The sequence below is a fragment of the Phlebotomus argentipes genome, unplaced genomic scaffold (genome assembly GCF_947086385.1).
Source record: "Phlebotomus argentipes unplaced genomic scaffold, Phlebotomus argentipes genome assembly scaffold_4, whole genome shotgun sequence".
NCBI lineage: Eukaryota > Metazoa > Arthropoda > Insecta > Diptera > Psychodidae > Phlebotomus > Phlebotomus argentipes.
The window spans coordinates 5,039,501-5,276,513 of NW_026776174.1; the positions used below are offsets into that span (position 1 = coordinate 5,039,501).

At 42.5% G+C, this 237,013-nt stretch overlaps 52 protein-coding genes across 78 annotated transcripts; 27 read left to right on the forward strand and 25 right to left on the reverse strand.

Annotated features, from left to right (window-relative positions):
• Positions 1-815: 815 nt before the first annotated feature.
• LOC132257756 (leucine-rich melanocyte differentiation-associated protein-like) lies at positions 816-2,708 on the forward strand. The gene is made up of 3 exons (XM_059754785.1): positions 816-896; positions 1,927-2,151; positions 2,229-2,708. Exons 1-3 carry the CDS (start codon positions 849-851, stop codon positions 2,703-2,705), a joined length of 750 nt encoding a protein of 249 aa, XP_059610768.1. The 5' UTR covers positions 816-848; the 3' UTR covers positions 2,706-2,708.
• A 1,058-nt stretch (positions 2,709-3,766) lies between these two features.
• LOC132258969 (aldehyde dehydrogenase 1A1) lies at positions 3,767-6,105 on the forward strand. The gene is made up of 6 exons (XM_059756541.1): positions 3,767-4,087; positions 4,280-4,384; positions 4,449-5,124; positions 5,290-5,797; positions 5,855-5,929; positions 5,990-6,105. Exons 1-6 carry the CDS (start codon positions 4,052-4,054, stop codon positions 6,057-6,059), a joined length of 1,470 nt encoding a protein of 489 aa, XP_059612524.1. The 5' UTR covers positions 3,767-4,051; the 3' UTR covers positions 6,060-6,105.
• A 24-nt stretch (positions 6,106-6,129) lies between these two features.
• Positions 6,130-6,741, reverse strand: LOC132258970 (NADH dehydrogenase [ubiquinone] 1 beta subcomplex subunit 2, mitochondrial-like). The gene is made up of 3 exons (XM_059756542.1): positions 6,572-6,741; positions 6,376-6,502; positions 6,130-6,313 (listed from the first exon to the last, which is right to left on the reverse strand). Exons 1-3 carry the CDS (start codon positions 6,673-6,675, stop codon positions 6,239-6,241), a joined length of 306 nt encoding a protein of 101 aa, XP_059612525.1. The 5' UTR covers positions 6,676-6,741; the 3' UTR covers positions 6,130-6,238.
• Positions 6,742-7,009: 268 nt separating this feature from the next.
• Positions 7,010-11,446, forward strand: LOC132258272 (protein real-time). Of its 2 annotated transcripts, XM_059755494.1 has the most exons (7): positions 7,010-7,228; positions 7,604-7,878; positions 8,245-9,188; positions 9,277-9,398; positions 9,559-9,636; positions 10,237-10,495; positions 10,561-11,446. In XM_059755494.1, exons 1-7 carry the CDS (start codon positions 7,166-7,168, stop codon positions 10,848-10,850), a joined length of 2,031 nt encoding a protein of 676 aa, XP_059611477.1. In that variant the 5' UTR covers positions 7,010-7,165; the 3' UTR covers positions 10,851-11,446. The 2 variants fall into 2 exon arrangements, with proteins under 2 accessions (XP_059611477.1, XP_059611478.1); XM_059755495.1 differs by lacking the exon at positions 9,559-9,636 and having other exon boundaries at positions 7,013-7,228.
• A 152-nt stretch (positions 11,447-11,598) lies between these two features.
• LOC132257989 (CCR4-NOT transcription complex subunit 3) lies at positions 11,599-18,059 on the forward strand. Its single transcript, XM_059755077.1, has 10 exons — positions 11,599-11,765; positions 12,182-12,279; positions 12,350-12,502; positions 13,027-13,996; positions 14,058-14,183; positions 14,248-14,425; positions 14,955-15,435; positions 15,877-15,987; positions 16,056-16,265; positions 16,331-18,059. The coding sequence occupies exons 1-10, from the start codon at positions 11,741-11,743 to the stop codon at positions 16,427-16,429; spliced, it is 2,451 nt and encodes an 816-aa protein (XP_059611060.1). The 5' UTR covers positions 11,599-11,740; the 3' UTR covers positions 16,430-18,059.
• Positions 18,060-18,249: 190 nt separating this feature from the next.
• On the forward strand, positions 18,250-19,878 carry LOC132258785 (large ribosomal subunit protein uL18). The gene is made up of 4 exons (XM_059756260.1): positions 18,250-18,372; positions 18,586-18,849; positions 18,927-19,364; positions 19,595-19,878. The coding sequence occupies exons 1-4, from the start codon at positions 18,370-18,372 to the stop codon at positions 19,781-19,783; spliced, it is 894 nt and encodes a 297-aa protein (XP_059612243.1). The 5' UTR covers positions 18,250-18,369; the 3' UTR covers positions 19,784-19,878.
• Positions 19,879-20,204: 326 nt separating this feature from the next.
• On the reverse strand, positions 20,205-23,746 carry LOC132258704 (E3 ubiquitin-protein ligase Godzilla-like). 5 transcript variants are annotated; one of them, XM_059756132.1, is made up of 3 exons: positions 23,631-23,746; positions 21,930-23,151; positions 20,205-21,119 (listed from the first exon to the last, which is right to left on the reverse strand). In XM_059756132.1, exons 2-3 carry the CDS (start codon positions 22,994-22,996, stop codon positions 20,759-20,761), a joined length of 1,428 nt encoding a protein of 475 aa, XP_059612115.1. In that variant the 5' UTR covers positions 22,997-23,151; positions 23,631-23,746; the 3' UTR covers positions 20,205-20,758. The 5 variants fall into 5 exon arrangements, with proteins under 5 accessions (XP_059612115.1, XP_059612118.1, XP_059612116.1 ...); XM_059756135.1 differs by lacking the exon at positions 23,631-23,746 and adding an exon at positions 23,489-23,624; XM_059756133.1 differs by lacking the exon at positions 23,631-23,746 and adding an exon at positions 23,463-23,624.
• Positions 23,747-23,856: 110 nt separating this feature from the next.
• Positions 23,857-26,543, forward strand: LOC132258702 (zinc finger protein with KRAB and SCAN domains 7-like). Of its 2 annotated transcripts, XM_059756131.1 has the most exons (7): positions 23,857-23,933; positions 24,310-24,360; positions 24,418-24,501; positions 24,561-25,273; positions 25,329-25,688; positions 25,752-26,273; positions 26,342-26,543. In XM_059756131.1, the coding sequence occupies exons 1-7, from the start codon at positions 23,904-23,906 to the stop codon at positions 26,382-26,384; spliced, it is 1,803 nt and encodes a 600-aa protein (XP_059612114.1). In that variant the 5' UTR covers positions 23,857-23,903; the 3' UTR covers positions 26,385-26,543. The 2 variants fall into 2 exon arrangements, with proteins under 2 accessions (XP_059612114.1, XP_059612113.1); XM_059756130.1 differs by lacking the exon at positions 23,857-23,933 and having other exon boundaries at positions 24,124-24,360.
• Positions 26,544-27,033: 490 nt separating this feature from the next.
• LOC132258707 (outer dynein arm-docking complex subunit 4) lies at positions 27,034-28,865 on the reverse strand. Its single transcript, XM_059756141.1, has 4 exons — positions 28,836-28,865; positions 28,284-28,742; positions 27,934-28,201; positions 27,034-27,877 (listed from the first exon to the last, which is right to left on the reverse strand). The coding sequence occupies exons 2-4, from the start codon at positions 28,454-28,456 to the stop codon at positions 27,227-27,229; spliced, it is 1,092 nt and encodes a 363-aa protein (XP_059612124.1). The 5' UTR covers positions 28,457-28,742; positions 28,836-28,865; the 3' UTR covers positions 27,034-27,226.
• A 5,243-nt stretch (positions 28,866-34,108) lies between these two features.
• On the reverse strand, positions 34,109-38,281 carry LOC132258705 (uncharacterized). The gene is made up of 3 exons (XM_059756138.1): positions 37,369-38,281; positions 34,467-34,825; positions 34,109-34,381 (listed from the first exon to the last, which is right to left on the reverse strand). The coding sequence occupies exons 1-3, from the start codon at positions 37,459-37,461 to the stop codon at positions 34,237-34,239; spliced, it is 597 nt and encodes a 198-aa protein (XP_059612121.1). The 5' UTR covers positions 37,462-38,281; the 3' UTR covers positions 34,109-34,236.
• LOC132258706 (waprin-like protein) lies at positions 35,752-37,423 on the forward strand. Of its 2 annotated transcripts, none has more exons than XM_059756139.1 (3): positions 35,752-35,954; positions 36,034-36,171; positions 36,287-37,423. In XM_059756139.1, exons 2-3 carry the CDS (start codon positions 36,105-36,107, stop codon positions 36,565-36,567), a joined length of 348 nt encoding a protein of 115 aa, XP_059612122.1. In that variant the 5' UTR covers positions 35,752-35,954; positions 36,034-36,104; the 3' UTR covers positions 36,568-37,423. The 2 variants fall into 2 exon arrangements, with proteins under 2 accessions (XP_059612122.1, XP_059612123.1); XM_059756140.1 differs by having other exon boundaries at positions 36,100-36,171.
• A 122-nt stretch (positions 38,282-38,403) lies between the features above and the next one.
• On the reverse strand, positions 38,404-57,274 carry LOC132258701 (exostosin-1). The gene is made up of 8 exons (XM_059756129.1): positions 56,081-57,274; positions 48,860-49,012; positions 43,637-43,958; positions 42,524-42,778; positions 42,142-42,429; positions 41,823-42,067; positions 40,870-40,941; positions 38,404-40,812 (listed from the first exon to the last, which is right to left on the reverse strand). Exons 1-8 carry the CDS (start codon positions 56,800-56,802, stop codon positions 40,704-40,706), a joined length of 2,166 nt encoding a protein of 721 aa, XP_059612112.1. The 5' UTR covers positions 56,803-57,274; the 3' UTR covers positions 38,404-40,703.
• On the reverse strand, positions 49,656-51,625 carry LOC132257374 (cuticle protein 7-like). Its single transcript, XM_059754240.1, has 2 exons — positions 50,416-51,625; positions 49,656-50,348 (listed from the first exon to the last, which is right to left on the reverse strand). Exons 1-2 carry the CDS (start codon positions 50,425-50,427, stop codon positions 49,722-49,724), a joined length of 639 nt encoding a protein of 212 aa, XP_059610223.1. The 5' UTR covers positions 50,428-51,625; the 3' UTR covers positions 49,656-49,721.
• A 1,177-nt stretch (positions 57,275-58,451) lies between the features above and the next one.
• LOC132257990 (carboxylesterase 1F) lies at positions 58,452-61,571 on the forward strand. Its single transcript, XM_059755078.1, has 5 exons — positions 58,452-58,490; positions 58,892-59,349; positions 59,615-60,740; positions 60,800-61,338; positions 61,396-61,571. Exons 2-5 carry the CDS (start codon positions 58,908-58,910, stop codon positions 61,569-61,571), a joined length of 2,283 nt encoding a protein of 760 aa, XP_059611061.1. The 5' UTR covers positions 58,452-58,490; positions 58,892-58,907.
• A 248-nt stretch (positions 61,572-61,819) lies between these two features.
• LOC132258169 (uncharacterized) lies at positions 61,820-68,524 on the reverse strand. Its single transcript, XM_059755312.1, has 6 exons — positions 68,410-68,524; positions 66,056-66,330; positions 63,574-65,843; positions 62,916-63,299; positions 62,701-62,852; positions 61,820-62,639 (listed from the first exon to the last, which is right to left on the reverse strand). The coding sequence occupies exons 2-6, from the start codon at positions 66,272-66,274 to the stop codon at positions 62,416-62,418; spliced, it is 3,249 nt and encodes a 1,082-aa protein (XP_059611295.1). The 5' UTR covers positions 66,275-66,330; positions 68,410-68,524; the 3' UTR covers positions 61,820-62,415.
• Positions 68,525-69,488: 964 nt separating this feature from the next.
• Positions 69,489-82,571, forward strand: LOC132257706 (transcription-associated protein 1). The gene is made up of 12 exons (XM_059754721.1): positions 69,489-69,626; positions 69,816-70,508; positions 70,576-70,742; positions 70,802-70,898; positions 70,957-71,095; positions 71,154-71,659; positions 71,736-74,750; positions 74,824-75,246; positions 75,314-75,715; positions 75,786-80,643; positions 80,713-81,409; positions 81,712-82,571. Exons 2-12 carry the CDS (start codon positions 69,849-69,851, stop codon positions 82,469-82,471), a joined length of 11,724 nt encoding a protein of 3,907 aa, XP_059610704.1. The 5' UTR covers positions 69,489-69,626; positions 69,816-69,848; the 3' UTR covers positions 82,472-82,571.
• Positions 82,572-82,975: 404 nt separating this feature from the next.
• LOC132258879 (putative fatty acyl-CoA reductase CG5065) lies at positions 82,976-87,471 on the forward strand. Its single transcript, XM_059756408.1, has 11 exons — positions 82,976-83,097; positions 83,155-83,271; positions 83,328-83,432; positions 83,485-83,884; positions 83,939-84,238; positions 84,300-84,750; positions 84,813-85,455; positions 85,515-85,643; positions 85,701-86,944; positions 86,998-87,126; positions 87,197-87,471. The coding sequence occupies exons 1-7, from the start codon at positions 83,005-83,007 to the stop codon at positions 84,892-84,894; spliced, it is 1,548 nt and encodes a 515-aa protein (XP_059612391.1). The 5' UTR covers positions 82,976-83,004; the 3' UTR covers positions 84,895-85,455; positions 85,515-85,643; positions 85,701-86,944; positions 86,998-87,126; positions 87,197-87,471.
• On the forward strand, positions 86,896-87,402 carry LOC132257991 (uncharacterized). The gene is made up of 3 exons (XM_059755079.1): positions 86,896-86,944; positions 86,998-87,126; positions 87,197-87,402. Exons 1-3 carry the CDS (start codon positions 86,896-86,898, stop codon positions 87,400-87,402), a joined length of 384 nt encoding a protein of 127 aa, XP_059611062.1.
• A 1,955-nt stretch (positions 87,472-89,426) lies between the features above and the next one.
• LOC132258878 (putative fatty acyl-CoA reductase CG5065) lies at positions 89,427-96,916 on the reverse strand. 5 transcript variants are annotated; one of them, XM_059756407.1, is made up of 9 exons: positions 96,825-96,916; positions 93,780-94,276; positions 93,482-93,598; positions 93,321-93,425; positions 92,869-93,268; positions 92,515-92,814; positions 92,328-92,460; positions 91,627-91,884; positions 89,427-91,564 (listed from the first exon to the last, which is right to left on the reverse strand). In XM_059756407.1, the coding sequence occupies exons 2-9, from the start codon at positions 93,927-93,929 to the stop codon at positions 91,417-91,419; spliced, it is 1,611 nt and encodes a 536-aa protein (XP_059612390.1). In that variant the 5' UTR covers positions 93,930-94,276; positions 96,825-96,916; the 3' UTR covers positions 89,427-91,416. The 5 variants fall into 5 exon arrangements, with proteins under 5 accessions (XP_059612390.1, XP_059612386.1, XP_059612388.1 ...); XM_059756403.1 differs by lacking the exon at positions 96,825-96,916 and adding an exon at positions 96,616-96,795; XM_059756405.1 differs by lacking the exon at positions 96,825-96,916 and adding an exon at positions 96,580-96,795.
• A 4,176-nt stretch (positions 96,917-101,092) lies between these two features.
• LOC132257992 (putative fatty acyl-CoA reductase CG8303) lies at positions 101,093-103,221 on the forward strand. Its single transcript, XM_059755080.1, has 4 exons — positions 101,093-101,293; positions 101,575-102,082; positions 102,455-102,899; positions 102,960-103,221. The coding sequence occupies exons 1-4, from the start codon at positions 101,093-101,095 to the stop codon at positions 103,219-103,221; spliced, it is 1,416 nt and encodes a 471-aa protein (XP_059611063.1).
• Positions 103,222-103,261: 40 nt separating this feature from the next.
• Positions 103,262-107,331, reverse strand: LOC132258880 (transmembrane protein 65). 2 transcript variants are annotated; one of them, XM_059756409.1, is made up of 6 exons: positions 106,970-107,331; positions 106,476-106,607; positions 106,171-106,212; positions 105,398-105,465; positions 105,124-105,327; positions 103,262-105,063 (listed from the first exon to the last, which is right to left on the reverse strand). In XM_059756409.1, exons 1-6 carry the CDS (start codon positions 107,253-107,255, stop codon positions 104,953-104,955), a joined length of 843 nt encoding a protein of 280 aa, XP_059612392.1. In that variant the 5' UTR covers positions 107,256-107,331; the 3' UTR covers positions 103,262-104,952. The 2 variants fall into 2 exon arrangements, with proteins under 2 accessions (XP_059612392.1, XP_059612394.1); XM_059756411.1 differs by lacking the exon at positions 106,476-106,607.
• Positions 107,332-108,829: 1,498 nt separating this feature from the next.
• Positions 108,830-111,271, reverse strand: LOC132257426 (U3 small nucleolar RNA-associated protein 25 homolog). Its single transcript, XM_059754313.1, has 2 exons — positions 109,741-111,271; positions 108,830-109,682 (listed from the first exon to the last, which is right to left on the reverse strand). Exons 1-2 carry the CDS (start codon positions 111,236-111,238, stop codon positions 108,931-108,933), a joined length of 2,250 nt encoding a protein of 749 aa, XP_059610296.1. The 5' UTR covers positions 111,239-111,271; the 3' UTR covers positions 108,830-108,930.
• Positions 111,272-111,435: 164 nt separating this feature from the next.
• Positions 111,436-112,180, reverse strand: LOC132257429 (signal recognition particle 14 kDa protein). The gene is made up of 4 exons (XM_059754318.1): positions 112,071-112,180; positions 111,931-112,003; positions 111,747-111,847; positions 111,436-111,681 (listed from the first exon to the last, which is right to left on the reverse strand). Exons 1-4 carry the CDS (start codon positions 112,092-112,094, stop codon positions 111,550-111,552), a joined length of 330 nt encoding a protein of 109 aa, XP_059610301.1. The 5' UTR covers positions 112,095-112,180; the 3' UTR covers positions 111,436-111,549.
• A 119-nt stretch (positions 112,181-112,299) lies between these two features.
• Positions 112,300-114,412, forward strand: LOC132257428 (uncharacterized). Of its 2 annotated transcripts, none has more exons than XM_059754317.1 (3): positions 112,300-112,551; positions 112,714-112,967; positions 113,053-114,412. In XM_059754317.1, exons 2-3 carry the CDS (start codon positions 112,903-112,905, stop codon positions 114,335-114,337), a joined length of 1,350 nt encoding a protein of 449 aa, XP_059610300.1. In that variant the 5' UTR covers positions 112,300-112,551; positions 112,714-112,902; the 3' UTR covers positions 114,338-114,412. The 2 variants fall into 2 exon arrangements, with proteins under 2 accessions (XP_059610300.1, XP_059610298.1); XM_059754315.1 differs by having other exon boundaries at positions 112,726-112,967.
• LOC132257427 (integrator complex subunit 11) lies at positions 114,409-116,523 on the reverse strand. Its single transcript, XM_059754314.1, has 2 exons — positions 116,226-116,523; positions 114,409-116,160 (listed from the first exon to the last, which is right to left on the reverse strand). The coding sequence occupies exons 1-2, from the start codon at positions 116,334-116,336 to the stop codon at positions 114,484-114,486; spliced, it is 1,788 nt and encodes a 595-aa protein (XP_059610297.1). The 5' UTR covers positions 116,337-116,523; the 3' UTR covers positions 114,409-114,483.
• A 205-nt stretch (positions 116,524-116,728) lies between these two features.
• On the forward strand, positions 116,729-124,933 carry LOC132257712 (protein phosphatase 1B). 2 transcript variants are annotated; one of them, XM_059754731.1, is made up of 5 exons: positions 116,729-116,949; positions 119,121-120,141; positions 120,493-120,610; positions 122,777-122,879; positions 123,367-124,933. In XM_059754731.1, the coding sequence occupies exons 2-5, from the start codon at positions 119,332-119,334 to the stop codon at positions 123,443-123,445; spliced, it is 1,110 nt and encodes a 369-aa protein (XP_059610714.1). In that variant the 5' UTR covers positions 116,729-116,949; positions 119,121-119,331; the 3' UTR covers positions 123,446-124,933. The 2 variants fall into 2 exon arrangements, with proteins under 2 accessions (XP_059610714.1, XP_059610715.1); XM_059754732.1 differs by lacking the exon at positions 116,729-116,949 and adding an exon at positions 116,995-117,212.
• A 122-nt stretch (positions 124,934-125,055) lies between these two features.
• Positions 125,056-127,848, reverse strand: LOC132257709 (beclin 1-associated autophagy-related key regulator). The gene is made up of 3 exons (XM_059754724.1): positions 127,346-127,848; positions 126,265-127,283; positions 125,056-125,741 (listed from the first exon to the last, which is right to left on the reverse strand). The coding sequence occupies exons 1-3, from the start codon at positions 127,543-127,545 to the stop codon at positions 125,566-125,568; spliced, it is 1,395 nt and encodes a 464-aa protein (XP_059610707.1). The 5' UTR covers positions 127,546-127,848; the 3' UTR covers positions 125,056-125,565.
• Positions 127,849-128,007: 159 nt separating this feature from the next.
• Positions 128,008-130,775, forward strand: LOC132257713 (uncharacterized). Its single transcript, XM_059754733.1, has 6 exons — positions 128,008-128,412; positions 128,981-129,096; positions 129,160-129,456; positions 129,512-129,649; positions 130,100-130,250; positions 130,331-130,775. Exons 1-6 carry the CDS (start codon positions 128,287-128,289, stop codon positions 130,496-130,498), a joined length of 996 nt encoding a protein of 331 aa, XP_059610716.1. The 5' UTR covers positions 128,008-128,286; the 3' UTR covers positions 130,499-130,775.
• A 102-nt stretch (positions 130,776-130,877) lies between these two features.
• LOC132257711 (SHC-transforming protein 1) lies at positions 130,878-133,370 on the reverse strand. 2 transcript variants are annotated; one of them, XM_059754730.1, is made up of 8 exons: positions 133,232-133,370; positions 132,899-133,049; positions 132,763-132,833; positions 132,312-132,698; positions 132,109-132,247; positions 131,609-131,753; positions 131,328-131,542; positions 130,878-131,249 (listed from the first exon to the last, which is right to left on the reverse strand). In XM_059754730.1, the coding sequence occupies exons 2-8, from the start codon at positions 133,004-133,006 to the stop codon at positions 131,103-131,105; spliced, it is 1,212 nt and encodes a 403-aa protein (XP_059610713.1). In that variant the 5' UTR covers positions 133,007-133,049; positions 133,232-133,370; the 3' UTR covers positions 130,878-131,102. The 2 variants fall into 2 exon arrangements, with proteins under 2 accessions (XP_059610713.1, XP_059610712.1); XM_059754729.1 differs by having other exon boundaries at positions 131,609-131,756.
• A 276-nt stretch (positions 133,371-133,646) lies between these two features.
• On the forward strand, positions 133,647-140,963 carry LOC132258540 (HEAT repeat-containing protein 5B). 2 transcript variants are annotated; one of them, XM_059755874.1, is made up of 10 exons: positions 133,647-133,786; positions 134,075-134,250; positions 134,316-134,527; positions 134,588-134,988; positions 135,050-136,259; positions 136,321-138,325; positions 138,396-140,277; positions 140,349-140,363; positions 140,521-140,666; positions 140,732-140,963. In XM_059755874.1, the coding sequence occupies exons 2-10, from the start codon at positions 134,125-134,127 to the stop codon at positions 140,921-140,923; spliced, it is 6,189 nt and encodes a 2,062-aa protein (XP_059611857.1). In that variant the 5' UTR covers positions 133,647-133,786; positions 134,075-134,124; the 3' UTR covers positions 140,924-140,963. The 2 variants fall into 2 exon arrangements, with proteins under 2 accessions (XP_059611857.1, XP_059611858.1); XM_059755875.1 differs by lacking the exon at positions 140,349-140,363.
• A 175-nt stretch (positions 140,964-141,138) lies between these two features.
• Positions 141,139-141,957, reverse strand: LOC132257993 (uncharacterized). The gene is made up of 2 exons (XM_059755081.1): positions 141,681-141,957; positions 141,139-141,614 (listed from the first exon to the last, which is right to left on the reverse strand). Exons 1-2 carry the CDS (start codon positions 141,886-141,888, stop codon positions 141,139-141,141), a joined length of 684 nt encoding a protein of 227 aa, XP_059611064.1. The 5' UTR covers positions 141,889-141,957.
• Positions 141,958-142,105: 148 nt separating this feature from the next.
• On the reverse strand, positions 142,106-143,692 carry LOC132258544 (glucoside xylosyltransferase 1-like). The gene is made up of 2 exons (XM_059755880.1): positions 142,973-143,692; positions 142,106-142,911 (listed from the first exon to the last, which is right to left on the reverse strand). The coding sequence occupies exons 1-2, from the start codon at positions 143,657-143,659 to the stop codon at positions 142,243-142,245; spliced, it is 1,356 nt and encodes a 451-aa protein (XP_059611863.1). The 5' UTR covers positions 143,660-143,692; the 3' UTR covers positions 142,106-142,242.
• On the forward strand, positions 143,621-145,738 carry LOC132258542 (nitric oxide-associated protein 1). The gene is made up of 2 exons (XM_059755878.1): positions 143,621-145,269; positions 145,333-145,738. The coding sequence occupies exons 1-2, from the start codon at positions 143,621-143,623 to the stop codon at positions 145,727-145,729; spliced, it is 2,046 nt and encodes a 681-aa protein (XP_059611861.1). The 3' UTR covers positions 145,730-145,738.
• Positions 145,739-145,744: 6 nt separating this feature from the next.
• LOC132258543 (COP9 signalosome complex subunit 5) lies at positions 145,745-147,020 on the reverse strand. The gene is made up of 4 exons (XM_059755879.1): positions 146,809-147,020; positions 146,603-146,752; positions 146,292-146,547; positions 145,745-146,232 (listed from the first exon to the last, which is right to left on the reverse strand). The coding sequence occupies exons 1-4, from the start codon at positions 146,932-146,934 to the stop codon at positions 145,745-145,747; spliced, it is 1,020 nt and encodes a 339-aa protein (XP_059611862.1). The 5' UTR covers positions 146,935-147,020.
• A 6-nt stretch (positions 147,021-147,026) lies between these two features.
• On the forward strand, positions 147,027-148,390 carry LOC132258545 (large ribosomal subunit protein uL16). Its single transcript, XM_059755881.1, has 4 exons — positions 147,027-147,104; positions 147,264-147,294; positions 147,523-147,828; positions 148,017-148,390. The coding sequence occupies exons 2-4, from the start codon at positions 147,272-147,274 to the stop codon at positions 148,345-148,347; spliced, it is 660 nt and encodes a 219-aa protein (XP_059611864.1). The 5' UTR covers positions 147,027-147,104; positions 147,264-147,271; the 3' UTR covers positions 148,348-148,390.
• A 59-nt stretch (positions 148,391-148,449) lies between these two features.
• Positions 148,450-152,058, forward strand: LOC132258541 (dnaJ homolog subfamily C member 16). The gene is made up of 3 exons (XM_059755877.1): positions 148,450-148,799; positions 148,853-150,830; positions 151,023-152,058. Exons 1-3 carry the CDS (start codon positions 148,642-148,644, stop codon positions 151,251-151,253), a joined length of 2,367 nt encoding a protein of 788 aa, XP_059611860.1. The 5' UTR covers positions 148,450-148,641; the 3' UTR covers positions 151,254-152,058.
• LOC132258546 (MICOS complex subunit Mic10-like) lies at positions 152,050-152,802 on the reverse strand. The gene is made up of 3 exons (XM_059755882.1): positions 152,693-152,802; positions 152,390-152,573; positions 152,050-152,322 (listed from the first exon to the last, which is right to left on the reverse strand). Exons 2-3 carry the CDS (start codon positions 152,481-152,483, stop codon positions 152,183-152,185), a joined length of 234 nt encoding a protein of 77 aa, XP_059611865.1. The 5' UTR covers positions 152,484-152,573; positions 152,693-152,802; the 3' UTR covers positions 152,050-152,182.
• A 176-nt stretch (positions 152,803-152,978) lies between these two features.
• On the forward strand, positions 152,979-160,048 carry LOC132257710 (leucine-rich repeat flightless-interacting protein 2). Of its 3 annotated transcripts, none has more exons than XM_059754728.1 (7): positions 152,979-153,349; positions 154,339-154,515; positions 157,053-157,337; positions 157,406-157,769; positions 157,828-157,977; positions 158,220-158,404; positions 159,210-160,043. In XM_059754728.1, exons 2-7 carry the CDS (start codon positions 154,396-154,398, stop codon positions 159,318-159,320), a joined length of 1,215 nt encoding a protein of 404 aa, XP_059610711.1. In that variant the 5' UTR covers positions 152,979-153,349; positions 154,339-154,395; the 3' UTR covers positions 159,321-160,043. The 3 variants fall into 3 exon arrangements, with proteins under 3 accessions (XP_059610711.1, XP_059610709.1, XP_059610708.1); XM_059754726.1 differs by lacking the exons at positions 152,979-153,349; positions 154,339-154,515 and adding exons at positions 154,949-155,153; positions 156,686-156,989 and having other exon boundaries at positions 159,210-160,048; XM_059754725.1 differs by lacking the exons at positions 152,979-153,349; positions 154,339-154,515 and adding an exon at positions 156,584-156,989 and having other exon boundaries at positions 159,210-160,048.
• Positions 160,049-160,246: 198 nt separating this feature from the next.
• Positions 160,247-164,324, reverse strand: LOC132257707 (amidophosphoribosyltransferase-like). 2 transcript variants are annotated; one of them, XM_059754723.1, is made up of 5 exons: positions 164,095-164,324; positions 163,936-164,018; positions 161,798-162,454; positions 161,061-161,416; positions 160,247-161,005 (listed from the first exon to the last, which is right to left on the reverse strand). In XM_059754723.1, exons 2-5 carry the CDS (start codon positions 163,970-163,972, stop codon positions 160,508-160,510), a joined length of 1,548 nt encoding a protein of 515 aa, XP_059610706.1. In that variant the 5' UTR covers positions 163,973-164,018; positions 164,095-164,324; the 3' UTR covers positions 160,247-160,507. The 2 variants fall into 2 exon arrangements, with proteins under 2 accessions (XP_059610706.1, XP_059610705.1); XM_059754722.1 differs by having other exon boundaries at positions 164,101-164,323.
• A 704-nt stretch (positions 164,325-165,028) lies between these two features.
• Positions 165,029-166,829, forward strand: LOC132258751 (bifunctional phosphoribosylaminoimidazole carboxylase/phosphoribosylaminoimidazole succinocarboxamide synthetase). Its single transcript, XM_059756209.1, has 3 exons — positions 165,029-165,286; positions 165,362-165,823; positions 165,988-166,829. Exons 1-3 carry the CDS (start codon positions 165,271-165,273, stop codon positions 166,788-166,790), a joined length of 1,281 nt encoding a protein of 426 aa, XP_059612192.1. The 5' UTR covers positions 165,029-165,270; the 3' UTR covers positions 166,791-166,829.
• LOC132258750 (splicing factor 3B subunit 1) lies at positions 166,819-172,774 on the reverse strand. 2 transcript variants are annotated; one of them, XM_059756207.1, is made up of 7 exons: positions 172,667-172,774; positions 172,145-172,419; positions 171,958-172,084; positions 170,948-171,027; positions 170,711-170,881; positions 167,522-170,647; positions 166,819-167,101 (listed from the first exon to the last, which is right to left on the reverse strand). In XM_059756207.1, exons 1-7 carry the CDS (start codon positions 172,692-172,694, stop codon positions 166,943-166,945), a joined length of 3,966 nt encoding a protein of 1,321 aa, XP_059612190.1. In that variant the 5' UTR covers positions 172,695-172,774; the 3' UTR covers positions 166,819-166,942. The 2 variants fall into 2 exon arrangements, with proteins under 2 accessions (XP_059612190.1, XP_059612191.1); XM_059756208.1 differs by lacking the exons at positions 171,958-172,084; positions 172,145-172,419; positions 172,667-172,774 and adding an exon at positions 171,250-171,506.
• A 63-nt stretch (positions 172,775-172,837) lies between these two features.
• On the forward strand, positions 172,838-173,865 carry LOC132258753 (probable nuclear transport factor 2). Its single transcript, XM_059756210.1, has 3 exons — positions 172,838-172,965; positions 173,152-173,322; positions 173,390-173,865. The coding sequence occupies exons 1-3, from the start codon at positions 172,858-172,860 to the stop codon at positions 173,501-173,503; spliced, it is 393 nt and encodes a 130-aa protein (XP_059612193.1). The 5' UTR covers positions 172,838-172,857; the 3' UTR covers positions 173,504-173,865.
• Positions 173,866-174,397: 532 nt separating this feature from the next.
• Positions 174,398-183,074, forward strand: LOC132258745 (NADPH--cytochrome P450 reductase-like). 2 transcript variants are annotated; one of them, XM_059756200.1, is made up of 8 exons: positions 174,398-174,576; positions 178,939-179,109; positions 179,168-179,510; positions 180,553-180,677; positions 180,738-181,494; positions 181,690-182,025; positions 182,092-182,249; positions 182,334-183,074. In XM_059756200.1, the coding sequence occupies exons 2-8, from the start codon at positions 178,943-178,945 to the stop codon at positions 182,476-182,478; spliced, it is 2,031 nt and encodes a 676-aa protein (XP_059612183.1). In that variant the 5' UTR covers positions 174,398-174,576; positions 178,939-178,942; the 3' UTR covers positions 182,479-183,074. The 2 variants fall into 2 exon arrangements, with proteins under 2 accessions (XP_059612183.1, XP_059612184.1); XM_059756201.1 differs by lacking the exons at positions 174,398-174,576; positions 178,939-179,109; positions 179,168-179,510 and adding an exon at positions 180,214-180,486.
• A 9-nt stretch (positions 183,075-183,083) lies between these two features.
• Positions 183,084-186,539, reverse strand: LOC132258744 (glycine dehydrogenase (decarboxylating), mitochondrial). The gene is made up of 6 exons (XM_059756199.1): positions 186,266-186,539; positions 186,127-186,205; positions 185,442-185,968; positions 184,065-185,379; positions 183,256-184,004; positions 183,084-183,197 (listed from the first exon to the last, which is right to left on the reverse strand). Exons 1-6 carry the CDS (start codon positions 186,461-186,463, stop codon positions 183,087-183,089), a joined length of 2,979 nt encoding a protein of 992 aa, XP_059612182.1. The 5' UTR covers positions 186,464-186,539; the 3' UTR covers positions 183,084-183,086.
• A 126-nt stretch (positions 186,540-186,665) lies between these two features.
• LOC132257382 (mucin-2) lies at positions 186,666-192,600 on the reverse strand. Its single transcript, XM_059754249.1, has 6 exons — positions 192,093-192,600; positions 191,305-191,438; positions 190,994-191,239; positions 190,533-190,927; positions 190,047-190,474; positions 186,666-189,972 (listed from the first exon to the last, which is right to left on the reverse strand). The coding sequence occupies exons 2-6, from the start codon at positions 191,404-191,406 to the stop codon at positions 187,571-187,573; spliced, it is 3,573 nt and encodes a 1,190-aa protein (XP_059610232.1). The 5' UTR covers positions 191,407-191,438; positions 192,093-192,600; the 3' UTR covers positions 186,666-187,570.
• Positions 192,601-197,661: 5,061 nt separating this feature from the next.
• On the forward strand, positions 197,662-203,588 carry LOC132258623 (putative fatty acyl-CoA reductase CG5065). The gene is made up of 8 exons (XM_059756008.1): positions 197,662-197,759; positions 199,285-199,636; positions 200,237-200,485; positions 201,344-201,599; positions 201,654-201,846; positions 202,582-202,821; positions 203,109-203,366; positions 203,428-203,588. The coding sequence occupies exons 2-8, from the start codon at positions 199,439-199,441 to the stop codon at positions 203,576-203,578; spliced, it is 1,545 nt and encodes a 514-aa protein (XP_059611991.1). The 5' UTR covers positions 197,662-197,759; positions 199,285-199,438; the 3' UTR covers positions 203,579-203,588.
• A 448-nt stretch (positions 203,589-204,036) lies between these two features.
• On the reverse strand, positions 204,037-205,087 carry LOC132258625 (mitochondrial nicotinamide adenine dinucleotide transporter SLC25A51). Its single transcript, XM_059756010.1, has 3 exons — positions 204,609-205,087; positions 204,393-204,522; positions 204,037-204,328 (listed from the first exon to the last, which is right to left on the reverse strand). The coding sequence occupies exons 1-3, from the start codon at positions 205,085-205,087 to the stop codon at positions 204,044-204,046; spliced, it is 894 nt and encodes a 297-aa protein (XP_059611993.1). The 3' UTR covers positions 204,037-204,043.
• Positions 205,088-205,672: 585 nt separating this feature from the next.
• On the reverse strand, positions 205,673-209,444 carry LOC132258620 (trafficking protein particle complex subunit 10). Its single transcript, XM_059755999.1, has 4 exons — positions 209,243-209,444; positions 206,390-209,187; positions 206,123-206,320; positions 205,673-206,061 (listed from the first exon to the last, which is right to left on the reverse strand). The coding sequence occupies exons 1-4, from the start codon at positions 209,346-209,348 to the stop codon at positions 205,690-205,692; spliced, it is 3,474 nt and encodes a 1,157-aa protein (XP_059611982.1). The 5' UTR covers positions 209,349-209,444; the 3' UTR covers positions 205,673-205,689.
• A 41-nt stretch (positions 209,445-209,485) lies between these two features.
• Positions 209,486-210,816, forward strand: LOC132258624 (zinc finger protein OZF). Its single transcript, XM_059756009.1, has 2 exons — positions 209,486-210,353; positions 210,412-210,816. Exons 1-2 carry the CDS (start codon positions 209,565-209,567, stop codon positions 210,802-210,804), a joined length of 1,182 nt encoding a protein of 393 aa, XP_059611992.1. The 5' UTR covers positions 209,486-209,564; the 3' UTR covers positions 210,805-210,816.
• Positions 210,817-211,102: 286 nt separating this feature from the next.
• LOC132258626 (thialysine N-epsilon-acetyltransferase) lies at positions 211,103-213,204 on the reverse strand. The gene is made up of 3 exons (XM_059756011.1): positions 211,715-213,204; positions 211,505-211,659; positions 211,103-211,409 (listed from the first exon to the last, which is right to left on the reverse strand). The coding sequence occupies exons 1-3, from the start codon at positions 211,781-211,783 to the stop codon at positions 211,103-211,105; spliced, it is 531 nt and encodes a 176-aa protein (XP_059611994.1). The 5' UTR covers positions 211,784-213,204.
• On the forward strand, positions 212,570-225,373 carry LOC132258621 (box A-binding factor-like). Of its 3 annotated transcripts, none has more exons than XM_059756001.1 (9): positions 212,570-212,672; positions 213,348-214,171; positions 217,631-218,987; positions 221,423-221,687; positions 221,745-221,865; positions 222,907-223,079; positions 223,729-223,893; positions 223,960-224,053; positions 224,195-225,373. In XM_059756001.1, exons 2-9 carry the CDS (start codon positions 214,150-214,152, stop codon positions 224,656-224,658), a joined length of 2,661 nt encoding a protein of 886 aa, XP_059611984.1. In that variant the 5' UTR covers positions 212,570-212,672; positions 213,348-214,149; the 3' UTR covers positions 224,659-225,373. The 3 variants fall into 3 exon arrangements, with proteins under 3 accessions (XP_059611984.1, XP_059611983.1, XP_059611985.1); XM_059756000.1 differs by lacking the exon at positions 212,570-212,672 and having other exon boundaries at positions 213,865-213,888; positions 213,979-214,171; XM_059756002.1 differs by lacking the exons at positions 212,570-212,672; positions 222,907-223,079 and adding an exon at positions 223,511-223,611 and having other exon boundaries at positions 213,993-214,171.
• A 102-nt stretch (positions 225,374-225,475) lies between these two features.
• On the forward strand, positions 225,476-236,763 carry LOC132258622 (uncharacterized). 4 transcript variants are annotated; one of them, XM_059756004.1, is made up of 9 exons: positions 225,476-225,925; positions 232,545-232,720; positions 233,074-233,373; positions 233,433-233,803; positions 233,863-234,050; positions 234,116-234,532; positions 234,598-234,694; positions 234,749-234,956; positions 235,031-236,763. In XM_059756004.1, the coding sequence occupies exons 2-9, from the start codon at positions 232,545-232,547 to the stop codon at positions 235,119-235,121; spliced, it is 1,848 nt and encodes a 615-aa protein (XP_059611987.1). In that variant the 5' UTR covers positions 225,476-225,925; the 3' UTR covers positions 235,122-236,763. The 4 variants fall into 4 exon arrangements, with proteins under 4 accessions (XP_059611987.1, XP_059611988.1, XP_059611990.1 ...); XM_059756005.1 differs by having other exon boundaries at positions 225,476-225,685; XM_059756007.1 differs by lacking the exon at positions 225,476-225,925 and adding an exon at positions 227,563-228,011.
• The last annotated feature ends 250 nt before the right edge of the window (positions 236,764-237,013 follow it).

Genomic DNA, 237,013 nt, shown 5'->3' on the forward strand with positions numbered 1-237,013 from the left:
ACTTGATGTCAAGCCAACTTGAAATGTGGCAAAGAGATTTTCATGCTGGGAATCAAGTAACGAGCAATCAGCTTGCATAGAAATTAGTTTATTAAAAACAATGAATTGCCGTAACATCTATTCCATTGCATCAATCCTAAAGGTTGACATTTAAAGAGAGCCATCTTAATCTAAAGTATACTATAAATATACTATTTTGGACATAGAAAAGAGCTTTTCCAGCGTCTTTTCAGCAATTCCTGTAATCAAAGATTCAATCAGTGACCAAAATTGCCCCACTGTCCCTTATCTTCACTTTAATATCAACCTCTTTGGGTCAATGTCTTAACTACCTGGCGCGTGACCAATTTCACAGTAACATCATCAAAGATTGTCGATACATATAATTTATTGTTTGGCTAGACCAATAAAAGATTATACTTTCTCTCGCCATTGGCATTTTGGACATCTAAAATTTGAATTTACGCAGTCGGAAAATACATCTTGGAAGCGTCAAAAATTGCAAAAATACAAGATATATTCGGTGGAGCATTTTTTGGAGATTTCATTACCAAATCCCTCTGTTCGCTTGCACGGTGTAGGAAGATTTGTGTGAGCCGCGTTTACCAAATCCTCACTGTGCATCTTATACGAGAACAGTGGTGAGATTTTAGTCGAGTAAATGTTATTACACATATTATCTCTTAGAAATGGGATTCGCGCAATGTTTACATACAAATACGTACATGTATCTCAGCTTACCCAGCCGTATGTATTAAACATTGCCAGGCTTATTTGTATACAGACAACACTCAGCGCGACTCAGTTCAAGTGCCTGCCAGTTGTGTTGTGGTGCTTCTGGAGAAAATATGGAAATAAATTGGAGCAACGTCGTCTTCATAGAATCTGAGAGACGTGTAAGTTTGCAAAAATCCCTTGCATCCAATCCTCTGCAAATAAATTGAGACCTTCACCTGCATAAAAAGAGCTCATCCTCAGGAATCTAAAACTATTCTTGCGCGGAAAATATTTTAAACTCCGCGGTTGGTGTTCTCTTTGCTGTGTATACAGAAAATACTGGCATTGAGATGTTTAACAATTTACATCGCTGAAATGTTTCTCACCTTTCTTCACCGTTTTCCATGAAAATAATATTGATTAATGGACTTTAAAATTGAATGGCTTCCTTGGCGAAACTCCAACTCTTTTTTCCACCGCTCTTCTGGTATTTCCCAAATAGACAAAAAATATATCACTGTGTGTCGAGACTCATCTCGCATGCCTTCAGCATCGCACATTATCAAATAAAGTCAACTTCTTATCAAGCAAACACCACAGTTTAATGAGAATGGCTGGCAAAACACTCTCAAGACGGGGGAAAGAGTGACTTATCTTCTGTATTTTTCACAATTACTCAAAATATACCTCGAAATAGACGCATTTATTCTATTTTCTCAATGTATAGGAAGAATTTCAAGTACATTTCCTATTTATCACTGTCATGCGGAATGCTTCAGATAAAATTATCAAAGTTAAAGTTCACATAACAGGGCGCCGAAGATTGATTTTCATGTGAAATGTCTCACTGATTGGAGCTGAACCACAGCTGACGCTCTCTTTTGTGGGAGTGCGAAAAAATCGGTGTGGGAAAATCAAGCATTAAGTATAGGGAGAGCTAAATCATGACCTTTTGAAATTTTTCACATAATTTAAAAATTGAAAATAGCTTGGGAAATTGCCTGAACTTGAAAATTTTCATACCACTTTTTACGGTATTTAGACAGTTGCTATTCTAGTGCACAGATAAGTGAAAAAAGATCAGTATAAAGTTATAAAAACCTTTACTTTCCTTGAGATCAGCATCAAATTGAGTCTTTCCCATTGCAAATTGACCGCAAGAACCCAATTGCTAATAAGTGAACGCGTACTTATCGATGTCTTTTGCAGCTGATTCTCTCTGAACTGGAACTCTACGAGATACCGGATCCCATTATAAATCTATACCACAATCGCGTCTGCCAATTGGATATGAGTTTCAACAAGTTAACATCCATCGCTGGTCTATCGTTGTTCGCATCAATGGAGGAACTGATCTTGGACAACAATCAACTCGGCGATATTACCTTCCCGGCAATCTCCAATCTCAAGCTTTTATCACTTAACAATAATATGGTGAGACAATGAAAGTGAGCACTGTTGCAGGCAAGCAGAGAGATTTATCGCATGTACTTTGTGACACACATTCACAGATTAGGAATCTGGATAACCTGCTAGACAACATTAAGGAGAGCTTTCCGCAATTGGATTACTTAAGTCTCCTCGGCAATCCGTGCTGCCCCTTCCCAATCTACAGCGGCTCAATTGACGAGAAGAAGTATCACAAGTACAGAGAAAAGGTCCTCAATCATTTGCCTACGCTCCAATTTCTCGACTCAACGCCAGTGAGCATCGCTGAGCGGATGAGGCTCTTGGAGAAATTGCCGCCAATCTATCCAGCTGAGTCTGACAGGAGTGTTGAGAAGTTCACCCAAATATCTGGGATGGTGAGGAAGACTTTTTCTAGTATTCATCAAGGTCGCTTCGGCAAAAATAGGCCAACAACTTACAATCCCTTGCCGCCGACTGTTCGCATTGGCCAGCATCGAGGGGCTTATGTCAAGTGTAAATTCAAATATGTGGGCGCCCATTCTGAGGGCAACCGATTTATTTTGAATAAAGACCTCTGAACACTGACACTTTTATTGTTTGTGCGCCCCCACATTCAACTTTTGCGCCGCGACGGCAAATTCTGCGTGCGAAGATTTTCCGCCACAACAAATCTATATATTCAACGTACACACATATTGAATTTTTACAAACCCAGCAGAGCTGAGCATATAAGGAATGATGGATGGCGCGAATAAGATAAACACAAGATTATTTGGGAGCATTTGCAGAACGAGAAAGAAATTTCAAAGACCATCAATTTGGATTATCAATGAAGACCGAAGATGAGTTCTTGGGATACTTTGAAAAACGATTTTAGAAATATGTGAATTTATGATTTTTTCCTCCTTGTTTCACACATGAATTTTTTCACTGAAAAATGGACTTTAGCTGAAGGGTGAAGATAATGAAATGAGGCATTTTTTGGAACCTTTTTTTATATAAAGAAAAATATTGCTTTAAAACTAATACTGAGAGTATAGAATATTTTCCTGGCAGCATTTCATAAATCAAATTTGCTTGTTTAACGGAGTGACTAAAAATGGAAATTTTCATGTGATATTAAACATTAATTCAAGATTTAGATATTCAGAAAACCTCCTTGACGACAATTATACACTCTGAGTTCAATGTATTTAATGTAACTTGTCCAAATGTAGTATTTAAGTAAAAGCTATTGAAATAAATTTCTCGTTGAGCGCTTTACACATTAGTGAATACAAACAAAAACCATTTTAGAATATCCTGGACAACCATAAAACTGCAAACAAGCTAACAGTGTTACGAGTCATTTCATTGTTTTGTCCCGAATTGAAATTGATACAAAGACGATAATAACCATTCTGAATAATCATTTAAATAACTATGTTAAATTTTCTTAATTAAGAACAATTTTCCACACTTGGTAGTTTAAAATGCCAAGAAGTAAAGTTTAAATCAGCGAATTTGCGATTCAGCTAACTTTTTGGGAAACTTTTCCAAAGCTCAAATATGTGACTAAAACTTCTCCGTTCCCCCCCCCCCCCCCTATTTTCATGATTACTTGTTCAATTTATATTATGCGAATGTTTTCCTCCCAAATAAGATATTATTTCAAATCATAACACTTTCAAGGCATTTAAAACCGGTGTGATTATCATTCTATTTCTGTGGTGAATAAACATTTAAGATTACATTGTAACTGATTAAATTGCTTCAACCAGTGCGACCCTGATATAACAGCGCCTGCGCTCTGGTTCTGTATTCGCTTCAATCACTTTCAATTTTAGTCTTTGCCGGCGTCTTGCTTGCGATAGCTGCACATTTTTCCCGAAGTTTACGGAGCATTTTCCCCGTCGATTTTTCAGCCCCGACGAACGTGAAAAGCATGGCAAATCCAAATCAATCTGTCGTTTACACCAAGGTAATGACTTCATTCTGGGCTCGCGCTTATAAAGTGCTTTCCAAAATGTAGATTCTCCTTTCCAAACGCCGCACACACAAAATTTCCCATATTTTTGACGTAATCCAAATATAATACATCAATTCCAAAAGCGTGCCTCTCATCTTCATTAATATGTTTTAAGAGGCTGTTATGCAATCCCACAATTTACAGCTCTTCATCAACAATGAGTTTGTGAATGCCAAAAGTGGCAAGACTTTTGCCACAGTAAATCCGGCCAATTGCAAGAAGATAGCAGACATCGCTGAGGCTGATAAGGTGAGGAATATGATTGCCAGACTTTGTGATTAGACGCTAGATTAAGTGTTTATAAATAAACCAGGCGGACGTGGATCTCGCCGTCGACGCTGCAAAGAGAGCTTTCGCCAGGGGCTCCGAATGGCGCAATCTGGATGCTTCTGCCCGCGGTCGTCTGCTGTACAAGTTCGCCGATCTCGTGGAGAGAGACATCAACGTGTTGGCCAATCTCGAGTCTCTCGACAATGGAAAGCCGTTCGGCGATTCCGTGTTTGACATCAACTGCGCCATCGACACTTTCCGCTATTACGCCGGCTGGGCAGACAAAGTCCATGGGAACACCATTCCGGCCGATGGCACGTCGCTCACGCTCACGCGCAAGGAGCCCGTGGGCGTCGTGGGGCAGATCATCCCGTGGAACTACCCCATCCTGATGCTGGCGTGGAAGTGGGGCCCAGCAATCGCCGCCGGCTGCACAATTGTGCTGAAACCGGCTGAACAGACGCCGCTTACGGCTCTTCATTGTGCCGCTCTGGCCAAGGAGGCCGGTTTCCCAGCCGGTGTTGTCAACGTTGTGCCCGGATTCGGGCCCACCGCAGGCCAAGCCATAGCGTCACACCCGGAAATCAGCAAGGTGGCTTTCACTGGATCCGTGGACATCGGAAAGTTGGTCATGGAAGCTGCGGCCAAATCCAATCTGAAGAAAGTCTCTTTGGAACTAGGCGGCAAGAGTCCTCTCGTTATATTCGACGACTGCAACTGTGAGTACATTTTTTGTCCTATGCTGATGAAGCCGAACTCTTTTTTTTATGTTTCTAGATAGACTTACAAAGCTTACAAATAATAGTAACCCTGAGATGTGATTTTACTGATCTTAAATCCGATTTATCTAGTGAGTAAATAGATATTCACTCATTTCTTTGCAGTGGACGAAGCTGTCGAAATTGCTCACAATGCTATTTTCGCGAATCACGGGCAGAATTGTTGCGCCGGAAGCCGAACCTTTGTCCAGGAAGGCATTTACGACGAATTCATCAAGAGATCCGTCGAATTGGCGAAGCAGCGCAAGTTGGGCGACGCTTTTGCCGAGGGCGTTATGCAAGGTCCACAAGTTGACGACAGAATTTTCAGCAGAATCATGAACTACATTGAGGCTGGAAAGAGCGAGGGCGCCAAGGTGGAGTTTGGCGGAAAGCGTTGGGGCACTGAAGGGTACTTCATTGAGCCGACAATCTTTTCCGGCGTCACGGATGCCATGAAGATAGCACGAGAGGAGATATTCGGCCCTGTCCAGAGTGTTTTCAAATTCAAGACTCTCGACGAAGTGATTGAGCGGTCCAACGCCACTAATTATGGTCTGGCCTCTGGGGTTATCACCAGCAATCTCAACAATGCACTCGTCTTCGCTCAAGCCGTTCAGGCTGGATCTGTTTGGTGGGTTAATTAGGTTACTAAATCAACTGATTATATTGCTAATTATGCTCTTCTTAGGGTGAATTGCTACGATGCCGTTGTGCCTCAAGCTCCGTTCGGTGGATACAAGCAATCGGGCTCGGGAAGAGAGCTGTAAGGTCATCTTTCTCCCTTCTTTTGTACAATTTCTCTAACTCACACTTCTTTTCACAGCGGCGAAGACGGATTGGAGCCTTACTTGGAGACCAAAACCATCAGCATCAAACTACCGACAGGACACTAAATCAGGGATACATTTTCTACCTCTACACTTCACTAACCTTTGCATTTCAGCGTGAGTTAAATAATAAAGAATATAATTTGGTCAGCCTATCGTTTTTTTCCGCCCAAAGTGTCTTGGTCTAATCGACAATCCTAACATTAATCAAATTCACTAAACTTGATTAGCCAAATCTCGAGATGTTACTCATCATCATCCGGAGGGATTCCCAGTTCTGCGTTTGTCCACGTACTCGGCTCAATGTAAGGAAATTCTCCCTGTGCACAAAACAATAACAAATCAAGTCTCCGGAAGCAAGATAAGTACTTGTAAAACTCACTGTTATGTGCTCAGGTTCGTGCCACAGATGCCACAGAATCCACCACCACGCAATTCCGCCTCCAACATTAGCGGCTAACACCACGTACTTCGAGTTCGGCGTGGGTGCAGAGCGGTAGGAAAAGGCGCTTCAAAGGAGATTTGGGTCTTACATAACATAACCTCACAGACATTCGATGCAAAATCTTTCATCTTACCCATGTCCGTGTCGCACTATTTGCTTCTGTGCGGCATTCTTCGAACTCCTGAGCAGAACATTAGCAACTACTCTCCCTACCAGAGCACTGCGTGAGGAAATCATCACAATTTCCCTATAATTTTCACACAATCGATGTTTTTCTGGATAGAAAAATACGGGATAACATTTCCGAATGACAGCTGATCGACGCCGACAGCGCTCTCTTGAGTTCCGGACAGGAGGTGCAAGCGCGGCAGCGCCACCCGGCATTGGAATTGCTATTCATCACGCGAATGCAAAATAGAGAATAATTAATCTACAGACGGCATCTGTAATGACGTCCAGGCAATGTACAATAAATTTCCTCTTCGATAATTCTCACATTGACATCGCAATGTTACAAGAGCATTGACTTGTGCGCAAAAAGAGGCTGCAAAGCAAGTGCTTACGCGTCACGAGAGACGTTGCCAGCTGGGACGAAGAGTTTTTCTCAGTAGTTTGTGTGTGGCTGTCATCCAGGAAGGAGAGCCAGTTTAGTTTAATTGCTTTTAGTGTAAAAATCAATTGTACAAATAGGTGGAAAGTGGTGTGAAAAGTGCACAGTTCACGGAAGATGGTGCAAAAATATCAATCGCCCGTGAGGGTGTACAAATATCCCTTCGAACTGGTGATGGCTGTAAGTGGGTGTATAATTAGACATTTTCCCCGTGAAATTGGCGTCTTTTCCACAGCACTTTCCCAATCCGTTATCATAATCTCTCGCTGCCTGGCCTTCTGACCTTTTCGCGGATTTGGGCGATTGGCGAGAGCATGAAAATAGCACATGCCAAAGGGTCAAATTCCACCATCTGCACACAAGTGGCAAAAATCACTGTGGAAATGGGAGGAAAAACGCGGAAATGTCATCAAGGCCAGCAGCCTAACCGCGCTCAGAGCAATGATTAATTGAGTGGAATCTGGTCACTTTCCCGGGAAAATCAATCCACACTTGAGATCATGAATAATGAATTCTCAGCCACGCATTCCACCTGTTTTTTTCTACTCTTCACAGGCGTACGAGCGACGGTTTCCAAAATGTCCCCAAATGCCGATTGTGCTGGACTGCGAAGTGGTTGAGGACGAAGAGTTGGACGGCGGCGCTCGCAGGGAGACGAAGAGGCGCTGCAAACTGGCCGTCGATGCGCCTTACTTATTCAAGAAACTCATTGGCCTGGACTTTGTCTTCTTCCTCCAGCACAACTCGCTGGACATGCGAGCCCGGACGCTAAACATCGAGGCCACAAATGAGACTTTCGCCTCTAGAATTGAGATCTTTGAACGATGCAGGTAAATTGACAGAGATTTAGTAAAATAACGTGCCCCTTTTCATGCTCCTCCCATTCATTCTGAGCTCACTTCGCATGCACGGACTTCTTGACTAGAAGGAATCACGGGATTTGATAAGAAATCTGATTCTTCTCCACAAAATAGTAATAATTTTGTAGAAATAATACAGCTTTGTTTAAGCTCCAGCTACAATCGAATGTTGCAATTGAGCTGTGATTGTCACGTGATCAAACATTGCATCCATTGCATGCATGTGAATGTATCTTAAGAAGGTGCTGAGCAGCTGTAAAGAGTCAAGCTATTATTATCTGAAGACGCACCTGTGATTGCCAATTTACATCTCTAATGCACATTCTTGCCTCGCAGGTATTACGCCCATCCGGACAACCCGTCCTGGACGTGCTTCGACCAGTCGGCGACGCTGGACATCAAGAACTTCTTCGGCTTTGAACATTCCATGGAGAAGATGGGCATGAAGCAGTACACACAAACCACGCTGAAGGGCAAGGAGATTATTGAATATTTCATCGGCCAATTGAAGCAGGAAGGCATCACTCACGTGCCGCGATGGGCGAGTGTAGATGCAAACGACGATGAAGGCGTTGACGCGGAGTCCGTTAAGCTGCAAACGAGCGGATCGGTGCTGAAGAAGGAAGATTCGGCAAGCCTGGACGATGAGTACATCTCGAAAAACCTCGGTGAGATGACACCACTGCAGGAGTCGAAGCTGGTGGAACTGGAGGCGCTGCTGAAGGAGAAGAATGAATACCAGACGCCAGATCATCAGATGATTTGTCGTTTCCTGCGTGCGAGGGACTTCAATGTGGAAAAATCATATCAGATGCTGCAGGATTCGCTGAAGTGGCGCCAGGAGAATGACATTGACCACATTTTGCAGCTGTACAAGGCGCCGCCGGTGGTGACGAAGCACTTCCCCGGTGGCTGGCATCATCGCGACAAGGACGGCCGACCGCTGTACGTGCTGCGGTTGGGGCACATGGATGTGAAGGGACTGCTGAAGTCCATCGGCGAGGAGGGCCTGCTGAGACTCACGCTGCACATTTGCGAGGAGGGATTGCAGCTAATGCGCGACAGCACGAAGGAGCTGGAGAAGCCTGTGAGCACGTGGTGTTTGCTGGTGGATCTCGAGGGTCTGTCGATGAGGCACTTGTGGCGGCCCGGAGTGAAAGCGCTGTTGAATATCATTGAGACCGTGGAGAAGAACTACCCGGAAACGATGGGCAGAGTGCTGATCGTTCGAGCGCCGAGGGTTTTCCCCATTCTTTGGACTCTCATATCCACATTTATCGGTGAGTTTGTCGCTTTTCGAATTTGACCATAGAAATCTCCGCATAAACTATGCAGACGCTTAACGCGCATTTTTTCATGTTGTTGCAGATGAAAATACGCGGTCGAAATTCCTCTTCTACGGCGGGCAGAACTGCCTACATCCGGATGACGGCCTGGAGCGCTACTTACCATCTGAAATCATTCCGGACTTCCTGGGCGGCTGCAGTACGGTAAGACACGCCGTCCGAACACTTTGCATAGCGTTAATGAATATGATTTCGTTACTAACTGAGCTTCTAGATGTTTTCTTAATGATTCTAGAGAGTTGAACACACAAATAATATGGAGTAATGATTGGGGGTTTAATTTGTTTATTATACTTTCTATTAGACTGGATTTCCAACTAATGGTTTCGGGATGATTTCATCGAATTTCTACACGCGTTGTTACACTCTATCTTGTAACTGTGTAAGAGTGAGGCTATAGTAATTTGCAATTTTTCTTTTCATTACTATAATTCAATGAAAAAAAACCCAATATAAATACACAAAATATTTGGAGAAGTCACTTAAGTGGAGAAAAAATGTGTAAATTGTTTCAGTCGTCAGACAATGTTCAATTGCGCAAATGTGTGCTGAAATTTATTTCACTGTGACAAATTAACATTCTACCGCAGTTTTATACAATTTATGTAGCTTTTCAACCTCCTTTTTATCAAATTTTCTTGTAATGGCATTTTGTTTACAACTCGCCAGCGCGCAAAGTGCAAAATGATAAGCCGATCTTGTGAGTTTTCACAGCAAATAGACGAAATTGGCGAGTTGTGAATGGAAAAACCATCAGAGCATTTTTCTGTATTTGTAATTCGAATCTGTGGTCACACATTCATCCCATCACCACAAATTGGAGAGTCTCCGCATTTTCACACACTTGCCAGTAGCATTTAGAGAATCGATAGTTGTTTCTTTGCTGCTCCTTCTTTTGGTGCATTTCACAATACAGAGTAGAGTTCATTGCCTTCGCTTGGCGGCTGTGCGGCGCGAATTCTAATGGCTGTGACTCTTGCAGACACTCATCCACGAGGGCGGACTGGTGCCGAAGAGCCTGTACAGGACGGCGGCGGAGAGCGGCGCGAGCGGAGAGGAAGTGACTCCGCATCCGCATCAGGACATGTATAAATCAGTGGACTTGAGAGCCAATCAATTCTTTGAGCTTGTGATAAGGAACGATGATCCCAAAAGTGTTTTGACATGGGACTTTGATGTCCTCAATGTGGACGTTTATTTCACAGTATTTCGGACGATGGAGACAATTTGCCAAACTGGAGGTGAGTTGAATGGGCGGCATTAGCGAAAAATGAAGGCACACAATTAAAGCTGTCTTCTCTTGCAGATCTTTACACTTCTGTTTTCGATGGGGCAAATCTGGAGGAAGGCAAGACATATTTCAAGGAGGAGCCCACACTGCTCTGCCGCCACAGGGAGAGCGTTCAGGGCTCGCACGTGATGACGACCGTCGGCACGTACATTCTGCAGTGGACCTGCTCGCCGTCCACGGACAAAGTGGCCACGCTGATGTTCCACTACGAGATCCTGAGCTCGGCCAACTACAAGGGATCCATGACGAGCCTGCAATCGGGATTCTCGGCGCTCAGCGTCGCGAGCTCGTGCCAATCGCGATGAGCGCGGAAAATGTGATGAAGAGAGGAGAATAACTTGAAAGTATTACAGAAGAGAAAATGGTACCTATCTCTGCAAAGGAATATCAATTGTAGATCAATTTTAGTTATTTAAATTCCAATGTAGATAAAATATTTGGAGGATAATCTCTCTAGTAGTTGAATAGGTGGAGATTTGATACGCGGGCGAATGTGAACCGTCTGAAGACTTGAAATGTCTCTAACTTGTAACGTCTGTTGTGCAAGAATTTGGCAATTTTTTCTATTAGTTTAAAACTTATACATATATACTTAAAACTAAAAATCTCCTCAACTTTGTAACGAATCTTGTGGCGAGAAATTCAGTCAATTCAACCGCCTAGCAATTGAAGAAAAATGCGTATACAATGAATCTCTTAAGCAAATTTGCAGTGATGCAAAGTGAGGGAATAATTTATTGTGAGGTATTCAAGTGATTTGTTCTTAGGCTGATTAAATAGGGTCATTCATTAGACAGAGAGTGTGATTCCTATCAATTCCAATTTAGTGGTCCTATATGTTGATCAAGAAAAATGACATTATCAGTTTCTCAATAAAGGCTAAACTTCTCTGCAGCTCAAATTTCTCTTTGATTTCTCTCTGATGGTTTCATGCGATCGAAATCGAAGTGAGTTTCCCGAGCGGCATTCATAGATGGCTCTGGGCTTCTCCGATGTTTTTCCGGAACGTCACGCTGCCAACACTGCCACGCGCTCTCGCGACCAACTTCACATAGCGGCCATCTTACACCCAGGACAAAAGCAGAAAGCAGAAAAGTTGAAGAATTCGTCAAAAATAGTGTGTTAAATTGAATTTTCCACCAGACTTGTATGAGTAGAATATGTCTAAACACCTGGTCTTCATGTGTACATAGCTATGGCTGCGACGCGAAAGTTGCAAGGTGAGCAAAACGGCCGTCAATGTTGAGACGACATCGCCAAAAGTGGGGTTGCAAAATTCTCTCTTTTCGGCCTCTCTTTTGTCATGTCAGGAATTGTGATTGTGCAGCAAAATTTCCGCGCCCGTGTTTACAGTTGCAAAATGCGAAAGCGTGCACCCGCGGCGTCACACGGGGGCGCCCAGGAGCGTGTGTATTTGTGAGTGATTGTCGCGCTTTCGGGAGTGCATTTTTCAGAGTGGCGAAAAGGTGTTCCGGGGACGTTTTTTTCTCCTTCGCGTTTCTCCTTCATCTCCTCGCTGGCGGACGGTCTTTTTTTTCGCACTCTCAGGCGGCAAACCAGAACCAAGCGAAGCGTTTCTTATCTGCATAATAACTCAATTAGGTTGCTAATTGGCTGTGTTGTCTCTCGATTGCAGGCGAAATAGACAGATGCTTGAAAAAAGTCACCGAAGGGGTGGAAACGTTCGAGGATATCTGGCAGAAGGTTCACAATGCCACAAATAGTAATCAAAAGGTGAGTAGCGCACGCTGCAAGACGCTCCGGAGGTGGCTTATCTAATCTCTCTCGCTCGTGAATTGCGCAGGAAAAGTATGAAGCTGATCTCAAGAAGGAAATCAAGAAGCTGCAGCGACTGCGTGACCAGATCAAATCGTGGATCGCGTCGGCTGAGATCAAGGATAAAAATGCGCTGCTGGACAACCGGCGCCTCATAGAGACCCAAATGGAGCGTTTCAAGGTGACGAATTTCAGCATTTTCCTGCTAATTTCCCCCAAATTTGAGATCCAAGCCGATGCAGACTTAAAAGTGATTTCTTCAATGTGTTCTGTGTAATTGCTGAATTTTCCCGTTCAATGGTTTATCTCTAGTCTTGTTTTTTAGCTTGATGGCAAAAGCACGATTTTCTTTGTTAATACTGAGTTTTGGCCATTATTTTCCAATGTCTTTTGACTCTAGTTTTTTTTAACGCAACCCGTAAAGTTTCGAGACATTTAAGGTGTTTTGTAATTGTTATTTGTGTCTTAATCACCTTTGTCTAAAAAAAATAAGTATTTGACGAAAGAATACGGCAGCAATTTGAGATGCTTTAGGCATATAATTGAAGTATAGAATCAAATCTTTAAATTTAAATCTTCAATGGTTTAAATTACAAGACGAACAGTTGATTAAAAAGTTTGGACGAAATTCAGTCGCATCTTCGGCATAAAACCGCCTTTTTCTCTCTGCAAGCGTTCAATTTTGACTGTGTCTTGCTTTCGCAGGTGGTGGAGCGCGAGACGAAGACGAAGGCGTACTCAAAGGAGGGCCTGGGCGCCGCCCAGAAGCTGGATCCCATCCAGCGAGTGAAGGAGGAGACGAGCACGTGGCTCACGGCGTCGATATCCAACCTGCAGATCCAGATCGATCAATACGAGAGCGAGATCGAGTCGCTGCTGGCGGGAAAGAAGAAGCGCCTGGACAAGGACAAGCAGGATCGCATGGATGAGTTGCGCGCCAAGTTGGATCGCCATAAGTTCCACATAACAAAGCTGGAGACGATTCTGCGACTACTGGACAATGACGGCGTGGAAGTGGAGCAGATCAGGAAGATCAAGGACGACGTGGAGTACTACATCGAGTCATCGCAGGATCCGGACTTCGAGGAGAACGAGTATATCTATGACGATATCACGGGGCTGGACGAAGTGGAGTTGTCCGGCACGGGAATAGCGTCTTCCGCCACGACGGACAGCAACAACAGCAATGACACCGGCGGCTCGCCGAGCAGCATGACGTCCGGCACGAGTCCGACGCAATCGCCGGCGCTGAACTGCAGCACGGCCACGACACACAATCATAGCACGGACTCGGCGGCGGCGGAATTTGCGGCGGTTGGCGAGAAGAGGCCCAAAGAGGTGACGAAGGTGACACCGGTGAAGCCCACGGCTGTGCGGATGGGCAAGATTGACCTGAACTCGTCGGCGGCGCCCGCGGGTGTTGTCACGACGCTGTCTGCGGTTGCCAGTTCGGTGGCGAATAGCAGTGCTGTGCTGAATAGCAGCACGACGGTGGCGGCGCAGCTGAAGGACGGCGCGCAGCCACAGAGCAAAATAGTGTGTTCAACGCCGAGCAAGAATCATCAATTGCCACAATCATCCCTGGTCTCGTCGGTCTCGCTGTCATCCTCTCTGCCAGCAACTGTTCCATCCACACCCTCAATGGCGTTCGCTGTCGTTGCCAAACACAATACATGTGAGTGTTGAAGCTCAAACTTGTTAGTTTGATCGCTAAATCTCCCTTCTTTCCTGTGCAGCACTCGTTGAGAATGGTCCTGTCCACCAGATGCCATCATATTCCACGGCAACGTCGTCAACGAGTCTGCTTTCGGGACTGAACAGCCAACAGCAGTCGCAAGTGACTAATATTCCACAGAATCAAAGTAAAAATGCACATCCAACTAAAATTCCAGCAACATTTACTCATATCTTCTTGTCCTTTCACAGGCATCTCATCGACAGGTAGTGTCGCACCTCCACAGATCCCGAATAGTAATCTGATACACGCCAATGCGACGGTAGCGTCGGCTTCAGAAGGCGTCTTCACGAGCAGTACTGTGAGCAGCAACAGTAACAGTACGCTCACAAATTGCGTCTCGCCCAGCCATTCTGTCGTCAGCAGCAGGTGAGTTATCCAGTTCAATAGGAAATGATTTTGGCTATAAATAAATCTTTCATGGCCCCAAAAGAGGAAAATGAGGGGAGATGTGTGGATAGGGAAATACGGAATTTTCTGGCTGGTAATTTGACAAATTTGTTGATATTCTTTCGCTGTGTCTGACAATTTGACAATTTTGAAATATTTTGTAGGATTTTCATTTACTTATTAATTTGACTAGAATGCCTTATAAAAATAGTTGAAACCTTTTTCTACTGTGTGTGAATCATAATGCCCCCACTTTTCCCTAAGATCTTACATCTATTATCATTATTCCTTTGATACAGTGATTAACATGAAAGGCAAATATGTGTGCAATTGATATAGTACAAGTTGTATAAATGAAAATGCTACTTTGTTCAGAAATACTCTCGAGATAATCAACAAAATTGTCATGTTATCACAATACAAATTGATTGCATCGTGCGCGAAAAGAGTCGCGCTGATAAGAGAGCAATTACACTAGATCACTGAGACTTTCTCTATTTGTTCGCAGAGCGTCGCCTGGCTTGCTCTCGCCGCAGCAGCAGATGGTCAATGGGCCCAGCATGAATCTGAAAAATGCGCCGGTGTCGGCCAACTCCCTGGCGGCGTCAGTGGCGGCCGTCGCCGATTCAATGTCGACGCTGAAAACAATGGCACAGGAGGCCATCTCGCGCGCCGGCCTGTCCACCGTGTCGCAGTCGGCGGTCTCCGTGACGGGCAACATGTCGTCGGGTGGCGGCGCCATCGCGCCCACCGTGACCACGTCTGCCGTGGGTCAGTCGGCCGTGACGCCGGTGATTCTGCCACAGCAACAGCAGCAGCTGTACGTGGACTCGATGAGTGCCGTGGCCACGAACGGACCCAACACGAATGCCACCAGCATCGTGGCAAGTAGTATTAAAAATTCGGGGACTAACGAGGCGCACATACCGCCGCTGCTCGGCGTGGCACCGCTCGGGCCTTCGCCGCTGCAGAAAGAGCATCAATTGCAGGTGAGTTTGGCAGAAAAAGAGTTGCGGCGTTGCATGTGTGCATTGTTGAATAATTTTGCATGAAAAGAAGAGCGAGAGAGTGAGAGAAAAAAGGCGTGAAATTCAATTACTATCGTGTTTACAAGTATGCACTTTTCATGTACGATTATTATGTTACGCACTGTGCTGTAAAATTACAATGCATCAGATTCTAAAAAATTTTCACAAACTGAAGGATTTTGTGTTGCTTTGACCAACTTTCGAAGAAATTAAAAATTATGTCTCTTCAATGTCAATAATCATAAATGTCCATTTCTTTGTTCAGGGCTTAGAGCTCAATTTGTCCGAACAATTCATGAGAAACGTGCAAAATACATGAATAATCTAAACTTTCGTTTAATATTATTAACATATTATAAGACAAAGTTTTCAAATATTTATTGTTTCAATTTCTCTCTACAGTTCCAAATGATGGAGGCCGCCTTCTATCATTTGCCAACCCCGAGTGATTCTGAAAGATTGAGAACATACCAACAGAGGCAACCTGTTCCGACACCTCTTCATTATCCACAGGTAAGTTTCCTCTTCTGCCTTCTGATTTTCTCTGCGAGATGACTTAATGTTTGAATTGTTTGTTACAGAATCAACTTCCTCACTCAGACACAGTTGAATTTTTCCAACGACTTTCGCCGGAGACGCTGTTCTTCGTCTTCTACTACATGGAAGGAACAAAAGCTCAATATTTGGCTGCCAAGGCTCTTAAGAAGCAGAGCTGGCGTTTCCACACGAAGTACATGATGTGGTTTCAGCGCCACGAGGAGCCCAAGATTATTAATGAAGAGTATGAGCAGGTGAGCCAATTGAAGAGGTGGCAAATGAATGGCAGATTTTTGACAAATGCCTTTGTACTTTGCAGGGCACGTACATCTATTTCGACTATGAGAAATGGGGGCAACGAAAGAAGGAAGGATTCACGTTTGAATACAAGTACTTAGAAGACAGGGACCTGAATTGATCTATAGTAAACATTTATGATTTCACCGTAACGGCTCATTTAATTGGAGAAATCTCTGAGTGAACATCTGCCACACGAAATGCAAAGGAGAAAATGACTACAGATTGATGGAAAATTCAGGATACCGCGAGTTGAGGAGTGAAAAGTACGAGAGATGAGATGATGAAGTAGAGTGAAATTCCGACATGAGATAGAAACACACGCGAGAAAGAGAGCAGAAAAGGGACATAAATTACGGAAAATCTTGTTGAATCAATGTAATAATTGTTTGGTGTACAAGCAATCTGAAGTGGGAAGCGACAATTCAACTCTTGATCAGTGATAGTAACAGAAAAAAAAAACATTTTTATACCGATATAATATAAAAATATAACAGAAAAATTAAAAAAAAAAAGTACTGAGAATGGTAATAACTGTAAAACGACAAGATTTGCATCCCAATTATTATGGCCAATCGGACGAATAAAAGGCATTCATGGCAAAATGCTGTGAAAAGTGAAGAAGTGGCGGTGAAGGCGTAAGAATTGTGCATAGAATTTTCACATGAGAACAGTAAAACACAGAGAAATATGAATTAACATAAACTGGACACTGTCAAAAAGATGCGTTTAAGAATTTTTCACACGAACACTCAAAAGCCACACAATCGCAGCGATTGTGCAAGTTGTAAAGGAAGTTGGGGAAAAAATTTTAAGGATTTATCTAAGAACTATGATATTCAATTTTGAACGTACATAATTTAAAAAAGAGCAGAAGTAATAGATTGAATAAAAAACAGTGCTATTATTGAATGATGAAGAGAAATGTATTTATTAAAGATTTAAAGAAGACATGAAGTATAAAGTAGTAAACGGAAAGAAATGGGAGAAAAGTGTTCTGTGAACGAGATGAAAGCACACACACAAAACATAAAAAAAGAGAAATAATATTGTAATAAAAGTGCATTTAAATGAAACCAGTTGAATGAAGAGGAGTTAATTTGTAAAATGATAAAATGAAGAATCTGAAATTTTAGAATTTGATTCCGTCTCTTGTTAAAATTCATTTTATTGCATGCAAAGATGTAGAAATATGACACAAAATCGCGCTTTTTCCATTCAGAGAAGAAGAAGAAAAGTTCCCTATTCTAAGCCTCCGCCTTTACCCAAAAGCAAATACAATTCGTCAGAGCGTGAATTAAGCAAGATTTAAGCAGGATTTAAGCCCAAAAGTAGTTGAGAAAGAGAGACAATTTAGAGAGAGAGAGATGAAGAAAAACGGCAAGAATGGCGCTGAAAAAGACGCCATTCTTGAGTCCTTTCCCACTTTTATTCCCCCTATTTGTCATCGAAGTAGTGTAAAGGATTTTCAAGAATTTTAAACATTTTGCATTAAAGATGATAAGGAAGGAAGCCCAAAATGAGAAAGAGCATGGAAAATACAATTCGATGATTTACACACACTTTTCCAAGCATGAATTTGACACACACAACACACAAGATGAGAAGAAGATGGGAAAATATGTAATTTGATGAAATTACCTAATGTTAAACTGATCTAATTGATAAGATGATAGCGAACAGCAAAACGAGCGCATTTTTATAATGCAAGGAAAACAAAATAAAATACAACACTAATGTAAAGAGAAAAATCCACAAGTCTTGATTACTGTTCTGGTGTAATTTGGGCTGAATTTTACAGAGGAAAATAATATTTTTGCTGAGAATTATGCTAAAAAAATATTTGAGCTTCATTCTCATAATTTGACAACACTTCTCGTAAGAGATCTCTTAAGAGAAAACGACGGTTGTATGATGATTTGGTTTGAATGTCCATCAAGGCTGCCAACACAAACTTCCGCTCATGTTTCCAATGCGGCAACCCTGAGACTTTCTTTTTCTGTGCTCCGTCGAAAAGAGTGCTGTTGCGGAGGAGTTGCAGCATCGATTTGAGAGTGAAAAATGGTGATTACGTCCATTCTTTTTGCTTGGTGATGTGCCCAAAGTGGGACAGAACCCCGTGCAATTGCAGGACAATTAATTTCTCCGGTGGCATCAGTGGAAATTGAGCGATGATTTCTGGCGGTGTTGCACGTGGATTCGCCATTTTGAGAGCCCCTTTTCGGTGGAGGTTATGGAGTGGATTTTCTTGCATTTCACGGGTGCTTCTCGTTGCAGGGGTTCGTGAAAGTGGTGAAGAACAAGCAGTACTTCAAGCGTTATCAGGTGAAATTCAAGAGGCGCCGCGAGGGACGCACGGATTACTATGCCCGGAAGCGTCTGACGTTCCAGACCAAGAATAAGTACAATACGCCCAAGTATCGTCTTATTGTGCGTCTGAGCAACAAGGATATTACATGCCAGGTCGCCTACTCTCGCATTGAGGGTGACAAGATTGTCTGCGCCGCTTACTCGCATGAGTTGCCCAAGTACGGAGTGAAGGTGAGAGAGTGAGGTTATGTCGCCCACGTCACCGTTCGGAAACTCATGCTTTGGGGGCGCTTTGATTGTCCTTTTAGGTGGGTCTGACCAACTACGCAGCCGCCTACTGCACGGGACTGCTGGTGGCTAGGCGAATCCTGCAGAAGCTCGGCCTGGACAGCCTGTACAGTGGCTGCACAGAGGTGACCGGAGATGCGTACTACGTGGAGTCCCTGGAGGACGGCCCAGGCGCCTTCCGGTGCTTCCTGGACGTGGGTCTCAGCCGCACCACCACCGGCGCCCGCGTTTTCGGCGCCATGAAGGGCGCTGTGGATGGCGGACTCAACATTCCGCACAGCGTGAAGCGATTCCCCGGTTACAGTGCCGAGAGCAAGACCCTGAATGCGGACGTCCATCGCGCCCACATCTTCGGCCAGCACGTGGCCAACTACATGAAGATGCTCGAGGAGGAGGACAACGAGGCGTTCAAGCGCCAGTTCAGCAAGTACATCAGTCTCGGAATCCGTGCTGACGATGTGAGTAAATCCTTCCCAACTTGCCTGCTTTCCTCCAAGTCCTTGAAATTACAGCGCGATTGATAACTAACGAAGCTCTCGCTGTGCCGAAAAGGGACGAAATAATCCTCAATTGGCCCTTGTTCGGAGTTAATGTGTCTCAGCATGACTTTAACTTCCTGTTCTGGGTCCACACATTCCCTCTCTCCTCTCCTAAACTGTCTAAACGATGTTCCCTGCCATCGTTCCAGCTCGAGGAGACGTACAAGAAGGCCCACGCCTCGATCCGGTCTGATCCCACCCACAAGAAGGTGGACAAGAAGCCGGTGACGAAGAAACGATGGAACAAGGCCAAGTTGACTCTGGAGCAGCGCAAGCAGAATGTTGCCGACAAGAAGGCTGCATACTTGGCCAAGCTCCAAGCCGAAACCGAAGCATAATTGGGATGATCTTCGGGATCTCTGGGCACTTCGCGTGTCCGGAGAACCAGTCCGAATTGTATGCTATCGAGTGAAAAATAAAAGATGAAAAAATACACATGGTTTTTTTTGAAATATAAGAGTGCATTGGCTAATGGGATGTGTCTCGGATAACACGAAGGAATTTCCTTGATTTTTTTATGGAAAAAACTTGGGTATTGAACAGAAATTCAATTATAAGCACGTGTTGCTGAGATATTTGTTGATAAAATTGAGTAGAAGTAAAAAGCGAGGTCGAACGAACATTTGAAGCAAATTTTTCCTTTGTGGAACTGCACTGCTGCTATTTTGAATAGAAGCGATATGCAACTCAATACCGAACCTGCTATCCAAAAATTGAACATTTAATTAAATATGATAGAAACAGTTAATTGAGCCCAGGTGAAAATGAATGATAAAGAATTCTTATGTTTGCATCTTTATATTAAATTTCGACTTCTAAAGATAACATTACACATGAATCATTACACTATATATTAGTAACAACGGAAAATTTCATAATTTCATAAAAATAATCCTATCATCAAGATCTTCAACTCTAGCTGACATTTTCTCATTCAATAATTGGTTATTCATCAAAAGAAAAAAATAAGGAAAGTTTTATTTCACTTTAATGTAGAGTTTTATGCATATTATGTTCAAATATACGTGAGAGGAGCGTGTTTTCTATCTGCCCATTTTTTCTCTTTTTTTTCATCTTTCAATCGCCTTTCGTGGACAACTAGTAAAAATCGCAATTTAAAATCACAATTATCATAAAATATTCTCCAACTTCTCCACTATCAGGAGCTCCCCCTTCGTGGCCATGCACACACACTTTCTGCGCGCCCGGACGATCTCCACGACCTCGGACACCACCTCGTAGCGCACCGTCACGCCGCCGGGCGACACTTGTTGTATGTGCACGGCCACGGAACGAGGGCGGCTCTCGCGCGATCACACGATGAAGTCGTCGCTGCGATTGGGCCGCGGCGGGACTTGCCTGCTGCGCTGGCGCCGCGTGCGCTGCTGCTGAGCCGGGAAATTGGTATTGGGCAGCGCCGCGACCCCAATCCTCTCCACCGGCGCCGCGCCGGCCAGCTGCGCCATCCGCGCGGCTCTCACCAATGAAAAGTCATCGCTGTCGTCATCTTCACTCCTCAACGAGCCGCTCAAGTTGGCATTCATGATATTGTTGCTGGACGCCGAGCGTGTGGGAATCGCCATCCGCCGCTCGCCTCTCTCCATCTGGTTCTCACCCGGCGCCGCAGGATTGTGGCTCACGTTGTCAGGCAGTGACTGGCGCCTCCGGAAGAGTCTGCAAAGCACGAGCAACATATATTTCAATTACTGCGGATCATCCAAAGGTCAATGCGAGGAAAAATGGATCGTTTTCTATTCAATAAATGTGTCATGCTCGCATAGATAAAACACCAGCAATGCCAGTATACAAAGAAGATGAGCGCAATCTCATTGATCTCATTCAGCTGAATTATCTTCACCACACAAAAATACTGAAATAGAGACGGATGAATGAACCAATTTAAATTCGGTATTCTAATTTCTCTCATTTGCATTTTTGATAGCCAATTTGGCAATTAAGAAGAGTAATTTGTAAGCATTAGCTTCTTATTAACTGTGGGATAAAGTTGAAAATGCATTCAGCTCTCAGAGCAACAAATAAAAGATGATCGATTTTCATGGGCTGAATTTAAAGAAGTCAATTAAATCACGACAAATTGAATATGAGTTGCAACCATTGCAGATTCAGTCCTCTTTTGGTCTCTAATCTAATTCTAATTCTCACACAGAGACGAAATAAAATTGAAGCTTTAGCGGAGTACAAGTGATTTTCACACTTTTTCGATTAGATAGAGCGTGCAAGGACAGCGAAAAGACACTGTGAATCAACAATTCCGCACAGTTGAGTGTGGGTCAATTTCTAAAATCTTGCCCCATTCTCCCCTTTGTTCGTGTGCGCGATAGCACAGTGCTGATAGAGTATCACCCTGTGGTGCCGCAGAAGAAAGACTTATCAATGTTTAGAGCAAATACTCGGTGGCCGTGAGCTCTGCGTGCAAAAATGTTAACCCCAGCGCGCGCGAAGCGCGGCGGGAGAGCGGCTTACCTGAGCAGGAAGCCCCACGGCGGCCCCGCGGCCTCGTTGAAGACGACTTGCGGCGGCGGCACGCGGTCGAAGGGATTCACCCTGGGCGGCGGGCCCTCACTCCGCGTGCGCGCGAACGTGCCGTGCGTGGCATTGCCCACGGGATTGAGCAGCGGCGTGGTGTCATCTACATCCGACGAGGACATGCTGTCCGACGACGATCGTTGTCTACGCGGGCGTCTTCGCTCACCCCTCCCGAAAACCTTCCGCTTGCAAATGGGACACACGCGGCGGTTCTTCGTGAGCCACGGGTCGATACACTTGGTGTGGTAGGCGTGATTGCACGGCAGCACGCGGAGGCGCTCGCCCTCGATGTAGTCATCGAGGCAGATGGCGCACGTCTCGTAGTTGTCGTGCTTCGTGAACTTAATCGTGGGTATCTTCCGGAGAACACTGCTGGGCAAGCGACGGCGTCGCAGACGGCGCTGCTCGCGGATGCACTTGACCACCATGAAGCCAATCATGATCACAAAGCACAGGCCCACGACGATGGCGAAGGGCAGGATGAGGTGAGTGTTTATGTTGAACGGCAGATCATCGTTCAGCACCAGCACGAAACCGTCTTGATTGAGGTAATTGTACAGGATGATCTTGCCTGTGTTCTCGCCCACGAACATCGCCGGAATGAAGATTTCATCCGGATCTTTCACGGACATCTGCTCTAGCTCGTCGCTGCCGAGATTGTACACAATCACAGCGTCAAAGTTCGCCTTCTGGGCGTTCTTGATCTTGTCCTCGAAGCTGCAGTTGTACCTCGCCACGAGGACAACGTACTTTGTGGGGTGTGAGTCGTTCAGCACGGCCGGCGGTGGCGTGAGGTCGGTGCACGCGTTCGCGGGCGTCGCGTTCACGGCCACCGCCCGGAGCCCGGGCGAAGAGAAGGACGGCCCGAAGTGCGCTGGCATGTCGTGAAACTGCGCCACAATTTGATTCGCAAACTGCGGATACACGAGAATGTCCCCAGAGATCTCCTGCACGAGCACCGCCACGGTCAGAGCGATAAGCTGAGCAATCTCCATCATGAGCATCGTCCGGAAGCCTGGTGTGAATCTCTTGTCGTCTGTTCGAGAATGGATGGAAGCGTAGCTGATCTCAGACGGTGTTTCACAGCTCCAGATGCGCCGATTCAGTCATAGCAGCCTCAACTGGTGTGAAGAGACACAGAAGGGGAGTTCTTCGGCTCCTGCAAGTACGAGATGTCGTGTAAACAAAAGATAAGAGTGGTGGGAACCCTTATCACACTCCCGAGACCCACAGCATATCTCCCTTCTCTCAAGTCAGCACCAATTGCCGCACTTATCTCACCCCCGGAATGCCCGGAATCACAGTAAATATCACAGTGAGATGCGTCTTGACCCAATCTTGTCTCCCTCTGCCCTCAACATTCGACGCAGAAAAGCCCACTCAGAACAACTTCCTGGTATTTTTTGCACACACTCACACACATCACACTTCTCCCTCAGTGACTCACAATTGCACAGTCAATCTCTCTACCTGCACTGCACTCGACAGAGACTGACCAGTGTATTTCCCCACTGCGTTCAGCTGCAAATTCGCAAAGAGCCCATTTTCAAGGCAAAATGGCAAAAGTGCGTGTTTTGACAGCACCCAGCACCCCTTTTTCACACACTGCGCTTTTTCAGCACCAAATGCACAACTTACTCCGCTTAGCAGTTCATGGTGTGTTTACTACGATAAGCCTTGATCCTTCTACACTAGATTAAGATAGCAAATGTAATTATTTGTGTTACTTTTCGCACAGATTTTCCTCCACCAGTGTATTTATTTTCATGAAAAAATACTACACAAAGCCAATAGCCCTTCGCTCACGTCTGGCAACACCACGAGAATCCCCATCAACAGCTGTTCGCGTGACGGCCATCGCCGTCGGAATTGTTCCGTGAACTTTCCAGTGGAATTGTCGAATATCTTTCCATGCAACCTGACCAGGACAGTGTGGGCTCGGTGCGTGAAATTTTTAACATGCATCACTGGAAAACACTTTAAAGACTTAACTAGAAAGGTCAATGAGAAGAAAAAATACGAAATTTGTCAAAATTAATCGTGTGTTGATTCAAAATCAAGCATGGATTTCTCCAACGAGATTCCAACAGACACAGGAATTCACTTTACTGGGTTTTCTAGCAAAATGACAGCCGCCATATTGGATTTTCGATAATAGCGTGTATATGTAAATATTATTGGCTTTTGTTGTTCGTCTCGCAATTTTCACAAATTACCTCCTTTTCCAATAGTTTTCCGCATTCTTACCACAATGAACGACTCCAACGTGTGTCGATTGTGCTTATTCAATAACAATACTGTGCTAAATTTGTTCCAGGCAAAAGAAAATCAAGTTATTCAGAAGATTCTTAAATATCTCTGTTTTGAGGTAAATTTTCCGATGAAATCCCGTGAAAGTGTAATTTGAAATCGTTGTACTTTGCAGATAAAGGAGGATGACAATCTGCCGAAAGATATCTGTTTGTCGTGCTATGAGAAAATCGAGGCTTTTCACAAGTTTTTTGAGGAGGTAAAAGTTGTGATTTTCGTTGTCAATGTTTTGGTTGCTGGAGAAAGTATCTTTTGCAGGTGTCACAAAACCAAACAATGCTCGCTTATGCTCAAACCCAGAACAGTCCAGTGATTATAACATCTGCCGCGCCGCCGATTCTAGATCCAAATCAGAAATCCATCACGATGGCGCATCATCAGTTGCAGGAGTTCATCAAGATCGAGGACATCAGCGGTAGTCACATAGATTTGCAGAGTTTGTCCGCCGGCGGACCGGTTCCCACCACGATAGCCGTCATCAGTTCGGTGACATTCAACAATGGCACGGCGACGACTAACTACACGCTTCAGCCGGTGACGCAGGCGTTGCAGGGCGCTTTTCCGATTGTAGCCAACGCTGAGCCTTTGCCTGAGCCCACACCGATGGCCAAGGAGGACTTGGCAGACGATATGAAGAAGGGGGCTAACAAAGTGGAAGATTCACCGACTCAGGCGCGCGTGCGGCGGAAGAGAGTAAAGGAAAAGCCGGGGAACACCACACAGATCAGCGAGAATCTTGCCAAGGATGATGAAATGGAGAGCGAAGCGTGGCTGAAGATGGACGATCTCACTGAGGATACGAAGGAAGATGAGGAGCCTCGAAATGATCACTTTGAGAACATTGAATTTCCCAATTTCCCCAAGAAGATCATCCAGGACACGAAGCTCCTCATCAGAGGCAAAGCCTTAATATCACTCATGTCCAAGTTCTATCGATTAGACTGCGATTTGTGTGCTGAAGGATCAAAAGGGTGAGTCAATCTCCCCTTTTAATTGAGAAAGTTGTCATTCGCAGTGCCTTTTCAGGGGGAAGAAAGTATTCAAGAAGCTGTCCGTGCTCTGCAATCACTACACGGAAGTGCACAACATCAAGGGATATGTGATTTGCTGTGGAGTGAAGCTGATAAAGCCTAGAGCGATGGCCATGCACATGGCGAGGCATCTTCAACCGGAAGCTTTCAGGTGTCCTGAGTGCAGCAAAATGATGACATGCCCGAAGATCCTACAGTATCATGTGCAGAATCATCTGCCGGAGGAGAAAAGGCCACTGGCCTGTCCTGACTGTCCTCGCAGATTCAGCTACAGCAGCGCTCTTGTGGCGCACTCGATATCCCACCAGCCGGAAAGCCAGAGAGCCGCTCATGTTTGCGATGAGTGTGGAAAAACGTAAGACAATCTCTTTCTCCTTCTAGACAGTTTCAGGACTCATTGTAAGTCCTTGTCTTGCAGGTTTTCCTCTCCCGGACGCTTGTCCACACACATCAATGTGGCGCACACGAAGCAGGGAATCAGTTTCGTCTGTCACGTGTGCGCGAAGCAGTTCGCCTGCAAAGGGAATCTCACATATCACCTGACTACGCACCAGCCGCGTGTGCACCAGGTGCAGTGCCAGCAGTGCGGCAAGTGGCTGAAGAATAAGCTCTGCCTGCGGAAGCATATGGTGCAGCACTCAATGGTGCGCTTCAATTGCGACCTGTGCGAGTACTCCGCCCTCAATCGCCAGTGCCTGAGGAACCACGTGCGTGTGCAACACACAGACTTGAAGCCCTTCTGCTGTTCGCAGTGCGGCAGGACGTTCAAGCTGAAGAACACCCTCCTGAATCATATGGTGCAGCACACAGGACTGAAGAAATTCTCCTGCCAATTTTGCAGCCGCACCTTCGCCTCGTCAGGCAACTACTACAGCCACCGAAAGCGAATGCACCCCACGGAACTCGCGGACTTCAACAGGAAGCGAGAAGAGGAGGAAAAGTGAGTTGATTTCACACATATATGCCAGAGAACAATTAACCAATTCAATGACTCCTCTTCCGTTGCAGCATTCTGAGAGCAAAAGCGCTGGCCGGGAAGCTCTCTTCCTAAGCTGTATCTCATAGTGGCAACTCATTCCGTCTTCTTTTTGTTTTGATATCAACACAAATCGTAAAAGATGCACTTTTGTATCCTATTTTCTATTTTCAACCAGTGAACATAATGCTATTCATCCGTGAATATAGTTATATTGAAGCATCAAAATTTATCTACTTCTCCTCCTCATCCTTGAATTTGGTGTTGTAGAACGGGATGTAGCGGCACACCACCTTCCAGTCCGTGAAGTAGAAGAGCGCCAAACTTCCAGCCGTACCGAAAGCAGCCAGCGAAGGAACCCTGAAAGCAATGTTTGGTTCTCAGTTCCCAGCGCGTTATGTAATCACAGGCATCACGAATATTCCTTTCAATTCCTCTTCACTCACCATCGCTGAGCTTGTTCAAACTGCTTCCTGCCGACAACCAAGCCTACGCCTCGCATTTTTGCAGAATTTCCTAATTCCTTGCACGCTTTGCACAAAAATCTCTGGCCAAATCTGCTAGAATTAGCTCTTGTCAAAGTCGCACAGGGTGACAACTGCTCGAATTGCTGGATTGCCCGATGAGAAGTGTGAATCGAGCGTAACACAAAAATTTCTGTTAATGTTAAGTGTTAGCGCGCCTTTCACTCAATTCTGTTTAAGGGATTTAAAGGGCATTAAAACACCGCGTTTCTTATGTTTCATTGAATTCATTCCAATTTTCAACAGCTCTAGAAGGTGAAAATCATAATACTTTAGGCTTTGAACTAATTGATTGTGGCCAGTAAATCGCAAATCGTGATTAGATCGGTGCGTTTTTTTCCAAACTTAATTCTTTATACTCTCTTCACTGACCAAATAATGATCATAAGGAATCTAAAACCACTTGGGCATTGTTGAGGTGGCTTCCATGATCTTCTTGTTAGACAGAGCTGTGCATGGTCTTTGTTGGCGCCAGAACTCCTGGCGCGTGTTGAGGAAAGTAACAGCATCCTTGGCCAATCCTGAAATTGGTTCGGTGTCCGATTCCGCGCTGAGGAGCTTCAAGTTGGGATGTTTCAGCAGATTCTCCAAATATTCTTTATCGACGCACAGCTCACCCAAGAGACGTCGTGAAGCCCTTCGTTCTAGGTCAGCTTTAGTGGCCTTAGAAGCACGAGTTTTCTTAGACGTGGTGCTTCTGTTGGTTGACGATGCTGTGTCCTTTCCTTTGGCCTTCTCTACGTCGATCTTCTGAGCCGCTCCGATTGTGTTCTCAATCGCTTCCTGCGTCTTCTGCACACCCAGGCGAAAGGTGTTGAGCTCTGGCCGAAGCCGAAGTCCTCGGTGGAAGAACATGAGGCTGTGCTCAAATTGGCCCAAGTAATATAAAGACTCGGCTTTCTGGTAAATCGCGCGGATATTGTTCTTGTCTGCTATGAGAGCCGTCTCGGCGTCTTGTAGAGCCTTGTCCGGTTCCCCCAGGAGCAAGTAACACTTGCTTCTCGCCACCAAAGCGTTCTGATCTTGTGGATTGAGCTCGAGTGCCTGAAAGGAGGAGAAGCAGAAATTAAAAAGCAGCCAACACAAGATTCTCTTAGTGCCTTTGATATGAATTGAACAGCATTATCCGTATTTCCGTTCTTCGCCTCTCGCATGCCCAATGCCAACAAAGCTCCAGGTTCAGCTTCCTCGGGCAGCGAGAGATTTTGACTCCTCTCCTGGCGAGCTTTTTGATTGAGGCTCTGCTTGATATCGAAGCTCCCAATGCTGACGGCCGCCGCCCTGTCTTTGTCACAATACACCTCCTCATAGTACTCTCGCTGTTTGTTGCGCTTCTTCGACTTTGGCGGCTCCTTTGTCGCTCCGCCTCTGCTTTGGACATGATTTCAATTCAATTTAACTGATTTACATCCACAATGTGTTTACGGAGAAAGTTTCTATTCAATTTTACTTAGACTTCCTCGGGGACTTATCGCTGGAATCTGAGAGTTGCTTCGACAGCTCGACCTTATGATGCGAAATGGGCTCCCTTTCGTCGTCCGAACCGCCGCCACGGACAAAGCTTTGCATGTACTCCGCCTCCTTGTCCGTCTCCAGAATGTCCTTTGCCGCTTTGTTAGGCATTTTTGCGAATGATTTCAATCACAAGTGGTGGCAAATCAAATTTTTCGAATCCACTCAAAATCTATTGAGAGCTTCTCAATACCCAATTAAACACTCTGAGTGCGAAGAATTCCATGACGACGTCACTTTTTGAGAATCAATAAAAATGTGGCTCCTCGCATATGGCCAAATAATTCTTAACTAAACTACGAACTATGAGTATTGCTAATCAATCTGTAAAATTAATTTATGTATCAAAAATGCATACCTGCGTATATGAATTCAGTGCTTTGCTGAAGTTGTTCGACTGCAATTTGAGAGAAAGAGCATAAATTTATTTTTACAATAATGTTGTTTTTCTACGCGAATGTTTACACGATGTGTTTAGAGAGACTCATACCTTCAAATGATTGCAAGCTTCCGCCTTCAACAGCTTGCCAGTGTTGTCAGTCTCATCACGAGGAGGCTTTTTGGACTTTTTCCGCGACATTTTTGTATCTACAATGAAAGTAGAAAAAATTAGAGGATATTTTCTCGAAATTCATTTAATCGAGTTGTTGAATGTATATGGAGAATATTTTTATTACGCGTTATAGATTAATTTCTAACTTTACAGCATGAAAAAATTAAACGTTAAACAATATGTACTTCTGACTAATTTTGGCTTCTTCTCCCCTATCTTAATTACATTGTACCAACTTTACCATTTCCTCTCGCTATAAAATGTACTTTTGAAATTATACAAAAACTCTTGAGTACTAAATTTTTATACAAGCGTTATCGCAACAATAGCGAATCTGATAGCATATCAACAGCGTGACGGAATTGAATTTATTCTTTTTGGATTAGCCATTCAAACCAACAACACACATTGTGCTCGCAGTTCTATAAGTTTTGTAAAATACTTTTATTAAGTTTTCTAAATCATCGCAATGCTAAGTGGTTTAAAAAAGAAACAACAATGGAAAAATACATTATCAAATTTGCGTATCACTGATACTCATCATGTGAATTTGGGTGTTCCACAATATGTTCTTTCACTTGAAACTGGACAAAGATGTACGGCTTAATGATTAATATATGAAGAAAAAATCTTTAAAGTGTTTTACATATATTGTGCCAACATTGCAAAATTCTCTAACCTTTTGGATTAAAAAAAAACTTCATGATAGAAAAGTGATATGATTTTCTATCAGACAAAGTTTTAATATTGACTTCTGAAATAAAAACAACACATTCTGACAATCTCTACATTATGCTGAACAATGTCTAATCTGATGTGAGTTTTTAACATAAATTCTAAAAATATGACTAATGGAAATCAATTTATGCGACTGAAACATGCAATTTGCAGAAGAAACATTGTTGAAGAATGCAAACCTTGTCCTGTTATTTATTACAATGTACGTAAAGCATTGAAATTATGCTCTCTCCTCAGGATAAGAGTCACATTATCACATTTTTTCCTTGATAATTACACATTTGACACAATTTAATAATACAGTTCACTCTCTGTTCATTCATTATAAGCGACAATGTCTTTGGAGAGATTTTATTTTCAAATAAATTCAATTATCTCGTAAATTTTCCACACTACCCCGTGTTTAGTGTCGGAAATGGGGGAGAAAAGCGAGAAAGGGAGCTAATTTCCGCTCTCTTATTCCCTTTCTCATCGCGCACGGTACTGAGAATATCTGTTGAATTTTCTCGCTGCAAGAGTTGAAATTACACTGACGAAAAGAAATGCCGCGAAGGCGAAAGAAGCCGCCTTTGCGCTTGGCTCGTCGGGGCTTTGGGTGGTTTTGTGGGTGGTATTTCTTGTCCTCAACCCCCAGGCATTTGCTCATCGCAAAACTTCATGAAGTCGTGCAGCGCAACTAATTAATTTAAGTCAAATAAAGATGTTTTTGGACAGTGGAAGAATAATTAAAAGCGTGTACCTTATTAGAGGGCGCAATTCTGAAATACTTTGGCATCTGCTGTAACATTTCCCCAGCGCAGCCGAGGAGAAACAAAGGAAGTTTTGGCATTGTATTGAAATAATCTGTGGGGAGGAGCATGACATTTTCCACATTAATTCACCCCCACACACAGATTATACAAGTTAACAATGTTACATGACTGTGTGGCTCTTTGTTCCGAAAGAATACAACACCATCAAACTTATTATAATAATAACTCATGCCTCAACTATGATGCATTGTACGGCTTTATGGCAAACACGAATACCCATATCCTCAACAGGAAATAACAGAGGAATGTTCGTTGCGGATGAGAGAGCCAAGACAGAGGACTAAAAGGCGCATGTAAACGAGTTTCCGTTAATTTTCCTGCTTCGCTCTTGCATTTAAATGCACGAGGCTTGAATCCTTGCAATCTCAGGGATTTTCTGAAGCATTGCAAAAATGTCTGTTTTAAAAATACTTTTGAAATTTTTATGTTCCTTCAATCTTAACACCGTTTTATTATGATATTGTCTGAAATCTTATTCAAAATTAGAGATATAAGCCTCCAACCCCTCCTCCCTTTGAAGAGTTTCATTACATTTCCGAGTAAATTCCTTGTTTGATGTTTCTGAACAATTGATATCAGTTTATTGATAACCATTTTAACTAACGTTCTTTGATAATTCACTCAATAAATTTCAAAACATCTAATGCGCTGTCCAATAAACAAGTGGCTCATTTAGAAGGTGGCTTACTACTTATATAGTACCACTGATATCTCGGAATTCAATAAAAAACATTTTATGATTGCACTCAACGCGTTGATTTAGATTAAAATTAATTAGTCTAAGCGAAATGCTTTGTACAGATTATGACCTTATTATCAGGACTATCATAAGATACGTTGTTATCATGTAAACTTTTTATTATCAACATTATCTTTATCATAAATTTTTTGAAGGGAGAAATGGCCAAATTAGAGTAATTTCACTGTATCAGGAGCTGGGATTTCCATCATAATTGAGTCATTTATTATTCTCCGAATGTCCAAATTTTTTTAAAGCACTCTTGTTAAAGACTCGAACAAAAAATCCATTATTGTTGATATTCATAAGTTTATGCCCAATTACTTCATCATAATAAGTCTTTTTATACCAAGTACAAAATTATAAGAATTTCAATACTAAACAGAATCCAACACATATGGAAGAACTTTGATCACTCATTGCGCACTTTGAGTATGAAATTTAATTGGATACGAAAATTTAGAATAAGTCTTCGAGTCCTGTCAAGACGTTGAAATCGTTAAAATACACAATTCTACTCATACAAATTTTCGTTTGGGATAAGAGGCATAAAATCAGCACTTTACCTGAACTTTTCCAGCGATAGGCAGCAGAAATATTCTCAATTCCTTGGCTTTTACAAATATTTCGCACAAGAGAGTTTAAGTTCAGCTGTGATTACATAGTTAAGGCATGCAGCAAAGTTTTCCGTGCTCTCTCGAGAACAGTGTGCACAAAAAGGCATGGAGGGCGTGAGGCAGCGGAGCATATTGATGTGGAAACGAGGGTGTGGGTTGCGTACGGGTGTATCTTTGAATGCTCTGAATGTGAAAATGGGTGACCCACTTTACACCGCACACACACCGAGTTTTATTGAGTGCCCAGGGAAGAAAGGAGAGGAAACAACCCCGAGCGGCCTTTAATTCGATTTTATAGGTTTTCTTTATCGGCTACCCGCCACATTAACCACCTCAATTTCAGCAATTGGCGCCAACTTCGAGACCAATGCTCATGAGATTATAATTGTGGCGGATTATGTGTAACCGCCAGCGTGTTTCATCAATTGAGTCGTTCTGCGTGGTGTTGATTCAGCACATCGATAGATTGTCTGTGATATGCGAGTTTGCATGTGAGGTTTGTGTAATAAGTGGAAGAAAGTGGGAGAAAATTGCGCAGAATGTTGGGAATTTATGGTATTCCCAATTAAAGTTTCTGGCGAAGCCTTTAATTCTCCGCAAATAAGCATTCCATCGTGGTTTGATTAATTCCCCATCGCCTCGACTTTGGCTCCAGGCATTAAATTCAAACAATGCTTAATCCTATTTTTAACACAAAATTACACAAGTTCGAGGGGTGGCGACTGAATCTCTGCTGCTGGATGGAGATTCAAAAGCTATTCAGCGAGTGGAAAATTGAATACAACCCCTTTCTGGTGTTTCCCCCTTTTCGGGAAAACTTTTGCGTCCGCACGAGAATTTCCAGTGATTAATAAAAACCCATAATACATTTCGTGTTCATGAGACACTCTAATTCGCTTATTGATTTAATTTTCTCCTCATGTTGGGAAATAAAATGACAACACGACAAAAGCAGTTCTCTAATCAACATTCAAATGAGCAATTTATTTAATTCTTATGATGAAGTTGATGTGGCGAATGCTATGTTGCGGTTCCTTTTTATGCTTTCGTGCACGCTATGCTGACAACTTTCTCTGTCTGGGGAAAATGAAAGAATAATCTGAACCCCTTTCCACACAACTCACCACGCGGCTTATTTAACAAACTCCCACAGATTGTTATATGACATTAGAGAACATTTATCAAAGCAGCAAAAAGGGTATGTCTTGTACACTGTGGCAACATAGAAGAGACATCAAGATTGACAGATAATATATTTTAAAATATTAGTATACATGCATAGACACAGTATTCAGGGTACGTTTCGAGACACTGCATTGGCAGAGGAAATGTTATTACGGAGAAGATGGATTCTTGAAAGTTCAGGCGACAGGAAACGTGCCCACGAGTGGGGTTTTTCTCAGAAGGAGCTCACAAGGACGGAGAAACTATGTTAACATATTGTAGGGAGTTTTATTAAATTACATTCTTAATTGACTTTGTGTCTCATAGTGTGCCAATATGTACCATAGAATTCTTGTGCCCTTTTGCAAAGGTCATCTTTATGTCCTAAAGATACATTTGATCGATCAATTCAAATTTCGAAGACCTCTCATTATTATATATTAGAAAACTCTGGTTTAATATTCAAATTTCATTACTTACCTTATGAAATATTCATCATAACAAGAAGATGACCCATGAAAGAATATAAGCAAAGAATAAAATTTAAATAAGAATAGGTAATTAATTTACGTTGGTGGAGCTTACGAGCGCGCACCCGAATTTCGCAGTTTTTTATAAACAAATCTCGCCACTTACAAATCTCTTTCTTATTTTATACTGCAACTTGTAAATTGGGCAAATTTCTGCAATGTCACTACTTATTTAAATGTCTCGCCAAGATCGTCTTGTTTTGGGAAATTGAATAAGTTTATGCAAATAAAGTAGAGTGGAGAAGAAACAGAGCGGTAAACTCGCTAATGTCTTCTGTATTTGACGGTGGCAATGTGAAAAAAAGGCGGATGACTAAGAAAGTTAAGCGCCAATATTGGCAAATTCATTAGCGAACGTTTCAACATGGATCTCCAATAAGCTGGAAAGCATGCAATAAAATATTTGCCATTCAGATGAGGAGGTCACATGTGATGGATCATTTGAGACATTATTGGCAATGTGACTAAAAAATGCGGCACACATTCGTCTAAAGAGACTGTCAATTGACATGGAAGGAAATGCCCTGCGGCGTCAGTGCAGTAATTGCACAGTTCACCCACTCATTCACCCTCGCAACAGTCGAAGTTTCGAGCACGATTTTAATAACTTACTTCAAGTACAATTAATATCAAGATCAATGATATGCATTCATTAGCCCATGTCACTGCAATGTCGCATTAAATGCCAATACCGCCTGAATAACAAATAGTCGGAGTGCATTATTGATGGGGTTGACATCACAGTTGGTCGCCTGATGAATGCCTGCGTTTTCCTGGGTTGTCCTCCGCCGTGATGGAGTAGCGTCCGGTCAAGGAGGTCTCCACAGTGGCCTTTCCCTTCGGATTGTACTGTGGTCCGTCGCCGATTGGCTCGATTTCCTCCCTTTTGAGGACACAGGCATGGAACAGAAGAGCGGACGTGATTGCTGGATGTTGTTAACACATGAATGGGAAGAGGGAAATCTTACTTAATAACTCGATATCCATTCTCATCCGCCTCGTAGTGAACTGTCCTCTTGAAGAAGCCGTCACTGTAGGAATAAAGGCCCTTGAGCTTCAGTCCATCTCTCTCCTCCACCCGTTCAATTGCATGGTCATTTATGGTGTCTTGGACAGATTCACTGAAGGAATAGTGAGCACTTTTCGCCTCCTTCAGCCTCTCCACCTCGTCCAGCTCAGCATAAATGGGTTCGTCACCCCCGGCATCGATTACGGGTATGGGAATAAATCCTGATTGTTGCCGAGAAGATAGAAACTCTTGGTACTTCTCCTCTTCATCCAGGCGAACACTTTCCTGTAAATCACTCAATGCCTCATCTAAAAGTCCCTGTGAAGGAGTGCAGATAGAAATTGAGTATGAAAATCATTTGCCATTGAAAATTAGTTCTAATCACAGTTAAATTTAGTTAAAAAGCGGATGTGACAATCGCGTAGGTGGAACTCATCGATATTTTCATGAATTGCCTACATTAAAAACAATGCTGCATTTTCCCATATTACTCCAAAATGCACTGAATATCATAATTTCTGCATTATTTTGAGGATTTCAACCCATACAATCGGAATAACATCGCCACAGAGATTGGGAAATGAGGAATTATGGTATTATCTCCATTCGATCGGGCTCACATAATCGGAATGACCCAGAAACATGCTCAAGTCGAGCTCAATTGAGACTCCTTACATATTGGTCGGCTATTATCGATGAGGTGTGTGAAAGGAAATCATGAAATAAATTGCCAAACTTCAATCAATCACCTGATGGTATTTCGGGATATAATTTACGTACAATGGTGTCATAATTTTCCCTAATATATCCCATTGTTGAATTGGTCTGTATATCCTGAATCATGCACGATGATCGATGCATTGGTAATGCTTTTATGCTAGATTAAATCTAATTTATGCCATTCTGTGGTCGATGAAGTGCTCGCATTTCTCTACACTCTCTTTTTCTCCTTTCCGCACTGCCTTCGGCATCTGTTGGAACTTGAAAAGGTGTGAAATTATTCATGAAATGCTGTCTCGCCAGGAGACAAATACAAAATTGGAAAATTGGAGTGTCGAGAGATATTGAGTCATCATGCAAAACACTCCAGAGTATTCGACAACAATTAATGGTGAAAAACTCGTTTCACTATTTCACAAGTGCTCGATTTCACATGTTGACCATCACGAGCGACACAATACATTCACAAAAACTCTGTTGAGCAAAGTTGTGATATTCAAAAGACGCGCACTTCCAGAGCTCGCCAGTTCAGGTGGAGATCTCAGTACATGAGGAAGATAATTCTGCTGAGAACCGAGCATTGCCTGGCACAATAATTGCCGCATAGAGGAAGCATTTCGGGAAAGTTAACTCGTGTGCCATTTCCCGCCCCAGAGGCGCAGCCAAACCACCCACAAGCCAGTCGACAAGGAGGAGTTGATTACAGCAGTAAGAGTTGAAATTTCGGGTAAGTTAATCGGCTGGCAGCTCCCTAACACGCTGTAATGGGGACAGGAGTGATTCCCACAAATGTAATCTGCCCACAGCTCCGGGAGATTCCAGCCCAGTGCAGCGTGGAGTCCAAGTTTATTTATGAAGATTATTTATCGCAGCATAAATGGAAATTAAAATAATTTGCCTGTGTCTGGTGCTCGTGATGCTGGCGACCGGCTGCTCTGCAGGCGGTAAGAGTGATAAATTTCATTGTTAACCAGAGGAGTTTCTGTATACTAAACACTAGTGTGGAATTTAATTAAGTTCCCCTCGTTAATTGACTTCTCAACTTTCATCCCCGCGCAGTGAGCGGCGACTGCCCACTCTCGTCGCAAATGTCCGCGTGCAGCCCCAAGTGCAAGGACGACACCGAGTGCTCCACGCTCGGCGGCAAGTGTTGCCCCAACCTCTGCAACACAAAGTCTTGCGTCCTGCCCGGAGCGGCGCACCGCGGCTCCTCGGCCGGCGGCTACAAGGGTTCGAGCAGCGGCGGCACCGGAACCTACTGTGGCAATGTCAAGTGCAATTCTGGCGAAAAGTGTGACTTCGACAAGTCCAGCAAGCGCATGAAATGCGTTCGCGGTTAGAAACGCAAGAGCTGAATAATTCTCAAATGATAGCGTGACTAGCGGATTTTTTTATACGTACACCTCATGAGATGTTAACAATAAAATGCACTTTTAAATTAGTCCTCGATGGTCTATAATTCAAGACCTTGTTCAAGACCAAACACCACATTGAAGAGAAGGACAAGGACTTGTGGTTGTTGATCAAAAGCGATAGTCAAAGGCACTAATTTACTTCTTTTGCACCTTTCACAAGTGTATCAAGATTGCGTCAATAAAACTCGATGCTGAGCTCATGACAGCTCTGCTGCAGAGAGTTTAACTGCTACGGAACAATGCCGTCTTTAACGAACCTAATAAAATAACCAATACCAGCCAAAAGGCGTCGTTTTGAATATGTTTTCGCACCAGCAATCACCCACTTTATCTGTGAAGTTAAACTTCTGCAAAATTCATATTTTAAAAACTTCCTCATTCAATAAATTCTTATCAAGATTCTTAAAATGTAATACAGAAATTCTTTTGCAAAAAATGCAAATTAGAACGAATTGTTCTGAGAACCTGTTTAAAAGATTAAGTGATTTTTAAGATCGCAGGAGGGTTAACGAACAATTTAAATGCGCTCGACGTAAACAACTCTAGAAATCCATAAAGAAATTGCTTTTTGAAGGTGATTTTCTACGGTCACTTGTTCACTCTTTTGCCTTGTTCTTGCGAAAAATCCCCCAACATGACTAATCAATCTCACATACGATGACACTTTTTGTTCAAATATGATTCACACAATAAAGGTGAAAAAATGCAAATGCTGCTATCACTCACCGGATAATTCTCTTGGATTGTTTGCGCTTCGAGTGGGCTGAGAAGATGGATCGTGAGCACAAAGAAACAGGAAATCCGTATCTTTTTCCACATTTTGTGTCCTCTTCAACTGAAATATTCGAAATAGAAGAATTCACGCCCGAGCCCTTATATATTCGCCATGGCGTTGATTTTGTGGTGTGGGGAGATAAGAGAAAATTGAACTTGAAGGGGGTTCAGAGATATGAAAGCTTGTGAAATGTGAACTGCAAAATCATCACTTTCCCATGGCGGATATTCAAATTGCCAAACATTTACTCAATTTTCCATGTGATTTACCAACTCTCTCGCCTCTCTTTGCACACTGCAAGACACTCTTTCATTTTAACAATTTTATATTGTAAAAAAATATGATACATTGTGTTAATTAAAAAATAATTTTTGGCCGAATTGTCGTTGCAACAAAGAAAGAGGTTAATTAATATTATTTTAAAATTATAAATGAGTAATTTTTCGACTATTTTATTCTCCAAAAAATCTACCAATGAACGCATGTCATATTTACGTAGAAAAACTCATGAAAATTATTTACACGTTCACGCGACAAAACTATCATATCGTTTTTGTTTAAATATACATAATATTGTATTTAGTTTTTAGTCTTCCGCCATTCTCTCTTCTCATTGATCATGATTCGAAAGATTCTCGCTATTAAATGCCTTTTTTCTTGCAAATTTCATTCTCTTATATGCAGCATTGCATTCTTTGGGCATCTGGAAATGTTACATTTATACTTTTATTACTGGGTTTCTCCATATTTACTGATAAAAGATTCAATTATTCGACACATTTTCTTCACCATTCAAATTCAAATAACTAATAAATCAACTTACTGGAAAATTACAAGCCTTACGAAGAAATCACATTTAATGTTTTTTATGTCTTATAATTCTTATCTGATGAAACGGCCTCTTTTTCTTCCTTCAGCATTCTATTAGTTATATATTTTTATATGTATATAATATATATTGTTACTCCATCTTCTCGACTTTCTCACGCTAAATCTCCTCAGTTATTAATCTCTTAATTGAAGTTCTAATGTTTGCGCTTATGTTCGGTAGTGATACAACTGCTTTTTCACCGTCTGTAGACTTTTTTTTTAGTTTAGTGATATGTTGATCATTTTTTTTCTCTTAATTTGCTTTCATGTTTCAATTGTGATAAATTCTTCTTTATTTTTATAGGATTACTTTCCTCTAATCATTGCATCTCCATTCTCACTTTTTTTTTAGCAATATTATATAGGGTAAATTTTATCCGATATTGAGTTTAGAATTACAATAAAATCGCTCAAAATGTGCCAGAGAATTGTTTTGCAAATTCTACAATTCTCACATGAAATCCACAAAATATTTTTCAATTGTGTTGCAATGCATATTAACGCGTTTTTTCTATTTTTTATTCAGCGAATAGCATGCGTTGTGTTGGAATTTTAGTAAATTCTCATCGGTTCTTTATTGCTCATTTTTGTGTTGATAAAATTGCTCATTCCATTAACAAACATTACATTGATTTTATGACTATGTAGTATTCAAATTTCTCAAATTGGCTCTATTTTATTGCCATTTTAATGGTGCTTGTTAATGGGCAAAAATTAAATAATTCAAACTTTGATTCATCTTTCAGGTTATAAATTGCTCAAAAATAAATAAACATTCTCATGCTAGAAAGAGAGTACAAGTCAGTTTAAAACATCTCTATCATTAAAACTCTCTGGAAATTGAGTTTAAGAAGACAAAAAATATCATAAAAAGTTCAGAACTCTTATGAAAAACATGGGAAAATTCACCATGCAATTTTTGTTTATGGAACAGACAAATTCTCACTTTTTAACATGCGGTGTCAGCATTACTTCATTAAAGTAAAACCCAAAATCATTTTAATATTATTTACACACAGTTAGATTATTATTAGAAGAGTAATTCTTTATGTTATTTCTTTAATGTCACATTCAGATTAAATGTTTGGAAATTTAGTCTTCGCTTCTTTTTCTTCCACAACAAAAAGTCATTTACATATATTAGAGTCTACAAAAAAATTAAACTACTTAGCGTAGATTTTTTTCATCTATTTTTTTTATCTAGATTTGATTCTCCCTTTTTGCCTTGTCCTCTACACCTCAATAAAAATTCTCCACGCATGTTTATTCACTTTTTAAAAAAAGACTTCCCACAATTTCTTCTTTTGCATGAAAAATACATGAATACAAAATTGGTTGCATTTCATTAATTATTACGAAATATCAAGAATTTCTTTTTATACAATATTATAAAAAATGTCACACTAATTGATAAATTTATAGTTTGTCACTAATTGTATCAATTTACAGTGATATTTTTCCTCCGTCTCAAAAAAATTGACTGGTTTATTATTGTATTGTTGGTTACAGATTATCTTTCATCCCCCAAAAATTGTGTACAATTCATACGTATTGTCTAAAAAAAGAGGTTCCAAAAGCAAAATGCTGATAAATTATTCTCTTTGGATCAACTTTGACTACGATTTTTCTCCATTTTGCCAGCATCCGTTAAAATTATTTTTCGTATGATTCAGTTTTTATGTTTGTGTGTTAGATTATCAGTGTAAATTTGTTTAAAATCCACCACGATGTTTTATTTCCTTTTCACGTCGACTCTCACAATGAGAATGCTTTGAATGGTTTCATATTAATTTTTCCTGTAAATATTTGTTTCAGTCCCCGTCTATCTATATACTTAACCCTTTTTTTTTTAGCAATGTACAGTTTTTCTTCAACGTCACTTCTCTCCATGCAAGAAATGGAGTACAATCCTGCCCATATAAAATATGTGTCATAAGTTTCCATATAGATTTTTGGTAGACATTTTTTTTTCTTCTCGTGTGCAAAAGTGAAAATAGAAGTTATATCATTATAAAAATAGGAAAATATGGAGAAATCAAAATTCTTGTTGATAAAAGCTCATCAAAATGTTTCTTTTTCAACTTTTAGTGAAGAACAATTTGTCCTATAGAAATTCTCAATTATTCCCCATTTAATCTGGCTTTGTCTCTTTACACATCATCAACTACATTATTTACAACTATATAAGACGTATAAAATACATATTACCCTTTAGACACAATAAACAAAATCAAAAAAATCGAAACATTTCCACTAATCTTCAAACTACTTGCGCATTTTTCACATTGGAATTTCGGTAGTTAACAAGTCGGAATATGCATAATTTTGCTCAATTGTATTTCTCAAGCGCGTCACAAATAAACTCTATCTTCATACTTTTCTCCTATTTTCACTTTTTGAAATTGTAAATGAATCGCTAGCTACCAACTAGTTCTATTTGATGATACTTCTTCCTCAAATTCGACACAGGATCGCGATATAACACGGGATCGAGACGCAAATTGGATCGCAAAAGTGGCATATATCTGCAATAAACTCATTGTACACTCAGAAACATCAAACTATCCAAACAATTCACTCACCCAAAAACCGCAGCAAAGGTGTTTAAACAACTCTGTCGCTGGATGAAATGATCAGGATCATTCCAAGGAGACCTGAAATATAACAGCAGCAAATAAGTATTTCATTACAGCAATTATTCAACTGTTACACATGTAAACATTATCACTGCGGATAAATTAAATGTCAAGATTTTGTATAAAAAATACATTTTCAATTGAAACTCCGCACTTATGAATCATTTTGAGGTGGCAATTAAAATCTGATTATCTGGGAAATCGCTCGAAAACATAGATAAATTTAATTAAAGCCAAAATACCGCAGAACTATTATCATTTAAATCGATTTCATTAAATCACTAATGAATACATTTTGTGCCCCTGCCCAGAAAATACAACTGAACCTCGTGTAGCGCACTTGTTTATGAATGATGAAAGAGAAATTGAAATACACAGTCGCTGATAGCATGCCCAGGAGTCATGGGAATACATCTGGACAGCAGAAAATTCGGGAAATTCTATTTACATGGCAAATTAAGGGTGCGACAGAAGCCATTAAGTAGCCAAAACCGGGTTAAACCAGAGATTTTTGATGGCACAAGGTCTCGAGCCACAGGATTAATTAATTAAGTTATAGTGAATAAATTTGAATTTGTTTATTGCATAAATGGAACCTAAACTTGTGAGAAAAGCAGGGAATTTGATGGGAAAAGTTGAAAGAAAAAAAATAACAGCAGGGATTTAAAGAGTAAATTTTCTGCTGTACAAATATTTTCGTGCAACACATTTTATAGTGCATTTAATGAACATATACAATCGCAGAGTGATTTTCACCCCTTAAATTGCAAAACAAGGATAATCTGGAAATACATCCAAATAAGACTTGAATCACAGATTACAAACAATCAAAATGTCTGACATTCCCAGTTTATGCAACTTACAGAGCTGGAAATGTGTCAACAATCGCTTTCACTCACCTGCCACTTTCCCTATCTTTGTAGCCTTTCCTCTGTGTCACTTTAATTGGGGGCTTTCTTGTCACATGCGAAATGAGGAAATTCATCAAGATGTCCTCACAGTTTGACGATTGCTGCACAGTTTTCAGCAGCAGCAGCGACAGCCAATTCGTGTACAGATAATTGTAGTATCGATGATAGAATGCAGCTCCGGTGAGGACAATGGAATAGTAATTGGTCCATTTGGATGTGTAGCCCCACGCATTCTGTTTGTTGCATGCAAAATAATGGTGTGTAAGGACAAAATGTGTCGCTTCAAATTGCTTCATGCATCTCTCACCTTTCCGTCATCCCAATAGTGCGCCCGAGCCGGATAGCCAACTATGCGATCGGGGAAATCCCGCCAAACGCGATATGCAAAATCTAATTCCTCAGTATTGAGTATGGCATCTTCATCGAGAGACAGAATGGCGTCGGTTTTAATTAAGTGGTGCGGATAAAATCTTTGGGAGATGCTCGTGCGATCCTCATTTGTGTTGCTCTGTATGACATTGAGGGGAATGTGGCCGGTGGAGGGCCACCTCTTGCGCGACGGAATGGGTCGATCTGATGCCCACAGTATTATTATCTGAAATATATTGACAGGCAGGCAGAGGGGTGTGAGTGTCACAACATGAAGTGGGTAAACTGAATGGTTAATTGAGTCTCTCTCTCTCTCTCACCCTGTCCACAAATTGACTCCGTGTCGTGCTTTTGACTAGTCGATAGAGTGCAGTATTTGGTGTCAAAGAAGTTCCAATTTGTACAAATATAATAGCAGTGTAGTTATGACCAGGTTGATAATCCTGTATGTCCATGTGAAATGGCATGTGCCTCAAGCTGTCCGAGTATGTCGGTAACGTGAGCAGCGCTCCCGGTGCTGAATTCCACGCCAGCCCATTGCGCTGAGGATAGTCGGGAATGCGCTCACGGATAATCTGCAAAATGAACAACATTATATTTCAAGTTACAGCAAAATATCATTATCAGCAACTCTCATTTGTTCCCCAATCAATATCACAGCATTGAGAGCCACCAATTCCTTTCACACACATACACACACACACGCGCACATAATTCCACGTGATTTAGAGCGCGAGAGATACAATTCTCTAACAACTATCCCACTCTCAAGAGACCAAATAGATGTGGTCAGATAAAATGCAAACCATTCATTTAATTTTCCATCTCGCATGGTATTGCTTAGTGAGTAGAGAAATAAGGTCACCCATTTAAACCACGATCCTTGAAAATTGCACTTCACAGAAAGCCAAAAGCATGGAGATTTCATTTCATATGAAGCAGCATTTGTTGCACTGCACTTCGATGTGGCAAAGTGAGGGAAACTTCTATCATTCAGGCTATTTTTCCTTCAGCCAAATCACATAATGTTCGACCCCTGAGGAGTCATTGTTTGTCGATTTATTGTGAAAACTGCCAGACCGCATGGCGTGCACATAAGCAGGTGTATTCAAATACAAATATTTTCTGTATACGAGAAAAACAATATTTACCAAATATGTGATTAATTAACTTACACCACAACCCTAATTTGAACAGTATTTGTCATTATTTCTCTAAAGAATTCAATTAGAGCTATTAGAATGACAGAATAATATTAAAGTCGAATAAAATAATGAACATTTATCTGATGAAATATATGAACGTGAATAACAGGAAAGACTCACAGAATGTACGTCATACTACATACTGTGGCTGAAGCTTCACTGTTTAGTATTTATTCAATAAATCCCTTAAATGCAGTGCCAAGATTGTGAAAATTCCTAGCAAATTACCTCAAATGTTGTGAAGACGATTTTCTCAATGGAACTGAAGTATCTGTCCCAGAGCATTTGCGTTTGTTGGCGAAGCACCAAGATGCGACTGGCCGAAATGGATCGAATCACGTCTGGCACTTGCAGAAGAAGGCGCTCATCCGCCCAAATGGCCGCCTGATTCCAGTCAATTTTCGATTGGAATGGTAATACCCAGGAATTCGAGAGCAGCACTGGAATGCAGCCAGCCTGAAGTGCCTCAAGGAAGCGAAATGATCCTAAGCGACGTCCTCGCGGCACCAAGCAAAACGTCGAGTTTTGCAGCAGCATCTCATAGTCATATCTGAAATTACAGCAGCAAAAACACAGCAGAGAAATTAATACGAGCTATTGTGAGTGTTGCACGAAAGGAGCATCAAAACATATACACATAGTGAAGGAGTAATAATTAATGTCGAAAGTTTTTCTTTACGCGATTCCAGACTTGCGACCATTGAGGTATGATAGAGAATTCTGGGAGAACAATGATAGACGCATTTATGAGGCATTTGAAAGTTTTGCGGAAATGGCGTAATCAAATATACAAGAACTTTCCATCATATTTCATTCTCCACCCTCGCGCGCGCATAAGATGCTGCGATACAGTTTCATCTCCGCTCTGGCATCCTCGAAACATCAGCGTTTTTCCTTTTGAGTGGAGCGAACATATGCACCTGAATTGTTGCATATCACACGGCAACACGTCTTCTGATGTCTGGGCGAGAAAAATGGTTGAAGATACTTTGCGCGCAGAGATTTAGCCATAAAAGATACTCCCTTGCTTTCCTCACATCGTACAAGAACACCTTTATGTACATTCGTATGTAACGTATTTAGATGTATTCCGGAATATCAATAATTCACTTGTATGATTACATCAGAGCTCAGGCAGGAAAATGCTCTCACTATCAACTAAATACACCCAGAGCTTCCTTCAGCGCAGGCAATTTCTTTATTCACGAAACACAAGCGAGCGCATAAAACCCAGGAATTTGTTTTCAGTTAAACCAACCGACATGTCCTTGTGGAATATTAATTACAATAGAAACGAGACCGCGCTCCAAAAAGGCTCCAATCTAAGTTGTACAGCGCGCGTATGCAAAATAACGCCAAGTCAGAGCTCATGTAAAGTGACGCGTGGAATCGAACTACGAAGCTGCCAAAATCCACCAACATCATTGCCATGACTGAATCAGTCGTGGAATGTCACATCCCTAATTCTATCTTTCACTCTGCTGTATGCGTGAATGTCATGAAAAAAGGTCGCTACATCATTCATGTGGCGCCCATTTATTGTACTTCACGGCAAATCCTTCCGATGTGAAAACTCCATACAACAATTCCTAACCACAGGTGGCAAATGGAATATTCCACGCACACTTCCGCCTTCTTTTCCCGCTTAGGCGATGTGGAATAGTTGAAATTTCCAATTTCATTCTCACCCTGACGAGTGTCTGGAGTGTTTTAGTATTCCGGACTTGAAAATCAAAATTTTCTTGCACATCTTCTAATACCCACTCTTTTGGCCATGACCAAATAAATTCACCCATAGAAATTCAAGCGTATTTGTGGCAAAAAAGGACATGGAAAAGCTTTCGCTCTGCTTAGCTTACATGTAGTTGAGATTTTGCAGTTAATACATAAAATTATCAACTTGAAACTTCGTCTAACTGTCATGGAACTAATTTCTGTTGTTGAAAACAGTTTCCAAAAATCTTTTAAATAATTTTCTATTATAAATTTAAATTTTAACATCTTAATACCACGAGAAATTGAGTAAAAAAGTATTTTCAAGTTTTTTACGATCTGAGCTTCCCTCTTCTTAATTTTTCGATTTCGCCACACTGATTTTCCCGCACAACCACAGATGTGAGTTACGCTTTGGTCCAGCTCTAACTCTATGCCCTCGAGGCAATACCGTAATTTCCGGTAATACACGATAGCCTATAGACTCAATCGCACAAAACATAGAGAAAAATAAAACCAGAAGAATATGTTGACAGTTTCCCACATATCTTTTCTCCAACCACTCACTTTAATATCCGCCATAGTAAATATTTGCTCCAAAAGGAAGTGACCTAAAGTCCCTAAAGTAAACTTTAATTTCGTGATTAAATAGCACACTTTTGTTGCTCGCGCTTTATCAAATATGACTCAGTCCAGCAATCAAATATGCAAGTATTTAGTACAGATCAACATTTGCATGACTTTCCCAAGGATTAAATAGCATGATACCCATTTAATGCCATTGACAACAAATACAATCCAAGCAATCAATTTCAAGTTGGTTTAAGAGCTTTACCACATGAGCGAAGGGACGCGCTATAAGATGTACAATAAAAAGGGCGGCATAGAAAAACAGCGAGCCATTGAACATATAAAGAGCGCGTTCATTTTGCAAGGATATGAAGAACACTGGGTCTGTATGTGAGATGAAGCTGCTCTTTTCCTTTAGGAAAAATGAGAAAGGCGTGGCACTTCAAGACATCAACCTAAATGTCGTTTCTTCCTCTTAAATCTGATTATGTAAATTACTTTCATTTTGTATTAAAGCTAAATGCGCCAATTTGCCCTATTTCTTTGGGCTCAAAAGAATACAAAATATGCAATTGTCTAACATTCTAACATTAGTGAATGAGACATTTTCTAAACACATACCCACTCCGAAATGGATGGAATCATCTTGAATATCAGTGGGTAATTGAATCAATCTTATCTTTGAATGTTATGCTCAACTTTTGACTTATTAGCATTTCATATAACACGACAGGCGTACAATTTTCGCCAAGTAGAAAATGTACTCTGAATAAGATTAATATTTCCTGCTTGAGGTGATGTGAAAAGAGCACCACAAACAGTCATGAAAATCACTCTGAAGGAAACCGTAATCAGAACTGGAAATGAATAAAAACAGACATGTCTATATTTCAGAGCAAAATGAGCATTCCTTTTTGATGCGAAAAGAGAATTTCTAGATATACAAAATATTTTAAATTCGTCACATCACATATGAGATACAAAGACACATTTCAATCGTCGGATATAATTTGAACAGTCAAACATTTTTAGTGGGCGGAGCTTTACAATAGGCGGAGCTTGTCAGTAAACTTAAGAGTAGAACGAAACACAAGTTTTCTTGAGTGCATTAATAATAAATTCACTTCAGAAAACTTAAAAAATAAATAGCTTTAGACACACATTTTCTGCATCTTGATTATTTCCAGTAAAGCCTATTAAACGCCTAACAAAGTTTAAAGCTTCGCTTCACCTAAGGCTATGCTATACTTAGCGCGAATACACAAGTATGTATAAAACTTATTATTCCTCAAGTGTACTGTTTACAAACACATTGTCTTCGGTACATAAGAACCAGATGCATTCAATGTTAGAAAATATACACGTGAAATGTGGAAAACTTTCGCGAAGCTCTTCGGCAAACTTTTCAAATTGGGCTAATATGGACGCCCACTTTGTCACGCCTCTAAACTCTCGAGGTGAATCCAATATATTTTTTGTGTCATCTCCATTCAAGAGGGATTTTCTGCATTCACTGCATCGCATCGTTCTTCACGAGCATTAGTGTGCAATAATTAAAATTTTTATAAAACATAGTGTTTCAAGAATAAATCTAAATTGCCATAATAACTCACGTCTATTTATCCGTCTTCATTTCGCCCTGACACTTTATATGTGTGTCTCCATTGTACATGGCCTTAAATGAATAAGTGAGGAAAGGCAGTTTCACATCGTCAGCATAATTTTCCGAGAATGTGAAGCGAAATACTTCCTAGCTCTGAAGTCCCCACGCCGATTTTCATGTCTTATCCTACATTATATACACAAACTGCCACATAAGAGCTTCTGCTCCTTTAATCCTCTTCACCCTCTCGAAATTTTTCTCCACTCTCACATCCCCGAATTCGCTGCGTTGGCTGGCCATAGGCTTTGCCGGCGTCCAAAAATGTTTCTGTTTTATTTGCCCTCTTTGTTTGTCTATATATGAATCTGTCAGAAGCAACGGTCAAACGAGAAAGAATTGCAACTTGAGATTAAGTGATACCTTCTATACAATCTGCCCTTATATTGTCTGCTCTGGTCTGCCCAGATTTTAATATGTCACTTTCAGACTACATCAGTGACTGAGATAGGCAAAAGGGACTGCAAGGAAAATTTGAATATTTCCTGAACCTATATTCAAAGACACCATTTTACCGTCTACAGTAAATTGTAATGACTTCTTTCGCAAGTGATAAATTATGCCAGATTTGCGCATCTGCATTTGCAAATGAAACTTCTCGGAGAAAATATACCTTACAGGAAATGCGAGAATGATAAAAAGTTTTCCACTTCTTCAGCATTACATTAAAACTTGTTGCACTGATAATAAAAAGAGGGCTGGAAAAGCATATGTATTTGTCATAATTTAACTTTTATACCTCATCTCAAGGAAAGTACTTTTGTGATTTACTCATAAACATAAAATCCGATCTTAATATCAAGTGAGCAGATTATTAACTATTTTTTCTTCCATCTCACGAAGACAACTAACTTCAGATTATGAATATTTTTACAGTGAACGTGTTATTATTTTTTAAATTCCATATGCTACAATTCTACACTAAATCCTGATCACGTTCTGTTACTGTGACTCATCCTCAAATATCTTGATAATAATATTATTATGCATAGACATGGTCGATAAAATTTCCAAAAGTGCGGTTTCACATATTCCTTCTTGTGTGAATTTCCCAGTGAGATTTCAGGACATGAAAATTGCTGCAATGGTCAGTATTGAACAATTTGCTGAAATTGAGGTTTTTTTCTGGCCAACACTATAAAACGATATGACATGGAAACATCTTTAGCATATGTCACACATTATGTTTAAAGTGCATTTTCCGAAAGTGTCGCCATTTCCACATTTGCACAAAGTGTAAAGAAAAACACGTTTCACATGAGTGTCATTACAACTTTTCAAGTTACTTCTTATGCTGTTGCACGTTATTTTGCATTTCTAATACTCTCCGCCTCAATTTCTTCTACGTGCACACTTCCTTATCCAAAGGATACAGCACACAGCTATCTTAAACACATGTAAAATTAGTCCTTGGTGGTTTCTTTGTGGTTTCATCCACTCAAGAACAGCCATCAGCAAAAATTATGACTCTCCCGAGTGAAATTATTGGAATTGCAACTAAAACTCACCTGTCGTACTCTCGATTATCCTCATCACAGCGAGCATCTTGCAATTCCCGCCAGCTTTTGCCATGGCGACATGTCGTGACTAACACCAAATCCCTGGCATTATGCAAGTGAAATAGTGAGTTTCTCGTTTCGGAACCAATTCCATGGACGTATCTGCAAAAAACGAGAGCAGATTACCATCAGTAGCTTAAATCCCTGCATGGAAATAAATTTATTTAGTCCAAAATATCCCATTTCAGTAAATAATGCTATCAATTTCATAATCATATCCACTGATGTACAACTCATCCATACATTAATACGAAAACCAATTAAAATCCAAATACAATATTAATATGGAAAATTCTCACACATATCTAAATTGAGTTGTTTCCTATTTTAGGCAAATAATTATAATTCAAAACAATTTAGGAATTGTTTGCGATTTAAATAAAATTGTTATGCATTCAATGAGTTCAATGGTTCAGAAAAACAATCATATGAATATTATACACATTAATTTATTGTAGAAATGATAGTCTATTGTTGATTGATATTGATAGTCTATAGTTATTGCACAGGAAAATTGTAAAACTAAACATAGAACATGGGAAACGAAAGGGTATTTTGTTGGTCCAAGTAGAAATACTTCTCTGAAATGAAGTTTATGCCTCTCAATTTATGATTTACAATCGCTCTTTCAAATCAAGTTCATCATGCTCGAAGCAGAGCGTGTGCAGGTTGCTGTTCTTAGCCACTTGACTGATTGAATGATTGCACAGACGAGTAAATTCTTAATTTTTTATTGGTTGACAGTGAATAAATGAACTATTTACACGAGCGCGTTTTCCCTATATGTACAACATGGCAGTTCGGTGATGGCTTAGTGATGGTAGTGGACTCCAGCGGCGTGCACGCTCACGTGGCTGTCGTAGTGATGGGGCTGGTGGTGGTAGGCGGGGGCGTGGTGGTGGACGGGGGCGAGCAGCTTGGCCACGGGCACGGCAGCGTAGTGCTGCTGGTGGTGGACGGGAGCGGCGTAGTGCTGCTGGTGGTGGTGCACCACGGGGGCGGCGTGCTGGTAGTGATGGTGCACGGGCGCAGCAACCACCTTGTGGACTGGGGCAGCCAGGACCTTGTGCACAGGGGCGACGACCTTGTGGCCAGTGGGCTCACGGTGCACGACGGCGTTGAAGCCGTTGTGGTGGTCAGCGGTGTACTCGACGACACGGTGGTGGCCATCGGCATCCAGGAGGCTGTAGGAACCGTGCACAACATCGCCGTCGCGGGTCTCGTGCTGCTGCTTCACGTCACCGGTGTGCTCATCATGCACAGAGTAGGAGAACTCATACTTGGCAGGAGCTTCGTATTCCACGTGCTTGAGGACAGCGGGCTGCAGGTGCTTCACCACAGCGGGCTGGTGATGGTACACGGGCTGATGATGATGGTAGTCACCATGGTGGTACTCCACAGCACTCACGACGGCCACAAAGGCGAGAGCCACGATGAACTGCAGAGAGACAGAGAGTGTTAGAGATGTTTTCCTGAAAATCTGCAAATGCTTGACGTTCTCTTACTTTGAATGCCATTGTTGTGTGTTTTCAAGTTTCGGGAGAACTTGGTAAGCTCGAAGATTTGCTTGCTTGGAAGGCTGTTGCTTGACTATGCTCTCTGCTTGATCCATCTGGCTCTTTTATACCATGCGAAATTGGATCTCTCCATTTAGCTTCACCACTATTTTCGGCAACTACTTCAGACAACTCACACTCCCTTCTCTTTTGCGCACATTGATACACCTCATACGGGGGATTTTCCCTCCCCGTCCCACACAAATATCATATACACATTTTCACCTGTCACATATCAACATATTAATACATGCAATTTCATACTGCTCTCTTTGCACAACGCCTTTTTATACAATTTTATAAATAAAGAATATGTATCATTTTCTTCAAGCCGAATTCCAGTTTTGCATCGGCTCTTTTTCTCATTCAACCCAAGGAATCACACCGCCCAGGAAAGCGGCTGTGCGATGTGGGAAAAAATCACCCCTAGGCCTCGAGGGGACATAAATATATTTTCCACATCTCTCTCACATCGCACAAATTCCTATGCAAATTGCCCACAGTGCACAAATAAAAAGGCATATTTTGAGACACATGTTTTGACACTTTAAACAATATGACATCATAATGGAGTGGAGCAGCCACTCATGATTTTCCTTTGAATATCTCTAACAGTTGGCAAAATGCATAAAATTGTGTCTCTCATATCTCTTCACAAAATGAATGCTAATGTGCCAAAAGCATAGCTGCAGAAACTCATAACAAGGTCATTTGGAGCAATAATCTCATAGAGAGACCAGCAGCTCAGTCACGTAATACATAATCATGATTATCGTATACAAATTTTACATGGAAGGAAAGTCTTACCGAAGGCGAGAAATGCGCCAGAAGGTGCGACAAGGAGTGAAAGAGTGAGTGAAATAATAACTGGATCGCGTTTTCTTCACTCCTCTTTTTTCACATCGCGTCTCAAGAAAAACCAGAATCACACCCGCGGCCACTGGGCAAAGTGATAGTGAAATTCTTTTACATCTCTCGAATTGTGTGTATATTTTAGGAGGAGGGCGGCGGCATGTTGGATAATCGAATTGAATGTGGATCATGAATATTATTAATTTCAGCGCCGGCCATTCAATGTCTGCAATCCTCGCTCAAAGATTTTTGCACGCATTTATCGGCACTCGCGGCAGTCAAATTGCTCGTAATGGACACACTCGAAGCATAGGGAAAGCCATAGACTTATTCAAAATTTTAATTATCCCACAATAATGAGGTCTCAATTGAAGTGCGCGCGCCCCTTGAAAAACACACGCCCAACCTTGGATGCTCTCTATTGTGGCCGCAAGATTTTTCTACTCCCATTAGCTTTATATGCTCAATCACAACAAAAAGTCAATTATGCATGAAAAATATGATTGATAAACAATCAAAAATTTTTAACACAAAATCCAGGTCATTGCTGGGCAGTCACTAAAAGTATATTGAGACTTTTTTTATCTCTTTCCCTCGTCTACATTCCATTGCAATATTTGTTACAAATATACATAACTCATTCATGTCACTCCGTCAACAGCATAATGTGAATTATTTATTTTCCCTTGAATCGAAGAAATATCTCTCGAAAAGATTGTATATATGTGCAAAAAATATCACAAACAAACTCCAATCAATTTACCTCCCAAAACCGAAAGAAAAAAAGAAGAATGATAGATATTCAATTTGACATGATCTGTCTCAATCTGTACGCCAATCGGATCGAATTGCGATGCGAATACCACAGAGTGCATCTACTATTTCATCCATAAAACCTATTGCAACATTAACAATCTGTTATTAATCGCCTATTTATTTGCTGTATTAAATTCAACGTGAAATACTGTGATAATAGTATTATAATTCACTTACGAATTAATTGAGTGTGAAAGTGTACAAAGTTTTTAATTACTCTCAGCAAAAACAACACAAGTGTTAATTTTTCCGTCCGTGCGAAAGAATCAACAAATATGTTAGAGTTAGATAATGTATTAATTGCTACACTAGTAAATTTAACTACCACTTAATAAGTCAAGACAGAAAAATCTCCCTCAGACGAATTGTATTCCAGCGATCTTTAATTACAACTGTATCAATTGATTACAAAATAGTGAAATTGTGTAAGACAAGCTTAGGGAAAGGCAGGGATTCTTTAGCGATATTCTAGCATCGCATAATTTCAAGTTCATTTGATTGAATAAAATTATTTATGAATTTTAAAAAGAGAATTTTAGCAGAGGAACATTGCATGAGGCCAAATACTAAAACTGTCACTTGTCTGCACAAAATAGCCTTGCTTTCCCCTACTCAAACACGAAATTAATTCTTTGTTGATAAAGAAATAAAACACTTTTCGATAAGGAAAAAAATCTACTTACGACTCACAAATGAGGGATTTTATACAATTTTAATAGCATTTTAATGGTCACGCTGAAGAAAGCAAAGTGAGTGTTATTAGAACATTATACTTTAGTGGCAATAAATGACACCAACTGCGAGTAACTTCTGCAGTTTCTTTTTCACCCAATATTATACAGAATTTATTGTGTGCAGTGACACCATCGAAATGCAACAATAAACCCGCCAAACCCACCAGACTTTCACACGCGCCGAACCGAAGAAAAGGCACAAATTAGGACAAGACCACTCTTTTGGGTATATTTTGAATGTTGTACTCGAAAATGCAAACAAAATAAAATTATCATGACTCCACCGAGAAAATATGTAGGTCGATTATTGATATTATAATTACATAATTTGATCGTAAGCACACTTTTTGTTTATTTTCGTTAAGCACTCGTGCTGAGACTCCAAACCGCGCACTCTAAGCGCAGAAATATGAGAAGAGAGATTCATGAGGGGGAAAATATGCACATCTCGTGATTTTATATAACACAACACAGAGCAATGCGATGTTCATTCACGAAATATATTGAAAGAAGATCTCCACTTGTTTATAAATGATGGTCAATGTCATCGTGCATATCAATGAACCATGCGGCAATCCACTTTCCTCTCTTCCTGAACTGACTACATTTTTTCCACGTCAAATGCCACAAGGTCTCTTCACTTCATCTCTCGCGAGGCGAAATGAAATGCAAAATAAGAACAGGTGCGCGCAAAGTCATCACAGGAGGGAATATTTTACTCTGCAAAAATCAATAGTGTGTGTCCATTCTTCTCTTCTTTTTGTATCTATTGCCGCACGACCGGTGAAAAGTGTGAAGCATAGAGTGAAAAACACAATTTGTTCATGAATTCCCCATTCGCGCTCATATCAAGTGTCTGATTAAGAACACCACACCACAGTTCATTTGGCACGTGCAAACTTACTCTTCCTATTTTTGCATATGTAACAATCGCCCTGTGTTGGATTTGCCCTTTTTCCTCGCCACATTCACCGCCTACGCACACACTATCGGAATTTTCTTCGATCTCCATCGCTTTTTCACCTTGTGCCCATTCAAATTCCCATAGAGGACACGAGACTATTTTGTACCATCACTTCGCTGGGGGAGAAAACAGGGAAAGCTGGTGATTTATAGTGTTCACAGTCGAAAATAACAAATGGTCCTTTCATCCTCATTGACTGTCGTGAATTCTTTTTATGCTCCTCCATCCATATGGGAATCCTAGACCACGATGTCGTCCCTTGACCCACTCAGCAAATGCGCTCATAAGCTCACGAGCGAGGGTGAGAAAAATTGAGGAAAAGCAGAGAAGGAATATAGACAGAGCAGAATTATGCAATTTCAACTTTCTGCGCATAAAGTGGAAACCTTTCTATAGACTTAACTCTCTTTCCCAACTCTGACACCTTATTATCTTAGCCCTGAATATTTTCATAACAATCCATTGCTCTTATGTGCACTCATGTGCATTACATAATGTGCACGAGACTTCCGCTCGTTTCCACACTTTCCTTGCGTCTTGTTTTCACTCCTCTTCATCCCGTATTATTTTTCCAAATACCTCGCAGAATGGTTTTTCCACATTTTCACTTTCTGCTTTAATTCTAACAACTTGGTGGACTTTACTTTCTTTGCAAATTCAATAGTACACCACACGAAAAAAAATCCCCTGAAATTTCATTTAGTTTCCACGCTGATTTCATTTTATGAAAATAAAATTCATGAAAAAACTTTTAGTTTGCAAAGTAAAGAGAAGGAAAAAAAACAGAAATATGTATAAACAATACATTTTGTATAAAACATTGAGGCTACATGAAGGGTAAACAATTACTATCAATCGATTTTCTCCTCAACCAGAATATTTTCGATTTCACTGAGATTCTTAGAAAGCAAGTTCATGCTCTTAAGTTACAATGATTTCAGTAGAAATATTTCCTTTAGAACAAATTTCAATCTCGTTTCACACAGCGAATCCCCCTTTTGTGTCCCTTCGAGAGAGAAAATAAATTACATTTCAGCTATTAAGAGACGAAATAACTACACAGGACGAAAGTACAGAAGCATTGGCATGAGAGGGTGTAATTTTTTAATTGAATTTCTATATATCCCACCTCACTTTCCCCATTTCGCACACACACACAGGCGAATGTAAATAAATATCAATATAGGAAATTACGTTGAAGGACGCAAAAGATTCATTTGAGTAGATGGTGAGTTGTGAGCCAGGAAAAAAGCGGGCGAGTGTGCCATCTTTCGGGCCCCCAACCTCTCCATCCGGAAGGCGAACGCCCGCGTTTTTGCCCTCGCATCGCCACCATCTTTTCTCGGCGAGTCTATTATGCTGCACAACGCGGCCCATTTAATATTTATATTAGGAAAAAGTCCATAAACTCCGTAAATTCCCTTCACGAATATATCTTTAGGAAATATATTGAAGATGTCTCGAATTTGTGAACTTTTTCACAAAACTGTCTGAAGGGTGGATAAATTATTTCATTCATCATCATTTTAATTGGTTGAATATACAATTACTTCTGAGATTATGTATTTCATACCAATTAGATTACCGCAACAGAAGATTGATAACTCAACACGCAGTGGCGTAGTCAGTATTCTACCTGGAAAAACTGTCTAGAATTAAGTAATAATTCCTTTTCCATGTTTAATATTACACTTTAACTTGAAGTTTAGCAGAAAGTCTTCTAGTACTTCTTCATTTTGATGCAATTCTTCGTTCGGTCCAAGTGAAACTTAACACTTCTTTCTTGAGTCGAACTCAACGTGTGAGAAGAATACATGCGTCAAAAGTGCTGTCCAAATAAATGCTAAACATCATCCTTTTGAACGTTATCAAAATTCTGAACGTAAAAATCACACAATTCTCGAAGATCAAATTAAAGTTTAGTCGTAAATCAGTCTAGGAACTACACCACTGTCCTGACAAGCTGATTTATTCCTCTTCCCATCGCTCTGAAATAAAATATGGCATCTTTGCCATTTCATGCGCATTATCAGGCACCTAATTATCACAATTCAGCAGACGTGAGTAGTGAAAGACTAGAATAATAAGCATGTAAAGCGAAACAGAGGCGCTTCGTAGACATCACGAGTGGCCCAGTGTGTTCTGCGGAGACCCATTTACTACGAGACATTTATAATCAATTGAGGACTTCTTTCTCTCCCACGCTTTAAACAGAGGGTGGATATTTATCACTGGAAGTTGAACGTACCTTTTTCCCTTGAAGGCAAGCAAGTACTTTTTGTTGGCCGGAAAGTTGTTGCTGACCACAAATCCGGAGTTGCCAGCGCGGAGGGGGAATTGCTTGTGGAACAGCGGGATGCTGATGTCGAAGCCAGGCCGCATCTGCTGGATGCTCATGCTGGCCTTGGCCAGGATCGCCTCGCCCGGATCGAAGCCCAGGCTGTACTCGGCGTAGTCTGGCCAGGTGCCCGAGTAGAGGTTGAAGATGATGTGATTGCGTCCGTTGTTCCAGTGCGGCAGCCGTTGGAGGCGCGACGGCACGTTGCGGACGTAGTCCTCACTCAGGCTGTCGCGATCGAGGGTATCGATGCCCAGGACGAAGAGGCACGCCTTGTCCGGCTCGGTGGTGTAATAGCGGCTCTCTGTGATAGCCGAGATGATCTTCTGGTAGTTGGGGCTGATGGGTGGCGCGGCGCCCAGCGAGTTGAGCGGCTCTGGCGGATAGACGTAGACCAGGAAGTCGCTGTAGCAGCGCGAGAAGTCGAAGCACGTTTCCATCCTGCAGGGCTTCCGCTGCTCCGCCATGGTGCTCGCCGCGTCGCCCGCCAGGTCATGCTGGGCGGCGAAGGAGGGCAAGCTGCTGGGCTCCGTGGCGCCGCGGGGCGCTTTGAGGCGGTAGCCGCCAAAGTAGCAATAGGCCAGGAAAGCACATGACACGAACACGAGGATATACCGTTTCTTCGCCTGCATCTCACTCTGTCACTCTCACACGGAGCACCCCCACTTAATCCGCGGGCAGTTCGCACTACAATCCGCACGGCCGCTCGCCCAAGTCCACACCATTCAGTCGGACAGTGTGGCGCTCCCAAGGCGCAGCAACGCGGCCCTCAGGCATTTCCGGGTGGATCTCGGGCGGTGCACATGTCAGCAAGGCGCATCACACTCTGCCTCTTTGCAGGCCACTGGATGCACACGCCCGCGGGCGCACGAGAGGCTTGAAGAGAGGCGGCGAGGGGGCGAAAAAGGAGGAAAATGTTCACGGAAGTGTCAGAAGCGAGACCCAATTCATCTCAATTCCCATTACACGCACGCCAATTGCACTACACACAGCATCACATGGCACAGTGACGCCTAATCAGCAAAACACTATCACTTCACTACTTATCCAATTGCTATTTACTGCTGGAAAAACGCATCTCCCACAACTTTTCTTTCACAGACATTTTCTCACTGCCCCATAAGCGCACGTCTTCAGTGGCGCCCGTTTGTTTGCCACGCATGTCCGAGGACGCTTCAGTGGGTGGTCCGCAGGAAGTGTGGAATGTTCACTTTGCAGAAATTTCGATGAAAAAATTACCTTAGCATTAGCGAAGATTCCAAACTGACATAAAAATATTACGCTGACATTTCACGTAAGATCGTCATTCCAATGTGGTCGCTTTTTATTGAACCATGATTTATTCTGTGTGCTTTGAAGGTTGTTGTACATATTTTCTGAACTGAATCAGTTGGACAAAAACTACGCCAATCGTCAAGTAAAAACTGATGAAATCAATTTTTTTTTAATTTTTGAATTCCTACTTTCACACAATCAGGTATAGATCTGAAAAGTATGAACAAAAAAAAGCATTATTTTCTACAACTGAACAAACTTTCATTCTTCTTTTGTGGATCTGTCCAATGACTTCTTACACTAGTCCTCGCGCACTTTCTGTTGGGATTTCTCACTGTCACAAGAAGGAAACCTGTGAAATGTTCACCTTCTCTTGCTTGTGCTTTCGTTCAGATGGCGGTGTTGCACGTCTTTTGAAGTCCCCGCCTAAAATCAACCAACCGTCAAATGTTGATTGCCCACCAATTATTCAAAACAATAACTTATTATTTCATATGTTATGCATAAATGATATTGCAAATGATATTTCAAATCACAGCAACATACATCATGGACTATGTGGTCGATGCGGTCCAGTGCGCACTGAATTTGGGAGTGACCACAATCCTGAAGCATTATTGTTGATCCTGGCTTCAATTGTCAGACTACTGAGCATAATTAAACAGACCCCGGTGCTCTATTTGCAAATGAGACAGCTTGTGACACTGAAATCATGATATAGTGTCTTCTCGCGCTCTTCCACATAAAGCCGTGAACCATGAAGCAGCTCTGCCACAGTGAAAATAGGTATACTTCCGTTTCGGCTCACCACACGACGATTCTCCAAAACTCAATTACACAGGAAGTGCGCGGCAACGGTGACGTCACGAAAGCGACCACCAAGCGCCAGAAGCTTTTCCATAAGGTTCAGTAATTGAGTCGCGCTGATGCTGTGCAGATCGAATCGTCCGTCGATCCTCGAATCTTCATTGTCTGGATTGTAGTACGTCTGTTCTAATGAGTAATTCCCTCGAGGACACAAAGAATCCTGACATCACTGAATTGGGTGAGTTTCAAATTTTCCCAAATTCTGATCAATTTGTGCAATAGAACGACAAATCGTGAGAAAAGAACACCAAAAAAGTGGGTCAATGTCGGACAGACAAAAAGGCATAAAATAGCAATCAATTCACGGAAATGTGCGCGATCCAAGCCCATCGATTTTTCCCAGCAATTTTGCCAAAAGTGGAGAGATTTTGAAAACCATGATGGATTCGAGAACGGAAAATTATTAAATATTATCACAGATCGTTGCTCTTCAATTGCAAAATAATGTTGACAATAATTTAGTGCTTTTTACACTCACAGTGACAATTTTTCATGCTCCACGAACTCCCAATGGAGCAATATTTTCCCTATTCAAATTCATGGATCTTTTTTCCTCCACGCGCGCGCGCGCATTTTCAGCACACTTCTCTCGAGGATGATCGAGATTTCAGGCATATTCGCATTGCTGCTGATTCCCTGGGCAGCCGCCCAGTACACAACAGTCGTCCTGAGCCAGGGAACACTCGTGGGCATCAAGGTGTTTCCGGAGTCCTCGAGAGTGCCCGTGTACGCCTTCCTGGGCATTCCATACGCCAAACCGCCAGCCGATGAGCTACGATTTGCGCCGCCGGCGCCGCATCCGGGCTGGAATGGCACGCTCCTAGCGCGTGACTTCCAGCCCATTTGTCCGCAGCTGGAGCGTAGTCCTCTCGAGGAGGTCAGCGACTACAACCCTCTGGCGTCCGCCACCAGCGAAGATTGTCTCTTCCTCAACGTCTGGACACCAGAAACGGGCTTCCGCTATGGAAACATACCCGTGGTAGTCATCATAACAGGAGAAGATCACGCCTTTGACTACCTCAGGCATCGTCCAACAGGTGAGAATTCATGCAGGGTCGTTTAAATTGCACAGAATTTATGAAAAAAATAGTTGCAGAGGAATTGTATGCAATCAAGATAGAAAAATTCCCCATATTTATGGTTTGTTTTGAGGATTTTGAGAGTTGATTGTACCCAATTTGTGCAAAAACACTTTGCATTTCCAGTTATTTTTCTTCATAATTAAATGGGTTTTGTAAGAACGTGAAATGAACTTTATCAAACTGCCTTAAATTGCAGCTAGAGTTACTTTTCACTCCATAGGACTCGATTTGGCTTCGGAAGGAATTGTTGTGGTGTCAGTCCAGTATCGCACGAATATCTTCGGCTGGCTCAGTCTTCAGCACGAATTGGCGCCTGGAAACTTGGGACTTCTCGATCAGAATTTGGCGCTGCTTTGGGTACAGCGCAACATCCATCAATTTGGCGGCGATCCTAAGAGAATCACTCTTCTGGGCCACGGAAACACAGGCGCTGCAAATGCTATGATTCACCTCACAAGCTCTAAATCGCGAGATCTCTTCTCCAGGCTTATCGTCATGTCGGGCACAATTTTCTCCTCCTACTCGTATCAACTGCAGGATCCTGAGCGACTAGACTTGACGCCCTCCGAACAGATCGTTCAAATTCTGGCGTGCGACTCTACGGAGATTCGCTATATCCTCACGTGCCTGCGCAGGAAGAGCGTTGGAGATCTTCTGAGGGCGTTCGAAATGATTTACCAAATGGGAAACTACACGAAACTCCTTGGGCCCGTGCTGGACAGGCGATTCCACATGGATGACTCGCGGAAGTTGATCGCATCGGGGACTTATCTTATGGACATTCCCATCCTCACGGGCATTTGCAACAACGAAGGCGCATTTCTCAGGGATTCGTGGATTGAGTTCGGCAAACAAGGCTCGCGCCAATTGAAGAAGTTCATTGACGACACAATCATCCCCAATATTCTTGAGCATTATGCCTTCGACAGTTCAGGTCAGGGCCAAATCCGAGAGACGATTGACTGGAGATTCTTCGATCAGACGCCAAAGACGAACAGTGTTCCGTACTTGATTGATGCCTTGCAGAAATTGGTGTCGGAGACGAAATACGAAACGCCCTTCTTCGAGACAATCGAGCTGATATCTGGCGGAATCGTGGCCAAGAATTACAGTGGTAAGTCCGTGCGGAAAAAGAGCAATCTCTTCGTGTATTCCTTCCAGCAGCCTTATTCAATTGACATGAGAGGACGAGTAAATTACTTCGGCGGCGCCTCTCACACGTCGGATTTGCCATTCCTCCTGGGGCCAAGCTTGTTGCAACAAATCGGCCGTCGTCGCTTGTCGCAGTCCGAAGATAAGCTCTGCAAGAAGCTGAGACAGTTCTTCGGAGACTTCATCAAATCCGGGTGGGAGAATCTCAACTTATCACGCCTCAATTCAATGGTAATTGAGTTGTTTCTTGCAGGAATCCTACCCCGGGAAGACTTTTCGATGCTTGGAAGCCTTACACGAGGGACGCGAAGTACATCAAAGTGCTCTCATCCAAGGCAGATACGCTCGCACTCCAGGATGACCTCTCGCAGTCCGGCGTGGAGAAGAACATTGTCATGATTGAGCACATCTTCTCCAATAGTAGACCTGATGTGAGCAGCGTTCCGCAGAATCCCTACCAACTGAGCACAAATCTGCCCAGCGGTAGGGCTGTGACCACGCGCGGTCAGAGCGATGAGTATATCAACGACATCGTTAACTTGCAGTACTTTAGCGAGCTGAGTAAAGTGCACTCCTTCTGGAGCAAACTGCTGCCGCGCATCCACCAGAACGCCCATCTCAGCGATCAGCTGCTGAACGGACGCCAGGACATGTCCGGCATCCAGTTTTTTGAGAGCGCCAGCAGCAGCAAGTACAAGCACGCCTTTTTCTCCATGCTCACGCTCGTGTGCCTCCTACTAACCGTTCTGTGCGTGTGCGTGTACATTCTGAAGCGCAACACAAGGAACTTCGGTAGCGTCTTATGACAAAAGCTCCTCGCCTTGTGGAATTGGATGATCCGCTGCTCAGGACGTCGCTTCAAGAGATCCACCCAGGCCACGAAGACTGAAGATGCCGCTCAATCACCCGCCGCCGAAGCTCCAGCGCCCAGCCAGCCCACAAATCTCGATGCCGAGTCATACGCACTCGACGAGAGCATTGAAGTGCGCAACTGGAGATATCATCTCACCAACAATCGCTTCTAAACATTGGCAGAGAGTGTCAAGTCAGTTTGAGGAACGTGAAATAACACCATCAGAACTCTTCAACTCATCAAAGGAGCAAAAATGGTCAAACTGTCCTCCAGTCAGTTTGACGAAACAACATTCATAAAGCTCTGTCCAATAAATCCTTGAATTCACTCCAAAAGACATCAAAGGCCCCTGATTGACTTGATACCTTCTGAATCTTCTGTGCCTGCTTTTTCGGGGATTTTATACTTGTCACATTAAAAAAGCTTAAAATTTTTCGTTTTGTATATAAAGTTAAATATATATTTCACTCTCTGTGTATTTTATTAACGTGAAAATAAATTTTCTATGTTTATTATTTCGTATAAAATATGAAAATATTCTATAACAAGTTTATTATGCTAAATGTTCATTAAATTCATTTTTTTTTCCTTCAGAAAGAATATCGTAAACATGAGTTTTTTTCGTTAAACAACAATGAATATTAAATATTTGAATGAATGACAAAACAAAGATAATATAGATAGTTCGAAATTTCAATAGGTTCTCCTCTTGTACCTCGTTTCTTTTTGGTCAGAATATAGAGAACATCTCCAAAATGGAAGTTTATTGCTAATAATACTTATTAAATTTTTCCTACATTTTCCAAAATCTTTTTATATCTCTCTCTCGTTTTTTTATAGCTTGAAAACTTGATGAAAGCAATTCGAATAACTTCTTTCTCTGGAATGGATTCTTGAATCCTTTTCAAATCATTTCTATCTTTTTGAAACACATAGATAACGATAAATATATGGTAACATAGTAAATAAAGAACTTGATTCGGGATCAACTTAATCTGATTGAGCGAAACTAAAATTTAAATTTGCAGAGCTCGCTGCTCCTTTACGAACAGATTATTGAAAATCGAGTCCTTCTCAATGGAAGTGTCGAGAAGGGTGATTCCCACAATCTTACCTCCATCCTCCTGACTCTTGGACACCTTCTTGATGATGCTGAAGAATTTCTTCTTGGGACTCGACACAAGTCCGCGGAAACGCAGAATATCATCAGTCGTCCAATCGCCGTGCGTTGGCTTAATTCCTGGTGAGAAAATCATACGGAAAATTGGTCGAAAATCAATGGAAATGTCACGTAAACTCACCATGAAGGCAACATCTAATGCCCAGCTTCGGAAGCTGACGGAAATCATTTGGCAGCGACTTGATGTTATTGCAGCTGACCAGCAACTTTTCCCCATAATCACACAGCGTAACCTGGACTTGCTGGCTGTTGATCACCAAATCAACAATGCCTCTGCAGAAATAAACAACTTAAGTGAGTTTATTGAATCAGGTGCAATACAGCAACGATATTTACCTGTACCATCGTGAATCTTTCTCTGCAAACACAGCGTATGCTTGTCCGATCTCAAAACTGCCCGCAGGAATTGGCTGTTCGTTGTTTCCTGAACAGTAATGCTGCAGCTTGCTCGTGAGATCCGCAAAGCTCTCGTTAATCTTATCGTCGTGTGGCTGAATTATGAAATTGGATGGACTTGATATCATCACGATGCTCAGCGTAAACGTTGTCTCAATTGCCGGCAATTCAAAGTCCTCGATCGGCTTGAGACCACTCAGCGTTCGTGAGAGTTTAGGCTGAGCTTTCTGAGTAATCTTCAGTCTTGAAAAGCGGTCGTTCTCCGGAGAATTCGACAGACTGTTTGGCGAGTTGCGCGACGACGAGACTTTGCTGTCGTTTTGTCTGCAATTAAGTGAATACCGCATCAATAACTTATCTTTTTATGAACTATAGGTCAACATAGTCAGAATGAAGAGATCAATGAAATGATCGGAATGAGAATCATGTGCAGTCACGCGCCCTGTGTACAACTTAAAGCAGAATTTAGTACTTTTCTCGGCTCATTCAAATTCAGCATATACATGACGGTCTAGAAGACCTAATGACCCCGAATTGAAGAACAATCTCTAATTTTCGAAAGAAGTTTTTCGATTAAAAGAAAATTTGTCTTACTCACCTTCCGAACTCCTCTTCGATCTTGATAGACTCGTTGATGCAGAAGAAAGATTGGTCCTGATAGCGCATGTAGCAATTCACCTGAGGAATCGAAGTTGTGGACACCATCACCTTCAGAATGCATTCGGAACCTTCGCTGAGAAGTCCCTTGATGCGAGCCACAATCGATTCCGTCATGTTCTGCAGCTGATAGAGGCGACACTTAATCGCCAGGGCCGGAAACTTGGACAGCGCTTGACTTAGTGGCTCCAATTGATAGATATCCTCATCGGGAATCTCCAGGATGAACCCATAGTCGATGCAGTACATCTTGTGGGACGTCTCCATCAGACTCACTTGCATGTCTGGCACGGCGCGATACCATTTGTCGCTGTCTCTGTCGTGGATCAAATAGCGAATGTCAGAAGACTCACTCTCCATGGGACGACGCAGATCCATCTTCGACTCGTCCATCACCAGAGCGTCCGTCTGTCGCTGGATGTAGTTCATTCCAATTTGCTTCAGCTGACAATAGATATCACCAGTGTCCGACACATGAGTAATCTTCACTAGATTCAGTGCCGATCTCTCAAGTTCCTGAGCCGGTGTCTCATTGCAGATCTTCTGCAGAATCTGCTGATTGACGTTGTTCTCCAGACTCGGATTCACTGGATCCATCAGCACAACTTTAATCGGCACATCCTCACCCGGAACACTGTTCATCTCGAACTCCTCATTCTTCGTCATGATGCGCGCATAGAACTGCTTGTGAGCGAGGATTGTATTGAGATGCTGTGTCACATAAGGATTTCCTTCGAAGCTCTCCAAGAACGCCAGACTGAAGCAAATCGCCTGATGCGGCACCTTCAAGTAATCCGCACTGCACTCGTACAGCTCAGTATACATCTCCTGCTCACCCGTGTCTATGCAGAAGCACTGAAATCGTGCATTGTTGCGATCAATTGATTCAACACGCACGCGGCTCCAGTTTGTGTTGTTGATCACCAGATAAATGCGTCCCACTTGGATGTCGTCAATGTGTAAAACCGGTGGCATCTTGTTCATCATGGTCATCTCAATGTCCACCATCAGTGTATTCAGTCTCTTGTTGTACTGCTCACCCACAATTTGGCCATATATCTCATTTGTGGACACAGGATTTGTGATCTGAATCTTCCACATGTCCTGTGACCACGGCAGCTGCAACGTCTCGAACACAGTTACGTCCAGTTCATTCATCAAGTCCGAAGATGGCCTCTCACTCACACTCATCGAATATACAATGTTGCGTCCGCCAATCTCCTCCACCGAGAAGAACTCATCGAAATTGTAGAGAATGTTTGGCCAATTTCCAGACAATGTCATCCCATACTTCTTGCGGAAGTAGTCAGGAAGGGCAGTCATAAGTAGCCCTCGAGGATGCTCATTGAGGATGTCAATGAATCTCTCCGCGATAGATACGTCATCCTCCTGACATATGGGAAATTTTCTGATCTCATCCTGCAGAATGAGCCGATGGATGGCCGCTGCAGCTGCCACATTCTGAGCATTAGCCGTCGATTCGCAATGCTCTGGATATGAGCAGTAAGTCTTATTGCAGATGGTCACGCGACACTGGAACAGCTTGTCGCCCGCCTTGAATTTGATGCAAGAGTAGGAATAGTGAGGCTCCGCGTAACCCATGAACTTGCAATAAGCAGCAAGATTCTTAACGGGCACCGTTGTGTTCCTGTCCAGCTCCACCTTCTCAGGCTCTGGCGTCACAGGCATCGGAAAGTCGGACTCCATCTTCATCGGCGACATAATCTTTGGCTTTGGCGACGTGACGCCATTCGATATGGTCACCAGAATCGGTGGACTAGGACTCGGCGACAACGGAGGCGTTGTGATCGAAGACTGTCGCACGAGTCTGTCATTCAGAGATTGCTCCTGAGCAGTCGGTCTCGTGTTATTTCGCACAATGCGACTGTTCACCGATGACTTCGGAATAGCGCCCGCGAGATTAGAATAGATCGTTGGATCGATCTTGAGCAATTTTGGTCGTTGCTGAGGCGCCTCCCGCTTGTTCTCCGAACTCAACTTCTCCAGTTTGATGTTCGGCATGCGATATTGCGTGTGGTTCGCAGGTCGCTGGACGGCTGCGGATGACGTCGAAGCGCGCTGATAAATCGCAGGTCGCGACGCCAATGTGGGTCGGTTGGAAGTAGCATGGCTCTTCTTCGGCTTCTTCTGAGCAGCAACCATCTGGACAATATGTCTTGTTTCCTTTTTCAACGCAGCACGAACAGTCGTCTACAAATCATAAAAATCAATGTTTATTAAAGTTGACTCTTTTTGATCAGATTTTGATATAATTTTAAAATCATGACTGTGTGAAATTTAAGTTTTTTTTTTACCATTTCTTCCATAACTATAAATCTTTCTTTTTTTTGGCAAAAACTTCGTTCTTCTCGTTCATATTACAATTGCGGTTTCGTTTAATAAATATCAACACAGAAACTCACCTGTCCATTGACTTTTTCAAATACCAAACTCGGAAACGACCTGAGAAATTCCTCCAGCGACTTGTAACCATACTTCGAGAAGGGAATACCTTCGTACATGAGGGATTTATAGTCTTTGCTGATATCCGGAATTGTCATTCTGTGCTGACTCGTGTTGAGTACCGCTCGGATCGCTTTCTCCACATTCTCCAAGGCATCCTTTTCGGCAGTGTCAGCCATCCTTGCACAAGACACGCAGTCTCACCTCGTCAGCTGAAGATATGTATCTTTAGACACTGCAATAAGAAATTATATCAAATGAGCCACATTCTTTCCACACATCGATTGTGTATTGAGCAGCACAACAAAAGCTGTTATAACTGTTTCTCGCGATCTCTGCCTGATATTCGCGCACAGTCAAGTTGACACAAATTCACCATCATACGTATAGTGAAGTCCAAATAGACACGGAAGAGTTGATAGTAAAGAAAACATTGCTTCATGGAAGATAAAATTGTAACATTGAACGGCAGAAAATTAGAATTTCATTACTTTCATTCGTTGAAGTGAGGATTCTGAACCAGCCGAAGAAATACCAGTTATATAAAAATAAAACAATAATGAGATCAAAAAGATTCAAATTTATAGTAACGCAAAGATGAAAATAAAATTTTCAAAGCTTTAATTGAGAGAATTGTGACAATTCGCAAAAGAAAAATTGCGATCAATGATCTTGCTTCATTCATCTGAGTTTAGTGCCAAATCCTTTTGCACAGGGCCATTATAGATGAAGGGAAAAGATGATGTAGCTGAGTTTGAAGAATTTGCCCCCCCTGAGTGAAATAATCACAGCAATATTTCATATTTTCGAGCCTCTATCTTGCTTCAACACTTGCACTTTTACCTGAACTTTTTGCTAATTGCCGTGGGGAAAGGATCAGCAAATTATGTAAGTGAGACAAATCTCAAATTGGCACCCTTCTTGCGTCTGAGGTAAAATATTTGCTAGCACTTGGATGAATTTCCACAGAAATGAACTTAGGGACATATCTGGTAAACCAATGTGAGAAATTGGGTTTTTCCCTCATAATTTCTCTGAAAAAATATCCTCATTTCAATACAAAGACCAGTGAAATCAGAATTACCCTTCAAAAATCTTCATATGTGAGACAAATATCAAATATGAAGAGTTCAAGACTAATATATTATTTGTTTTCTTGAGAAAAAAGACGAAAAAATAGAGCAATCACCTCGAAAAGGTCGAGTAGAAAGTGAAAAGCAGTAAAATATGCCGTGAATTCATTGAAGAATTAATTAAGGAAAAACATCGTATTATTTTAATTCCTTTCAAAGCCAAAATTAATTAATTTAAAGTTGAATCCTAGACAGGAGTTAAAGATTTCAGCTGCAAAGAATGATTATGCTCCTTTATCTAACGTGCGACGAACATAACATCTCTAGCTCTAGTTTAGAGTCGCTAGAGTTGGACTGGAAACACAATTTTGGCGGGAATCATTCATGAAGGGCTTCAAGGGAACTCCGAGCCCATCAAAACCATATTTTTTGCGTAATTATTACAGAAAACAACCGACGATTTGGAGAGATTTGCTTGCAATGATATCATTAATTGCCCGACATTTCACGACATTCTCCTGAATTGTATTGAACTTGATGCGTCGAGTGTCTCAAGTGATAAAAAAAAACGATGTGCGGGAATCTCAGCATTCATAAGCTGGTCATGGCTTATCGCAGATTACTCTGCAGCGCGTGTAATTTGATCAATTGAACATATACTCTATTTTTCTCTTCATCGCTGTGCTTCTCGAGCCGAAATTCCGATGCCCACTTTGTTCACAACGGCATTCTTTTTTACAAGCGCCGCCGAGCAAAAAAAGTAATAAAAATGCCCCCGAATTTTCTTTCTGCTGGCCCTACAATTAGTGCACCTCTTAAAACTCTTCCAATGTTATCCTTGCGACCCTCATTATGCACTCTAAAACCTTGGGTGAGATGCTGAACATGCAAATCCCATTGCAACAATATTTCCAAAATTTATGACGTGTCGAGGAACATTTTCAGGCGCCATAAAATGGTCTAAATCCAAAGGATTTTTGCCCATGGAAATTCCAAACCAAATGAGCAAATCACTTTGAATGGAACCGCGCGTGTCATGTTAAACACGTGAAATGCAGTTCAGTGCACTGTAGGACGATGAATTATCACACAAAAATGTCGCACAATTGCTGAATATTCAATTTTCATTTTCATTTGTCGACTCTCGAATCTGTGCCACTCGGAATTTTTGTGCCATGGAAAAAATGCCAAGCTTTCGCGATGAATTGCGGCGGAAAACGATCTAGAAGTGCTTTTCTTACCTTTCTGTGATCTGAAGAATCGCCTGATACTCTTTTTATGACTATTCACAGCCAAAATCACAAATTAAAATCTCTTTTTACGGACGCTAAAAAATTGCAGCCACTTTCTTCTCGCGTGTGTAGAAAATGAAGTAAAACAAATTCACACTGTCATGACTGGAAGTCATGAGACCCCGGCGGTCAATCTCTTCGCGAATAGATCGCCGTATCGTGCGAGGTAGAGTGCGGGCAAAATTATTATCAGCGCAACAATCTTTAGGCAAGATCAAAAGGGAAACAAGTGTAATAAATTTTATAAGTTATTCTATGATATCGGAATGTGATTAGTTAGTTTATCTTGAAGTCTTTCAAGGAATATTTTGAATACACACATATATTAAAAAAAAATAAAAATCTGTACAGAAAATTAGCTTACATGCAATCTATAATAATCTGGAGATTCTTATCGTATGTTGACTTTCTTGCTCCTGGCGATCTTCCTTCCTTGATCTTGAGATAAGATTTTTAGTTGCAAAGGTTGTAAAGTCTTCAGGATTTGCACTGAATCACTAAGATGTACACTCGATGATAGTCCGTGAACGACTGTTCAAGATTGAACAAAAATTGGACACGAAGGGCAGATCTCCTGGATGAAAGGATATATAGGAGTGAAATTTGTGAAGGCAAGAGATGAGAGTTTCAGAGGCGACAAAGTTGTATATGAGAAATTCAATGAAAACTTCTCTCCCTACATTTAATATTATTATACAATCATGTTAATTACATTTGAAATTTTACAATTACTTTTACCCTTACCTTTTTTATCCATCCTTTTATCTCTAAAATCAATTTTTTAGAGAAATAATGATTTTCATTTTGTTTTTCGTCATTTCTTAAAGTAATTGTTAAGACAGCTATAATAAATTCACAATAGAATAATGATAAATAATTGCCTTTTTGGTTTTCTCTTTGGTTTTTTAGGCTTTTTAAAGCATAATACCGAATCATCCAATTCTTCCACGGAACTTATCAGCCGGGTGACTGGAAAGCTGGAACTCATTGGAAGCTCTTTCGTACCTGGCAACACCACAATTTCGCGCAACCCTTTGGCTTTATTGTTTGTTCCGAGGAGTGCTCTCGACTTTTATGCTATTTTCTGTGTGAAATACGTGATTTTGTGTTCCTATCGATACATCATTGTGCAGAGAAAGAGTCAAGTCATGCACTTTAAGTAAAAGGTGAGCAGAAAAGTAAGTTTTTCTTTCGTTTTTGAGACGGAATCTTGATCAGCACGCATAACCCAACTTTTGCTTGTCAGAGAAAAAGTGCATTTTCGTGAGTTCAAGATAAAAGAACGGGACTTGGATAGAATTCAGTTACTCTCCTTTGTGGTGACTTGGACCAGTAGACTGAGATGTGTTTTATAGTGGGAAATAGGGGGATTATCTGGTGAGAGAACAATGCCGCCGGCGTACGGAATGATTGGGGGCGCGGCGACTTCGTCAACTGTGGTCGATTCGACGCAGATGAACGTGTTCCGGAGCTATGTGTCGATGCTGGCCGATCCGATGGCCAAGGAGGAGGTTAAGCTGAAGGCGGCACAGGAGCTGAGCGAGAACTTTGAGATAATAACGCAATGTTCGGGCTATCAGTCCTTCTTGGAACACGCCATGAAGATATTCATCAAAGTCCTCCAAGATGGCGAACCGCAGTTCATCTCGGAGAACAACATTCAGCAGGTGCGGAAGCTCATTCTCGAGATGATCCATCGCTTGCCCACTTCTGAGGTCTTGCGACCGTACGTGAAGGTCATCCTCACACTGATGCTGAAGTTGTTGCGCGAGGACAATGAAGAAAATGTTCTGGTGTGCCTGAGAATCATCATTGAGCTGCACAAGCAATATCGGCCGGCCTTCAATCCAGAGATTGGACACTTCTTGGCCTTCGTGAAGACCATCTACTCTGAGCTGCCGAAGCACATGCCGAAGATATTCGAGCCGCGTGCTCCGATTCGCGTAAAAGATCTGAAGGAGTTGAATTTGGAGCAGCTCCTAGCCGAGACTTACACGATCACACCCATTCAAGTGGAGAAGAAGACTACGGACGGCACAACGGTGACTGTAAGTCGTCATATTGCATTCTTATGTGTCTCTATTCAATGTTCATATTTCTTTTCTGTCAACACAGCAAAATTTGATCCCCAAAGGAGTTCTGTCTCTGAAAGTGCTGCAGGAGCTGCCGATAATTGTCGTGCTTATGTACCAGATCTACAAACCTTTTGTCCATCAGGAAGTGGCTGAATTTGTGCCCTTGATCATGACTACAATCACACTTCAACCATCTCCTATTCATCGGTAAAATTCTTCAGAAAATTCAAGACGAAATACAGTGTCTAATTCGATGTTCTTTACAGGCAATCACCGGCCTTCAACAAGGAGGTTTTTGTCGATTTCATGGGAGCACAAATCAAGACTCTCTCATTTCTGGCATACATCATTCGTTTGTTTACTGTAAGTAGATTTGTTCAGCGCGGATTTGGTGGGCACTTGATAATGTCTGTCTTCGCAGGAGGTGATTGTAACACACTCCGCATCAATGGTGAAGGGAATGCTGAGCCTCCTGCAACTCTGTCCGAAGGAAGTTGCTCATCTGCGCAAGGAACTCTTGATTGCTGCCCGGCACATCTTGGCAACAGAATTGAGAAATAGTGAGAAAGATCAATTGATAATAAGCCGATATTTCTTTAATGTGTTTGTCTGTTGCAGAGTTTGTGGGACTGATGGACAAGCTGTTCAATGAGGACTTGCTTCTCGGTCGCGGCTACACAACACACGAATCCCTCCGGCCTCTGGCTTACTCGACATTGGCTGACTTGACACATCATGTGCGACAGAATCTGAGTCTTCCCGTCCTGGCGAAGGCGGTGCACTTGTTCTCGAAGAATGTCCATGATGAATCTCTCCCGACAAGCATTCAGACGATGTCGTGCAAGTTACTGCTGAATCTTGTGGACTGTATTCGCCAGAGGAGTGACACTGAGAGCTCAACGGCACGTGATCTGCTCATCACGATGCTGAAAGTGTTCACACTCAAGTTTCAGACTATTGCCAAGATTCAATTGCCGCAAATCATGAAGAAATGCGCGCCCAATTCAAGGAGAACTCAGAAGCCCGATGAATCCTCAACGCCCACCAACAGTGGCACTCCAACCCAGGCCAATCCGCCGGCGCTCACAGCCACAGACTCGCTACGGTCGGATTCAGTGAGCTTTGTGAGTACAATTCTAATTTTCTTCACTTGCTACTCCATGTCTTGTTCTATTAATTTGGGAAATGTTGCTTTTTCAGGACGTTCCTTCTTCTGATCAGCCCACAAAGTTGGGCAGCATTGGCTTTCCGCCGCCGCCGAATCTGAATGTGGCGGAGTACCGAAGTCTGGTGAAGACGCTTGTGTGCGGAGTGAAGACTATTACGTGGGGATGTGCAGGATGCAAATCACCACTGAGCGATTGTACCAATCCGAGCCAGCAATCGAAGGTGTTCCAGCCGAGCGAGATACTGATATTCATCGATCTCGTGCAGTGGGCATTGGAGGCGCTCGACATCTATATGATAAACGTGCCGACGGTCGGGCCGAGCGCTGGGCAGATGGTGAAGACGGTGAGTCAGGTGCCACGCAGCAAGGAGGAAAAGGAGGTGCTGGAGCACTTTAGCGGTGTGTTTCTGATGAACAATCAGAACTTCCAGGAGATTTTCGCGTCGACAATCGACTTCATGGTGGAGCGTCTGCATGAGAATCCGGCGCTTCAGGTGATAGCCAACTCCTTCTTGGCCAACTCGGTGACATCACCGCTGTTTGCCACGGTGCTGGTGGAGTATCTCCTGGAGCGCATGGAGGGCATGGGATCGAACGTGGAGAGATCAAATCTGTACTTGCGACTCTTTAAGCTCGTCTTCGGCAGCGTGAGTCTGTTTCCGGCTGAGAATGAGCACATGTTGCGTCCGCATCTCCACAACATCGTCAATAGATCCATGGAATTGGCGATGACGGCCAAGGAGCCATACAATTACTTCCTCCTGCTGCGCGCCCTCTTCCGATCTATAGGTGGTGGCAATCACGATTTGTTGTATCAAGAATTTCTTCCGCTGCTGCCGAATCTGCTGGAGGGACTCAATAGACTCCAGAGTGGATTCCACAAGCAACACATGAAGGACTTGTTTGTGGAGCTGTGTTTGACTGTGCCAGTGCGACTGTCATCTCTCCTGCCATATTTGCCGATGCTGATGGATCCCCTCGTGTCGGCGCTCAACGGATCGCACACGTTGATCAGTCAGGGTCTGCGAACACTAGAATTGTGCGTTGACAATCTACAGCCGGACTTTCTGTACGATCACATTCAGCCTGTGCGTGCGGAATTAATGCAGGCTTTGTGGCGCACGCTGAGGAATCAAGACAGTGCGGCACTTGTGGCATTCCGTGTGCTTGGTAAATTTGGCGGTGGGAACAGGAAAATGATGATAGAACCTCAGCGACTGGAGTACAATGACAGAGACACACCAGCGCCGGCTATCATGGCGTGCTTCCAGGACAGTCTGCAACCTGTTGACTTCCCTATGGACAAAGTAATCGAGACGGCGTTTTCTGCACTGAAATCCAGCGCGACGGATCCATTCTACTGGCGTCAGAGCTGGGAAGCTATTCGCTGCTACCTGGCGGCTTCCCTATCGCTGGATGATGACAAACACACCCTGCAGAAGCTCTTCATGCATCCCAGCTTTGTGGAGGGTAACATTGGCACGATGCTGCCACAACAGTATCGCGCTCCGGACTCTCAGGCCAGGCAGACACACCAGACAGCCCTGACGGGGATGTTTGTGGCTGCAGCCACGAAAGACTTGCGAGAGTCTGTTCTGCCCACGATGGTAGCTGTGGTAAGACACTACACAATGGTGGCGATCGCCCAGCAAGCTGGACCGTTTCCCCACAAGTACTATCAGATGAACAACGGACTCGATCCTCTGGTGCTCATTGATGCTCTTGCGGCGATTATGGGACACGAGGAGAAAGAGTTGTGCAAACCAGGACGCTTCGCGATGGTGCTCATCCTGCAAACAGCCACCAGCATTATGGGGACGAAAGAGAGAGCGTGTCGCCTGCCAATGATGCAGTACTTGGCTGAGCAAATGTGCAATCTCTGCTACGAGCGTCCGTGGTATGCGAAGATGGGCGGCTGTGATGCTCTGAAGTTTCTCTATCAACACATGGCCATGCGATGGCTGTACCAACACCTCTTCGTCTTCCTCAAAGCCTTCATGTTTGTCATCATGGATTTGGCGGGTGAAGTGTCGAGTGGAGCTATTGACACGGCCAAGACGAATCTGGAAGAGATGCTGCGCATTTGCATGGTGCCGCTGGATAAGGAGTGCAGGAATGAGGAGTTGATTGCCACGCAGAATAAGGCAATGTATGAAGTGATTCACGAGTTGGTGCGCCAAGTCACCAGTCCGCATACACTCGTTCGTGAGCAGGCAATGTCATCCCTGAAATTGATCGCTGAGCTACAGGGGAAGACGGTGACGGACATTATGGAGCCTCATCGCGAAGTGCTTGTCGATATGATTCCGCCGAAGAAACATTTGTTGCGCCATCAGCCAACAAGTGCCCAAATTGGCCTGATGGATGGAAACACCTTCTGCACGACTCTCGAGCCGCGACTCTTCACCATTGATTTTGCCCACATCACGCACAAAGTCTTCTTCCACGAGTTGCTGACACTGTGCAAAGCTGAAGACAACATTCTGAATAAACTGGATTGTTACAAGAACGTAACAAATCTCGTGCCGCTACGAAAGAGCGCCTTGAGAGCTCTTGCGGCATTTCACTACATCACGGCGGCAGGATATCGGGAGGAAATATTCAAGATTCTCTTCAACACACTGGAGAAGAACAATCCTGAACTGCAGGAAGCGGCGTTTGAGTGTATGCAGAAGTTCATAGCTGGCTTCCCAATTGAGAAGGAGATTGTCTATGCGGGAATGAAGTCATTGCTAACGACACTTGGTGACTACAGGAATCTCACGTTGAGTGGTGTGAAGAGTCTGTCGTATTTGACACAACTCTTTCCGTCGATGTTCAATGAGAAGCTGTGTGAGCAACTGTTGCAGCACATTAAGAAGCTCCTTGAGCACTCGATTGCTGCAAATAAGAGTACGGATCAAAACTTCCTGGCAGTGGCAAAGACTGGAGAGACTGAACAGAAGATCACAACTATTATCGGCATTTTTCATCAGATTCCGGCAGCTTCGTCGAAATTTGTGGACTGCTTGTGCCGCTTAGTGCTTCAAACGGAGAAAACTATCATTGTAAGTTGATATTTCAGGCCTACTTATCGGCATTCTTCTCATCAACTAATTTTTCTTTATCTCTTCTCGTTAGATCGAGTCTTCGAGTCCATATCGCGAGCCTCTGATCAAATTCTTGCTGCGCTACCCGAAAGAGACATTAGATTTACTGCTGAATGATGCGAATGTGAAAGATCCGCAGTGGAATCGCTTCTTGATCTATCTGCTGAAGCATAAAGATGGAGCAACATTCAGGCTGGCCATGGAGAGTCAGTCACCACAACTCGTGGCGCTGATTATGACGAGTCCTTTTGACCAGGGAAGCAGCCAGATGCAGGCGGGACAATTGCCGCAGCAGCAAATGCCACAGCCGCAATTCTATATGGATCGCTACGAAGCTCTACATCAAGCCATCTTGATTGTCCACACGCTAACACAGTATGACGATCAGTGGTTGGCAACACAGACCGATATTGTGCACGCGCTGAAGACTCTCTGGACAAATGAGCTGTACAAAGTGAGTTGCAGAGAAGACTTTAGATATCTGTTACACAATTATTAACTCCTTTTTCTTTTCCTTTCAGACCTGCGAAGCGTCGATTGTGTGCGATATGTGGCATTTGGTGGCAAAAATCCTGCTTCACTACTTTTCTCATCACACGCACGATATTGACTTATTGTTTCAACTGCTTCGAGCGCTGTGCCTGCGATTTATTCCCGACTTTCAGTTTCTACGCGACTTCCTGCAGAATGTCGTGGCTCAGAGTTACACAGTGGATTGGAAGAGGAAGGCTTTCTTCTACTTCGTTGACAATTTCAACAATCCCAACATTTCGCTCGAGTTGAAGGCCAAGATATTGACATGCATCCTCATTCCGAGCTTCGCTGTGAGCTTTGAGAAAGGCGAGGGGAACAAATTGGTTGGCGCACCGCCGACGCCGTATCAAGAGGATGATAACAATGTGGTGTCTGTGTTTATAATGAAGGTATGATTGAGAGTTTTTACTGGAAATTGTGAGAGAATAATTCGTTTCTTTTGTTCTCTGTAATTTTCAGGTGATCGATCATGACAACCCGTACGCAAATGATGATGCCGTTCGCATTGCTCTGCTGCAATTTGCGTGTCTGCTCGTTGAGCGTGCGTCATCACACATTCACGATGGTGATGCAAATAACAAGAAGCAGAGCAACAAATTGCGGCGACTGATGACTTTTGCGTGGCCATGCTTGCTGGGGAAGAACTGCGTTGATCCTGCTGCGCGGTATCATGGTCATCTGCTTCTCAGTCACATCATTGCCCGTCTGGCTATTCACAAGAGAATCGTCCTGCAGGTGTTCCATTCACTGCTGAAGGGACATGCTATAGAGGCGAGATCTGTTGTGCGTCAGGCACTGGAAGTGCTCACACCGGCGATGCCACTGCGAATGGAGGATGGCAACACGATGTTGAATCACTGGACGAGGAAGATCATTGTTGAGGAGGGACACTCGATGCAGCAATTGTTTCACATTCTGCAATTGGTTGTGAGACATTACAAAGTATACTATCCGGTTAGGCATCATCTCGTGCAGCACATGATCAACTCGATTCAGAGACTCGGCTTCTCAGCAACGGCCACGGTGGAGTATCGCAAGTTATCGGTGGAGTTGGCGGAGGTGATCATCAAGTGGGAGCTGCAGAGGATTAAGGAGGAGAATGATGAGACAGCGCCAGCTGAGGAGGAGGAAGGAAGTGACACGAAAACGAGCCAATCGGGTGCTGTGAAGAGGTCCATGCAGGAGGAGCATGGAGAGATGGCGAGGAAGAAGCAGCAGAGTTCAGAGGCTGGACCATCGAGTGGACAGCCAGTCGTGCCGAAAGTGGAGGGCGCAAATCGGCCCATTGATCGTGTTCACTGTGACACGGTGCTGAACTTCTTGATGCGATTGGCGTGTCAGGTGCACGAATTGAATACTCAGCCGGGACAGGTGTCGGCTGGCGAGAGTCTCTCGCGACGCTGTGTGACACTCCTGAAGATGGCTATGAAGCCCGAAGTGTGGCCACAGCCGTGTGACTTGAAATTGGGATGGTTGGACAAAGTGTTCGCCAGTGTTGAGACTCAACAGCCGAACTTTGGTAACATTTGCACGGCACTGGAGTTGTTGACATTCTTGTTGACGGTGATGAAGAAGGATCAGATTTTGACAACATTTCGACCACTTCAGCGAGGTCTTTCTGTGTGTGTCAACTGCACAAATACGAAAGTGATTCGTCTGATGCACAGTCTTCTGGCCAAATTGATGTCACTCTTTCCCACGGATTCACATCATAAGTACGAAGAGTTGGAGACACTTTATGCAACAGTGAACAAGATGATTTGCGATGGACTGAGTCAGTATGAGAAGAGTCAGCAGGCGAATCCGTCGACACTGTTTGGGACACTGATGATCCTAAAGGCGGCGTGCATGAACAATCAGAGCTACATTGATCGCTTGATGGTGCCGTTTATGAGACTGTTGAATCGTCTGACAAAGGACCATTTGGCGGGTTGTATGGCACCACCGAATAGTGGGCAACCGGACGTTGGTCTTTCGCCTGTGGCTCTGGAATTGCTCATACTGTCGCTGGATCTGGTGAAGAATCGCGTGGTTGTGATGGGCGTGGAGATGCGTAAGGTGTTCATTGGCAATATCCTCGTGGGATTGATTGAGAAGAGCACAGATGTGAAGGTGATGAAGGCAATTGTGAAGATGATTGAAGAGTGGATGAGGCACAAGAACACGCCAATCACTGTGACTCAGGCACCGACATTACGTGAAAAGTCAATTCTATTGGTGAAGTTGATGCATTTTGTAGAGAAGCGCTTTGCTGAGGATCAAGAGTTGAATGCGCAGTTTCTGGAATTAATCAACTACATTTATCGCGATGATCAGCTGAAGCAGACGGAGCTGACGTCGAAACTGGAGGCGGCATTTGTGGCGGGACTGAGATGCAATCAGCCGAGCATCAGGGCGAAGTTTGTGGAGGTGTTCGATGGGTCAATGAGGAGACGGATGCATGATAGATTGTTGTACATTGTGTGCTCACAAGCGTGGGACTCAATTGGACAGCACTATTGGGTGAAGCAGTGCATTGAGTTGGTGATTCTTACTGCAAACTCTTCGACGCAAATTCAGAATGCCAATGAGAGTCACTTGCTGCCGAGTGTGTCGTCAGTGATAAATCTGGCGGATTCTGATGAGAAGAAGAACTTTGTCATCTTCACCTCCTTTCAAAATGATCCGCAGGAGCAATTTGATGCCATTGAGGACAAAGAGGATGCATTTGATATGGACATGAGTGTGGAATCGACGGTGTCGAGACGGGAGGAGAGTGAAAGGCCAGTGGCTAATCGCCAGACGCAATTGGTCAAGTTGATAAATCGTCAGTCCAAGTTTCTGGAGGCGAGTCGGAAGATTCGCACTGAACAACTTCTTGTGGCGACATCACAACTGTGCCACATGGACACACAATTGGCGGAGAGAGTGTGGCTGGACATGTTCCCGCGCATTTGGACGGTGCTCGAGGAGGAGCATCAGAATGCACTGGCGCAGGAGTTCCTGGCATTCTTGTCATCCGGAACGCACAACAATCAGAAGGATTGCCACCCGAGTGCAATGAACACCTTCGTAGAGGCTCTGACGCGGTGTCAGCCACCAATTGTGATTCCGCCACATTTGATGTCATATCTGGGCAAGGCGCACAATCTGTGGCATCGCATGACGCTGATGTTGGAGAACATGGCGCAATATTGGCCACAAAAGAAGGAGTCGAGTCAGCAGGATATCTCGGAGGCGAACTTGAACAATTTCTACGGCGGAGAGTTTACGCAACAAGACGTTTATGATCCACTTTCGCAGATGTATTCTGTGCTGCAGGAGGAGGATTTGTGGGCTGGATTGTGGCTGAAGTATGCAAAATATCCGGAGACAAACAATGCCATAGCGTATGAACAGATGGGATTCTTCGAGGAGGCGCAGAATGCTTACGATATCGCCATGTCGAAGTTGAAGCACGACATGGCAAATGGTCCAGTGCCATTTGACATCAATAACGAACTTCTGCTGTGGGAGAATCACTGGATTCGATGTGCCAAGGAATTGAATCAGTGGGATTTGTTGTTGGACTATGCGCAAGCGAACAAAGACAAGAACTTTATGTTGATCATGGAGAGTGCGTGGCGTGTTCCGGATTGGAATCTAATGGAGCAAGCATTGCTGAAGGTGGAGCAGAGTTGTCCGAAACAGGCGACGTACAAAGTGAATCTCTATCGTGGCTTTTTGACCATACTGAACCTGGAGAAGCAAAGACTCAATTCTGTGGAGACTTACGTAGAGATGGCATCGAAGTTGTGCATGAGAGAGTGGCGTCGATTGCCACATATTGTTTCCCACATTCATTTGCCGATTTTGCAAGTGGCGCAGCAGATAATGGAGCTGCAGGAGGCGAACCAGATTCATCAGGGATTGCAACAGGTTAAAATGACATCCTCTCTTCACGATATGAAGGCTATCGTAAAGACGTGGAGGAATCGTTTGCCTGTGATCGCTGATGATCTATCTCATTGGAGTGACATTTTCACGTGGCGCCAGCATCACTATCAAATCATCACGGATCACTTGAAGCAACAAACGGAGTCTGGGAACAATATGTTGGGTGTTCACGCGTCGGCGCAGGCGATAATACACTTTGGCAAGATTGCTAGGAAGCACAACTTGCGCAGTGTCTGCCAAGATTCCCTGTCGCGAATCTACACGATACCGCAGGTGCCAATTGTTGACTGCTTCCAAAAGATCAAGCAGCAGGTGAAGTGCTATCTTCAAATGGCTGCCGTATCGGGAAGGAATGAGCTGAATGAGGCTGTGGAGGTGATTGAGTCGACCAACTTCAAGTATTTCAACCATGAGATGTCTGCGGAGTTCTATGCCTTCAAAGGACTACTCTTGGCGCAGATTGGACGCTCTGAGGATGCCAATAAGGAGTTCAGTGCGGCCGTTCAAATGCATGATACACAGATCAAGGCGTGGGCTCTTTGGGGTGATTACTTGGAGCATGTCTTCACAACAGACACAGCACAGCCGAGGAATATACAGAATGGCTTGGGCGCGATGACGTGCTTCTTGCACGCGTGCCGCCATCAGAATGAGTTCAAGTCGCGCAAGTATCTGGCCAAAGTGCTGTGGTTGCTTTCCTATGACGACAAATCATCGGCTTTGATGGAGATGTTGGAGAAGTACTCGGTTGGCGTTCCGCCACTTCACTGGATCCCCTGGATTCCGCAGCTGCTGTGCGCACTGGTGCAGTACGAGGGGAATGTGATACTGAATCTCTTGAGCCAAGTGGGCAGAATGTTCCCACAGGCTGTCTACTTCCCCATTCGCACGCTGTATCTGACGCTGAAGATTGAACAACGCGAGCGCTACAAGAATGCCGAGCAGGCGACTTTGGCGGCAGCTAGCAAGGGTCAGGCGTCGACCAGTGGAGTGTCTTCGGCCACGCCGAGTGGTGCGGAAGCCTCCCCAGTGCCTACTCCATCCCCCATCACGGTGACGACGCAGCCGGGAAGCAGCGGCAGCACGGCGGCCGGAGAACAGCCGGCTGGAGCATCCGCGGGCCCGATCAAGGCCACACCGCCGATGTGGCGGTGCTCGAAGATCATGCACCACCAGAGGGACATTCATCCCACGACACTTAGCTCACTGGAGGGCATCGTGGACCAAATGGTGTGGTTCAGGGAGAACTGGTACGAGGAGGTTCTACGTCAGCTGCGGCAGGGATTGACAAAATGCTACGTGATTGCCTTCGAAAATCGGGGATCGGTGAATGAGGCCACAATCACGCCGCATACGCTGAATTTCGTGAAGAAATTGGTATCAACATTTGGCATTGGTATAGGTGAGTCCCTCTTGTTGTTTGATGTAACAGCATTTTTATCCTTTATTTTCTCTTGTGCGTGCTTTCTAGAGAACATCAGCAGTTCTGTGGCTTCGACGTTTGCGTCTGCGGCATCAGAATCACTGGCGAAGCGCGCTCAGGCTACAGTTCAGGATCCAGTCTTTCAGAAGATGAAGGGTCAATTTTCAAGTGACTTTGACTTCTCTCAGCCTGGCGCCATGAAATTGCACAACCTGATCAGCAAGCTGAAGAAGTGGATAAAGATTCTCGAGGCGAAGACGAAGCAATTGCCAAAGGTGTTCCTGATTGAGGAAAAGTGTCGCTTTTTGTCAAATTTCAGCCAAAAGACAGCCGAAGTGGAGCTACCTGGAGAAGTGCTGGGCTCTCGACCGTCTCACTATCACATTCGCATTGCGCGCTTCATGCCGCGCGTTGAGGTGGTGCAAAAACACAACACAGCAGCTAGGAGATTGTCCATTCGAGGAACGAATGGGAAGATCTACAAGTACTTGGTGGTGAATGACTCAGGATTGGGCGATGCGCGACGCGAGGAGAGAGTGCTGCAGCTCTTGCGAATGCTAAATCACTACTTGGCGAAGCAAAAGGAGACTTCGAGACGATTCCTCAACATCACAGTTCACCGTGTTGTTGCTGTGTCGCCACAAATGCGTCTGGTTGAGGACAATCCGACGAGTATTTCACTACTCGACATCTACAAGAGTGGCTGTGCGAAGATGAAGATTGAACATGACACACCGATTGCGAGGTAAGACAGCAAATAATGTTTAGAACAAGAGTTGTTTATCCTCTAACAGAATTCCTTGAAATTTCCTCAATTTGTTTAAATGTATATTTTTGTGCGGACTGAAGAGTTCTTTGTCAACATTTGTTTTGACTCAATTTTATTTTACTTTTTTCCTTGAATTCAATTAATGCTGTAGTTAACAATAAAATGATATTTTTGTCGTAGGAATAAAATTTGGAGACAAAACATTATATTAGATGTCAGAAAACACGTACAGATGTACTTTTTCTTATTTATAAACTTATGTCAATTTGATTTTGCAGATATTACGAGAGATTGGCTGAAGTTCAGTGTCGCGGTTCGCAGACGACGCATCCGATATTGCGTGATATTTTGCGTGAGATTCAGCAGTCGATGGTGCCGAAGACGATCCTCAAGGATTGGGCTGTGCAGTGCTTCCGCTCGGCCACGGATTACTGGCAATTCCGGAAGATGTTCACGCTGCAATTGTCGCTGGCGTGTCTGTGCGAGCACGCGTTGCATCTTACGCGCATCAATCCGGACATGATGTATTTGCACCAGGATTCGGGGCTCATCAACATTTCCTACTTCAAGTTTGACGTGGACGACACGACGGGCGAACTGGACGCCAGTCGGCCAGTGCCGTTCAGGCTAACGCCCAATATCGTGGAATTCCTGTCCAGCATTGGCATTACAGGGCCGCTGACGGCGTCCGCCATGGTCACGGCGCGGTGCTTTGTGCAACCGAACTTTAAACTTCCCACGATCCTTCGCACGATTCTGAAGGATGAAATTATGGCGGTGCACAAGAAAAGGCCAGTCGACGAGAATCCCAGCATTGATCCCAATGGGGATTTGTCGTCTGACAAGGGCGCGAACGAGGTGGACATGGAGAAGATCATCACAATTGTGAACAAGGGCGTGAACAGTATCATGAACAGACTCAACAATCTGTCCTACTTCGAGAGCGTGGAGACCAACAAGATGGGAACTCTTGTGCAAGCAGCTCTGAATCCTGACAATCTCTGTCGCATGGATCCTGCCTGGCACCCGTGGATGTAAAGCAGATGACAAACATTGATGTAAGAGACTTGGGAAACAGTCTGAAATGATTATAATTCTAATAAAATTTTATCCTTCATGCAATTTCTACTGTTCTTATTGGCAATTATACTTCAAAGCTACCATTAGAGCGCAGCTGATACTGAGACGTTTGCGATAGAACTCAGTTTTAAAGGAAAGATGAAAGCGCAAGATTTTTAATCCTTTAAAGAGCGTAGATTTTTTTTTTAGCTATAGATCTTATGTCGCTTATGTATAATGTAAGCTTGTGCAAATAGTAAACTACAGGTAATGTTGATATAAAGGCTTTACGATGCCATCGTATCAGTATATAACCTAGCTAATAGGGTCATAATCAACGCTGATGCTATCGCTTCTATCGCCATGTCTATTGAGAATATAATTAAGCCGAGAATTAACAACACATTCATTCGTATTCTACCTGCTATTCTATAAAAGCAGACAAAGTTTGCTCTTTCCACTCAATTTCCCGATCAAATCAGAGCGTGCGTGTGAAAAGTGCAAAATTCACAATGATTTCCACTTCCAAAGAATATAAATCAATTTCGCAATTCTACACAAATCGCAGTGTTCTCGTCACAGGAGCAAGTGGTTTTGTAGGAAAGGTGAGATCTTGAAGAATTGTTAAATATTCAGATCTACAAGTAGTTCAAAAACTCAAGGTTCTCGTGGAGAAACTGCTGCGATCGTGTCCGGGAATCAAGAACATTTACCTGCTGATCCGGCCAAAGCGCGGACAGGAAGTGAAGGCGCGTCTCAATGATTTGCTAGGCGCCCCCGTAAGAATTCCGTGCAATTGTGGTGATTTCATGTGTTAACGATGCGTCTCTTGTAGCTGTTCGACACTCTGCGCAGAGAGCGTCCGAGTGACCTCAACAAGGTGATCCCCATCCTCGGCGACATCACGTCCGAGCAGCTGGGCATCTCGGAGAATGATCAGGTGAGTCGTGCGCTCTTCCGCTGACCGGCGGCTAACCGATTCTGCTTTACAGGCGCTGCTCTGCCGCACTGTGTCGGTGGTGTTCCACTCCGCCGCGACGGTGAAGTTCACCGAGAAGCTAAAGCTGTCCGTGGCCATCAATATGCTGGGCACGAAGCGGCTCGTGGAGCTGTGCCACCGGATGATGTCGCTGGACGCGCTGGTGCACGTCTCGACGGCGTACTGCAACTGTGACCGCGCCGAGGTGTCGGAAGTCATCTACGCGCCGCCGTACAATCCCAACGACATCATCTCGCTGGTCGATTGGCTGCCCGAGGAGATGCTGGACGCGCTCACGCCGTCGCTGATCGGCCGGCGGCCCAACACGTACACCTTCACCAAAGCCCTGGCCGAGCACATGCTGCTCAACGAGGCCGGCAACCTGCCCGTGGCCATTGTCCGACCCTCCATTGGTGAGTTCGCGCCTCTTTCGCTCCTTCGCACCTCATGAATCTCTCTTCCCGCAGTTCTGGCCAGCTTCGATGAGCCCCTGCCCGGATGGCTGGAAAGCTTCAACGGTCCTACTGGTGCAATAATTACTGAAGGAATTGGCTTGGCGAAAGTGCTACTAGTTGATGGATCTAAGATTGCCGATATCGTGCCAGTGGATAAAGTCGTCAACCTGATGATTGTGAGTGCCTGGAAATTGGCAGAATGTCAGAACAGAAGTCCTGCTATCTACAATTGCACGAGTGGCAGGCAAAACCCACTTACTTGGAGTCTTTTTACAGAGTATTGTACAAATTACCTGCGAAAATATCCTTTGGGTAAGTTTTTGAGTTCAGTGTATCCTTGTTTCTATTGTCTTTTCAATCTTTGCATCGGCAGAAAACGTCTTTTGGTATCCTTTCACCATACTTGTTCACACGGAACCGCTCTTCACTATTCTCTCGTTCCTGCTCCAGACTTTGCCCATTTACTTCATGGATATACTCTTCAGGATATTCACAGCAAGGAGATTTAAGTTTGTATATACATATTTGATCAAGGTTTGTCTTTGCTTTAATGCCTCTTCTTTCAGAATTTTCACAATACTAAAGAAATACAACAAATTGCTTCGAAGTACATCGTTTTTCGCCACTCGCCAGTGGACTTTTGCCGATGACAATGTGAGAAGTCTCTTGAAAAACTTGAGTCCTGAAGATGAAAAGATTTTCAATTTTGATATGGCAAATATTTCCTGGGAAAAATATTTGGAAAGATACGTTTTTGGCGTCAGAAAGTACTTGATGAAGCAAGATCCGCAGACTATTGTCAAAACTAAAAAGAAACTTCAAAAGTGAGATTTTTCATTTGACTTTGACTTTATAATCTTATTAATTGATTTCTCTTCTTTTGTAGATTATATTTTATCAATTTCGCTACAGCTGTTTTGATCATCGTGGGATTTTTCTACATTTTAATAACTTTATCTATAAATTGATGTTATAGAATGAATTCAGTTGTAAATGAAGCCAATATGAATCCTCCCTTTGGATTGAAAATTCTCTTCTCATGCGCTGATTGATTCGTAAAAGGATCATTTAAATTCATAGAAAAAAATTGTAATTGTAATTGGTGTAATATAGAATAAACTCATATCAATAAAGATTATTTTGTAAATCCGGAAACTGTTTCCAAGTCAATAAAGAGATATTTTTTATATGGCTTTTCACATTTTACCGCCCGCAATTCTTCTAAATATAAAAGCATTTGAAGGGAAATCAGGATAGACACTCTACGACACAGTGATAAGACTCTCAAGGCTAAGTGTCTCAGCGAAAGTTGTGGGCGCGTGTATCATGTCTTTTTTCCCATTTACCTCTTTATGAAAAACTATAAATACACGGCTTGGGCCGTTTTGCAAAATGTATAATATGTTGAGGCTTCTCCTGATCTTCCTCAGTCTCTAATTGGCTTTCATTCTCAAAATAACGCTTTGCTCTGCAGATCAAAATGAAGCTTTTCTCTTGCCTGTTGATTTTCACTGTGATCATCTCGAGTGGTAAAAAGTTGTGATAAATCATGTGCACGACGACTGTGAAATTTTCTTGACTTTTCCAGCATTTTCTCTCGAGTGTTACCTTTGTGGCGATACAAATGGCACAGTTTGCGGTGATGGTTCGGACCTCAGGACCATGAAGTGCCCGACAGAACAGGATGTTGAATGTGTAGAATTCTCCTATAAATCACGTGAGATAGCGGCTACAAATCCATGTATTTGAGATTATAAAAGGCATTTTCCTACAGCTTTTTCAGATAAAGACACCGCAATCACCGTCAGAGGCTGCAGTCCAATTGGTTTCTGCGCAGAGAAGGCTAAAATCCCATTCTTAGATGTCCTGGATTGTGACACTTGCGATGATGATCTTTGCAATAGTTCCTTCCAAATCAATGCCAATGCAACGATCGTCTCGTTGCTGCTCTTATTCACCACTCTCTTCTTTTCAAAGTTCTTTAAATAGGTGATTTTGTACGATCAGTCTAGAAATTGCCCATTAAATTTCTCTTAAAACACACAAGTAATTTGATTCACAACTCGCGATGTTAGATTCCTCAGCACTATGTTGTGTGTATGACAAAATGCTGTATATAAAGAGGCATTTATGTCTGTGTGATGAGCTAAAATTAAAAGATTCACTGTTAAATATGTGATTGAAGAATTTTATGGAATAGCCCAGAGTCTTCAGCCAAGTGACATAGTTCTCAGAGAATTGGCACACATGTTGCCAACTTGTGGGGCGCGAGAGATCAATTTTTCAAGAGTTCTGATCAGACTTTTCATTGTAGATCATCAATTTATTGCCCGCATAAATCACTGATATTTACGCTTAGGAGAAAGAATAGTTCCTGCTCTCTTCAACCTCTTGAAATCAACATTTATAAATCTAATTATAGAACTTCTAATAAAAACTCAGCAGATGAAGCTTAGCCGCTTGCAAAGTAATCGCTGGAGAATATTGTCTGTAGCTCCGCCCTCGTAAATGTCACGCCTATTCAAAGGTCCTGCAACGGCATTTCTCTATATATGTATGTAAATGATTCAAAGCTAGAAAATTCAATGCCAATCGAAGCCTAAGAACTGTCCTTTATTCCAACAAATAGCTGATGAATGTCCTATTTTCCCCCTGTTTTATGTGACTTCCCCCAAAGTTTTAGGGCGTATAAAGTTAATTAGACAATGGATTTTTCATACTACACACGAATGTTCACGCACACATCTCAAAAGCCACACCAAAAATGGTTTTACTACACTGTGGGTGTGAGTATATACCATATATTTTTTCCCCATTTCCATTATATGAAAAACTATTTACTAGTCACGAATTTACGCGTTCTGCGAAGTGAATAATATGCTTGGGCTTCACTTGTTCTTCTTCAGTCTCTCATCAGCATTCAGATTGTTCCAATCGTTCAATTTGCGCAGTGTTCTGATATTGGCAAAATGAAGCTTCTCTGTGGCCTCTTAATCTGCACGGTTATCGTCTCAAGTGGTAAGTTCTTCGGGTGGATGCAGAGTGATTATTATTGTTTCTTGATTTTGCAGCATTCGCCCTCGAGTGTTACTTTTGTGACCCAACAAATGGCTTATCGTGCAACGATGCTGCGAATTTCAAGACCCTGAAATGTCCAACAAATCAAGCCGTTGAATGTGTATCAGTTCATCACAAATCTGGTAAATTATATTCAGTGTTAACTATACTAAAGAAGTAAGATTAACACTAATTTCCCCTTTGATTCCCCAGCGAGTGGAACTAATGTTACTCTCAGAGGCTGCAATCCAAAGGGATTCTGCGAACACAAGGATAAAATTCCGCTCTTGAATGTGCTCGAATGTCACAGTTGCACCAAAGATTTGTGTAACAACTCCTTCCAACTGAATGCTAACACAACAATCATCTCACTGCTAATCATTTCTGTCGCATTGTTTTACTCAAAGTTGTTTCGTTAGACAAATCCAAGGATTTGTGTGATCATTTCACATGTAAATTTGTCCAATAAATGTCTTTAAATGATGTAATACATTGTGAATGTTTTATATTCGACATTGGTGTGTTAAAGAAGATCATCAGAGTGTGCTCTGACCACTTCCTGCCTGACGATTTCCACCCCACTTCCCGAGCTCTGCAGGGAGAGTGGAAGTGCAGAAGGAGATTGAAGAAGGGAGGTAATGATTTATATACAATGCAGGTTGTTCTTTTTTATTATTTCATCTATAATAATTTTCAGTTTTCCCGACGAAAGTTGGGACATCTCCAGAGCTGAGCCGGGCTCATCCAGAGGCGAGTCTGGACCTCATCCAATCTCTCAACCCAGAGATTGCAATTCTATGTAAGTTTCAGAATAGAAATATGTGTAAATTGATTGACTTAAATGTGCTCTCGTATTTCACAGGGATCATTCCTACGCAAAGATCATGCCCTGCGGTAATGGAGATGAGTTTGAGGAGAGAACTGCAGTCTTGAGAGACGAGGATGAAGAGCTGAATGATGTGATCCGCGATGAAGCCGGAAGTGACAAAGAATCGGAAGTAGATATGCTCTTCGACAACACAATCGAAATTATTTCGGATTATGAGGAGACAGTGGAAGATCAATCGATTGATAAGTTATTTTTTTTATAATATTCAATAACTCTATATGGATTTCATTAATTTTTGCGAGAAAGTTGAATTTTACTTCCAAGATTCCACGATTTTCATCTCACTTTTAAAGTGAAAAAAAAATGTTCTAAAAGACACGTGTGAATTTATTAATGAAAATGTGGACTGCAGCAGATATTCAAAAGATGTTTAATACTTATGTGAGCAGGTTAAACAAATAATTTACAAATAATCCTTAATGAGAAGGAGAGAAGGGCGAATATGTATAGGAAAAAAGGGTGGGCGGCTTCACAGGAGCAAAAGAAAATACAAACATTCACAACTTGAATAAAATAATGAAAATCCGTGAAAAAAGAATTGTTTAAATTTAAATTCCCGCGAATTCACTTCACCACGAAACACAAATTTAACTATACATCTTCTTCTTCTTAAAATGGTCGCTTGTCGCCTCCTGTACGAGAACCCCAACAAACAACAAAAATACATACTCCTTGTATTCGACAGGCATGTGTGAAGAATGTGTTCTTTGTGGAGTAAGATGAAATCATATATTATTACACAATTCCTCGGTAATTAAATGCGTCTAATTTCTAAAGAATGCCGAAGAAGATCATCAATTTATTGCTCCCTCGTACATCAATTGACATTTACAGAACTACTGCACGCACGAAGAATAGTTTTTCGCTCTCCGCGCTTCGTTGAGTGCCCTTGACGCCAAAATTTTGCGTATTTTCTGCGCAATAAATATTCCATAGAATTCCCAATTTGAGCACAAGTGCGGGAAAGCCAAGAATCTTGCCGGAAAATGCAAGTGAATGAATAAATATTATCTGCATATCTCAACTATTTGTCTAAAATACATAAATAGGAAACTCCCAAAACACCCACACACACACACTTCTCATGTTACATAATGTATACAACACTAATATGTGTATTTTTTTTTAGTTTCTTCGCACATGCTTATGTTGGAGAAAAAATCGCGTCTTGTCACACAGTCTGTTCCATTCTGAACGCACTTTGAGAAATATTAAGTGGTAACAATATTTTCATTAGAATTTTCAAAACATTTCACAGAATGAATGCAATTGTCTTACCTTACAAGATATTAAAAAGAGAAATTTCGTGAAACGAAAAATCCTTTATGCAGTTTTTCAGTTCGTCAACTTGCTGATCTCGCTGTTCTTGAATGGGGCTAAATAAAACACGGAATATCTTTTCTTTAATAGCTTTCTTTATCAATAGTATAACTTGATAAACAATTGTGTTACACGATATTATTATTGTTTTCTCTTAATGAACAATTTTTTTTTTGAAAATTGCGCGAAACACATTTTCTAAGTCAATGCTCTTATATAGTTTCTTCTTCTTCCCTTATGTCGCTCTCAATTACAAGTTTACGCTTCACTTAAAATGATTACAAGGATAAAAATTATTCATTTTTTATTTAATATTCGGCCAAATTCAATAACCAAATATTTTGGGATGTTTTCTTGTCTTACATAAATTGGTTTATTTTCTTTTCACCACTCAAGCAAGGCAAAAAAAGAGTTTATAACGAAAGAAAAGTTCCTTGGCAAGATGAGTCTACTTTTTGGCAATTTTTCAAGCTACGCACTTTTTTTTGGAACATGCACGAACCAAATGAACATTCATCTTAGAACAATCCCATATGAGCATTTAAAATTTTATACTTCCCATCATAAAGGTTCTTAACTAGTGTTAGTTTTTCATACAATGTTTTCCTTTCTCACCTCTTAATGAAATTAAAATAGAAATCAAAGAACGACTTTTCGTGTTCATGACTTTTCTTTCCTATCAAATGTTCGTTTTTCTTTGTAATGTAATTTGTAGTTGGGATCATTAAATTGCATTGTCAATATTAATTTGAAGGGTTCCCTAGAAGAATTATACAGTGTCATGTGTTAATATTTACATTTTTTACATGTATAATTCTATCTCATTGTTAAGCATCAATTACATAAATCATCTGCTGAAATTTTTATAAATTTATAGAGGTAATAATCTATGTCTAAATTTCATATGAGCCTATAATGCCAGGATCGACCTTTATAAATGCGCGGCCTTCTGCAATTCTCACCAATTTCAAAATTTCAAATAGCAGCGCTCTCTCACGCTTTTTCTCGAATTCCCAAAATTTCATTAATCATATTTTGGCAAATTGCCTTACTAACATGGTGCTTCACTCACCATCATTTTATTAAGTTGTCAACTTGTCGTTAGTTCTAAAAATCAGCTTGCAAGAACTATTCCGCTTCCTTAATTCACCACCTAAATCTTGTTATTCCCAGACTTTGCAAGCTCTAGTCGATGTTTGTGTTTGCCTTAATGTTATAACCAATAAATAATTTTTATATGAGTTCTCAGTTGAATTTCACTTTATTACAAATAACGCATTGACTGTCATTTCGTGAAATTCAGCATATATTTTTAATTTTTTATATATTCTTTATCTAGAAATATGAAAAACTGCATCATATGCGCCTCTTTGTACACTTAACTCTCCAATACTAGTTTTCTTTTACTCTTCTTGTTCTAGATCTAGCCATTATGTGGACGCAAATTTGAATTACTACTTCTGCTTTCAAGATTTCATATCTTTCCTTTTGTTATTCATTCCTAATTCCATCATCTTCGATTGAGCATTAAAAATCTCTTTTCCGCCACATGGAAAATTCTAGACAATCTATTAAATTATCAAAAGCACTAGTTTGTCAATTAAATAAATTGGTTAGTTTTCTATGCACTTGAAATTAAGTACGCACTTTTCTTTTTAATAAAATAAAGATATATCACAGAAAAAAACGAAAACGCTATGTTTATTGGAATAATTCGTGACATGGGGAATAATTCTGATGATCTGTCGCTTTTTTCTGAATCCTGATTCTCCTATTTTGATCTTACCCTTTGCGTCAGAAATACATCCGTCAGCCACATTTCACCACTTAACGAATAATACGGAAGCGAAATTATGTTTTCTCACTAATATTTCTCATAATTGTGATCATTATTTTGTCGGCTATCTATAAATTGAATATTTTGTTTCCTAATTCTTTATATATTCCTAGTGCATTTCATCCAGTAAATTAGTTAAATTTCGATATTGCTCTAAAATATATAAATAATTGTTCACGACATCCAACAAGGAATGAACTTTCTCTTGATTTTGCTAGAGTACTTCCCTTGCTTTTTGGTCCAGTTCCTTCCAGAAGCATTCCCATTTAATCTTGTCCTCTAAATAATACAATAGCATTCCTATCAACTACACATAATACCTCACTTCAAACCGATAAGTAAATGGAAAGGGAAATACTATATTACGCGCAGAGCCGCTTCTTCTCTTTACAAAAATGGAATAAGACGTGCCATTTGAACCAGCAAATGAAGGAATTTTGTCCATACGTCGCGCAGCTTTTTGGATCTCTTCATGAGGAAGCGCCAGAAAAAAATTATTGCTAGTACTTTTGTTATTTGATGAATCCAATATAATCTGCAAGGGAAGATAAGGCACACATTAATTTCGCATCGCAATGTGGGAACTGCTGTGTTTACCTCCATATGTGTCTTCGGCAACTCGGCAGCGTGTCCGCGCTCTGTTTGAACAGATACTCCCGGAAGCCCAGAACGTATCCTTCCAAGTAGCGCTCCCAGGAAATGTGACTCACGTCGAAGTCGAACAGTAGCCTGTCCTTTGCACTCAAATTGCTCAAAAGTTCCCTCACGTTGTCATCCTTAAATCGCCACTGGTTTGTCGTGAAATATGTTAAGCATTCGGTAGCCTTAATGAGTTTTCCCTGAATTTTCACCATTCTGAAAACAGAACAAAATTAGAATGACGATAAACATGGAATATTATTAAGATATGTATAACTAAAAGTCAAAAAATTTAATGAAAATATTTTAAAGATATACTGAAGTGTTTGAAATTTGAAAAAAAAAAATTTGATTTTACACAATATTGTTACTATTTTGCAGATTCACCTTTCAGTTTACTCAATATATTAGTTAGATCACATGATTGGATATTCAATCAATTATTACGAATTTATCACATTCCAAAAAAGGTGCAGTAAAGTTAAGTAACTTTACAAACCATCAGATGGAATATCAAATTTATTATAATTCATCAAGACAAGAATAATTTATTAAAACTCTTATGAGGCTGGTTGTTATGCTTTCTGTCGAAATTGACAACTTTTACTTTTTTCGGACACTATTTTGAAAAGATATGATCTAACATTTTGTATACTCACATGGGCCTCTTTCCCATCACCCGCGAAAACAAGTCTAAGAAGTGTGCTGGAATAATGTGAATCAGGAAGGCCAGGGCAGTATTGAGAGGTCTATTCAAGCGCAAAGTTCCCGTCGGATACCAGAAAACGCCCTCTGAAAGACAATGTTATGATAGAAAAAGCTCACTATTAGTTGCACGAAATTTACCCATCGGATGCTTCCTCATGAAGTCAATGCTCATGGACACAAATTGGCCCCACGTGATGGGCTTCTGCAGTCCAGTGCAGCAATTGTAGATGGTCGGACTGCTCGGCTTCACCGTGGCCGTTCTCCAGGCGGTGACGATCATAAGATTAATGACAATGTCCACAGGAATGAGATCGGCTACGTTGTTGTCGTTGCCCATCATTGTCTTGAAAACACCCTTTCCCACTGCCGACACTAAACCAGTAGGTCCGTTCAGGTTGTCCAGCCATCCTGGCAGCGGCTCATTGAGGCTGGACAGAACTGCGGGAAGAGAGATTCATGAGCTGCGAAGGAGCGAAAGAGGCGCGAACTCACCAATGGAGGGTCGGACAATGGCCACGGGCAGGTTGCCGGCCTCGTTGAGCAGCATGTGCTCGGCCAGGGCTTTGGTGAAGGTGTACGTGTTGGGCCGCCGGCCGATCAGCGACGGCGTGAGCGCGTCCAGCATCTCCTCGGGCAGCCAATCGACCAGCGAGATGATGTCGTTGGGATTGTACGGCGGCGCGTAGATGACTTCCGACACCTCGGCGCGGTCACAGTTGCAGTACGCCGTCGAGACGTGCACCAGCGCGTCCAGCGACATCATCCGGTGGCACAGCTCCACGAGTCGCTTCGTGCCCAGCATATTGATGGCCACGGACAGCTTCAGCTTCTCGTCGAACTTCACCGTCGCGGCGGAGTGGAACACCACCGACACAGTGCGGCAGAGCAGCGCCTGTAAAGCAGAATCAGTTAGCCGCCGGTCAGCGGAAGGGCGCGCGACTCACCTGATCATTCTCCGAGATGCCTAACTGTTCGGACGTGATGTCGCCGAAAATGGGAATTACCTTGTTGAGGTCATTCGGACGCTCTCTGCGCAGAGTGTCGAACAGCTGCAAGAGACGCATTGTTAGCACATGAAATCGCCACAATTGCACGGAATTCTTACGGGGGCGCCTAGCAAATCATTGAGACGCGCCTTTACTTCCTGTCCGCGCTTTGGCCGGATCAGCAGGTAAATGTTCTTGATTCCCGGACACGATCGCAGCAGTTTCTCCACGAGGACCTGGAATTTCAGACAATCGTTCATGCTGTCGTATAATTGAGTATTGCTTATGAAAGATTTTAAACATTTGCGGTGATCTTGAAATTTCTGCGTATTTGAAATACTTGTAGAGAGTGAAAAGACCTTTCTAATATGATTAAGAACATCAAAATCGGTCAAAGATTGCGGCTGATTCGCTCACCTTTCCCATAAAGCCGGTTCCGCCCGTGATGAAGACACTTCGGTCAGTGTAGAATTGCGGAACCGAGACGTATTCACTGAGATTGGCTCCAGATGCCATGAATTGCTTAATTTCGTGCTGGTCAACTTCAATTCTAGCCGGCTCCATCATGTCTGATTTGGATGATGCCCTCTAGGTCCGGAAGCTTCTGTTCAATTCTCACTTGTTTTCTTTGCGTCTGAGGATAATATAAATTCTAGCACGCGGAAGATGTTGGAAGAAGAATTTCCTACTCTAGCATGATTCCTTGCAACTCAAATCAGAATTATAGTTTTCTCTCTTCGCTGAATAAATCGGAATTATGTCACTGTGAAATAATTTTTTTGCCACCGTAACTATTCAGTCAATTCCACTATTTTATTGACGGGGAAAAAACTCTCAATCGTTTTGTTGCTATGAATACTTTATCTGTCTCGTGAATTTTTTAGGCAACATTTCCAAATCATACTCGCAGCCATCTGAAAATAGAGTGTTTTAAATAATTTAATTGTTTGAGAGTAAAAGTTGAGACGTTAAAGAGTGGCAATTTTATGAAACCCGAAAGAATATTTTTCACATGAATAACAAAAGTGACCCACTTGGGAAATGCACGAAAAAAGGTGCTAATTTGCACATTTTTGGTAATTAAACAAAATTATACGACTTTCTTATGCGCAACACAACATATTCATCTCTCTTCAACTGAAAGCCAATCGTCTTCGGTGTGGAAAGAAGAGAAACTTAACTGAGAAAAGTGAAAATCTGTTCAATTCAATTATACTATTTGATATACCACAGCATTTATGAATTCACTCCGCGAGCTGATTGTACACAATGTGCCCCGAAGTGGCCAAGCAAGAGAGCCGCAGCGATTGCGGCGTGTGACACCGCGCGAGATAAGCAAGAGAGTTCACATTCCCCAATTTGTATTCATCTGCCGGCGAAGAATTCACTTGGCTCTCTTCCGCCAGCGGAGTCTGTAAAATTTAGGTCAGTGGATCAATGTGCTTGTCTCGCGTTAATATGTTCACTTCTTCTGTACATAAGCAACACCCAGCGCTAATATGCAACAGCGGCAGAACGCCACAGCAAAGCAAAGGCCTGCAGATGAATTTCAGGCCGATCGGGAGCATAAATAAGTCGATCATTTGCACGATCAATTGCTGAACTTTGCCATTACTCACGAATGATATAACGATGAGCAATTCCTTCAGTACTTCACAAATTGATAAATTCTCAAAGATTAAATTGTATGCCTCAGCGATAAGATAAGTGGAAACCTTAACAGTCGCGACAACGAATGTTACCTAATTTTCCCCCAATGTGACAAGTATATTCACGAAAATCCCACCAAAGAAAAGGTGTATATCTATAAATAATATTTTATGCTACTGAAAGATTGAGCTTCTTTCAAGAGGATAAAGATAAGCGTTCATTTTGCTGAGATACATACTCCGAATTAAAGCATTTTAGACACTATTGCCACATTTCACCTGCCTTCGCATGGAAAACCCTTACAAGATAAAAAAAAAATTGTTTGGTTTAATTGCATGAAGCATCAACATAAAATTCGTGTCTTTAAAGCGATCATTAAAGGAACAATGATTTGAAAGAATCACTGTGATCATCATCTTGACCTTTATATCACCTCAACATCTGCCTCTTGTTTGAATTGTAACTACGCTCATGATTGAGGATTTTTGATGATGTGTTGTTCTATGAACTCAATATTTGTCCTTTCAATAATCACTTAGTAATTATGCGAAAAGTCCGTGTTTACATGGATCATAATGGATCCGCAATTTTTTTTTTTTAGCAAATATGGGTTTACTGCAGAAGTGCTGTGCATAGAACGATTGTTATTGACTCCAGTGTTGGTAAAGAATGGCACGAAAAGTGGAGAAATGCGATAAAATGTCACGCAAAAAGGCTTCAAGATCATAAAATTGCGAATATGTCTTATGTACAAATTTTCCTGTGCAGTTAAATTCAGCTGTAATGACGTCAGATCAGTTAAGAATGGTAGAAATCGAAGCTGCTTAAGTCGAGCCTATAAAAAACCTAATCTCGCGGTGTTACGAAATTTTGCATTGTATATAGATTTCGAAAATTGGGAATACCTTGCCTAGTCTCGTTTGGTTTTCATGATTAAGTCATTTTGGGATGGGCTCACGAGTGATTTGCCACTTATCAGGTGCGATAAACGAAGGTGATAAATGAAAAAATAGATAAATTCTCCGCGATGCATAGAAGCACAGCCACTTTTGGGGGAATCAAAGTTCAAGCACTCTAACGAGGAAGTTTAATTAAAGATCTCGCTCGGACAATTGTTGTGTTTGGCAATGATCTTAACTTTCGTGTCTTAGAATATAACACAACGCTGCACCTGGGAAATGATTCTCACTGGCTGTGATGTTGAAGAAAACGTTACGCTTACGGTACACATACAGTAATTTGCAATGCCAGTCCATTGATCTGATGGAATCTTTTATAACCCAAATATTTTTGGAGTGCGCTTTTTTATCTTTTAATCGCCTATTAAAAGTTTCGGGGCTTTCCTAATGATTTGACACGGAAATTAAAAAGAAATTGCTACACAATTTCTTCACCACAATGTCACTAAAACTCAAATCTTCCTCAATTTTGATGCAATGAAAAAGAAATTTGTGCTCAAATTTCTTGTTTGGCACTCAAGCTTGTGTGTAAAATCCATTGAAGAAAATCTCCATTGAAGATTTACAGTGCACAACACATCAATTACTTCCAGCTATCAAGCGTATACTTTTATTATGACCACATGAGATGTCATTCCACTCACACAATGCATTAATGTTATAATTCAGTCACAATGAGAGCAGCGAGATCTCTTCTGTGCCACTTTTGTCGTCAGCACACACAACAGAAACCTCATCCGGGTCCAACCACTCCACTTTGCTGCCGGCTCTTCACTGAGCAACACTGAGCAGCCCGAGAGAAGAAGCGGCACGTCGTGATGGCACGGCTTTCCCCACTCTTCTCCACACTCACCTTATCAATCGAGATAGTGTCAGTGACGTCAGCGCGTAAGGAAGTTTTACGAGCAGCAGAAAGTTACTCTATGTGCTCGGATTTGTGTGTACAGGTGGATTGAAAGTAAATTAAGCTCGCAATGACAAATGCAAGACTCTACAGCTCTGTGCATTAAATGCCATCGCAGTGCATTCTATTTGTGATTCACTGCCACTGCTCACATCAATCTTACATGCCATTCCCTCACCCGCAACGCGACATCACACTCAAACCCATGCAAAGTTGTGGCGAGAGTGTTACCCTTTTCTTTGCATGATAGGCATTCATTTTGAACAAGCACAAAGCATGAAGGACTCGCCAGAGCCTAACAGGAGGATCGATTTTCGTCATACACTTCGACAGTGGAAATATATGGAGGCTTTACAGGGTGGTTACGCTTTCAGGGCGGTTTGTGGCTGTGAATTAATTAACTTCAGCCAGTACAATGAACTTCAAAAGAGAGTCTAATCAGAAAGTAACAGAAATGGCACCAAATTTTCCCTTATAATTGATTTTCAATTAATAACTTGATATTCAAAGGCTTGATCTAAACGCGATCCTGCATGCTTAACCTTTTGAGAGTTTTAACACGTGCGCACTTAACTCAATCACTTTTCTAACTGAGAATGTCTCAAAGACCTAATCAATTTATGTCCAAAAATTGCTTCAGTTATTCAAAATTCACATTAAAACAGAAGGTTTACTAGAAATTCTTTTATATCTTTGTCTTGCAGAATTTGTCTATCAATTTTACGATAACTGAATTCCTCGGAAGCACTAACAAGGCCTTTTCAAGGCTTATCAAAATTTATAACAATTTTTCGTGCATTTTGGGACAGTTTGATATTGTGCTCAAATTTATGTTTTTCTGAGCAAATTTCAAATTCTTATGGTATTAAACTTCCTGACGAATATTTCATAGACAACACTGTAATTCATGTATTTTTAAGAGGGACAATTTGTGTGTACATTAAACACTAGTTAAACTGAAAAGTTGAGGAAAAAGGAGTGTGAGTATCGAGACTCACACTCCAATTTTGTCATGTCAGGACACATGAAATGCGTGAGCGAGGCGTGCCTCATTAATAAATACTTCAATTAGGTATTTTGAAGTGAAAACCATCGAGACTAAACACCATTCATATTTCATTCATAAATTGAGACTTTAGTTAGTGAGGTCATTAAGCAGAACATCAATACGAGAACCATTAAGTACACTATCTAAATACTATATCTAATAAGTGGAATTCTATTAATGAGCTCTGAGATTCATTTGTGTATACACATTTTAATATCAACACGTGAGACTTTCCTCGGAAAAATTTTCTCCTAAATGCAAACTACAAAAGTTCAATGTTCGTAATCGTTCGCACCACGCCTATTTATCGGCGTCTCTCATTCATACTTCCTCATTGGCATCATTGGGCCAATTTTTGTCCGAAATCTCAAAGTCAAGATTCATCTTCTTTCCACCTCAGAAGAAGAAAAAATCAATTTCAGAGTGCGTAAAGGTGTGTACAGAACATAAATAGTCTACTGGCTATCGTCTTGCCTTAGAATAGAATGTACTTCCACACCCATATTCTGGGCACAGCTCACGAAGCTCCGCAGGAATTTGCCATAATGCTTGCGAGATGTGTGACACACAGGATGTTATTACGAAACGCAAAGCCTTTTGCTCACAAAGTCTGTCCTATTCAATTCCACGCGTTTTGCAAGACACTTCAAAAAAGCGGAAGGTGTTCATAAAGCTCTCGATTTCAACACTTTGTTGTAAATCTCGTGATGGCACTTTCATTTAGTTCTTCACACCCACACTCACGCACTCATTGAAGAGTCACTTTTATCCCGGCGGCATTCCATATTCCGTCATCGCACATTATGTCACTGGGGAGTGGAAATTTATTCGGATATTCCTCGCTAAATGCAGCTATATGTATATAATCACTTTTCTTCGCTTTTCCACACACGCACGCCGTGGCACATTTTTCCGAAGCACTCTTTTCTTTCTATTTTTACGTCTCGACTGCAGTTAATATCTCGACTGTTTGCCTCTGCAGAGCCACGCTATTACATCATAAATGCTGTGAGGGAGGCATGGAAATCTGCACCCTTGTTCGGCATCCCACCCAATCACACACAATCCAATATCGCGCCCCTTTCGCGGACTCTTCCTCTGTCCGTTGCAGTGAATTTCCTCCTCAGCGCGAAACGACGGGTCTCTTTGCATGAAAATCACCACTAAACAGCTCGCAAAGTACACTACAATCACCAAAGCTGGGAGAACCCTTAGAAACTCTCGTAATTACAGACTATGCAGACTTTCTAGCATTCCTTCCACCGACTTTTGCATTGATAAAACACCATCACAGAGTCCAACACCCGGAAGATTTTCACTTTTGCACGAAAATCCACTTTCTTCCTGTCCAACAAATCGATCCACAATTCACGCTGCGGCCGTGCTGCGGTGAACAGGAGCTTTTCACACGACAGGGTGGAAATCCAACGTGAAAATCAATGCAAACCCGAACGCCATGTTTTATACACACAGAGCGCAGTAGAATGAAATAAGGTGAACTCGTGAACGTAATATGGGAAAGTCGCAATCTCTTTCTCGCAGAATTTTCTCTCCGTTCCGGTATAGTAGGATAAACGCATGCGTCCTGAGCACTGACGAGGGGAGAACAACACACACTTTCCACAGCGTTAATGCAAAAGTACGCCCGGTCATTTAACGCTACTGGATTCGGTACATTCGGTAGCATTCAAATAGGGGAAAACGGAGCTAGAAAAATAGTATAAATCGAGAGTGGATTCGACTTTCGTACGGTGCAAATCATTTATTTCATAATTTGCAGTGTGATAATTGTGCTAAACGGTTGATCGAGAGTGTTTAGGCACACAATAGAAATTTTGCATATTTGAAAATAAAATAAACATTTTTCATTTCAGAATTACAAATTGCCCTACACAAATGCAATATTCAATCCTATTCTGTTCTCTAATTTTTTATTCTATATTTTTCAATTGTATTCTTTAATAACGTAAAATAATGTAGTACAATCTTCAATCAACGATTTCCCACCTGGCGCGAAAGAAAGTGATATGGCGAGTGACGTGCACATTATGCAAATGTCGTGTATGAATTTGAGAAACATTAAAACAATTCAGTGACCGTGACAATTGTAAAATGGAACTGATTTTATGCTGTAAATACAAATCAGTGAAAATTTAGTGAAATTTCCACTGACCTTCCGGCTGGAAAAAATGTTATCAAATTGAAATTCACCACGCACGTCACAAATTCCATCTACTTTCATTGCTTTTGCCATTGCACAAAAACGAAAGTACAGATAATGATTTGGCTAAATGGGCTAAATGTGAACAATATTTGCAAGATGTATAAAATGTTTGGCATTAAGCACTTCATCTTTTGATGAATGCAATAAATGTTGCTATGGGAAATTAATATTAATACCTTTTTTCTGGGTTTTGTATCTTTGAGTTTCAATGCGCCTCATAAATTTACACACTTTTTCAACAAATGGAGGAGACTTTTTTGCCGAATGCACGATGAATGGTCAAAAGTTAGGGAAAAAACCATATGTTTAATCAGTCTTGGGTGCTACGTACAAAAGTAAATAGTGATTCAAAGACAAACAACTCTGTCGATTTATGCGGAGATTCAGGACCAAACTTTCGGCAAATATTTTCTGCATATTGACGGATTTTTTCGCCTTTGCTGTTGTCATACTTCCTGGAAGGTCGTCACATGTCTTTATTTGGTTTGTATTGTGAATTCATTTGACTTACATTTGAGTATGATTTCCCAATTTCGTGTCTGGTGTCTTCTTGTGCTTTGGTTTTACACATTTTTGTGTGAGAGTTTTCGTCTCGTCTTGGATACAACAAATATGTCTCTATGACCATATTTACCCACTCCACAACTCACCAACTCAGTCGCATTGTTAGCGAGCTCGAGATACCTCGACTCTTGAATTACGCTTCTTTACAATTTGACCACTGGCCGAGGAAGTTGGGGATTTACTGTGGGAATTGCCTGTGCATAAGAAAAATTCAGCTGAACAGACAATAAAGTGTCCTGGAAAATCAAGTTTTGTGATAAGATCAGTTGCTTAAGAGCTTTTATTATAGGTTTGTTTCTCATTTGTTTAACGCTTTAGAATACATTTTTTCCTAATTTTTGTATTTTCTTAGTAGTTTTGAGTACCAAAAAGTGAGTGAAAATGGTGGAAAACACTGTGACTTTTGCGCAATTCTTCGCTGGAAAGAACATATTTGTGACTGGAGGAACAGGATTTCTGGGATCAGTTCTGATTGAGTCCTTGCTCAGAGTGTCACCCGACATTGGACAAATTTACGTGCTGGTGCGCGACAAGAACGGCAGTTTGGCGGATAAACGCATTCAGCGGATGCTTTCGAAGCCCGTGAGTTTATCTCTTAACCCTGAGTCTCTAACCCAAATGCATGTCTCGTCCGCAAGAATATCCGAAACATGCGTGATTAATATGTGCATATTGAACTTATAAAATCCCCCATCAAATATGGTGACAGCCAAATCGACGGTTGCCACAAGATTTACACATTTTCATGGTCAATGTGAAAGTGTAAATGAAAAATGATGGAGCGGCCAGTGCGTAATGCCACCCAAAGCATTGTTTTGTAAAGAAAAACCTTGTTACGCAATGTCTTTCCTCGCCCATTGCAGCTCTTCAAAAACCACTCCTCGGCAGCGTTTAAGAAAATTGTGCCCGTCGTCGGGGAATTGACTGCTGAAAATTTGGATTTCTCCTCTTCCGTCCTTCATGACATCACGAAGAATGTCAATATCATTTTTCACAGTGCCGCAACGATCAAATTCAATTCGCAACTCAAGACGGCAATCGATATCAATGTCCTGGGCACGCTCAGAACCATCGAATTGGCTAAGCGGCTGGACAATCTTGCGGCCTACGTGTACTTCTCCACGGCCTTCTGCAACAGCAACAATCGCGGCCTGATCCTGGAGAAAGTCTACCCGTCGCACAAAGATCCGTATGAGATGATGCGGTTGGCCACAGAGCCACACCTTCTGCCTGACATCTCAGATTGCGAGGGTGTGAAGGAGATCATCGGGCAGCATCCCAACACTTACACCTTCACCAAGCAAATGGCAGAGAATTTGATAGTGAGGGAAATGGCAGGATTGCCCGTGGCGCTAATCCGACCCTCTGTCGGTAAGTCACTTAAGGCATTTAATCATTCATAACAACCACAGCAAATCCGCCCATCAAAATATGTGATTTTCAGTTCATGACGCTTGTCTTGGGCCAAGCAAATTCAGGTACAGTTAAAGTATTCTTTGCTCTGATGAGCGGCAATTCTATCACCAAGGGGCAAGTCATAAGGCAATTTATGAGGAAAGTTAATGCTCTCAATCAAATATTTAATTATTGATTATTATTTGTATGGGAAAAATCAAAGAATTGAATATTCATGAATAATTTATTAAATTTTCTCTCAAAATTGCACATTTAAACAAGCTTAAGCAACTGTTTGTCATATGAATGTTTATCGTGTTTGGTCTCAATCTTTTCCTACCTTTCTAGTGTATGGAACATACGAGCATCCCGTGCAAGGATGGGTTGGCAATGCAAACAGCGGACATCTGGGCTTCCTGGCCGGCTATGTGAAAGGCGTCTTTCGCACCATGACTGGAAATCCCTCTTCCGTCATCGCGATCATTCCGTGTGACTACGTCATCAACTCCACGCTGGCCATGGCGTGGTACGTAGGCACGCGCAAGATCGCGCAACCCGAAGTAATACACTGCACGTCGACACACGAGGAGAATCCCATAACGCTGAAGGAATTATGCGACATCTTTAACCGCAGCGCGGCTCTACATCCTTGCGACAAGTTCCTCTGGAAGCCACATTGTCAGCTGAGGAACTCTTTCCGTTACACAATCTTCTTCTACCTCTTTCACATTCTGCCCGCCATGGTTGTGTGGATTCCCGAGAAGATAACAGGTCTCGGAATCAGGCGAATGAGGTGAGCTTCAATGCGATTCTGTTGTCGGTAATCCGTTGAGTGATTTATCTTGTTTTGCAGTGTCTTGGATGCCATGCGAGTGTTCGACAGAGGCACGAAAGCCTTCGATTACTTCATGAATCAGGACTTTAGATACTCCGTCCAGAATTCTCTGCGCATCATGCGGACGATGAGCGACGAAGACGCGCAGAGATACTGCTTTGATGCCGCGCGCTGCGACTGGAGTGAATTGATAGCGAGATGCTTCAAGGGCTTGCGGCTCTACTACTTCAAGGAGTCCGCCAACACGACCCTCAAGCACAGAGTCATCCGAAAAGTGTGAGTTTGAGTGCAACGCATGCTAATAAGCGATTTGGCAGTGTTTGTGCGGCAAAATTAAACCAAGATCTGCTGTGAACTAATTAAAATCGTATTTATTGTTTGTCTTTCAGATTCGAAATTGGGTATTACTTTGGATTTGGTGTAATCTATGCATTTGCTTACATATTCTTCTACGTTCTGTCTAAGGATCCTGTCATTTCCTTTGCAATCTCTAGCGTTATTCTACTATTTTTAATTTGGTTGTAAGTTTATAATTGTTATCTTTTGATTTTTAAAGAAAAATAAATGCAAAAATTCAGAAGCAGCCCTGTGAAAAAGTATTTTTTTTAGAGTAATTGAAAGCATGTTTTGAAAGTGCGCATAAAATATGTTCATCACAGTTTTAATAATAATAATAATATAAAGATTTAAACTGTATCTGAGCAAAATCTCAGTTTTATTCATTCTAAGGACTCTAAGATAAAAAACAACCTGAGTTAGAATTTTAGAGGAAAAAATTAAGCCAATAGTAAATGTTCAAAAACATAGAAGACTTTATTTTTGGATGATTCGGGACAGATTACATCATAAGATGAGTTCTTAGTTGGTAAATTTCTTTCATTTTGTAAGTACTTTCTTTTAAAATACGAAATAAATATTGGTCAAAATCCCAAGTGTTTCTTTCACTGACAATATCATCATCATCACCTTTCAATGTGTATATTTTTCAATACATGTCCTAAACTTTTTTCTTCGAAAATTCACACAGATATGAAGAGTTTTATAGGTCAATATATAGCATTTAATAATACAATTCCTTGGCAAGACCTTCAATCCTGTTTTCATTTATAAGGGTGCCTCCAATGGAAAAGTGTGTATATGAAGATTCTACATCTCTTTGTCTTTTATACTTTCAAAATACTGGCGATTTAAATGGCATTTTCTTAGCAACCATCCTACAAATTTGCCGTGTAAGCTCTAAAATGGCCCAATTTGAATTTCATCTCCTTAGTGAGTTAATAAATTATTTCTACACTTAGCAAAGCAGCTGATAAGTAACTAAAAGCAATGAAAATGATCATTCGAGTTAAAATTAGTGTCTTTTAGTGAAAAAGAATCGACTAGATATCATATTAAGTGAACAGAACGTTAAGTTTATTGACTGAATCTAATACCCTAAAATCATTTTCTTCCTCAATTTTATCACATAGAAGTAGTTAATGTAGTAATTTCCCTAAATATACATAAATATGCATCTTTATACCTAAAATGAGTCAACTACATTCCTTTTTGCTCTACCGCCTAAATATCTTAGAACACTATTTGATTATCGTCCTGCATAGTTTTCAATAGAATGCAATTCCAGCATAAGATATGAGTTTAGGCAAGAAAGGAAACCAACTTATTTACAGTGAAGAGTGTAGAGACCATTCAAGAATAGCACCGTATGAAATACAAACGTCGAACATAAACAAATTCGTTTAGAGATTACGCAAGTCGCTTGGAAGAATTATCTCGTCACTGGTTGTGAGTTTTTGAGTGTACATTTTCGTTAAAGCTTTGTATCCTACTAAAATCTCTCTAGGTAGAATTTGTCACAACATTTATAATGATTTTTGCTTTTTGATCTCTCTTTTCTAATCTTGGCCATTTTTTTTACCTGTGCTCTAGCACAACCAAATTATTTGATTTCTCTTCTAATTGATATATGCTTTGCTACAAGATTTACTTGCTTCATTTCCATGGCAGTTTTTCAATGATCCTTTCCATCTGTTTTCACCTCGTCGTGTTTCTTCTCTGTGTCGATAAAGAGCAGCGGAACCATTCCAATGAGACAACCAATTGTTATTCCCAATATTCGTCCCTGAAATTCACACTCTTCTCAGCAAAAGAAATCATTCTAGACAAAATTAGAGAAACTCACCAGACTCGCGCTGCGGCGACTCTCCTTCATCTCCATCTGGAATTTCGACAGCGGCGGAACTTTGAACCCAAGACTCTCGCACAGTCGCTCCACGTAGACGGCAGAACCCAAGCCCGCAACATCGCTGATCGTGTTCCCCAATCCAGCTGCCGCCATGGTCGAGAGACACATGTAACCACCCAGTGTTTGTTCAATGTAGTCCCCCTAATTATGCGAAAAAGATCACAGGTTACGCAAATGTTTACAGAGTAAGCAAAGTGGCGATTTTTCTTACGCAAACGATCATCATGAAATTGTCAAGAAAACCAAATCCAATAAACGGCAATCCATTCACTAAGACCACTAAAACGGATCAAAGGAAAACGAAATGATAGTTTATCGACTGATTATGTTAGTCAGTGGCACAATAAGACGAGACTTTTACTGAATTCTCAGAATTTGCTTTCGAAACTCCGTCCATTTAAATTTTCCACCAATAAATAAGTTGTTTTTGCATATTATAGCAGATCCTTTGTGTTCCTAAGACTGCAATGAAATGCTAAAATTAGATTTGCTCATTGAAATGCACTGAAATCGTTTCCATCGACAAGATAATGCAAAGTTTTAACTTTGACCACTTCACAAAGAAACTCATCATACAAAATATGCTTCAAGTTTTCTTCTCTTCACTGCCAAAAGCCTTTTGGCAGTGAAAAAAAAAGTTTTCTTCTATTCGAACTTTTGTATTAAAGTGGAGTCAAATTAAAAAATGTTTCTAATTTTCAACTTAGAAGACTTAGAGTTATAAGTTAGGTAGAATTAAAATTAAACTGACGTTTTTTTATAAATACTACAATCTCAATCTTATTACGCCACTTGTGATGAAAGATGCATAATTGGCTTAACATTGGACTGAATTTCACTACATTTTTAGAATTTCTCATTATATTTCTTTACAGTGTCGTTAAATGTTTTCGCCAAATGATGTCATTAAATGTCGCTTAATTTCTTTTCGTGAATTTGTCCAACATTTCAAGCCACAGATTTATAGGATTCAAGTACACTTACACTGCATTTTCTGACTACTGGTTGGAGGTGACTTTACTTCCTCTGCAAGTACACATTGATGGGAAGAGGGTTAACGAGATAGAGCACGGAGTCGTAAACGTCCAACAACTCTCTCCGGGTTGTTGTGACAACATAATTAAGAGCGCGATTAGCTGAGAAAATGTTACAAAGCTCTAGTGAAGAGGGATTATTCATGCATGAGATGCTATTTGTCAGGATCATGCAATCTAAGGCCCATCCCAAGTGCAGAAAGGAAGTCTTGCGTGCGGGAAAGCCAAAAAGACAGGAGAGATTCTTGCTCGTACCCAATTTCTTCTGCAGATAGTCTTCGGGCAATTTACAGTGCGACCCGATTTCGTCTCCAGTCCGGCCTGTTGCATCCGGCGATATCCTCCGCATTCTGCCACTTCGCCAGCGAGCAGTGCCCAGTTGAGGTCCTTCAGCGCGTGCGAGCATTTGCAACAATTTACAATATTATCGCCTTATCAACAGAGACGTTTTTTTTCGGGGCAAGAGAACTTGAGTGCCTCTATGATCAGATAGAGAGAGAGATAAGGACACTGAGATTGTCGAAGGCATCAACGTGAAATCAGTGTGAAGTGTCGAGCAACGTCTCAATCACACACATACAACATAAGATAAGAGATTGTACACCAACTTCACACACTTTTTGGGGTGCAGGGAAGGGGGCGAAATTCACGCAAGGCAGATTAAGTCGTGTAAATCCTCGCGGATTGTTATCGTAAATGTTGAAGTGAATGGCATAATCAATGCGGCAAGAGCTGAATGTCTTCCTCACCTTCAAACTTGCGCCTGGACGATGACTCATACTGGGCGAGAGCATTCTTGAGATTCTCCCTCTCGTCCGCGGACAAGTTGTCCACAAACTCACTCGCCTCCTCGGCACTGAGATTCCTCGCAGCGTCACTTCCTATCCATCGATGTGTGACGGAATTGCCAGGCATTTGCCAGCCACTTCCAGCCATCCTTCCGAGCGCCCCAAGAGTCTTGCTGGCACTCCTGGTCAGCAATCGCGACGTCTGACCGCAACGCAGGAGGAAGCAGAAGGACTTGTTGCAACTCATGATAATCACAAACACTTTTCGATGCACTTGAACCAAAATATATCACGAAAATCACACCAAAAATAGAATTATTTGGGAGAGAAGAAGAGTTTTGCAAACTCTCGACGACAGAAAATAAATGATTCGTGCCTTTCCGACGATTCTCGCTCACAATCGTACCTCACATTCCACGTGAGAGTGCAAAATTTCGTGAAAACAACAAGACAGCGAAAGATTGCCTGAAATTTTCAAATAGAAGCGATAAACGTATCGAATTAACCCATAAAGAGGAAAATAGCATTTTAGCAACTTCTGCAGAATAACTATGAAAAAGAAGAAGAAAAATTAAAAGATTGGGTTTAAGATAAGATGACATTCGGCATAAGAATGGATATAGAAACACAATAGCAATTACATGAAAATGTTTCACATTTCCAACAAAGTGTTCGCCAGTCATTGAATAAAACAATAAGAAGTAGAGAAGTCGGTAGAAAGCGATTAAAACAGAATTCGCATGAGAATTCAACTCACAAGATAACAGTATCATTTTCCACAAATGGCTAATCATTTACTTTGTTTAAATACTTTCGCTTGCGTTGAGTCTCTCAACAGATTCCCTTTCATTCGGGTGTAGCAGAGTTAAAAAAAAAGATATTAACTAACAAGCAATGAACACAAACATAGTGACGTTAAGTTTGTTTCTTACTTTAGTATTAAATGGTGAGCCTCTGTGTTGTGTAAGTTTTGTTTGCATTTCCACTAATCTATTGATTGCGTTGTGTCTCACAGCAATTTCTGTATCAAGTGCTCAAGGCAAAGTTATCGAGAAGCCAGACTCGCATCCTATTCACAGACTTAACAGAGGCAAAAGGGAAATTCGTATAAATGCAGATTTCAATGATTTTTCCAAACTCGGTAAATTCTACAATAAATACGCTTGTGTCATATTCAAAATTGGGTCTTGGACATTCGGTGGCGCTGGAGCTTCGATTTCAATTAGAATCAAAGAAATACACTCGATTTCACAAATAGACCAAAGAACTAAAGACAAAATACTGCTCAGAACTGGAATCTTCATTGTCAAAAACCATTCAAATTCTACTGCAGAAGCACAAAGTCACTCATTTTCCTATAAAAAAATCTACACTGAATCTCTGAGTATTGCAAATACCAAAGGATTCATTGGAACCATTAAAATACCAATTGCAGGTGTGGAATTAAATCCAACTGTGATATTTTCCAACACTGAAACCACCACTAAAACAGAATCTATCGAGGAATTGGTCACAATTCCTCCACAAAAAGTGATTTTGAGTCCGAGAAGTATGAAAAATGTGAAATATAAACTTTACAGACAGGAAATTGAGCAGAAATACGATGTAACTTTCACAGTTGATCCAAGTTCTGAACTCTCCGTGACGTGCTTTTCAGGCATTTTCTCCGGCCACATAAGGACAAAGTATCTTTACTTGTTGGATTATATTAAGTTTATGTACGAAAAGAATAAATTATCCGTTGATACGGAATTCATAGAATACAATTATGCCAAGAATGAATTGCTGATCAAGAACTATTGTATTACACGAACTCTTGTTACTGATATAGTTGAAGTTACTCTTGGCGATGAAGAATCATTAGAATAATACTCACTATGTATCCTTTTGCCTAATAAACTCTGTATTTTTCTTTTTCTATTTCAATTGCGACTCTCCTTCATAACAGTGTGCGTCAATTTGCTCGACTTCAACATCTCAGACGTTCGATCAGTGCCCATGATCGCTGCCATCTGCAGCGCGTCGTACTTTGTGTAGAGAACAGTCACAGAAGTGTGCGCATCCAGACCGTCTCGTGGATTCTGGTACGCTTCCTGCATGAGATTGATGAGTTCCGCATAGAAGTGCGGCCACGCCGGCGGCTGATACATGACAATGTGTCGAATGCCTTTGATTCTCGTGCGCCGATAGAAGTGCGCCCTCTCCGTGTACAACATAAAGTGCGCTCCGCTGTGGAAGAACATGTCTCTGGCTCTGGCGATCTTGCCCTCTTCCGTGTATTCGCACACTTGCACGAAGTTGATGGACTCCTTCTTGAAGTGATTGCGAATGCGCACAAAGTCAAAGTAATTCGGAACGAAGATCAGACAATGTGCCATGAAAGAGGCTTTGATGCGCGGCAGAATTGTTCTGATGAAGTACTCGAAGCGTGTGTCGTGCGCTGTTTCCAGTGATTTCACGTCAATGCGGTGGAAGACTTGGTTGATCTGAATCGCCACTTGCTGCACAGATCCCGAAGCGATGGAATTCGCCATGCGAACGCTGCCGCGGTAATTTCTGCATTGTCTGCTCAGAAGAGACACGAATTCCGGCAGGTCGTGATTGGCGAAGAGCAGAGTTTGCCTGTAGAAGCGCGACCAACCGTTGAGACACCACGACCGAACTCTGGAGAAGTCTGCAAGGAATCAAGCATGAAATATGGACAATTTGTCTAAATTCACCCTCGACTTTACCTGTGTTCTTCCTTGTTTGCAAAGTCAAGTGCAAGTGGTCGAAAATGTGAAGCAAATGAAGCCAATTCTGCGTCATAATCACATCCATCTGGTCAATGATGAGCATCTCAATGGAGGACAGAAAGTCGTAATCTCGCTCCTCATCTCCAGACGCTCCAATGATCATCCGAAGACCCAGCGGAGAGGCGATGATCAAGTCTGAGGAGTAAAACTCAGAGTAGAGCTTCACACTCCTCTTCGTCACAGAGATTCCAACGCGGAAATTGTCATCTGTATTTCCACAGAATATCTTCTCGTAGTCCTCTGGTTTGGGATTGTTCTTGGGGAAGTCCAGCTCCTCTCCTGTGAACTCTTCCTGAAATCTCTTATAGTTTGTCACCCTTCCAGATCGATTTGCCTCAGGCAACAGAAGTCCAATCAGTGCGTTGATGACGAGATAAGCAGAATTCTTGAATGGCAGGATTATCAGCACTTTAGGTCTGGTCAGACCTTGATCTCTGCACTTGTCCGGATCTTTTGCCGTCTTTCCGTTGTGCTGAGTGACTTTCGTGTAGCTTTTGAGAACGTGATTCATTGCGTGAAGACAGTAAATGGTGCGAATCTCTTCGGCATTCTCAAAAGTCCTCCGTGGCATATAAAAATCCTGATAATTGTTGACGATAGAGAAAATTTCCGCCTGCAGATCAGTAAAATTACCAATATTCTTCTGAATCTGCGACTTTATATGCAGATCATCTTTAGAAGACGATCGTTCAGGAATTGTGCCTTCCTCAGCGAACTTCTCCGCGTCCTCGAGAAGGAGAAGCTTCTTCTTGGAACAATGTGACTTGGTAGTTTTAGGGATATTGATCACAAGGCGCCCTAGATTTGGCCAAGAAGATATTTTCTGCTCAGAAACCTCAATTTCGCCATCTTTTGCGACAATTTCATACAATTCCTGACTGATATTGTAATCTAAGTGACTCAAATATGGATCCGTGATGCCTGTATTATCTTCCTCTGGATCTTCTGCCTCAGATTCAACGTCTTCAGGCTCTAAAATCTGTTCTAGACGGGGTTTCTTTGGAGAATCGTGAATATTTTCTTCCTCCTCGTCCGCCTCCTCCTCCTCCTCGTCTTCAGACTCTGAGGAAGTCTCTATCGCCTTAGACGTCTTGCTAGATACATTTAGCATGGATAGAACTTTACCATAGTAGTCACTCTCCTCCTCAGCTTCATCTGCGCTCTCATCATCATCCTCCGGATCACAATTGACAAACTGATCATGCCTCTTTTGACTTCTCTCGTCAATCTGCTGTCGCTTCCTCAGGATCTCCTCATTCTCCGTGTTCCGCTGAATATTCTTCATTTTCTTCACAAATCTGTACTTTTCCCCCAGCTTCTGCTTCTCCTTCGCCTTTGAGCGCTCCCGGAATCGCAAATTCTTCCGGGAGTGTTTGTAATTCTTCCTGTGTGTATTTCCTCCATTTTTATTCTTAGAATTCTTGTTTTTCACCATATTCACACTCTCTTACACACTATTTTCTGCGGTAAAACTGCGTAAAAGCAGGAAAATCCCGTGAAATCTTGCCCCAAAAACGTAAACAAATCCACGTTGTTTTCACTTTTGGATGACGTTTGCAAGTGCCACATAACCTCAATTACCACCATCTGTTTTCATTTTACTTCTGGTTTTGCGGAAATCTCGAAAATTGCGCCTGGCAACCACTTTATTCCATTATTCTATACTTGCTTAAATAATCCTCATCATTTGCAGTTTTCCGGCAGATATAAAAGTTATGAAATAATGCCAAAATACAGGAAAATTAGCTATCCCTGTGCTGCCTTCGCTTTTGTTTTCACCTTTTTCACTCTCTTCAATCCATCCATGCAGATTTTCATTATCCTGGCATAATTCTCCATTACTCTGGGGACATCGCTGCGCTTCACGACAGTGGAAAGCTGAAAAATACACGAAAAATCAGCAATTTACTACAAACTTCTTTTGCATCCGGGAAGTAAATTACCTTCTTGCTCTTCGATTTCGCCCGTATTAGGCACATGTACTCCTCGGGCTCTGGAAGTTTTGGACGTCCTTCTCGTGGCTGTGGCTTGTCATTTCCATCATCTGCAAGAGAAGGAGTGATAAAAAGCAAATTCCAAGGCAAATTCACATGTTTGGAGCAAAATCGCCACGACGACGTAACTCACATCGCTTGAAAGTCACAGTAAATGATGATCTTTCCTTTGATTTCTGCGCCAGGAGCATCAACTGTGACATGAACTATGGGATGAAAGATGAGAATAAAGTCAGAGAAGTCTAATTTGTAGAGTATTTTGAGAAATTTTACCTCTTCATTGCTGAGCAAGACCATTTTGACATTCGCACTGAACCCGGTGCGCGTTTCTTCACTTTATTATCATTATTTCTAATGCGTACACAGCACATAATTACATTTCAGATGATATACATTTTGCATACATTGCATCTTGACTTTTCCCGCCAATCTGCTTCTTAGAAGATTTTACTGTGATAAAAAATTATAATACAAAAAGGCAATAAACATTCAATCAATATCATTCGGCTATACAATCACATTAATACACAGTTATTAAAGAATATTTCGGGCTTTGACGACAAATGATGAGATTTCTACATTGAAACGTGAAGAGTTGTGCTGTGCTGTAGTGTGCAAGTTTGACTCCGTGTACCTAAAATAGGTTTTCCAAGTTTTCTAACTATTATTAAGAGTTGTAGATAACATAATTGACTGAAAGAGATCTGCACTAGTTAAGGAAAAGGTATCAAGTCAGTTGCGGATGCCAAGAAAGGTAGTATTTCTGCTTAATTTAATCTATCAGAAAAGTATGGTTGCTCGATGAAATCACATTAGATTGAGATTTTTACCAGATAAAAGTCTTACGGACGAACCGAATACTCTCTAAGTCCAAAATACCCATATTTTACTACCTTCTGTATCATCCTAAAATCAGATGCATTTTCAGGATAGACTTCGTTGAATGTTCCTTTCGCATCCAGCGGTTCGAGCGGTTCAGCGCGCCAAATTTCATTTCTTCATCAAAGACGCTCAACGCGACAGTCCTCAAGTGTAAATACTTTGTGCAAGAAGACAATTTAAAGATCATTGAGAATCCGTCGAAACCGTACAGTTCACCCTGAAAATGAACGCTCCAGAAGAAATTGCAGAGTTCTGTCTTATAAAATCTACTTTGGCGATTCCAGAACGGTAAGTAGATTTTTTTAAAACCAGTTTACTTTGTGTACCTCCCGAAGAGTACCTAAATTATATTTTTTCTTCTTCATCTTTGCAGAAATTTTTTTGGGAAACCGCTTCTTCATCTACAATTGCCCAAAATTACGTTACACAATGTTTTGCCGGAAAATGCGGGCAAATTTTTGATGCACAACTTAAAGAATAGGTTCATGCCGACGAAGAGTTTTGATGAAATGCGCACAGAGATGATAGATCTGGGAAACGGCACTTTTAAGAAGATTCTGACTGAAGGATTTGGAGAAGTTTTGGAGGATAAAAAGAGTGTCACAGTGCATTATTCTATATTCAGAGAAGGTGACGAAATGTTGTGCGATTCAACGTACTTCACCGAAGATCCTTATAAATTTTCCCTGGGAGATGAATATGGAATTTTGCCGGAATTCGAACGCGTTGTACGCACGATGCGCGACCAGGAAAAGGCACAATTCATCATTCCAAATTTCTATAGTATCGGAAATGCAGAAAACACCATTGAGGAGGATTCCAAATCAGTTTTTCTTGAGATTGAAGTGCTCAGCATAACAAAGAGTCTAACATGGGAGGAAAATATTCGCCTATTAAGTAATTATAGTGAAACTCTTAAGCTCGTTCACAATCATTACAAGAGAGGACATGCTGCTTTTTCTTCTGGTTTCTTCCGCGTGGCTGCTTCTGAGTACACACAATCAGTGTCCCTGCTGAACAACGTCTTGATTGTGAATGGAACGGACAATGATAAGAGAATGCAATTGCTTATGAAGATGTGTGTGAACGCCGGCATGTCATTAGCAAAACTTGATGAGCATGAAAATACCCTCATGATGCTGAATCGCGCCAGAAAACTCGTGGAAACAGGAGTAAGTGCGCAAAATCAGTTGAAAGGAAAGATCTATCTCAATATTTCTCGATCTTGTCGCGCCTTGAACAGAATCACAGAAGCTTTAGAAAATCTGGGAGAAGCATTCAAGTATCTGGGCGACATTCAGGAGACAGATGATGAATTTCAACTCTTGAGCAAGGTGTATGATAAGCACATGAAGGAGCGCCCCTTCCAGAAATTGATAAACTACGCACTTGATTCGCAAAATGTTCAAATGGAGAAGTCCGGGGTTTGCAAGAACCAAAATATCTTCGAAGAAGTCTTTTTAATGATGATGAAGACCTTTATGTCTGAGTCCTCGAGGACAATAGAATTTTTCGGGGTGGAAAGTAAATATTGCACTGAATGGGCAAATAAGGTCATATCACACCACAAGAGTTACAAAGTTCGCCAAGGACATGTTGAAGTGCACAAATACAACCAGGGTTATGTTCGCTACATTATTATCCTTCCAGATAAATAAAACTTAACTCTGAGCTGAATGAAATACAAAAAAATTAATTGTGTAAAATTCAATACAGTGTCTCAGACAGATTAACATTTTCACTCTTTATTTTGGATCAAAACTCGCCCATTCGCGCTGTAAAATATCCCTGTAAAATCTCAAGATTACCCCATGTTTTGCAGCAATCCCAGAACGTAGCTTCCCAAGTCCTCATCTTGGTTGGTCCAAGAGACGAAGACCTTCTTGTGCTGCTCGTTGAGGTCCTCAATGGACACATCGACGCTCTCAACCGAAATCGTGCCACTCTCGTGCAGAATCACATTCCAATCCGTCAGTTTCTCCTGCAGCAGATTGAAGAGCTTCTCAGTGGTTCGCATGGCAGGATCCGAATCCTCCAGCTTCACAGTCGACGTGAACTTCATCACGTGCCTGTTGATGCCGGCCTCCTTGCACACCTCCTCCACGTTCATGAGGGAGATCTTGTTGTCCTTCATCACGAGCACGCCGTGAATGATGCGTCTCCGCTTGGGATCCGGCGGCTGGGCGTTGTATTTGCGCGCCTCGGCCTTCAGCAGGCTAAGCGAGGCGTCGACGGGAATTTTCACAGGCGTGTTGATGACGCAGGTCTCGCCATTGGCGGGCGTGTAGCACTCAATGGCAAATTCCTCCTTGATCTTCTCCTTCAGGAACTCCATCTTGAGTGCCTCCCCGTGCACCAGCATCACATTCTTCGGCTCACAGTACTGGATAAGCTGCATAATGCCCTTGGCGTCGGCGTGCGCTGAAAAGCTCATATACTCCACGGACATCTTCACCTCCACGACTTGGCGATTCTCAAACTCCACCTTCTTGGCGCCACCGAGGATCTTGTGGCCGACAGTGCCCTGCACGCAGTAACCTGGCATGATGACCATGTTGTTCTCGTGTGGCGCCCACTTCTTGAAGATCTGCAGCGACAGACCGGCGTGCAGCATACCGGGCGTCGCGAACACCACCATCGCACCGGGATTGTCAATGTAGCCTTTGTCGAAGGGCTTAATGTGCTTGAAGTCGAACATATTGCGGTGCACAAAGGTCTTGCGGATCTTCTGATTCGTCCACGTGATGAACATCTTGTAGTAGTTGTTGGCCTTCTCCGTGAGTCCCACGGCAAAGTAGATCGGGTACTTGAGGTTCATCCGCTCCCAGTACGTTTCCAGCAAGATGCACAGCTCCTGAGCTCTACCCAGCGCGAACACAGGGATCAGAACCTTCCCGCCTCTGGCCACGCACTCGTGCACCTTCTTGAGGAAGTCGCGCTCGCGGCAACGTTTCGAGTCGCGAATAGTGGTGGCGTACGTGCTCTCCGAGATGAGCAAGTCCGGCCGACACTTATCGATCCACGCCGCGCCCAAGTGCCTGTCCGGCGTCATATTGTAGTCGCCCGTGTACACGACGCTCTGGCTGCCCACGCGGATCCAGAACATCGCAGCGCCCAGCACGTGTCCGGCGTAGTACGCCTTGATTTCCAGCTCCGAATCCACCATTACGCTCTGGTGCAGCGTCACGGCGATGACTTTCTTCATGCAATCCTTGATCATCTGCGTGGTGAAGAAGTTGCTCTCGCCCTTCCGCTCCACGGCCACCTTGCGCATGTCCTCCAGCAGAATGGGCGCGATCGCCTTGGTGGGGTGTGTCATGTAGATGGGCCCCGTGTAGCCCACGATCTCAGACATGTACGGCAGGGCGCCGCAGTGATCCAGGTGGAAGTGCGACACGATCACGCAATCGATGTGACTCGTTATGGGGCCCTCGGGCACGATATAGGAGAAGTCCGGGAACCTCCGCTCATCATTGTAACCCTGCAGATACAGAAAATACTCACTAAGCGAACTCTCCGGCCGCCAAACAACCGCAAAGAACTCACCATGTGCATTCCGCAGTCCAGCATGATGTTCTTGCCGCCCATGGAGAGCAAAATGCAGCTGCGGCCGACATCCTGGCCTGCGCCCAGCGGTGTTATCTTGATGTCAGGCATTGGAATGTGTGAAAAAGTGCAGAAAACTTGCAATTTCGTCACATCACAAAAACCAAAACACGAAAAGACGAGCTTGCGACTGATTCTGCCAGAGGGCGCACAGCGTGGAAAATTTCGGGATTCCGAAAGGCGCCGCTCACCAAACTGAAGTTCATCAAGGCACCAAAGCGATATTCCTGCACTGATAAAAAGCATACAGACACCACAATAAGTATTATTTTGGCATTCAATTTATCTATGCAATAATGAAAAATTTTGATCTTGATTCTTGTAAAGAAACATTATATTCTCGAAGCAGTATGCAGTATTTCTCGTAAAAAACGTTCTACTCGCCCCTAATGCATGAACGCATGCCTCACGTTCGTTTTGCAGTGTACGCGCGGCGGTTTCGAAATGCGCAGCTGTCAGATTCGCAGCATCGTCAGTGTGGTGAAGTGCGAGGAGTTGAATGGCAAGAAATCAGTGATTTTGTGCAAGCGTTCTCAGTTTTCATCACTTTTGCAGCATCTCCAGCGCGAATTTTGTGCGCTTTTCCCCTAATTGCGGTGGCCACTGGTGTGCTTGAGTGTGTGTTGATGCGAGAGGCGCTGGAAATTCGCAATTATTTTGATTGGTAAAACATGATGTCATTACACTTCTATTTATATCGCACGCGCATGCGTTCAATCGCCATACAACTCTCCAGTGTCGAATCGCTGTAGAGACATTTTCCTACTACCAATTTTGTGCGACAAAGTGCTGGGCAGAAGTGCACATTTTCCACTCCTCGCGCCCATTTTCCACCAGCCATTTGGCCATAGTTTAAGGACTCGGGCACACGTGAAGCGTTCCGCGATGGATTCCGCTGCGCTGCTGTGAGAGGAAGTCGTGAAAAAGGTGATATAATATTAGGCGCTCTGCGTTGTGCGAGTGTGCTGAGGAAAATGTCACTGAGCGCTCTCTGGGCGCTCGTGTGGGGGCACAGTGCTCGGCGGGAGTGCAGTGCCGCCCTGGGAAAATGGAGCCGCGCGTGGAAAGCGTGGGGGTGGTGAAAATGAGTGGCTTTTGACGGGTGTTCCGCTGGCCAAAACAGAGGCATTGCGCGACCATTGCGGGCGGAGAAAGTGGCCGTTCGGAGAGTATGAAGCGTGATCGATTAGAAGACAATTAGATGCGGCTTTTCTACTGCATATCGATTTATTTTTAATCCGACAAACATTTGAGGGCGCCCTCCATATCGCGGCACGCAATCAGCCTCGACCCCACGTCGCGAAAAAGATGTCACACACTTTTCAGCACCGCGCGCGAGATTGGCAAAATGCATGTCACATGAATTCTCAGCCGTTCGACGCTGCAATAATTCAATTTAGCAGCTTAGCAAGAGGCGCTCGAGCAACCCCAAAAGCCCCAAAACGGTGACTTCATCGAGGTGGGAAACATAAACACTCGAGAGTCAGTTTATCGACGAGAGTGTGAACCGGCATGAAAAAAAGTGAGGAAGATGATATGCTATATCGATACGCCAGCATTCGTGGAAATTGAAGAGAAAGCGACGATTGCATTCAAGAGGGTGGCAATTGTGAACGAGTCACGACAAGGGCTGAAGACTTTGAACTGTGCTCTCAAAGCTGCTGATAATGAAAATCGATAGAACTGACCTCGTCAGTCTCGCCACGAGACTCGGGATTGGTTACGAAAGACACTGAAGCCTTTAAATGTCGCATTCAATATGTCCTGAATTCGCTGAAATCGCTCATAATGCAATGAAGCCTTCATACAGTTACAGAAGTCGGATTCTGTTTGAAAACGAGTTATTTAGCTTATTTTCTTGTGCTGTATACATTCCATGGTTGAATGAATCTCATTCGCTACAGATTTACTGACGTAAGCTCCGCCCACTTAAATACCCTGCCTAGTGATTTAAAGTAAAATTCTGTGGGAATCGATGAATTAGTTAATATACAAAAAAAAAATTTAGTAATTTCTTTTATAAAATTTATTACTTTCGATTGGGTGACGTAAACTAAGTTTCCTTGTTTTTTAGAAAACTACAAGCTAGTTTCCTTAGGTTAGTACAGTAAAAAAAAAACATGAATCGACTTCCTTCCATATTAATTGGCTATTAGAATAGTTTAGTGGCCTTTCGGTTCAAGTACGGCCAAAGGCATTGATTGTAGATCTCGGCCTAGATGCCGGTTTGATTGCTTGCAATATTCCTCTTTTCTCGCCGTGCGAACGGAACGTGTTTCGGGGAATAAAGAAGAGAGGGTTCAAGCGGCACTCACTTGAGTATTGGATGAGATGGTTTGACCGCGTGAAAATTGTACAAAGAGAATTTTTATTTTTAGCCACTATTTATCACCGAGGTATTGATAGGCTCATATTGTTATTCCTCTGTTAGATACTTTCCGTGTCTAAAACCTCTACTTTTTCCCTCTCTCGCCCCGCCAAATGACTTTCTGAGTACTCTTTATTTCCTGCCGTACTCACAAATAAACGAATTTTCTTCAATTTTCCTCCCAATTATTTGATGAATAGTTTAAATGCGCGGATCGCTGTTTGATCTCCACTGTCATTGCAATGAGAAAGAGAGAGATTGCGGTGATGGCGTAATGTGGAATTGCATAGGCGAAATGTACTTTCCTTGTAATTGCACATTGTTGAAATCCACCCATTTTACTTCCACGGATGAAAGTAATTGCAAATGATTTGACTTTCATCAACTGCTTTGGCTTGAGGCTATTGATAAGTATTTGCAATTACACTCGGCAATCTCTAAATGTGCGATGTTATTGATCTTTGCAGGTTTGCACTGTCGACGGAGTGACGGGAGAAGTGTGTGTTGTGTCGCAGGACTGGAAAGGAGAGCGAAGGCGGATTTTCGGGGAAGATATAGATTTCAGTGCCACATGACAGCGAAGTAGAGCAGAAGTCGCGCAGATAGACAAGGTTAAAAGACACGAGAGACAGAGAGGCATTTTGATCCCTTGGAACGTGACAACGCGATGCAACAAGAATGGGCTCGTTTCTAGATAAACCAAAGACAGACAAGTACAATGAGCACGGCGAGGGAAATGGGCTGCGCTTTGGCGTGGGCTCCATGCAGGGATGGCGCTGTGAAATGGAGGATGCTCACTATGCCAAGGCGGGCCTGGGCGGGCGTCTGAGCGACTGGAGTTTCTTCGCCGTATTCGATGGGCACGCGGGCGTGAAGGTGTCGGAGCACTGCGCGAAGCACCTGCTCGAGTGCATCATACAGACGGAGGAGTTTAAGCAGGATGACTTCGTGAAGGGCATCCACACTGGCTTCCTCAAGCTGGACGAGGTGATGCGCGACCTGCCCGAGCTGGCGTCCGGCGCTGACAAGTCTGGAACGACGGCCGTGTGCACATTCATCTCGCCAGATGATATTTACATCGCCAACTGTGGCGATTCGCGCGCCGTGCTCTGCCGCAACGGCGTGCCCATCTTCACCACGCAGGACCACAAGCCAGTGCTGCCGGGCGAGAAGGAGCGCATACAGAATGCAGGTGGATCGGTTGTGATTCAACGCGTGAACGGGAGTCTGGCGGTGTCGCGGGCTCTGGGTGACTATGAGTACAAAAACGTTAAGGATCTGGGACAGTGTGAGCAGCTAGTGTCGCCCGAGCCGGAGATATTTCATCACAATCGCGATCAAGCTGACAATTTCCTCGTTCTCGCCTGCGACGGCGTTTGGGACGTCATGAACAACGATGATGTGTGCAGTTTTATCCACTCGCGACTCAAGATCACCAGCAATTTGGAGGAAGTGGCCAATCAAGTCATTGACACCTGCTTACACAAGGTAATTGAAGCTCAGACCGAAGATGTTAGTCTATTTTTGATCAGAAGACAAGAAGAAGGTTCTTGAATTGATCTTCTAAATGGTTTTAGTTTTGATAAAAACAATGCAAAATTTTGAAACATGAATTTTGCATTCCTAAGAACAACTTTCTAACAGATTGTAAAAGAAATATTCTTGTTTTACTTGATTTTATTATAACAGTCCTAATATTCTCTTTATGCAATTATAATTCTTGCCCAATTTGCTTGTAATTTGAGAACAGCTTCAATTAAAGTCTAGCAAAACCCTTTCCATCTGCGCTTATGATGTCCTGACACTAACAATCTCTCTCTCTATATTTTGCCTTTGCAGGGAAGCCGTGACAATATGAGCATAATTATAATAGTATTCCCGGGTGGACCGAGCCCATCACAAGAAGCAATCCAAGCGGAAACCGAACTCGAGGCCCATCTAGAGAAAGCTATTAAAGGTTGCTATAAACGATTATTTTGTCGATAGATATTTTATGTTTCCTACGCCCTAATCTAACGAATTTATTGACAATCTGTCTTCTCTCTTAACTTGCCATTTTTCTTTGATAATTCTCTAACTGATCAATTCCACTCAATAACTAACAATTGAGCAGATTTTCCGAGTGAAAGGAATAGAGAAAGAGAGAGGAAGAGAGCGAAAGCCCAGCCAAATAAACTCAAGTATTCGTGCATGATTGACATTCAAATCTAGTCATAGTAATATGAGTTTTTATTCATAAGTGTAATGTTCATCTATTGCGAAAACAAAAAGATAAAAACCACCCCACAAATAATCCTATGATTATACATCACGACGTGCAATAAATTAGTTCTTATGATTAGTCAATAGAGAATATGAATTGAGCAAAAGTTATACGTAACTTTCACGTGAAGAGTGATAATATTGAAAATATGATATATTGATTGAAGACAGATCAAAGGGAATATATACTGTGATTAAAGCGTCTTTGGCTATAAGGCTTGAATGGACATAAAAAAGGACGTGTATTGTGAAGCAGATAAAAGACAGTAATGACATGTTTGAGGAGAAGGAAAAGGGAAAGAGAGAAAGTATTGTGTATAAACGGTAAAAGACCATAAAATGATTTTTTTGCACATTCAAATGAGCAGTATATATTTCATGAGAAAAATGTATAAATTGAAATATTGATATATGATAATCTTATGATTAGATATGAAAAGAATATTCTCTTGAACTATATTTTTGTGAAGAAGGAGAAGAAAAAAGAACTAGTGGAGCATAAATTATTGTGTCCATTGAATCATTAAGGAGAAACCTTTGCCAAATAGTCACTTTTGGCTCCCAGTTGAATATTTCAAGATTTCCGATAGTGAGTGTGAGTGTGTGTGTGTTTTTTCTGGTAGGATTTTGACCAATTCGTAGAATAGAAGAGTATGAAATTTTTTCAAAAGTTATTCCTTTGCACAGGCGAAAACTTAGCTGAACTTCAAGTTTATCGTTGCTATCATCTATTTTAGCTGCTTCTGAGACTTTAGTCAAACAGTGAAAAGAGAAGAAGGCGGGGTTTTCATGTGGGCGGAGCTAAATACATAGTTCCACTATAAAGATATCAAGAGATCTTAAGAGCAAGATTTAAAGTTTTTCGGGGAAATTCTCAAGTGTGAAAATACTGTTTGACTAAAGCAAGATAGATTCGCCGCATCTTCTGTTCATTAGAACAACTGTAAAAGGAAAAAAAAAGAAATCTTATGTCTAGAATCGTTATCAATGCGTATTTGCGAAATCAATCGGTTTACCATAGAGGCTAGAAGTGTTAATCAATTGAAGACATATCGTAATCATTAGCTTTATCTCATAAAACTGACAAGAAGACAGTTTGAAAGGAAGATAATTGTATGATCTACTAACAATCTACTTTATGTTTAATATAAGCTTATTTTATGCTCAGCCAGTATAATTTTTCTAGTCATCTGTCCCACCTTATTATGTTGCTTGCTGTTTTTCCAACATCACATCATAAAGTCTCATGATATTTGCTATCTTGCCAGATAGTGTATTAAATGACAAAGAGAGAAATGATGATGAAAATTCGATCCCAACTGACGATAATCAGTATTGTATCGGGCAAATATTTTAGGATTTATATACAGAAGGTGAGAGGACGAACGAAATTCAATAAGAATAACCCCTCTAATTTAAGAGAAATATAATGTAGTTGATTTGAATTATGTACCTGCGAGATGATGTTGAATAATTTGGTTTTCACACTGACGAGTCCAATTTTTGCATTCAGACTTCAAATTATATATGAAGAATATTTACGAGGAGAGAGGAGAAGTATAAATAAAAGTGCGTTATTGAGAGAAACCAAGAGCTTTTGCAATTTACAATGATTTCACATTATTTGCTTCTTTTCATCTTCTACTCGTTTCTTTTTTCTTCATTTTGCCATACACAAGAAATGAGAGCAAATGAAATAAGAATTTTATACTAATGACTGAGCATAAGGTATGTTTATTGTTGACAAATACGTAATATTTTTACTCTCTATCTTTAAATTGTGACTAGTGTTATCTTTATCAATGTTTTGGGCATGTCCTTGGTGACTTCTTAATCAATGGCCTCCTCTTGTATTTCGCAGAAATAATAGATTCTACACCTGGCCTGGACTACGAGAACCTACTGCAGCGTCTCTATGAAGAACATATTCCTGGTTTACCCCCAGGCGGTGGATTGCTGTCCAAGTGAGTCACATTGTTCTGTATCTCAATCCATATCACAGACGTTGTCCTCACTTAGATATTCTCTGTTCAGTTACTGTCTATTGAGTTGGGCGAAGCCTGGCTTTATTTAAATTTATGTGAACTTTACAAAAAACTATGTGAACTGCCCAGCTCACCCATAAGCTAGCCTTGGCGTTCGCTTATCACGTCCTTTATTTTCTGATTCTTCTATTCCAACTACTTAATGTCTTTCGTTTCTCAATGGCCCTCAATTTATTGTATGCAATTTTTCAATTGATATCATAGATTTTGTGATTTCTTTCCCATTTTTCTTGCTTCTTTGTCTACTTATTAAATACACAATTCTCACTTCTTTTGATGACATAACAGAAACTACCATTGTAGGTGTTTTAAGTAATACTTGAATTGACATCGTGAATCCTGAAGAACACCAAATTGTAGTTTTTTGGAATACATATATCTCTTTTTCTACTTTCTTTCGCCACAGGTGTAGATTCATAGCAAAAATCTTCAAGCAGCATTATCCACATTTGGCAGAAGTGACGTGCGAAGTGGGATGTATGTAAAGCGCGCCTTGATTGGCAATACACTTGCATATGAATTTGGTAATTGAATCATGCATCAAGACAAGAGACAACACAAGAGATTAGCACACGCCAGAGCGCGATAAAATGGGGGAGAGCAGAAGTTAGAGAAAGGACGAGATTGTGAAGGAAATTTGACTGGGATGATTTACTGTCTACACACTTTTTAGATTGGTGAAATATTGAATAAGATGAGATAAATGAAAGTTACTTTATAAGATAATGGATTATGTAGTGAGATGAGAGAGAGAGGGTGAAATTTTTTCTATTGTATTTGAGGATGAGAAGAAAGGGAGAAGAAAAAAACATCATCAATAACAACCTGTGAAATGTAAATGAAGAGAAAAAAAAATTGTCGATTTAGTAGATTAGAGAGATTGAGTGAAAAGAGATGATTGAATTGTTGAATAAAACACCAAAAACAATGCAATTGACTTCCTTCGCTAGTAAAATCAATGATCCTCAGAAGAAGTAGAAATCCTTTTTTTCTTTTTAGTATTAATGTTCACAAGAAATTTGTAGGTCGCTCACGTAATGATTTTTTTTTATATCGACAATGTTACCTTTAGTCTTTGTATTCTCCGAAGAAATTCTTTTGGGGCCACTCAAGTGTATATGTAATTTTTCTAATGATTAAATTGTAATTTTTCATACTTTGGCGAGTGTATTGTTAATTTTTTACCTCATATTTTAATTAATGGGAAAACCTCTACTTGAATTCAGGTTTAAGAAGACACTTTCATTGAGTGAAACTACGAAACTTTGTACACGGAAGAGGCTGTGTGTGACCATATTTTTGCATAATTTTCTCACGTGTGCGTGATTTGCGCGTAAAATATGAAGGAGAAAGTATGTGTCACACAATATCTTTAGAATTTATACCTTTATTTTGTACAATGAGCAAGCTAAAATCTATCTAAGATAAGTTCTAATCATCAAATCAATTTGTTTTCTCAATTCTGTAACGCCCAAACGTTTCACCATTAATTTAGGCATTTTTTTTTCATTTACTGTGACAAATATATATAAACAACATCAGACACTTTTGACATGCCTACAAAACACAGCTAAAGACATCCTTTGTAAGTTTCATATTGAATACAGACAATATTTTTACATGAGAAGAACAAATAAATATGTAAACTAAATGAGAGGAAGTGAAATTGCAGTGAAAATGCGAGACAGACAAGGCAAAAAAACAGAGATAAGAGAAATATATTTATATTAAGTGAAGAGGGTGTAAAAGAAATATTGTAAGAAGTAGAAATAATGTGAATAATCATGTAGTGTAAAGTTGAATTCATTAGAAATTTCACCAATATAGTAATTCAAAGGCAGAAAAGAAAACCAGAGAAAAGTTATTCATGTAAAAGAAACAAAAAATATCTGTAAATTTAAATTAATGTGTAGCCAATAATTATAAACAAGGATAGGAATATGAAGATAAAAAAAAAGATTTAATACAAAATAGACGAACCCATTTCATTTTCCTCACTTTCTTTTCTCCTTATTGTTTCAATTTCACCAATTTTTGTTGTCTTTCCTTCTCTCAAATCGTGTCCTTGTTGTGAGTAGGCTAATGGTTTTGAGAAGCAGGAAAACACACAATATCAAGTTGGATCTTTCATAACTGAGGAACAGCAAAGAAGTTCATAGAAGAAGAACAAACTGTAAATTGGTGCTGTAATATTGTCCCAGAAAAACAAGTACCTTTGCGTATTAAAATTGTCCCTTTATTGTGAAGAGATAGCAAAAGAATGTATTGGCAAATTTTTCTATATAATTACAAATATTGTATCTTACCACAATATTGTAATGCAATAATAATACGATATGCAGAAAGCCTCATTCTTTATCATCCAGTTTCTCAATTTCCACTTTTGGCATTAAACATTGCGCATTCATGTTCATTCGTTGGTTTTCCTATCAAGTGAAAAGGCAAGTAAATTGACGAATCGCCTAAAAAGATATCAGAAAGAGCACCGATTTGAGGTGAAATTGTACCATGACACAAATTGAGTAGGAAAAATACAAAGTTTGTATGATCAAACATTTTATTTACGAAAAATTGCCCGGATAATGATAATGCGCGACTCGTGAACTCATTTTCCTGTCGTCCAGCCACGCCACAGAGAAGCTATCGAGGCGGCTGCGCTGGTCACTAGGCTGGCAGTCTGAAGCGGATTCTGGGCAGTGGGCACGATCGGCGTCGGCGAAGCCACGTCCAGCGACGAGAGATGCGGCACAGCTTCCCATTCGTAGGGAAAGCTGTTCTCATCTGCAAGCGGAAGAGAGAGAGCATCAATAAATGGACGGAGACTATTTGTGGTCGAGGTCAAAATTGGCGTTTTCTCTAGATTAGTTTCATTAATAATAGATGGGTTAAAGGAACTTTCCCTTTTTTCTTTTTAAGGAAAAAACATTTGTATGATTTACTAACAATGTCATCTCAAAGATTTGTTTTCAACTCTCTTCAAGAGATGAGAGGACTTTTAAGGGGAATTTCTTTTAAATAAACATTGGTAAAGTCAGTTCTATTCAGGAAATCAGATCGTCATAAAATAACAACATTATCGTTTCCTAAAGTAATAACCGTCGTTCTAGATTCATTCAGACACAAAGCACTATATAAAACAAGACATTCCCTGCATCGTAAACGATTTTCGAGGTTTCAATGCTAATCAAATCAGATTCCAGGAAAAATACTCGACCAAATACAAACTTTTAAGTATCTTATATTCAATGAATCAAAAGTCTGAATTTGCACTTCTTCATCGACTTGAAATCTGTGAAGAACTCACCTTCAGATTCAGAATCATTGTCACACTCCAGTCCGCTCTTGAGCAGGGACTCGACGGACTTCGTGGGCGTGTTTGTGGGCTCCACGTGACCCATCCAGCCTAGATCGCTGTGCTCCAGCTGCAGCAGAATCTGAATGTTCTCGATGGTGTGCATGGGATTCAATTCCGACAGCCGCACGCGCTGTGTGTAGCAGAGGAAGAAGATGTTGGCGTTCAAGCGTGTCACGCGCCTGTTGAAGCTACCCTCGTTCATATAGCTGCTGCAGAAGTCGCTGTAGTTCATTCGAAAGGGCAGTCTCACGTCCAGATAGTAGCTCAGCACTTGCACGAGCTGTGCCGTGTACGTGAGCGCCGCACTGATGCGGAAGGCCGGATTGTGGTCCAGCGGAGCGTCACGGTCGCTCGTCGCGGGCACGCCATCCTTGTGCGTGGCCACCCAGTCACTGTAGGCCGAGTAGTCGCCGTTCCCGGGCAAGTGCGGCGCCACGATAGTGTGTTGTACCTCGCCCAGGCTGTCCTGCAGCACCCACTTGCCGCGGATGTAGGCCGTGTGAGTGGCCTCGGCCAGCTCCTTGGCCGTACTCTGGCCGCCGGGCGCCTCGCGCACGGAGCGCTCGATGGGGAAGATGAAGCGGATCAGACGGTTGATGCTGCTCCTGATTAGGTGCTTCAGCTCTGCCCGCACTGTGACGTGGTCTGCCCACTGCTTCTTCAAGGCGCCCAGCTTGTTCGTCACGTAATCGTCTAGCTCGCGAACTTTATACCCATATCTGGGCAGCGTGCGCTGTAGCTCCTTGTTGCGCTGACTAAGAGCCGCCAGCTCCTTCTTCCCGCTCTCCATGCGACCGCGAATGTCGGCGATCTGCTTCCGCAGCAGCGTCACGCGCTGCTCCTTCAGCTTGATCCGCGTCCGGAGCCCGTCCACGCGGTTGTTCCTCTGCATCAGATGGCCGCACTTGATCTCCATGGTCTTCGAGTTGGACTGCTGATTCAGCCACTGAATCTTCTTCTCTGCAAACCTGTCCGGAAAACCACAAAGCATTAGTCAATTCAATTGCTCCTCGGAACACGAGTGACTCACCTCTCATTCGACCAGTTCTTCTTAGAGTGAAAGTCCCCGTTGGCCAGACAGTCGCGACAGTAGAAGAGCTTCGCTTGGTTTAGACACAATGGACACTTGGCTGACTGGCCCAAGCTGATGTCTGTGCCGTCGTTTGACGAGGATAGATGGAAATTCTCGGGGGCGCGATTGCTGTCATCTGAATTGTTGCTTCCGGCCATGAAAAATCACTTGAAGGCGCAGCAAATGGCCAGGAAAATCACGCTCAAATGCGTTTTAATTCTATCACTAATATTTTCATTTCTCTGACAGCTGATTTTCGACCTTCCGCGTCAACTTCGATCCCCTCCACTTTTCACACTGAACGACGAGTGAAGTCCGCTGCAAATCATTTGAAAGAAAAAGGGGAAATTTTGCACCGAATTCCATCTCATATCGAAAAATAAAAAAAGATATACATACATTTAGTCTAATTTTGAGTAATAATACGCGAATCTTTAACGTTAAGATTGAGAGATGTTACTTAAGAAAGTCCAGAGTATTCATTATAACGATGAGCAAATAAAAAATCAATAAGAGCACAATGAAATGTTATAAAACAGGTAGCAAATCCGATAAATTTTTACAGCACTCATAAACGAAAGATAATGCCAGCAGGGTACCTTCGTTAAGTTGGCTTGTTATGTTTCCCACGTCAAATTATAAATTCACTCCATTTTTACCTTTTCGCGATCTATATGGCACGCTCATTAACTCAAAAATCGCCGTATTACATAAAACAAGTATTAAGTAGTGACGAGATATCATAATACTCTGCCGTAATTCCGGATTAAGTGCTTGTATCCTTGTATACGATACGAACCATCAATCTAGTTTTGCTCTACTATCTCTTTCTTGCATAACAAAGCACAGTGGGCGCGAGTGTGTTGGTGTATATACCGCGAAAATATCGATTTCCTAAAATGTCACTTTTCCACTTCACTTTTAAGAGAATTCACGGAGTATTCCTGGTGAATTCGAACCGTATTTGCGTGAAAAACATAGCTTTTGCGGCATTTGGACAGAGCAACGGAGCGAGGGCGCAAAATGTAAGCAATCTTTCATACAGACATCATTCTATATACACTGGAGGACCTTTGGACTTCATTTTACATTCCTCTTAATCTCTGGTTCCTATGCTTTGTGGGAAAAAACTACCCAAGGCAGTCTCACATGGTCGCGAGTTTTTAGCATATTTGGGTCATCTGCATTCTTCGGAGCTCAGCAATCAGCGGGAAATCCAGGGAGAAAATTGCAGCTCTAGTGTCACAATGAGTGTTTACATATATACTTCTTGAAAGTGCATTGCATTATGCACACACTCATACAGATTCACAGAAAGATGGATATACATATTTACTGGGCTGGCGTTGGTCAGTTGGATATGTAAAATTCATTTCGCATTTGCCACTTAAGTGGAAGCACATTGCATTGTAGATTTCTTATTTCTCGCCTGATATGTCTTTATCTTTGCATTTTCGAGTATTCAATGGTCAGTTGAGGCCAACTTGAATAATAATTTGCCACATTGCAGCTGATAAAATGTCAAAGATAAGAAATATTGGCAGACGAAAACTATCAATCATCGATTTCTGTATTTCCTTCAATCGTCCGTAGAACTTGTGGATGATGTACCACGGATCCAGAAGCTTGACCACTCAAGAGATCACCAAGAACATTCATCTGCACAGCGATGAGCCCAGAGACATCGCGACGGACCATAAGACCTTACGGTAAAGGAAAATTATTTCAATCTCAAATGCAACTTAATAACTATCTTCCTTATCTCTGCATAGATTGTTGAAGCCAATCGATAAGCCTCTGGCGGTGCTTTTCATGTGGCTCCAAGTCAAGCAGAAGCATTTGGTGAAGTTCGCCCAGATTTACAACGATTGCGGCTTCGATGTTGTAACAGTTCAAATCACACCGTGGCAATTACTGTGGCCAACAAAGGGAACGCAATTGGTGGCGTCTGATGTCATTAGATTTCTCCACAACAATACATCTTTCCAGCCAATTCTGCTGCACGGATTCTCGGTGGGCGCTTACGTTTGGGGCGAGTGTCTCGTGAAACTCGCCACGGATGAGAAGAAGTGCGTGAAATGGTGTCTTGAGAAGGCGAAGACTTTACGAGTTCTTGTCTTTCAGGTATCAGAACCTCATGGATAGAATATGCGGCCAGGTGTGGGACAGCGCCGCTGACGTCACGGAAGTGCCAGTTGGAGTGCCGAAGGCTCTTTTCCCTCGCAATCCAACACTTCAGTCTGCGCTGCGGAAGTACATGATGTGAGTGGAAAATTTGGCTTTTTTTGAAGATAAAAAAACTATGATTTATGATTATATGATCCGGGATTTCTTCTTAAGCTGACCAGCTATTGTATTCGACAGCGAAAGTTATTACAACTCATTGAGAATGCGTAACTGGAAAATTGAGAGGAAAGCTGTTTAGATTGCTTTATTTCACAAGATCCCTGAACTTTCCAGACGAGTTTTAAAAATTTTCACTTTTTTGAAACTCTGTTAAATACCTTCCGGAGGATCTTGCCATTTTAAAATATATTAATCCTTATGATACCTATCTGAAAATCTCGTTAACGATTATTACATTACATTTGTCTAATCATGTCTTGAAAAGGAGACCAGATTCCCATATTCCGAGTTGATTTTAGCAATCCCAGCTCTGCATAAGTAAAACAGCGCAAGTGCTTATCTTCATCTCTTGTGTGATTTGTCCAGGTATCACATGAAGGCATTCCATGAGTCGGCTACATCGCACTACATCCGATCTAGTCAAATGTTCCACAGCACGATTTTGCGGAAGCCGGCGCTGTTCCTGCTCTCCAAAACCGATCCCGTCGGCACTTATGCGGCCAATTCGAGAGTCCGCGTGAGTATTCAGCGACTTTGTCGCCATGCGAGCACGGCTTTTTCTTATCACAATCTCACACGCGTGCTTTTCTTCTGCAGGAAAATTGGGAGGCGAACGGAGTTGACGTGATGTGGAAGTGCTGGGATAAATCGCCGCATGTGCAGCACTTCTTGAAGCACAAGGAGGAGTACATTCAGAACCTTTTCGAATTCTTGGGCAACCTCAAAGTTCTTAAGCAGCACGAGAAAGTGAGAGCAAAATTATAAAATCTGTGATAGGAGCGGAAAACACGACATCAAATTTGATTTTTTTTTGGTATTTATATTCACACGTGCTTTTATCCTGGCGTATATTTTACTGGATTGTGGGTAGAATGAACCGTATTGAATTTATTTTAATATTCCTCCTGTAGACTTACTGTCAATTAGATTTGTGCAGATTCAAGTTGCATTTCATCCAAGTTAATGATAATTATGCAGTCCACAGTTTATGTATTTTTTCCCATTTATGGCAATAAAATTTATACTTCCCACTTCATATTATGTGAGAATTGTGTTCTTCCTTCTGTTTTATTGATGAGGTGACTCACGATAAGACAATGGCGTGATTTGATAACACGATTATCGGATTAAGCAAAGCCACGCGTGAAGTTAAATCTGTATATTCATTTACACTTTGAAATTACATTTTGATTTTTACTTTTCCTAATAAAATATCTTCTTTATAACATCTCTTTATCTTTTCTCTCTCTAATCAGGAATAATTAGTGCATTTTTTTCTTTAATAATATTTGGATATATAGATGATTCTTTTTTGTTCTATGAGGAGAAAAATACATTCTTGGAGCAAATATTACGTCTAAGAATTGAATTACTTTGTCACTTTCAGCTCGTATGTTCGCAGAATTGGTGTTCGCAAGACTAGCGCACTCTCTGCAGATATAATGGGCAGGGAATTTGTCCAGTGGTAGTTTATGAGATGGCTGATGCTCTCAAAGATACGATCCTTCGTCCGGACCTTGTGGGCAAAAGCAAAGTGTGTGTTAAAGGATGTGAAATCTCTCATGGACTGTCAGAATCAATGAAAAGTACTCACAACTCCTTCGGGATCGATAAGTAGAAGATGCTTGGGCGACGCAGACTGCATTCCAGTGAGAACATACTGCCCTGGCGTGCCCTGAGATTCCCTCACCAGGAAATCCCCATCGCTCTTGAGCAGATTCTCCGAGACAGGTCTGCTTATCGCGCCATGGAACCACGATTCTGTGATCAGCTGCGACCTCTGCACCTCGGCAGACAGCGAGAATGGCTCTGCAAGGCATAAAAGACGCAATCATAAGGTTTCTCTGCGTGTTTCGCAACTCCTTCGGGACTTACGCATATCGAAGAGATCGCGTGTTTGGAATGAAGTACTCGCTGTGGCCTCTGAAGCTCCAGCCTGTCGATTCTCATTGACATAGTCATGCTCCAGTGTTGGACTATTCAAATCTATTAAATTTGTGCTCATGCGATCATGAGATGTCTGCTAAAAAAAATTAATGAAATACAATGTAAATTCAATCACAGACCTTTCCAAAATGGAAAAAATATGGTAATTTCGTATGGAATTCTGTTTCGAATAGTTCAAATAGGTTAAAGAGGTCAGAGGCTTGTTTTGCTTGCAAGTCAAACACGTAAATTTTCAAGCTGAAATGCCAGATAAGTTATTGTACAGTTTTTATAAGGTGCTTAAATAATTCTTCAGCAGTATGTTAAAATAATAATAACTTCGGGAATTTAGATTCACTTGAATCATATGCAATACTTGAGACTTTCCCCTTGAAACTGTCGCTCATTCGGTTTTGATTCCGCATGGAAAATCAATGAATTCTCCTCACCTTAACATTTAAATGCGACAGAGATTGCGCCAAATCACCGTCAAAGAGCAAATCCGGCGGAACTTTCCCAGGTAAATCATTGTAGTAGTCTTTATCACACCGCAAATTGTACGGAGAATCCTTTACGTTCTTGTATTCTCTGTAAAACAGGCGAAATTTTGGTAATTTTCAAGCATTGCATGGCAAAAGTCAATTTGAATTACTGTGGTTTGTTGAAGAACTCCTTGTAGCGCAACTCGAAAGCCTGACCAATCGTGGCAATCAAATCCTGGGCTTGTCCACCGCCGCATTCGAGCACATAGCATGCTCGCCAGTCCTTCAGATCCTTGGCCACGTAGGCAACAAAGTCCAGCGTGTCTGTGTCGCCGCCGGACGCGAATGAGATTCTGGGCATGTCATTGTTGGCTATGATGTCACCCGTGTCGATGTTGACCAGCGACAGGAATTTACTGGACACTGTGAGAGTGACATTGGCGCCCGCATTCTCCATGATGGGCTTCTCCGAGATGCACTGGATGATCTTCTTGTCCACGCGCCTCTTCCGCGATGCCTTCAGTCCTGCCGCCTCGCACACGCGATTGATGCATTCTCTGCAAGAAAGTAAGTATGACTCTGAGGTCATCGATCCTGACCAACTCTGGGAGCTTTTCATACTTGGCCACTTGCGATCGTGTCGTGAATTCCAATGTTTTCATCGATGTCTTGATTTCTAAACATCCGATGTACTGCAAAAGAAGGGAAAGCTCAGCACAGAGGAAGTCTATGGCTGAAGAGCAGAGGAAATACGCACCCGGACATTGAATGTCACTCCTTCCTCACTGAGCAGAGCCTGCTCATTGTGAAGCCAAGTGCGGGATGACTTGGAGAACTCCCCGGAAGCTTCGTAATTTCGAGGCATCGCGCTGTCTTATTTCATTCTCCGCACAAGCACACGATGAATCCTGGAACCAGAACAATGAAATTGGGTGAATCACTCCCGTTTATTGACTCAATGTAAAGATGTCAACAATTTGTGTGCAATGCTGCACAAAATCAATGGATGCCCTCAACACATCTCACACACTTTGCGACATCACTGCACAGCACACACGCCAATTTAGGTGTTCATTTGTCCAAATCTTACCTAATATTTGCCCTCCGATGGTGTTTTCATTGGGATTTTGGCTGTTTTATTTGCCTTGCACTACATTCCTTGAGCACTTCTGATTGCCTTTGCAGTGAGAGCAAAAACCACCTACGTCATTGTTTTTCGGACTACTTTATTGACGTTCTGTTTTCGAACAACCCGACTGAATGACTCTTTGCAAAGAGAGCTTCATGACTAAAAAATACTCTGCAGAGTTCAAACTTGAAACTCTAAGGAAATTCATCGTGAATGAGAACAACCGAAGAACCCCATGTGAACTTATTACACAATTGCAATTAAGCATATAAGAAAAATATTGAATCAAAATAATTCTAATTGATTATATGCCTTCATTATTAGTACGCGTCAGTCTTCTGATTTCTTCGAAATCAGTTCCATTCACACTGGGCTGGACGTCATTGTAGGTGTGTGAAATTTTCTGTGCAGTGAAGAGTTTATTGATTCCAAAAGTAGTGTTAAAAAAGATGTTTCCACCTAAATAATACAATTCTTTCCACTCTGCAATTCCTCTAGAAACCATTTCCGGTCAAGGTAAATGCAAAGCTGGGGCGCTAATGTGACTTTCCGTCCTAAACTGACCACCGTCGTGATTGTCCAATGGCACAGCCAAAAAATGCCACACGATCAATTAAATCTAATTACATTTGGGCAAATTCTCATTTCCACGTACTAAATGAATCACTGGACTATGAAAAATTGTATCTCTCATGCAAATTTCAGGCGAGAGAAAGACTTTGTTAGCGCATGAATTGAGCAGTGACGGCGGGTGTTTTTACACACAATTTCTCTCCAATGTTTTCTTCTGTTTTCTACTTTCAGCTATATTTCTGCATTTTCCTCGCGATTCCAGTGAATCATAAGAAGTTGCAATGGAAATGTCGCACAGTTTAACTCTCAACGAGGAAGCCCTCAATCAAATTCCCGAACAAAAGCGTCCGTTGTTCGTGTTTGAGTGGCTCCGCTTCCTGGACAAAGTTCTGGTGGCTGCCCAGAAGGTGAAACCGCCAAAATTAGGGTGATTCTGCGGAATGTGCTTTAATTGTTCGGTGTTTCCTTACAGAATGATATAAAAGAGTGTCAAAACAAACTTGTGGAGCAGCTTCTGACCCATATTCAGAGCTCTCCTGGCCCACCGACCAGGAAACTCATCGCACAATGTCTGGCCACGCTCTTCTCTGTCGGAGACACATTTCTCCTGTTTGATACTGTGAACAAGTGCAACGATATTCTAAAGAATAGGGACGACTCACCGAGTTTCCTTCCAACGAGACTGTAAGAATTCCTTTTGCTCCTGCAGGAGCATGCTGTAAGATTTCTGTTTTCTCACTGCAGGGCTGCAATAACTTGTGTTGGAAGCATGTACGAGAAGCTGGGACGAATGATGGGGAGATCATACGAAGAGACTGTTCAAATCCTGATTAGATCGCTTAAGAATGCAGAGTCACAAACGCGAATTGAGATAATGGTGACATTGGAGAAGGTGTGCGCAGGAATGGGAACTGCAATCTCTAATGTTCACAAGGATATCTACAAGGCGACGAGACATTGCTTGACTGATCGAGTGATGGCTGTTCGCGTGGCGGCGGCAAAGTGTCTCATTGAAATGGTGAAGCACACACCTTTCCTCTACACCACTGAACTGGAGAGTTTGGCCACACTTTGCTTCCGCGGCTTCGAGGGCAGTAACTACGAAGTGCGATGTTCAATTGCGAAACTCCTGGGCATTCTTATAGGTAAGGAATTCATAGTTGATGTGTAATCCGAGAGAGTCTTACAAGCTCTTCTCACTTCCAGCAATGACGCAACAAGCTGACAAAACAGTGGCGAATCTCAACACTGCGAAAGTCGTGCGCTCGATATCACTGGACGAGGCTTTGGGTGTTCTAATGTCTGGCTTTCTGCGTGGAGGCGTTTCCTTCCTCAAAGGCACTGGCGAGATGATAAAGGGCACAACGGCGGTTAATCGCGAAGTGCGAGTCGGAGTCACGCATGCCTATGTTGTTTTGGTACAACAAATGGGTAGCGTTTGGCTGGAGAGGAATTTACAGAAGTTCCTCACACACATTCTCGATCTGGTGGCAAATCCCAAGGCGGCGTCATCGCACGTCGATGCTGTATATTCACGCAAGTGTATCAACTTCATCTTGCGGTCTGTTGTGGGCAAAATGATTGGCGAGAAGGTGCAAATGTCCACGTGCAAGGAGCTCGTGCAGATTGTGGCGAAGCAAATGAACACCATTGACTTCAATCCGGAGAATGCGAAGGATTCCAATCAGGAAACACTGTTCAGTCAACATTTGCTGGTCTGTGCTCTGCAAGAGCTGGGCAGTTTAGTTTTGATTCTGGGAACAACAGCGCAAAACCTACTGAACGATCAGCACCTGAATTTTGTGGACGCCACTTGCGCTGTGCTTATTCACCCTTGTCTGGCTGCTCGACTGGCGGCCGCGTGGTGTTTGAGATGCATCTGTGTGGCCGTGCCTAGTCAAATAACGCCACTCATCGATCGCTTCATTGACGCAATGGAGAACATGAGATCGTCTCCTGAGGCAATTTCGGGCTACAGCAGTGCTCTGGCCGCCGTTCTGGGCAGCGTGCGCTTTTCTCCGCTGGGAATTCCTCACACGAAGGGAAAAGTCGTCTTCAACACCGCCGAAGAGCTATTGAGGACCGCCAGTCAGAATAGTCGCTTGTCGCTGGCCAGGACTCAAGCTGGGTGGCTGTTGATTGGAGCCATTATGACGCTGGGAGCACCTGTGGTAAAGGGCGTGCTGCCCAGAGTGCGTCTTCTGTGGCGGAATTCCTTCCCGAAATCTGAGAATGAATTGGAGAGTGAGAAGGCACGAGGCGACGCTTTCACGTGGCAAGTGACTCTCGAAGGTCGAGCTGGAGCTCTGTCAGTCATGCACAGCTTCCTACTGCACTGTCCTGAACTCCTCATGACTGACGACAACACACGAAGACTCCACACTTCCATTAAGAATGCTGTAGAAATGTTGGTCAAGTAAGTAGTTGCAAGATTTTCCGATTCTTCTCTCGATATTTAGCGAAATTTTCCTTTTTAGCATTTCTTCCGTGTTGAAAACTTATGGCCAACAATTGAAGGCGCCCGCGGCGATCGTTCGTCTGCGTCTCTACGAAACACTTACGCTCCTGCCGGCGAATGCCTTGGAGTCTTCCTACACGCATCTGCTGAGAATGCTGGTGGCAGAGTTTACACTGGCCGAAAATCCAGCCAATACCACAACTTCACTCCTCAAGGCACTGTGCCACGCTGACGACTCCATCATCCTCGGTTCGTGGCTGCAAGACACAGATCACCACACAATTGAGGATCAGCTGGAAGCCAACAGCGCTGCGGGATCTGGAGCTCTGGAGCACGATCCTTGCTCTCTCTATCGCCCTCTGCCGAAGACAGAATTTTGTCCTGGACCTCTGCCGCTCGGCGTGACGGTAATTGACACGTCGGTCACTCTCTTCGGCCTCATCTTCCCCAAAGTGGCCAACAAGCATCGATTGCAGATGCTGGATCACTTCGCTGAGTGTATAAAGCACGCAAAGACAACACGACAAGAGGCTGTGCAGATGAACATTTTCACTGCTTTGTTGAGCGGACTGAAAGGATTGACAGAGACAAAGTGCAACATTGGCCAGGAGGATGTGAAGAAGAGTGCAACAAATCTGATCATAGCGTCTCTTGTCAGCACAAATTCTGTGCTGAGATGCGCCGCTGGTGAGGCGCTGGGACGCATCGCTCAGGTCGTTGGCGACTCGAGATTCACGGCAGAATTGGCGCAGACTAGCTTCGATAGACTGAAGTCAGCTAGAGATGTCGTGACTCGCACAGGACACTCGCTGGCTCTGGGCTGTCTGCACAGATACGTTGGTGGAATGGGATCTTCGCAGCACCTCAACACGAGTGTGTCCATCTTATTGGCACTGGCACAGGACGGAAGCTCACCTGTGGTGCAAGTATGGTCTCTTTACGCACTGTCACTGATCGCAGACTCTGGCGGGCCCATGTTCCGAGGCTATGTTGAACCATCGTTGTCGCTGTGCCTGAAACTCCTTCTCAGTGTTCCACAGACTCACATGGATGTCCATCAGTGCATCGGACGCGTTCTCAGTGCACTTATCACAACAATAGGCCCCGAATTGCAGGGCAATGCAGCGTCAATCTGTGCTGCCAGATCATCCTTCTTGTGTGCCTGCGCAATTATGCATGCTCACAGCGATCCTTTTGTGCAGGCCGAGGCCACAGAATGCCTTCAGCAGTTGCATCTCTTCGCGCCTCGCCATGTGAATCTCTCCAATCTTGTTCCGACTCTCTGTCGGACGCTGTCAAGTGATTATCTGATGCTAAGGAAGGCTGCAGTGTCGTGTCTGCGGCAATTGACTCAAAGAGAGGCGAAAGAAGTGTGTGATCACGCCCTGGCAATTGTTCCCACTGAGGAAGTCGAACAGTCCATTTCGGAGAATGGTTTGCCTGGCTATCTCTTCAGCATGCTTGACACTGAGACAGATCCGCAGATGATAAAGAACATTCATGACACGCTCACTTCGATGCTCCAGATGTTGGCGGCGGATAATCTCTCCCAATGGCTGAGTTTGTGCAAGAACGTGCTGACAGTCGCCACGGATTTCAGTGCTGCTGATGAGGCGACAGGCAAAGACTCCTCCAATCTCGCCGACGAGGCTGATGATGAGGACGACATGGATCAGTATCATGCTGAGGACACAACCACGCATCCCGCTATTCAACCTCGTTGGCCAACACGCGTCTTCGCGGCTGAGTGCGTGCAGAAGATAATATCCTCGTGTGAGAATGCACATGCGGCGCATTTTGATCTGCATCTGGCCAAGGAGATTCAATTGACTAAGTCCAAGGGAGATTATCTGGTTCTTCACTTGTCCGACCTCATCAGGATGGCTTTCATGGCGGCCACGAGTGATTCCGATCAATTGCGTCTGGCTGGACTGAAGACACTTCAGGAGGTGATTGACAAATTCGCAAGAGTGCCTGAGCCAGAATTTCCTGGGCATTTGCTATTGGAGCAGTTCCAAGCACAGGTGAGACACTCACAAATGTCTAATTGATGCTTGTCTGCAATCCTAACTATATTTATCTCTTCTCAAACAGGTGGGCGCTGCTCTTCGACCAGCCTTTGCCCAGGATACTCCGTCTCACGTCACAGCAGCCGCTTGTGAAGTCTGTTCCACTTGGATTGGCTCAGGCGTGGCGCGCGACATGAATGACCTGCGTCGGGTGCATCAGCTTCTTGTGTCCAGTCTCAGCAAGTTGAGCAGCAAGACAAGCAGCTCTCAGCTGTACAATGAGAGCATGGCCACGCTGGAGAAGTTGAGCATTCTGAAGGCGTGGGCTGAGGTGTACATCGTGGCGATGGTGGGAAATGGATCGGCACCAGCTAGTGTGCTGCTGAAAAAGCTGTCAATGTCGCAGAGCTTCGATCGTGATGACGAAGCTGGTGAATTTGGAAACTTTGAGAGCAGTGGAGAGAGTCTGCTGGCTCTAGTGCGGCCGGAATTGAGTGATCTTTCGCATCACTGGTTAGCAGCGTTGAAGGATCACGCGCTACTCCTTCTTCCCAGTGAATTCTCCAGTCAATTGCCTCACGATGGGGGCGCTTTCTACACGACAGACACTATGAATTCTTCCAAGCCGCACTACATGGCATCGTGGCCACCGATTCTGTACGCCGCCTCGCTGTGGCTCAACGCAGAGGGATTCGCACTGCACAAGGATACTCAGACGAGTAATGACAACGTGGCGTCGAGTGATGATGGCAGAAATTCGGACAACAACAACTCTTCAGTGATCAGCCATGGAAGCGTGAGTGCGGATAGATTTCACATGATCTTCGGGATCTGCATGGAAGCACTGTGCAGTACGAGATCGAGTGAGAAGGACGAGAATGTCATCTCGTGTCTCCAGTCGCTGAGCACAGTGTTCGACTCTGTGTGGGCTAGAGAACAACTCATGAAGGTCAATTCGCTGAATATTGAGCTGTGTAATGTGCTGCACAGATCCATCCTCACGCGAGATTCCATTGAAGTGCAGCTGCTGTGCATGGAGATCCTGAAGCAGACACTTGAGGCGGCCAAAATGTGGTCAGAGCAGAACGCTGTGACGGATAACAGCGAAGCTGAGGAGACAGATGACAAGATTGTTCCTGGAAAGTCGCACATTTACGCTGTTCTTGAGGTGTGTTACTGCCTGTTTGTGCGCCAGATTCCCACGATGAATCCCATGCAATCTGCCAGATTAACTGTCGAGCAAATGCAGAAGCAGTGGGGCAGCACATCTAATGGTGTGTACAAGATCAGTCAAGACAGTGGCATTCTTATCTCGGCGGCTATTCAGTGTCTGGAGTCGCTGACGCAACTCTGCTCTCCGGACGCGGCATTGTCGATCCTACCGACAATTCTCTATCTCACAACGACCATCATTAAGGAGATCGCCACAAAATCTATCAGCGACAGCACAATCCTGGCCAATTCCCCAACAATTCAGGCCACTCTGAAGTGTCTCAAGTCCGTGGCCGTGGACAAGTATGCCACGCATGAGGCCACGAGCGAGCAGTGGTGTCAATTGATGCAGAGCGCTCTCGATCGCCTGATCGATATGATGAAGACGGGCTGCGAGGAGACGAAGCTGGACGAAGTCACAATGATGCTCGCCATCGCGGTGTTTATACTCAATCTTCCCGCAAAGTACATCGCCGTGCCGGGTCTGCAGTATCCGTGTATCAATCACTTCCATCAGTGTCTGCAGAGTGACCATCAAGTGGTGCGCGTCAAGTGCATTCAGACGCTGCGCTCGATCTTCACCAACGCCGATCTCACCGTCGGCACGCCCTACATTCACGCTTTGGCGCCGCGCATCATTCAGAACTTGTACGCTGAGAGTGTGAAGAACATGAAGACTGACACTGAATTGTCGCTGGTTCTGGAGAGCATTACAACTGTTGAGGCTCTCATAATGCTCGCAGAGCCCAGCAAAAGTGAGTATTTACCATTCTAGTGAGAAGAATTTGACTAAACACTGCGATATCTGTTCTATTCTGGCTATCAGGAGATCTCTATCAAGGTACAATTGTTCAGAAACTTGTGAATCTGAATGGGAGGGACTTGCTATGAAAAATTCCAATGAACTTGAATCTTTCTCCAAAGAAATTGTTTGCTTGATGATAAAGGCTTTTTATAGTTGAAGACTCGTACTAAAATCTTGCTGTTTCTCCTCACAGGAAGCCAAATGCTCGCGATTCTTGTTCCTGTCCTGATCAGTTTCCTCTTGGATCCGTACAAAATTAGCGTGAGCAGCAAGCAATGCGTTCAGCTGCATGAAAACTCTTTGCAGTGGCTGAAGAAAATAGGCCCAAAGTATCCACAGGTGAGAGAATCTCGTTCAAAGTAATAATTTCCGATTTCTAATCCATGCATTTTGCACTTTCGCAGGAATTCAAGAGTCTCATGTCACAAAATTCAGGCCTAAGGACACGCCTAGAGACTGCAATTCGCAACAGCACACAAACGAGTGGAGGCAATCAGCAGAAGAGCAAGAATGATATTGAAAATTCAGCATCAAAGATGACTGTTCTGCAGAAACCGTCGATTCAACTGAAAACTGACTTTAGTAACTTTACGTGAATGCGGAAGGAAAGAAATGTGATGTCAAGTTGTGTTTAGTGATTGAAGAAAGAGAGAGAGAGAGAGAGTTTGTGTGGAATGATAACATATTTATCCTGTTTCAATATAGAGAAAATTAACAATGTTCTCTGCAGTAATGAAGCTTTGTATAATTCTGTGCTGGAAATTTTACTAGAACAATTGTTGAAAGTAGAGAGAATACTTACAATAAAGTTTTACTGTGACAAATAGTTAATGGCTAATCCTCTCGAGTGCAGCAATTCGTCAAGATGCTTTTCAATTTCCCGATAAGCCGCCAATGCCTGAGATTCTTCAGTTTCCATCGATTGCAAAATCGACTTGTCCATTCCGATGACTTTCTGCTCTCTCATCTGGAACTTCAGGAGCATCGTCTCCAGATCAGTCACGTTTCCTGGAGCCAGGCGTCTCTCAATGAGTTGCATCAGGAGATGTAATTTTCTTTTCTTGGCCTCCAGTAGAGAGGAAATCGTTGCTCGTCTCCTTTCTACCAGACTGTCGATCAATTCCACGTGCGTGAAAGACTTATCAAAGATCTCGGGATGTTGTTTCAGTGTTGATCTGCTGACTTTTAGCAGCGGTTCGCAGATAACAGGAATTTGCTGGTGAACATGATTCCTGAGGATCAAGCATTCCTTTGCAGGAAGCGTCGAAATTCGCTCTCTTATTTGTTCTGTAAGAATCAAGGCGATTTTGTAGAATTTTAATAACTTGTCTTCAATAGTCTTTGCAATCTTACTTGGTAGCGTCACACAAGGATGAATTTTAGGTAGAAAATCCAGGAGAAAATAATTTTTCAGGGTTTTGTTAGATGAAATCATTGAATTCTTCGAAGATTCTTTGAGGATGTTGAGAATAATCCGCATTTTGCAGTATTTCACTTGCATTTGATGTAATTCCACATCTTCCACGAACGAAGTTTTGGCACTAATCTCGTGAAAAGGCATTGTTGCTTTCTCCAATAATTATTTATCTTATTTATGAAGAAAATTGTGAAAATTCCTCTTGTTTACATCAATCACATCAACGATCTTTGATTTTGACACCCATAAACGTCGCAGCGCCACCTGGAGTGGTGAATAAGTTCAAATCCAACGATCATCACCATGAGTCCAATTAACTTTACAACAGAAAAACACCAGCCAACTAAAATTATATTGTTCTATATTGAAAAAAGGCACATGACAAAGACTTACAAAAAGTACAAAGTAAAATATGACAAAAAATACTGCTGCTTCTTTTTCCTATGGCAAGTTTGATGGTACTTAAATTTTCCAGCCTTTATCACAACACCTCGAAATCTAATCGTAATTATAGAAATTATCCTTGAACATCTGCTTAGCTTTGTAGAGAAATTTGTCCGTGACTTTTCCGCAGTTGGAATTGGCAACGGAGATGTCCTTAAACCGCACAATCAGCGGCAATAGAAAGTGTCTGTAAGGATCCGAGCCTATTTGATATTCCTCAACAGCCGCGAAAATCTCCCGGAAAGCCGGTTGCTTCTCAGAGTGAAAGTACCCTCGATTCCCATGGACAATTCTTACGCCGCTCGGCGCCTTGCAAACGCTCATGTACATGCAGTGGTCAGGACGGTAGTTCCACTCACACGGGAAGACATACAGCTTCTCCGGATGGAAATGGAAGAGGATGTTGATGAGATCTTGGTCTCCCCAGGTGATTTTCGTTCGGTACTCTTTATAGATGGGTAGGATCTTTTGCTCCCATTCAAAAGCGCGCATTCGCGTGAGATTCATGAGCATCACGCCGGAATTGAGTCCCAGCGGACCGTAGAAAGGATGCCTGGCGAAGCGATTGTACCAGCCAACACTACTGTCCTCATGTTCAGGCGAGAGACCCACAATTTGGCTCTCATTGAACTGCCGGAACATTTTCCAAGCGTCCACTACGGAGGACAGGAAGAGGGTGTCTGTGTCCACATAGAGAACGGAGTCGATGTGACTAAGGAGGCTCTGGAAAAAGAATATAATCGCTCAACATCTCAGAAATTCTGAACTTTCTAAAGTGACTTACGGGCAGAAAAAGCCGCTGAGCAGCGCAAGGCTTGAATAAATTGATCCACTCTTCACGATTCTTCTCCGGAAATATAAGTGTCATGAGTTGGAAACTAAAGCTGTCCTTCAGCATCTCCTTCCAGTCGCTCAGCTTCTCTGAGAAGCTCTGCATCAGATCATCTTCGGTGATGATGACAAACTTGAGCGGCAACTCTTCAGTGTTGAACAGCAACACGGATTTCAACATGTTCAGCGTCTCGTGGAGCCTCGATCCACATGTCACAACAGCAATTGTGATCTCCTCCTTCGAGTGCCTTCGCTGCGAAGGATTCAAGTGTCCAGGATCATCCTGAGACCATTTGTACAGCCAAAACAACAAAGTGAGTATCACAAGCCCGTACAAAGTGTACATCAACACTCGCCGTCTTGTGATTTTCATATCTACAGACGAGCTATTTTCAAAAAGACGACACAACACAGATTTCACGGTACATTTTACAGAGATTCTGCCATCAGATGAGTTGGAAAATACCTTTTGTACTCTTTTTTGCTTTCGTGGTTTGTTTACATTTTCGCGATTGCTGCAATTTCTCAGAGACGGCGCCACAATGCAAGGTGTCAAAATCACGCGTGTTTTGCGGTGTTTTTCACGCATCCATGCGAGAAGATGTTTTGCAAAAGTAGGAATTTCCTGCGATTGAGGCATCTGTTCCTCATCGATACCAAGTGTACCTCGACGGTGGTGACATTTTTAAGGAAACCAGTGAATAAGCGAGTCTCTGAGGTATTTCAGAAGCATGAAAATGATATTCTGTTCAGCTCTTATATGGAAGATCACTTCCTGAAACTGGGCTTCAAGAGAGGCCGGGCTCTTCAAAACATGATCAAAAGCAAGGAGAGAAAAATGCATTTGGACAGTGGCAAGGTGAAGGCATTTCCCCTGGCGCTCAAGTACGTAAGTTCACCAGAAGACCGGGAAAATTACGAGGAAGTCACAGCTCCAGGAAACAACAAGATCACATTCTCAAAGGAAGATGAGGAATTCCTGACGTCCCTGAGGACGCAGGAGATGCGCAAGTTTAGAGAGGAGGTGTCAGAGAAGAAACAACCGAACTGGCTGCAGGATTATGAGTATTTCGACGAAGATGAGAATACTGATGTAAAGTACGGCACACCTGATCCTTCTGTTCCTATTTCCAAGGTGCCGTGCAGCGGATGTGGTGCACAGCTTCAGTGTGCAGAGCCCAGTCTCCCCGGTTACCTTCCCAGTGAAATCTTTAAGAAACGCAATATCGCAGAATTGCAGACGATGATTTGCCAGCGATGCCACTTCCTTAAGAACTACAACACTGCGCTCAACGTGAGTGTCCATCCCGATGAATACCTGGAGATAGTCTCCTCGATTGCCCACAAGCCCGGTCTCGGGATCCTAATAGTGGATCTCCTAGACTTTCCTTCTTCCGTGTGGGCAGACGTGCACAAAGTGATCGGCGAGAAAAGGCCTCTCTTCATCGTGGGCAACAAGGTGGATCTCATCCCCAAAGACTGTCGCGGATACTTGGACAACATCAAAGACCGCCTCGTTGACGAGGTGCTGAAGAAGGGCATCCAGGAGGAGAACATAAAGCACGTGGCTCTAATATCCGCCACCACAGGATTCGGCGTGGAGGAGCTGATCACGCAGCTGCACAACAAATGGGGCTATCGCGGAGATGTTTATCTGATTGGAGCGACGAACGTGGGCAAGAGTTCCCTCTTCAACGCCCTCCTGCGTTCTGACTACTGCAAAGTGCAGGCGCAAGATCTCGTGAAGAGAGCAACCGCCTCTCCGTGGCCAGGAACCACTATACGCCTCCTCAAGTTCCCCATTATGAGGCCGTCAGACTACAGGCTCTACGTGCGGACGCAGCGCATCATCTCAGAGCGATACGCCAAGGGACAAGAGGAGAAATTGCGGCGCATCCAAGCCAACAAGACGGGAAGTGTGGAACACGCCACACTCATAGGGCACATTGGGCAGTCGTTTAAGCCCGATCCGCAGGAGGTTCGCGACTCCTTCGCCATGGGTGGGTCAAATGTCCAGTCGCAAGGGCTGAATGAGGACAGCCCAACCTACCGGGATGGAAAATGGTGCTATGATACACCCGGAATCATTCTGACCGCCCAAATACATCACAAACTCAACATCGAAGAGATCTTGATGGCTCTCCCCAAGACAATGCTGCGCCCACGGACGTTTTTCATCAAACCCGGCATGTCTCTCTTCCTGGCCGGCATTGGAAGAATCGATTTCATGGCAGGACGGCAGCCGATCCGGTGAGTTAACGTTGAAAATGCTCAACTACACTTTTTACACCAGCTAATCAATTCCCTTCTCAGGTTGATTGTCTACTCATCGTTGCGACTTCCTATCTTGGTGTGTCACACCAGCAAAGCCGAAGAAATTTACGCGGATTTACTCACCACAGATGCTCTGCAAGTGCCTCAGAATTTGTCTGAGAGATCAAAAGCCTGGCCATCCTTGCAGTGTGGCTGCGAATTCAGAGTGACTGGAGAGCGCAGTGCGATCACAGTGACCGACATTGTCTTCTCGTCCATCGGCTGGGTTGGCGTGAATGCGAATGATGACGAGATTGCGCTGAAGGTGTGGTCTCCAGACGGCGAGGGGGTTTTCCTGCGAACGCCTCCGCTGCTCAGCCAAGGATTTCGGTTGCATGGGAAAAGAATACGCGGAAGTCTTGCATATAGAATTGGCAAAGCCTTCATTAAGCAATAAATCATTAGAGAATCCTTATTTCTGCTTCACTCCCACCGTGTTGAAGAGCTTATCTTTGGCTATTTGCGCCATCAGTCCGTGGATGAGCTCAATGGACGATCGACTGCAGTCGCGCGTTGCTTTAGACAGTCTGTCCTCCGTGCGCTTCTCGTGCGGATCAGATCCCGTGACGACGAATGGACTTCTGCCAAGACTCGCCTCGCTCTGCTCCAACTTCTCGGACAAATCGAAGATCTGGCCAGTCGTGTAGTCAGAATTGCTAAGCAGACCTGAGCTGCCGAGCGTGTTCACCCAGTACTTGTTCCACAGAGAATCCAGCAACTTCCTGTCCAGCGCCGACTTGAAATAGCTTACTTCCAGAGAGTAATATTGCTTGCAGTGCACGCCAAAGTCCTCGATCTTGTTCAGTGGGATCGTTTGATACTCCGAAGGTTCCTCATTCGGCGGCTTGTATCCCTTCGGATACGTCCGGAAAGCACCTAGGCAGACTTTTCCGGCTGAAACTGAAACCAAGACAGATATTAGGAAAGACTTCTGCAGAATTTTGCTAAAAATTGCGTACTTGTCTTCACGTGATCGATCACAATGGCAACAAAAGGCTCCTGGAAGTTCTGATTCAGCATCTGTGTGGACACATCGATGCCGGACAGCCAGCAACCGTAGCCTGGATGACTGTGATACCATCCAATGGCATTCTCAAGGCGTCCCACTTCTTTAGCCGACTCGATGTATGCCGTCATGTACTCATAAGCCTGCGATTGAGCATTCACACGGGTCTCTGTTCCTTCCACCGGAAGTGCAAAGGCATCCATGACGATCTGTAAGGGAGAAAACTCGTGAATTCTCAGAAATCTCGTAATTTTTCAGTCTTACCATTGTGTTCTCTTCGACTTTTCCCAAAAGAAGGCCCATAACTTCCAGAGTTCCTCCTGACCTGGCGTGCATGACCATCTTGAGGAGCGCCAGAGCTGAGATCTTGATGTCCTTAAAGAAGTGGGGATCTTTGTCCCATGGACGAGCAGCCTAAAGGATTCCGGGAATATGAAAAACAGCTTTAAATTGACAAGTGCTTTGTTTACCTGAATTTGTTGCTGCTGTTGAGCGTCGTATTTGAAGATTTCATCACATGCCGGCAGTGTTTCGATGTTGTTCTCCAACTCCCACGTCTTCTGGGCCATTTCCACATCGCTGCTTCGTCCTGCCATGGCTATTTTTGCGAAATTTTCAATCAGAGAGGCACGACCAAATTCAACACTGATGCTTGACAGTTGAGTTCATCGAATTGCCGCGAGAGGGTGACTTGCGATTTCCGGCTGTCAAGAAATTCACCACGAGTCACTTGCACTTCCTTTCTGGCTGAAACGTGGTGACGAAGGTATGTTGCTTGCAGCTTCTGCTGCTGTTTTAACACAAATTCCCGTGATTGCGGGTCGGTTCTTGATCCTATCGCACGCCAATGATGTCCTTGTGCGAGGATATCATGGAGAAAGTGCAGAAAGTAAGCTATAATGGAAGTATTTTTGTATTATTTCAGACGCCAAAATGGGTCGTCGTCCAGCTAGATGGTGAGTGGCTTTTTTCCTACTTTGTGTTGGCCTTCAGGATCACCCGGAGATTGAAATCACTAAGATACTACCGGGATTTTAATTTAATGTGAAGGCAGATTAAAAATTCCTGCTCTTGGGTGTGGTGGAAGATTGAATTTCCGTGATTTTCAACCACAATCGAGCATGAGACAACATAACCTCATCTGAGTGTTTCCTGACTCGCTAAATCGCTCTTTTCCCTTGCAGTTATCGCTATTGCAAGAACAAGCCGTACCCCAAGTCGCGGTTCTGCCGCGGTGTGCCTGACCCGAAGATCCGTATCTTCGATCTGGGCAGGAAGAAGGCCACAGTCGAGGACTTCCCGCTCTGTGTCCACTTGGTGTCCGACGAGTACGAGCAGCTGAGTTCTGAGGCTCTGGAAGCGGGCCGAATCTGCTGCAACAAGTATCTCGTGAAGCACTGCGGCAAGGATCAGTTCCACATCCGCATGCGATTGCATCCCTTCCATGTCATTCGCATCAATAAGATGTTGTCGTGCGCTGGAGCTGATAGGTGAGGAAATTGCCAGTCATTCATGGGATATTTCGCAAAATTGCTCAATGATGAAAGCTTCGAGCACTGGGATATGAAACACGATGATTCTACCCCAACATTGACAACCACTGATGCCCTTTATCTCAAATTACTGTCCTCTTTTGGCTATGTGAATGGTCAGATGCTGATTTTGCGTTACTTTTCAGGCTCCAGACGGGAATGCGAGGTGCTTTCGGCAAGCCACAAGGCACTGTAGCGCGTGTGGACATTGGGAAGCCCATTATGTCTGTGCGCTCCAGCGATCGTTTCAAGGGTGCCGTGGTGGAGGCTCTGCGCCGCGCCAAGTTCAAGTTCCCCGGGCGTCAGAAGATCTTTGTGTCCAAGAAGTGGGGCTTCACCAAGTACGATCGCGATGTGTACGAGGAAATGAGGGACAGCGGTCGTCTGGCCCCCGATGGTTGCAACGTGAAGTACCGCCCCGATCATGGGCCTCTGTTCCACTGGGAGAAGGTGCAGAAGGACATGCACGAGGCATAAGAGATGAGCAGGGATTTTATTGAAATAAAATCGGCCCCTGAAATCAATTGTTTCAATTTCCCCTCCCGAGAGTTGCTCAATTTTCGGTGTCGAAAGTGTGCGTGTGTCAATTTTGACGTTCAGCTGGTGAGCAAAAGCAGAAGGGAAAAAATGAGATCGATTTTGGTTTATTGTTCACATTGTTCAGTAATTGGTGGAAAAATGTGCAAAAGAGTGTGTGGAAGTCAGTAATTAGACTGTCGTGGAGTGGAATAAGTGCTGCTGCGTTACAAGAGACAGCGTGAGTGAGTGAAAATGAGATGGAGTGCCATTTTTCAGGTGCTCTTCCTTATTCTGCTTGTCGCCTGCGAGGCCTCGGCTAATTTGGGTGATCCGTACAAGATTCTGGGCGTGGGAAGGCACGCCACTCTCCAAGAGATTCGCAGGGCGTACAAGCAGCTGGCCAAGGAATGGTGAGTTGAGCAGGAGGTCATATTTCTTGGTCCTTAATGCACTCTCCTTTCAGGCATCCGGACAAGTCGAACGATCCGGAAGCGGAGAAGAAGTTCGTGGAGATTAAGCAGGCTTACGAGCTGCTGGCGGACGCGGATAGACGGAAGGCGTATGATTTGCACGGCATCACGAATGAGGATGCAGCCATGTTTCGGGAGCAACATGATTATAGTCAGTATGGGCGCTTCTCGCCGGATCCCTTCGAGGAGTTCTTTGGACATCGCTTCCACTTTGACCAGGATATCAGCCTCTTCCACAAGCTTTCCGTTTCCACCAAGTACTTCGAGGCCAACATCCTGCCCAAGAGTCAGACAGTTCCGCACCTGCTGATGTTTTACTCTGACTGGTGTTTCGCGTGCATGAAAGCCGCGGGTGCCTTCAAGAAGCTAATAGACGTCCTAGAGCCGCTTGGGACAAGCTTCGCCACCATCAATTCGGGCCACGAAAACAGTTTAGTCCGCAAGCTCAATGTCCATTCCATACCATGCGTCGTGCTCATCCTGGACGGAAAGTTCTATGTGTACAAGGAGAGCATCTTCAGTGTGCAGCGCATCGTGGAGTTCCTGCGCCACAAGCTACCCTACAAACTGGTGCCCACGGTGCAGGACAACAATGTGCACAACTTTCTCAGCGGCTGGAATGACAATCGCGTGCGGGCGCTCGTGATGGAGCCTCGCGGTCAGCCGAGATTGCGATATCTCCTCTCAGCCTTTCACTTCCGCTTCCGCGTGGCATTTGCCTTCGTGGAGCTCAACTCGCCGCATAGCGATGCCATCAAGGAGCGCTACAAGGTCCACCCGAATCTCGACACGGTGCTGATCTTCAATGAGGACGTTTCGCGTCCGGTCGCCAGTGTGTCAATGTCCGATATTCCACTGCAGACGCTCAATAATGTCATCGCGGCGAATCAGTATCTCGCCCTGCCGCGCCTCTCGTCTCAGGGAATGCTGGAGGGTGTTTGCCCAGCTGAGTGGAACCGACCCAGGAAGCGTCTCTGTGTTATCCTCGTGACAGAGAACACCAACAGTCACGACAATGCCAGACAAGCGCTGCGGAAGATCGCTCTGGAGTCATCTTACAATCCAGAAAGAGTGCGCTTCGCGTATATTTTCAAGGAAAAGCAGGCGGAGTTCATCAACGCACTGGCCAGGAAGGACGACCAGGAGACGCTGCTTCGCGTGGTAATCATCTGGCGCCGCGATACCACGCACATCAAGTACGAGTGGGTGGACGAAGCTCGGCTGCATGTGCATCAAGTGAACAATGAGACGGCCGATCACTACAACCACACGAAGCAGAAGCTGGACGATACCATCCAGCGCCTCCTTAGGGCGTCCGAGGCGCTGACATACGAGGCCGAGGTGAAGGATCTGCTGGACGAACACGCACAGGGACTCGTGTCGCGCATCATCAACAAGGTTTTGCTCACTTTTGAATATCTGGCCGACAATCTCGGCCGCGAGCACATTCTGCCGGCGCTCTCTGTCCTCGGCACGGTGGGATTCATTCTGGGCGTGGGCTACCTGATGGCTTACCTCGTGCGTCAGGAGGAGGAGAACATCAAGCAGCAGCAGAAGACGAAGGCCAGCAACAACAATAACGGCACCGCGAAGACACAGAGTACTTACGTGCCCGAGCTAAAGCTCCACGAGTTGCGCGCGGAGAAGTACAACGGACTCGTGCGGCTGCTGAAGCCGGGCTGTCGCACGATTGTACTCGTCACGGATCTGCAGTCGCGGAGCAAGCTGATTCCCGGCTACCACAAGGCAGTGTGGCCGTACAGGAAGAACAAGACACTCATGTTTTCGCACATGTTGATTGAGAAGGGTCTGGCCTGGTATACGGAACTGCTGAGGCTGTCGCTGACGGAGTCGCGCGACCTGAAGATCAACCCGAGGAACTGTATCGGCACGGTCATCGCGCTCAATGGCCATCGCAAGTACTTCTGCATGTATCACGCTAAGCATCCGGAGACAAGTCGCGGCGCAAAGGTGAGTTGAAGTCACTTTGAGTGTCGGTTTAAAGGTTGAGATTTGTTTTCAATCCTATTTTGCAAGATTAGAGCTCCCTAAGACAAAAATGTCACTATTTTCACAGAGAATTTCCTCAATATTTTTTTTTTCTTAATACAAAACTTTCTGAGAGAACGTTGGAATGCAAAATTTCCCTTTTTCTGATTACAGCGAATGCTGAAGATGACACGGCAACTGAGCAATAATTACAGAGATCCCGAGGCCGGATCCTTCTTGGCCATGGAGAGCGAGTCTGACAGTTCCGTGAGCACGGAATCAGAGCCGCGCATTCTCTTGGAGGAGAATTTGCTGGACGGACTGAGCAATTGGCTCGATCGCCTGTTCGAGGGCACAACTCATAGATACTACATCAATTACTGGCCGGATTTTCCAACAAAGTAATGGTTTTCCAAGAGCTACAAACACACAAAGTTAGCACCCAAAACTCTACTTGAAAATTAAGATCCTAATTATATTCAAACGTATATTCACAAAGTTAGTGAGACATAACTTGATAAAATTGATAAACAAGATTCTAGTCACATTTTTATAAAAACAGCCTGGATTAGTATGGATTTGAAAGGGGAGGAGAAAATGCCGTTTTATCCTTGAAGACATACAGTTTTAGGACTTTTTCAATGAAATGCTCTTTACACGATAGAAATTTATTGGAATTCGATTGCAAGAAAAGGTAGATTTGTAATAAGACATTTAATAAGATTAGCAGAATCCGGAAGTCTCGATAGTCTTTACCTGGTTCTTTCTTTCGGTTTAATGGCATTTAGAAGGGATTGTTAGTTATTTATTTGTTGAATGTGTGATTTGTTGATTTAACTTGTACAGTTGTGCCGAATTGACGCTTCTTGCTGTGTGAGAGAAATATTACTCAACTTTGCAAGAGGCTGTTTCTCAAAGAAGACACCAAAAAAGTTACCCAAGATAAATATTGATAAGTTTTCTCTTGATTTATGAGTGCCAAGTGTTCGACCTTTTTACATGTTCATTATAAAGTAAATATGATTTCTTGTTTACATGGTATTTTTTATTTAAAAATGAACGTAATATTAAGCGATGATCGTTAAAAATAAGAGAGAGAAGAACAAAAAAACAAGAAATGTTGTATGAAATCACACTCGTAGAAGAAATTCATATTTGGAATAATGACAAATGATATGAAATTATTCAATAAAAATGGATATTAACTGAATATTCTTCTTTAATGACTGTTTCTCTCTTTCACTAAATCAGGCGCTCTTCCATTCCTGGGCAGGAATGCCCTTTTATTTATAACTTTTCTCACCGGTCAGGAGGATTTTTGGGCGCTTCGCGAACTAGGATGACGCTGAGTTGAGGTCCTTTTCGCAGCGCGTGTATGCGACGCCTGTGCCGAAGCCCGTGCCCAGAACCAGCGGCCAACGCCTCCGCTTGAAGAAAAGCAGGGAAAATACCGCTCCTAGTGCAAGGCCACCAGCTGAAAACGTCAAGGGAAAGCCAGTGAAAATTATGTAATCAACTGAGGTGTTTTCCGATGGATTTACCTGACTTGACTAGCACATCTGTGAGGCACCGATCAATCTTCCGGCCGTACTCATCCTCCCCGAAGGGCTTCAGCTCCGTCTTTGCCGCACACATGATTTTCTGCTCTGTTTTCCGCGAATTTTCCCCGACACTCTCAAGAGTTGGCTTGTCGACACGGCAGTGAAGAAACTTCTCAGTACTTCACTGAAATTCACACAAAATACTATCAGGCGAATCTCCTCAATTAGTCCAGTGCAATGCAATCACAGTTTTTGATCTACTTTCAAGGAAAATTAGTATTTTCCATGCTGAGCAAAACTTACCTTGTGTCCCGGAACTTTCTGGCATATTCCGAACGTCACGGGCATTTAATTTTCGGAGTGTCACCGAGTTGCTCAACGCAGGCCTACCAATAGTTGCGAAGAAAACCGCACTTTTGATCTATTTTGAAGTCGAGTTACCAGGAAATTTGACAAATTTTCCTGTAAATACCAAGCAAAATAGCATAAAAGTGAATATAATTTGAGAACAGTGCGACAATCTATCGAGATTCCTCGCCAAAATTTCCCACAGAACACCGCCATCTGTGGTGTAAATCACTGACGCCGAATCCACCATTCATTGCGTTCGCGATAGAGGATTTGTTCTGCGACATGTGGAATTGAATTGATAAGATTGGGTCGTCTTTCGGGTGTTGTGATAACGCTAAACCGGTTAATTGTGTCTGTGGGATGATAAAGATTGTTGTGATTGCTTGAAAACAATGCCGTATGGCTGGTGAAGGTGGTTATTTTGCATCCCAAATTTCAGTGGTTGGCCGCTGTCACTTTTGTCAGCCTCTCACGGAAGAAGAGTGATTTTTTCTTTGGTTTGTCGCGTGAAGAAGCTGCAAAAATGCTGTAAAATCACCGCATTCGACAGCGAGAGAAAGTGCGCGATACTGTGAAGAGACCATCAGAGGCACACACAAAAATTTGAAGGTAATTATTCACCCTAAAAAAGGCAGATTCACTTCGATCTCACCCCAGAAAACAGATTGAGTGTCGAAGAAGCTAAAGCCGGAAGACTTTGAGTCCTCGCTTTCCGGCTGCGTAGAAAGTGTGTGCTTGTGGCCGCCGTCCTCAGAGTATTTCTATATCGACTCTCTTCTGCGACACGCAAATGCAACATTGCGTGAATTCCTCACGCTGAAATGTCACAAGAAGAGAACGAACATTCTCAATCTCGCGCTTTCGTGCTCGTTTTTCAGTGGGGATTTCCTCGGCGTGACCTTGAACTCTGCCTTGAACTCTGGGGTTCACATTTTCCACAACAGCCAAAGTGTCCATCGCGTTGGCCACTCTTGCATTTGCCTCTCCCGCGATATGTGATCTTTCCACGGACGAGATTGAGATCACGATAGGCTGCTCAGGCCAACGGTTCCTGAGATTCTCAGGCAGTCCAGAGTCAACCTGTCAAGTCCGCCTTCTCTCATGCCCCGCCCAGTTGCCGAAAAAAGCAACAATCATGATTTAAAGACGTTACATTTTGCTTTCCCTCATTGAATTTTTATCTGTAAAATAGAGGTTAATAGCAAAATAATAGTTTTGTTTGATTAAATCTTGAATCTCCTAAGTTCATTCAATCGAAATACGAGATTCCTAGATTTGTACAGAGTTGTAAATGTTCCTTAGCCAAAGAAGCAATAAAACCAATAAAACTAATTCAACTGATCATGATTGTTCGTCGACAATAGCCGTTGAACGCCAGTGAAGAGCGCAGATAGTAATCACTCCCACAGGAGTATGTCTTCCTCTTCTCTGACCTATGCTTGAGATGCTGCTCTTTCTATAAAAGCAGCAATAGATGTGTGATTGTGGGCGGAAATATTTCGCATTCGATGGCTTTTTCACACTCGAATTCTCTCAAATTCACATGTGTTTCTTCCCTCTCGTGATTATTCATATCGGCCCCTTTGTGTACATTGCAGATCAAAGTGCTTTCTGTGCTGGCGCGAGAGACCTGAGGACAAGTGCTGTGGCCATAGATGAGCAGAGAGGCTGTCAGTGCGGAGTACAAGATGGAGAGTCCGGGCGCAGCGGGACGGCGCCGCGGAGCGCCGCGAATCAATGCGGAAGATCAGGCGCTCGATCAAATTGCGAAAGAGGTGAGAGATAGAGAGTGAGAGAGAGAGGGATATTGTGAATTGGGTGAAAAAGATCTGAGTTGCAGCAAAATAGTCACGCTTATCTGCGTTTTGTTGAGCCGAGAGGAAGATTTGCAATTCAACAGCTCACACTCACTTTCCGTGTTAATTTCATTGGCACTTTCTATACCACATTTCCATGCGGCGCGAAATCAATCTCCAAATAATCAAATGCTACTGACCGCCAGCCTGATAAGTTTGCAAGGGATTTCGCGTGATTTTGCCGAGTAGACAGAATTCTCCAGACATTGAGACGCGTCTCGTGTCAAGTTGAAAGCTTACACATAAATTGTGGCTTCGAATGGCGATAAAATTGTGGGAATAAGAACTACTGGTTGTGGAAATGTCAAGAGAATTAGTTACCGAAGCACCTTTGCTCAAGGAGCACGTCTCACTTCAGCGCTATGAGTTTATCAAAAGTGTATCACACTTTCGCACAGCACAATAAGTTGTGATAACCAGTGAAGCGAATCACTTTTGCGCGATATTGCTGTGAAAAGTATTGCATGAATATTCATTCTTTTGCCTTTACAATGGACAAGAGATTTAAGTGATCAAATTTGTGGTGGAGACGAAATTGGGCGTGATATCATCTTAGTGTAATTCCATGAATTCCATATGATTCAGCCGCAGTGAAAGATCAGACATTCTCTTGCTGGTTTTTGGTCATTTTTTGCGTATTCGCCTGTTGAATGTTTTCTCGCCAAATTAGCGACATCGCAGTGAAATTGCATTGATATCGGTGGAAGATAAGAGAGCTTGTAGCTTTGCTAGTTAAATTAGTGTCGATGCGCAAGTGTGTTGGTGATTATTTCAAGTGCATGGCTCATCGCCGGAATTTGTGTGCTTAAGCACACACAAATGAGAGATGATGAAAGGCTGAGATGGTTTTGAGCGTTTTGAAGAGTCTAATGATCTCTCCGTCATCAATTGCTAAATATCGCTTCTCGATTGAATTGCACTGAAGTGGTTGTGTAAATGATCGCGCGTATCGAGAATGTGCGAAACAGATGAAGTGTGGAGAAAAAGATCAAGTGTGGCAATTTTTTTTTATAATTGTTATTGATTATATTTTCCTAACATATGCGAGAGAAAAATGCTAAACGTCACATGGAGAGGAATTTGTATTGGAATAGTATGAAAAGATATCAGTTGAACATGCCGTGTTTGCACTATTGTGTTATGTACATCACCGACACTGGTGGAATTATGTAAAATATTATCTTTTACATACAATATTTCTTATACTTTAGTGTGGCGCGTATTTCGGAGATCCAATTTTACTTTTCACAAATATAATTTTCAGTTCACTCTTGAGTCAAGACATTCGCCACGTATTATTCCATTGAGGCTTAAATTATCTTATAAATATTTAAGTAACCCTGTTGTTATTGTTAATAAGAGCTGATTATCGTCAAGACAGAATCTTAATACAAAATGCTGTCGTGGTTCTGGAGTTTATGGTCAAGAAATGATGACGATGTAAGCAAATATTATTAATCTGTAAACTTTCTAAAGAAGGTAAAGAATCAAATATACTTCCATATATGCATTTTTGTTGAGTGTAAATGGAATTTCTGTGCTTGAAATTGTTTGGAATTGAGTGAAATATTTACTTGTTCGATTGAATTATCAGCAATTAGGCTAATTGATTGAATCCTTGTTTCGACAGTGCAAATAGTATGAAAAAAAAGTTTGCCAAATTGAGGAGAACAACATTAAGATAAGCGAATAATTAATTTCAGATGTAGTTTGTGAATACAATATTTCTATATTGAATCGCAATATAGAACCACATGAAATTCTCCATGAAATTTGCAAAACATTTCTCTATATTGCTAATTAGTGTTCAATTGTGTCTTTTGATAAACTAAGAGTTTGTTGATTATTAAATTAGACTCTGATGAATTCTCATAAGACACTCAGTATTCCGATACACTTCTGACGAATCGGTTAGGAAATTTCCGTCAAACCATAGCGCAAATGCTGATAATGCTGACGACTTGAAGAGAAGGAATTCTAAATAATATTCCTACGTGCGAATATCATTACAATTTAATGCTCTCTTATCTTATCGATTTCTACATTACGATACGTAAAGCTGTGGGCTGAAGTGATAAGGTGAAGATAGTGCGTTTTCAGAAATTGAGTCTTGAAGCAAAAATTTATTACACCTTTGCGTGTCAGTGAGGGAATTTCATCGGGCGTGTGGGATGGTGAAAGAGACTGAAGAGATGACAGAGGAGGCAGAAGATGTGTACAGTTTAGTTGATCTCTTCGCCAGAGACAGAGAAGACGTGACTGATTGCAGTTTAGTTGGTAGTGCAGATGAGGAGGAATTGACGACGTCTGCAGAAAATCAGGATGAAGATGTTCATCATGGCGATGTGGATGATGAGATTCTTTCAACATTCCTGGAGCATACAAATGATCTTGTATGCGAGCGGCGCGGTTTTGCTAATGCTTGTCTAATACACTTTTTGTCATTTTTGTCACAGGCTGAGGCCAGATTAGCTGCCAGACGCCAGGCGCGCGCGGAGGCGCGAGAGATTCGGATGCGGGAATTGGAGAGGCAGCAGAAGGAGCAGGAACAAAATGCTGACCGTGTGTTTGATATGCACAACAACTCCAATGCGGATGGAATTGGGAGAAGTCGAATCGCGATATCATCCGTGGCAAATTCCACAGGCATCCGCAGTGGGAGCACGATCTCGCGACGGAGCAGTGAGGATTCACTGGAAGAGGAGGGACGAAGTCTCAGGGATGTTCGATATGAACTCAAGGTGAGTTTCACGGTGTTTTTGTGCTGTAGAGCGGTTTTGATTAGAGTAATTTATTCTTGTTGACACAGGAAATGGAGGATCGCTTTCGCAAGGCCATGATCACGAATGCTCAGCTCGATAACGAGAGAGCTTCTCAGTCATATCAAATACAGCTGCTTAAGGATAAGTTGGAGGAGTGCGAAGAGGCGAAGGCGCAACTGAGTCGCGAGCATAAGGACAAGTGTCGTGAGTTTGAGGCTCTAAAGCGGAGCGACGAGAAGCTGCAGGAGGAGCTGAAACTGGTGCAGGGACAGCTTCAGGAGCGTGACACTCTAATTGCCGAGCAAGGATTAGTAATAGTGTTGGTGGAGAATGAGGATGGCACAGATGCCAAACGGACTCTAGTCAGCGTAGATAATGCCCAGTTCTTGGAGTCTGTGCAAGGTTCTCTAGGTATAAAGCGGTGGTTTCTGTCGATGGAGCGAGAATACTAATTCCAAATGTATTGCAGATGTGCGACTGAGGAAGCTGAAGGATGAGAAGAATCAACTTCAGGCGGAACTGCAGAAGATGCAAGAGCAAATGCTAGAGATGAAAACACAAGGAAGACGATCAGGATCTCTCAATGGACCCTTTGGGGATGACATTGAAGATATACAACGTGAGTGTGAGCACGACTCGCTCGTGTGTACTTGCGAATAAATGAGTAGAAGTTGCTGTAGTTGTTATCAATCACATGAGAATGAATGCTTGACGTAATTTTTTCAAAAATAAACTACAATTTACTCCCTTAATTGCATGTGAAGATAAGAGAGTGAGAGAGAAAGAAAGAATGTTGGACAATGTGTAATCGCGCAGTGAGAAATGCAGTGAATGATTTCCTTTCTTCAATGTATCTTGCAGGAGAAGCAAATAAACAAATCACTGAATACCGGTACAAACTCCAAAAAGCCGAAGCCGAAATAGCGACACTTCAGTCCACCTTGGCCAGATCAGAGACGCAAGTGATTCGGTACAAGAGCACAGCCGAGGCGGCTGAAAAGGCTGAGGCGGAATTGAAGATCGAGCGGAGAAAATTACAGAGAGAGGTAAGAGAACTAGTGTAATTGCTTCTCATTACAAACGATATTACAATCAATTATTTCCGCTCAATGGCGCTGATACACTTGTATAAAATGTTTTCTCTTTGGAATGTGAGCGCTTAACGCGAAAACATCATTTCAGAAATATATCATTGAAATATGGGACGAATGTCACCCGCAATAAGAAGCGATATTTCACCCGAAGTGTCCTTCAGTCGGTACTTTGTTTGATATAGATTTTAAGGATTTTTAGAGAGAGAGAAATTGATTTGATAATCCCCAATTCCATATTTATCTCTTAATAGTTCTTCCCATTTGATTTGATGTTTCTTGAGCCAATTTTGGACATCCCTTGTAAATAGAGAGTGAGAGTTTTCCCTAACAATGCTTTGTACAACAAGAGATACACAAATAAACGCGATTTTAGATCAATTTCCGATGGGAAAATAATACTGTGAAAATATTTCACAATGAAATGTATATTGATATAATTGAAAAGAAGCTTTACAATGAGGAATACAGTAAGCTTCTTAAGCATAAGTAGTAATATAAAATTTGTCCCGCTCAGAATTGCTCTAATGGGCGGGGCATTCGAAGGGGCGTGGCTTTCAATAGATTTATTTCTTTCGTGGCCAACGGTTTACACAAGTGTGTCTCTTGTTGCACAGTGCAGTGATTCATGTCCATGAAATGACAACAACTAGAGAGATTTGTTATCTATAAATACTGTGTCCACTAACAAATCCTAATGATAATAGTTTATGTTGTTGAGAAATCACTTAAACAGCAGCATTGTTGTGCATATTTGCAGAATCGGGAAGCGATGGAGCGACTTGAGGAACTGGAGACGGCAAATAATCATCTGTTGAAAAGAATGGATAAGCTAAAGAATGCGAAGAGCGCGTTGTTTAAGGACATATGATATCGCGATATGAGACATAACTTTTATTATCACATGTGGACGGTTGTCATGTTTTCTGTGTTGGGAAGAGTTTTGTGGGGTGCGAGCACGATGAGTGTGTTTTGATAAGACATGATTTTCAGTGAGCATTTTTTAAATTTTCTTCTCACAAGTAAATTCAAACTCAATTGAATCTCGCGAAGAAAATGGCGTACATTTGCAGGAACTAATCACATTTATTTTCTCACTAATCTAATGTTTTTTTTTTGTAAATGTTCTTTTATTGTAATTTGTACAAGAGTAGGGAGACTTTGTTAAAAAAAAAATATATTTATATTCATGTATTTTGAATGATTAATTTAACAATTTTTGATGAGGAGCAGAAGAACAAGATATAAACTTATTCGTCACTAAAAACTTACCAATATTGTCGGTTGATTTGCTGCGCATTCTCTATTTTGTATTAAATGAACAAAACGAAGTCATGTAATGTAAAATTTTAAGCAACTTATCTTACATTTTACTCATTCATTGTAGAAATATTCAAAATATTGTTGCAAGTGATTCTTTTTCTTTGAATATCATAAAGGCAAAGGAAGTTTCTTTTTACAGCTTTGACACATCCGAAATGTTAATGCGAACGCGCATGATTGATGTAGCCAATTATTAAAGTCTAGCGTTAATAGTTTTTACTTTTCATAATGTTTATAGTAAGACATCATGGATAAAAGTAATTGATAAACGACAAGGTTTGCAAGCTGAAATTTTTACATAGTGAAAAGTAAATAGCAATTTTTATTTTGCAAAACGTGATCTGTGTGGATCCAGTTTGCTGTTAAAATTTTTTATATAATTTATTTTGAAAATAGCAATAATAAATTATCAAATTTAGACGATGAATTTTCACTGTCCAGTTAATCGAGGTGAGAGAAGAGAGAGAGTCAAAGTTAGAGAGTTGATAAATTGAGGGATTTATTGAAATTCCAGCCTCTGAAGACGTTTTACAATGATTTCTTACCTATGCCTCTCAGACCATTAATTAGTATAATAAAATAGTTGCGCTTCTCCATTTGATATTCGACATGTAGAGAGAATAAATTGTACATGAAAGAATCAGTGCGATTTGTACAATTTCCGTAAAAGAATAGTCCAATCAACTCCGTTGATTTGGGGTCGTTAAGGGAAGGAAGATTGGGTGGAGAGGCCCTTCACCAGCTCAGCTCCTCGGGAATGCCTCCGGGATACTCTCCGGTGAGGCAGGCCGTGCAATGCCCGATCTGGTCCTTTGGCTGGTCCGACTTCAGGTCCAGACGCACGGCGCGCACGAGTCCCTCGACGCTGAGGTACTCGAGACTGTCGGCGCCGACGTGGCGCGCGAGCGCCTGGGCGTCCATGCGGTTGGCGATGAGCTCCTCGCGCGTGGGAATGTTGATGCCCATGTAACAGGGATAGAGCAGTGGCGGGCTGGCGATGCGGATGTGCACCTCCGTAGCGCCGGCGTCTCTTAGCAGCTTGATGATCGGCCCGATTGTGTTGCCGCGCACGATTGAGTCGTCGATCAGGATTAGCCTCTTCCCGGCCACATTCTCTGTCAAGGCGCCGAACTTCTTGGCCACGCCCAGCTGACGAAGACGCGTTGAGGGCTGAATGAATGTCCTGCCAACGTATCGGTTCTTGCACAGCACCTCAGCGAAGTGCAAGCCAGACTGTAAGAAGAGATTTATTGACTGGGGATTCGCAAGGAACAGGAGGAAAACTCACTTCTCTGGCATATCCGTGGGCTGCGGCTGTGCCAGACTCTGGCACGGAGCTCACGATGTCTGCCTGCACGGGAGCTTCGCGGGCCAGCTGTCTGCCACACTGCAGTCGCACGGAATAGACCATTTGTCCCTCAAAATATGAGTCGGATCGGGCGAAGTACACGTACTCGAAGATGCAGAACGCTTGCTTCTTCTTCTCCGGACGCTCGACAATGTCAATTGTGCGGATTCCATTGCGAGTGATCTCCACTATCTCGCCCGGTTGCACTTCCCGAACATACCTGGCGCCGATTGAGAGGAAGCCACAGCTCTCGCTCGAGATCACCCAACCCTCGGCATTCATGGACTCCACTTTGGCTGGAAAAAGTAAGCGAAAAGCATTAATTAATGTTTTTTTTACGTTTCTAGTGTGGAAAATTTTTTCTATTATACAAGTGAGCTTTATTATAACCTCGCCTATTTGGAAGACCCGCCCACTTTTTACTTGATAAATTTTCTTATGCTCAATAGTTACTATAGAATTGCAATGTTGCTCTCCTCAAGAAATACACTGGAGCGAGTTTCATTGTGCTGTTCAGGAAATTGTTTCTTTCTTGTGTTCCTCTTTGCTGTCAATTTGTTGTGAGCTCTCAGAGGCCAGACAGACCGATAAGAATATCAATTTTGGTCCTACGAAAGACCCCCCGCACGAAAGTGCTCCGGCAATGACCTCGTCCCAAGTTCACTCGAGATACTCACAGGATTTGCTGCTCAGCGGCACGATCTTGCCGATGCAGAGTGGGCGATTGCCGTAGGGATCGCGCACGCCGTAGATCTTGTCCTTCATCATGATGACCAGCGAGTAGGAGAGCTGCGCCAGGTCCATCAGGTGGCGGATGCGCGCCGGCCAGTCCGGCCCGTTGACTTCGCCCTCGGGCGGATTGAGGCACAGCGCCTGTGTAATGAGCTCGCTGTCACTGTGCGTGGACAGGCCGACGCCGCGAGACAGCACGTCCCTCCGCAGGCTCTCGCAGTTCACCAGCTCGCCATTGTGCGCCACCGCCATGACGCCGTGCGCCGTGTGCACGACGAAGGGCTGGCAATTGACCTCCTCAGAAGCCGCGGACGTGGAGTAGCGCGTGTGGCCGATTCCCAGGCCGCCGCGCAGGCGGCGCATGGCGTCGTCGTCGAAGATGTTGTTGATCATGCCCATGCCCTTGTAGACGTTGAAGTTTTTGGCGCACTTGCCCTCGCTCGTCACGATGCCTGCCGACTCCTGGCCGCGGTGCTGCAGCGCCACGAGGCCCAGGCACACCGTCTGCGCCACATCCCAGTCGCTGCACGCCACGGCGCCGAACACGCCGCACTCATGCCTCAATCCAGTCTGCTCCACCCGTGTCTCGCCGCCGCTGGGCTCTGGAACAGCGATAAGATCGGTTTTAGTGCACTCTCAGACACTTTTACTATGCTGAAAGGCCTCAAAGTAGTTAATGTTGAGTCAATTCCCAAGTAAATGAGGACGTTCTGATTATTTTTCTAAGCGAAAACTCTGAAATGAAGCTCATTTATGATTTTCATGCACAATATTTTGAATTTATTCGTATCACGAATTCAATCGAGATTAATCTTTTTTCCCCTATTTCATGTGTTCAACATGCAAAACATTATAGCAATATTATCAAACTGGATTTTCTATGCGCAATATTTGACTCAAATTCTCGAATTATTAGCTATGTTTTAGAAAGTCTTGAGTTTACCAATATTTTCATACAGAAATTGCATGGAAAATGTTCAGTTTCTGTAACTTTCCACTCTTATCTTCATCATGTTTAGTTGACATTCAATTTTAATCTGTACCTAAAGTAAAAATTTTCATTTGAAATCTGTAGCAAAAATAATTCGTTGTGCTCAATATTACTCTTATTTTTGAAGTGAAGAAAAATTTTATCTGCATTGCTGCATTTCTGGGGTTTATGACTCAATTTAGGATATTTTGAACGCATATTCAGCATCAAAAGCTTGGCTTTCGGTAGTAAGACAAATATGTAAGTCATTAAGGATATTTTAGATTGCAAGAAACAATAATTCTTTTACATTTTTTTTCACCCAATTCAAAGAATCCAAATTTTTGAGTCACTCATTCTATCTACATGAAAAACTCATTTGGGTTTACTAAAATTCCAGGGTCTGTAGAGGGTTAACTCTCTGCTATAGGTGAGGGAGTTTTTTTTTCGTTTCCTACAAATTTTAGTCGATTTCAGAGATCTTAATGACTCAAAAGAAAGTATCGCATTATCAGCACAAAAGCCACGTGGATTTGCGAGCATTTCTGAGGGCAGAGGTGAGATGTGAATAGGAAAATGTGGCTAGAAATGGAGTGTGTTTGCCTCCCAACTATCAATATATTGCATCATTCGCATCGTGGCAATGTTTATTTATACTATTTGTCTCAACTAAAATATTGGCACGATCGGCGATAAAAAGCGCGATTGACACTTGTGCTGATCCCGAGCTTATCCGCAATTCTTCAGCCCAACTCTCAGAGTCAGTGAAAGTTGTTTGTCCAGCAAGTGGGAAAAAAACATTTCTTATGCACGGATTTGCGATTTTTAGCGACCCGCGCGCACTATCGATGGAAAATAGAGCAGATCATTGTTTCCGGGCGCCGTGTCTCAGGGGATGATTGATATGTTTGGCGAGAGATTTTTGCCCCAATTAATCGCATGCCGAGCACGAGCAGTCGGTTAAGTTCTTAAGGCATGCTCAATTGGCCATTTGAGATTGCTCATCAACTAATCGTCGCGGAAAAATTTAATTGCGCTCAAAGAAGATAGGATATTTTTGTAAATAGACGTGATTTGGATGGAGAGAAAATGGGGAAAAAAAATATTTATTACCTTCCTCTTTGTTCTGGTTTCCCGCGGGATTTTCCATTTCTACTCTCTTCCCTGTGCTCTCGCTCTCCTTGAGATTGGACTGTCTGCGATGAGAAATTGGAACGTTGTGAAATCTGCAGGTTGCCAGCAATCCGGGATTGCTTCACAGGAATGCTTCACCTTTACCTGTTCTCCCGCTCTGCCGTCTCGCTCGCTCACAAACTATCTCTCACTCACAATGATTTACCAACAATTGCGCTCGTCGTGCGCACCACGTGGAACTTGGCTTCTACGAGGCTGTCTCAATTCCAGCGCACTGATTAGACTTGCGACGCAGCGAAGCACATCCCTAACTATTTGTTTGTCGATTAGCAATAACGATCCAGAAGGGAGACGAAATATTGGAACCGAGAGAAAGATCATGTGTTTGTCGCCCGACAAGTGGAGGGGATGGGCACAGGGTCGCACTGGTGTTTTTGACCTGTGACCACTCTTCAGCTGCAATTCCTTGGAAAGCCTGCAAATTACAAGAGTGGCAAAAATGACTGAGACACATTTAATGACATTTTTAAATTTTCAGCAATATCGGTCAAAATTTCACACTTCTTCGTGAACAAATGAGACCTAAAATTCTCAGAAGGAGTTTTGGACAGCAAATAAGAAGAAAAACTAATGAAGCAAAGGGGCCAAAATGCTTTGGTGTTCGAGAGTCAGGCCAGAAAACCGGATTCGTCTCTTTTTTGTGAGCTGGAATTGCTCGTCAAGATCATTTTTGTGAGTGATCAAATAATGAAATGAATCGAATTTGAGCAATGAAGGGCGGGAACAGCAAATCATGACAAAGTTATTTTCCGTTTCAAACAAAAACATCCAAATTCACTATGATTCTTGTAATTTGGGAAAATTTGAGACACTCAACGCAAACTTTATGTATTGTAAATTAGATTATATTTACTGAACTGTCTGATTTCCATAAATTTCGTACACTTTCAGGTGAAATCAACTGAGATAACTTTGCAAATTGTTAGAGAAGAAGATCATTTGTCATTTAGAGACTTTTCTGATGTTCATTAGGTGTATCACATTCCAATTTTCCTCTAAAAATCCCATTTTTTGCAAGTGAGGCTGCGCGTGGGTTTACTTAGTTTTTATGTGCCGTCTACATTCTTGTCACGTCGCGCTGTTTGCAGGCGTTCTGACTCCACTACATACATTCCCATTATCAGTACAACTCTTGCTGAACAAGCACGTTTCCCAGCCACTCAGTTAAGGCGCCTCTCTTCGTGCTCACACAAGTCTTCTCGCACTCCCAGTCGAGCTTTTCCTGCTGATAACTTCCTCATTGCCATACTAAAGATGTCTGCAAAGGAGAGTAAGTTCGGTGAGAAGAGATCCAATTGAGCCAATAATTCATGAATTCCTGCCTTTTGTCACGCCACTTTGCCAGTTGGAGGTCACAAGCTGGGGCAACTGCTCATCGAGGGCAAGACCAAGCAAGTGTTCGATCTGCCCAACCGCAAGGGGCACTGCCTCATCCTCAGCAAGGATCGCATCACGGCGGGCGATGGCGTGAAGGCGCACGACTTGGCGGGAAAGGCGGCGATCTCCACGCTGACGAACGGGCGGGTTTTCGGGCTGCTCAACGCCACCGGTCTCAACACGGCGTTCGTGGAGTCGGTCACGGACACGGCCTTTGTGGCCAAGAAGTGCGCCATGATTCCCATCGAGTGGGTCTCTCGGCGCCTGGCCACAGGATCCTTCCTCAGGCGCAATCCGGGTGTGCCTGAGGGCTTCCGCTTCTGCCCGCCGAAGCAGGAGACGTTCTTCAAGGATGACGCCAATCACGATCCGCAGTGGTGCGAAGAGCAAATTCTGGCGGCCGGCTTTGAATTCAATGGCCGCAAAATCGGTGAGCAAACATCTCTTTGAAGCTTAGCGAAAGATTGATTGGAAAATTTGTTGAACCACGTGTTGGATTTTTTCGCCTACTTCCTCGTCGATTCACACTATCAATGCGCGCGCGATCGAATATTCATAACAAGCTGATGATAATGTGTTGATGTTGTTTTTCAGGCCGCGACGAAGTGGACTTCATGCGTCAGTATACCATTGTTGTTTTCGAGATTCTGGAAAAGGCCTGGGCCACGCGAGACTGCGCCCTAATTGACATGAAGATCGAGTTCGGCGTCGACGAGGAGGGAAACATTCTCCTGGCCGATGTCATCGACTCCGACTCGTGGCGCCTGTGGCCGGCCGGCGACAAGCGCCTCATGGTGGACAAGCAGGTGTACAGGAATCTCACGAGTGTCACGCAATCCGACCTGGACACGGTGAAGCGCAACTTCGAGTGGGTGTCCAAGCAGCTTGAGGGCCTCCTGCCCAAGAACGACAGCCTCGTGGTGATTCTCATGGGTAGCGCCTCTGACACTGCACACTGCGAGAAGATCGCTAAGCATTGCCAGGATCTGGGCCTCAACGTTGAGCTACGCGTGACGTCGGCGCACAAAGGCACACGCACGACACTCGACATCCTGGCCGAGTACGAAGGGACAATGGGAAAACTCGTCTTCATCACTGTCGCCGGGCGCTCGAACGGACTGGGTCCCGTTCTGTCCGGCAACACGACTTATCCGGTCATCAACTGTCCACCAGTGAATCCCGACAACCTCACCGTGGACATCTGGTCCAGCCTCAACGTGCCTTCCGGCCTGGGCTGCTCCACTGTCATCTATCCCGAAGCGGCCGCGCTGCACGCCGCCCAAATTCTCGGCCTGGGCAATTTCCTCGTCTGGTGCAAACTGCGCGTGAAGCAGCTGAAGAACATCGCGACTCTGCAGAAGGGTGATGTGAATGTTAAGGGCGTGAGAACTGCATAAACACCTTTTCCCAATAAAGAACCAATACTTCTCTAAGCATTCTACCTTTATTCTCACTTCTATTTTCTCTCGACAAATGGGTAAAACTGCAAGATTTCACACTCTCGCGATAAAGTTATCTTAATTCTATTCTTTCATACTGCAATGTGAGTTTATAAACAATAATCCAAATCATACCGAGCATATTGGTTTTTGGGATCATTCGAAATTCTCGGATATCCGGCCACAAGAGCATCCTGTCCGCCAATGTAGAGGGAATTGTAGATCTTCCAGTAAACTTCGCGCACTTTTCTCGCCGGATGGAAGAGACCCTGAAAATACAGAAAAAAATACACGGTTTAGGGTCAGTAAAGTGATAAGCGCAATCCAAAATCCATTTTCCATCATCTTATTGAATGTTATTGGCAACACACAATTATTTTTTTACCCCCTTCATCAGCTTGTTCACCAAAATATTATTTATGTGACCTCTCGCCTATTTGGGTCACGCGCAGAGCGATAAAACTGATTTAGGTGCGATACTTCAATGAATTGAGGCAATAAACATATTTTCCTTAGTTTGAAAGAATTTCAAAATTTTCCTCTTGTCAATTTCTGGTAGATTGTGTTCAGCTTCAGAATCAACTCTCCAAATCAACGAGTAGGAAGGCAAAAGCTTTGTGTTAAAAATCTCGCGCGTCGAAGAGGCTCGACTTCTCACATTGTTAATTGCATCTAAGTTAAATACTCACTTGCAGCGTGTACTGGAGGATCTTTATTGGGCCCAGAGCCACTCGTAGTCCCTCGACAGCATCCATGAAAGCCTGCACAAGATGCGGTGATGTCTCGAAGATGTTCGGCCAGACGTAATTCAGCAGGTGCACCAGAGCGTCTTCGCAGCCAAAGCCATAGACTCCCAAAGCCATGTGCTTGATGGCTGCGCACGCCGTCTGTCGATGCACGAGATCTCTGTCCATGAGTGCATCCTCGAGCAGAGGACACACAGCATAGATGTAGTCTTTTCCCATCTCACCGATGTATTCGAATAGGAAGGACAGTGACTTCAGCACGCCATTCTGCACGTTCAACTCAGGCACGCGATATTCATTCATCAGTGCCGGCAGAACGGTGAATGGGCGACAAGTTTCCGCCACAATGGCGATGGCCACAGTTGTGCAGACTCGGTTCTGCCTCTCCTGTACCTTGAGATTGTTCAAAAGTGTGGCCAGCACATCGTGTGGTCCGATCGCCTTGGCGATGTACCCAAAAGTGTTCACAGTCGCCCTCCTGATGGCCTTCTTGTGCGCCTTGAGCAACTCCAACAGTTCAAAACAAATCCTCATCCACTCGCGCGCCGACACATACTCAGGCCCACGATCTGCAATGCGTCCCACGAGATCTATGCAATTCTCTTGCACCTTCTCGTGTCTGTTCTTCAAGATGGGCGTCAATCGTGGCAGGAGATCCTTAATCGGCGGCGTCATCTTCGTCATTCCGATGACATTCACGATGGCCTTGAGGGCGCCCAAGATGGAGCCCAGAACTTCTGGATATTCCTCGCCCAAGTACTCATACAACACCACGCCCAAGTGTCCCATCAGCTTCTCCTCCTGGCACGTCTTCATCACCACGGCAATGCGCGAGATCAAATCGGCCGCTTGTTGGCGCACCTTAGCGGACTTGTTGTTCAGACGCCACAAAATCGTACCACAGATCTGTGGCAAATACGGCTTCACTCTCTTCCCCAGCTGATTGACAATTGTGCCAAAGCCATTCAGCATGACGACATCCTCAGTCGTCTGCTCCTGGAAGGCATAGAGAATGCCGTCGATCAGCTGCTCCTCCAGTCGTGAATCAATGTCCGCCGCGCCGAGATTTCCCATGATCTTCTCAATTGTCTCCATCACCATCTTCCTGTACTGCTCATTCTCATCCTTCAAATCGTCCACCACTCTGTTGATGATCTCCGAGGCGCCCACTTTATTGGCAATCTCCACCGTTGTGTCCACTAATTGACGATAGTTGCGCCGATCTAGAGCCATTCGATGGTTCCAGAAGTGCTTGAAGAAGTGCGGCAAGATCTCATCCTTGATGTACTGCGCCTCCACACCATCTGTGGCGCAGCACTGCTTCACCACCTTCAGCACAATCTTCTTCATCTCCTCGTCGGGCGACTGGAACTCACGGATGAGGATCAGCATCACTTCTCGCGTGTAGTAATTGGCATACTCAGCGTCCATGAGCGGAATCAGATAGCCGATGGCTTTGAGGAAAGCCGCCAGACCCTTTCCACGGTGTGTCCTGATGCCCTTCCATAGAGGCTTGAGCACGGAGTCGAAGGACTCAATGCCGTACGGTGTGGCGGCCTCAGCGAGCGCTGCAATGGCCAGCGCAGTGATTGTGCGCACTTTCTGCTGCTCATCCACTAGCCCGTGCTCGATGATCTCCACCAGAGACTTGAGATGGGGCAAAATCGCACATCCCATGAGAATGGCGATCTGCTGGACTATCTTGATGCCCGTGTGGCGCGCTTGCCATGATTTCTTGCTCTTGCACACCGCCTTCAAGAACGGCAAGAGCGATGGGATGCCCAAAGCCGATGCCACCACAGCGAAAGCCCTGGCCGTTGTGTTCCGCACATATTCATCGATGTTGTCAATGTCCGGTCGCATAGTTGAAATCATCGTGGCCAATCCTGCGGCCTTTGCCAAATTCGAGATGATCTCACGTCCCTCAACGCGCGCATAGTAGTCCTCATCAATCAACAGTGGTTCAATCACCACCAGAATCTTGTGCACGTACGGACGCACCAAATCGTCCAGCTTGTAGAGAATCCTGTCAATCACCTTCACCAGCAAGTGGCGCTCTTGATCCTCAAGCGTTGGACTCATGAGCAACGGCAGGATCTGATTGAACAGTGGACCTGCACCGAATTCCCTCGCCTTATCCGTGATCTGCCTAAGCGCAGCCTTCCTCATCGGCGGCGTTCCATTCTTGATCTTCAGCAGCAACTTCATAATCTTCCTCTCCTTCTGTTCCTCCGGACTGAGCGACTCCTCGTCCACGTCCAGCAGCAATTTGTCAAAGTATTGAGCATCTTCTGGCTTCATAAAGGGCAGATTTCCTTTCGGCTGATTGTCCACAAATTTTGCCGACTTGTCCTCCACTTGAATAAAGAATCCCTGAGGCGTTCCGGCAATTGGCGTCGGCGTCGCTGTCAGTTTCCTCGCAGGTGTTCTCAGAGGAATGTATCCAGCCGGCGGCGGCAGGACTTTGTATCCCGGTGGGAACATCGCGTCCAACTCCTCATCTGTTATCGGGCGGTTTCTCTCGTCAATCTCCTTCTCCCATCGATAAGCCTGCAGCTGCTCGGGCGTCATCGCCGCCAAGTGACCAGGCGTCGGAGTCGCCATGGCCATAGCCTTGTGTCCGACCGGTGTCGATCCTCCAGGTGTCAGAAGAGGCGTAGCGTGGCCAGGAGTGGCATGAGGCGTCATACTAGGAGTCATGCTGGGCGTCATTGAAGCCGACTGAAGCGATGGTGTGGCATTTGACGGTGTTTCATCCCATCTTGAACGCCTCTTGCTGGCCGTTCCAGGCGTCGTTGCCTCACTGATCACATCCTGACCAGTTCTGTCGGCTCGTGGTGTTTCTGCCCATCCGCTGTTGTGACCTGGAGTTTCGCGTTCTGTCTTGGGTGTCTCATCCCATCGATTCCTCCTTGTGGACTTCTCATGAGCCGGCGTCTCTGCGCGGCCTGGCGTAGCATGTGCTGGTGTAGCATCCCACATTCTTGTACTCTGCCCAGGAGTGGCTCCAGGTGTCTCACTACCCTTGTGTCCAGGTGTCTCATCCCAGCGATGATCACCAGGAGTTTTCTGGAAAACACAAATCAGTAAATTAGCCAAATGTTCATGAGAATCGCAATAAAATCCACTCACGTCTTCACCCCATGTTGGTGTTGCTGCTCCTGGAAGAGATTTCTTGGCCGGCACAAAGTTGTCAATGGTCTGATCCCAGCGTCCACGCTTCCTCGACTCGCCTTTCTGTGATTCTCCATTGCTGACTTTTAAGCTTCCGTCCTTAGCTTTCTCCAAGATCTTCTTGCGCAGCTGCAATGGGAAAGAAAGAGAGTTAATAAATGCTCGCAAATGGCAGAAAGACACAAATATTCTCACCTCTGTTTCTTCTCCCTTCAGCATTTGCTCTCGCATAATCTCAGTGAAGCCACGCGATCCAATATCTGGCGTTTTCCCACCTGAAAATATAAAATTTACAACATTAGTTCATCACAATGAAGTGGAGATCATTTCTAGTGTGTTCTTCTGAACGAAGGATGAAATTGTATCATCTAGAAAAAGTGTAAAATATTTAAAATTTGACATATTTTCACGATTGACTTTATTGAAGGACTTTTTCATACGTATTTTTCTACACAAAACATCCGTCAAATTTTAAACATTTCCTTGTATATACGTACGTGCACCGAGTGGCTTTCCGTTTTAGGTAAAACATTTTAATAAATGTTCTCAACACATTTAGTGATTGCCTGAAATAATTCTGTTCTCATTAATACTTTCTGCAAAAAATCATTCACACTCTCTCACGCATTTGTATGCTTTTGAAATGATTCTATTTATGCCAAAGAGCTCGATGATCATTTCACTGAAAAATCACTAGTAATCACTAACAATATTTTTTGATCTATTATCAATTCTCAATCTCTTCAATTGACTCAGTTTTAAGATAGAAAGGCAAATTTAGTGATTACTAGTATTTTCGAAAGGGGAACCTGAAGCTTACAACTCGATGTGATTTGATTCTGTAGTTTCAGAAACAGTTGTATTTGAGTATCTGAAAATAACATTATCGGTATATGAGACGCTGTTCTTGGGAGTTTTTTGCTTTATCTATTTTGTCTCTTTTTCACGCCCATTCACTCTTCCACGCATTCACAAACGCATACAATGTGCATTATTGATCTTGAGAAACTGCATTTTACTGCCATTCATTCAAAATTGTTCCTCTTCAATCAATAAAACAAGAAAATTCTAGTTTAGCCCACAAAATGCCTTTGCAATCTTGCACTTTCTGGACTCAACTGATATTTTCGCAAGTGATTTGCAGAATAAAGTAGATGATTTACACAATAAATGACTGGGAAGATGTGTTCTTCTGGGATTCTTACCATCAGCAAAAGGATCCACTCTTTCGGGTGATATAACGAGTCGCCGTCTCTTTTGTCTGTACTCATCCTCCTTCTCGGCGATTGTCTGCCGCCTGTGTTCAGCGAATGGGTCATAATCTCCCTCACTCTGCAACAGGGAAGATTGCAAGTCAGTATGTTTCCTCGCCAGTACTTCGAGAGAACTCACCTGAATGATTTCCTTCATCGCCTGACTGGATGAGTAGATGTTGCGTTTGTTATTCGGGGCCAATGGCAGCCCCACGTCCTCCTCCTCGTCAGCATCGTCATTTGGGGCGATGGAAGTGACGTATCCATCGAATTTGCTGTTACGGTCGCCCCCATCGTCATAGAGTTCCGTGTCATAATAGCTTCCGCTGTTCAGCAGTCCGATTCCCTTCTCATTGTTCTGCTGTGCAACTTCCTTCTTCTTCGACTGAATTTCCTTGATCTGCGCCTCAATGGCTGTAAACAGAGGAAATAATGCATTAGTAAAAATTCTTGCTATATATTGATTTTGACAATCACAATATGGAGGCGCTATAAAGAAAGTGCGTATTGTGAAATTTGCGTCGTCTGAAAACGTTGCCAAACCACACACTTTCCGCCGATATTTCACAATACTATCATCACACATCATCCATTGATGAATTTGTGCGTATTTTCAGATCGATAGGCGCGGAAATAACACAGAAAATGCAAAATTTCTCACCATCGTGCGTCCTGGGGATATTATCCATCTTTTCCACTTGCTATAATTCTGCAGTTGGCGAGCGTGCGCGGCGCGCCATAACGCATTTTGACAAGCCGAGACGTCACAAAGTTGATTCAGCAGCGCAGTGCTGGGAAATAATTGCATTTTATACGGAAACCCACTGCAAAAAGCGGTTAGTTAGTGAAGAAATGGCTCTGAATCCGCAATACGAGGACATTGGCAAAGGATTTGTGGAACAGTACTATCTACTATTCGACAATCCCAACTCGAGATCCGGACTAGTCAATTTTTACAATGTGAGTAGAAAAACACGCATCAACAAAGAAAATAGGTGCTAAAATGCATTGGCGATGGTGAATTTACCTTGCAAATAGTGCCCGTGAGTGAGAAAATGCAAATATCTGTGCATATTTTGAGAGAAAATCAGCAGCACACCACATAACCTCAATCGCACTTTCCGGGTGTTTTTGTGTCTTCTGCAGGCCGAGACGTCTTTCATGACCTTCGAGGGTCAACAAATTCAGGGATCTATGAAGATTCTGGAAAAACTCCAGGGTCTGACGTTTCAGAAAATCAACAGAATCATCACTTCCGTGGACTCGCAGCCGATGTTCGACGGCGGTGTTCTGATCAATGTACTGGGACGCCTACAGGTAATCTTCCGGCCATCCGGGAATCAGCTACAGTCAGACTATAGAGCTCCTTTTCTTTCCTCCACAGTGTGATGACGATCCACCTCATGCCTACAACCAAATTTTCGTCCTCAAGCCAGTGGCGAACTCATTTTACTGTGCCCACGACATTTTCCGCTTGAATATTCACGATACGGCCTAGGATGTGGTAATCCAACACAATCTCATCAGTTCTCAGCTGAAATAAATGAGGATCCATTCAACTTGAGTTACATATTTTACCCATGAGCTTGAGACCAGAAGAAGTCACTCTAAAACACAATAATTTGCTTTAAAAATCATGAAATTTCATCAGAAATACTTTTGTGGTTGGCTTTTGATGAAATCTCATGCAAATATGATGTCCAGATATAAAATATGATGTTAATTCTTGGTATAAAATCTCTCTCAATTCTATGATTGTGTCACGCATAAACTCAATTTTATCATGATTAATTAAGTCATTGAATTTTTTAATACAGAAAAGATATCTTTAACATTTTGAACTGAATAAACGAAATGGAAAGTTGCTAAATTTTATTGTTTTCTCTCTTCATTTTTTGGGATCAACAAACTCTTCATAGCACAGAAAATTTAACTCACCTACAATGACGATCTTCAATGATGATTTTGTTTTTTACTATTGTGGTCGGCTTATCTAATCAGTGTTTATTTTAAAAGATATTTTGGGTGTTGTGTATTAAATACGAATTCTGAATCTCGGGGTCATGATGCGTTCGCAAACTGTTAAGATGGAGTTAAGAGATTGTAAGAGAAATCCTCTTCCCGCCATTCGTGACTCATTGACCGTGAAAGGAATCTTATTGGCCTAGGCCCGAGACTTTGGCCAAATACGATGATGAAATAGCAACTTGCGGCTGAGCACGAGGCTCGACACTTCAGACGAAAGCCATCTGAGTGACTGGATGTTTATTTTGGAGTATCGCGCGTGAGATTGGCACGCACACATCGGCGCGCGATGTGTCATGAATTTCACCACTGGCAATCATTGATTTCCCAGTGCGCCCCTGCTTAAATAAGCATTTCGAAGCGACGACAAGATCGTACATTCTTCTCCTTTTACATCACTTCGTGTTCGCACTCGACGTCGTGCAGACCAACCAGTGGAAATTCGCAACATCAAGTGTCTTTTGGGCAGTTTATTTGTCAGTGGCAGTGCAGTTTTTGGCCAGGATTGCGTGGAATTGTGGTGCCTTTTGCCTTCACGGACGTGCGGTAAATATTCTGCTGACTGAGTTTCCTCCTGCTTTTCCGTATTTCCACACAACGTCCCATTACATGGAGAAAATATTACGCCATGCAAGTCGCGCTGGTGAAACGTCATCATATGTTAGATGGTGCGTCTCACTTGGACGTGGCCGCTGATTGGTCTCCGTGCGTGTGTTGGAAAAAGAGCGACTTCTACAGTGATTCGGATTACCAGATCCGAATACAGTCGAATATCCGTTCGCTATATAGCATAAATTTTCATTAATCTTTACTTCATTTCTTCATGACTTCCCCACCTCGTGCTCAAGTTTTCCATTTATTCAGTGCCCACAGTCGCGATCAGTCGCACCTGAGTTTATTATGTGTCACAGAGAAGTGTCTGTTATCTCAAGAAGCGAATAGTGTGTCCGCTTTTCCAGTGAAACCTCCCATCAAGAGATTTCCCGCGATATAAAGTTCATATCTCTCTCTGTTCAGTGAGACCACTTGAGTGATAATACCACAAGAGAAACGCAATTTCGCAAACGAGACGTGAACAATCTGTGATTTGGTTTCATCATCGGGAAAGCCAACAAGATCTTGTAGTGTGTCAAGCAATTTCACCTAAAATATCGAGACGCAGTGATAACGACTATCACGGAAGTCCCGAGACAAGTTGATAACGTTAGAGTTCAATTTCCAATAAGGCATTTAAAGTAAGTTATTGGTAATTGCATTTCCCTGCGCTTTGTCACTGTTTTATTCATGATGATATGACACTTTTTACAAGTGCGAAAATGTTGTCAGGAGAGGTTAAATATTTTTGACCCTCGCAATGCCAGTGTGCCATGGAAGTACGATCGGACTTACGCCTGTGTTCGACCACACGAATATTAAAAAATATTTATGCCCATCCGAGTGGCGTACGTGTAATTGTGTATGCCTCTGGAGGAAGAGGCAGTGGAAAAAGCTTTCTAAATCCTTATGTAAGAGTGGCTGAATTAAAATTTTTAATTCTATGTGCTTTTGACAATTGGCCTTATTCCCAATGTGTGGCGTTTCGCTGTACGCGCGAAGCGCTGTGTAGAAAAAATTCTGTCCAATTCAGCCTGTGGCGCGCTTCGGAGAACTTTATTTTTACCCATTGAATAAGCTACGTCACTGTGTAATCATAATACCTAATTCCTCGCATTTGTGTGAAGATTGACCTTCAGTGAGATTCATGTCTCGCTTTTCATTTCCGCGATCGAAATTCCGAGTCTCACTCTCTGGCCAGAGAAGCGCCATCAGCCAAACTGAAGTAGCAACAGTGACTGAGATAAGGATGAAATGCAAAAGCCTTATCGTACACTTTTAATCGTCTGGCTATAATGTACATTTAATCCAGGTGGAATTTTGGCAAAATTTCATGCAATATCACCGTGATTTGGGATGAAAACCTAATATTTTTGTCTACCGTGTTATTTGGTGGAGAATTACAGTAGATTATTTGACAATACAGTCAGAAACGTGCAATTTTTCTGGGAAAAGACTGTTTATAACAAGACTCTCTATAGTTATTGTTGAAAAATGAGAACCTAACATAATTATTTCCATATTTCCTAATTACTGACTTGCAAATTAAACCCGAAATAAGATCAATTAAATAATATAATGAAAAAGATTGCATTCACTTCGAACTCTTCAAACTAAGATCGTAGATTCAATTAAGAGAATAGTTTATTTCAATATTGCTGCAAATGTATAATTAAGAATGTACTTTAACATACTCATGTTGTATATTAAAATCCCTCAAAGAACCACCAATTGGAAGGTAATAAGACATTGTGTTGAGGTACTGTGGGCTTATATGATGTCTTCTTAGCAATGGATGAAAAATTTTTTAGCAAGTGATCAAGTAAAAATTTAACCCTTTATTCTCTATTCTCTAAGCTAGATCTAAATACTGTCCTTGATCTTTGCTTAGTGCTTCTATTTTGAACGTCACTGTATTCTATATGACTCGTGCGTGCTAAAATAATAAGAGGTATGATTTCGCGTATTTGACTCTCAAGCAACTGAACTGGATAAATAGAGGCAAACAGTTGTTTTGGTTTTTCCCATGCTGATATTGTGCAATTATTCACGTGTTTACTGGCCAATTTAATCAGGGATATGGTGAGGAATTCGAGAAATATCTCTTTCAAAATTACAGTCACTGGGCTAACGGTAGACAAACCTTGCGCTGCAACACTTCCTTGTGCACTTACGCGCTTTGTGGAGAGACGAGACAGATTGCATTGCAGTGTGACGGGGAGAATTGTTATTATCGAAGCTCTCACGAGATTGAGCGTTCTTATGCAGTTGCAAAGTTCATGAGAATTTCAACTGTTAATCTAGAATCTCTGAATTGATTAATTTGTGTGCAAATTCAATGATATTGCGTCAATAATTACAGTAATGTTAATAAGAAGGCATGAATTAACTCTAGCTGTTTGCAAAATGTATGTTCCGGTGATATACCGGGTTTTTAAAAAATAAAAGAACTCGGTAAATTTATGAATTTTCATGAAGGTCTGTCTTGAAATATTTTGGGTTAATGTATTCCGTGAAGTTGAAACTGTCTTTCAATTGTGTTTTGGGATGTGAATGTTTGCGCAATGATAATTAATCCACGTCTCAGCCTCACAAATTGATGGCTGATTGCGCATCAGTGACAATTACTGTCTGGGATGCTTCCGGAATAGAGGAAATTCTTGATTATTCAGAAAATAACCTTTAGTCAGTCAATGAGAGTCTTTACGTGCATATTTCGTATAGGAAAATGATTGGTGAATCTTGTGTTTACCTGAAAATCTCCTCAGTTCTTGTTACTACGACAAAAGAACATGTCATTCTCTACAGATAAGCGTGATTCCCGAATGTGTCTATAAGCATGACCACATGTTTTCTTGGGGTAAATATTGATAAGTACGATAAAGAGTAAATAATATAGGAAGCGCACGCAAGGAATAATCATCGTGGTGGTTGAAGATATGCGATTGTGACTTACCTAATGTGTAGAATTTCACATTTATGTATCTTCTTTCGTCCTTCAGAGCGATCAATCAAAATAGCATAAATATTTGTTGGCGAAATCATTGGTTTTTATCGTGTGAACACAGGTAGAGAGACGAAATATCGATGACTATGGTGTAATTTTTAATGGAAGCCAGTTTCATTTTCATGTATATTTACTTTCACCTCCAGTGCGCCATGCTGAAGATTGTATTTATTGAAGTTTGCGCTTCAGATGTGTGAAGAGAAGTGAGAGAGTGAGAAAAAATCCATTTGCGTGGATAGAAGAAATTGATTTCCAGTAAAACAAGTTATGCACAAGCTTCTAATCATATTATTTTTAGTTTTGACGACAATGTCGCTCGCAAGAAGACCCATAGAAAGTGGATTTCCTTTCTAGCAATCTCTGGCCACACTTCAATTCACTTTAGATGAGCTAGCTCTAGTTTGGGAGCTCGCGTTTCTCATGATGTCTCATTTGGTTGATCAAGGCTTCACACTCGCGCTGTGGCTCAAAATGTGATTCACACATTGAGACACAGAAGTGCGATTTGTAGTAAAAGGCGCTTGTGATGGAATGCCATTTGAATAATTGAAGATGTCGTGTATTCAAAGTGTTATTTTCTAATTTGACCATCATCCGGAATTTTTCAACTATATTATGGCTGATAAATCATTGCGCAACACATGCAACACACACACGACTGCCGAGGCGCTCATACGGCCTCACATTTCACGTACGCCTTATCATGGCACAGTGTGTAAAAAGTTTCGTTTTTGCCAAAATGTGACTGTCCAGGGTCATATGTTTCATAACCATAAAAACTAGGTAGACGATAGCGATTGAGCTTTCATGTTTATTTACCAATTTGACTGATTAATGTATTTTTTCCACGTTAATGAGGAAGACATTTTTAATTGGGGTTTAATACAACTTGGTATCTGCTAGTGAAATGTAATGCTGAGGACTTATAGTATTATGATAAAGCATAGAATCGCTTGAGAACATGTGTGAACTCGTTCAAATGCGCATTATATACAACTAGTCGTATCAAAAAATGATTTTAGTACCTGGAATTCATGTTTCATTCTGGTTTTTTTTTTGGTAATTTTCACCATATTTTCCATATGAATTTAATTTGAACGTTCCTGTCTGTTTTGTGAGGGTTTTTGCGGTAAATTTTATTTAAAAAAAATTAAATAATTGTCAGCTCTGTGGGGATTGAGTTTAATTCTCGATTAGTCCTTAGTGATATTCAGGTTTTGGGACTTTATTGAAATCAATAGAGTTTTTATTTTTAAAACTGTACTCAAACGCAAGGTTTAAAATTGCAATTTCCGTGTTTGTTGCAGGAAAATGGAATCGATAGAACCAGAACAGATTGAGGTGACTGAGGCAGAACCGTTTCTCGGTCCCCTGGACATAGTTTTGCTGGTCATCCTGTTGGGAGCCGCTGCTTGGTGGCTGCTGAAGAACAAGAAGAACAACGATGAGTCCAGTTCTGCGCGATCCTATTCTATTCAGTGCGTAAAATTTAGCCTTTAGTGCGTGCTTGAGGGATGACGATTGGTGTCTTTGTAGGCCAACGACGGTCAATACGATGACGATGGCTGAGAACTCCTTCATAAAGAAGCTGAAAGCTTCCGGCAGGAGTTTAGTCGTATTCTATGGATCACAGACTGGAACAGCCGAAGAGTTTGCCGGTCGCCTGGCGAAGGAGGGCATGCGGTATCAGCTGAAGGGAATGGTGGCGGATCCTGAGGAGTGTGACATGGAAGAGTTGCTCAATCTCAAGACAATTAACAACTCACTAGCCGTCTTCTGTCTGGCAACGTACGGCGAAGGAGATCCAACTGACAACGCGATGGAATTCTACGAATGGATTAAGAACGGAGATGTGGACTTGACCGGACTTAATTATGCCGTGAGTATTGATTAAATTGCAAAGCCACTTTGTATGCAAGATCGTCTTATTAACTTGCTAAACTAGTTCTGTCCTAAATAAGAGAAAATTGTAATGCGCTTGTGAAACAAGTAGAATGACACATAGTATTTCTAGCCAATCTACCTCAAGTATTACAGCCAGTAATGTTCTGTTTTACGGAAATCATTAAGTGTGTGACTTTTCCACTTCCTTCCACATGCTCTTGGCCGTTTTCTTGCTCTCTTTGTAACTGTTTTTCTTAATGTTATTGTCGCCTGCAGAGCCCGAGGGTAATGGGAAAAGTCATTCTTTTGGGAAAGTGTAAAAGTGAATTGAAGATGACCTTTGATGATTTATAATGAAATATGGACAATTTGCGTTCTATTCATGCTTTGAAATCTCTGAAAGAGACACGTATAATATGATTTTTTCAGTGCAATGATTTAGCATATATTGTTTTTGCTTATTCACCTTTGTCTACCGGTTTATTAAAGCTGTGGTTTTTTATGATAGTAATTATACCAATAATTATTGTCAATGTGCCACTTGCGCGTCAAAGAGCGACGAATTGAGCGCGAAGTCTGGCAACCGAGAATTACATTGGATCGGTTATCATCGTAAATAATAAGTGACGTCATGATACGATTTCGCGCGTGTGTGCGTATTTTTTCATTCATACACATGTGGTCGGCTGTCATTTAGTGCGGATCTTGCATAACCTCTAAAAAGATTCTGAAGTCGTGCTTCTTTTTCTATTCTTTATGATCAGAAAAAGTAGATAGATTAGGGGAAAAAAACTACAGAGTGGTTTTTTACTGTTTGCCAAAGAATTAGTGTAGAATATTAGTTGTTTTTTATTGGAAAATGACCCAGTTTTCATTGATAAATTTCCATAATGATTTTTAGGTCAATCTTGAGAATTCGGTTTTCCACCGTGAATTCTCTGTTTACAGTGAATCTCAAGAGACGAATATGTGTAATTTCCAATTGTGATATCCTATTTGAAGAGCCGGACTAATGTGTTTTCTCTATTCTTCTGCAGGTCTTTGGGTTGGGCAACAAGACTTATGAGCATTACAACAAGGTGGCGATTTATGTGGATAAGCGACTGGAAGAGCTCGGCGCACAGCGAGTGTTTGAGATTGGACTTGGCGATGACGATGCAAAGTACGCTCAATTCATCTCAATCAATTGAAGATGTTTTCTAACGTAATTCTCAATTCTCAGCATTGAGGATGACTTCATCACGTGGAAAGATCGCTTCTGGCCGGTGGTGTGCGACTACTTTGGCATCGAGAGCACTGGAGAAGACATTCTGATGAGACAGTATCGTCTCCTGGAGCAGCCCGAAGTCACACCAGATCGCATTTACTCGGGTGAAGTTGCTCGTCTACACTCGCTGCAGAATCAGCGCCCGCCGTTCGACGCGAAGAACCCGTACTTGGCGCCCATCCGCGTGAACAGGGAGCTGCACAAGGGCGGCGGCAGATCCTGCATGCACGTGGAATTCGACATCGAAGGCTCGAAGATGCGCTACGAAGCCGGAGATCACTTGGCCATGTATGCAGTGAATGACACTGATCTGGTCACTCGCCTGGGTGATCTGTGCAAAGCCGATCTGGATCAGGTCTTTTCGCTTATCAACACAGACACGGAGAGCAGCAAGAAGCACCCTTTCCCCTGTCCCACCACTTATCGCACTGCCTTGACGCACTACTTGGAGATCACGGCCATTCCGCGAACGCACATCCTGAAGGAGTTGGCCGAATATTGCTCGGATGAGAAGGACAAGGAATTCCTGCGGTTTCTGGCCTCGACAACGGCCGAGGGGAAGGCAAAGTATCAGACCTGGATTCAAGATGCCACCAGGAATATTGTGCACATTCTCGAGGATGTTCCATCCTGTCGGCCGCCAATTGATCACGTTTGTGAAATTCTACCTCGACTGCAACCACGATATTACTCAATATCGTCCTCATCTAAGGTGAGTGTTGAATATAATGTCTTCAAATTAGTTAAGACAACAAGATTTCTTCACAATCATCTTCTAAATTTCATTAGCAAATGTTTACATGATATTTTGAGACTTTAAAATCTCTGACATTTGCAATTTTTGCACTTTTCTTGACTATTAATCGCGTAAATCAACTTTTAATGTATTCTCTTGCTATCTATTCAGTTGCATCCGCAAACAGTGCACATCACTGCTGTTCTAGTCAAATATGAGACGGCAACTGGTCGTATCAACAAGGGCGTCGCAACGAACTTCCTTGCTGCGCAGCGTCCCGAGGGCGAACCGCTGCCGCGTGTGCCAATATTTATTCGCAAGAGTCAATTCAGATTGCCGACGAAGTCGGAGATTCCGATCATCATGATCGGACCGGGAACCGGCCTGGCGCCGTTCCGTGGCTTCATCCAAGAGCGTGACAATTGTCGTCGAGAAGGACAAAATGTAGGAGATACTATTTTATACTTTGGTTGCCGCAAGAAGTCCGAAGACTTCCTTTATCAAGAGGTGATGTTTGAAACACTGTGTTATGGCTGGAAAGACGCTAATTGATCGTATGTGTGTGTTTTGCAGGAACTTGATGAGTATGTTAAGCAGAGCTCTTTGCAGCTTCGAGTGGCCTTTTCCAGGGAGCAAGAGAAGAAGGTGTATGTTACACATTTACTGCAGGAAGATTCCGACAAGGTTTGGGATGTTATCGGAGAGAAGAAGGGTCATGTATACATTTGCGGGTAATGTTTCACTCTTTTGGTGTAATGTTTCACGTTTCGATGAAACATGAAGACTGATAATCTCTTTTGTTTTTCTCTTTGCAGTGATGCTAAAAATATGGCTAGTGATGTACGTAATATTCTTCTGAATGTCATACAAACCAAAGGTGGCTTCTCTGAGAGCGAAGCGCAGCAATATTTAAAGAAAATGGAGGCGCAGAAGCGATATTCTGCGGATGTTTGGAGCTAATTATGCGAATAATTATGTTAAAATTGTAACGTAATGTTATTTAATTTGGTTCCATTCCATTCCATTTGAAGTGTAGCGAAAAGAAGGCACGTGCGTCTCATTGTACACTAGAAGTACGTTTGGAGTATGATATTTTCTTATATCTTTTGTGGTACACTGATTTCGAGAGAGTTTGTACCAATTGTAGGCGATAATTTAGCAAAAGAGGACACACGTAGGAAACAGCCACATAACTTCTTTTTTTTTAACTGAGGGAAATTTATCATTTAACTGTAACTGCTAAAAAAGATGGTCATAAATAAATTCTTCTCTTCAATTTTTCTTCTTCTTCTATTTACCTTGTGATAGATGTTATGTTAGAAAATACACACCGGAAGAGCGATAAGGAACAAATTTGATGAGCGAGGGTAGTTGTTATGTTAATAAATTTATTATGGCGTGAACATTTTCGTTGAGTAGACACTTACAAGTAAAAGAAAATTGTTTAAGGTTGATAGAATGTTAATTTACTATTTTGTAAATTATGGTGTTTGATAGCCACAAATTATTAGATTTTTTTGTAAAGTTTTAATATACATTTATATACTTTGAATGGATATGTTTGTATTTTAATAGTCGGGCAACATGGGCGGGCAAGTGCACACGAGGTGCTTGTCTCCATAGGCGTCGTCGATTCGGCCAACTGTTGGCCAGATCTTACAGTCCGGCCTCACGAGGGGCTGCAAAGATGAAGGGAAATTAAACACTGAACGCAAATAGTTTGTTAATTTCACTCACAATTGGGAAGGCGGCCTGTTCTCGAGAGTACGGACGATTCCACTCGCTGGCAATGACTTGACGTTGGGTGTGAGGAGCATTCTTCAAGGGATTGTTCCTCTTGTCCATGCGCCCCTCCTCAATCTCTTGAATCTCCGCTCGAATGCCAATCATGGCCTCGCAGAACCGATCCAACTCCTCTCTGTCCTCAGACTCTGTGGGCTCAATCATGAGAGTTCCCGCCACTGGCCAGGACATCGTTGGTGCATGGAAGCCATAATCCATGAGACGCTTCGCAATGTCGACAGCCTCAATGTCTGCCGTCCTCTTCAGATCCCGGATATCGAGGATGAACTCATGGGCCACCAATTGGCTCCTGGGATCCTTATACAGAGTCTTGTAGTGTTTCTCGAGTCTCTTCGACATGTAATTGGCATTGAGAATGGCCACTTGTGTTGCTCTCTTCAGTCCCTTACCGCCCATGAGCTTGATGTATGACCAGGAGATGGGAAGAATTGCCGAACTGCCATAAGGAGCGGCACTGACTGTACCGAAACTCTGATTCTCAGAGCCAAGATAGCCGAGAGGATCGATGATTGGGTGACTGGGAAGGAATGGAGCCAAGTGCTTCTTCACACCAATTGGTCCCATTCCTGGACCGCCACCGCCGTGAGGAATGCAGAAGGTTTTGTGCAGATTCAGATGAGAAACGTCACTTCCATAGTCTCCAGGACGACACAAGCCAACCTGAGCGTTCATGTTGGCGCCATCTGAGAGTGATACAAATCAAGTGAGCTCAAAGGAAACGCTAAGACCACACAAACACTTACCTAAGTACACCTGTCCTCCGTAATTGTGCACCATGCGGCAGATATCGTGGACAGTCTCCTCAAACACTCCATTTGTGCTAGGATAGGTGATCATGAGACAGGACAGGTTGTCGTTGTGCTGCTGCAATTTCTCCTTGAGATGCACCATGTCGATACTCCCGTCATTTCGCACCTTGATGGCCTGGACTTTCATCCCGGCCATTTGGGCAGAAGCTGGATTGGTTCCATGAGCGCTGATGGGAATCAGGCAAATGTTGCGATGATGATCGCCCTTTGATTCGTGATAGCTTCTGATCGCACGCAGGCCGGCGTATTCGCCCTGGGCGCCGGAATTGGGCTGGAAGGAGATCTTGTCGTATCCTGTGATTTCACAGAGATCCTTCTCCAGTTCCTCGAACATCTTGTGGTAGCCTTTCGCCTGTTCTACTGGTGCAAATGGATGGATTTCTGTAAAGTGCCTGAAGGAGCATGGGATCATTTCTGTCGTGGAGTTCAACTTCATTGTACACGATCCCAGAGGAATCATAGAGTGAACGAGGGAGATGTCCTTATTTTCCAGTTGCTTCATATAGCGCACCATCCTGGACTCGCTGTGATGCTTGTTGAAGACAGGATGCATGAGGAACGGTGAGGTCCTCTTGAATGGTGAGTTGTGAATGGAGTTCTCGAAGATGTTCGGTTTCGCCACCACTTCAGCTACAGATTGCCCTTTGAAGATCCACAGGAGATCCTCAAGATCTTGTGTTTTGATTGTCTCATCGAGAGCTATGCTCACAGATCCGTCATCAAAGTACCTCAGGTTGATCTTCTTGCTCTCAGCGCGAGATCTAATCTCATCCGCACCGAAGTTGGGAATCACGTGAAGAGTATCGAAGTAGTAGTTATTCGTGATCTTGTGTCCTGCCGCCAAAATGCCCTCGTAGAGCGTGATGGCGCCGTTGTGTATCTTATTCGCTATCTCCTTGAGGCCTTCTGGTCCGTGGTAGATAGCGTACATGGCTGACATGTTAGCCAGAAGTGCTTGGGCTGTGCAGATGTTGCTGGTGGCTTTGTCTCTGCGGATGTGTTGCTCGCGTGTCTGCAGTGCTAAGCGATAGGCATCATGACCGTCCATGTCACGTGTAACGCCAATCATGCGACCAGGCATCAGCCGAACTAGAGTTTGCTTGCAGGCGAAGAATCCAGCATGAGGACCACCGTAGCCGAGAGGAACTCCAAGACGTTGAGACGTGCCGACGGCAATGTCGGCGCCGAATTCTGCTGGCGGTCGAAGAAGAGTCAAAGCCATTAGATCCGTAGCGACAACGACAAGTGTCTGTAAGGAGGCAGAAACTATATCACTCAATTCTTACAAGGATTAGTGGTAGATTAACTTACTCCATTGGCTTTAGCTGTGGCTGAAAGCTTGGCAAAGTCTTGCACATCGCCATAAGTGTCAGGATATTGCAGCAGAACACCCGAAATGTCTCTCTTAGTGAGGTCAATCTCACTCAGTGGACCCACAATAACCTCCTGGTCAAAGGCTGAAGCTCTGGTCTTCACCACTGAGATGGTTTGGGGATGAAGACGCTCCGAGAGGTAAATCTTCATGCGCTTGTTGTGCCTCAAGCAGAGACTCATGGCTTCGGCCGCTGCTGTGCCTTCATCTAGTAGAGATGCATTCGCCACTTCGAGACCGGTCAGATCAGAGACCATAGTTTGATAGTTAAGTAGAGACTCGAGACGCCCTTGGGCCACTTCTGGCTGATACGGCGTGTATTGTGTGGTCCAGCCAGGATTTTCAAATACATTCCGCTGAATGGTGTGCGGAACATAGCAATTGTGATAACCCAGTCCGATATAGGAGCGCCAAATTTCATTAGTTTTTGCTATGCTGCGAATTCTGTCGATCAGCTCGTGTTCATCTGAGGAGGGCAGACATGTGGTTAAGAGGTTACCAAATAACCCGAGGCAGCATGCGATAAATCGCTATTGGGGGTATTCGGACAGATAAGGAACGACCTTTCTGGCAGGAAAATATTACGAAGTGATAAGAGTGTCTCAGAAATTGAATCGCACTTACTGAGTGGATCTTCTATAATCAAGGGACGATTGAGCTGAATCTCACGAGGAACTGCCTTCTCTGACAACTCATCAAGTGACTGAAAAATGAGAGAAATTCAAATGCTTGCCCAGAATTAGAAAATTCTGTCTTTTCTTACCTTCAATCCCAAAAGTTCCAGCATCATCACGACATCGGTTTTGCGCGGACCGATGTGACGCGTGGGAAAATCAGTTTTATTGGGGAAAAGCTCTGGAATCGTTGCCAAAGATCGAGTCATTTGTCTCAAGTATTGCAGTTTTGTGACATTCTGCCTCATCCTCAAAGCATGACACAGTCTGTACAACTGGTTATGCATCTTAAACTACTTTAAATCACTTTCACAGACCAAGCACTAAATCTCTGCTAGACTTTCCACTGCAACGTTAAGCCAACGACTGAGTGTCGTTGGGAAACTTTGCGCAAATTTATATGGAGTAATATTGGAGTGTCAAGACAGGTCATCATGGGTCACTCAAGCAAGCTGATAAGAGATAGGAAAACAGTAAAAGTACACTTGAGACTTTTGCAGACTTTTCATTACCGCAACAACTGTATTTACCATTTCATGATTGATAACACAAAATATTCTTCTCGTAAAGTTAATCAGGAGAAACATAATTATATCCTATGCTAGTCAGTCACAAATAATTTACTCTAGTCAATTACTGAATTGATAGAATACTTCGGACGTGTCACATGAAAGAAAGGCATTCGAATCTCAATGCAATGTTAATTGTAAATAAGTTATTAGAATCTGTTTTTTTTTGGAATAAATATTTCAACATTGATGTGTTTTAAGAATTGAAATTGGCACTGATTTAACGAGAATTTTTCCAACTATCATATTCTGTATAATCATTTATGAATATCACAAAAATAATCAGCGATAAATCTACATAGAAGCATATTGTATATGATTATTCTATGTTATCCAATTAATTGTTTAGTTACATGAGTATCTTTGTCTTTACATCTCGAAATATATCATAGGTACATTTATAAAGTTATATCCACATGTTTTGAAATATTTGATTTTTCAGTCAAATGATCTGAAATCTGCGTTCAATTTCTTGTGGGTAAATCAGAAGTGGAATCCTGAATCTTCAATAAATTTCAAATGTTTCAACATGTGGATATGACTTAAATATATGAATATATTTTGCACAATTCAATTTGGCCTAATTAGAATTTAACAATAGTGAAACTATAAGAGTAATATGAGCATATTAAGTAAATATATGTAGATATAATTTATATACAGGTTTTACATAAACTCACAACTCGAGGTGAATTCGAAAATCCAGTTGTCTAAACTGAACAGTTACAAGTATTACTCGAAGGCATTCGTTTTTCCCTACAGAAATGAAGACTGAAAAGGTGGCGATTCCAGGACAGTCGTCCTATTCTGGTGTTTTAACATTAACTATCTATGCGAAATATCATTGTAAGATCGAGTGGTGTCTACAGGTAAGATGCTGTGAGTCTCTCTTGTCGGCGATGTCTTTGAGAGTGAGGACGGCGAAATTGAAGATGAGTGGTCAGACGTCGAAGTCTTGAATCTTGACGGGGAGTTTTCGGCTGATTTTGTGACACGATCGGTCGTCACTGCTGTGAGATAGTCTGAGTAGTTCTTCGTGATGACTGGCGACGATGGGGATTTGTCTAGTCTGGTGGATTTCTCATTCCTCTGGGACAGGTACCTGTCGTACAGCGTAGCTGTGACTGTGGTGTGTCGGATTTCCAGCTTATCCGGGTATTTTCTGTAGCTTGAATAGCTTGAACTGGAGTCAGAATCTGCTGGGGTTTTGGTGATTGTGGGTGCTGTTGACAGAGTTCTCGTGGCTCGACTTTCATACTCCTCGCGCTCTTCATCCCTTCGCCTTCGCGGAGAGACAGCTCGTGATAAATCTCGCGATCCTCTGAAGGGTGTTGATGTGTTGTCGGCTGCTATTAAACTATTTACGTCCTTTGAATCGTACGGTGGTGATAAATTTATTGCTTTAGACCTTCTTTTAGAATCCTCGATATCTTTTGAACTCGGTGTCCTTATGATTTCCTCAATTTCCTCCATTAAACGACTTCGGCGGTTGATTTGGATCGATGATTCGCGATCTTGACATAGCGAATTTATGGATTTTATTGTATTCTCAATCGATGTCAGGGTTTCCGAGATGTTCGAAATGCTTGGTTCATCAACTGTTGATATTCTTTTATACGATATTGTTGGACTATCTAACAAACTAGTCCGTGCTTTTGAGTATACAGGTGAAGTTGGTATGCTTTCGGGTTCAACGATTTGCTCTGTGTCTTTGGAATCAGTATCTTCCAATGTCCCAATGGGTGGATCTTCAGATTTGTCTTCAGGTGGATACAATCTTACAGAAGAAAGATCACCAACTTCTGTGTCTGAAGATTCCGCTTTACTGGTGCTCTGATCAGGATCAGATACATTTTTCTTCAACAAGCGATGCAATATTAGAGAGTTTTCTTGTATAATCTTCAATGCTTTGTCGCTATTCCTTCTGTTGGAAGAGTATTCACTTATTTTTTCTGTCGAAGAACTCAGTGTTAGGTTGTCCGCATCTGTAATTTCTAAGACGTCAGGAGTTTTGGGTTGTGTTGATTGATTTTGGGGAGTTGCAAAGTCTGTAACATCGCTACTGGAAGGAATTGTGGTGAGGTTCATAGTTGTCCGTGAAAGTTTCTGTATCTGTGATGAATACAAGGGTGAAGACTGGCGACAGAGATCTGAAGGATCTAAGGATATAGATCGTGGGGCTTCCTTTTCAGACATCACATTTTCCGTTGAATTGGTCACAGTTGTTATTGCATAATCTGATAAGTCTAACTTCTTCGGGCGATCAATCGATATGATCCTCTCGAATAATTTGTTCGTAATTCCCGCTTCGTCAAAGTTCAATATCTCATCGTCAATATCAATGTTGGACGCTTCTGTTGGGTGTTCGGGAGAGACTTCTCCTGAGATGTTAGTGAGGAAGTCAGAGAATTCGAGGGTGCACGAGGGCGTCCTCAGAGGACTGATACAAGAAGTGCTGAGGTATCCTGAGAAATCACCGATCGGCGACAGTTGACTTGTACTTGTTATGCTGCTGATGGACACCTCAATTGGTCGCAGAGTGTTAGAATTCTCAGCAGCAGTTGTGCATTCTTCCTCGACGGCAATTGAGATGGTATTGTCGTCGTAGAAAATTTTCGGAGGTGTCTTCTCTCTCTCCTCCTGGTCAATGGGATGCTCAAGAAAGAGCCCACTAGCTGTAATTTCTGTGTCCTCTTCCAACCCTCGAATATACTTCTGGATGTCTTCAGCTTTGTTCTCTGTAGGCACTTGAATGTCAGGACTTTGTTTCTTCTTGAATGGACTCGCGTCGAAGGATGAAGTGTTATCGTCATCATCATCGCATAAGCTTGTACTTGTACTCGAGTCTTCGCTGTATGACGAAGACTCACTCCGCTTCCTCAGTCTCGTGACGACTTGAGCAGATGACGACTCATCTTCTGTACTGTGTTGCTCATCTGTCTTCTCAGGTGTCTCGTCGACATGAATAGCGTCTTTCCACTTTAAATTGTTCTTCCTCATCTTCACCACATCAGTATCGTTCCAGTGTAGAGTCTCCTCTCGCTTTGTCGCTTTGGGCGAACTTCTCGCTTTGGCAGATGCACTCGCTCTCCTTGGTGGTGGAATGGCTCCCTGCGGTGGACCTATTCTCCTTCCCTTATTGCTGAGAATGGCATTGCGGCCGAAGAGAAGCTGGTTAACTTGAAATGTCGGAGCTGACGATGTGTTCGCAGGCTGACGAGCACAAGCTGTGAACGAAAACATACCTTTCATGTCGTGGGAAATGCAAGTTAGAATATCTAATCTGTTGCAGACTACTTACCAGCTGTGAGGATGATTTGTGCCTGCCGCTGCCTTTCTCTCAAGCGCTCGTACTGATGCTTCAGCAGGTTGATGTCGAGAACCACCTTGTCGCGACTATCTGGCGATGGTCTTTGATTACTAGATACAGGCACGGATTCCCGTCGACCCATGCGAATGCCCCAGGCTGTGGCCACTGCCATGCGCGAGTCATCATCTGAATCTCCCTCGTCATCGGAGTAGAAGAGCCTGTAACCCTTCTTGTCCTTGAAATTGGCCACATTGTAGACATGCTTGTCTCTTAACTGCTGCAAATCTGTAATTGGTCCAAGATCCACGACGCGTTGAACTAATCCATTGGAATCAATGAGATTCCCATTCAAAAGCTCTGCTGACAAAGTTCCCATCTTGCAGTAGAAATCATCTGCAGTCTTGGCTCCGATAATCCTCCTGAAAGACAAGAGTCCTTTAGAATGGTTTTCACGCTTATAAAACTTGAAAGGCTTACTCTTCGAGGAATGTCCAAATAGCCAATGCGGTCCTTAAGAGAATATCACTTCCCTCTATGAGGATCAAATCCCATATGCGAAGGACGCTGTTTATCGGCAAGCAAGTGCAGAAGATCGTGAGAAACCACTGCATTGTGAAGACATTCGTCAGCGGAGGTTCGAAGGACTCTTCGCCAACAGAGCCTTGTAATTTGTAGAGATGCTTGGACAGACGAGGAACTTTGGTGGAGAGCAAATCTCTGAACACTGCCATGTCCGTTTGCAATCCATTCAGCGAGTCACAGAAATACTTTGGCGGCAGAACTCCTTCGATAAGATATATCATCACTTTAATGGTATCGCCTTCGTTCTTATCAAGCACTTGAAGTATCAACGCTCCAAGCATGTTAAATCCCTGGAAAATTAGAGTAGTGATTAGTAATGTTAAACAATGATTGAGTTCTTTAATGAGTGTAATTACTTGACAATATCCCACGCTTGGATTCCATCGGGCGTAGCCGAGCAAGACCTTCTTCAGCTTTGCCTGGTTGAGTGATCCTGCGGGTCCTGAACACAAACTCGACCCAGTTCTGTGCAAATCTTTGACAATTTGTATTCCCAATTCCTCATCGTCCACGCCTGATTGGTCGCAAAAACACTTCTCTTGCTCCTTCTCCCAGTCAACATTCTTCGTGTGCAAGTATTGATCCGACAGGGAAATCCAGAGCTGCAAGCACAGGAAGCGCGTGAGAGGTTTGCTAGGGTGGGGGAGGAAATGTCTGTTTTGCATACCTTCTTGCGGAATTCAGGTGGAATCCCTCCAGGCAGGCGAGCCACCATCTTCATGGCATGCAGCCATTGATTGAAATCAGATGTGGTGGTTGAAATGCCCATGATTTACCGCATCGGCTGCATAGTTTCAAAATCTACAAAATGAATAAGTACGTATATAAGATTCGAGTGACGCAGATTTACCTTTTGACGTCATCATGCAACCCCACAATCAGAAACATCAAATTTGTGCGATAATGTCGAAGAATTGAAAGTTTTGTACTCAGTGAAGGAAAGCACACGGCAACGGAAATTAATAGCTACATATGTGTGTTGTACATTAGCCGAAACTCAATAAACCGCAAAGCTATAAAGTTTAGACACAGCTTTGGCCATCCCTACTTCATTCACACCCCCTCAGGCGCCCCGGTATCGATTTCAGCGACACTCGAATTTGGACTTGTTATGCTTGAGCGCCTGTAGTATTTTCATTCTGTTATCTTATGGTTTTTCGCACAAATATCCACTGTTTTCGCCTCTTCTCGAGCTCATCAATTCGTCTCGAGAGGATGTGCGGCTAAATTGGATCCAATTTTGGAAGTGTTATACACTTTTCGCCTCTTTCCCTTTCAGTCTATTTGCTGTGAGGCTCCATGATGTCTAGTGATTTCAGCCCGGAATGAAAATGTCGATGTAATTTTAGCCGAAAGCTGAGGCAATAGCTCATGAAATACGATTCCATTCACTAATTAATAATAATGCGATTAAGGAATTGAAATTTTCCCTGAATTTTGCAGGTGGAAACTCACCTTTCATTCAAGCTTTCCCGCCCATCATCGCCTTTCCACCTTTTATGACTCTGCAATTAGTGCCATAATCCTGACGAGAACTGTGTGATCATGTTGATTTTACACTTATTAAAGTTTCAGTTGGATTAGTGGGATGATTTTTGTCCTAATTCTCCGCCCAAGGGTACTTCACTGAATAACATAGCGAATTACACACATAATTTATGCACTTTCTCTTTCGCACGTTGCGATTCTTTTAGCATGCACGGGTAACTTTAAATGAACAGAAGCTAGCCAATAATTGATGTGAAGCACTTGCATAATTGATTTACTCTCCGCGAAATAATGTCCAGCTTTGCATGATTCGCAATGTGACAGTGTCAGAATGAACGGATCGATATTTTATCACATTCACAATCCCACACTTTGCCTTGACATAGACGCAAGTGAAATGGAAAAATTCAGCAAGAGTATTTTTAACATTACACGAGGAGTTTTCCCCTAACTTTAGTCACATGTAAAAGTTACAAGGATTAGATTGAACTTTGAAATTGCCTAAAGCTTACATTGTGACTGCAAATAAGTACATGAATATTTTTGCGAGCACTTCACGTCAAATTACACAATTTCCACTATGGATTTCTTGTAAATTATCTTTCATGGTCACAATAGAAAGACAAAGAGAACTTAGGAAGTATAAAAAGTATGATTTTCCCTAAATATTACACAAATACGAGGATAAATGTTCCCTTAGTTTTTCACGCAATTCCAGAGGGGAAAATATTGATTTTCTCAAAACATAGAAGCTATGATTTCGAGACTGACAACTACACGAGGATATTCATAAGGGAAACTGAAAGTCGTGCGCATATTCACAGAATCATGTGTTTCTTATCCTTGATACTGCGCATTTATTTGAGGAACACGTCCTGATTGGCATTTTACCTGTGACATTTGATTTCGCGAAACTCGTTTTAAATATAATAAGATGAAAAGGAATATTTTACCTGTTTCGCAGGAAAGACCAAATAATTCCCACTAATTCTCACTTCTCTATTGCTTTGATCAAGAATTTTGCCGAATTGAAAAAGACATTTTGTATCAGAAATATCGCTATAATTGTGCATATTAAAATTCATGAACTTTGCGTGAAGAATTGCAATTAACAAGTTAGAGTGAAAATCTGTAAAGGTCAATTTTAATGAATAAATTTACTCAAATCCTGATGTTCTTTTTCCATACAAATTGCACTGAAAGCCGACTAGCAACGATGTTGATCTTTCTCCCTTATTAAAGGTGACTTTGTCTGTCTGTTTTCAAGGCTTTTCTGGACAAGTTTAGTGGCTTTTAACTTTATTTAACCATCGTGCTGTTATGACAAAATTCACACTAACTTAATCAACTCGTATTAAAGAAATATTGGTATCGAAAACGATCTGAAGACGGATAAGGGTTAATCACAAAAAGGAGGAGAGAAAAGCTACAAATCATACAAAGAAACTTGAAAAGAGGCGAAATCATGAATAATTCTGTGCAAAAATGTGGATTTTAAATTCAGACTAATAAAATATTTACTGCCTTTATTGCTGGTTTTTTACACATTTTATTGCATTCACTAAACGTGGATGAAATAAAGAAGACTATTCTTAAACGACCTTTGCGTGGCATGCGCGGTTGTAATGTAAATGAAAATCGCTTTTGTGTTGGTGATGAAAATCTTTCATGTGTGAGCTTTATTTCACTCACACAATTATACGATTATGAATTCGTACTGTAACGATAAATACAATAAAGTGTAAATCACAGAAGAATATTCATCTCCGGAATTACCCACTTTCATAGGATTTCGCTTTGACTTTACTAAATAAATTTGCAGAATTCGATATTTGGCGGATGTTGTCGAGACACTAAAATCCATGCAATAATTCACATTTTCGTCATTTTTCCTGGACGTTCTGGAAATTCCTGAGCGGATGGAAAATATTTTTCTATACGTGTTTGTTCGCCAGGACAAAAAAATATCATTTATTTGTGTGTTCAACCTTGCAGACGATGCAAACTATGCCCTCTTCATTGGCATGAAGAACAAAATCATTTGAGATCAGCATTGAATTTCCGATCAATGCCTAATAACTCTGTGCTGATGAACATTAAATATCACAAGTCCAACTCATTTTCTTGCAATTAACATCCAAAATGCTCAATGATTTTGCCAATGTTTATGATAGGTACGAATATTTACAAAAAAAAACATGAAAGTATTCAGACCTCCAAAAACGATTTATGAGCTCAGGTTGATTCGCTATCATAAGGGTTTAATCACCTTTGTTCTCAGTGCTGTCTTGGCGCTGATAAAAGCCTTGAAGGTGTTCGTATGCTCGACAGTTAGCACCTACAGAGTTTATTGTGTGCGGAGGATGATGGTATCGCATCCAAAATGCGAAGTACAAGGACAGACAAAATTGAGAAACTAACGCATTATTTGTGCTTTTATCACCGTCTTTAATGAAATAACGCACAGGATAAAATCTATAAGTGACTCGATGCTCTTTACTGCAGTTGAGCGACTTTGAACTTTGAGCTTTAAGTACTTGTTTTCCTCCCAGCACACAAAAAGAAGTGTGATTCATTGAAGTTTACTGGGCGAGAGTGACTGACCTGAGAGGTGACTTGGAAATCATCAATGATGTTCTTCAGCAAAATTTGTTATTGTCCACGTGGAAGCAGGTTCTGTGCAAGTCATTGCTTCGGCTTTGTCGACCTCCAGAAATTTCTGCTCAATTTTGAAATAAGGTGATCAAGTGGTTATTAATACAATAAGGATTGTTCATTCTCTGACAGGAAATTCCAGCCGCGTGATAAAATTAATGGCGATCATTGGAAATGAACAATTTCGGGCTATCAGAGCGTCAATTAATTACTCAGCAGCCTCTCTGCAAATTCCCTCTTCCGGCTAGAGATCTTCAGGCCAAGAATGGTCAGATCGTGGCTGAAGCAAGTATGATTTGCAATTGCTTCGGGTTTTTCAGGCCAACCTTGTGTACATTACGTGTTATTGAACATATCAAAAACGCAGAATTAATAAGAACTTCCAGCAGCAATTAATGCAAAAAGTGCTTACAAGATGTTTACTTACACCAGAAGTTCTGTGGAGGTTAAAAATCAAGGCTTTCTTGCGCCTAAATTTCCGTGCTGTGAGTCTTGAGAGTACTTTGACTGATTACACAACAGAAGAAGAATATTTTCATTGACTATTTGCCCACATCCTCATTGCGCGGAAATTGCTGGTCACTTTTTTTCAATTTGTCAGGCATCCAAAGAGGTCAAAAAATTGAAATTTTTTGAATACATCAAGGCATTTTCTGGTTTTAAACGCTGACAAACAACCAATTCGCATTTTATGTTGTATGCAAATAAAGCAAGAGTCTCATTAAATATTTCGCAATATGTATTTATCATGAAAATGCTCATAAAACGTTTATTTGGCGCATGTAATTTATTTCCGACATGTCAAAAGGTTCGGGAACCTGTTTAAGATCTGATTTCCTATTTGATGGCCAAAGCAAATGTCAACATATCGTGAAAATCACTGATTGATGTTACTCTAACAATAGTTTTTTAGGTAATTAAAAAATATGGCTTTGAGAAATTGATATATCAAAAGAAGAGCCGTTAATGGATAGGAAATCTCGTTGTATGGGCATAAAATAAATTATTTTATGATTTAAGACAATTTCGCATCACAAATTTGATGTAAGGCGATGACCCTGACATTAATCGTGATAATTTTAGACTAAAAAATGTTAATAAAGTTTGTGGTTGAAATTTAAATTTAATCTGAATGCGCCATGTGTGCGCCAAAGGACATTACAACGAAAGATTTCAAAGTGAAAACAACGAACCTGATTTATGTCTTTAGGCAAAGTGTTTTTTGTTTGCGTCAAAAGAGAGATTTTATTAATCACACTGTTTGAAAACACCTAAAATTTGGAAACTATATCACACACTAAATCATCAAATGGAGAAGTGATTGGTTTGTGAGATCTACTTAACACGCAAACGGCGTTTTATGTCAAAATGCCGCCATATTTGCATTCGCAACTAAAAGTGTCTAAATTATCGTGTTATTAACTTCATAAACGGTTAGACCGTCATCAATATACTTATGGGCAAACATTACATTGCTACACCCACTAAAAGGCTCCATTTCAGGTGATGCAACAGGTCTAAGAAAGCGAATTTAATGAGCATTCGTTACCATTTGGATTAACAAAAAGGTGATAATTAATTCTCACGTACCAGTAACTTGGCAGAAGCGAAAGTCGCCAAACAATTGCAGTGTAAATGCGAGAAGTTGTTATTAAGAAGCGTATCATTTTGCATTTCCATAGATTGTCTTCACCCCCTCGTGGTTTCATTCGCGACTCTCTATATTGGCCAATGCTCTGAAGACAGCTATTAAGCATGGGAATTATGCAAGAAATCGTGTTAAATATGGAAAATGCATAATTTTACCGTCTCTTAATAGCGTCAAAGAAGTCACAAGAAAAACAGGAACAAATTCGAGAGTCCTCCTAATTAGCCATGGAATGATTTATGATACCAGAACTGCAATAAATAATCGAAATATAGTCTGGGAATCATATTAACGACCTTCTAGGTCATCCCGGTTCACGTTATTTTGGCATATGGGGGAAGTGTTGGTTTAATCACTTTTCAGAAGCGAAACAATATTTCAAAATCTCTTTCGAGGACGCATTCCAACTCTACAGAAATGTGAAATATTACATTAATAATAGAAACAAGTCTTAAACGTATTAAATAGTGAAAAGATATGTGATATCATAAAATATGGGCAATTTTATTCGAAAAAGAATAGATATTTTGAATTTTCTCAACGCACTTTCTTCACAATCAAAATCATTCTCACTTGGTTGATAATTACGCAAAAACAAAATCATACACTTGCTGTGCTTGAGCAAACCGACGAATTTCTTCAGAAATATGTAAATCTCAGTTTCTAATATCCGGGAAAAGACTTTCAAAGGCGTTCGTGGTTTAGATTCGTTCCGTCTTGACGTGGAAACTTTGTCTTTCACAAACCTGCAATTGTGATAAGAGCGAGTCAATGAAAGAGCAGCTGTTTCATGCGATATCATATGAAAGAAATTTGTGAGACTATCAATTAAATTTGATGTCACGCAATGGTACTCGATCTTTGCGTTGTGAGTGTTGGAAGTAATGCTGGAAGCATACAACATTATGAAATGCCGCACTTATTGAGCATCTCGCATCACACAATTGAATTTTTTCTCTCTCATTTCAATATCAATTGTTAGAGGCGAATGAAATTGAGAGGCAGTGCTGGTATGTACTTTCCTGTATCTCTGTGTGTAAAAAATTTATACTTTTACCGCACAACACCATTGATAAATTCTGTGTGTACATTTTGTGTTAAGGAAGGAAAAAAAGAAATACAACGACGAGCCTCTGGGGGAGCTTTACTGGTGTGCTTGGTTCAGGTGTTGGAGTGAGCATCTTTATTCGGATAACTTTTGTGGATTTTTAGCCGTGGAAAACATTTCAGTTACTCGCCATCCGCCGCGCAAGACGGTCGCCAGAGTTGAAAAGAGGACCTTCTCGCCAAGTGACTTGCTTTGTAGCCTTCTTCACATTAGCCAGAGCAAAGTAAGGTGTTTCATCATAGTTAATTATAGTTACAAAAAATGAGTAAATTATATTTTGCAAACAAAATACTTCATTGATATTTTTTCTGCGCCATTCATTGCCTGTGATAGTGAGGATTGCATAAATTCACCAGTGAAAATTCAGTGCCATTTCGATGTTTTTAAATTGTGCTTGATTGAAAATCAATTTACAGCGAGAGACAATTTCCATTATTTCACTGTGGTTTGCATTATTAATCAATCGACTGAGGAAATATTGGGTGATAAAGAGTGGAAAAATGTGCTGTAAAATTTCCCGCCACCACAAAATGCATCATGGAAACTTTTCCTCAAGATGGAGCAAAATTGCTATTCACTAGAAATAATTGCAATATTTTGAGTGATTTCATAGTGATCAATGTGCTCTTTAGGTGCAAAATACTCTACAATTTATGGTGTCTCATAAATTATGATTACGTTAATGCTGGGGAAACCTTTCATTTTTATACTTGTCCAAGTGGCGCGCTTCACAGGGACTTGAGAGAATTGTGGAATGTTGGGAGAGCCTTTGTGCCAGAGAGATCAGATGAAATGTAATATCTATTCGGTGTAGTAATTGAAAATTGCATGTTTACGAACGGTCATTTATCTTTCCATCACCCAACAAGGCTAAGTGCCCAAAATGTTTCACTCATAAAAACTGTTTCTTTTAATTGTAACCTCGCCGCACTTGAAGTCGTGAGATTTTTCTCTTCATTCTACACCTCGTGCATTTTTTTCGTGGGTTCATAAGCCAAATGGGCAGGTGAATCAGTTGCAAGGAGATCTTTGTGTGTTTATTTGACTCATGTGAGGAGAATATAAAAAAAATTTCCTTCAAATTGAGAGGCAAATTTTGGATATAATTCAATAGGAAAATCCACAAGAGTGCCATAAACCTTGGTTGATGCAGATTTTATGTCTTTTCCACTCGTTTTCAAGAGACGATGAATGTGCTTAAATGTTGTTTAATGGCCTATGGTTGCTAGTGTGAACAATTGGATCACAATTCGCAGCGAAAATTGAGTGATTTTCCCTACTTCTAGTATACAATTGGCGATTAAGGGCCAATAGTAATAAAGTAATTTGCATTGCCTCGAAGTCACAAAAGCTCTCACGTTGAGTGCTATTTGTTATGCACTCAGTGGTGATCTCGAGACTACTGAATAGACCTTCCGTTGGCCCTACGAAACACGCGAAATGTGATCTCCAAAATCAGAGACGCGCGCGAGTCATTGGATTTTGAGTGAAACCGGTTCTTGCATAAAGTCCAAAAAAGAGTTTGGACAATCATTTAAATTCGTCTGATTCAAGTGTAGAGAATTTATGAGGCATCTTAACTGAAAATTTATGCAAATTTTCAACTTTTAGGGGCCAAAATCTTTCATTCGTCTTTCCACAATAACGACAAATCCCAGGGTGATTTCGCTCCTCACGCACAGACTCTCAAGCCCACTCTCTAAAAGCATCATCGCGCGCTCTCAAAATGTTTGTGTCTCTCTTCGTAGGAATTCTTGAATGAAGCTGTTGGTGATTTTTTGCGGACAACAGCACAGAGGACAAATCAATTTAATATAGTACTTAAGGGGAGAAAAAGATCATAAAGAACCAGCTGAGAAGGTGAAGTGAGACAGAAGGTTGCCGAGAAAAGCGAAAGACACAATGCAGGATCGAATGCGCATACCAGAATGGTACGCGGGCCGCTCCGTGTTCATCACGGGCGCCACGGGCTTCATGGGAAAGGTTCTGGTGGAGAAGCTCCTGCACGACTGCCCGGACCTCGAGCGACTGTATCTTCTAGTCCGCGCCAAGAGAGGAGTTGAACCCGAGCAGCGGCGCGAGGAGTATGTTAATCACATGGTGAGTGAAGATGATGCGTTTGTGTGGCCGAAATAGATATTTGGGTCATTGGCTGACCTAGTCTTGTAAACATCAAGCCATTAAATCAGCCGATGCAAGAGCCAATAAGTGCGCGAGTGATTTCTCAGACAATCCATTACATCACACAATAAAACGTGTTTTGATGGTGGTGGTCGGGTGTGTAAAAAGTACATAGCACAGTGGCTTTCGGCGAAAAGTCATGCAGACAATTGCCGCGCCAAAATCAGTGAATGATCTGATATTTTGAGAGACTTTTACTCCTTTTACTGGGGAATCTGATGTGACTTAACACTGAGCTCGTTAATAACACTTCAATATCAGTACTACCGTCCTATATTCCATCGAAGATTTGCCCAACAGACGTTGTTTCTTTTGCATTGGCTTATTGTTTATTTAATTGGGCAAACTGTGGTAATCGCGAGGCTTGCGCGCCGCCGAGATCGCTATCTCTCCGCTGCGCGCCTCTATGATTTGGTCTTGAAATGACTTGGGCGCTAAGCGATAGGAAGTACAATGGGCAAAAGGTAATTAAAGTTCTTGCAACACTTCTCACAATTCCCTTCGATTTCCAACTTGCAGGCCTTTGAGCGAGTTCGCCAAGTGCAGCCCAAGCGACTGGAGAAGATCCACATGATCAAAGGGGACGTCACTCTCGACGACTTGGGCTTGTCGGAAGTCGATCGCGCCGAAGTTACAGCAAAAGTTTCGGTGATTTTTCACTGTGCCGCCAACGTGCGCTTCGATCAAGCCCTCAAAGAGGCAGTCAATATGAACACACAGGGAACGTACAGAGTCCTCAAGCTGGCAGAGACGGTCACCAATCTCGATGTGAGTACCGAAATGTGGGACATCCAAGTACTTTTCAATGGAAACGATATTAACCCATTAGAGACACGCTGAGTTAAAGAGCGAATTTTCTATTCATTCATGAAAATTCTCTCTATTCAGAACGTTCATGTCATACATGAAAAAAAACTTTACCTAAAAGATATATTTTACAAAATCTTAACCATTAAATATATGATAATTTGTGATAATCTATCTTAATCATCCAGAAAATTTAAAATTTTATTAAGGAACTTGTTTCTGTTCAATTTGCTATGATATAAGTAAATTATAGCCGAAATTATCACTTCAAAGTAGAAAATCGGTCCAGAAGCTCTTCAAATAAATATTCTGATTATCACAAATCATGTTTTGTGGTTATTTCATTAGCATAGTTGTTAGAAGAATTTTCTTTTTAGATTCCGAAAATTCCAGACTAGACAGAAAAAGTGATGTGTTGGCATTCATTAATTCAAATTTATTGAAAAGATTTTATCATTTTATATTAAGAACGAGATCAAAGATCGAAAACGGTCACGAACGGTCAGAAACAAGGCTAAATAGTTACATTCTAAACCGATTTATCATCTTGGCTTCCGATTAAAGGTGTTTTTCATCCTTTAAGAGACTTCTGAATATCTTACTATTGACCAAGGTTCTATGCGAACAGAATTCTCTACGGATCATTAAATTTGATCATAAAACTATGAGAATCCGCAGTGATGCGCTTGCGATAGCAATGGGTTAATGCGGTTAATGCAGATGGTGTGAACTCTAGCAATAATTTTCTCTAAGCGCGCACATTGTGCAAGACGTCGTGGCAGAGTGCATTGGCAAAGGTACTCAATATTGCATTTGCAGGCCTTTGTTCACGTCTCCACCGCGTACTGCCAGTGCGATGAGCCGGTACTGGAGGAGCGCGGCTACCCAGCGCCGCACAGCCCGCTCGGAATAGTGCAGATGACGAATCTGCTGGATGACGATCTGCTGGAGCACATCACACCCAAGCTGCTCAAGACGCTGCCCAACACGTACGCCTACACTAAGGCGCTCACTGAGGATCTCGTGGCGTCGTTTAAAGGCAAATTCCCCATCGCAATCGCGCGTCCGTCCATCGGTGAGTTACGAGTGAGTCACGCGGATTTCCTCCGCTAACGCTTCTCTCTTGCAGTCACTGCGGCCATCAACGAGCCCTATCCGGGATGGGTTGAGGGCACGAACGGGCCCACAGGACTGATGGTGGGCGCCGGACGAGGCGTCATCCGCAGCATGCACTGCAATCCCAACTATCCGGCCGATGCCATTCCTGTGGACATCACCATGAACACGATCCTCGCCCTCGCTTGGCAGCGCGGACAGAACAAGTGAGCAATTCGCGGAAAATTGCCATTAGAAATTCACCCACATTCGCGGGAAAATCCACATTATACGCGATTCACCTGGGAAATTATTCTTATTAACTTCTGCTGCCACATTGAGTAATGATTTCTTTTGAAACAATTCCACGCGCAAGGAATTATCTAAGTTGGTAAATCACCGAAAAAATGTGCAAAATTAATTGCGGAAGCTAAATTTGCAGATGTCGAACGAACCATGTGCTTCTTTTTTGCTTAACTTTCAAAAAATTACATTACAAATTCTGGTTTGACGAGGAATTATTAGACCTCTGATATTTCACACTAAGGAATCTAAATGGGTTAGTGTCCAATTTTTGAACTGTGCGATTAGAAGACGGTCATAAATCACACCCAGAAATAGTGTTAATCTTCTGAAAGATTGTCTTTGTGGTCGCTTGTCATGTATTTCAACATGTTTCTTTGACTTACTTTCCAACCATTGAGTTAAGTGTAAAATATTATTCAACTATTTTTCAATCAACCTTCTTCAAATTTAATGCACAAAATGTGTTTTGGAATTGGCGCAATTTCATCAAAATTTTTGGAGTTTCCTGAGAAAGCACTTTCAATGTTAGGCTGCCCTTGAGTCTCGCGCGTTGTGCAATTTCTGTGTTTGTTCTCTCAAACATCTTCGCGTCGTGAGACAACATAATCATAAATTATGTGTTGAATATTTATGTGATTTTTAATGCGCCATTTCAGATCTCCGGAGATTCAATATACGAACGTCGTGGCATCGACGGAGAACTCACTGTCGTGGGGCGAAAGCATAGAGCGCGGCAAGGCGGAGTTCTACAAGAACCCGCTCTGCTTCTCGCTCTGGTATCCGAATGGCTCCATCAAGTCCAACTACTTCCACCATTTATTTTGTGTGATATTCTTTCATTATCTGCCAGCGTACTTTATCGATCTGCTCCTAGTGATCTTCAGGAAAAAGCCATTGTGAGTGAAATCGATCTTAAGATTAGAGAAAGGCTAATGAACAAAGTTTAGAGCTTTATCTTGGAGAATTGGAAAGATCTTGTAAAATGTTATAACATTTGTACGAGGAAAATTAAATGATTAAAGCTAACATTAGAAATTCAGATAGAAATCATATTTTTATAATTACTATGTTGAAACTCTGATAGTCTGTTGATCAATTTCGACTTTTCTTTAGTCTAGTTCAGCTTCAAAACAAATCTTTCCCATTAACAATCCATAACAGAATCCTTTGCTCCTCTTTTCAGCATGGTGCGTGTTCAGAACAAAGTTTCAATGGGACTGAAAGTGCTGCAATACTATACAACGAAGCGATGGGACTTTAAGAACACGAACATGATGAATCTCTTTAATTCGCTGGACGATCGAGATAAGGAGATCTTCAATTTCAATTGCGAATCAGTAGACTGGCATCTATACATCAGTAACTATATTTACGGGGTGCGAACCTATCTGCTCAAGGAACCGCCCTCGACTCTTCCTCAGGCCCGAAAGCTCCTGAACAGGTGCACAAAACCACGCTCAAAGTCAGAGAACACCGTCTAAAGTTATATTCTTTTCTTCCAGATTATACATCCTAGATAAACTCGTCACATTTATCTTCTATGGTTTGCTACTCTGGCTGGTTTGGAGTTATCTGGACGTCATTGGGAGTTCTGTTCACTTTGTCTTTGAACAGTCTAAAAACTTATTGACCAAGTCTCAAGTTTCGCATTAAGTCAAACAGCTCCGGATGAAATTTATTGTCAAATCTATTTTTAAGGCCTTTTTTTGTGTAAGAAGTCATTAGGCAAAGAATTTTCTCATCAAAATGTTATACTCAATGTTGCTTTTCTGATAAATAAACTTAAGTTGTATTTGGTATTGTAGTTCGCAGAGTTGTCACTTAAGCAGAGTCGCTTGTGTAAAAAACAACAATTTTATTAATTTAAAAAAGAAATACACACACATCTTCAGGGCGACAATCATATTTTTTTTGGCTATGTAACATTTCGTGTGCTTTCATGGGCACCCAATTATTATAAATGCAGACAGAAAACCTACAATTTCACTCAAATCGGGCACGTCAGGACTAACTTTTGTTCATGTTAAACCTACTTATGAAATTAAGACTAGACACAATTGAGGATTTATTCAGCTGCAGCTTGCATACACGCATATTTTGCCATTCTTCCTCTCATTCTCAGTAAATAATTTTCTTAATTTGCTCATAAGCTGTATTCATGATGCCCCAACTAAAAAACGCCCTTGTGCAATTAATACTCATGCCTTTATAAACATTGCGCAATTTGCAGCCTCTCTCTCGGTAAATATGAATCAGCACTGGTACAAAATTCACGTAGGGACCCCCAATTGTGCTCTGCATGTACACTTTCACTACGTTCAGCGGGTAGAATATCGTACTGATGGTCGCGCCAATGAGGGCGCCCGCGAAGAACTCTTGTATACTTTGATATAAAGTATTGTCCTGCAGGGGTAAAAAATTGAATGAAAAAAAGCGTCAAGTAGCACAAAAATCAATGTCTACTTACCCGATGAGGGAGCCTAACGTTTGCCTCTTCCCTGAGAATAAAAAACATTGAGTTTGATGGTCCATTCCGGAACAGGATTGGAAGGAAACCTCGGTAGAGTTCCTTAAAACCATATCCTAAATAAACATATCTGAAAAAAGTAAGAAATTGTATAAATCTCTCGTAGAAATGCAAAATAGAGGGCGGAGCATGCGAATGGGCGGCGTTTCTGCTCACTTGAATGCCTGAGGTGTGTTCTTGAAGTTATTGTGGTAGGTAGAATCCGCCAAGAGCGTTTGAATTCTCTCGAACGGCATCAAGCCCGTCTCCACTATGCCCGCGATGATGCCGGACACGATCTTCGCCATGTAGGGGTTCACGTTGAAGTGCTCCACGAGCGGCTTCCGCGTGCCTTCGTACACGCCAAACATCAGCGACAGCGAGATGGTCTTTTGCGCGAGTGGCGGGAACATTCCGCGGTAAAGAAAGGAGATTCCTTCATGGCGCAGCTCCTCAAAGGCCGAGCTGGCCTTCACGCCATGCAGCATCTGCCGAAAGATGATCTTGTGGATGGGATACGTGGCCGTGATGTTGACAAAAGCGGCTCCCCAGCCACAGGCGAACTCCCGGGCGTCGAAGGCGGAGAAGGGATTCTTCAGGAAGTAGATTCGCTGATCACTGGCCATTGCTGAATCCTCTGCAGATGATTTACACATGTTTATCTACTCTAAATGCGAGGATTCATTCATTCTGGAAGACACACAAATGGAGCGCAATTACTGGAGAGAATCTCAGCTGAGGTTATGTTGTGTTCTGGGATAAGTAAATTATCATAATTGTCACAGATAAGAATGTGAATAACATTCAGGAAAATGCGAAGTGATTACAGAGGCGTCATTAGGAAAACCCACACACTTTCTCAGGAAAACTCTGGGAAGAACTTCGCCCACGAGTTATGTAAGGTCACTAATTGACTAGGAGTCTTCGGGGATTTGTGTGCAAAGTAACTCACCTCTAAGATCGAAATTGCTGATTTGGTTTCTTCTTCAATCGCTACCACTCAATGGCTACATCTTAATATGCGTATCATGTTTACAAACAGGATATCTTTTCCACAACACAATTTTCCTCCGCATGCGATTGCGCTTTTAAAAGGACTGTCAAAAAACAGCTGATTGAATAGGCCTCAGAATTTTCCTCTTTGAAACTCACAGCATGTTGCGCAGCGCCTCTGTCGGCAATTTCTTCCCGCCTTCTTGCATTCCCGCGCTCAACGCGAAATCCTTTTAACATGGAATTATCTGGTGTTTATTGCAAATTAGTCAGTATTATTGTTAGCCAGCACGTGAACTTGCATACTTTTGGTTGAATTGTAGATCTGACCAGACGAGAAGGCCTGAACGCGCGGATGCAATTCAGATTTGTTCTTGTTGGCCTGCAAATACTTAGAGAGCCTTATATTGGGCAGGGGCAGAAATCCCACAATCAGCGGCAAGATTTCCAGGACAATCGTTTGCGATTCATTGTCTTGCATTGAGATTACGCCGGCACTTCTTCCGCAAACGGCCCACATGTTCTGATCTGCGTACACTTCGTACATCAAATCAGTGAATGGATTCTCCTGAAGCTTCGTGATCTTCAGATTCAGCATGCACACGGAATTCACTCGACACAGCTCTAGAGGTTCAACCTGAAGAAGCAGAAAAACAGATTGCGTATTGAAGCAAGACTAAAGTGCCTCTCATTATTACCTTAGCTTGGATCTTGAAGAGAGTTGCGTAATCAGTGACATCGAATGTGCATGAGTAATTTCTCTTCTCATCTTTAGCGTCTTTTTTCGCGTACTGCACGCTGAATCCGACTTGAATCAGTGGTGCTTCCTGATCTTTCTTCAGTGGCTCAATCTGAATCTCAAATAAATACGACACGCCAAGATTTTTGTAGATTTTCTGCACGAAAACAGTAAGAAAAACTAAATTTTCCTGGCCTACTGCGTCAAAACAATATGAAATACTCACAGTTTCACTCTGTGATTTTGGATTCACATCTACAATCTCGACTCCAGTCGATGAGCACTTCATCTGCGCAGAAGAGAGCACCAAGTTGCCATCATAGATGCCCTTGATGACCACTTGCAGGAACTTCCTGGTGCCGGTGGAGTGGAGACGACAGGAAGCAATGACGGCGGGCACGAAGTAGAGCGAAATCGGGATGTCACTGCGCGACCACGGACACTGTAGAGTCACTTTGTGCTCCAAAGGCTTGTCATCGCGCCGCCCAGGCAGGTCGCAAATGCCCTCGAGTGGAATTGTCCTCTCCTCGAATTGTTTCACATTTTTCAACATAATCACGAGCTCTTTTTGAAAGTCCTTCGTCTCCGCATCGGCGATTCTCAGCTTTAGCGATCGCGAGCACTTAAGCGTGATCGAGGCTTCAGCAGGAAAGACAAAACTGCCCGCCGAGATTATCAACTTTATCGGTTGTTCGATGCCGGCGATCAGATTTGTGAAGTGCAGAACAGCAGAAGCCGGCTTTGTGGACACTTCGAAGGGATTCAACTTGACGGGGAGTTTCTCTGACAGGAAGTCCAGCGGATCGAGTTGAATAGATAATTGTTCGAACATCCACATCCCGATTCGAGTGGCTTTAGCCCTCAATTCGATCACATTCAGTCCGGGTTGCAAAGTTATTTGCTCCGCCGAAACACAGTTGGTAAAGTCTTTTCGCGTCGTTGCGGAAATTTTCCTCCTCGTACTGCTAGATCTTCTTAGTGGCTGTTTTCCCTTGGGCTCACACACCACTGAGGCGATCTCCAAAGTGCCGTCCTGCTTGTAGTCCAGATGGAGCCTCATGGGCAGTTTCACGCCCAATCCCACTGTCTGTGCCACAGTCACTTGAGGTCCTGCCACTTTCCCTTCCAGATCGAAGGACAGGGAGATTTTGCTGCAGAACACTTCTTTGGGAAAGTGACTGTGCATCTTCAGCTGCACTACTATGAAATTGTCTTGTATAATGGGAGATTCGTTGATGAGTTTTATGTCCGCCACCTTGAAGTGATCATCCAGAAGCGCCACGCAGGAATTGTTCTTGTTCTCCTCCGTCACGACGATCATCTTGAGAGATTTAAGGAACTCGTCGAAGTAGAAAGTCCTCACGAGAGCCTCCAGATCAAGACAGCAAGAGATGGAGGCACACACTTTCGTGTAGCTCGTCGTGTCTTCCATCTTTCGATAGCAGCTGGCCAGCTCGAGGAGAGTCTGACTCACCAAGTAATTCCAGTTCTCCGACTTGAGCTCGCGCAGTAGATCGATGAAAAAGATCACCGCCTTGTTGGGCTCATTGAGCGTGCAGTAGAAGTTACCCAGGTCCAAACCGACGAGTCTGGCCGATCTCAGCCGGGATATGTGCTTATATGTGGAAATGGCTAGCTCACTGAGCTCCAGGTAGAGCTTTTGGAAAGCCTCATTCGATCCGAGAGCCTCTTTCAGCTTGTCCGTCGGCGGCTTCTTCGGCTGTCGACTGGGAGAGTGACTCTTCCTATCTCTGGAGCTATTCGGCGAGGACTGGACGTCTTTCGAAATCTCCTCCTCCTCAGTGTCGCCGATTCCCGCCGAGAGAAGCACAACAGTGTGCAGTTGCTCAGAAGATGGAATGCATCCGGGCAAGAGGCCACAGAGTTTGCCCAATTCGTACAGTTTATCCTTGGCTAAGTCCCAGATCGGTGCGCAGAACTGGAAGCACTTTGTCATGTCGCTCGTGTCATTTGCCTCATCGTAGATCTTCAGCACTTCGAGTGCGCAGACGAATTCCCAGCACGCCATTGAGCCCTCGAGTGTCTCCAGCTTGAGGGCGTCGACCTCTCGGATCGTGCTGAAGAGGAAGGGCAGAAGTCTGCTGGCAATCTCCCACGGCTTCCCGGCAGCTTGCAGCAGAACGCACTGGCGCTCGAATAAGTAGCCTCGAAAGTCCAGAAGAGTTGCTGTGTTGCTCTCGATCTTCTTCCGCACAGCCATCATCTTCTTCCGGTTGATTGAGATGCCCTGAAAGGCGTTGATGGACTTCTCGAACGTCTTCAGCCACGTTTGCTTCTCCCCAAACATCGAGTTCAACACGAACTGCGAAAAGAGAGCGTCCAACTCGTCATACTGAATGAGGGCTTCTGAGAAGAGACCCAGCATTTCCAGGACGAATGCCAGCTCTTCCTGCAGCAGAAAGTACCGGATGAAGCTCCAGCCCTCGTGATTGCGCTTCTCGCGATTCGCCCTGATTAACTCCTCGTACTTCGTGATGTTGCGATTGTAGCCAGCGAGCATAAAGTGTCGAATTCGCTGCAGAAGACATCGAAATGACTCCGTGGCTTTCATTTCGTACTTGATGGGGTTGAGAACGGATATGCAGCGATCGCCCGCCTTGGAGCCGAAGTCTATCCGCACCTTGTCCAGCACTGTCGTGCGCGGAAGGATGTTCTTCGTCTTCTTCATGTCCAGCGTCTCCACAATGAGGATCATCCAGTCCGTTATTCCGTAGCTCTGCAGGGCTTTTAGCCACAGATCGATCTCCTCCTTTACAGTGGACTTGTAGATCTCGATGTCATTGCATTCTGTGACGAAGATGTGTAGCACTGGGTGCTCAAGGATGCTCCACTCGCCCTTCTTGAATTTGTCCAGAGAGTCTGTCTCGAACTGCCGGAAAGACGCCTCCATTCGCACATTCTTAATGGGGCGCCCATACGGCCGTCGCCACTCACAAGTGTCATTCGGCACTGCAGAGACTATGTTACTCTCCAGGGAGCGGAAAAGGGGCACATCGCCGGCGTCTGTAAAGGAAGACAGAGTGAATCTCTCAGGACATCATTGAAAAGAAACACTCACAAGTTATTATGGGCTTTTGAGAGTGGATTTTCCCAATGTACGACTGCCGATTTCTGCTCAGTGTGTCCATCCGATCGGCAACATCCAGTTTTCCACCCTCGCTCATGCTGTTTTCCACAAGAAATACGCAAAAACGGAGAATGAAAACACAATTTTCTGGGTTTTGTGTACGTCACAAACTCACAGCATGTCAATAGGCCTGAAGTTGAGAAGCCTATTAGATGTCCATGGATAATCTGATGTCTTTTCTGCAGTGATTCCACGAAGGGCGCGAGCAGTTTATGATGTCACTTCAAGTGTAAATATTTATTGTGCATTCGCAATGGAGGAAAATACGAGAAAATGCTACATTTGTAGCGCCGAGACGGTGTATTTTTGGAGGGACATTTGCACGCTGATGACTAAGCACTCAGAAACGCCCATCTACAAAATCCTGGAGAGAATCACAGGCAGTGAATTTGTGCAGCTGGAGGAATCCCACAACACTGTGATCTGTCACGCCTGTTTCCTCAAGATTGACGAGTACGATCTGGCTGTGAAGACTGTGCAGAAGATAGAGCATGAATTCATCTCGCTACTCAAGGACAGAGACACTGATATAATAGTGGAGATGATTAAGGAGGAGTCTGACATTGCTCAAGAAGTTCTGCTACAGGACGCTGAATTCTTCGAGAAGATAGCTGAGGAAGAATGTCCCATGCCCAGGAAGCGAGTACAGAAGAACGAGTCTCAGAAGCGGGGAAGGAATAGGAAGATCCTGAAGAGCAGGGACAAAAGCTGTGCTTTTGTGGAGGACGTCTCGGAACAGTCTGAAACGAAGATCAAGCTGATCAACAGAAAGCAATTGTTGCCGATGAAGTGCACAAAGTGCTCCAAGGAGTTCCTCGCCAGATCTGAATATAAACTCCACTTAAAGATCCACGAGGATGACCAGAAGGTGATTTGCTACATCTGTGGCACCACGTACAAGTCCAAGTCCGCCCTGGCCATTCACATGGGCATGCACAACGGCGTGAGTCCCTTCGAGTGCAGCATCTGCCAGAAGAAGTTCACCCAGAAAGGCGCTCTGGTGCGTCACATGCCGATCCACACGGGCGAAAAGCCGTATCAAGTAAGCAAGAGAACTTCTTAAGGTCCAGCAAGACTTGCTAACGCCTTTTTCTTTGCAGTGCGAGAAGTGTGGCAAGCAATTCATCCACTACTCGTCCTTCCACATGCACCAGTTGTCGCACGACGACATCCGGACAAAGAAGTGCCCTATTTGCGGATTGAAGCTGCGCTCGAATTCGCACCTGAATCGCCACATGCGAGTCCACAGCGGGGAAAAGCCGTACGCTTGCCCGATCTGCGATCAGAAGTTCGCTCAGCGGTACAACATGACGTCGCACTACAAGACGCACATGGGCATCCACCGGAAGTACACGAAGACCTACTCGTGCAAGGAGTGCTCCACCGCCTTTCGGTACAAGAAGAACCTCTGCGAGCACATGTTCGAGGCGCACAAGGCGCCAACGCACGTCTCGGTGATCACAGAACCGACAATCAAGGTGGAGGGCATTTAGCGAGTCCCACAGCTTGCCTGCTTGCCTTTGACGCAGTATTTGATTTAGAGTCAATTTCCCCGCTTCGGGATGATGGCTTGGTAAAGCATAGTTTAGGAAGTACAACTCGAGGAAACCTCGGAAATCTCGACAATCCTATCCAGTTTCAAGGTAGTTTAATTATTTCTAAGTTATATTTCTCCAGCGCAGTTTAACTTTTGATGAGATGAAATAAATATTATTGAATTTAAAATGTTTTTTAGCGTTTTTAGCCGTAGTAGATGCACTGAATTCTTTATTTACCTAACCGTAGCTATTTTCAATTCTTCAATATATTTTCCATCACATTCTCATTAAAGCGCACCAAGTTCCACTTTTCGGTGACAGTGAGATCAACTCCCCCGAGTTTTGAGTAGAAATCTCGCGCTGTTGTGTTCCACTCCAGTACATGAAGATCCAATCTCGAACAATTTGTTGATCTTGCAAATCGAACCACTTCCTGAAATAATTTCCTACCAGCTTTCTGTCTCCTGAACTGCGGACGGACGTAAATGTCCTCCAGAAAGAGGGATTTTCCTTGCCACGTTGAGTAGCTGAAGAAGCAAATTGCATATCCAACAGCTTGCCTTCGGGAAGAGAGACAGAATTGATGAGAGCGTATCAAAATGATGGGAAGTGTAGTTGTTCTATGGAAAATTATCAGCTTATAAAGGTCCAATACCGGGTCATAGAGTGATCTCTCGGTGACGTGGTAACCTCTTCGGCTACGAAGCTGTGGAAAATGGGATTCTGCGGTGAATCGAATCCGCCATCGCGCAGCAAATCTTTTACTTTCAGCTGAGGTCCTTCAGACATCCTCTCAAAGTCCGCCAATTCCTGAGCGCGATTATGAAATTGAGTGATTGCGCAATCTAATCACTTGTCAACTCACCTGGATCATATCAATGATAGCTTGAAGATCATCCTTCTCAGTCCTTCTGACGACAATGGAAGAGGTCATCTTGCAGAGGTGTTGCTCGGTTAACGGGCATGAAAAGACTTTCCGTGGCGTGGAAAGAGCAGATTTTCACTGACTCGAGAGACGACACGCATGTGATGATAAGACATTTATCTAATCTCTCATTGGTGGGCAAAAAGTGTTTATCAGTTGTTAGTGTGCTTTTTTCAATAGTCATCGCATGTCATTGAAATTGTTCAATGATCTCTTTGGAAACTCAAAAATGCGATCCTCTGAGTGTGGACAGAGAGTGAAACTAATGAATCTGCGGCTAGTGGGCTGCATCCGACTGATAAGCAACTGTTTGAGTAGCTCAGAACTAAGCCTTATCTTCGGTCTTTTCACTGAGAAAAATACACTGTTGTGGGTGAAGGGAAAAAATACTTTATCAGCTGCAGCGATGGAAACTCTTTTTTTCCCCTCTCGCGCTTTATTTGCTTTTGAGATCGCTCGCGAGGAAGGCGCACAGCAGAAAATCTTGAAATCAATGGAAATTGTGTGTCGCCCTTTTTTCTGCCACAGCCAATAGATAAGAGCAGACGCGAGAGTTACACAAGAATCTATGGATTTCTCAATATTCGGAGACCCTCTGTTCACACATTCAATATTTACTCAAGATTGAAAAAGATGGTCGCTGATACAGCCGCATAATGAGTGTTATCAGTGGTTAAGGGTCAAAAGGTTGCACTTTAGACACATTTTTAGTTTGTTTTTCAAACAACTCAGGACATATTACAAAAGCTAAGATGGAAAATTTTCTTCTGCTCATTATAAAATGCAGTAATTGGATGGATTGGATGCTGCAGAGTCAGTAAGTGACCTTCTGAGTTACTCATGTTGGTCGCAGAGTTTGCATTTTGCACTTTTGCCTCTTGCTTAGTCACTTTCTCAGGTACAAGAAAAACATTTTCAACTGCATGCATTCCTTATTGCGCATGGTTTGACTGGTTGAGAATGATTCATCACATCTGTTAACTTCTTCAGCCATCGGATTCTTGTCAGAGGATCTCTTTTCCATCGCATATTATAACAAGATCGTCAGATTGTGACTTGATAAGATAATTGATATTTACACGGGATGTTTGACTCCTTTACATATAAACTGCACATAACGGCGGACTTTCGTGGATGGTATGACTTAATAAAGTGTCCTATGTATCGTCTCACGGCGAATATAAATAAGATAAGATCGCATTTGTAAATATATAGTGTTCCTTCGTGTTGAATACGTGCGGTGTTTGTTGAAACACACAAATTTCCGTTTCTTATCATGTTTAAAGTCTGATTTTATGGAATCTAGTAACTTTCTTGAGAAATTAATTGTTCAAATACTGTATTTTTGTCTTTTCCCAAGACCACAAAGTGCAGTGTACAATTTAAAATGAAGTACATACTATTTGCTCTATTGAGTTAGACTGTAATTTTGGCAGTGCTCTTGAAGCTCAGAGGGAAAAGGATATTTTTCCACATCTGCATTTTACTGATCGCTCATTACAAATTAATTGAATAATATTGCAGATTTGTTTGATTCTTTCTATTTGAAATTTCCATTATATTTCCTCAACAGTTTCGCACAACTTTCCCGAACAAGCTTCACAGATGACTTTTCGGAAGAAGCCAAATTAAAAGCACCGGCAGAGCAAATAATGTGAGGCAGAATTGTGCCTTTGGATGTGAAAATGAGTTTCCCACTCGAATAGTTGGCGCTGAAGGTTGCGCTGTGTGTTTATGAGTCAGGCGCGCACTATATAGCGGAGAAACTGTGTGCAGTAGCTGAATGTGAGTTAGAAATATGTGATGATTTTTAATAAATACAAGCATATATAGTGGGAAACGGCACTAAAAACGAGTGTGTAGCACTTGAGGAGATTCTGCCATTTTGTTCTGACCACGATCAACCTCAAATGGCTCTCGGGACACTCGGGCAATGTAGCAAGCACACTCCGCACAATATTTGCGTCTCTTATACAAATCCGCGATTCCACTGCGATCAGTCGAGGCCTTGTGCATCCAGTGAGACAGGCCGCCCGGATTTTGGTGTACTCCCTGGCGCGATTCGAGTCCTACTAGTTGCCTCTAGTGCTGGCAAAGGCGAGCCACTTTTAAAAGTTGATATTAAATTCTATTATAACTCCCATTATCAGTCGCCTAGTGAAGCCAGAGTTGATTATTTTATCATTATCTAAACCGCACCGAAGTAATCAGTGAAAAGTGACTGATCTCGTACACTCGAGTGATTAGTGAGGACGACTGTAATTATATTTTACAATATTTTTCCCACTTGCAATACAATCCAACGCGTTCCCGCCGGCGAACCTGCAATTGCGAGAGCAGCGCAAATTGAGAATCCAGTGTGCTTAGGTGTGACTATGTCTGGGAAAGACTACTTCTGTAAGTGCAGAGAACATAAGAGAAGCTGGGCGCGACAAATTGCACATGGAAATCATGATAAAATGGTCAATCACATTTCGCTATTGAGCAGGGAAGAAGAAAAGTGCAGGCAGTCACACATGTGAATGTACAATAACTTTCATTCACATTGTTTTGTCTTCGTGGTGGCAATGTTCACATAAGCCCGTTATCATTTCAGAGATTGTGTTATCATAGGCAGACCCGATAAAGATATGATAAGGTACAAGGTGTGATAACCAGTCGCGCAACCAGAAGCGCGATTTCATGTGCTCTCGTCGTTGAAATTAGTTTCTTGTCGTGAATCGAATGGGCAACACTGTGAAAATTGTTCTCCACCATTTTTCCTGCGCTCTTTTTATGGCGATTCGTGTGTGGAAAATGAATTTTCAAATACATAAATGCTACAGTGCACTTAATTGGATTACCTAATCATACAGGCGCACATTTATTGCGGTACTGTTCTTCTTCGAAAAGTCAACACGATGCGGCGATGTATTTTATAAATTCCTGGACAGAATGAATATGTGAAATTGAAGAGAACCTCTGAGAGATCTCGCTTAGAATTGTGTGACTTCAGTTACTGTGTTTACAGTAGTTTCGTTCCTCAAGCAATTAACTTCTTTCTGCACTCAAACACATTTTCCCTTTGCTGAATAATGAGGAAGCCCAGAAGAGGTAGTAATGAAGCGAAGGCTGTGCGAGAAAATCACGTTTTTCTATTTGGTAATACACGTGACACACATAAAGTATTGGAACAGTATGAAAATGGTACAATTGTGCCATAAAAATTCTGCACACACAATTGTAGAATTTTACGAGCCCGCGCTCTTGTGCAGAATTGTGTCAACAGGCTTTTGCAGTTGCAGAAGAGTTTTAACTACAAATAATTGTTTCTGGAAGACGGAAAATGTTCAGTGCACAGCATGGCAAAACCCCTTCCAAATGTGCAGAAGTTAAGCCTGAAAACAGATGACCCAAAAGTGGGTGTTCTGAGCAGAAAACGCCCCCGAAATGTTTGTTATGAAATAACGAACTTTTGTGGGCAACACATTTTCATTTAATGGGGTGTTGACTTGTTGCCTCTGCAGACAATTAATATTACACCAAATGTTGCCACAACTGAGTTTAAGAATTCAGAGAATTGATAAATCAGCAGAGAATCGACAGATTTACTTAACATGCAAATTTACATGTTCGTCTTATGAAGCCTGTTGGAACGCCAGATTGTCCAAATCATCTCCGTTTTTCTCTATTTTAATTATTTCTTAGCGCCTTTTCACCATAGAATTGTTGACTTTCTGGTCAATGTGTAATATTTCTCAAGCATTTTCCCAAGGACCTCCGGAACTATCACTTAATGTGTCACATTTATGAATACACTGCAAAGAGTCACATTAACAAGGATATACATTTTTTCTACCGTCATAGAACATATAAAGATGTCTAGTGTTGACGCAATGCATTATGTGATGACATTATAGGGAAGGTAAATAAAATTCTCGGGAAAACATGCGGAATTGTGGCTCTTCGGTGTGTTTGTCCAGGAAGAAGAAAGAGGGAACTTTTTAGTTTTACTTCACATTGCTATTCTTGTGTTGTTATTTATTGTGAAACAATAGTCAATGTTCTAGTCCGTTGATTTACACTTTTTTCCCTGCCAAATAGACTTGCAATATGAATGCATGCGAAGAGGAACGCAATATTGGCTGGATAAACACTGGAACTGAACCTTTGGAGGAAGGCTGTGAAAAAAGTCTACTTTGCAAATAAAGTCCTTAAATTAGGGATCACGTGGCAAAGATTTACACACATTGGGTCGATTGTGTGCCTTGAACGATCCCTCGAGTGCCAAAGTAAATAGAAGAAGCATGAATTTCTCGAGATCCAGGCAAAGCGATGAAGCAAAAAAAGATGGAACTAATTCCTCAATTGGATCAATATATTTTTTAATATACATAAATCATCGAATGTGTGCTTGTTTTCTTTCCTTCTTCTGGCGTAACTCAATCCCTTGTGTGTTGGTAAATTTATTGGGGCGACACTTTCTTTGGGAATCAATTGCACTACAAATCTGTTGGGCGCTACAAGAAATGTGTCTACGGGCCTTCTATGCGAAGGATAACCTCTGTCTGTGACCGAAATGTTAATTTATTGCCCCAACTCTCGTTTGCTTATTAAATTTACACATCAGGATCACTGAGACGCGCATGGTTTTTTTCCCACAGCCAAGACGAATTGGATTTTTGGGGGAAAGTGCCTCGAATGCTGGATTTGTGAATAATTGGGTGTAAATTGTGGTACATAAATATTCACATGGCAACTCATTTGCCCTTTGACCAAAATTCGTACTAGACACATATCACATTTTCGTATGACGTGCTTATTTTTCTCGCATGGCTTCGTTTTCATAATTAAAAATGTACAAAATGTTTAACTTCTCCGGGTGACTCTTTTCCAAACATTTTCATTAGAATGTGAGCTGGCAGAATGAAAATATTATTCGCAGAGCTAGAAGTGTAGACAGTGGTCGCCAATGAAATACATGGTATGAACTTGCTAACTGAAGAAGTTGCAACTTCTGTTGCACGATTTTACCATAAATCCTCTTCATTTCACTAGACGCACTTGAAAATGTAATGTGAATATAAAACTCGGAATTTCTTTTACATATTTTTCATAATTTAATAGAAATATTCACATTCCATGTGAAATTTTGTACGTTTTTTTTAAGATTCTTCCGAGAACCTTTTTACAAATGCTTATGCAAGTGCCTTATTTCATTGGCGACAATTGTATACAATTATAGTGGTGGAGAAAAATTATATAAAGAGTATGTTATGTTTCATTAAAAAAAGTGTTCATTTACTTGTTGGCTGTTGAAATTATTTATTTGTAGAGAATTGACCCATTAAGTTCAGAAACTACATACAAAAACTTATCTTGTGTTATTTTGCATACAAAAGCCTTATTTCTTTTATACGATTCCATAGTGTATAATTGTTTCTATTTTAATTTGTCAACTTATTATCCACCCTCGTTTTGAATATGACTTTTCACTTCTTCCAAACACACTTCTTTGTGCTTTTTTTCACTAACGCAAATATGCACAAATATGAAAAAGTTGGTGTGTGGAAATTTTCTAAAACATCTTGGAATCATTGAAAGTGCAGAGGATTCTTTGGGTGGTTGTTTGTGAGATTAATCACACATTTTTCCATTGATCGCGCGAGCATGAATAAGGCGAAATAGAGTCGGTAGTATAGGAGGAGCCACGCTGTAAATAAGTCTGTCTCTGTTCAGCACAGCGAAGCATTGTGCGTCTCTCTTTGCTCATGATCATTAAGCCAGCTGGCTTTCGTGACTGTTCGGCTGTTGTTTGTTTCTTCATTACATATATTTCACTCTGTCTCCTCAACTCATTCCGAGTATGATTTTCAGCCCCAGAAACATCCTACGACGTTGCCGCCGCTGCATTCAAATTGCCAGTTGTGTCTGCGCCTCATCCATGCCCTAACGTTGCTGGAAGTGATTCCCAGAGTGATCTCAAGCATGAGTCTGTGAACAAGAGTGCGGAGAACTGTGAGAAGAACATTCTGCTGCTCTCGTCAACCATTCCGGACAGTGAATCGAAGAAGAGTGTGTCATCAATGGTGCAGACGGCCATCAGGAAGCCACAAGTTGGCGAATCCGAGGCTTGTTTGTTCACGAGCAGCCACAGTGCAATTAACAATCCGTCAGTGATCATATCGCAGACGCCCAGGATTCACAGTGTCGGCCAAGTGGCCAATGCCGCGCGCTATCCCACTCTGGCCGGCGAGGGCGATCTGCACGACGCCAACAGCGTGATCTCGCGATCCTCGCCACTGCGCTACTCCACCCTCCACACCGTGTCCATTCAGTCGGATCATCACCAAGAGTACCTCCACCACACGAACAACAACAATAATGACAGCGCGGTCAACAACAACAGCAGTGGATATCAGTGGGCGTTTGATATGTCCCTGGATTTGCGCTTCAAGGCGGCGGAGGGATCAGAGGGTGATAAGGCAGCGCTGAAGCGCGATCGCCATCACCAATCTGGTCATCAGGAAGCGGGCATCGAGCAGCCAGACAGGGCAATTGTGATAGCGCAAGCGAACAACGGCAATCAACATTACAACGATATCGCGAATGTTGGAGATCACCAGTCGCACGATCATATCGCAGACGTTAGTCCAGATTCGGCAGTGATGCGAGGCGGTCTGCTCACTGACTCTTATCCAAATTACGTCCAGCTCACGAATCACCACCACCACCACCACCACCACCAGAGCGCGTCAGTGGGCGACAGGGTGCAGCAGGAGCACCACCAGACCCCTAATGGGGCGCACAGTCAGCACAGCGCCAACACGACCATCGACGAAGTGATCGCCGACACGCTTAAGGATGAAAACTGCGCGATTGACCAGATGAGTCATGCCGACGACCATCATAACTTCCTCACGCTGAGCTCGGACGCGCCCGCGGAGATCCACCATCTCAAGAACATCCCCGAGAGTGCGTACGTGAATCACAGTTCTGTGGCGTCCAGTGCGGACTCGAGAAGTCCTCCGGGATTGCCGCAAGAGGAGTTCGACGGCGGTCTGCAGAGCTTCACGCAGCTCACGAGTGTGAGTCACAGGGTCAACATTTACGCCTCCCCGAACACATCCAACATCCAGAGCAACGAGCACTCGGCGATCGGCCAAAGCAGTGCTGGTGGTGACGGAAGTGCAGGAACGGGATTTGACCATCTTCACGCTGGAGTGGGAACGAGGTAAGAGCCATAAATTCCTTCACTTTTTCCCCAAAAAAAGACTTCCTTGTTCTTATTCTCTGCCTTCGAGCACTGAGGGTAGATTTTACCACACGCTTCTTACTTCTACAGAGAGGAATTTTACAAATCAGTTAATTGCACAAATGCACCATTTGTGATCTTTGTGATAATATTACGCAGTTTTCACGTATCAAGACAATGCGATGAAGTCATAGATTTTGTATTACTCAAATATCACGTCAAGTGAATCTTATAATGCGGTGAACTTTGTCACTTTCGAGTGTTGTGTTTATGAATTTGGAATAAAATGCATCACACAGTCGAGCATTGTTCACAAACTGCTTGCTTTTACTTATTTGCACGTGCGGGTATCTCATATGGGTCTTCCTCTCACATTTTGCACGTTGCCGTACAATTTGTTCTCTTCTATTGTGCCTAGACGTTTTTTTCTCGTATAAATTGTTCTTGAAGGCAATCGATTGGCTTGGTTGGTTTCGGCACGTGCGCAAGTCCTCAAAGTCGTGGTCTTTTGCTTCTTGGGGATCGTCTCTCGTGCACAGAAGACAAATCCAGCCAATATAATGGATTCTTCAACACCAAATAATGACTTTCAATAGGCTGACTACGTAGTGGTTTATTGACCTTTTGTGCAGACATGAAATTCCTGTTTGTCAAACTGGGGAAAAAATTTACAAAATATTACCTCACAAATTTTAATGCCACATTTATTTTCCTGTACACTTCACTTGGTGGTGTATTGAGAGCGGTATTGTCTTCCTCCTGCTCTATCCACTAATTCTATTTGAAGCAAGACGACCAAACACATTTGTGCCAGGCTCCATTTGAATATTTATGCCTTATGTGTTTGAAATACCTGCATATTGGCGCTATTAATTGTAATTACTACTAACGCTACATTTTTTAACAGAGAACAAGTTTTTTCTCCTATTTACATGGTTGCGTTTTCGCTTGACTGCCCAGAACAGGAAAGTTTCACCATTTTTTCCACACTTCTCGTCAATTTTTTTTTACAATTTTGCTCCTTACTGAGAAATCACAATCAATTTCCTCTTGATATTCTGAGGCAAGAAGTGCGATATTTCCCGCAAATTCATATAATTTGTCACTAAATGAAAAAAAAAATTATGAAAAGTCTGATCCGGATTTGAGCTTGTGTGCATTGCAGAGCCAAATTCATACACTTTTTTTCGTCTCTCTCTATTCCACATTCTTTCTGTCCCTCTCCTGCGTCGTGCTGCTCTGCTTGTGTGTTCTCTATGTAAATAAAACGCCTCATATTATTGTTCATTTTAATGCCTTATTAGTTGCCGATAAAGTGACAGTGTTGGCTTAGTAGCTGCATGACCTGGTTGATAAAGTGAATTCATCTAATTAATTTGTGATTATTCCTCAATAAGCGGTGTTTCTCTTCGTGCTTGCATTACGTGCATTTGGAGGATTATTTGCTCCACTTATTTAAAGTAAGGTACAAGTAATCAGTTGATTTTCGCCATGACAAATACAAGGTGACAGACTTGAACGTTCTCTAGAGTGAATTCAAACACGTGACGAGAATTTGCGGAGATTTTCCGTACAATGAAAAGGTTTAGTTTTTATAGGCTCCCGAAGGTTTTGAATATTTGTTCAGAAGAGAACCATAACAAATTTTCTACCCGATTCAGCTTTATGATTATGTGTATATATCTTGAAAATCAGCTACCAGAGATATATTGAATGTTTATGTTATTCGAACGATCTTCAGATTGACTGTGATTGTTTTTTAAAGTGAAGCCACTGCAAGACACATTTGGACATTTTGGGTGTCGTAAGCAAAATTCCTGATCTCGCATCTCCAAGTGTAATTACATTCCCGCTCTGGCGGAGACAAATCCCTCTCGAAATAGTCAAGATTTGTGGCACCTTGTAAGCCGAGATCGACAACAAGCCAAGCAACATTACTGGCATATGACTTCTTCATATTTCCCGTGGAATTCCAGTCATTCTCAGTGCTCGGCCATATGATCTAAGTGTCTTGTTTGTTTTAGAACCTTTTGTAAATTGCTCCACATTTGCCGAGACTGTGTGTGTGCGATGTTTCTTTTGGAATCATTAAATATTGTTGTTTTGAAAAATCAGCAATTCGTCGGAGCGTATTTGTGGCCATTCTCTATGAGGGTGGTCTTTGTCATATTATTTTGAATACAGTGAATTCCTCTCTAACAATAAGTTAAATATCTTATTTCATGCACTCTTTACATTGCGCCACGCCAGTGCTGTAGCAAGGATTTATCAGAGGATGTTTAATTAACAACTCAAAACTCTAACAATGCAATTTTTTTAATATAGAGATTCCTTAATTTTATACTCTTTCAAAGCGAAGCAAATGACTGTGATGGTCTCTGAAATAATGTCAAATAATGTCCTTGTCTCTGCAGTCCCTTGTATCCACGCACATCCATCACACCCCTGTCCACAACTGGAGCCATGCAGTTCTTCGGCGGCAGTCCAACTCACGAAGGATCTCAAATCTGGTCATCCAACCCGATCGGCCTTCCCGCTCCCGAGGACTACGCCAGTGGCACTCCCAAGGGCAGCCTGCCCGCCTTCCAGCGCATCATCACGTCAAACGCCAACTTCGCGCCAAATCACGTGTCGCGGCCCAGTTCGTACACCTCAGCTCTGCCCACCTATGGCAGCCAGGTGAGTGCCGAGCCTCAGAGTCGCTCTCTTGTACTCACATCTGTCTGTGATCCGAAGGGGGACTCGTGGCCCAATCACTACGATTCGACGGCGCTCAACTATGGAGGAGGCAACGCGGGCGCGAGCAGAAATCGTGGCAACGCTCCTCACTTATCTGCGGCCGCTTCGCTCACTGCCCGTAAGATCTCTCTTAACAAGCTCTTTTTTCCCTCACATTTCCACAAATTTTCGCATCTCATCGCAAGTGACAAGATTGATCTTCACGCGAGTGAAGGTCATGAGATTCCTTTTTTTTCTCCCATTCCGCGAGAAATGCCACATTTTTCCTTGTGATTAAAAAACACACAAAGTTTGCGAGAAAATTGAAAAGCAGCAAATGACGAAGACACAATATAAATGAGTGATTTTGAATGGGAATGAAAAAAAAAACATCTTTTTCTGTTCATTTTGCTCTTGAAAGAATTTGTGACCTCTGCGCGATAAACTTTTACTTGGGCACACACATCTGACGGCCTCATAATGGTATTTATTCCAATTACTTGCTACTTTCATGTCCTCTGTTGACTCCTTACTGAGGTCGAGAGAGGAAAATTTTTAATTGGCCTCCACTTTGCTCAGCTTTGCGGGCTTTGGCATCCTCAAGATGCATTTTCTGTTCGCACTTTTAGCACTCGAGAGGAAGCTGAGGAGAAGCAAAAAAGAGTGTGTTTTGTGGTTCACAAAATTCTGTGGACCTTTTCATCGCGCGATCATTGTGAAAAGACCCACTCAAGATCAGTGAAGATCATCTTGTCTGTATGAAATGCACACAATTAACACAGCTTTATTTGACTTGATTTAATTTATGGAAAATTTTATGTGATTTTTTCTCTCTCTTTCATTATAATTTAGTAGAGTATTTTTTATGGGGTGTTTATGGATGGAGTGGAGAATATGTGGCACTGGAGTGTGTGCGTGTGTGTGTGTGTGTGTGAGGAGCTCCCTTAAGGAATTGTATTTTTACGTTATCACTCGCAACAAATAGAGTCACTTCCTGTTGAAAGAGCAATGGGTGGTCACTCGAAATTTCTTTCCAAATACACTCAATGTTTCTCCCCAAAAAACGTGAATTCCATTGCAAAAGTACAATTTTGTGGGAAGCTTGAGTGTATGTTTGTGAAAAGAAATAATGTACACGAATCAGTCTAATCTCACATTCGCTGAATTTGGTGAATTCAAGTGGGTCTCGAAGCTGATTTGTTCACGGAAGGTCGTGAATGCGTGAACTGCGGAGCAATTTCGACACCTCTTTGGCGTAGGGATGGGACTGGTCATTATCTGTGTAACGCTTGCGGTCTTTACCACAAGATGAACGGCATGAATCGACCGTTGGTGAAGCAGCCAAGAAGATTGGTAAATGAATTAAAATTAGAATCACAATCTTGTACAATTTCACTAATGTTTCTATAAGAAAGCTTTCATACGCGTGAGACAAAATGTAAATTTCATGACTGTTTTGGAAATGCTTTCATTGTAAAAACATTATTTGTGAATTTTTGCATATTGTTTTTTGAATAAAAAGACAGAGAGAGAGACTTATATAGAAATCCACCATCGGGCGAGCCATGACTGTTACATAGTTACATTATGTCCTGTTTATTGCAATGGACAGTAAAGAGAATTGACTATTTAGTTGCTAGTTGCTGTTAATATATGTCCAACCAGAGCATTTTCTCTTAACTCTAGTGTAACGTTTGTCTTGTGAAAAACTGAATTAAAAAAAAAGTTCTGAAAAGGAGAGAAAGTAGAATTGATAAAGCTGGAACTCTTTTTCATTGTTACAGTGGCCGCCGCTGAGAGCGGGGATTTCTATAAGTCCTACTATGTGAATGCTTTTAACCCTCTGCCGCCTCGTGTACCAGAGGAAAAATCAAGCAGACGATTGGTATGTCACACTTTACTTACAATTACATTTTTATTCAAAAAACAATACACTGCACGAAGTCATGCGACTGCTCGACATCGTCTAACGACCGTTTCTGCTTTTTCGAATTCACTCTAGAGCGCATCTCGTCGTGTGGGTCTTTGCTGCACGAATTGTCGTACAACGCAAACTTCTCTGTGGAGACGGAATTCGATGGGTGAGCCAGTGTGTAACGCCTGCGGCTTATACTACAAGCTGCACAACATCAATCGTCCGCCAACGATGAAGAAAGACACCATTCAGGTAAATTCACCTCCATTTCTCTCGCTGAAAAGCGCTGAAAGTTTTCTCTCTTTTTTTCTCTTGCAGACGCGGAAGAGGAAGCCGAAGGGCAGCAAGAATGCATCAGACTCCAGCGGAGCGGCTTCCAAGATACCCAAAATCATGTCTGACACAGCTGAAGGTAAGCTTTACGTTTTTCTTTAACATTCTTAATGCTTTAACTGTGATATGAAGTTAAAACTCAACTTCTTTTGAATCGAAATGACAACCTTATTATGTCTAAATAATGCAATTTACTTATAACTGCTTGTCTTCTTCACAGCGATGCGGGAGAGTAAATTCGATCAAATCAGAAAAGTTGTGCAAGGAACCAGGTGCAACTCGATGCCATCGCAGCAGCAGAATCTCTCGCCTAGTAGCCACCAGAACGCCTCTCCGCTCAACTATTCGCCCCAAGGAGCGTCTCCGGGCGTCGTGTCTGGCTCTGGCATGAACTTAAGCACTGCCAATGATGGCAAGTTCCTGCAGAAATCACTGTACGGACAGATCGCCACCAGTGGAGCCAACTCGGCCAACATGTACCAGAACTCTGGTCAAGTGGCGTATAGTTCGGATCCCAACAGCATGTACTATGATATTATCAGCAACTCCATGACTGCAAATCACAGCAAAATCGACACGAATCATCACATCTCCAGGAGTCCATCTGTGGAGGGTGAGCACGATTGTCAGCATGACATAATAGCGCCCCTTAAGAACTATTCCGTGAAGATTGAGTCGGAATGAAGTGGAGATTTGAATGGAATACAATTGATAAGAACTGTAAATAGCTATTTTAGCTAATAATTTTTAGCATTCTAATTTTCATATATGAATGATATCGCATTATACTTTACAACCTGTGTTACTTCTTTTCTTACTGAGTTGACAACACTTAAGCATAATCATTTATTGTTATATTGATTAGTGGAGGACGAAGAAGGTGTTACTTTGTAAATTCAGAATATTTCCATACTTTCGATGAACAAACCATTCCGATTAATTTGATTTAATTGAATCTCTTAATTACGTTTAGTTTATATCTTGACTGCTATGCAAAAGAAATGATCGATATTAATTAGACAATTCGCTTTTGCTACTCTCTCAATACAATTAAGTGATGTTTATAAGTTAAGTTGAAGTAAAAATTATTACATACATGGCTATGTATACCAAATCAAATCTAAATATTCGCAAAATATGCGTTTTTTCTTGCCTCTCGCGAAGCCCACACATTGTCTGGTTAAGAGACTCAGTGTGTGTCATCAACATAGAGCTTAGGGATTACACAAAATGAAGTTTATTGTGTAAATTATCGTCATTCTAGCGTTTATACTTGTGTGGGGAAATTGCGTTTTTCCACTGCTAAAATCATTTTAATACATTATGATATTACTAGTAATATAATTTTTAAGGCAACACCGTCGCACTTTGAGTAAATAAAACAGAATACATTCCTTCATTTTGTTTATCTACCTTATCAAGGCGCGATTACGCTCGCGCTCATGATGAAAATACGCGCTTGAATGGGTGGAAACGCACGAGAGAGCCAGTCAGTCGTTTTGTCCGGCATCGCAGCGTGAGATAGAATGAAACGGGCTGATTGCCGATGGTGCGATTCAGCGGATGCGTGCAAGAGACATCCTATGGATTGTCCATCTCGCTCTGATGCTCAGGTAAGACAACTCTATCGCGGTGGGAGATAAAGTATCAAGCCATACGCTACGCCTGTGTACTGTTGGTGTTATCAGAGATTGGGCGTGATATAGATAAGGTGAGACGATTTGGTTGAAAGTTCTCTCCCTAGCGTCCTATAGTTGGTATTTATGGGAATAAAACTACAATTGGGCTTCATGTTATTATTCGAAAATTCCCAATTTTGATACCGTCAAAACCGCTTCATTTGCATGACACAAGATCGCAATAGAGCAAAAGAAAGCACAGTGTTGAGAGAAATGTAATTGTTTAAGGACGAAATTGGCAAGATTGTGCAGCGAAAAGCAACAGAAAAATCGTGAGTAAAGCACACACTAATCCTCGTTGAATTCGCGACAGGAGTGAAGTGAAGAAAAAATCCACTTTAATGTGACATCCATGTAACGATAATTCCCATAAACCTTTCGTGTCGCATTCACTAAGCTGTGTAAAGCTTCACCACTTTAATTTGCCACATTAACACTGCGGGGAATTTTCCAGCGAAATTCGCCACAAAGAACATCCAAAAAGACACTTTCCTTCAGTGATATATTTTCTTGTGTCTCACTCGCCATATTCACTGTACATAAAGTTTGCGTTGAGAAGTATTTCAAACATTTGCACGAAATTTAATTCGTCAACCACACCCTTATATAAACTGATGCAATCCGAGCACGAAAAGGGATCAAAATGGTGGTGTTCATAGTCACAAACTCGCAGGTAAAGTAATCTCACGGCGTAATCCACATTAATTCCTGTGTCTCTCTTTTTCTGTTCGATTTCACACGAAAATATCTGCGTTTGGGAGAGAAAAGGCACACACACAGAATTGTACAAATTGTAATTTCCGTCCAGCACTCGAAGTTGCGTTGAGCGAATTGAAGACGAGTTTCTCCCTCATAGAAGATTATCCATTGAAAACTTACACGAAACTGAATGTTAAAATTACAACTTTCCGGCTATAGTTAAGAGAGACTGGCGAAGGCAATGGTACGATAATATAAGATAATGTTTGATAATATTATTTACCATAACTAAATCGTGGACAATTTTATCTGCCAGGTAAAACCGAGATAAAATTCCTGTTAGCACCCTCATGAAAAGAATCTCTCATTTTTTTCCCAGAATGATATCTCAAAATTTTATCAACTTACAATGTTATTTACTAAACAACTGATTATGAAAGTCTTTTAACTACATCAATTGTGGCCAAATGTTCTTGTATTGAAGCCTTGCTATGTGTGTCAGACATTTGTTTGTTCCTTCATACGAAAAGACGAGATTACAGCGACGAGTCTGATAAAAATGCGTGGAAATCTTGACTCGTTGTACCTTTCAGGTCATACACGGTTAGAAATTCGAGCGCTTTTCTTGCGTTACATGTTAAAATTTCTTTTCTTTTACATTCTCCTAACGTAAAAAATTACTATTCAACTTTACGTGTCAACTTTGTTAGTCTTTAAGCTACTGCTAACGTAAAAATATTTAGATTTTTCCTCAAACTAATGAGATACAATTGAGAAAGAATGATCACTGATCAGAATATGATAAAGAGTGGAATATGTTTCCTTTGAGGATGTTTACTTTGAGGAAATCTTTGATTGTTCTTTGGTATTTTCCGGTGTAGCGCGAGCTTCAATGACCGATATTTACAGGACATACAATTTCTGTCGTGAAGTCATGCAATCAATTAATGCGCTATCAAGGCAAATGGTGTGTATGTAGAGGTCTCTTCGTGCTATTATCTATATTTATTGTTGAAACGTCTGATTACTTTCTACCCAGATATAGTTAAGTTAAAAAATCTCAAATTGATATGTTAACTTATCATATATTCACTATCTATTCGAGATATATTAAATATTTTATGTGGAAACTCATAATATTCCAATTTCGTCGCAAGGCAATTCATTCGCGCTAAGTCTGTCTCAACGGACACGCGATTTGTCTTCAGGGATTTTTTGATTTTCGACCAATCTCTTCGTGCAATTGGCTGAGAGGTCATCACATAAGTGCGATGTGAGGTGGAATGTGTCTTTGCTGTTTGCCCGCTCTTAATTGAATTGCGCGGAAAAGGCGCAGAAGAGTTTCTGAGGAAATCCACACATTTTATCAAAAGGGGAGAAAAAGTTATTGCGCGATACGAGAGTGCGAGGATAGAGTTTGAATTTTCAAGTGTACAAATAAAGCATATGTAATCAAAGGGTTTATAATAAAATATTGAGTGACACGTCACTTGTGTGCCTTGTGAAAAAATATATTCGTACAGTTTTTTTGTGCTGGTGCTTCTTGTGAAATTCTCAATTGATAAGACGGGTATAAAGTGTTTTTTTGCTCTTTCTTTGTGGAAAAAATGGAGGCGATATCACGCGCCACAATAGATGGAGGATTTGTGACTTTTACAGGTTAATTTTTCCTCTTTTCACAAATACCATTCATTCTGCTCAATATCATATATGATAATAATAGTTGATTGTTCGCGGAGACGCCGTTGAAATCACGAAGCTCTTTGTTCGTGGGTGAAATCATTGGCTCTCTAGAGTGTATTTGCACATTCGCAGCTATATATATTATATGATCGATCAATTTTACCACATTCATATATAAATATCATTACCTCTTGTGATAAGATAAGAATTAATTTATTGGAAACGTTTAATAAATTTTGTTTTCCAAATCGACAAGATATTTCGCTTCAGCGTTTTTTTCCTTCACTTTATGGCTTTAGCATTTCTGTCAAGGAATGGAGTCAAACTCTAATTTCCCTTTTTTGGCACATATTGAATTTTTCGCAGAAATAAGTCGTCATACCCAAAATTTTCCTACTTCTTGAGAAACGCGGAGCGGCAGAATGAATTGTATATCACTTTGAAGGTTTCATTGTGATGGTTGGACTTACTTATCGATCGAGTTGTGTTCCACAACTTTGATAATTGAATCAATACTGAAACTCAATACAAATTGGATGGGAAGAGGCAAAGAATTTGACATACTTGAATTAATAGATGAAAGGCAACACCTTTTAATAAGTATAATTTCTCAACACATACAGATTGATCAGGTGAAATAAATCGTTTTCTTCACGAATTAAATTTTGCAAATTTCTCACTATTAGAACATGATCTGATATGGAAAAGGTTTGCCTTCTCTGAAGTATTTCTACAGTTTTGTCTATTCCACTTTAACAAGATTTCGGTTATGGAAACTGTATCAAATTCTCTCGAGTTTGTTGGATATGTTGTAAAAAATTGATAAATAAATTTTCCATTTGAACAATATCAAACTGAAAGGGTTAAACAAGTAATAGCAGAAGTCAAAAAAATCTCAAATCATTATCAAATCCAAGGCGAGCTTTCACATATCGATTCATCTGAAACAGTCATTCGGGATTTTTTATCGCGGTCCACCAGGAAAATTCAATCTCTTTGATATATTTGATTTTAGCTTCAGAAGACAATTCCTATGCAGCAATTTTGCGTGAAAGTGGAGACTTTCTGTGATGTTGCAAATAAATGCCTGATTATTACTAATGTGCGATTGAATAATGCGGTGTTTCGTGAGAGGGAAACCACCGCCGAGGCTTCCTTCAAATTTCCTGTGTCAAACAACTCATACATTTTTGTCTGTGGAGACACTTCATCTACCTAATATGTGTGATGTGCTTTTTACAATTTCCCAATATTTACACTGGGATAAACATCATGTTACACAGCGTGGTTCTGAGCGTGGGCCACGCCATATGCCACAGAGGGCAATTGCGGCTTGCAGAGTGAGGATTGCTCTGAGGAACCCTGTTTGGGTGACACAATCTTGAATAAAACGGTTGGTGGAGAGGTGACAATGCGTTTAATATTTTCAGACCAACAACCGCGCACATATTGTAGCTGAGGCCGTCATAGAATGTTCGTCGTACGGTGAACACACCAAATTGTAGATGATATTCCCGGTGGAAATAATATGGGTGGAAAAAGAAGGGTGCAGAGTTAATAATGGTATGAAGGCGCACACGGTGGAAAGTGTTTTAGTGAAAATGTTTGCGCTCAAGTGTGAACCCATTTGTCATCAGCATTTCCATCAATACATATATAGTCCAGGGAGTTACAAATTGATAAGATAACGCTATGAATTTTTTCTTTTCGTTGATCGTTTATGTATCGTGCAATAAAAATCGACTCCATATTTCATTTCAAATTTCGATAGACATGGGATAAGTTCATGTGTAATTTTTCTGGGCAAATTAAACGAAGGTGAACTAAAGTTGGAGGAATACTTGAGGACTGTGCATCGCGAGGTGGCTTTATTCCCATTTGCCGTGTCAACTGGAATGAAGTGAAGGCATTTTCTATCGTGGTGCTTCCTTGTAAATTATGGTTATTGTACTTTCCGGTAATACAAAGGTAAATTAAGTAAGTGTCCATGACATTATCTAACAAGTGAGGTGTATTTTGAAGTGATCCTTGAATTTTGCTCTGCAGAAGAGATGAGTTTTTGCGCGTGCCCCGCGTGCCGGATACCTCTCCTTTCTTGAGATGCTTTCACAGTTTTTTTTCCCTCCTTCTCTTCGTACATGACACTCTTATTCATATATTTACATTTCGAATTGTTTGGTGGTGCGCAGGTAAAACATCAACTTTCAAATCTACTCACTCAAGAGCGATAACCCAGCCAGAGGTCGTGCAAACTAAATGTTTCAATTCATGATCCTCGTTTGAGGATCAAAGTGTTGCTAAAGACCGTGCCTAATTGTCCTTTATGTGTTCACAATCCCAGTGAGGATGGGATGAACAGAAGAGAACACCCTCGATTTTACACATTTCGAGGCTGAATTCCTACCTGCAAAGTGGCAGTGACACTATATATCCACAGATGAGAGGCGCCAATTCAATTTTCAGAGAAAAATGTCGCCCAAACTTCTTTCCTACATCTTCCTCATATTGTTGGTATAATTTACGTTTTATTATTATTGTGAAATCTTACTCATGCTCTCTTTCGCTCGCTTTTGACTCTGTCTACCATTCTTACTTGATTGTGCCATCAAGAGAGCACTTTGCGTGTGATTTATAGCACTACTTAAGCCGGGGCGAATATAATGCACAGGTAATATAGCCTGAGAGGGAGAGAGAATACGGCGGCGAGTGTTGGTATTTAATGTAAAATAAAAAGGTAGAATAAAAGTGAAAAGTTCTGTTCAAAAAATCTGCATCGATGATCACTCTTGAAATTTATTGGCAATTATTGAAGAGTTATATTTTCACTTAATAAATTTGACGAAAAAATACATTATATATATGTGTGGCATCTTATTAAAAGTTTTATCGCGTCAAATTGAGAGGAGGAGCAAATTAGAGTAATGAAATTTCTCAGCATAGGATAGCGATTAAAAAAGAGAGTGCGCATTGACAATCATATCGCGCTTTTTCACATATCGAGAGTCCACAGTGAGATGAATTCCATAAAATAAAACAAAAGCAATAAAGATGGCATAATCTCGTAAATTTATCAAAACCCATACACGTACATAAAATTTATATACTTTAATGTATATCCCATGATAAGAGCATATTTATAGAAGCGCAGAGCAAACGAGAGTTGTATTCTTTATCGCGCGATATTTTTATGTGGCCAAATTTATTTCACATATGGTTAGAATTATGATAGATGATCAAAAGCTGAGAATTGATGAATTTTACAAGTGGTCCACTTCACGTAACTCGCCCAAAGCTCCTCGACTCCACGTCTTCAGATTCATATCACACTTCTGCTGATATATTGTGTGGTCATTAAGGGGCTTCACGCTGTGTATTTGCGATCGCTTGTAATGTTTACACGAAACTTGATGTTATAAATTTTAAAATAAATTGAAGACCATTGATATTTTTCGCGATAATGTCATTTCGCGAAAGTCCATTATCACCTCTTCTTCACCTGCCATATTTTCCATAAAAATTACTCCACTGGAATTCAGCATAGAAAGTGAGGCCCAATAATACGCAAAATTTCTTTGGGAAGGTCGAAGTGGCAAAAAACCGAGCATGAGCTCAGGTAAAGTGTCTCTGAGAGCGCCGTATTGTCAGCAGCGTGATATGACCGAAGGTGTGTCCTAGAATAAATAGAGATATGCTCCTAGAGTATATCTGAACAGTTGCTTTAGATTCTCCTGAGGTTGTCTAGATGAGTGAATGATTAAGTTATCTTTAACTGATACAGCTGACAAATTTTATCGTAAATTTGTACGTTTGTGTAGTTTTTGAGCCACAATGTTGCACGTGCTCCAGAGACAAGAGCAAATAACTGATTTCTTGAAGACCTGCGTGAGTACACACACTCTTTTTTTCGTAGGAAGTTTTAATGCGTCGCAGGAAGTGTGCAATATTTCCTCTGGATTTCCATTGAAAAGTGGGAGAGAATTCTTCAATTTTTAGCAAGTCATAATTCTTTAGCACCGGAACTTCAGAGGTATTTCCATGGCAGATTCACAACCTTATTTCTCCAGCAAACACACAATTTCCGGTATTTGCATGTAAAACATTTATGTACACTTTACATACGCCTTCGCCAGCCAGAGTCAGACTTTTTCACTCTTCACTGACTCCGCTGAAAAGCTGAGGGCTTCCGATTAGTGTGTGATATGATCTCTGCGGAATCTGTAATACAAGTAGCAATAAGGATAAGATATGGCAAAGCCACAAATTGAAAGGAATTCATAATGGCATGAAGACGCGAAGAATTTGTGTGGTGTTCTCAAAATGAAAGAAATACGACTGTAAAATGGGTTTTTATGGTTACACAATTAGTGACGCTGGCGCGTGCCTTTTATTTGTATAAATCAAAAATCAAATAGACAAAACCCAGTTTGTCTTACTCACTCGTGACGTTGAAATTCCATCGATTCACAATTGTATTGAAAGTGTCTCACCTGCGTTTTCCCCGCTTTTCAGATGGAAAATCAAGAAGTGAAAGTGATAAAGCAGGAGAGATCACCTGACGGACAGAATCAGGAGGTGATTGTGGAGGAAATCTCTCATCCGAATCAAGATGTTACAGCTTCTAGTCATCCAACTACAGTCATTACCACTCAAAGGCATCGCATGATCACAACGGCCGGCGACATAAGGTAAAATCTTATGCTAAATTGAACGATAGACATAATTTCGCAATAAAAAAGTAGTAAAAATCCGAAAATTAACTCATTTCTACTTCATAATTCTCTATAAATTGTGCCGCATGAATATTCCTCCGTTGCTCGGACGTACATGTGGTGAAGAAGTAAAGTTATATTGAATTAATTTAATTATGCTTCTTTTGTATATTTTAATAACATAATCATTATACTGGCGAATACGCATTATAAAAGAGTGCGTTCCCTACAAGGGCATAATATTTCAATGCTTTTTTTTGAGAAAGTAGACTTTGTTGTTGCTGATTCACATAAAGATAGAGATTTTCATAGCATAACTAATTTTTCAGAGAAGTGACCAGCGCTCAAGAAGCAATTGTTGATGCTCAAGATCAGCAGTATGACAGCAATCATGAGTACCAGCAAGTTGGCAATACGGTTGAGGATCATAACTACACTTACGAGCCTACCATCGCGACTGTGGTGACCACTCAAGCGCCACCAATGACAACTGTTCAGCAATTGCACGTGATCAAGCGCGAAGGCAGTCCTGACAAAGAGATAGGCGTCAGCGAGCAGTCGCAAGCCCAACAGCCTCAACATCAAACTGTCTACATCGAGCAGACTACGGAAGATGGCGATACTTACAGGTGACTCACCGCCGCTCGTATCATTTTGCAACATTACCAACCGAAACTCTTTGTTTCAGGTATTCCAATGTGAAGTACGAGACCGAGGATTACCACCGGTTTTCGTACCAAGGCCAAAATCGAATCCCAACAGGATCCGAGGAGATAAAGACTATTGAGCAACCTCAAACGGAGACCCAAGAAATCCAAATCTATGAGCAGCCTGAACCTCATAATCCAGATGCTCAAGCTCACGCCGACTCCGCAGAATCCAAAGCTCAATATACGAACCTAGAGACAGTTCAGCAACTCCCGAGTGGATCCGGCTACTACATCACGACCGAGGGCTACGCAACTCCGGCTGGGAACTATTCTTACCTTCAGACGACGCCCACATCCAAAGAATACCCTGGTTACCATTCAAGCAGTCCCAATACCGTTCTGTACAAAGGTTGTAGGTTTGAGTTAGGTGTCTTAAAATGGTTATTTAATCGATCTTGCAAATTTCAGATCCGAATTTGGCTTCTGCTTTATCTACCAGACAATTGCAGTATCATCACAACATAGCGAACTCGCAGCATATTTATGATGGCGCTACGGTGTCATCAGGATCACCGTCAGGACAGCAAGTCTTCACGGCTTACAAAACCGAACCGGCGACTTATTGGGCTAGTCAGTTGGATTTCAATGTTCCCGCTGTAAGGAAAATCAGAACATGTAAAGATTCAGAAATTTCGGTCTCTTGACGATGTTTTTATTCCAGGGATACGGGAATTCTATCATCCTGGACAACACTGTCCCTTCCGGACCTGGAGACTACGCAGCCAATGGAACGTGGCCACCATTGAGCACAATTGGGGAGCAGTACGATGGGCAGATAATTGCAGCGCCAGATATAAAGGAGTGCGTGAACTGTTCAGCATCGTCGACGCCACTGTGGCGGCGAGACAACAGCGGTCACAACTTGTGCAATGCTTGCGCCTTGTACGGGCGCCAAAATCCGGGCATTAATCGACCACCCAATCGCAACCAGAAGGCCAAAGCGCCGGCGGCGAACGGCAACAGGCGCACGGGCGTGCAGTGCGCCAATTGCCAAACAACCACCACGACTCTGTGGCGGAGGAACCACAACGGCGATCCCGTGTGCAATGCCTGTGGGCTCTACTACAAGCTGCACAATGTGAGCGCCCTCGCCACCCAGTGCTTTGGCTGGAATGTGAGAATTTGTCTATTTGTCCATTTCAGGTACAACGTCCGCTGTCAATGAAGAAAGAAGGAGTTCAGACGAGAAAAAGGAAACCCAAGAATGTGGCCGGGAGTCAAATAAAGACAACTCTGAGCGGTATGTTGTGTGAGAGGAGGACCTTGTCGCATGGTGCAATGAGTCAATTTTTAGTGGCAGGTACTGAGAAGACTCTCCCGCCGATTTACCCATCGCAGATCGATATGAAGCTGCCGGTGATGCCCATTGGGCAAGCACCGACGGAAATCCACTTGGTGTCCACTCAGCCGTCAGCCCAAGAGCAATACTTGAGCGTTGGTCCTCAGAGTCAATCGCCACATTTGCCAACCACCACTAATTTGACGAGACACATTAATTCAACGTGAGATACATTAAAACATTTCCATTTTCTGTGCATAATTCGGAGTGCCCTAACAAATTCTGTGGCTCTTTCAGTGTACCCCCATTGGATGGAGGCCGGGGAATCAACGGAGAAATCACGAGTGTAATCACAAGCACTGGAATGGCCGAGAGGAATTCCAATTGATGTTGCCGCCAAGACACTCAGGCTTCGAAATTATGTCCATGGGGAAGTTACGCTTTAAGACAATACTGTGCAAAATGTATTCCTGTTCTTGCTTCTTCACATTCTTATATGCCATCCAGAGTATTGGATATATTGTAGGTTTGATATCATTTCCGAGTACTTAGACCTAGTCACAGTGGCAGAAAAGCTCCCAGTTTTATATATTTTTACATCATCTTGCCTATCCATCGAGTCAGTGCCAAAATTAGAGACTTTTGTAAAGAATTTTTAATGAGGTGTTGTGTAGAGTTTAAGTGTTAGATATACATAAATCGAATAATGCTAATATTGCTAAATGATGTTGTATGATTAAGGAAAATTGTAATAATGACTTTTGTATGGTTGGCTTTCATATCAGGAAGCATGACATACAATATAGAATACACAACACACTATATATTATATTGATAAGGCATTCTCTTCTTTTTCTAAAATTTCCATTAATTGATTTTCCTCTTCCATCTCCCAAATATGCATAATACAAGAGTCCAGAGAGTGCGGAGGAATGAGAGGAGAGAATACACATTCTACAGGCGCCACCTAAATCGACAACCGGGCTGAATTCTGTAGTCGAATAGAATGCCAAAGATAAAGTCTATATACGGTGGAATACCTTCGGAGTGAAAAGGGATGCGACGCGGTAGTGCATTACACAGTATTATGTACATCGTATGAAAGTGTGAGAGAGGAACCAATTATGGATTTAAATTTATTTCCTCTGCTTCAGAGAGGAGAAATTGATTTGATGTCTTCTACCACACCATTCACTGATGCATATCCATAGATATACATAATATGGCTGCTGAAGTCACACTATATTTGTATGAGCAAATGAAAGACGAAATGCAGTGTACTGAGAGCCGCACATCGCCGAGCTCTCAATACATGGGAGAATGCACTATGTAATGTACAAGAATCATTTAAATTTGAACGATTGTATAGTGACTTTTCGTATAGATATACAATTTTACTCTTAAGAATATATATAATAACGTTTTATATGTATGTAGTACATGAATGAATATGCGGTGTGACGCGCCGGGCTTTTAGACTGTGACACCAAACGGCTTTTTACTTTATGAGATATGCATATGCATGAAACTGTTGCAGTGTGGCAACGAATAATGGAGAAAAATGTCTATAGAATTCTTCAGAATTATTGTGAGAGAAAGAGATAATCTGTGAAACCGCGTATAAAATTATGATCAATTTCCAACCAATCAAAGAGAAACACATTTGATGTCTTTTAAATATTGCAATAAGACTATTATAATTTATATTTCAGTCTATACAGGTTTTGTTTAAGAGAGAAATAATAAAAGTGTAGTGAGAGAGAGAATGATGCATTAACAATATGATCTTCCACAGTGATAAAATTAAACTGCAGCATCGCTGTTCTTAACTTTTTGACCTCCGCCTTTGCTTTAGGTTTTACCAAACACACATGATCTTAAGTGGTTCCATCATAAATCCCATTTGCTGGCGTACCAGACAAACTTTCATCTGCAGATGAATGGGAAATTGGAAAAGGAAGATGAAGGATTTTCTGTCAATGACATAGAGGGGTTAGTGGAGTTTAGCGCTAAACCAGAGCTCAATTAAGAGTGGAGATTTTATGAATTTGACAAAATAAATATATGGAAAATTCCTAAGTAGAACCTGCATTTCTATGACACTAAAGTGGCGATTGTCCCTTTCGCCCTCACTTTGCAACATATTCCTTATCACGAGGTGCATAAATTTATTCCCTGCTCTGCAAATATTTTATTTAGTATCATCGAAGTGTTCACGTATAAAAAAATGCCTACATATTTACAATATTAACTTATTTCCAGTCTTTAATTTCACTTAAA

What these genes read in the sequence shown, in the direction of transcription:
- LOC132257756 (XM_059754785.1), top strand. Translation starts at nt 849, where the DNA reads ATGGAAATAAATTGGAGCAACGTCGTCTTCATAGAATCTGAGAGACGT. An exon ending in TCATAGAATCTGAGAGACGT is followed by an intron (nt 897 to 1,926) that starts GTAAGTTTGCAA and finishes TGTCTTTTGCAG; the next exon opens with CTGATTCTCTCTGAACTGGA. An exon ending in TATCACTTAACAATAATATG is followed by an intron (nt 2,152 to 2,228) that starts GTGAGACAATGA and finishes ACACATTCACAG; the next exon opens with ATTAGGAATCTGGATAACCT.
- LOC132258969 (XM_059756541.1), top strand. Translation starts at nt 4,052, where the DNA reads ATGGCAAATCCAAATCAATCTGTCGTTTACACCAAG. An exon ending in ACATCGCTGAGGCTGATAAG is followed by an intron (nt 4,385 to 4,448) that starts GTGAGGAATATG and finishes TAAATAAACCAG; the next exon opens with GCGGACGTGGATCTCGCCGT. An exon ending in GTTCAGGCTGGATCTGTTTG is followed by an intron (nt 5,798 to 5,854) that starts GTGGGTTAATTA and finishes TGCTCTTCTTAG; the next exon opens with GGTGAATTGCTACGATGCCG.
- LOC132258970 (XM_059756542.1), bottom strand. Translation starts at nt 6,675, where the DNA reads ATGATTTCCTCACGCAGTGCTCTGGTAGGGAGAGTAGTTGCTAATGTT. An exon ending in ATAGTGCGACACGGACATGG is followed by an intron (nt 6,503 to 6,571) that starts GTAAGATGAAAG and finishes TCTCCTTTGAAG; the next exon opens with CGCCTTTTCCTACCGCTCTG. An exon ending in ACGAACCTGAGCACATAACA is followed by an intron (nt 6,314 to 6,375) that starts GTGAGTTTTACA and finishes TTTTGTGCACAG; the next exon opens with GGAGAATTTCCTTACATTGA.
- LOC132258272 (XM_059755494.1), top strand. Translation starts at nt 7,166, where the DNA reads ATGGTGCAAAAATATCAATCGCCCGTGAGGGTGTACAAATATCCCTTC. An exon ending in CCTTCGAACTGGTGATGGCT is followed by an intron (nt 7,229 to 7,603) that starts GTAAGTGGGTGT and finishes TACTCTTCACAG; the next exon opens with GCGTACGAGCGACGGTTTCC. An exon ending in TCTCATATCCACATTTATCG is followed by an intron (nt 9,189 to 9,276) that starts GTGAGTTTGTCG and finishes ATGTTGTTGCAG; the next exon opens with ATGAAAATACGCGGTCGAAA.
- LOC132257989 (XM_059755077.1), top strand. Translation starts at nt 11,741, where the DNA reads ATGGCTGCGACGCGAAAGTTGCAAG. An exon ending in CGTTGCCAAACACAATACAT is followed by an intron (nt 13,997 to 14,057) that starts GTGAGTGTTGAA and finishes TTTCCTGTGCAG; the next exon opens with CACTCGTTGAGAATGGTCCT. An exon ending in CACCTCTTCATTATCCACAG is followed by an intron (nt 15,988 to 16,055) that starts GTAAGTTTCCTC and finishes TGTTTGTTACAG; the next exon opens with AATCAACTTCCTCACTCAGA.
- LOC132258785 (XM_059756260.1), top strand. An exon ending in TGCCCAAGTACGGAGTGAAG is followed by an intron (nt 18,850 to 18,926) that starts GTGAGAGAGTGA and finishes TTGTCCTTTTAG; the next exon opens with GTGGGTCTGACCAACTACGC. An exon ending in TCGGAATCCGTGCTGACGAT is followed by an intron (nt 19,365 to 19,594) that starts GTGAGTAAATCC and finishes CCATCGTTCCAG; the next exon opens with CTCGAGGAGACGTACAAGAA.
- LOC132258704 (XM_059756132.1), bottom strand. Translation starts at nt 22,996, where the DNA reads ATGCTCATGATGGAGATTGCTCAGCTTATCGCTCTGACCGTGGCGGTG. An exon ending in CCGTGGGGCTTCCTGCTCAG is followed by an intron (nt 21,120 to 21,929) that starts GTAAGCCGCTCT and finishes CGTGCTTTGCAG; the next exon opens with ACTCTTCCGGAGGCGCCAGT.
- LOC132258702 (XM_059756130.1), top strand. Translation starts at nt 24,244, where the DNA reads ATGAACGACTCCAACGTGTGTCGATTGTGCTTATTCAATAACAATACT. An exon ending in TTAAATATCTCTGTTTTGAG is followed by an intron (nt 24,361 to 24,417) that starts GTAAATTTTCCG and finishes TGTACTTTGCAG; the next exon opens with ATAAAGGAGGATGACAATCT. An exon ending in AAGCGAGAAGAGGAGGAAAA is followed by an intron (nt 26,274 to 26,341) that starts GTGAGTTGATTT and finishes CTTCCGTTGCAG; the next exon opens with CATTCTGAGAGCAAAAGCGC.
- LOC132258707 (XM_059756141.1), bottom strand. Translation starts at nt 28,456, where the DNA reads ATGCCTAACAAAGCGGCAAAGGACATTCTGGAGACGGACAAGGAGGCG. An exon ending in AAGTCCCCGAGGAAGTCTAA is followed by an intron (nt 28,202 to 28,283) that starts GTAAAATTGAAT and finishes TGTCCAAAGCAG; the next exon opens with AGGCGGAGCGACAAAGGAGC. An exon ending in CTGTTCAATTCATATCAAAG is followed by an intron (nt 27,878 to 27,933) that starts GCACTAAGAGAA and finishes TCCTCCTTTCAG; the next exon opens with GCACTCGAGCTCAATCCACA.
- LOC132258706 (XM_059756139.1), top strand. Translation starts at nt 36,105, where the DNA reads ATGGAAATTAAAATAATTTGCCTGTGTCTGGTGCTCGTGATGCTGGCG. An exon ending in GACCGGCTGCTCTGCAGGCG is followed by an intron (nt 36,172 to 36,286) that starts GTAAGAGTGATA and finishes ATCCCCGCGCAG; the next exon opens with TGAGCGGCGACTGCCCACTC.
- LOC132258705 (XM_059756138.1), bottom strand. Translation starts at nt 37,461, where the DNA reads ATGTGGAAAAAGATACGGATTTCCTGTTTCTTTGTGCTCACGATCCAT. An exon ending in CAATCCAAGAGAATTATCCG is followed by an intron (nt 34,826 to 37,368) that starts GTGAGTGATAGC and finishes ACTCCTTCACAG; the next exon opens with GGACTTTTAGATGAGGCATT. An exon ending in AATGGATATCGAGTTATTAA is followed by an intron (nt 34,382 to 34,466) that starts GTAAGATTTCCC and finishes TGTCCTCAAAAG; the next exon opens with GGAGGAAATCGAGCCAATCG.
- LOC132258701 (XM_059756129.1), bottom strand. Translation starts at nt 56,802, where the DNA reads ATGCAGGCGAAGAAACGGTATATCCTCGTGTTCGTGTCATGTGCTTTC. An exon ending in GATAATCGAGAGTACGACAG is followed by an intron (nt 43,959 to 48,859) that starts GTGAGTTTTAGT and finishes CTGTAATTTCAG; the next exon opens with ATATGACTATGAGATGCTGC. An exon ending in AAAGATAGGGAAAGTGGCAG is followed by an intron (nt 40,942 to 41,822) that starts GTGAGTGAAAGC and finishes GTTATATTTCAG; the next exon opens with GTCTCCTTGGAATGATCCTG.
- LOC132257990 (XM_059755078.1), top strand. Translation starts at nt 58,908, where the DNA reads ATGATCGAGATTTCAGGCATATTCGCATTGCTGCTGATTCCCTGGGCA. An exon ending in GGAGACTTCATCAAATCCGG is followed by an intron (nt 60,741 to 60,799) that starts GTGGGAGAATCT and finishes TGTTTCTTGCAG; the next exon opens with GAATCCTACCCCGGGAAGAC. An exon ending in GCGCAACACAAGGAACTTCG is followed by an intron (nt 61,339 to 61,395) that starts GTAGCGTCTTAT and finishes TCCGCTGCTCAG; the next exon opens with GACGTCGCTTCAAGAGATCC.
- LOC132258169 (XM_059755312.1), bottom strand. Translation starts at nt 66,274, where the DNA reads ATGGCTGACACTGCCGAAAAGGATGCCTTGGAGAATGTGGAGAAAGCG. An exon ending in ATCGAAGAGGAGTTCGGAAG is followed by an intron (nt 63,300 to 63,573) that starts GTGAGTAAGACA and finishes ACTTAATTGCAG; the next exon opens with ACAAAACGACAGCAAAGTCT. An exon ending in CATTAGATGTTGCCTTCATG is followed by an intron (nt 62,640 to 62,700) that starts GTGAGTTTACGT and finishes TTTTCTCACCAG; the next exon opens with GAATTAAGCCAACGCACGGC.
- LOC132257706 (XM_059754721.1), top strand. Translation starts at nt 69,849, where the DNA reads ATGCCGCCGGCGTACGGAATGATTGGGGGCGCGGCGACTTCGTCAACT. An exon ending in CGGACGGCACAACGGTGACT is followed by an intron (nt 70,509 to 70,575) that starts GTAAGTCGTCAT and finishes CTGTCAACACAG; the next exon opens with CAAAATTTGATCCCCAAAGG. An exon ending in CATGACACACCGATTGCGAG is followed by an intron (nt 81,410 to 81,711) that starts GTAAGACAGCAA and finishes TTGATTTTGCAG; the next exon opens with ATATTACGAGAGATTGGCTG.
- LOC132258879 (XM_059756408.1), top strand. Translation starts at nt 83,005, where the DNA reads ATGATTTCCACTTCCAAAGAATATAAATCAATTTCGCAATTCTACACA. An exon ending in CATTGTCCGACCCTCCATTG is followed by an intron (nt 83,885 to 83,938) that starts GTGAGTTCGCGC and finishes CTCTTCCCGCAG; the next exon opens with TTCTGGCCAGCTTCGATGAG. An exon ending in CCTGCGAAAATATCCTTTGG is followed by an intron (nt 84,239 to 84,299) that starts GTAAGTTTTTGA and finishes TTGCATCGGCAG; the next exon opens with AAAACGTCTTTTGGTATCCT.
- LOC132257991 (XM_059755079.1), top strand. Translation starts at nt 86,896, where the DNA reads ATGAAGCTTCTCTGTGGCCTCTTAATCTGCACGGTTATCGTCTCAAGT. An exon ending in CACGGTTATCGTCTCAAGTG is followed by an intron (nt 86,945 to 86,997) that starts GTAAGTTCTTCG and finishes TTGATTTTGCAG; the next exon opens with CATTCGCCCTCGAGTGTTAC. An exon ending in ATCAGTTCATCACAAATCTG is followed by an intron (nt 87,127 to 87,196) that starts GTAAATTATATT and finishes TTGATTCCCCAG; the next exon opens with CGAGTGGAACTAATGTTACT.
- LOC132258878 (XM_059756407.1), bottom strand. Translation starts at nt 93,929, where the DNA reads ATGATGGAGCCGGCTAGAATTGAAGTTGACCAGCACGAAATTAAGCAA. An exon ending in ATGATTTGCTAGGCGCCCCC is followed by an intron (nt 93,426 to 93,481) that starts GTAAGAATTCCG and finishes CGTCTCTTGCAG; the next exon opens with CTGTTCGACACTCTGCGCAG. An exon ending in CATGAGGAAGCATCCGATGG is followed by an intron (nt 92,461 to 92,514) that starts GTAAATTTCGTG and finishes ATTGTCTTTCAG; the next exon opens with AGGGCGTTTTCTGGTATCCG.
- LOC132257992 (XM_059755080.1), top strand. Translation starts at nt 101,093, where the DNA reads ATGGTGGAAAACACTGTGACTTTTGCGCAATTCTTCGCTGGAAAGAAC. An exon ending in AGCGGATGCTTTCGAAGCCC is followed by an intron (nt 101,294 to 101,574) that starts GTGAGTTTATCT and finishes CGCCCATTGCAG; the next exon opens with CTCTTCAAAAACCACTCCTC. An exon ending in GCTAATCCGACCCTCTGTCG is followed by an intron (nt 102,083 to 102,454) that starts GTAAGTCACTTA and finishes CTACCTTTCTAG; the next exon opens with TGTATGGAACATACGAGCAT.
- LOC132258880 (XM_059756409.1), bottom strand. Translation starts at nt 107,255, where the DNA reads ATGAGTTGCAACAAGTCCTTCTGCTTCCTCCTGCGTTGCGGTCAGACG. An exon ending in CTATCTGCAGAAGAAATTGG is followed by an intron (nt 106,213 to 106,475) that starts GTACGAGCAAGA and finishes GTGTACTTGCAG; the next exon opens with AGGAAGTAAAGTCACCTCCA. An exon ending in GTCGCCGCAGCGCGAGTCTG is followed by an intron (nt 105,064 to 105,123) that starts GTGAGTTTCTCT and finishes TGTGAATTTCAG; the next exon opens with GGACGAATATTGGGAATAAC.
- LOC132257426 (XM_059754313.1), bottom strand. Translation starts at nt 111,238, where the DNA reads ATGGTGAAAAACAAGAATTCTAAGAATAAAAATGGAGGAAATACACAC. An exon ending in GCAAACAAGGAAGAACACAG is followed by an intron (nt 109,683 to 109,740) that starts GTAAAGTCGAGG and finishes GATTCCTTGCAG; the next exon opens with ACTTCTCCAGAGTTCGGTCG.
- LOC132257429 (XM_059754318.1), bottom strand. Translation starts at nt 112,094, where the DNA reads ATGGTCTTGCTCAGCAATGAAGAG. An exon ending in TACTGTGACTTTCAAGCGAT is followed by an intron (nt 111,848 to 111,930) that starts GTGAGTTACGTC and finishes CTTCTCTTGCAG; the next exon opens with ATGATGGAAATGACAAGCCA. An exon ending in CGAAATCGAAGAGCAAGAAG is followed by an intron (nt 111,682 to 111,746) that starts GTAATTTACTTC and finishes TGTATTTTTCAG; the next exon opens with CTTTCCACTGTCGTGAAGCG.
- LOC132257428 (XM_059754317.1), top strand. Translation starts at nt 112,903, where the DNA reads ATGAACGCTCCAGAAGAAATTGCAGAGTTCTGTCTTATAAAATCTACT. An exon ending in ACTTTGGCGATTCCAGAACG is followed by an intron (nt 112,968 to 113,052) that starts GTAAGTAGATTT and finishes TCATCTTTGCAG; the next exon opens with AAATTTTTTTGGGAAACCGC.
- LOC132257427 (XM_059754314.1), bottom strand. Translation starts at nt 116,336, where the DNA reads ATGCCTGACATCAAGATAACACCGCTGGGCGCAGGCCAGGATGTCGGC. An exon ending in TGGACTGCGGAATGCACATG is followed by an intron (nt 116,161 to 116,225) that starts GTGAGTTCTTTG and finishes CTGTATCTGCAG; the next exon opens with GGTTACAATGATGAGCGGAG.
- LOC132257712 (XM_059754731.1), top strand. Translation starts at nt 119,332, where the DNA reads ATGGGCTCGTTTCTAGATAAACCAAAGACAGACAAGTACAATGAGCAC. An exon ending in TTGACACCTGCTTACACAAG is followed by an intron (nt 120,142 to 120,492) that starts GTAATTGAAGCT and finishes TTGCCTTTGCAG; the next exon opens with GGAAGCCGTGACAATATGAG. An exon ending in TCTAGAGAAAGCTATTAAAG is followed by an intron (nt 120,611 to 122,776) that starts GTTGCTATAAAC and finishes TGTATTTCGCAG; the next exon opens with AAATAATAGATTCTACACCT.
- LOC132257709 (XM_059754724.1), bottom strand. Translation starts at nt 127,545, where the DNA reads ATGGCCGGAAGCAACAATTCAGATGACAGCAATCGCGCCCCCGAGAAT. An exon ending in AAGAACTGGTCGAATGAGAG is followed by an intron (nt 127,284 to 127,345) that starts GTGAGTCACTCG and finishes TTTTCCGGACAG; the next exon opens with GTTTGCAGAGAAGAAGATTC. An exon ending in CAATGATTCTGAATCTGAAG is followed by an intron (nt 125,742 to 126,264) that starts GTGAGTTCTTCA and finishes TTCCGCTTGCAG; the next exon opens with ATGAGAACAGCTTTCCCTAC.
- LOC132257713 (XM_059754733.1), top strand. Translation starts at nt 128,287, where the DNA reads ATGTCACTTTTCCACTTCACTTTTAAGAGAATTCACGGAGTATTCCTG. An exon ending in ACGGACCATAAGACCTTACG is followed by an intron (nt 129,097 to 129,159) that starts GTAAAGGAAAAT and finishes ATCTCTGCATAG; the next exon opens with ATTGTTGAAGCCAATCGATA. An exon ending in GCGCTGCGGAAGTACATGAT is followed by an intron (nt 129,650 to 130,099) that starts GTGAGTGGAAAA and finishes TGATTTGTCCAG; the next exon opens with GTATCACATGAAGGCATTCC.
- LOC132257711 (XM_059754729.1), bottom strand. Translation starts at nt 133,006, where the DNA reads ATGCCTCGAAATTACGAAGCTTCCGGGGAGTTCTCCAAGTCATCCCGC. An exon ending in ACACGATCGCAAGTGGCCAA is followed by an intron (nt 132,699 to 132,762) that starts GTATGAAAAGCT and finishes ACTTTCTTGCAG; the next exon opens with AGAATGCATCAATCGCGTGT. An exon ending in TTATCGATCCCGAAGGAGTT is followed by an intron (nt 131,250 to 131,327) that starts GTGAGTACTTTT and finishes TTTGCCCACAAG; the next exon opens with GTCCGGACGAAGGATCGTAT.
- LOC132258540 (XM_059755874.1), top strand. Translation starts at nt 134,125, where the DNA reads ATGGAAATGTCGCACAGTTTAACTCTCAACGAGGAAGCCCTCAATCAA. An exon ending in TGGAGCAGTTCCAAGCACAG is followed by an intron (nt 138,326 to 138,395) that starts GTGAGACACTCA and finishes CTTCTCAAACAG; the next exon opens with GTGGGCGCTGCTCTTCGACC. An exon ending in TAGGCCCAAAGTATCCACAG is followed by an intron (nt 140,667 to 140,731) that starts GTGAGAGAATCT and finishes GCACTTTCGCAG; the next exon opens with GAATTCAAGAGTCTCATGTC.
- LOC132257993 (XM_059755081.1), bottom strand. Translation starts at nt 141,888, where the DNA reads ATGCCTTTTCACGAGATTAGTGCCAAAACTTCGTTCGTGGAAGATGTG. An exon ending in TCCTTGTGTGACGCTACCAA is followed by an intron (nt 141,615 to 141,680) that starts GTAAGATTGCAA and finishes TGATTCTTACAG; the next exon opens with AACAAATAAGAGAGCGAATT.
- LOC132258542 (XM_059755878.1), top strand. Translation starts at nt 143,621, where the DNA reads ATGTTTTGCAAAAGTAGGAATTTCCTGCGATTGAGGCATCTGTTCCTC. An exon ending in GCAGGACGGCAGCCGATCCG is followed by an intron (nt 145,270 to 145,332) that starts GTGAGTTAACGT and finishes TTCCCTTCTCAG; the next exon opens with GTTGATTGTCTACTCATCGT.
- LOC132258544 (XM_059755880.1), bottom strand. Translation starts at nt 143,659, where the DNA reads ATGCCTCAATCGCAGGAAATTCCTACTTTTGCAAAACATCTTCTCGCA. An exon ending in CTCAGCGGCTTTTTCTGCCC is followed by an intron (nt 142,912 to 142,972) that starts GTAAGTCACTTT and finishes TTCTTTTTCCAG; the next exon opens with AGCCTCCTTAGTCACATCGA.
- LOC132258543 (XM_059755879.1), bottom strand. Translation starts at nt 146,934, where the DNA reads ATGGCAGGACGAAGCAGCGATGTGGAAATGGCCCAGAAGACGTGGGAG. An exon ending in AAGTCGAAGAGAACACAATG is followed by an intron (nt 146,548 to 146,602) that starts GTAAGACTGAAA and finishes TCTCCCTTACAG; the next exon opens with ATCGTCATGGATGCCTTTGC. An exon ending in GATCGATCACGTGAAGACAA is followed by an intron (nt 146,233 to 146,291) that starts GTACGCAATTTT and finishes TCTTGGTTTCAG; the next exon opens with TTTCAGCCGGAAAAGTCTGC.
- LOC132258545 (XM_059755881.1), top strand. Translation starts at nt 147,272, where the DNA reads ATGGGTCGTCGTCCAGCTAGATG. An exon ending in GGTCGTCGTCCAGCTAGATG is followed by an intron (nt 147,295 to 147,522) that starts GTGAGTGGCTTT and finishes TTTCCCTTGCAG; the next exon opens with TTATCGCTATTGCAAGAACA. An exon ending in TCGTGCGCTGGAGCTGATAG is followed by an intron (nt 147,829 to 148,016) that starts GTGAGGAAATTG and finishes GTTACTTTTCAG; the next exon opens with GCTCCAGACGGGAATGCGAG.
- LOC132258541 (XM_059755877.1), top strand. Translation starts at nt 148,642, where the DNA reads ATGAGATGGAGTGCCATTTTTCAGGTGCTCTTCCTTATTCTGCTTGTC. An exon ending in AAGCAGCTGGCCAAGGAATG is followed by an intron (nt 148,800 to 148,852) that starts GTGAGTTGAGCA and finishes CTCTCCTTTCAG; the next exon opens with GCATCCGGACAAGTCGAACG. An exon ending in AGACAAGTCGCGGCGCAAAG is followed by an intron (nt 150,831 to 151,022) that starts GTGAGTTGAAGT and finishes TTCTGATTACAG; the next exon opens with CGAATGCTGAAGATGACACG.
- LOC132258546 (XM_059755882.1), bottom strand. Translation starts at nt 152,483, where the DNA reads ATGTGTGCGGCAAAGACGGAGCTGAAGCCCTTCGGGGAGGATGAGTAC. An exon ending in AGATGTGCTAGTCAAGTCAG is followed by an intron (nt 152,323 to 152,389) that starts GTAAATCCATCG and finishes TGACGTTTTCAG; the next exon opens with CTGGTGGCCTTGCACTAGGA.
- LOC132257710 (XM_059754726.1), top strand. Translation starts at nt 156,768, where the DNA reads ATGGTGAAAGAGACTGAAGAGATGACAGAGGAGGCAGAAGATGTGTAC. An exon ending in GTCTGTGCAAGGTTCTCTAG is followed by an intron (nt 157,770 to 157,827) that starts GTATAAAGCGGT and finishes AATGTATTGCAG; the next exon opens with ATGTGCGACTGAGGAAGCTG. An exon ending in TGACATTGAAGATATACAAC is followed by an intron (nt 157,978 to 158,219) that starts GTGAGTGTGAGC and finishes TGTATCTTGCAG; the next exon opens with GAGAAGCAAATAAACAAATC.
- LOC132257707 (XM_059754723.1), bottom strand. Translation starts at nt 163,972, where the DNA reads ATGGAAAATCCCGCGGGAAACCAGAACAAAGAGGAAG. An exon ending in AAACCAGAACAAAGAGGAAG is followed by an intron (nt 162,455 to 163,935) that starts GTAATAAATATT and finishes TCGCTGTTCCAG; the next exon opens with AGCCCAGCGGCGGCGAGACA. An exon ending in CCCACGGATATGCCAGAGAA is followed by an intron (nt 161,006 to 161,060) that starts GTGAGTTTTCCT and finishes CTCTTCTTACAG; the next exon opens with TCTGGCTTGCACTTCGCTGA.
- LOC132258751 (XM_059756209.1), top strand. An exon ending in ATTCAATGGCCGCAAAATCG is followed by an intron (nt 165,824 to 165,987) that starts GTGAGCAAACAT and finishes GTTGTTTTTCAG; the next exon opens with GCCGCGACGAAGTGGACTTC.
- LOC132258750 (XM_059756207.1), bottom strand. Translation starts at nt 172,694, where the DNA reads ATGGATAATATCCCCAGGACGCACGATG. An exon ending in CGATGAAGGAAATCATTCAG is followed by an intron (nt 172,085 to 172,144) that starts GTGAGTTCTCTC and finishes TCCCTGTTGCAG; the next exon opens with AGTGAGGGAGATTATGACCC. An exon ending in CACCAACATGGGGTGAAGAC is followed by an intron (nt 170,648 to 170,710) that starts GTGAGTGGATTT and finishes TGTGTTTTCCAG; the next exon opens with AAAACTCCTGGTGATCATCG.
- LOC132258753 (XM_059756210.1), top strand. Translation starts at nt 172,858, where the DNA reads ATGGCTCTGAATCCGCAATACGAGGACATTGGCAAAGGATTTGTGGAA. An exon ending in GACTAGTCAATTTTTACAAT is followed by an intron (nt 172,966 to 173,151) that starts GTGAGTAGAAAA and finishes TGTCTTCTGCAG; the next exon opens with GCCGAGACGTCTTTCATGAC. An exon ending in ATGTACTGGGACGCCTACAG is followed by an intron (nt 173,323 to 173,389) that starts GTAATCTTCCGG and finishes TTTCCTCCACAG; the next exon opens with TGTGATGACGATCCACCTCA.
- LOC132258745 (XM_059756200.1), top strand. Translation starts at nt 178,943, where the DNA reads ATGGAATCGATAGAACCAGAACAGATTGAGGTGACTGAGGCAGAACCG. An exon ending in GCGCGATCCTATTCTATTCA is followed by an intron (nt 179,110 to 179,167) that starts GTGCGTAAAATT and finishes GTGTCTTTGTAG; the next exon opens with GCCAACGACGGTCAATACGA. An exon ending in GGTCATGTATACATTTGCGG is followed by an intron (nt 182,250 to 182,333) that starts GTAATGTTTCAC and finishes TTCTCTTTGCAG; the next exon opens with TGATGCTAAAAATATGGCTA.
- LOC132258744 (XM_059756199.1), bottom strand. Translation starts at nt 186,463, where the DNA reads ATGCATAACCAGTTGTACAGACTGTGTCATGCTTTGAGGATGAGGCAG. An exon ending in CCACAGCTAAAGCCAATGGA is followed by an intron (nt 185,380 to 185,441) that starts GTAAGTTAATCT and finishes GCCTCCTTACAG; the next exon opens with ACACTTGTCGTTGTCGCTAC. An exon ending in CGGAGGACAGGTGTACTTAG is followed by an intron (nt 184,005 to 184,064) that starts GTAAGTGTTTGT and finishes TATCACTCTCAG; the next exon opens with ATGGCGCCAACATGAACGCT.
- LOC132257382 (XM_059754249.1), bottom strand. Translation starts at nt 191,406, where the DNA reads ATGGGCATTTCAACCACCACATCTGATTTCAATCAATGGCTGCATGCC. An exon ending in ATTTGGACATTCCTCGAAGA is followed by an intron (nt 190,475 to 190,532) that starts GTAAGCCTTTCA and finishes CTTGTCTTTCAG; the next exon opens with GAGGATTATCGGAGCCAAGA. An exon ending in ACAAATCATCCTCACAGCTG is followed by an intron (nt 189,973 to 190,046) that starts GTAAGTAGTCTG and finishes TTTCGTTCACAG; the next exon opens with CTTGTGCTCGTCAGCCTGCG.
- LOC132258623 (XM_059756008.1), top strand. Translation starts at nt 199,439, where the DNA reads ATGCAGGATCGAATGCGCATACCAGAATGGTACGCGGGCCGCTCCGTG. An exon ending in AGACGGTCACCAATCTCGAT is followed by an intron (nt 200,486 to 201,343) that starts GTGAGTACCGAA and finishes TTGCATTTGCAG; the next exon opens with GCCTTTGTTCACGTCTCCAC. An exon ending in GCCCGAAAGCTCCTGAACAG is followed by an intron (nt 203,367 to 203,427) that starts GTGCACAAAACC and finishes CTTTTCTTCCAG; the next exon opens with ATTATACATCCTAGATAAAC.
- LOC132258625 (XM_059756010.1), bottom strand. Translation starts at nt 205,087, where the DNA reads ATGTGTAAATCATCTGCAGAGGATTCAGCAATGGCCAGTGATCAGCGA. An exon ending in AACACACCTCAGGCATTCAA is followed by an intron (nt 204,523 to 204,608) that starts GTGAGCAGAAAC and finishes TACTTTTTTCAG; the next exon opens with ATATGTTTATTTAGGATATG. An exon ending in ACGTTAGGCTCCCTCATCGG is followed by an intron (nt 204,329 to 204,392) that starts GTAAGTAGACAT and finishes TTACCCCTGCAG; the next exon opens with GACAATACTTTATATCAAAG.
- LOC132258620 (XM_059755999.1), bottom strand. Translation starts at nt 209,348, where the DNA reads ATGAGCGAGGGTGGAAAACTGGATGTTGCCGATCGGATGGACACACTG. An exon ending in TCAAAAGCCCATAATAACTT is followed by an intron (nt 209,188 to 209,242) that starts GTGAGTGTTTCT and finishes CTTCCTTTACAG; the next exon opens with ACGCCGGCGATGTGCCCCTT. An exon ending in CAAAATCACAGAGTGAAACT is followed by an intron (nt 206,321 to 206,389) that starts GTGAGTATTTCA and finishes GTTTTCGTGCAG; the next exon opens with AAAATCTACAAAAATCTTGG.
- LOC132258624 (XM_059756009.1), top strand. Translation starts at nt 209,565, where the DNA reads ATGGAGGAAAATACGAGAAAATGCTACATTTGTAGCGCCGAGACGGTG. An exon ending in CGGGCGAAAAGCCGTATCAA is followed by an intron (nt 210,354 to 210,411) that starts GTAAGCAAGAGA and finishes TTTTCTTTGCAG; the next exon opens with TGCGAGAAGTGTGGCAAGCA.
- LOC132258626 (XM_059756011.1), bottom strand. Translation starts at nt 211,783, where the DNA reads ATGACCTCTTCCATTGTCGTCAGAAGGACTGAGAAGGATGATCTTCAA. An exon ending in CTATCATTGATATGATCCAG is followed by an intron (nt 211,660 to 211,714) that starts GTGAGTTGACAA and finishes AATCGCGCTCAG; the next exon opens with GAATTGGCGGACTTTGAGAG. An exon ending in AGAGATCACTCTATGACCCG is followed by an intron (nt 211,410 to 211,504) that starts GTATTGGACCTT and finishes CTCTTCCCGAAG; the next exon opens with GCAAGCTGTTGGATATGCAA.
- LOC132258621 (XM_059756001.1), top strand. Translation starts at nt 214,150, where the DNA reads ATGTCTGGGAAAGACTACTTCT. An exon ending in GTCTGGGAAAGACTACTTCT is followed by an intron (nt 214,172 to 217,630) that starts GTAAGTGCAGAG and finishes TATGATTTTCAG; the next exon opens with CCCCAGAAACATCCTACGAC. An exon ending in TGAAGAAAGACACCATTCAG is followed by an intron (nt 223,894 to 223,959) that starts GTAAATTCACCT and finishes TTTCTCTTGCAG; the next exon opens with ACGCGGAAGAGGAAGCCGAA.
- LOC132258622 (XM_059756003.1), top strand. Translation starts at nt 229,974, where the DNA reads ATGGTTATTGTACTTTCCGGTAATACAAAG. An exon ending in TACTTTCCGGTAATACAAAG is followed by an intron (nt 230,004 to 232,544) that starts GTAAATTAAGTA and finishes CCCGCTTTTCAG; the next exon opens with ATGGAAAATCAAGAAGTGAA. An exon ending in GAAGATGGCGATACTTACAG is followed by an intron (nt 233,374 to 233,432) that starts GTGACTCACCGC and finishes TCTTTGTTTCAG; the next exon opens with GTATTCCAATGTGAAGTACG.